The sequence below is a fragment of the Amyelois transitella genome, chromosome 18, assembly GCF_032362555.1.
Source record: "Amyelois transitella isolate CPQ chromosome 18, ilAmyTran1.1, whole genome shotgun sequence".
Classification (NCBI taxonomy): Eukaryota; Metazoa; Arthropoda; class Insecta; order Lepidoptera; family Pyralidae; genus Amyelois; species Amyelois transitella.
In genome coordinates this window covers 8,794,755-9,038,547 of record NC_083521.1, presented here as the reverse complement: position 1 = coordinate 9,038,547, position 243,793 = coordinate 8,794,755, and the positions used below count along the sequence as shown (strand labels likewise).

General features: G+C 37.2%; 16 protein-coding genes across 22 annotated transcripts; 7 read left to right on the top strand and 9 right to left on the bottom strand.

Moving 5' to 3' along the window:
* Window positions 1-235: 235 nt before the first annotated feature.
* Window positions 236-12,073, bottom strand: LOC106137435 (protein preli-like). 2 transcript variants are annotated; one of them, XM_013338262.2, is made up of 7 exons: window positions 11,833-12,073; window positions 11,263-11,460; window positions 10,804-10,911; window positions 8,398-8,503; window positions 6,606-6,755; window positions 1,687-1,867; window positions 236-1,367 (listed from the first exon to the last, which is right to left on the bottom strand). In XM_013338262.2, the coding sequence occupies exons 2-6, from the start codon at window positions 11,352-11,354 to the stop codon at window positions 1,703-1,705; spliced, it is 621 nt and encodes a 206-aa protein (XP_013193716.1). In that variant the 5' UTR covers window positions 11,355-11,460; window positions 11,833-12,073; the 3' UTR covers window positions 236-1,367; window positions 1,687-1,702. The 2 variants fall into 2 exon arrangements, with proteins under 2 accessions (XP_013193716.1, XP_013193715.1); XM_013338261.2 differs by having other exon boundaries at window positions 1,682-1,867; window positions 11,833-12,072.
* A 692-nt stretch (window positions 12,074-12,765) lies between these two features.
* LOC106137405 (uncharacterized) lies at window positions 12,766-17,917 on the top strand. Its single transcript, XM_013338223.2, has 9 exons — window positions 12,766-13,496; window positions 14,190-14,369; window positions 14,870-15,066; window positions 15,203-15,336; window positions 15,542-15,669; window positions 16,049-16,292; window positions 16,591-16,726; window positions 17,112-17,196; window positions 17,768-17,917. The coding sequence occupies exons 1-9, from the start codon at window positions 12,918-12,920 to the stop codon at window positions 17,915-17,917; spliced, it is 1,833 nt and encodes a 610-aa protein (XP_013193677.2). The 5' UTR covers window positions 12,766-12,917.
* A 639-nt stretch (window positions 17,918-18,556) lies between these two features.
* LOC106137420 (protein phosphatase 1B) lies at window positions 18,557-38,831 on the bottom strand. Its single transcript, XM_013338239.2, has 4 exons — window positions 37,678-38,831; window positions 36,418-36,535; window positions 26,130-26,256; window positions 18,557-22,267 (listed from the first exon to the last, which is right to left on the bottom strand). The coding sequence occupies exons 1-4, from the start codon at window positions 38,488-38,490 to the stop codon at window positions 22,159-22,161; spliced, it is 1,167 nt and encodes a 388-aa protein (XP_013193693.1). The 5' UTR covers window positions 38,491-38,831; the 3' UTR covers window positions 18,557-22,158.
* Window positions 22,535-26,081, top strand: LOC132902825 (uncharacterized). Its single transcript, XM_060949296.1, has 2 exons — window positions 22,535-22,801; window positions 23,273-26,081. Exon 2 carries the CDS (start codon window positions 23,279-23,281, stop codon window positions 25,718-25,720), a length of 2,442 nt encoding a protein of 813 aa, XP_060805279.1. The 5' UTR covers window positions 22,535-22,801; window positions 23,273-23,278; the 3' UTR covers window positions 25,721-26,081.
* A 278-nt stretch (window positions 38,832-39,109) lies between the features above and the next one.
* LOC106137410 (translation initiation factor IF-2, mitochondrial) lies at window positions 39,110-54,359 on the top strand. The gene is made up of 15 exons (XM_060949300.1): window positions 39,110-39,388; window positions 39,467-39,599; window positions 39,707-39,827; window positions 40,222-40,385; window positions 40,756-40,936; window positions 41,147-41,323; window positions 41,803-41,852; window positions 42,135-42,349; window positions 42,691-42,769; window positions 43,047-43,172; window positions 43,595-43,820; window positions 45,036-45,157; window positions 45,712-45,895; window positions 46,849-46,989; window positions 54,175-54,359. Exons 1-15 carry the CDS (start codon window positions 39,366-39,368, stop codon window positions 54,345-54,347), a joined length of 2,115 nt encoding a protein of 704 aa, XP_060805283.1. The 5' UTR covers window positions 39,110-39,365; the 3' UTR covers window positions 54,348-54,359.
* A 680-nt stretch (window positions 54,360-55,039) lies between these two features.
* LOC106137443 (WD repeat-containing protein 20) lies at window positions 55,040-63,123 on the bottom strand. Its single transcript, XM_013338272.2, has 4 exons — window positions 62,842-63,123; window positions 61,199-61,381; window positions 60,637-60,848; window positions 55,040-60,071 (listed from the first exon to the last, which is right to left on the bottom strand). The coding sequence occupies exons 1-4, from the start codon at window positions 63,121-63,123 to the stop codon at window positions 58,964-58,966; spliced, it is 1,785 nt and encodes a 594-aa protein (XP_013193726.1). The 3' UTR covers window positions 55,040-58,963.
* A 900-nt stretch (window positions 63,124-64,023) lies between these two features.
* On the bottom strand, window positions 64,024-65,874 carry LOC106137438 (HIV Tat-specific factor 1). The gene has a single exon (XM_013338268.2). It carries the CDS (start codon window positions 65,701-65,703, stop codon window positions 64,045-64,047), a length of 1,659 nt encoding a protein of 552 aa, XP_013193722.1. The 5' UTR covers window positions 65,704-65,874; the 3' UTR covers window positions 64,024-64,044.
* A 167-nt stretch (window positions 65,875-66,041) lies between these two features.
* Window positions 66,042-71,820, top strand: LOC106137437 (uridine diphosphate glucose pyrophosphatase NUDT14). 2 transcript variants are annotated; one of them, XM_013338266.2, is made up of 6 exons: window positions 66,042-66,403; window positions 66,532-66,742; window positions 68,299-68,375; window positions 69,044-69,197; window positions 70,112-70,158; window positions 71,219-71,820. In XM_013338266.2, exons 1-5 carry the CDS (start codon window positions 66,214-66,216, stop codon window positions 70,155-70,157), a joined length of 678 nt encoding a protein of 225 aa, XP_013193720.1. In that variant the 5' UTR covers window positions 66,042-66,213; the 3' UTR covers window position 70,158; window positions 71,219-71,820. The 2 variants fall into 2 exon arrangements, with proteins under 2 accessions (XP_013193720.1, XP_013193719.1); XM_013338265.2 differs by having other exon boundaries at window positions 70,112-71,820.
* Window positions 71,821-72,222: 402 nt separating this feature from the next.
* On the bottom strand, window positions 72,223-106,901 carry LOC106137430 (DNA damage-binding protein 1). Its single transcript, XM_060949107.1, has 23 exons — window positions 106,728-106,901; window positions 105,950-106,098; window positions 105,428-105,693; window positions 104,953-105,052; window positions 104,651-104,756; window positions 104,196-104,278; window positions 103,163-103,316; window positions 97,338-97,559; window positions 96,496-96,658; window positions 94,222-94,330; window positions 93,196-93,392; window positions 92,590-92,744; window positions 90,422-90,593; window positions 88,522-88,665; window positions 87,250-87,373; window positions 85,495-85,693; window positions 84,469-84,602; window positions 83,128-83,253; window positions 82,282-82,431; window positions 81,224-81,354; window positions 79,935-80,101; window positions 72,987-73,213; window positions 72,223-72,355 (listed from the first exon to the last, which is right to left on the bottom strand). Exons 1-23 carry the CDS (start codon window positions 106,786-106,788, stop codon window positions 72,272-72,274), a joined length of 3,423 nt encoding a protein of 1,140 aa, XP_060805090.1. The 5' UTR covers window positions 106,789-106,901; the 3' UTR covers window positions 72,223-72,271.
* Window positions 98,685-99,822, top strand: LOC132902788 (uncharacterized). The gene has a single exon (XM_060949110.1). It carries the CDS (start codon window positions 98,812-98,814, stop codon window positions 99,739-99,741), a length of 930 nt encoding a protein of 309 aa, XP_060805093.1. The 5' UTR covers window positions 98,685-98,811; the 3' UTR covers window positions 99,742-99,822.
* On the top strand, window positions 100,472-102,974 carry LOC132902787 (uncharacterized). The gene has a single exon (XM_060949108.1). The coding sequence runs from the start codon at window positions 100,936-100,938 to the stop codon at window positions 102,886-102,888; it is 1,953 nt and encodes a 650-aa protein (XP_060805091.1). The 5' UTR covers window positions 100,472-100,935; the 3' UTR covers window positions 102,889-102,974.
* Window positions 106,902-108,677: 1,776 nt separating the features above from the next.
* LOC106137431 (b(0,+)-type amino acid transporter 1) lies at window positions 108,678-127,884 on the bottom strand. Of its 3 annotated transcripts, none has more exons than XM_060949141.1 (9): window positions 127,750-127,884; window positions 121,835-122,084; window positions 121,453-121,722; window positions 117,550-117,675; window positions 117,019-117,163; window positions 115,019-115,246; window positions 114,748-114,844; window positions 110,136-110,457; window positions 108,678-108,829 (listed from the first exon to the last, which is right to left on the bottom strand). In XM_060949141.1, exons 2-9 carry the CDS (start codon window positions 122,076-122,078, stop codon window positions 108,765-108,767), a joined length of 1,497 nt encoding a protein of 498 aa, XP_060805124.1. In that variant the 5' UTR covers window positions 122,079-122,084; window positions 127,750-127,884; the 3' UTR covers window positions 108,678-108,764. The 3 variants fall into 3 exon arrangements, with proteins under 3 accessions (XP_060805124.1, XP_060805123.1, XP_060805125.1); XM_060949140.1 differs by lacking the exon at window positions 127,750-127,884 and adding an exon at window positions 125,282-125,468; XM_060949142.1 differs by lacking the exon at window positions 127,750-127,884 and having other exon boundaries at window positions 121,825-121,965.
* LOC106137432 (uncharacterized) lies at window positions 117,682-121,329 on the bottom strand. 2 transcript variants are annotated; one of them, XM_013338257.2, is made up of 4 exons: window positions 120,549-121,329; window positions 120,138-120,481; window positions 118,874-119,057; window positions 117,682-118,566 (listed from the first exon to the last, which is right to left on the bottom strand). In XM_013338257.2, exons 2-4 carry the CDS (start codon window positions 120,464-120,466, stop codon window positions 118,420-118,422), a joined length of 660 nt encoding a protein of 219 aa, XP_013193711.1. In that variant the 5' UTR covers window positions 120,467-120,481; window positions 120,549-121,329; the 3' UTR covers window positions 117,682-118,419. The 2 variants fall into 2 exon arrangements, with proteins under 2 accessions (XP_013193711.1, XP_013193712.1); XM_013338258.2 differs by having other exon boundaries at window positions 120,138-120,467; window positions 120,549-121,328.
* Window positions 127,885-129,375: 1,491 nt separating the features above from the next.
* Window positions 129,376-138,878, top strand: LOC106137439 (protein arginine N-methyltransferase 1). Its single transcript, XM_013338269.2, has 8 exons — window positions 129,376-129,727; window positions 129,835-129,995; window positions 131,083-131,247; window positions 131,908-132,056; window positions 133,213-133,360; window positions 134,221-134,310; window positions 134,590-134,739; window positions 135,207-138,878. Exons 1-8 carry the CDS (start codon window positions 129,664-129,666, stop codon window positions 135,348-135,350), a joined length of 1,071 nt encoding a protein of 356 aa, XP_013193723.1. The 5' UTR covers window positions 129,376-129,663; the 3' UTR covers window positions 135,351-138,878.
* A 124-nt stretch (window positions 138,879-139,002) lies between these two features.
* Window positions 139,003-142,855, bottom strand: LOC106137416 (uncharacterized). 2 transcript variants are annotated; one of them, XM_013338235.2, is made up of 4 exons: window positions 142,721-142,855; window positions 142,256-142,315; window positions 139,983-140,186; window positions 139,003-139,552 (listed from the first exon to the last, which is right to left on the bottom strand). In XM_013338235.2, exons 1-4 carry the CDS (start codon window positions 142,773-142,775, stop codon window positions 139,413-139,415), a joined length of 459 nt encoding a protein of 152 aa, XP_013193689.1. In that variant the 5' UTR covers window positions 142,776-142,855; the 3' UTR covers window positions 139,003-139,412. The 2 variants fall into 2 exon arrangements, with proteins under 2 accessions (XP_013193689.1, XP_060805156.1); XM_060949173.1 differs by lacking the exon at window positions 142,256-142,315.
* A 5,308-nt stretch (window positions 142,856-148,163) lies between these two features.
* LOC106137404 (uncharacterized) lies at window positions 148,164-151,914 on the bottom strand. Its single transcript, XM_060949280.1, has 3 exons — window positions 151,891-151,914; window positions 150,491-150,644; window positions 148,164-148,443 (listed from the first exon to the last, which is right to left on the bottom strand). The coding sequence occupies exons 1-3, from the start codon at window positions 151,891-151,893 to the stop codon at window positions 148,241-148,243; spliced, it is 360 nt and encodes a 119-aa protein (XP_060805263.1). The 5' UTR covers window positions 151,894-151,914; the 3' UTR covers window positions 148,164-148,240.
* Between the last annotated feature and the right edge of the window lie 91,879 nt (window positions 151,915-243,793).

Genomic DNA, 243,793 nt, shown 5'->3' with positions numbered 1-243,793 from the left:
TGACAATGGTGTGTCACTTTCCTGGTTCAATTTGTCACTACTCTGCCAGTAGTGTCACTCCTCTGGTAACACATTTTCCTCTGGTACTTATAAAACACCAAAATATGAGAAATTCTTCTGGCCTCCATCATTAAAACTTTAAAAATAGTGTCAAATAGAGAAATTATAAATATTAAATAGAATGGATTAAATTTCCTTCTGGGACACAAAAATATCAAATAGCGTATATTCACCCATATGTCGTGCAAAATAATATGTCATAATAGCAAAGGTTTTAATACTATTTGAAGTATCTATCTCATTTACCCCACTTACCATATTATATGTACCATATAACATAATAGTTCTGTTTTTACTTATGCGCATAAATTTATATGTCTCATTCCCTCAAGCAAAGGGTTAAAATTGTGGCTTTTTCATAGAAGTGGAGATATCATAAACCAATCAAAATACACTCAGCTATAATGGAGCGCTTTGATTGGTTTATTCTACACAGCTTCTCCTTATAAGGTATATAAATCAAACCAAAAATGGACTGATTATTTACAATCAGGGATAATTTGGTAACAAAACTTATGTTCAGTAAGGACTCATAATTTTTTTTAAATTTCTATAGATATTATGTACAGTTTTTATCTTATTAGACAATAATTAGCAATGCTTACTTTAAGCCGTGAACATAAAAGTTAAAGCCCACAAACCAAGCTAAACGGTGATTTGGTTAACAAATATCCTTCAATATCTTTATTCCATCTTCAAACAGCTAAAAACATCGTTTTATCACACTTATCACTACTACAGGAGCTATCTGGCTTCATAATAATACTTTTGTACTTTAGAACGATTCTGATATGAATTTACAATGATTAGATAACCTTGACAAACCTTCGAAAATGGTCAACATTTTTCATACGAGCAGAATTAAACTCGTTAATAAGTTTACAATGGCAATATTTTGAAACAAATACATAAATAGCTTTATAAATATATATTACAATGACAATCTTTTAAGACGAATTTAAAGGTTAAGGTACACAGTGAAGCAATATACAAAATCATAAAACGTCGAAGCCAGTCCCCCAGGTACAGTATTACCACTTTAATAAGTTACACCGATGTACCTGCGCAGAAAATATCTGCGCCAATCATAGTGCGCCATTTGAACGCGGGATCAAAACCGTTCGCTATTGGCTAATTGCGTACGCGCCATGTCTGGAGTTCGCAGGAGTTGTTTCGGTATTTAAAATCCTATGTAGTATCAATAACTTCGTTATTCCACTCATATTTTCATTCGGCCAGATTCGGCGGTCGGTTCTACTATTCTGCGCCGTCGAACAATGCCGATGTAACTTACAAATGTGGTAGACCTGTAACGTGACGTATCTATTAATATATTTAGTGACGTATCTATTAATAGATATTTGACGGCCTCTGTGGCTCAGCGGTAGTACGCTTGTCTGTGACACCGGAGGTCCCGGGTTCGAATCCCGGTCAAGGCATGATGAGAAAAGAACTTTTTCTGATTGTCCTGGGTCTTGGATGTTTATCTATATAAGTATTTATTATAAAATATAGTATCGTTGAGTTAGTATCTCGTAACACAAGTTTCGAACTTACTTCGAGGCTAACTCAATCAGTGTAATTTGTCCCGTATATATTTATATTTATTAACGTAACTCACTTCACCTCAATCTTTGTCCTGTTATGTCCTGTTGACAGATGACAGGACGTTCGCCTTGGCGCGGTCGGTGGCGGCCGCGGCGGCCTCTCGCATCTCTTTTAGAGTGTGCGTCATGGGCGTCATGGTGTGTTGGGATGGCACTTGCCGTGGAAACATTGAGTGTAGGACGTGATTGAAACCGTTCACCTGGAAAAAAGACGAAAGCGTTACGAAAGTACAATAAAGATATTACAAACAAACAAACAAATGAATTTGTACAGTGTGTACATATTTTATTTTATCTTTATTTTTATTTGTTTGACGAAATATTCGTATTGAAATAATTAGTTCTACATTGATTCATGTATTTTTATGTAGACAATGTGCACTCGTCCACGATTTAGATTTAAGAGATCAATATTTGTAAATTTAAATGTGGATGAAGCAAAGGAAGTATGCAGGGATCGTGGCAAGTGGAAAGAGGTAGTCTCTGCCTACCCCTCCGGGAAAGAGGCGTGAGTTTATGTATGTATGTATGTATTTGTAAATTTACGTCCGATGAAAATGCTGCAGTGTAGTTTGTTCCGCCGCTTCTGCTACACATGCGCTTTGGAAGCGGTAGTAGTTATAATAAGATTAAAGTGATGTGACGTCAATAAGTGATACCTTGTATCCAATTTTGAAAATAAATCTATTCTATTCTGTTGTAATGAAAATAAACTAGCGTTATTGCTTTAATTCATGACGAAAGAAGTTACTGTGGACTAAGAGGTCCTTAAAATCCTCCATTCATTTCTATGACTTAGACGCCCGGGATCACCGATAACCTCAATCTATACTAATATTAAAAAGCTGAAGAGTTTGTTTGTTTAAAGCGCTAATCTCAGCAACTACTGGTTCGAATTGAAAAATTCTTTTTGCATTCAATAGACCATTTATCGAGGAAGGATTTGGGCTATATAACACACTGTAACTATAAGGAGGAAAGAAATAATGGAATATGTGAAAAAAACGGGGATAATTATTCATGCTTGAGGACTTCAATGATGCCCTAAATAACCATTCCACGCGGACGAAGTCGCGGGCACAGCTAGTCCATGATAAGGTTACTCAAACAATTGTAAACAGAACAGTAAGAAAATCGAGCAATTTAACGGAGATATGTCCGCCTGATCTTCGCAAAACTGAACAGGGTACCATCTTACCCGGCTTAGATCATGATTGTTGCACTTTGTAAAAATACAATAGAATTGCGTGGGGTAAGTATAAACCTGTAGATTCGAAGTGCTTCCAAGGATTGGACGCCAATGAAACAATGACGCGACTATCATAATACATCCACTAGAAACAGATTAAGTGCTCCTTCTATAAAGGAACTTCACTAACACACACACTTACTAAGGACCATAATCAGATAATCAGTCCTTATATCAGAAGAAATAAAAAATATGTATACATACATACATACATACATATGGTCACGTCTATATCCCTTGCGGGGTAGACCGAGCCAACAGTCTTGAAAAGACTGAATGGCCACGTTCAGCTATTTGGCTTAATGATAGAATTGAGATTCAAATAGTGACAGGTTGCTAACCCATCGCCTAAAAAAGAATTCCAAGTTTGTAAGCCTATTCCTTAGTCGCCGTTTACGACATCCATGAAAAAGAGATGGAGTGGTCCTATTTTTTTTTTTGTATTGGTGTCGGGAACCACACGGCACACGCGTTTGCAATAGACGAAGAAAAATGTCGTTGAACGAGCTAATATCATGTAATTATACGAGTACATATATCAAAAAACCGGAAATATAACACTCATTACGTTCACCGAACCTTGACCAAATTATGTACGTACAATGACGGCAATAAATATTTTATTTATCATAAATAACTCTCCCGCTGGTAAATGGCCTGTCAATTAAATAGTTTTTTTTTTTCAAAGTATGATTTTACTTTATCTTGCACTAACTTTTCCTGCAACTTTTAGTCTGGTCTGGTCCAAGGGTTGAATCTGATTTTAAAGTAGTCACTATTAAGTCTTTAATCCTACTGCGACTGATCTGAAAATGGGACGTGTGATGATGTCTAAATGATCATTAAACATTTGTTTGTGAAAAAAACAATAATATATATATTAACAAATTAAACAACAATTAAATTCTACCGACACTATTTGAATCTCAAGTCTATCGTTCAGCCTAACAGCTGAACGTGGCCTATCAGTCTTTCAAGGCTGTCGGTTATGTCTACCCCGCAAGGGCTATAGACGTGATCATATGAATGAATGAATCAAGGCTATGAATTGTTGTTATGAATTGTAATTGTCCACTTTAGCACGTTGATAAGTTGTTATCGAGACTACAGATTTTTTCTAGTTCTTTCTGCGTCACTGCGTTCAGTTGAAGAGTACATTTTTATTACAAACTGACGTCAATGGTTCGCGTATCTATATATTAGCTACGCGTCTTTGCTCGCCTGAATTTTTTTAATAAGAAATATGTTTTTCAATGAGTAATCTAGGAGTCAATTAATATGCCAGTAGACAAAACGAATTGGAAGAAACTGACGTACTGTTCCGAGCCGAAGTGTAAATAGTGGCGAAGACTGACTGACTGACTAAAATCACAATTTCTTTTGTCCAATTACAGTACACATTCGCACTACCTTATAGAATTATGACAGCTGTTACCCAGTATTACTATGCATATATATAGTCACGTGTTTATCTCTGGCGGGGTAGACAGAGCCAACAGTAATGAAAAGACGAAGAAAGAGGCCACGTTCAACTGTTTGGCTTAATAATAATAGAATTGAGACCCAAAAAGCGACAGGTTGCTAGCCCATCGTTTTAAAGAATCCCAAGTTTATAAGCGCATATTTAATTACTTTTACGACATCCATGGGAACGAGATGGAGTGGTCCTATTCTTTTTTTATCGGTGCCGGGAACCACACGACATAGAATCAAAACTTATATCAATTAAGTTTATAGAAACTCAAAATATGTAAAAGATTTAAAACATCCTTGTTATGATTTCGACATTTGGAAATTCTAACACAAAATACTCGTGAGATCGATAGGTTAGCCTTCTTAAGCTTTATCTGAGAAAATTCCCGAGTTATTTTTCAATAAGGCGTGTGGCTGAATTTGTGTACAACTCCTAAAAATATTTTAATCTATCCTTGAATAAGCCGGACATCAAACATAGACAAGATAACAAGTTATATATAGAAAAGAAAACAAAACAATGACGTATGCGCAGCATAAAGATATTGAGGCATAATAAAAAGTTATCGAAAAATTGAGAGGCCTGTTTGTATTATTATTTATGACTGCAGTGCAAATAAAGATAAAATAAACATATGTTCATTAATAAGGAAAGCTAAAACTTATGAAAAATGCGCTATAAACAGCAAAAACAACCAAGTGTATCTACTCTTAAAATTCAATACTAATGTACAATTTTAGTGAGTCATGGAATTATTCATTCAGTCAATATTAAAGCCTTACTAATTTGTTTTAATCAAACATGAAGGACTGATGAAACTACAAAAGCATGTTTGTTTGTTTTTAATATCTTTATCGCACAGAAATTAACACAATCACAAGAAAAAGTACATAGTTTAACAAGAAATAAATCACTTGCAATGGCGGATTCATCCCATGAAGGGATCTCTTCAAGTCAATCGGCAAACTTAGACAATTAAGTATATAATGATATACTAACCTAAATACAAATGATAGACATATACCTACCTATCTATATGTAAGAAGAAATTAAACAATTCAGGTAACCCTTTTCTTAATTTCAAAACTAAAAAAGGATGTTAAACATACGAATTTCAATTCAAACACACTATTTTGAAATGACTTTTTAAAATACGTAAAAGCGAGAGCTATTTGCAATGAAAATAACATGGCAAGTCACAAAACGTTCTCAATGCCGGCCAAAGGTCAATGTTGTTTACAAGCGCTGGTTACATAATTTTCAAAATGTTACGCCTTGTCGACTAAGTAATAATTTTTTTTAGTGCCGTGTACTTCCCGGCACCAATACAAAAAGAATAGGACCACTCTATCTCTTTCCCATGGATGTCGTAAAAGGCGACTAAGGGATAGGCTTACGTACTTGGGATTCTTTTTTAGGCGATGGGCTAGCAACCTGTCACTATTCGAATCTCAATTCTATCTTAAAGCCAAATAGCTGAACGTTGCCTTTCAGTCTTTACGGGACTGTTGGCTCTACTGTCTACTGTCTACCCCGCGAGGGATATAGACGTGATTATATATATGTATAGTTTTTTCTAGATGAGGATGCAACCGGGACTAAAGCCAGGAGGAAAGATAAGATGGTCAGGTTCACGCCTTATCTTTCTATCGACAATACACCTAAATGACAAGGACATACAGATGTTTTTCTCTTCAACTTGTGTAAAATCCTTAGTCTCCCTCTGAGATTCAGTAGTGAAACATTTAAGGTACCAGAATAAAAGTGCATGATTTACACAAATTCAACGAATGACTTTTCAAAAGTTTACACCTACATTAGTTTGATTGCTAACCGATGCTCTTAAGGTGCGGAAAAACATAGTGAGGAAACCGACACATTCTGGCAACCCCGATCCTTAATGGGTTCCCCTGCAAAGGTTACGGAAGTCACTGGGCCCGCTTGGTGTCAAACCTGACTTACAAAATCACTGATCGTGGTCTTAGCCGTTCCTCAGGGTCCTTTTCAGACAGGCGAGAATGTAACCCGATACTAATGCTAGGAGGAAGAATACTACAGACATACATACATATAATCATGTCTATATCCCATGCGGGGTAGACAGAGTAAACAATCTTGAAAAGACTGATAGGCCACGTTCAGCTTATAATTGGTTATACATACTTTTTGTGCCGCGAACAGCTTGGCAAAAAAAAAAAAAAAAACTTGCTCTCACCATTTGGGTACAATTCTTCCGGAACCGTTCGACTCCGAACGCTCGTATCGCCCTGGAGAAGCCGAACACCTGCGAGTCGATCCACGCCGACCGCCTCGCCACGGTCTGACCGGGCCCCGCTGATCTGTATTCCACCCGTTCCACCACGCTCTGAAGAAACGACGACGATTTTGATTATAATACATAAATAAATACAGGGTGACATTTAAAACAACTGCATCCTTTTAAACATATACTATACCCATGCTTCTGAGCCGTTTGAGCCTATTTTTGTGTAAATTAAACGACATCATTTTCACATTTAAAAAACCCTCAAAAACTACGTCACACGCTTTATTAAAGACCAATACTACAAAAAGAAATTAAAGCTAAACATGTAAATAAATGTCTGAAAAATAAATTATTTTTCTAGTATCAAGATCAAGTAAAGTACAGAGTTGTCGAGATCGCTCAGCTGAATGCATTGTGTCGTTGAACTCTGAATCTTACGCGTCGCTTTTCCGCCGGCCGGGGTGATATGATGTATTTAGGATCGTGGATTTTGATACTTTTATCTTTTTTCGTACTCTCTGAAATATGAACCGATATTTTTCTTTTAACGTTTTAGATATCCTTTAGATGAGTACACTTAACAGTTAAATTTATGCAGTTGAATTAAAAGTCACCCTGTATATACGGGCAAATCACACAGATTGAGTTAGCCTCGAAGTAAGTTCGAGACTTGTGTTACGAGATACTAACTTAACGATACTATATTTTTATAATAAATACTTATATAGACAAACATCCAAGACCCAGGCCAATCAGAAAAAGTTCTTTTCTCATCATGCCCTGGCCGGCATTCGAACCCAGGACCTCTGGTCTCACAGACAAGCGTACTACCGCTGCGCCACAGAGGCCGTCAATTATTTACAAAATGTCAAACGGGAGGTCAGTTCAAGGGTCAAACCGAAAAGCTTGCATGAAGAGAGTTATGAATGTGGATGAAGCGACAAAGTGTGCAGGGATCTTGGCGAGTGGAAAGATGTAGTCTCTGCCTACCCCATCGGGAAAGTAGCGAGATTTATATACATATATATGTGCAAACAGTCAAACAATAAACTTGGAATTCTTCTTTTAGACGATGGGCTTGCAACCTGTCACTATTTTAATCTCAATTCTATTATTAAGCCATTAGGTATGGCTTAATAATGGAACGCGGATTTTGATTATATACGCAATGTCAAACGGGAGAAGGTCAAATCAAGAGGTCAAGTTACCCGAAACAGACGAGCTTGAATGAAGCAAAAGAAGTATGCAGGGAGAGTGGCGAGTGGAAAGATGTGAGTAATCTCTGCCTACCCCTACGGGAAAGTGGCGTGATTTATATACATATGTATGAACAAAAAGTTAAACAATAAACTTGGAATTCTTCTTTTAGACGATGGGCTTGCAACCTGTCACTATTTTAATCTCAATTCCATTATTAAGCCATACCGCTGACTACGATTTGGCTGATTGCTGACGTGATTATATGAATGTAAATATGACAAAAATTCCAAAATATAAGTAAATGGACTTTAAAATGACGATGTGGAAAACATGAAAAAGCGGAGAAAAAAATTGGACAATAAAAAAGATGAAACATTACAAAACATAATAAAAATACCAATTTTCTTACCGCAACACCCTTAAATTATAATGGTAGATCTTAGTGAGATGAAAAACCAAAAAGAAGTAACAAGTTTATTTGAATTTAATATGAAATCTAAGTTTTCTGACTTGGTTCAAAATATGTAAAAGTGTAACTTACCATAACTTTTGTATATCCTAAGTTCCTAGTGTATGTGATCAGAATTTTCTTCTCAGGATCCACTATGCTCTCTTCAATGATTTTCACTGATTTCGCATTGAAGAACCTGAGCAAATAAAAATATAATAATACTAGAGGCCGCCCGCGACTTCGTCCGCATGGAAACCCTATCAATCCCGCGGAAACTCTGGGATAAAAAGTAGCCTATGTGTTATTCTGGGTCTTCAGCTACCTACATACCAAATTTCATGGTAATCGGTTCAGTAGTTTTTGCGTGAAAGAGTAACAAACATCCATACATCCATACAAACTTTCGCCTTTATAATAGTAGTAGGATTAAATTATTAAAATTAAATGTAAGAAATTCATGAATTAAATGTGTAAGACAACCAGTTCTCATAGCATGGCACGGGCGACGCCGTTTTCGTCGCCCGAAAAACTATCGTTGTCGCGTTTCACGTCATAACAAAAAGCGAAACAGCTATAGTTTTTCGCGCGATAGAAACGGCGTCTGACAGATCAAAATTCTACAAATAATAGGTAATTAATAAATATATACAGGACAAATTACACATATTGAGTTAGCCTCGAAGTAAATTCGAGACTTTTGTTACGAGATACTAACTGAGCAATACTATATTTTATGATAAATACTTATATAGACAAACATCCAAGACCCAGTCCAATCAGAAAAAGTTAGTTTCTCATCATTCCCTGGCGGGGATTCGAACCTGGGACCACCAGTGTCACAGACAAGCGTACTACAACTGCGCCAAAGAGGCCGTTAATAATATTGGTTTTACCACCACTCTTACAAACATCATGCCCCATTCCTGGAGGGGTCGGCAGAGATAACATCATTCCACTTGCCGCAACGCATAGTTCTGTAGTTTCATCCGCATTCATCAATCATTTCAAGTGTCCATGCCATCGCATTTTTATAACAGAAAACTCATTTTTGCTGACGCATCATTGTCACGCTACCGTGCATTCAATGTTAATCTAATAAAATTACTTATACATATAGTCATGTCTTCATCCCGTGCGGGATAGACAGAGCCAACACTCTGAAACTGAAAGGCCACATTGAGCCATGCCATTTTTATACATTTTTGACATTCTGGATTTGACTTGATCCTTCGAGCCGGATTTGAACCATTTTTATCATCGTCAGTTTAAGATACTCTAGATTTTCATGACTTTTCATCACTCCTTAACTTTTAATTCAAATATCCTTTATCTTTTTAATAGCATATACAAGTACATATAGCATGGCATCTCGAACTTCATAAATACAAATAAAAATTGAAATAAAACTTTCTTCCATATCACTGATAACGTTATATAACGAGATAAGATACTGTACATACATACATACACATTGCCATTTTCTTGTCTTATCGTGAGTAATGACCCATGATTTGCTACTATTGTAAGCAATTTGTTTATCATGCTTCAAAGCAAATGTTCTAATAAATATGATTGGGGCTCACAAACAACTTACAAACAACTCACAAACTTAATCTTGCTTTTGAACATACATACATATAATCAAGTCTTTATTCCTTAAGGGGCAGACAGAGCCAAGCCTCCTTAAAAGGCTATGGTTAGCTGTATGAATACTAAATGATGGAATTCAAATAGTGACAGGTTGCTAACTCATATTCAAAAAATGATTCTCAAGTGTATAAGTCTTTGATTGACTTTTGCTTTTGAACTCCTTCCTTATTTAAAATTATTTTACCTATAAAGTATGTAAACACAAAACAAATTTTATTTAAAAAATAGGAATTCGCAGGGTCTTAGTCACGTCATTTTACATTTCAATTAATTAAATTTCAGTTAAAAAGTAAGTAAGTAATTTAAGTCAAAAAGCTACAAACTATCTAAGCACTTAACCCCTTTGAGCTTTCTCAAAAATATCATAAATAATCATAAAGTTTGATTAAACATTTTTGATTCATTGTGACTAAATAAGAATACACAACTTGGGGCTTTAGCCCTGAATATTGTCAAGTCATATGTTTTATATTCCCTCTCTCTCTCTAATGCTGATGGTTCACCAAAACAATAGACAAAGAGAGAAGGTATATATAGTTGTGGACCTACGGGAATCAATTTCTCTAGATATAAATAGTGCCCATGTGCTAAATTTGTCTTTAGTTTAAGTTCTATTCTTACTTTTTCCTTGATGTACATAAATATATAAATAAATAAATAATATAAATACATACATATGATCACGTCTTTATCCCTTACGGGGTAGACAGAGCTAAAAGTCTTTAAAAGACTGATAGGCCATGTTCAGCTATTTGGCTTAATGATATACTAGGCTTTATAAATAATATATTATGCTTTTTTTGAACAATAAAGAGTTTACAAAGAAACAAAACAAAAAATACACACCTCTCTCCCCATTTGGGCACTCTGTTGGTTTTGGTGAGGAGCCTCTTCGTGTAGAGGCAGCCGTCTTTCACTTGCCGACAGCAAGTGTCCTCCGAGAGCACATGGGTACTGTAGAACAACAGCGACATTTAACAATTGTTGAATAACTTATCATTTTACTTTTTCTTCTTCTTTCTAAATATATATCTTTATTTATCTTCTTTCTATAAAGAAGACACCTAATTACTTAGTGTGTGTAATTCCTTTGAAAGTTTTGTAAATATAAGACACTTCTATTTGTGAAATAAAAAGAATAACAAAAATGTATCATTGTTTATTTACAGTACAAAGTTAAGTAAGAGCTTCATTGAAACTTATTTTTACATTTTTTAAGGCTTTTTGATGGGCAAAAGCTCCTCCTTCTTCCTTCTAAATATATAGATAAAGTATAGAAACACATTTAAAAAAAAACAACCTTACCTTTGCGGGTTAGGGTACCTTTTCCAGTACCCACATGCAACTTGGTCCCAACTGAAGTTGAAGGTCGATGTATTTTCAAAATATCTTGCCATTTTTACACTTTTTTCTATTTTTTATTTATTTAAATTGGAATGATTAAAGGCAGTCCACTGTTACGATTCTCACAACACCATAATTGTTACTTGCACGAAAAAAAATCTGGAAAAAACACCAAATATTGTAAACAAGTAATCCATAGATTATTGAGTAGGTAGGTATCAGGTTACATAAACTTTTATGTAGGTCAATAAGCCATCTCTAGTAAAATAAACACGCGGTAGAGACTTTCGGAGTCTTTGTGTTGATAGTCACGTACAAAAACAGGTAAATTAAAGTATTCATTCTCGTAACAGCAAATCAAATACAAGGACATCGGTAGGTACAACAGAAATGTGTAAAGTCAACAGTACACTGCAAAAAATAAAATCTAATATTGTGGGAATAAAAGGCAGTAAGTAAAACCTCATAATGTAGCATTTATTACTGGTAATTCGGCGAGTTTGTTATATTAAATGAATTACAAACACTTACCGATTTGCCGCAGGCACTCAAATGTATTGTAAAGAAAACAGATTGAGACCGTATTGCGATGATACTATTGGTTTTGAACGCCTATTTTAGGCTAATATCAAACGATTCGACCACGCAACACATGTTATCATTCATAACTCAGGTGTTTTTGATAAAAATTTTGATGATTTCCATGAGACAAGTACAATCAATGTCGAAAATTGGAATGGAATGGAAACGAAATGTCAGGCAACCAGCTGTCAGTTAAGTAACACAGATAATAAAAAAAAAATATATGTCTAAGTCAGTCAAGCAACGTAACCTCAAACCCTTTCCAACACTTTCCCAAAATTTTATTTCTTCCCCAAAATTTCAAAATAATTATGATGCGATGTTGTTTAGAATCTGAACAATACTGAACAAAAATGTCCTTTTATTTACAAAGTATGTTTACAAATTGTGAACTAAGAAAATTACATTTTTGATCTTAACCTATTATTGAAAATATATACATACATAAAATCGGCGTGATATTTTTGATTTTTTTTTATCTTTCCCGGAGGGGAGACTACCTCTTTCCACTTGCCACGATCTCTGCATACTTCCTTCGCTTCATCCACATTCATAACTCTCTTTATGCAAGCTCGGCGGTTTCGGGTACTTTTGACCTGACCCTTTACCAGGACGTCCTTAATTTGATCAAGATACGTTCGTCTAGGTTTTCCCACTCCGAGCTTTCCCTCCTCCTTGTATATCTGCTTAGTCAACCTGCTTTCATTGATCATATTGAAAATCCAACTACTTAATATGATTTAAAAATAAAAAGAAGACTAAAAATGTAGTCCATACCATAGGTGCATATTTCCATGCACCTATGGTATGGACTAAACCGGAAAAGTCTTATACAAGGAGTTTGAAACAAATCTCTATATAGTTCATGATTTTGAAAATCAGACAAAAGAAGCATGAATAAATTAAGATAAATTTTGGCACACATACGTATTGGATTTCATCGACCAGTTTTTTCTTGTTTCATTAATAAAAATCTATGAAAGTGGCTGTGTAATCAGAAATCAGAAAACTAAGCTCTGATTTATGACATTATTATGGATAAGACAATGCAAACGGACATATTTAAAGACTTTGCACAACGCTTGAGAAAATTCACGCTACAAGATGTCTATATCATCGTTATTGACGAGGATGTAACAGAACAATTAAAAAAATATATGCGGTTACTTTGTGACATCAAACTTGAAGCAGATTGCTACAATGCTTATTATGGAGCAATGAAGAAAATACTAGCCAGTTTCATAAGTTATTACTCATATGCAATAGATCGGGTAATTGTTGGAACTGATAAATATATGAACGTCGTCAATAGAGACGAATTATTTTCTTTAGTTGAGAAAACGATTGGTATCCATGTTGATCAGCAAATCAGCTTTGGCAAGGATTATCTTCCCGTCCAGTCTGCCACAGAAAGACAAAACTACGATGAAATACAAACGATGTACGATGACTTCATGCAGAAATTTTGCGAGTTAAGGCAAAGAGTAGAAAAATTGGATAAACAGGATAAAGTAGACGATTTTGCTCAAGAACATTTCAAATTCGCACTTGAAAAGACCAGTGAAATTTTTAAATTCGCTCATATTTACATTGCCCTGATGTTAACGGATAGAGTAAGTAGCTTTCAATCTGTTTTTGAACATTTCAATATGAAGTTATTTTGTGAGAAATGTGAATGTTCTTCAATTTGTTTGTTTCTGTAATTAACTTCTTAGTTACTTGCCTATATTATACTTTTTCTCTTTCGTTTGTATTTAAAATGAAGACTTGTCATGATTATATTTTGCTACAGAAAAATTATTTGCCAAATACTTTTAGATGTGTTCTACAACCGTTGTACTATTGGTTTAAATAAATTAATAAATGACCACACGTGGCGACTAATGGAGTATGCTGCGAAACTCTAGATTAATCATAAAATACATATATTAGTGCCGTGTTGTTTCCGGCACTAATTTAAAAAAAGAATAGGACCACTCCATCCCTTTCCCATAGATGTCGTAAAAGGCGGCTAAGGGATAGGTTTATTAACTTTGGATTCTTCTTACAGGCGATGGGCTAACATCACGTTATTGTTTGAATCTCAATTCTATCATTAAGCCTAACTTCTTCTTCAAGACTACTGGCTCTGTTCACCCCGCAAGGGATAAAGACGTGATTATATGAATGATTAAATATATTAGTTCTGGCGATTTCAATAGATTTTTCATTTAGACTCCGAATAGGTATTTAATAATGATATTGCCTTAAAACAGTCCATAGAATATAAATATAAAAAAATTACTCACCTTATATAATGCTTATAGCTGAAAGAAATCCGCATAAGTTTGGAAGAGATTCTTCTTCGCCTTAATAACAATCTCCGTCAAATACAAGAAGAATGTGAACAGACTACGAACACTCTCATGCATAACCTTTATGATCAAAATAAAGAACTTATGGCTGTATCCAGGCAGTACCGGAATGATTCTGTGGAGATCGCTGAAGTAAGAACTAAGACTATTGTTTTCTATCTGTAGGTGTATGATACTCGTAAAATGGTAAAACCGCTGAATCGATATTGAAAATATTCAAATTGTGATCGTGGGTAGTTGATTATACATGATCATATAGCATTTTCGACAGCTTCTGTGGCGCAGCGGTAGTACCTACGCTTGTCTGTGACACCAGAGGTCCCAAGTTCGAATCCCGGCCAGGGCATGATGAGGAAAGAACTTTTTCTGATTGGCCTGGGTCATGGCTGTTTATCTATATAAGTATTTATTATAAAATATAGTATCGTAGAGTTAGTATCTAGTAACACAAATCTTGCACTTACTTCAAGGCTAACTCAATCTGTATAATTTGTCCCGTATATATTTATTTATTTAGTTTAAAGCATGATCCGACGTCTAACATAACACAAGCTACATTTTTCGGACAAAATTCTCTTTAAAGTTTTAATACTTATCTATTTTTTATGTTCACTTTTGTTTCTATAAAAAAGATACACCGAAGTATTGAAAAAACACGAGAACAACTGGATGCATATAAATACGAAGCCTCACAATCTAGGGTAGAAGAAGAAGTAGAGTTTTGGAGAAACAGACTTCACGAGTTCAATGAAGTTGCTGAGCCACTGACCAAACTTAAGACTGAGCATGAGAATTTGGAAAAGCAAAGGGCATTATACGCTTCTAGGACGTAAGACTTATATTTTTTATCAATTCATGCATATTTTATATTGTCTTTATCAATTAAGATTTTACCTATGTATATCATGCTACCAGAAGAATTACGGATCAGAAGTTATTATTAGCTAAATATCCTTCTGATTTAGGTGTACTGAGCTTCCAGGCTCCAAAGCAGATTGTTGGATACAAATGGGCAAAAATTTGGATGAGAGGAGTGAGCTCCTAAGAGAGAAAATTATAGAAGTAGGAAAAGCCCTGATTACATTCTTTGCCGTTAGAGGTAGGTTGCACAGCTTTTTTTTTTAATATAATTAAGTAGAATATTTTTTGTGGAGGAAATTATAATTAAATACATTCCTTTCTCGCGAGAGTTTCGTGAAATCCTTTCTTAAGTGCACTTCTAGACTATATAAGTAACATACATACATTTCAAATAATATATGGAAAGAATGAAGTTAGGTCAGTATGCTGATTTATTATTTTAGGTTCAGATCGAGTGTATTATGAAAGCGACCTTGGCATGTATATCGTGGACGAATTTGACCATCAAGTCTACGTAAAGGACTTTGATTTAGAAAACTACCACGTCAGCTGCAAGGGTGAATTTTCACAGGTAAGTGTCATTTAGACTAGTGGATTAGGCTGGACTTGGATTGGCAAGAAACTTGGAATTCGTTTATATTAACTTGGTATTTCCGAATTTCGAGATTTTCTAATACAGTTATCGGCAGATAAATCTCATCCCCAACCATTTTGCGAACCACCGGTTTGCGATGACCAATGAAAGTGTTGTATCTCAATCATTGATTGTACTTGAATAGTATTTTTTTAAAATCGAACTTTCAGCCAAATACCTATTTCTCTATGTTTCTATAACACATCTTTATGCGGTAACTCTATGGACAATCGCAATACATCATAAGAATTTTATATGTTAAGATAGATATTTACTGATGACTAAATATTACCGCTAATTTATTGATTTCTACTAGGCTAAAGATACGCAAAAATATTTTTTCGATGAGTTCGGTCGCTACATCAAAGACGAGAATGGTGAGAAAACTTACCAAATTGGCGTCTGCACTAGCCAGTACAAATTAGATGAGGATGAAGTCTTTAGGAAGATCACCAAGGATTGTGGCCATTCTGAAGCTGTTAATAGGAAGTGTAAGATGAGGATTAAAGATCCGAACGATGTGGAGGTGTTGCCTGATTTTGAACCAGCTGATATAAAAAGTAAGCTTTGAAAGATATGGGTTGAAACTAGCTTTTGCGCAGGTCTTTGCTTGCTTGCTTCTGTAAGAATTACAACAAAATAGAAGCTAGTGTTAGTTTTTGTGTCTGTGCTGAATAGAATATTAAGTTTGGATAGCAAAGTTAAGCTTATATCGGAGATGGAAAAAGTAAAACATTATTTCTACAAAGAAGGTTGATGAATGAGGGTTTATTAAAATTTGTTAACAGTAGCAAGTCAAACTGTATTGTCATATTTAAAGTAAAGAAGAAAAATTACGACATTTCTATACCATTTCAGATAGTCTTGACCCTGAAGTTGTAAAATACTTGTGGGACAGTTTCGGTCATATTTTACCGAACGCCTTGCGCGATGTGTCTCGCTATCACAGCAAAAACCCCATACATCATCTTGCACATAAATTGCTCCACTATAAGTAAGTATTAAATATTTGTAAATAAATATTTGTATATCTTAATTGTATAAAGTATTGTTATCAGGGAAAATGTAAATAGCAATTCCCAAGATGATGACAATAAATTGCAACCTGAATGGTCAATATTCTACTTTTTATCCTTTCAAACCAAAAAGTCCACTTCCCAAAACGCCTGTTTCACGAAATTGCAATTTGCCTTTTTATAGTGATTAAACATACATATAATAATATCCACATCCCTTGCTTCGTAGACAGAGCAAATTTAGTCTTAAAGAGACTAGGGGGCCACGTACAGCTGATGTTGAGATTCAAATAGTGACAGGTTGCTACCCCATCGCCTTTCAGCGATTGAAATAACTTATTAATATTGCTTTAATTTCACCAGACACGAGAAAACACGCGCAGAGCTCGATAAAAGCAAAAAAGAAGCAAATGATTTCCGCCTCAATATTTATAAGGAGCGCCAAGATGTAAGAACTGCAACTTTATATAATACATTAGTATTAGGATGAATGGTTATCTTCGTTTTGCCAATTTCATTTAGCATACATTTCAAATTTTAAGCGAAGATAGGGATAGAATGTCACCGCCCGTGCAACACCGGAAGTGTATTAATTATTTAGTCTATGGTATATTTTGCCCGCCGTTTTCAACCGCCACATGTTCTTGTTTTTGAGATATTTTAATTTTTATGTACGGCATTCAATCATCTCCCTGTGTATCCTAAATTGTAATCTCTTGTTTTAATTTCACATACTTACATGTATCTTAATTCCGCACAGGATAGACAGAGGCAGTAATAGACTCGAAAAAGTTTTAATTTTAGTTTTTTATACGTGCACTTAAGTCTCTAAGCAAAACGTACGTGCGACGCAAAACTTTATTTAGTAGTATATATAATTTATATTGAATGAAAATGTTATTATATAATAATTATATAATAATAACATTTAATAGTAATAGTGCCTAATATTGTTACATCGTTGAAACCTGTTCCCAATATTGATGTTATCTATAAATGAAGATTCTTTATGTCTCCAGAAAGCAGCAGCTGAATCCAAGGCCTGGAAAGAGAAGCAAGTGAAGCGTCGCAAGCCAGAGGAATCAGACGACATGGTGGAGCGAGCCGTCTACGACGCGAAGATGGCAGAACAAGATTTTATCACGTCGCTCAATTATTTCTATAGTTAATTTTCTTAGAATTTGTTACATCGATGGTTTTAATAAAGTTTTGGTTATTCGTTTACTTGGTAAAGTTAAAGATTCCTTTACCTACTTGTGTATACCTTTTTTCTTCCCTCTTTCTCTAAATCTGCGGTAAACTTCAAAAGTTGACACAGAAAATTTAAGCCTTACATTAGAATTTTGTTTTGAATTTGGGGACCAACCTGTTGATTTTGGTTGAATTGGTTTATATAAAGGAAATTTACTCCATTATTTTTCCATGCTTTTTAAATTTAATTATACCTATAAGGGACGAAAAGTCATATTAATCACGTCTATATCCCTTGCGAGGAAGAAGAGTCAACAGCCTTGAAAAAGACTAAAAGGCCGCGTTCAGCTATAAGTATGGCTCAATGATGGAATTTATTATGACGCATTCATGAGATCCATCTTCTTTCAAACACTTTGTCTTATCTTTCTCTAGCTGTTTAGCCTTGTTCAGTACAAACTAATGCAAGTGACTTAAAATATTGTATCATTGAACAATAAGTATCGTCGATTTAGTATCGTTAGTAACCCAAGTCTCGAATTTACTTCGAGGCCAACTCGATCTATGTAATTTGTCCCGTATACATTTATTTATTTATAATAAAAATAAAATAAACGTTTGTAAAGGTACAGGTATTTATTGTTCAAGCGTCTACTAGATAATAACGAGACACACTCCATAAGACACGCCGCCATTTTGCGAACGATAGAAATTACAGTATTCCACGGATGGACAATAATATGCCAATTCAAACCCACTGCCAAAATATTTGGTTTAATTATATTTTCAGGAAAATCTATCTAAAGTAAAATAACCTATTTATAGCACAAAAACGCGATACGCATTAAGTAACACAGGCATCGTGTCGCTTAGCGTGATATGGTACAGAAATAAAAACGATACATTACATTAAATATATACTGTCCAAGAAACAATGGGTAAAAAATGGGATTTGAAAACATATTGATGGTAACACTGAATCTTACGCTGCCACCAGAAATCGGCTATTTATCAACCATCAATTTTATTAAGTTTAAATAACATACCGTAAAAAGTACTTGGATATATTGTATTAAAATTGTTGGCTTTCAAAAAGAGTTTATAAAATTGTTATTATTGTATATTCGCACGTAGGCCTTGCAAAAATGGGTGTTTATAAATATTTAGGCAAATTTGAAACTCTCAATGGTCGTATGAGAATCTTGGTTCGAATTTACAATAATAATATTCTTTAAAATAATTATTAATATGAGTATATTTAGATAAAGAAATATGTTGGATATGTTTACAATGTATGGGGATTTTTATTATATATACCACAGGTAATTTTGCTACAACGTTAGTCACAGTAATCATGTGCACGTTAAATTTCTAACCATAAACTGTATATCAATGTTTATTATCTATGTAATTTCAAATATGAAGAAACTTTTAATTTTGTCCCTTCAAATACACTAATGATCCGCTCAAACAGGTACAAAAGTATTTGTCTCTTATTTACAAGAGAAATTATACGAAGCATTTTCATAATATTATGTATTTGTAATCAAAAGAGAATAAAAACAATCTAAACGCGCTTAAATATTCAAAATCGGAAGTTACAACAGTTCCATTCTTGAATAATTGAAATCGCGCGCAAATGTCTATGGTTTCGAATTCCCTTCGTACGATCAATTCTTTTTTCTTCGAGAAGGTACTTGTAATGGTCATCTTCGTACACCTATCTCGCAGATTCAATAATACCAAACGACATTCATATTAGTTAATCTAAGTACTAAGCAATTTCAAAGCAATTCCAAAAAAAGGAAATAAAAAATAAATCATACAACCGACGCGTAACGAATTTAGAAAAGCAAAATAAAACTAATAATCTATGTACCTACTTCAAATTCTATTAATGAAGTAATTTTGGAAAAATGTCAATTTCCTTTCAAATTTAAAATAAGTAAAAAAGAAGTTTTATAAGTTTGACATAATAATGACTATTAAGTTGACATCATAGAAAATATGTACAAAAAAAATACTATGCATATAAATTGAGAACTCTGTACTCTTAGCAATTTCAATTTCTTAGGCTTATCCATATGGAACGAACAAAATTAGAACACAATAAAATTGATAAGAATTATTCCATAGACTACTGCAAACTGGCCATTATGAAAAGACTATAAAATTTAGACGACACAAAAAAAAATACGTTGCAATAACTAATATGTAAACAATTTTGTTTTACAATATGTATTTATTATACTCGAATCTCTATATTACACATCTAATATTATGACATTTATGACGATGTAACACAAGAAATAATAAATCTAAACTACGAAAATAAAATGGACCAACTGAAAAAAACCCGTTTAATTCTATACAAATTGTTTTAATAAATGATCACTACAATGTTAGTTTCTACGAGGGCTGAATGAGATGATAGTTTGTGCCACACACATTTACAATTTTGTTCTATGACCGGTGAAAATCTGCTGTGGAGCAAATGTATACGATAAATTTTTACGCTAATTAAAAAAAAACGTTTAATGACTCCGACAAAATGTTGCCATACCACAGCAGTTAATTTTAAGCTACTGTAGTTGAGTTTAAAAATATAGAGGCTGAAAAACTGTCAACACCAGTGAAGATTTTTCATTAACCGTCTAGTAAAAAGGTTGAGGTTTAAACCCACTGACGATACCGACCTCAGAGTATATGTTTTAAAAAAAATCAATCGCATAGTCCCGATCTAAGTTTCGTTTTAGTTTTTATGAGTTGCCAGTTGTACTGTTTAAGCGATATGCTACAGTACAGTGCTAGTGGGCAACTTTCCGATTTGTTTTCTAACTTTTGGCTTATGGGACACTATGCTTGACTTCGCGTAACTACAGAATCCAACTAATAAAGATGATAGATTTTTTCAACCTCTATGAAAAACAGAGTTTTTTGACAACGCAATCAAGTCATTTAATGAAATGTTCGCGCTCTTCTTATGTTGCCACTGTGTTCCATAGACAAACTATATTACAGTGATTCCTGTAGCGTATTTTTATACAAAGCTTGCGACAGTCAAACGACGATCAACATAAAAAGGGTGAAATTTATCAAACAAAATTACACCTACATTACTTTCAGGTTTCGTGACTATTTTTATGTACAAAAAATAGAGATAGTGTTGCCATCTTCAATAATTAAAGTAATGTAAGCGGAATTTCACTCGACTTTAACTACGAAATCGAATCTAAGTTAAGAGTGAATCGTACACTTTTACAAATATAGGAAGATGATTACAACAAATGAAACATTTTTATGGTAAGTAATTTTGGAACCTTTATTTTTAATAATAATGATTATAAGATCTTTTTATTGAACCGAATACAGTTTTGTTACCAAATTCAATATCAATTCACATAAATAGAAAAAAATAGAAAATTAACAATGAAAATGAAAAGTAAAGACATTGGAACCCGTCCAGTTATGGTTAAGTATATTCTAGGAATTTATAAAGTGAAAAACTACCAAAGAATAAGGAAACTTATTATTTTTAGGTTGCCTGCAACACCGTACCATGCATTGCCTAAATAAATCACGATTTTGTATGAATGGAAAATTCTATATTCTAACAAAAAAAAATCATTTAGAAATTATAACACTCTGTGAATAAAATGCGAAGTTTTCAATATCGCACTAGTGGTTTGATAGCCATAGAACGCATCAGAGTAGACGGGGCTCAAATTAAAAATTAAATTATAAACGTTGTTAAGCGATCTGTCAACTGCTGAAATTTGGAAGGTAACCACAGACTATGTTAATTATAAATGAAATGTCAAATCAATGTTGATCGCGGGAAACTATTGATTTTTTTCTGTAATTTTGTTACTCGGATCAAAAATAAGTTATCGTAGGCCGGTGACAATAATTCCAAATACAAAAGCCGGGTACACACAGAGCCAACTAAACTCTCAAAAGTTTCCATTCGCCACTCTATAATAAGGATACCAAAAAAAACTCCGTTGCCTCCGTGTGTACCCGGCTTAAACTTTTAAACGCCGCAAGTAAACCTTTCAACTTATTTGGTGCAAAAGTCTCGGACACATTTCGGATGGATAACAACAAAATTTATCAAAAGGGATATCAATCAGCAAAGAAAATCTACAAGTCTATTTATTCGCAATCATAATTTTTCATCCTGGCAACATTGTAATAGTGTACGATTCATCGCGGCCGTCTAGTTGGCGCCGAATGCGTCGGCCAACTCGGCCTGGCAGTCGAAGGTGTCAGAGCTGTCCGCGTGCTCCGGGTAGTATTCCCTGTATATTTTGTCCAGAAGCGCTTGCCTGGAAATAAAATTAACATGTTTAACAGTTCCCGTGTGGTACCCGGCACCATTAGAAAAAAAGAATAGGACCACTCCATCTCTCTTTCCCATGGATGTCGTAAAAGGCGATTAAGGGATAGGCTTATAAAGTTGGGATTCTTCTTTTAGGCGATGGGCTAGCAACCTGTCACTATTTGAATCTCAATTCTATCTTAAAGCCAAATAGCTGAACGTAGCCTATCAGTCTTTTCGAGACTGTTGGCACTGTCTACTCCGCAAGGGATATAGGGTACGGCCACCAGTAGTCAGCCCCGCACCAGTGGTCAGCCTTTTCCGGCTAATATCCTATAAGAATAGCGTTCTATTGCAAATAATCCAATCAGGTCACTTTTGAAAAAGGCTTTGGCTTCTTATTGGTCAGTTCGGAAGATCAGAATGACGCCACGCGGTTGCAAGAAATAGTATTCGGGTTCCATTTCAACGTTGTCACTTGGCGAGTGAAGAGGCGGCGTGCGCGCTAAAATTTTCTTAGTGGGAGGTGTCCGTGAAGAAGGTGAGTTATTGTGATTTCTTATTAACTTTTATATCATGTCTTATTAAAATATACTCGATGTACATTATTCACGTCAAAATCAAATAAGTAATATAACAGTTTCTTTATAGTTATTTAAATAATGAGGTGGCTGACTACTGGGTATGCGTTTCTTTTACCTTATCCAGTATTCAGCCACCCCCGGCTGAGTACTGGAATTTACGCATATTTTTAAATTAAAGTCTTATTGGTATCATTTTAAAATCTGAAATTCACATTTTTATTTAGTATTAACATGCCATACAACATTTCATCAAAAATCCAGTAGTCGGCCGCCTAACTAGTTTTGTTTAAACCACGGCCGAGTACTGGGAATGGTGAATCCAGTGTTCAGCCATCCGTAACTCACGCTGCTTAATTTATCGGTTTATTTAATAAGCCCTTAAATACTAAGTATTTCATTAATTTGTTGGTATTGTTTATTTTTTACAGTTCCATATGTCTCTTTCGAGACCCATATTACAATACCCCGAAGAGAAACTTACTCAAGCTTTAGAAGCTATTAGAAATGGCATGTCTATTAGAGAAGCTAGTAGAAACTATGGGGTTCCTCGAGGCACAATTCAAGATAGACTTCATCTACGAGTTCCTGAAGGGCCTAGAAAAATGGGTCCAGACTCCGTCCTTAACAAATTAGAAGAAGCAGAAATTGCAACGTGGTTGAAAGAGATTGCAACTTGTGGTTTCGGAATGAAACCTGACAACCTACTTAATACTGTCCAGGATATGATGATAGAAGACGGCAGGCCTAACCCGTTTGTAAATGGAAGACCAGGCAAGAAGTGGATGAATTCTTTTTTCAGACGTAACAATATGTTTTCAATGAGAACACCTGAAGCTATTTCAAAGGGAAGGGCAGTAATAACTGAAGAGAGTATAAGAAAGTGGTTTGAGAAACTCACAGATTATCTAAGGGAAAATCAAGCACTCGACGTGTTAGAGGACTCAAAAAGAATTTTAAACGGTGACGAAACAAGCTTCATGCTATGCCCAAAAACTGGAAAAGTGATAGCGCCCAGAGGATATAAAAATGTATACCAAATAGTAAAGGGCAAAGAAAAGGAAGCAGTCACGGTTTTAGCTTTTTTTTCCGCTATGGGCGATATTTTACCTCCCTGTGTAGTTTTTCCGTACATCAGACCCCCCAAAGATGTTATAAATAGTATGCCTGATGGTTGGTTTCTCGGCAAATCTGACACTGGTTGGATGAAGGCAGACATTTTCTTCGATTATATTTCTAAATGTCTATCCAAGTGGATAGATGAAAACAAAATGAAAAAACCAGTGCTGGTTTTTGTCGACGGTCACAAAACTCACATGACAATGAAGCTGAGTAAATACTGTCATGAAAATAACATCATTTTGTACGCACTACCACCTAATACAACACATATGATGCAACCAGCAGATGTTAGCGTTTTTAAACCACTGAAATCTGAATGGGCAAAAACGGTTCATGAGTGGTGTTCACAGCCACAAAACGCTAACACTGTGTTGACAAAATCTTCATTCTGTCCATTATTGGAAAAAGTATTAAGCAAAGAATCTCTGAATCAAGCCATCAAAAATGGATTCCGTAAGTGTGGCCTTTTTCCATTCGATCCAAATGCAGTCGACTACTCAAAATGCGTGCAAAATATTTTAGAGAAAATTCATGCACCTGCCAGAAAGACAACTTCACCAAGGCAGTTCAAAAAAAGAGATTTCGACATAGCATCAAAAATTATAAAGCATTTGGGAAATGATTTGACTGCAAGAGGAGTTGATGTGAATATTGTACTCGAAATCGTTGAAAATGCGAAACAGGTTGAAGCATTAAATAATTCAGTAAGTAGTAATACTACAGAGAGAACAGTTGGAGATAATGAACAAAGCGTAATATTTGAGGAAAGAACAGAACCTGGATTGACAGTAACGAATGCCAGACCTATTATCAATGAAACTGAAATAAATGGAGCCAAAGAAGAATTACACGTTATAAACACTGAAGAAGAAAATAAAAACAAAAAAAAGACTGAAATAAAAAGTGATATAACTAGGATATATAATAAAGAAGTAGATAAACGTAGAATAAGTACATCACCGTCCGAAGTACTAGATACTAATAGTTTAAATAATATGACACTTGGCGATCTTACTTTTATCAACAATAATTTACTGGACGATGCTATTCATGTAAGCACATTTGAGGTCAATGATAATACAATATTAGTACCCATTGGAGACAACTCTCCGATGTCAAGAAGTGAACCGACGTATTACCAAAAACCTAAGACTGATTCTGTGATACTCATTCGATCACCGAAAGTATCACCTTTTGTTCGAAAGCATCTTATTATTCCATCACCTATAAAGAAAACCGCATCTCCTAGAGTAATGAACAGAATTGGAGCAATATCGTCTGAAGAATGGAGGCAATTTGAAATTATGAAAGAGGATGAGAAACAAAAAAAGAAACATGCCATTGAAGAAAGAAAGTTACAGAGAAAGAAAAATAAAGAAGAAAAGCAAAAGCAGAAAAATGAAACCAAGAAAAATAAAGCTGTGAATTCTATCAAACGTAAAGTAAAAGGACTTAATACAAAAAAGAAAATTGATGACTCTGATCCAGAATTCATAATGAAAAGTATTAAAAAAAGAAAATTAAATGATATGAAAGAAAGAAAAGGAGAAGAAGCAGAGCAGACTAACTGTGATCCAGAGAAAGCTAAACCAAATAAGATTAAAATCCTCAGTGATATAGACATAACACCTGGAACTTCTGTGAAAGAAACTAATAAAGAAAATATAGTTCTGAAAAAAATGGTTAATCGTAGAGAAACCTTTAGAAATGAAGAAGAACTTCAGAATTTTTTAAATAGTGATTTTAATGATGAATAAGTTGATAATGTTTCTTGTGATATTAGAGTACCTACTAAGGTCTTATTATTTAATTAATTTGATTAAGTTCCTACATAATTAAGCTTAAAACAATCGATCTCAGGAGAGGCTGAGTACTGGTAGCTACATGGCCGAGTGCTGGCTTGTGCCGGCTGAGTACTGGGGAAAAGTGCCTTATTTTGATAAATATTTTATTTTCCATACTTATTAAGCAAAATTAAGTTATTTGTTAATTGCTTATCAAAGTTTAATAAATGATTAAGTATATAAGTACAAAAGGTTTTTTATTACTATTTTCAATAATTTTCTATACATATTTAAATTTACACTTTTCGCTAAAAGGCTGACTACTGGTACCCGTACCCTAGACGTGATTATATGTATGTATGTATGAGTATATTATACTAACTTGGCAGCGAGTCCACCCCCCGGAGGCAGCCCCGGTATATTCTCCTGCATCAGCTGCTTGAGGACGCTGGAGAAGTGGCACGAGGAATCCTCCCGTTCTTCAGTGCCGGCACTCTTCTCGATCAGGGCTGGAAATTAACATGACAAGGTTAATAATCAGAAAGCTGTAGTGATCAGAATAGCATCTAACGGAATTGACTGATAGTATACACACACCATCACACGGCACTTTGTGCACCAATAGAAAAAATAATAGGAATCTTTTTTCTATTGCACTCACATTTCTTTCCCATTAGTGTCGTATAAGACGATAAGGGATAGGCTTATAAAATGGAGATTCTTCTTTAAGGCGATGAGCTAGCAACCTGTCACTATTTGAATCTCAATTCTATCATCAAGCCAAACAGCTACCCTGCAAGGTATATAGACGTGATCTTATGTGTGTATGACTGATAGTGGTATGAGCCTGACTCAAAATAACGAACCAGAAAATCTATTTGTTTAACTCCATAATCCCATCATAACACCCTCAGTTTGAAGGCGGTGACACGAAGTGCCATCCGCAAGCCCCATTTTATTAGCGCCAAAGCGACCTTCACGCCCCATCACGCTATCATATAATGCCGCTTTACATACACAGATATCGTAGGCTAAATTTTTAGCCTTTCCCATAATTCTCACAGAATTGGGGAGGCCATGGGATCGAAAAAGTATTGAAAAACCACAAATGATGTTGGGGTGTGTTCTTATGTGCAAGGACACCACTGTATGTATGTAAGGGAGAGTCCACTATGTATGTATGTGAGAAGTAGAAGAGTTTGTTTGTTTGAACGCGCTAATCTATGGAACTACTGGTTCGAACTGAAAATTGACGTTGAATAGACCATTTATCGAGGAAGGCTTTAGGCTATATGAAAAAAACGGGGAAATTATTCTTCCTTGATGCCTTCAATGATGCCCAAAATAACTATTTCGCGCAGACGAAGTCGCGGGCACAGCTAGTGCTATATATGTAACATTGGAGTGACGCGCATGCAATCGCATAGTACCCAGATTTCATAAATAAGTAATGAATGCTGGGTTTGTCCGTACAAATGGACCATTCTAAATTCGGTCTGAATAAAAAAAAATGACCAAATTGTAAATTAATGTGTTATGGTATACTTTAATTTGCTTTTTACGTAAAATTGCATTCCAACCATTCTCGATTGGGTAATGAAATTCAATATGAATCTATAGGTATGTTAAGTAGAGCGTAGCTTTCAACAGTATGTAGTGGAAAGAGATGAAAATATTGACCAATTTACCTATGTTGTTGCTACAAATTGTAACTTGTTATAGTTAAGTTAAAAACCAAACAGTAAGCTCAAGTTTTTATACAATTTGATCTTAATTAGAAAAGTTGATATCAATTTTCTAAATCACATAATATTGTCGTTTTTAGATTAGTTTCTATAAAAAATAACAAAAAAAAAATATTAACTCTTTTTGAACCTTAGTATTTATTTTGTATTTTAAATTTTATCATAGTCAATTTTTGAAGAGAAGTCCCATAATTTTTGTTTGATTGAACTCAGTTCTTTGATTAAATTCATATTTGTCGGGGAAGTACTGTTTTCTTTATTTCGTTCGTTTTCTATTCCGGCCTAGCCATGTCAGATATTACGTCTATGAATTTGCAATTAACCAGTCCGTATCCATCGATTTACTGTTATGACCTTTATTGATAAGTAGATTATTTTCGTAAATTAATTAAAGTGCGGAAGAAAAACTCGAGCTTGTCTATAAAGGCAACATACAAACAAACATTTATGTGACAAATACGACCCAGTGGTAAAGTTCTTGTGTTTGAATCACAAATTTCCTGTTCCGACCCCTGGACAGGTCAAAATGGTAATTATCTTATTCTGGTGGACATGTATCTTAAATTTTAACATTATGTCATAGCATATTTGCGATGCTAATTACAGCTGTTCGCTTCAAACCCAGGGTCTGATATGAAGTAAAACCTGCCAAAACTCCTGCCAAAACCTACCAATACTTGATTAGAGATATTGAGAGATACTTTACTGCAATGTATTTAATTTGGCGAAAGTTTTAACTTGACACTAAATATTGTTGTAAAAATTTATGAAATTGATTAGTGCGTTCGACGTTTATTCGCTTCTCACCACATTAACGGGTGACGACATTTTTTTGCCATTTACATAAACAACCAAAATAAGGTAACAAACGTGAGCTTTTGTTTTTAAGATGTGTAATGTGTTTGTAATAAAATTTACATATATATCCCACCTCTTAAGTGTCACTTCTGTAATATTTATTTTAGTCAACTGTCATTCCACAATTGTAGACAAGATTCGGTTCATGTCTCTATTTTTATATGCGGTTCAATTGTTACATATGTTGTAAGACATCTTTACTTGTATTTGTACTATTGATTTTTTATTTATTTTACTTGATTTCATCAATCACTTTACTCATAAATAACTTTATTATATTCAAAATCATGGCTTTCATAATAATTTTAATTCACTATTTGAACATTTTGATCTTTCAAGTTCAAAAAAATATGGTATCATCATATTTCCATACTGACCTATACATTTTTATTTCAGTTCAATTAGTGTTAAAAAAGAAACAACGTGGAGCTAGACCTAATTTTGTATAAAAATATCTTAAATTTTACAGGACTTTCTACAAAAGTACCTACTCATTAGTCACAAAATAATCATAAAATACATTAATCAATGCAGACATAATATATAGTCGTATAAGCTGTCCACAGCAATAGAATGTCATGCACATTTCATATACAATCAAGTAACAGATAAGAAAACAAGATTAGCAATGCAGTACTGCATTCATACGGCTTCCCTTCTTATAAAGACAGTTAACCGCATTCTAAATTCAAATGCGAACCAACTATGGCATAGATAGCACGTTCATTGCTTTAACCCTTTTAAAAAAGTTTTTTATTATCGAATGGAAAAAGGTTATAAAAGGCCAGGACTAAAGCAATGAAACTAACTGTACTTTTTTAAACAATTTAATCGAAAAAAAAACTTTAACAATCCATATTTTGTAAGGTATAAAAATTACAATACGTGTAAATTTCGAAGACTAATTAATCACTAGGGAATGAATATTTAAATTTTGTTAAAAAGTTAATATCACAATAAAGTTCCAATCATAAAATGTTAGTTATGAAAAGAATAAATATTTTAACAAGTAGGTATATAATAGTAAATATCAATTATTTACATGTAAGTACAAGATAAATATAAGGTTCGTACAAATTAAGCATTTTAGGGGTAAAGGTTTAAAATGCTGCCAAATATTTTCAGTGATTTCTACACACCTTAGGAATAAGAATAGTATAGTTATAGTATAAATAATTTACATGTAAGTACTTATAGTACCACATCCAAACAAACAAGGGTAAGGGATAATCTTTTAAGAAACTATCACTAAAACAATCAACAAAAAGAGGGAATACCAGGCCCATTTTTTCTATACAATACCATCAGAACCTAAAGTAAGAAATATATTTGTTAAAAAAGTTAAAGTTTGTTTTAAGTCATTTTCAGTAAAGATACTATACCAGGTATTTCCTCTTTATTCACTTGAATTCAATGAAACATTTATGTTTCCAACATGCTAATTACATTTTGTACTGAAAATAAATAAAAATAATCTATTAAATAAATTCAACAAAGCTACGTAATAACTACAAATAAACGGTAACATTTTTATTGCTATCTTTGATATACACTGAAACTACGTATCATTTTCTAAACATTAATTTTTTTAAAGATTAGACTAATTCAGTTGTGAAAAAGAAGATGTATACGTGTGTAAATATACCTAAAATAATATAATATACTTCATGATAAGAGAAAATTTGGCAAGCAATGATTTATTTAGGCACTTTTTTATAGGCAGTATTGTTTTTACATAATACAAGGTGTACATCGAAAGAAACCATATCTAATTTTCTTGTGAGATATCGTAGGTAAAATACAAGCAACAATGCATGAAAATGTCCTTAGTTTGTATTTAGGCAACTTCCATAATCATATCAATTTGTATTAATAGATTTAGACCATTTTACTTGTAAACTATAAATATTTCTTTGTACTATATTTTATACCTTTCACCATAATGTTGAAAAGGCTTCGCTGTCCTTTTTCATGTCATAATAAAAAGCAAAACAGCGATAGTATTTCGCGCTATAAATACGGCGTCGCGTGTGCCATGCTTCGGGGACTGAAAGAGGTGCATTAGCGATACCTTTGTACCTCATAAGCCTGTCTTTTTTTAACGATCTGTTTTCTTTTTTCACCAAGATGACCAAGATGCAGTAAATAGTAATTAGTTTATTCTGTACATGTATGATGTACTTAGTTGACCTTGAGATTTAAGGCTAACAGCTCAGAATACAACGGAAATATACAATTATAAGAGAATGTGTTTTTTTATTTATCGCCTTAATGAATTGCCGGATTTTTGCGGTGTCGTTACAGGGCGCGAAATCAAGAAACCTAGGACACCTATGTGATAGGTTACTGGTTTTCACAATGTGGCGTCTCTCATACACTCTAAATAACAATTTGAGAACAGTAACACAAGATTAACATACGTTTCCATTATTAGTTAAATTACTTATGTCATTTGTCCGTAATTTTAAAAGTTAAACATCGAATCTTATCACTTGATTGAAAATGGATTGATATATGTACATAAGTAGGTACTTTTAGTACTGCGTAATTAAGCTCTAACTTTTTGAAGTACGTCTGTGGCGCAGAGGTAACTTCTTACTAATCTATGAACTGCTTAGTCGGGTTGTAAGTTAGGCAGACCAAAGTTTTATTGGCCTGTGTCTTTCTCCTCGCGATTTTTTCCCTCATCGCAAGTTATCTGTTTTTATAAATTAGTTTATTTTCCTCCTAGCTTTGATTCCGATTAAATTCCAAGTAAAATGATGACTAATTTAATGCGAAAGACGCCTTTGATAATACGAGCATTATCAGAGGGGTCTTTCGTAAGAGACCAAATTTTGAGATTTTGTACCGTATACGAGACGTAGGTTTTTTTAAAGTAAACTTTTACCAGCTATTGTCTGCGATTAGATTATTTCTTTTTGTGACTATTGACTCTGTCTACCCCTTAAGAAATATGACGTGACATATTTATTTACATAAAATAAATAAATGATGTACACCTGACCTTAGCAAAGTTGAGACAGACGCTAAAACGTATAGTATATGCTATGCATAATGCATACGCGCATTCGCTACTCTATTTTTGGCAGTCCACGTGCGCTAGCAACAAAATACAATTTCGCAATGTGTTGCATAAAAACAACACCTAACTGATAGAATACGTCAACCTGTTTTTCGCATTACAGTAAAGAAATGTGTACTGCAGTGTAGTTTGTTCCGCCGCTTCTTTTACCCATGCGCTTTGGAAGCGCTTGTAGTTATAATTAGATTTAAGTGATGTGACGTCAATAAGTGATACCTTGTATCCAATTTTGAAAATAAATCTTTTCTATTCTATTTTAAATTTCGAACACTTTATAACTCTTTTTTATAAGAGGTGGACCACTAGTTTGCACCCATTACCTACCGAACTACTCCGGGCCCGAGGTCTGCCCTAAACAACTTTATATCTTCACTTTATCCGGTCTACGGCGTCTTAAGTCTCAATCCATTGGCTCGCATATCGTCTATCGCGTCATCATTTTTCTTTAAATAAATAACTATGTTCATATATATACATGTCACGTCACGTCTTTATCCCTTACGAGGTAGCCAACAATCTCGAAATGACTGAAAGATATTGATTCAATTCAAATAGTGACAGGTTGCTACCCAATCGCATAAGAATACATATAAAGTTTGTAAGATCCTGATTGACTTTTCCAATCTGCTGAGAAGCAGCTGTCATAGACTAATCTTTTTTTTCGTTACCAGGCTAAAGCAGATAGCTAAAGTGAAAAAAACAAAAGATTTAAAAATTTATCACCTAGAGGGTTAAAAAAAGGAACAGATATTGTACGCGTAACTATTTATTGCATACGCATACAAACGCGGAACTATTTTCGTCATTCCCCTGCGTCGTTAGTAACAAAATACATTTCCGCGGTGTTTCGTAATGAGATATACGATAATTGTGTGAATCAGAGGGGCATGCAAATAAATACCGAGCATTGCAGGTGCTTCAAGACAATTACGTGTAGTGATATACATAATAGGAGATGGAGTGGTCCTATTCTTTTTTTTATTAGTGCCGGGGACCACAGGGATAGGCTTATAAACTTGGGATTCTTCTCTTAGGCGATGTTCTAGCAACCTATCAGTATTTGAATCTAGATTATATCATTAAGCCAAACAGCTGAACGTGGCCTATTAGTCATTACAAGACTGTTGGCTCTGTCTATCCCGCAAGGGATATAAACATTTTAAGGATTATATGTATGTATGAATGATCAACAAAATAAGGTATATTTTAAACTAGCTGTTGCTAGGCGACTTGGTCCGGCGCAAAACGGATATCTGACATCGATATAGAAAAGCTAACCCCCTATAAAATTTTTTTTTGTATACCAGTGTTTTTCTACCTTATTTAATTTAGAGTAACAGTTTTTGGGTGATGCGAGTAAAAGCATACAGACAGAACACAGTAATCATAAAATTCATACTTTTTGCTTCTTTTGGTCATAATAAGTATTTAAAATATAAAAGTACCTATTTATAATTTAAAATAATAAATTAATACGTAATATCTCTTTTATAATAAAAAATAAATTAAGAGCATGGCTATCAAATAATGTTTTTTTATAATTTGGTTAAAAATTCGGATCATCGCACAAATTAAGTAGAAAACTTAATATTCTATGAAACTGTTAAAGTTGTATAATTTTCATAAATGTCATTTATGTACATAGAAAAACCAAGCAAAAACGTTATATTATAAATTTCTATTGTATAACTGTTTTTCAGACGTATTTTAAAAAATATATATATGACTGTCTGTATAATATCCTTTTATATTTCCATCCACATGTTTTTTTAATATAATACTTTGAGTGTGTTTGACCTCAAACTTGCCGGGGGCTAAGCAAGATGAGGCCTAAGTTGGTCAAATTCTGCCTTTTTACTCTTGCCTTTAAAATCGATGTCTACACAGTTAAGCAATAAGAATTTTTGAGTTTCGAGTTTGACGGCCTCTGTGGCGCAGCGGTAGTACGCTTGTCTGTAACACCGGAGGTCCCAGGTTCGAATCTTCGCGTGTGACGTACGTGTACGTTTTTGAGGGTTTTTAAATGTGAAAATGATGACGTTTAATTTAAATAAAAATAGGCTCAAACGGCTCAGAAGTATGGATATAGTCTATGTTTAAAAGGATGCAGTTGTTTTAAATTTCACCCTGTATAGGTTTCTGTATTGCCTACCTAACACTAGCACTAGGACATAACTATCGTCTGATAACGTCTCTGATGGCTATCTATGACTCATCTTTACACTTCAGTCTACATGGCTTCTGTAATGAAATTGCTAAATCCACGATATCTTATCATATTATCGAAAGCATTACTCATTTTTTAGTTCACTTATATATATATATATAAACAGAAATCAATCTTCCTCCTGGCTTTAGTCCCGCTTTCATCCACACCTCTCTGGAGAGGAGCCCGTGGTATGCCTTTAACCATGGCTACTGGATTGGGTGTCAGGTTTTAACACGAAGCGACTCCCATCTGACCTCCGCAATCGTTGCAGGTAAACCTAACCCGTATTGGATCCAAAGTTACACATTCAGTTGCCTGAATGTGCAGGTTTCCTCACGCTGTTTTCCCTCACCGTAAGAGCATCGGTTAGTGTACAAACTAATAAATAGATACTATATTGGTATTTAAAACCCAAAATCAATAACTTACTGCATATGACATTCTGGTGTATAGGAGTCTATTGAAAACTTCTTTGCTTGTGGAATCAAAAAAAAAAACAAGTGTGTGCCAGAAGCTTCTCTTCTCTCACAGATTGTAAAAGGCAATCAAGGGAAAATCTAATAAATTTGGCGATGGGCTAGCAACCTGTCACTATTTAAATATCATTTCCATCATAAAGCCATACAGCTGAAGCATTTGAGTCTTTTCAAGACTGTTGGCTCTGTTTACCCCATAAGGTATGAAAACGTGATTCTATGTATGTATAAATAAACATAGAATTAATTCTCGTTGGTTTTGAAGATAAGCAGTGAAATGAAAAGAAAAAAAACGTTATCTTAATCGGTATCATTGTGAGATATTTCCACGAAAACAGGAACAAATTTTGATAACAAATACAACATTGGTGCTTCAATCATCGATTTAGCGAATAATTTATCGTTGTTATCGATTTCAACGATCTTCGTGGATATCTATGGTAACTATGTTTACCACTGAATCATAGCAGATTACAATTTTATTGTTCGTATTTTTTTTTTGTACGCTTATTTACTTACTACGGGGAATCCCCTTAAAGTAAACAAGGAAAGCCACACGTGGATGACCACAGGAACAAATATAGAAATTACAGATTTGACACTACATTATTAAAACTGCGTTTTGTGAATTTAGATGTACCGAGAAGGAGGTACTTTATATCTCGGAAAATGTAAGTCAGCGAAATCTACTTACATTAAAAACAAACATGTCTAAGGATTGACAAGGACGACACTGCAAGGTTTTTATAAAATGTAGAAATTATCCCTAAGTTACACTTCTGCACTCGCATTATTTGACAACCAAACATTAAAACCGGTTATTTGTCACAGGTTTTTACAATCAAGTGTAATAATGTTCTTTATTATTGTTTTGTAAGGATTATAGTTTCCTTCCAAGTGAGAATTACTTGCTTTGGCAACTTGTGAATGCATGATGAAAATACACGAACAAGACACTAATTAATAACTAATTAATTCTTAAACCAGTTAACAGAAAAACCACACCACACCAACATGCAATGACATTAAGTACATCGATATTTTGAATGGAGAGCGCGTGCGCAACAAATGAACTTGGAAAGCACTTTGCGAAAATACTTCTTTTGCCGTTAGGTCATTTTGCACTGAACAACACTGATATTGTTGAGAAGTCAAACCGTCGCAATAAATTGCGTTTATTTTACCTAGTACCTACCTGCAATAAATATATTTTCTTGCTTTGATATTGTCACGATCCCGGTATATTTGTTATGCTTCGGTCACATTTTCCAGGATTTTCGTGCGAACTTGTCGGTTTAGGGTTAAATGTGGTGCCTGCTAGGCTTTCCAAGAAAGAGGCGTGTTTGTGAGGTTATTTGAATAAGATTGTTTATTCTAAGCGATGGGTCTACATGGGTGATGATTATTTATGACTATATAAAGTGTTAATTTAAGTTTTGAATAAGATTGAACGAAGGCGATATGCTATTTTGTACCAAATTAGTCGTAAATTGTTCTTTTTCTACCTACTTCCAAACGTATTCTTCAGTAATAACCCATAGGATTTATTAAAATTAAAAATGGAAGACTTAATGACCGATCATAGGACGCACCCAAAGCTTTAAAAAGTTACATGTGTATACACCCACATAGATATTGTATTTTTTTAATGTCACATCTTAGGTAATTATGGTTTGTAAAAAAACCCATTACCGGCACAAAGACTTATATATTAACATATATAATATATAATATATATATTTATGATAATTTGTATAATTGATAACAATATCACGAATTTTTTCAATGTAGACAAACCTAGGTTTTATTTAAATTTTCTGGCCACTTTTGCACCAGAAACCCTACAGAATTTTGTACTTTTTTGATACAATAAAGTATATTGCCTAACACATCTCCTTTTCAACTTGCAACATACTTGTCTAGGAACTAAGTCAAGATAGTAAAAAATCTTTTTCTGGCTAAGTTGAATGTTTATATGACACAAATTAAATTCCTTGCGTCTCGGATTATTGTATTATATACAATTTTTTTTTTCTATTCTTTGTCAAGTTCTTACTTATTTTTTTTTTTTAATTGGGTTTTTTCACTCTGTGTGGGTATGCCAGTCACATAGGGAAGTTCAAAACAAGAGCTGTCAAACGCAAAAAGTTACACTCTACAATTGACTATTCTGTAAAAATAAACTTAGGCCCTAGCATTGTTTGCCGTGTAACCACTTTCTACATTGGGTCTGTCAATCCGTGTCAGTCTGTCTCTGTGTTTGTGTGAGCAGGCATGCAGTAGAGAATGATAGCAACCTGTGAGCCTCTGCCGGAGTGTCTCGTCCAACTCCCTGTCAGCTCGCTGGGCCTCCGGACTTGGCTTGGGAGCAGCCGGGAACACCACCAGCACGATGCTCATGTTGTCTTTGCTGCCCTGTAAATTATTAATGATTAGGTATTTTAGATTTTTTTATTGCGATTGCCAGAGCACAGGTATGAGTGAAACTTTTTATGTGGCGGTAGTTGGCTCTAGATTCAGTGCTTTCTTAAAACAGATAATTTTTACTTGAATGAACCACGCAGTGAAAAGATTTGGTTAATGTTGAAGAATGAGCATGATAAGCAGTCCTTCATTGAAGCATATCAAACTAAGTGCAAGTACTGTTCTTAGATGATCTAAGAACAGTATTTGCACTTAGTTTAATATGCTGCTTAAATACTTTTTCTGGCAGGTTTGCCTTATAATTATTAAAATTGTGAATAATTGAGCTTAAAATTCAATAAACTAAGTTGTGTTTTTTTGGTTTCAATCATTGATTTTTTTTTCATAAATTGTCTCTACTCACATTAATTAACGGACACTAAATTATATGGTGAGAATGTAAGTGGAACAGATTCAATGCCTGATTATGTTTAGTTGAACCTATCTATACAAATTTAATAAAAAAGTTCATGTTAGTCAGAGCTGTGATTAGCTTATGTTAAGGAAGTACTTTTAAAATTCTTTGAAATAGTCAACAGCAGATTAAATTATCTAAAGAATGCATATTCCTTGACAATGAGTTCCAGAAACAGGAACAATCAATATTATAAATTCTAAAACAAATAGTGCTTATTTACATAAAGAAGATCTGCTTTAGTAATGTTGATGATATAAAAAAAAATTGTCTATGGATATGAAAACAAATCTTTCTTTCTGTAAAGTAATACAGTTATACCTAAACTGTATTAAACATACAGTAAGTTTCGAATGCAATGAACATTGCTCATTAGGAATAATAATGTTACTATCTGACAGATGAAGTGTTATTTTTTACTTTGTTCTATAACACAGGTTATGTAAACACTACTGTTCAATGTTCACAACAAAAATACAAATATATCTCAGATCTATACAATACAATTACTTACATGTTCATTTATAGCCATCATCATATATTTTCGAATAACAACTTACTGGAATTTATATCTCATAAATTCCAGTAAGTTGTCTAAAAGAATTTAATTCGAGAAAGTAAATTTTACATAATGAATGTTACATGGGAATGTTACGAAAACAGAAAGTGTAGCACTTACCTTGTAGAGGCAGGTGTCAATGACCTGGTTAGTTACAGCCACAAGGTCATCGGTAAGTTGCAGAAGGGAGTGCACATATGCACACAACGCCTCATTGCTCATTACATCCCAAACCCCATCGCAGGCCAGCACCAAGAACTCATCCTCCGCCTCACACCGCTCATGTACAGAAACTTCAGGCTCCGGAGACACTAACTGCTCACACGGACCACGATCCTGTACTTTCTTGTACTCATAATCTCCCAAAGCCCGTGACACAGCTAAGCTCCCGTTCACACGCTGGATCATAACAGATCCACCTGCCTGCACGATACGAGACTTCTCCGACGGTAGCTCGGGCTTGTGGTCGCGAGTAGCAAAAATCGGTACGCCATTCCGCGCCAAAACAGCGCGGGAATCGCCACAATTAGCTATGTATATCTGTTTCGGAGACACGAAAGCGCACACTGCCGTCGAACCGGACTTCTCCTCCCCGTTCGACAGTTCAGGCAGCTCTCGCATTTTCTTGTCCAGGTCCAGGAAGCCGGCGCGGATAGCCTCCGCTATCTCCTCGCGCCGAAACTCGTCCGTTTGCAAGATACATTCCAGGAGGTTCTCCGCGCAATGAGCCGATACCCGCGCCCCCGCGTGCCCGTCAAACACGGCAAAATATGACCAGTCCGATAATGTGCCGTTTAAAGTTAGCTGCGCGTGGTGCGCATCCTCCATCTCCACTCGCCAACCCTGCATCGACGCCACGCCATAGCGAAGACCGTTCCCTTCTCCATTCTCGTTGTATTTTTTAGTTTCGGGCTTATTCAAAAACGCCCCCATGCTGAGTCCTCAATATTTAATCCGTTAATCGCACATAGTTTCAACACCATCAGGCACTCGAACCTACTTCGCAACCGATAACGTAAAAGGGAAGCAAAAGCATCATTGGAAGTACGATACGATCTCACGGATGGATCACGTCACTGTTACACTACACTGGTGGCGATGTGCCTTGAACGTAGAAGTTATTGTTTCAGCTGCTTTTGCGTAGGTTATTTAATTATGGTACACGATGATGTTGCGTAGATCTTGATGACAAATCGTGCTTTTGGGAATCGTAAAACGAAAAAGCAACTCAAAAGAATGAATGGCGGACATAAATAGTATTTGTCTATGAATATTTTTTTAATTTTAGTGAAATTTTGTCTATGGTGTTCATAAACAAAATAAAGGGATCTATTTACCACTCATTCCGTACATACCTATCATTCGTCGTATTCGATTTTTGATTTGCACAATTGTTTAAGTTGTTAAGGAGTTAATTTTTTTTATGTTATTTAAAATATTTTACATTCCGTCGTATTTGTATATTTAGTCGCTTTAGTCGATTTTGATATTTTCACTTTTTGACTCCCTGGCATTAAATGTTATAGCTGTCAATTTGGTGTTGACAATTTGACAATGACAAGTTGACAGCAAAACACTAAAACAGAGATTCATATAGGTTATTTTCATCTTTTCGTAATTGTTATTTTCTGAATTGACACAGTATATGTTAAATAAGCAAAATAATAATTCATAGAACGAAATGATACCAGTTATTTAGTATTGACTTATTTCTTAAAAGTTGTACCCCATAAATATTTTCATTATAACCTCAAAGCCTTTCATACTTACACAATAAATGATAAGTTTTGTATTATTACTCAATCAATATGTACAAATTTATTTCTAGGAGGTGAGAATAAAACCATAAATAGAATAAATCGTTTAAAATAACATTTTTTTGTTAAAATATATTATTTTTGGCTTACAGGTTACCACTGAGATATATCAATAATGAATTTCACAAGCAAATTCGTGAAAGAAACTTGATCAATAATCAATCATTAAGACAACTATCGTCATCTATTGTATGCTGTAAAAAACGAAGACCTGAGGAAGAAAAGGTATTGTTACAAATATAAAGTTAGTTAACAAAATTGAATAAAAATAAAAGTAAACAATATTAAACCATACTAAATGAGCAGGTGATTACTTCACAATATTGTTGCAGGCCCTGGAATCAAAAGCAATCAGACCGGCGATCAGATATTCACCAAAAGGCTCCGAAGTTGTAGGAATATGGAGGAATATGACAGTACAAGATATAGCTAATGTGCTCAAGAAAGATGTTGGTATGTAATAATATATATTTTTAATAAACATTTATATTTTTGGGATTTAATTTAATACCCAAAAATTATATTCAAGATCAAAGAATTTAAATTGTTTATCTTCAATTTTTAAATTTATCTACTTAAATCCACACTAGTAATAAAGAGAGAAGCTTGTATTTTTGTATATTGTTACGAATAAACTCAAACACTACTGAACCAATTCCAATAATATTTTTAGCATTGGAAAGCTACATTATCTGCAACTGCTATAGTTAAAAATATAAGTAGAGTAATAGTTGTAGATAAAACTTTGTGTTTCTCAAAAAAATACAGCAAACTAAAATAATAATAGATGTGAATTTTCTGTTCACACAGTCACTTAAAAATTAATATTGAATTATTATTTTTTCAGACCATGTTTTCAAAGCATTAGAATTTGCCGATAAAACATCAGACACGAAATACAATAAAAACACAGTAATACTCAATCCGCAAATAATAAGGGATGTTGTCAAAATATCCGGATTCAGATTCAAGATTGTGCCAAATCCAGATCAGGAGATGGAGAAAGAGGAGGTAGAATACTTTATAATTACATATCTTTATTTATTTATTCAAAAGGTAGCAGATATTGTTATCTTCAGAGATTGTAGACCCTTTTTTGGAGACATCGGAAACCAACGTAATGATAGAGCAGTACCTCTTTTTTTACAAGTCTTTTTTTGAAAATCGGAAGGCAGACCCTGGGCTCCGAAACACTTCTGTGGAGAGTGCAACCAGGAATGCGCAGAGATGAGAGAGAGGTTAATGTCCTTAAATGCCTCCACCACCTATGCCTTAAATACAATATAAAAGTGCTCTATATCATACCTTTTTCAAGTGCTCCATATCACACCTTTTTCGTCTCCACAGAAAGATCTTACAAAAATGTCCACGCAATTTTCAGAACAAAGACGCAGTCCCAGCGCCCCCCGCGCCGCCCGAGGCGCTGCGCCCGCGCCCGCCTGTGGTGTGCGTGATGGGGCACGTGGACCACGGAAAAACTACCCTTCTGGATTCATTGAGGGACACGTCTGTGGTCGAACAAGAGTTTGGCGGGATCACCCAGCATATCGGTGCATTTGAAGGTATAATTATCATGATTTTAATCTTTCAACGTGAAAGATTATACTATACGACAAGTATTAAATGCGCACATATCGCACCTTTGTTGTATCTCGGACAGTACACATACAGCAGTTAACAAAATTTGAAGTAAATCATTTGAAGTCAACCAATGTTGTAAAACTGTTACAAAATAATGAATAAAAAATTTTAATCCTAATATCTGTTTACAGTGAAACTGCCTTCGGGAGAAACGGTGACATTCCTGGACACGCCGGGGCACGCCGCGTTCTCGGCGATGCGGTCGCGCGGCGCGCTGGCCACCGACGCGGTGGTGCTGGTGGTGGCCGCGGACGACGGCGTCATGGAGCAGACGGTGGAGAGCATACGGATGGCGAGGGAGGCTAATGGTCGCTCGTACATACATATACTCAAGTCTGTTTTCGGGATAGGCGGATTCAGTTGAAAAGGCAGAATGGTCTTGTGGCTTAGAAATGGAATTAAGATTTAAGTAGTGACAGGTTGCTAGCCCTAGCTACATTCAAGGGAAAGAAATGAAGTGGTCCTATTCTTGAGTACCGGGAACCACACGGCTAATAGTCAGCCATTGAGTATATAGATTATCCCTTTACCAAGTCATGTTCTACCAATCTTCTCAAGTCAGCGCACACTCTGATGACTTCTCTTTCGTGGCCCTTTAGTTTTGTAGTACCTGGATGACCGAGCTGTGCTCGGTAGACATCAGAAAAACGATAAACATAAGATCTCTTACACAGAGCCAACAATTTCGAAATTACTAGAAGGCCAGGTTCAGCTGTATGCCTTAATGGTGGAATCGTACATTTTAGTACGAACCAATTAGTAATATTTTTGTTCTTAATTGTTTCAGTTCCAATACTGGTGGCGATCAACAAAATTGACAAGCCAGGTGTGAACATTGTAGGTATGCCTTAATTTTGTTTAATTGTGGTTTTAAAAATAAAATTCGGTCGATTTTCAAATACAAAGCATCCTCAGCTAAGTTGTAAAAAACGCTAAGTAAATACTCATAAAAATCACACAAATTGATTGAAAACGAAGTAATTTCGAGGCTTGTAATATGAAACTTAAAACTACTAAGTTAGATAAAATTCCAAGATTCCGCAAAAAATCATTTTCTATCTTGAACTTACTGGGGACAGAACCCGATACCTTGTGTCATTTGACATTTTCATTTCCCAGGAGCGTACAATGCGTTCGTTAGCTCAACACGGCGTTATATGTGAAGATATTGGCGGCGATGTTCAAGCAATTCCCGTTTCCGCTTTGAAAAAGAAGAATCTTGATACATTAGTCGAAGCGTTGACGTTACAAGCACAACTGATGGATTTGAAGGCGGACCCGGGGGGGTATGTGGAGGGGGTAGTAATTGAAGCGCAGTTGGATCCTCAGAAAGGGTAAGTTTAATATTTATTGAAATTAAAACTCAGTAGAATTCCTCGGAATCATACATTAGTTGAAGCTTTGACGTGATGAGCTCAACTGATGGAATTGACCCGCGGGGAGGCGGTCCCGGGGGAGTATGTGAAGGGGATGGTCATTAAAGCTTAATTGGAGTCGTATGTATACTGTGTTACATTACATTATCACAATTTTCGGAACATTTAGTTGTTAGAGCGTTACAATTTGGTGCCGTGACCAAGGCAAAATATCAGTAATCCATATCCTGCAGTAAATAACATGTTTTATGACTACCACTGATTGCAATAACATAGGAAAATATTTTGTTTTTGTCCAGGAAACAAGCAACGGTTCTGGTGCAAAGGGGCACATTACGGCGCGGATGCGTTTTAGTGGCTGGCACCGGGTGGGCTAAGGTAACTTTATATTTACCTAGTTTTTGCAACCTAAAACAAACGGGTTTACGCAAATCCCATGTGTAAATTGACGTCGTCCTAGCAAAAATTCAGGTTAAGAGTACCAGAAATCGCCGAGCTTGCATGAAGAGAGTTCGTGTGGATGAAGCGAAGGAAGTATGCAGAGTACGTGGCAAGTGAAAACATTTTGCCTCTACCTACCCCTCCGGGAAAGTGGCGTGATTTTATGTCTGTATGTATGTAAATTTTTAATAACTTCTTTATTTCTTTATGTCAGGTTCGTGTTTTGCATTCAGCGGACGGTCAGCCGGTGCAGTCAGCGCCGCCGTCGTCGCCCGTGTTAGTGCTGGGCTGGCGGGAGCTGCCCTCCGCCGGAGACCAGGTCTTGGAAGTACAATCAGAGGTAACGTATCGTCTACTCCTTCTCCCGGCTTTAGTCCCGGTTGCAGCCACACCACTCTGGAGAGGAGCCCGGGGTATGACTTTGACTATGGATCCTGGATTGGGCGAGTCAGGTTTTTACACGAAGCGACTCCCGTCTGACCTACGCAGCCTTTGCAGGTAAACCTTATCCGTATTGGATCCATAGTTACACATCCACTTGCGAGGTAATACCGCGGGCGATCTAATGTTATTATATCATAATTAATTTTTAAACATTTTTGGGTTCCAATCCAGAACATAGTGTTAACTTTGTATTAATTTGTACTTTATAGATTGAAACCTACCGTGTTAACCTTAAAAAATAAATAAATAAATAGGTAAGTTAATTAATTGTTGCCGTTGTGTGTTTTCCAATTATTTATTAATTCTCTTTGACTCCAGAAACGAGCAAACGAGGTGATGAAGTGGCGACAAAACCAACGCATGCGCGAAAAACAGGAACAAGACAGAACAGCCATTGAAGCTAAGGAGACCGCCCACCAAGAGCAGTACAAAGCTATGTTAGCTAGAAAAAGGGCTTTAGGAAGGTTCAAGATGAGGGCGGATGGCCCTAGGCAGAAGATGATACAGCACGATACACATCCAACACTCAATGTTATTGTTAAAGGTTTGTGTATACAATACATATAATCACGTCTATATCCTTAGCGGGGTAGACAGAGCCAAAAGTCTTGAAAAGACTGATGGGACATGTTCAACTGTTTGGCTTGAAAGATAAAATTGAGATTCAATAGTGACAGTGACAGATTCATCGCCTATAAGAATCCCGAGTTTGCAGTCCCCCTGTACCCCTCTTTCCCCCGGGAGCCCTGTACAAGCCCCAGGCCTTCGCCTTTGGAATATTTCAGCGCTCACCAAGTTAAGTAGCTCGCTATCCTTTGGTGGCTTCTTGCTGAATCGCGTGTCTAAAGCTCTTATATATTGTTAAAATAGTCCGCTAATTAAGGTTGTAGAATAAGAACTTATTATCAATGATTATACTCTACTCAACGTATCTTGATCAAATGAAGGACGTCCTGGCAAAGGGTCAGGTCAGGAATATCCGAAATCGCCGAGCTTGCATGAAGAGAGTTATAAATGTGGATGAAGCGAAGGAAGTATGCAGAGATCGTGGCAAGTGGAAAGATGTAGTCTCTGCCTACCCCTCCGGGAAAGAGGCGTGATTTTATGTTTATAGCTATAAGGAGCGAAGAAATAATGGAAAATATAAAAAAAAAAACGGGGAAAATTATTCACCCTTGAGGGCTTCAATGATGCCCAAAATAACTATTCCACGCGGGCGGAGTCGCGGTCGCGGGCACAGCTAGTTATCTACACAGGGTGACATTTAAAACAACTGCATCCTTTTAAACATGGACTATACTCATGCTTCTGAGCCGTTTGAGCCTATTTTTATTTAAATTAAACGTCATCATTTTCACATTTAAAAAACCTTCAAAAACCAAAACCTCAAAAGCTTTATTAAAGACCAATACTACAAAAAGAAATAAAAACTGAACATGTAAATAAATGTCTGAAAAATAAATTATTTTTCTAGTATCAAGATCAAGTAAAGTACAGAGTTGTCGAGATCGCTCAGCTGAATGAATTGTGTCGTTGACCTCTGAATCTTATGCGTCGCTTTTCCGCCGGCCGGGGTGATATTACGTATTTAGGATCGTGGATTTTGATACTTTTATATTTTTTTTCGAACTTTCTGAAATATGAACCGATATAAATTTCTTTTAACGTTTTTAAATATCCTTTAGATGAGTAAATTTAACAGTTAAATGTATGCAGGTGAATTTAAATGTCACCCTGTATATAAATTTTGTATGAGCAGGCGACGTGGACGGCTCGGTGGAAGCGATCCTGGACATCCTGGAGACGTACGACGAGCACGAGCGGGTGCGCCTGGAGCTGGTGCACTACGGCGTCGGCCCCGTCACGCCCAGCGACGTGGAGGTCGGTTGTAAAGAATCTATGTGATAATAATTAAACGCATCGTGAATAGGCATGCGTGCCGTGTGGTTCGTGGGAACAGTAGAAAAAAAGAGTAGGATCACTCCATCTCTTTCCCATGGTTGTCGTAGAAGGCGACTAAGGCATAGGCTCAAAAAATTGGGATTCTTCTATTAGGCGATGGACTAGCAATCCTCCATCTCTTTCCCATGGTTGTCGTAGAGGGTGACTAAGGTATAGAGTCAAAAAATTGGGATTTTTCTTTTAGGCGATGGGCTAGCATCTAGTCACTATTCGAATCTCAATTCTATCATTAAAGCCATACAGCTGAATGTGGCCTATCAGTCTTTTCAAGGCTGTTGTCTTTTCCCCGCAAATGATATAGACGTGATTATATATATATATATATATATATTATTTACTATCTTTGTTGTCATGTTGTCATCTTTCGTTGAATCTATCAAGTTTATAGTTTAAATAATTATTTCCCATAGTCGCCCTTAACGACGTCCATGGGAAAGATATCCAAATTAATAAATGATTGATGTCCAACACAGATAGCCGAACCTTTTAACGCGGTGATATACGCTTTCAACGTGGACTGCCCGCCGCCGGTGGCCGTGGACGCGAAGAAGAAGAATATAGCTGTGAAGAAGACTAACATTATTTACAAACTGGTCGACGACGTTAAAGAAGAGATCAGCAGGAGAATACCAAAGAGGCAAGAGGAGGAGATTGTTGGTGAGTATATATTATGTTAACATGTTATCGTCATCTTATCGAGGACGGCCTCTGTGGCACAGCGGTAATACGCTTGTCAGTGACACCGGAGGTCCCGGGTTCGAATCTCGGCCAGGGCATGAAGAGAAAATGACTTTTTCTGATTGGTCTGGGTCTTGAATGGTTATCTATTATATAGTATTTATTATAAAAATATAGTTTCGTTGAGTTAGTATCTCGTAACACAAGTCTCGAACTTACTTTGAGGCTAACTCAATCTGTGTAATTTGTCCCGTATATATTTATTTTTTATTAATTTTATATATATTCACTTTGTTTTTTTTAATATAGTCAATGTAATGTAGGATTATAAACTTTGAATTCTTCTTTTAGGCGATGGGCTAGCAACCTGTCACTATTTGAATCTCAATTCTATCAATAAGCCAAACAGCTGAACATGGCCTATTGGTATTTTCGAGACTGTTGGCTCCGTCTTCCCCGCAACGGATACAGACGTGACTATATGTCTTCCTCCTGATTTTAGTACCCGTTACATCTTCATCTAATGGGAGGAGCTTGATGCGCGCCTTTTGAATTTAAGATTTCGCCTTAAAAGAAGAATCAGAAAGAAGAGTACATACATACGTCATACATATATATGGTCACGTCTATATCCCTTGCGGGGTAGACAGAGCCAACAGTCTTGAAAAGACTGAATGGCCACGTTCGGCTATTTGGCTTAATGATAGAATTGAGATTCAAACAGTGACAGGTTCCTAGCCCATCGCCTAAAAAAGAATCCCAAGTTTGTAAGCCTATCCCTTAGTCGCCTTTTACGACATCCATGGGAAATAGATGGAGTGGTCCTATTCATTTTTTGAATTGGTGCCGTGTGGTTCCCGGCAAAAGAATTTAATATTTCGCCTTAAAAGAAGAATCAGAGAGAAGAGTAATTATTTATTTTGCCCACTCAGGTGAAGCCAATGTACTCCAACAGTTTATGGTGACTGAGGGCAAGAAGAAAGTGCCCGTGGCAGGGTGTCGGTGTACTAAAGGGAACTTATCAAGGAATTCACTGTACAAAGTCATCAGGAATCAAGAAGTGGTTTTTGAAGGTAAATTTCTTTGAATCATGTCCGCGTACAAGTCAACGGCAGAGGAACGTGACTTACTGTTTATAAGTTATTGGCGTGATAGATTAAGTGTGCTGGTTATAATTAATTTATATAATCATGGATATATACCTTGTGGGGTAGACAGAGCCAGCAATCATGAATGACTGATAGGCCACGTTCATCTACTAAAATTATTTTGTCCTGTTGCGCGGGACAGTTCTCCCGTGGGAAAGCCTATTGCAGCACGGAGGATTATATTAATGATGAAGAATAACTGTACCAAGTTTCGTTAAAATGCGTCATGTAGTTTTTGTTTCTATAAAGAACATACAGACATACAGACCAAAATTCTACTTATTGCATTTTTGGCATCAGTATCGATCACTAATCACCCCCTGATAGTTATTTTGAAATATATTCCATGTACAGAATTGACCTCTCTACAGATTTATTATATTACTAGCTTTTACCCGCGGCTTCGCCCGCGTGGCATCCCATGGAAACAGTTTTTTCTCCATATTAGAATGGGATTGGGATAATTTGTTATGAGAGTATAAAATTGGTTGTTCCGTGTGGTTCCCGGCACCAATACAAAAAAGAATATGACCACTCCATCTCTTTCCTATGGATGTCGTAAAAGGCGATTAAGGGATAGGCTTATAAACTTAAGATTCTTATTTAGGCGATGGGCTAGCAACCTGTCACTATTTGAATCTCAATTCTATCATTAAGCTAAATAGCTGAACGTGGCCATTTAATCTTTTCAAGACTGTTGGCTCTGTCTACGCCGCAAGGGATGTAGACGTGACCATATGTATGTATGTTAACTGAGAATTATTTAAGTACGCTGCTATACACAACATTGTTTGTTCTTCCATTTGGTGCCAAAATAAACAAATTTCGTGGACTGGATACACGCGAACAGGCGACATATAGCTGCCCATGGGAGAAACATGGCTTTTCCAGATGCACTCCCGCAACTTGCAATGTTTGCCCTTGGGCTTTGTTAATGGTTATGGCGAAACTTAACTTTATGGGAAACTGTACCCTTTTAAATTGAAAAGGCAAATCAGTGGGGATTATTGGAATTCGAGGTATCATTACACTTTCCCCTTTACCTACACCTGTTAAAATAGTGGCGCCAATTATATTTTGCCCTAATTGAATTACCCTAAGCCTAGTTCCATTGCATAGACGGGGAGCATCTAAATTTCGCATCAGCATGATAGGTACACCTACCTTTAAATTTATCTTATGCGATGGAACACCTGAAAGTTCAAGCGAGTTCAAAAACTCAGCTGGATACGAAGTGCTCTGTTCTGGGTCGACGATTGTGTCAATGGACAAATATAGTTTTGATTCACTTTGAATCTCATTTAAAATATTGACATTGACTATGTTCACAGTGTCGTTTGTTGGCGCAAGAATAGCTCTTGCACATAGCCAGGCATCGTCATGTAAATTCTGTTGCAGATCCGGATAAACTTTGGCAATGAGCTCCTCCACATTTTCTACCAAACTGCAGAAATCCTGAGTGAGCGAAATGTAACCTTCACTGTCTGTATGCATGAGTCCATCGCCAATTTTTATTAGATTATCTGCATATTGTCTCGCATCTGCGTCATTATAGAGGTGTACTCTCATATTCGTTGTAAGACTAAATTTTTTAACTGCTGGCCATAATCTGGACGATTTTAGACAGGCTTTGATTTCGTCTGCCGGTGTACCCCTTTGGATCACTGGCAAAGTCTGCCTAAAGTCACCTGCAAGCAAAACTACCATTCCTCCCATAATATCTGTACTGTCTCTCAAATCCTGAAGAGTCCTGTTTAAGGCCTCTACAGCTTTTTTGTTAGCCATCGTGCTTTCATCCCATACCAAAAGCTTACATTGTTTCAGCATTATACCGCGTGAGCTGTTTTTGCTGAAATTGCAGATAGGGGATTCTTCTTGTGCAAGATTTAAAGGCAATTTTAATACAGAATGTGCAGTGCGCCCGCCATTAAGTAATGTGGCGGCGATGCCAGAAGAAGCAACAGCAACAGCAATTTTTTGGTCTTTTCTAATAGACGCTAATAAAAGATTTAATAAAAAGGTTTTTCCAGTGCCTCCTGGAGCATCGAGAAAAAAGAGTGCACCATTTCCTGACTCGATTTGATTGAACACTCGTTGATAAATTTGACTCTGTTCTGGAAGTAGTTGAGGGACTAACTCGTTGACTTGCTGTTGTAATATATTAATATTATAGTTCAATTCCCGAACTATATCGTCGTCTAAGTCATTTTCATATATTCTTTGTGGGCTTACCATTCCAAAATCTTGTAGTTTCTTTCCCGACATTGCTAAAACCTTGTTTTCAATTTTGATCAGTGCTTCATTATAAATGTGGTCATTAAAACTTATTTCTGTATGTGTCTGCTGTAATCGTCGTAAAATATCATCTGCCATGTGCTCTTTGTATTTATTCCAAAGATTTTGAGGATTGGAAAGGCCACAACATGATATTAGAGTCGCATATAGTTCTCTGATTTTGTCTGGTGATCGGCATTGTACCGCTTCCTCCATAGTTTCATCCCAATGGTTATCATTCTCTAAAAGACTTAGAGCTTCACATGCTTCTCTGTAAGTACTGCATTCCAGACCATTAACAACTTTCAGATCTTTGTAACTTGTTGGGCCTCTAATATGGTGTAATAACATACGCAAACAAAAGCATTCAAAGTTCGTTACATGGACGGTATAGACACGACCGAGAGCTTCTGACGATTTAATCCCAGGCCAGTTTTCTACAGGCGTTCCTTGAATGCGGCGCTTCCATTCCTTACTTGAGGTTTTCCATGTATAATAACGGGGCACTTCGCAATACATTAATGTTTTAGCAAAATTATCTCTTTGACAAAGTTGGAAAAAGGCAGTTAAAGTAGTTTTAGGGGGTGAAGAAATCCTTTCCTGAAAATTGCTTTCATTGAAGAACACACGCTGTCCGTTTTCTAAATGAACAGCTAGATGAGTAACAGTTGGATATCTTTCATGCAACGGAAAACCAAGAAGTCGCCACGCTGCCTCATTACTACTGACATATCGACCCGCTTGATAGGTTTCCACTTCATTAAGTGGCTGCGATACATCTTCGTTTCGTAAATTGAAAATAGCCTGATCACTCCCCTTATTTATGTATTTACAAATGTATTTAATGGCGCGAACAGAGTTACAGGCTTCTACATTTATGTGGGCATTAAATATCTTACACATAATGGGTGAATATGGCACAATCCAACTATTATTGATAATGCGACCTCCAACTGTAGCACTTCTTCCTCCATCTTCGGGTGCTCTACGTCTATACAATGGATAACCCTTTTCATTATGCACTGTTTCCATTAGCAACTCTCGGGGAAAGTTTTTTGTACATCTTCCATTTTTCATGCAAGAGGATGATGGATTGCTTGCTCCACAGGGACCATGAACCATGCTCCTAACTATGGTATCGTACAAATCTTTATCTTGTTCTGGATCTGGAATCTCAGCACTTATTATCTTATCTATTTGATTGGGACGCAATTTTTCTTTCAACCAAATAAGAGCATGTACGTGTGGCAGGCCTCTTTTTTGCCATTCAATGGAATACATATAGCATTGGACGTCTCCAAATATTTTCCCTTTTGTAATAACATTGATCAGCTTTGAGACTTTTAAACGAAACACACGGGCAACTATGTCATGTCGGTCAGCAGGACTTTGTCCGGCCATAATATTATCTTTAATTTCATTCCAAGATGAATTGCAGGTAAAAGTCACGAATAAATCAGGCCTGCCGTAAGTGCGCACATAGACAAAAGCGTCCTGTGTGTATTCATGCAGGTAACGGGGACTATTCACAAAAGTAGATGGAAGGATAACCATTCGGCCTAAATTATTAGGATTGATATTACCATCCGTGCTAATCGCATCTTGAAGATGAATATAGTTTTCAGCTCGTAATTTTTGCTGGTTTAAAGAAATATAACGAAGTCGTTCACTCTCTACTTTGATGTACATGTCAACCAAAAATTGATGAAAAAGCTGTCTTGTTCGTAAAAGGAGATTAAAGTCATTATTTCTCAGCATTATGTAGAAAGCGTAAAAGGCCATGCAAGATACTTTTTTATTAGGAACAGGCTGTTTTGTAGCTGGATTAAAGAGAGGAATATCAAAATTATACGTAGACTGTCCTTTGGTAAAAATTAATGGGTACTGCAAAGCATCATAAAATTGATGAGTGTCGGCTACACGTGTGAGTGTCCTATCGCGGGCTCGTAACACGATGTCTCGTGAGGAATACTGATCGCCTCTTACAACGGCAGCTACTTCATTTATTGTCGGTTCATTAAAGCGTCTCTCATGTTGGCCGCGTGGCGTTCGATCAGCATGGATAACTACTTTATAGTCCTCTTGTGGCCATCTTTCTATTGCGGTTTGAAAAGTATTTATGAGCATGTTATGGCTACGTAATACTCTTTGAATTTTTAAAACTATTTCTCTTTCAACTCCCTGAATATACTGACAACGACGGTTTACTTCATTTTCTTCATTTCCCATGAAATATATTTGCAGAAATACGTGCTGTGCATTATCTGTTGGAAAAAGTGAACCAATTCGATGATATATTTGGCCTTGTACTGTAAATGTAGGTGAAAATCCAGGCATTCTTATCTCCTTATCTACACCAAAAGATGTCATTTGGAAACAGGAATTGTACTTTCTGATTATTTTCAAAAATCGCCGCGATTCATCTGTATTACTTAAATAAAGTGTTTTGAGCGGTTCCTCTGGTTCTCCAAGTAGGTCGAGAGACACTTTGCCATTGGAACAACACATCCCTGGAGTTTCATCCTTCCATTTTAAAGCATTACAAAACCGGCATATTTTTTCCATGGATCCAAGAATAAGTGAAGTATGAGTTTTGTAATCAATTGAAGTATCGTATTCAAATCCAGCATTATTAAATACGGACCAATTATGACGCATAAAAGTACGACGACGTTCGGTTTGAATTTCTGAAATACGTATTCTTCTGGCCTGCGACTGTTCAGGAGTTTCTGTCCCTCTAATGATCACCTGCCGTTGGGCTTGTGCCTCCAAGCGATGTTGCAATTCAAGAGGCGTCTCATTTGCTCTTAAAATAGCTTGACGTTGAGCTTGTTCATCTTGGCGTATCTGCCTTTCATGTGGCGATTCAACAGCTCTCAAAACTCTCTGCCGCTCGGCTTGTTCCTCCAAGCGGAACTGGGTTTGCAGGGAGGATTCTGCTTGTCTCAAAGCTCTCTGACGATCAACTTGGTCCTCCAAACGATGTTGTCTTTCAAGAGGCGTCTCATTAGCTCTTAAATTATGTTGTCGTGCTGCCTGTTCTTGCCTTCTTATTTCGGCGTGAACCGAGGATTCTTGTGATCGAGCAACTTTTGCTGCCCGGGCTTGCGATGTGCTCCTGGCTAAGTTTGACTTACGTCTGCGAGGCATTTTAATGTGAAAAAGAATTTAAAACTTAAGTAAATAATAATTAGTACTAACCTACCTACCTATCTACCGAAAAAATATACAAACTTTAGCAACAGCATATACCACTACCGATACCGAAACAATATCAAGTTTTTTTTATTTAATTTAGCAAGCGAAGCGAAGCTTATCTATTTAAAGGTGTTCCCTTTAAATAGATAGTACCACTGAAATGAACGAAACGATCAAAATTATTAATCATCAGTAAGCAAAACCAAATGATATAGTTAACTTGCGCGAGCGGAATCAGTGTCCCTCTTATGATCTGATGAGAAAATATGCATAGCGCGATTAAAAATACACGCAGTCGCCATCTAGTGATTATGTCCCGAATTTATAAAAAAGTTATAAATTCTTAGCAGACGTCTCCAAGTCATAATCTGACATTCAGCCAAATTGTATCTCCATTGATTCAAAACTCACTTCGCGCATTTAGCGCCATCTAGTGATTATGTTGCAAAGTTATAAATTCTTAGCAGACGTCTCCATCTGACATTCTGCCAAATTGTATCTCCATTGATTCAAAATTCACTCCGCGCATTTAGCGCCATCTACGTAAGAGTGCACAGGTTTTTCGCTAATCCCACGGGAACGATTGTTGTTTTCAGAATAAAAGGTACCCTATGTCCTTCTCCATACTCTGAACTATATATATGCGAAATTTCAAGAAGATTGATTCTAAATTCGCTCCGCGCATTTAGCGCCATCTTCGTAATTAGCGCCATCTACGTAAGAGTGCACAGGTTTTTCACTAATCCCACGGGAACGATAGTTGTTTTCAGAATGAAAGGTACCCTATGTCCTTCTCCATACTCTGAACTATATATATGCGAAATTTCAAGAAGATTGGTTGTGTAGATATTGCGTGAAAAGAAAACAAACAAACAAACAAACAAACTTACTTTCGCATTTATAATATTAGTTAGGATTAGGATAAGTACAGATAAACATGTGTGGTCCGATTTTGACATAACAGCCTTTTGCGTGCATGAGCATTTTTGACATGGTATTGACATAATTTGTACAGTATGTACATATCTTATTTTATCTAAATCTATTTGACGTAATATTCGTATTGCAATGATTAGTTTTATACTTATTCACGTTTTTAATGTAGACAGTGTGTCCATTAGTCCACGATTTAGATTCAATAGACGTCCGGTGAAAATGCTGCAGTGTAGTTTGTTCCGCCGCTTCTTTTACACATGCGTTTTGGAAACGGTAGTACATATAATTAGATTTAAGTGATGTGACGTCAATAAGTGATACCTTGTATCCAATTATTAAAATAAATCTATTCTATTTTAAATAACACTAAAAAACTGACGTGCCGTGTGGTTCCCGGCACCAATACAAAAAAGAATAGGACCACTCCATCTCTTTCCCATGGATGTCGTAAAAGGCGACTAAGGGATAGGCTTACAAACTTGGGATTCTTTTTTAGGCGATGGGCTAGCAACCTGTCACTATTTGAATCTCAATCTTATCTTAAAGCCAAATAGCTGAACGTGGCCTATCAGTCTTTACAAGACTGTAGGCTCTGTCTAAACCGCAAGGGATATAGACGTGACCATATGTATGTATGTATGTAAAAAACTGACAGAGGTGAAGACTGAAGACGCTACCTGATGATTCATCATTCCATTCCAGGTAAACTGGCGTCAATGAAACATTTGAAAGACGAAGTGAACACGATAAAACGCGACATGGAATGCGGACTGCGTTTCGATGATACAAGCTTCGAGGTGAGGCCGGGGGATACCGTCGTGTGTTACAAGATGGTGGACGTCGTCGACCGCACCGCGTGGGACCCTGGGTTCTAGTTATAGTATAATAAATTGATGGAATATGTTATTGTGTTTTTTTACATACATACATAAAATCACGCCTCTTTCGTTTTTTTGTTTTTTGAAAAAATTCATATTGTCACATACGGATATGGTCACGTCTATATCCCTTGTGGGTTAGAGCCAACAGTCTTGAAGACTGAATGGCCTGGTTCAGCTATTTGGCTTAATGATAGAATTGAGATTTCAAATAGTGATAGGTTGCTAGCCCATCGCCTAAAAAAGAATCACAAGTTTATAAGCCTATGCCTTAGTCGCCATTAACAACATCCATGGGAAAGAGATGGAGTGGAACTAAAAATTTTTTTTTGTTTTTTGAAAAATATATATTGTCACGTTTATGTCCCTACCGGCTTTGCAAAGGGGCAAGAGATGTAATTATCTGGTTTTAAATATACAAACATATAGTCACGTCTATATCCCTAGCGGCTGGGCAAAGGGTTGTAACCGACCTCTTGGCACGTCAGGTCTTATTATGCTGTGTGGTTGCCGGCACTTTTGAATAGGTACACTCTAAATCTTTCCAGAGGTGACGTAAAAGTCGACTAAGGAATAGGCTTGTAAGCTATAGGCCAGCAGCCTATTATGTCACTATTTGAATCTCAATTAAATATATTTTAAACTATTGAATTAGATATATTTAACAGGTATTGAATAAAACTGCCAACTATAAAGAGAATGCTCTAGTTTAATAACTTGATAGGCTTGCAGTTCGTGTCTCACTAGTTCACAGACATACCGACAGTCGTATCTCTCATGTTTAATGTACAAGCGTTTACAAACTGAAAATACAAATAAATATGGCTAATTAATAAGTATCAAGAAGCCATTTTTTTAATACAGCTGTGTTGATTTAATATAGAAATAAATTTTTATATCTGTTTAGCATGTTCAAATAGCAATGTTTCACCTTATTTTGCTATACATGTTTTTGAGAGAAGTTATAGATAAATTACAATGAAACAAAGTTATATCTTATTGGATTTTAAAGCCAAGACATCTTGATTATATAACAGAAAATAAATAACAGGCAGTTAGGCATAAAATCTTGAACAAATCCGCTTGTATGTCTGCAATTATGAATCTCATAAACATATAAATTCTAAATATAAGCTTCACTTACAAAATAAAACGTTATACGTGATTCACATAAATAATGATGACTAAAATATTAACAAATATTTAAGAATTATATAATAACTATGTTGTATACACAATTCTTCTATAAACTCTTTATTATGTCGATCTAAGGCGCATATCACACATGAAATTATTTCTGTGTGTGTAATGCGTCCTTTTACTTATATAAAACAAACGCAAGAGACAACTTATTTTCCTTGTTATTGAGGGCTATTGACTATAAAATTTTTCGCGCAACTACATAGGTAGGTAGGTTGAGAAAAACTATCATAGAAAGCGCTCAAAACTGCGTGCTTAAATCGATATATGTATGTTGCAAAAGTAAATATATAATCATAGGGGCAATATAGTAAGAAATAGTATTATGGTTTTTTCTTTGATGCCATGTGGTTCCCGGAATAAAAGAATAAGACCACTATATCTCTTTCGCATGGATGTCGTGAAAGGCGACTGAGGGATAGGCTAATAAACTAACTTGGGATTTTTCTTGTAGGCTATGGGATTTGAATCTCAATTACATTATAAAGTCATACAGCTGAAAGTGGCCTTTCGGTTTTTCGAGACTGTTGCCTGCCTACCCCGTAAGGGATATACTTAGATGTAATATGTATGTAAAGTAATAAAGAAAGATTTTTGTTTTAATAAAGATAATAAATTCAAGATTATTGGCCAACAAGTATGTCTGTCACACATTTAACTTTAACATTATTAAAATAAGTTTTTAGCATGCGGTCGTAAGCTATTGACATAAATATAATTAATACATTATTCTTTTTACAACCGTTTGTGATAGACAAGATATAGTCAGGAAATTAAAAAGCTCACTATGTGAAGGAAAACCAACATAATTACAATAAGCGTTATCATATTTTGGCTTATCTCCTAGTTAGTAACCAGTTTCACAAGTTATACCGATGTACCTCGCAGAAATAAAATTTTTGTGTCGCGAAAATATTTAAGCGGCTGAGCCAATCAGAGCGCGTCGTTTGAACTCGCGGTCTGTACTGTCAGATATTATACTACTATTATGAGAGACAATATTTTCAATGTACAGAATTGACCCTTCTACAGATTTATTATATGTATAGATTATGAGAGATAGTATGAGACATTTAGATTTTTAAGTTTAGTGTCCTTGTAATAAGGTCGTTATTTCATTGGGTTTTCATTCGGTTCTATTCGCCCGTAGGTTGCGCTATTCCGCGCCGTCTAATATTGCCTATATAAAATCTACTTGATAAAAGTACAGAGAATTTAAAGTAACAAAAGAAGTTCTCAAGAAAGTCAATTGACTGATTTTTTTTATATTTACGGTTTTGTATTCCTCAAACTGTCATAAACAATACATATTTAGAATCACATGAAAAATATTATTTTACTCACAAAAAAAAGTGAAAATATGCCAGTTTTTTTGTAGTATTCTTCACTATATCTAGCAAGCTTTTTATTTCACCGACTGTTAAAGGCCCCAGGTTTATTGCAGTGAAATCTAAAAGTAGAACCGAGTACATATATCTTATAATAAAATAATTTCACTAGACTAACTACTTGCAACTAATAAGCTGAAACAATTGACTAAAAAAACGGACGACACTCTTAAGAAAACACGATATTTGAAGCAAGAAATGTGAAAGAGCGCCAAAAAAGTCTTCTGCAAGTCTCACGAACGTCATACGACTTCAACAACATTTAAATTGTAGTATCATTCGTAAGTTCCACTGTCAATACAGCCGAGACAGTCTCAATTCGAATATATTATAGTTCGACCACTCATTACTTCGACTAACTATAACTAACTATATAGACAATAATGATGATATAACAGTTGAAATGAGAAGAACGAGTCAATGCTAATAGGAAACACGTTGATTCGAAGCAATGAGGTAGTAGACCTACTGTTTTTCGAAAATTTGACCGTTTCGAAATAATGTACTGTCGAAATACAGAATGACACCTGAATAGATTAAAAACGAAATGAAATAAATAAAGACACGAAGCACTCGAGTGCGTGACGCAATCTTGGATCGCTATACCTAACCTATATGTACATATGTGAGCCGATACTGAACAGAGGGGTTAAACACGAACGTTGTAACATGCCTTATCTTCTGTCTCTTTCTATCTCAGCATTTATATAGCAACCTGCTAATTGCTATTTAACTTGTCACTTCATGGAACTTTCAGGACGTCGGAAAAGTCAAGTGTAATCTTCGATCGATTATAAACTCGATTCACAGATCAGAACTAAATCAAACAGAAAATATTTTACAGTTGCACGTCATTTTATAAATCAAAAATGGGTCTCTTTAATTTTTTTAACAATGAGTAGTTTTATATTTAAAAATTGTGTGCTTTATTGCAATAAATTAAGATCCATTTTTGAACGGACGAATTTGTTTCTTCCGGACACATTTACCTGTGGATCGAGTTGATTTATAGTTTGTATGTGAGTACAATACAGTTAAACAAAGGGGGAAAGAGAGAGAAGATAAGTCTTATTTAGTCACGTTCGTGAATAACTCCAGGTGATATAATTTACAATATACATTCTATACATGTTTAAATCTCGTATCTATATCTAACTACCATTTTACAATAACAAATGCAATAACACGACTGGAACTTTACTGTAATTGACTTGTATTGAGAGCATTATTGTTGTATGAGGGACTTTATTAATGTGCATTGAGCTCTAATGCCTAATAAAGGTATGTTCTCTTCAGTATGGTGACAATAAATTTATTTACGTTTCTTTATAACCTAGTTTTCTTTGTCGCGAACATAATTCAGATGAAATACTGTATTTAAAATTGTTTTGGGGACTATAACTATTTCTGAAAATCCTTTTTTTAAGCATATACCTTTTTAATAGCTGTAAAACGTGGCAGTCTCTTCCATTTACATTTATAAAGGTCATGGCTCTAACAGGCCCATTAGCACATCCAATTTGAATTAAAACTTTACAGCCACCTCATATTTAAGTCTTTTTATGCTTATAAATGATTGTTAAACATATTTTACTATAAAATAAATTAAGTTTATAGACTACATTGTTAAGAAAATTAGGCAAGGACCAACACCCATAAGCATCTTACTATGTCGTATAGGAATTAGACATATATTTACAACGAGTAGAGTATTCAAACACAGAAAAGCTCCAGGACACAAACACACACACAATGTATCCATATATGGAATTCACGAAGGCCTTAATCAACATCGCCCCGTGATAAAATGTCTATTTTCGCAGACCTCAGAAATATGCTAATAAAATATATGTCTCATTATCTATTATATTTCACTTAACATTATCAAACAGAATATTAACATAGTTTTCAAAGTCTACAAACATTAATGTCTATCCAAGATTTCTTTGAACAAGGTAGTTCCAAAGGGAATTCACTGAATTTTGAAACTACTTCGTTGTTTTCATCTGGAATAGACGTAAATGCCTAGTCCACGAGGTCGATGCGGTCGGGGCGGCGCACGCGCGGCTCGCCGTGCGCGCGCGCCGGCCGCGCCCACGTGTTGACGCAGCCGTCGGCGCACGCCGCCACGAAGCTCTCGGCGCGGAACAGCAGCGCCGTGAGCCGCTCGTGCGCTATCTTCTTGCACACCAGCGGCTCCAGCACCGGGCACTCGTCGAAGCGCGGGCACGCCGGCGTGCCCATCAGCCGCAGCGGGTCGCTGGAGTCGCCGGCCTGCGCGCCGGCCGACTTCCCCCGCAGCGCCACCGTGTTCGAACCGGACGTCTTCTGTTCCGGCTTCGACGTCAGGCTGAAGTTCCGCCGGTGCTCCGACCGACGGTCCCCGAAGGAGAACCCGGCCAGCCTCTGCGTTAAGGAGTTCACCCCGAGCGATCCAGAATTCTCCTCCTTCGCCTTCCCCACGCTGATGTTCAAAGTCGACACGTTATTGACTCTCGCTTTGCTCTTGGCGCCGGACGGCTCGCCCGAACTGTTCGTCTGACCGCTCAGCTCGGCGTGTTTGTGGCCGATTTTATTCGTTTTAGTCCCTTTCGCCGGTAATTTCACACCCGGGACTCCGTTGGGAGAGAACGTTTGACTATTAGGAGACAGATGCGCAGACGCTCTCGCCCTAACGGGCGGTCGCAACACATCCTCCGTAAGATCCCACAAACACAACTGCGTGTCCTGCGATACACTACCTAACCTATAACACTGCACACTCTCACTTTTCTGTCGGTCATCATCAACACCATCCTCGCTTTCTGGGTCAGTGAAACTGACTACATATGGGTCAAAAGCGACGACAGAAACCCACGACCTATGTCCCTGGCCTCTTGCAACCACCCTCCTTTCACTGAACGACCAGACAGTCACTAAGTCATCTTCTCCCCCCACCACGACGTATTTTCCATCAGGTGACCAGCAGACGCATAGGAATCCACCAAAGTAGGACCTCGCTCTGCCGATCAGCTCCATAGTGTCGTAATGGAACACTCTCAGGAAGCCGTCTTGTGAGACTACAGCTAGATTCGTCCCGCATGGAGAGAACGCAAATTCGTTTATACAGCTCCCCTCTGCGCCTATGACCCACCTGTAACAAAGGTTACTTAATAAGAAAATGTAGAAGAAATATAAAGGTTGCCCACTATTTTAATTGCTTAAATTTGGCAAATTTTAGGATCATGGTCAGAAAAAGGCACACCTCCTCTCTCTCCAAAAAGATGAGTATGTAACTGGGACAAATTTCAGTTTCTTCAATGGAACTTTTAGTGTCTGCATTTATAAGCGAGGAGATTTGTTTAATAATATTTGAAAGTATTAAACCAGTAGCCTGCCGTGTGGTCTCCGGCACTTTAGAATAGAACCACTCCATATCTTTCCCATGGATGTCGTAAAAGTCGACTAACGGATAGTATTTTAAACATGAGATTCCTTTTGTAGGCCATGGGCGAGCGACCTGTCACTATTTAAATCTCAATTCCATCATAAATCCATACAGCTGAACATGACCCTTTCAGTCTTTTCAAGACGTTGGCTCTGTATACCCCGCATGGGATATAGACGTGTCTATATGTATTTTCAAGACTCAATAGCACAGAGCCAACAATAGACATAGATGTCACTATATATATATGTATGTAAACCAGTGAAGTGACCTGTAGAGGGGGTTCCTGGTAGACTTGGTCCTGCAAGTGTGTATGGAGTAGCCGTCCCCCTGCTTGAACAACTGGTAGTGGGGCGCCGCAGTCCCGCAGGTCAGCTCCTCGTTGTAAACGTACAGTTGTCCGGACGCGTGCGCAGCTATGAACAGGTTGCTGGAACCGGGCACCCACTTGATGCAAGTCACTTTCGTCTTGTCGATCAGTCTCTGTGAATTTGATGGCGGTATTTATTTATTGAAAACCAATTAAGGGATAGGGTTGTCATGTTGAGTTTCTACTTTTAGGCCATGGCCTAGCATCTTGTCACTATTTGAATCTCAATTCTATCATTAAGCCAAACAGCTGAACTTGGCCTATCAGTCTTTTCAAGACTGTTGGCTCTGTCTACCCCGCAAGGGATATAGACGTGATTATATGTATGTATGTAAAAACCAATTGTGCTACAACAGGTGAGTTTAGCTAGATTTTTAAAAATGATTTTCTTATTTTTAATTTTGATTATTTTTAACATGGGCAACACCTTGAAAAAAGCAAAATTAAATTAATGTAATCTTACCTCTTCATTGTACAATTTACTTAATTCCTTCTTAATTGGGTCTATGAGTTGAATTTGGCCAGTAGAAAATCCTATAACTAACGAGACACTCTCCGCAGTCATCGTGACCGTGTTGAAGTCATGACACGTCGGGTTGGTGCCTTTATACATCTTCTTGTCAACCGGCTTCGTGAGATCTGCCGCCTGCAATAAAAGAAAATGTTTGTATAATTTTGTGGTCCATTATGATAAACACAGGATCTGGTAAATGGCGATCCCTGGGCTGTCATGCGTCCCATCGGATGATGCAAGCAAATAGTGACAAATTAACAAGCTTACTAATGGCTCTATAGCCATTACAGCTGAATGTGACCATTCAGTCTATACGAGACTGTTGGCTCTGTCCACCCTGCAAGTAAAAAAAACTAACTCAATAATGGCTGAGACTATCTTGTGTAAACCACCCAAATACATACATAAAACCTAAATTTACCCAACTAAATACATATTTTTTACCATGTGCAAATGAAATATGGAATGTAAGAAACTTTTATTTGTAGTCAATGAAATGCTATGTTAGTCCAAATTATGTCTTGTTCCCTGAGATGAGCTCAGAGTCTGCCTGTGACTGTAATTGAGGTGTGGGTTAGTCAATTATTTATACAAAATAACTCCCATGCATACTCTTTTATCATTAAAATCATATATTTTGAAACTTTCTGAAAGTGTTTTAGTAATTTTTCTTTTACTTTATTTATTAATCATTCCTTTTTTGTTTCATTAATAATCATATAGTTGTCAAGATTCCAATCAATACTAAATAGAGTTTTAAAAAGGATTTGTAGCATTGAATCCAACAGAAACAGTAGTAAAAGTGTGTATGTTACTTGAATAAATTAAAATGGAGGGTGATTAAGTGATTCATTCATTCATAAAATAATGCCTTTATCCTTTGCGAGGTAGATATAGTCAGCAGTTTTGAAAGACTGACAAGCAACCTGCCGCAAGTGGAAAGATGTTGTCTCTGCCTATCCCCCCAAGAAAGAGGTGTCATTTTATGTATGTATAAAACCTGGGCAACATATAGATATTAATTTTGGTAACAAGAACTACTTTGTTGGCTAAATATTGTACCATGATACTCTTCCAGGTGTGAGAGGGCAATAGGTAGTAAAAAAATATTAATTCTGATAGAAATAAAAGCAACAAATATCTGATTGTATAATCTCTCCCAAAATTTATTTGAAAAACTGTGACATCAGCTAATACAGCTGCATTATCTACAGATTTCTCTTGTTTATCACTAAGATTACACTGATAACTTGATCATGTTATAGATAGTGAAAGTTATAGTAGCATCAAAAGAAATATATTCATTTCCACAGGCTATTTCCATGAGACAGATTTTTGAACAATGATGTTGGTGAGATATTTGCATAATTAATTTATATGATGCACAATAATAAAGTTCTATTATTTTAATGATGTGCTTTTTTATTCCAATTGAAAATCTTCTCAATAGGAAATAATTCAACTTTTCTAAATATAAGTTTATAGGGAAAAATTGCTAATTATCATTGCCCAAATCAGGTAGATTTGGCCATATAGTTATTTTTACTTAACTTTATGGGCTTTACTTATAAGAAAGTCAATTTGTCACATACCTTTTTAACTCCTCTGTATACATAAACATATAGCTCTTTCCCATGATTAAAACATATCCTGTCATCAGAGCCTTGGCCGTCGGAGCCCGGCGCTCCGCCCCCCGGTCCCGGCGGAAGCGACACGAGCGACACACGCACATGAGAGGACCCTGAACCACTTGTATAACCAACCCGATTAGGCCTCGAGTATTCCGATAAAGTCATTAAACGGTACGTCCCTTCTCTCGTCACAAACTGGGTCTTCACGTCATCTTTGCCTCCAGAGTCAGTTTGTACAGCCATGTTATCATATTATCCAGTTATGATGCATGGGATTCAGCCGCTAAAGAAGCCCCTAATGTATTGACAGCTCAGCTGAAGTGCGGACGTAAGGCCTTCCGTGTCTTCACCGCGTACATGTTTAACGAGCAGATTAGTGTAGAATTCGTCTAAGTATGGATATGTTGGGCCTAATATAGGTTTTTAGATTATAAATAAATGGAAAAAGTATAATTTGTGTACTGAAACTTAAAGTCAGGTGTCAGACATGAGACATGACATGACAGCTAACAAGACAGCTAGTCTATTTTTGTTTATGGTAATAGTTTTTTACAACAACTATCACCACGTCAACATTTGTTTATAGAGCCAAATATATTTATGAATATCGAATTTTAACCGACCGACCACTTTATACTATTAGTGTCGTGTGGTTCTACAAGAGTTCCGCGTACTTCATATTCAGACCATACATACAATCCAAAGAAAATGTAATCACAACGTTATCATACACTGTCATTAAAGGCGACTAAAATTATAAACGCATTGCACTCATTGCAAACTTTCTAAGCTTTTTTTTTTCCTTTAAAAGAGACTGTTAGCTCTGTCTAGCCAGCCATTAACATAGACGTGACTTTGAGTATGTATGCAAACTTTTATGTGTTTTGGTAGCTAAGAAAAACAATTTGTGTAAGAAAAAACGAGACTTATTATAATCTGCTGGTACTTTTAGACATGAGGGATAAGGTATAAATAAGTGTTATTTTTATGTATAACAATTATATATCTATCTATACAAAAGAATATATTATGGACGAAGATATGCTGAGAAGAATGTCAGCATATTCTCAAGAAAATTATATTACAAAAACAACTTGAATAGATTGAAATTAATTTAATTTAAGTTAAATAATACAACTTTTACTTAAAAATAAGTCATCAAGATCATGAAACTCCACTGGGTTTACTTCCTGCAGTTTCTGTTTCCTGAATGACTTCCATCTCTTCTGTGACATTTGTTTTCGACTTATACTCTTTTTTACTACTTGCTTCTTCAGGATTTACACCAGCAGTCTTTTGGTCATCTGCCTTTTCTACAGGTTTCTCAGTTTCTTTTTTACCATCATCTTTTCCCTCCAGGAATTTGTCCCATCCGTCTATCCTCTTACTTATCTCGGAATCAGTTTCAGCAATCCTGAATTTAGTTCTGCCATCCCATATTTCAGCTGTGATTTGCCTCTTTCCAAACCACCTCCCGTTAATAAGTTCCACAACCGCATCAGCCATTTCTGGTTCTTTCATTGTTATTTGGGCTACACCTTCCGGATGGCGGTCATAGATCACCACTTTGCGCACCTCACCGCTCTTTGAACATTCTTCCCTGAGATCCTGTTGATAATCAAGTATAAGCTGCACATCTTTATCAAAGTCCGTAGGATGAAATAAGTTTTTCACAATAACAACTCGCTCGTGCTTTGAGCGTTCTCCAACAAACTTTTCCGGTCTCCAATCAAATAACTTCTGCTGCATCTTCTTCAACTTCTCCAGTTCTTTTTTCTTCTTTTTCTTAGGTTTTAATGCTGGATTGTACTCCCCTTTCAGTTGGAAATGGGCCCTTTCTACTTTTACTTTGCTTCCTTTTAGATCACTACCATCTAGCAACTTCAGAGCCAAATCAACAGACTCTATTTTGATATATGTGCACAATGCATCTCCTTTGAAGCAGTTCTGTTCTTTGTCCATGTAAAGCTTGATTTTCATTTTCTGTGAGCTCGGATCACGTTCCACAAGGCCACACTTCTGCATGAAATTAACAAATTCTTCTTCAGTTAAATCCAGAGGTAGGTTAGAAACATATACTTTAGTGTTGGTTTCTTCTGAAGGTTCAAACCACTGTGGCTCATTTTTTCTTTTAACTCCAGCAGATTCTAGTTTCTTGTCTTCTTTTTTCTTCCCATCATCTGGCTTTTCTTCCTTATTTGTTTGTGTATTATCAACAAAACCGTACGACATTTGATAGAATGCTAAAAAGTCATCATCAACTTTTGGTATCCATGCTTTTTTGTCAACATCCCAAAAGAACTTGGAGCCATCAGCTTCTGTGTAGATATGGGTATCATCTTCATAGCTATACACTCTGCCAGGGACCTCTTGGCCAGATTTTGGAGTCCAAGAATTACTTTCTTTGCTCCAAGTATATTTTAGTTGAGTTGATGGGTCAGTGTAAATGGCTTCTGAACCTTCGTAGGTAATGTATGGAGCATAATCACCCCAGGCATTGTCTTTGTTTGAATCGGATTTTTGTGGACTACTCTGGTCCTTGGTTTTATCTGATATTTCTTCACTCTCTTTCTTAGGATCTGGTTTCCTTTTAGATTCATCTATTGCCTTATTATCTGATTGTTTAGCAACCGAGCCTTCAGTTATAACCTCCAAATGTTGTTCTGAATTTTCCACCTTTTCCGGAATTTTGTTGTCATCATTATTTTCATTTTCACGTTCTTCATCTTTTTTAATTTTAGCCTGCTCTTTCTCCTCTTCTAGTTTTTGAACAGTTTCACAGGATAGTTTGATAACAAATCCTGACCTTGAATTTTTGGCCATATTTATTAACCTTGCTAAAAATAGTTAAATAGTATTTTAGATTAGTAGTCTTGTCAATTTAATTTCATTCACATGTGAATATTTATCGAAAAAGAACAATTTTCACTCAACAAAACACCAACTCAAAAAATGCGAAGTCAAATTAAACACAGACCGACATCTAAAGTAATAATCCAGCTGTCACTATCAGTGTCAAGCAGACATTTATAATTTTTTAAGTTATACATGGCCAATACCTACAAGAAGGATAAGACTAAAGAAAAAAATTCTTGTGCTGATTTTGAGAAATGTATATTGTCACTCAAATGCATTTATGTCAAAACGGGTAATTTTTTATCAGATTTGATTTGATGTTGACATTTGAATGCCGACAGACTACTAATTTCAATAAATTTATTAATTCCTTTTCTCAAGTTTTATAACAAATCAAATCTTCGACACTTCAAGTACATTTACTTGTTATCGTTATAAAAAATATCTGGGCGTGTCCGCATAGGTTGTTTCAGTACTATGGAAGACCTTACTGATGTGTTCCTTACGCCGCTCCCAGAATCTCCTTATGTAAAGCCTTTGAGATTTAATTATACTCAGAATGGGAAAAGAAAGACATGGGACCTCCTTCACGTTCACGACAGTGTGGCTATCATTGTATTCAATGTTTCTAGAAAAGTGTTGGTTTTTGTGAAGCAGTTCCGTCCAGGTCAGTCAAGAAATTTTTAAATACAGTTTTTTTATCTTAAAATAACTACAAAAATTACATACTTATTGTTGCATTCACATTTTCCACTATAATTATATTTTGATCTAACTAAAGGTTTTCTGGTCTAGCTGTTTATTACAACTGCATATCTGACGAAGACCGGGAAAACTCTGTAATAGATACAGAAAAGTACCCAGCTTCTCTCGGCATCTGCTTAGAGATGTGTGCCGGCATCATAGACAAAAAACTGTCCATAGAGGATATAGCTAGAGAGGAGGTTTTAGAGGAATGTGGCTACAATGTGGATGTCAGTCAGCTGCAGAGAGTTATGTCTTACAGGTATTCCTATAAAGATTTATTAAAAATATTTCAAACTGTTGACCTTTCAAGACTTGGCTCTGTCTACCCCGCAAGGGATATAGACATGATGATATGTATGTATTTAAAACTGAATTTTACCATTTCCCATATCTAAATCTACTTATTCAAGCTTTTAGGTAACTACCTACAAATTTGCAGATATATTAAACAGGAGGGGGAAGACCATGTTGGCTCCTCAGTATTTTTTTTTTTTTTAATCTTTATTTAAATTAAGGACTTTTGTCTTAAAGACACGTCAGTCCCATTGTAACAAATCTTAAATTTAACACAAGGTGCTAATAGAATCGTAAATTACATTACATACCTACAGGTTTGATACTTGTGTGGATTATTATCAAAAGTCCAATAACCCACACAAGCACAAGGAAGCATCAGAAGCAGGTTTGCTCAGAATACATTGTATGCTACCTACATCAAGCCTATTAATCTTAAATTTATCTATAAAAATCTTCCTTGCAGTTTGGTTCTGTTCACATTCCATCAAGAGATGAAATATGTCCTCCACAATACCACAATTTTCACAATTAGGCGAGTTGGTTTTTTTAATTAAGTAAGTAAATTTTCTTGATGGGATATGACCAGATCTTACTCTAATTATTAATTTGACTATCCTTCTAGGTAAATTACTTTTTATGAACCATGGTATACGGGGAGGCTCACTCTGTATAGTTTTGTACCATATGCCTTTTGTTTTTGACCGTTCATTAAAGTGTTCTTTCCACCGATCCTGACACACTAATTTAAATTCTCCTAGATATTCCGAATAGCATGGATGGATATTATATTCTATTCCGTCTGAAAAAGCAGCATTTGCAAGTTTGTCTGCCTCCTCGTTACCACGTATTCCTATATGGGCAGGAACCCATTGCAATTTGACTTTTATATTCCGCGACCTAAATTGTAGAATCTGTGCAAGTACACGAAAGGCTGTCGAGACACCTCTGTTGCCAGAGGCGCATCGGGCTCCTCAGTATGTGATATGATAACAGACTATTCCAGCATTTGCACCAGAGTATCAGTAATTCAAAGCGTTAGTTTTACAATAGTTTAGTTATGTTGTCTCGTGTTTTTGTCTGCTGTAAAATGAAAAAAAAATACCCCTGTATTACCACCTAATAGGAGTGGGTGGGGAGAAATTTTTGAGAAAACTTATCTGAGAATACCAGATTCTAATCAGAGCAATAGTTTTTGTGTGATGGCGGTAACAACATATACCAGTTTTTCTGATTATTAACTATTGCATTGTATTACACTATATTTATAAAGATAACAGGTATTAAATAAATAAGTTACTAGTTTTTTTTAATAGTACTTTTTTATTTACTCACTTTGTACGTTATCCACAGCATGACATGGCCAAGTTTTTATATTGTTTGCATAGATAATCTATCTATTGTACCTCTACCATCAGGAAAAACTCCGGCGCAAGGGAGCTGCTCTTCTATTGCGAAGTGACAGATGAATTGAAAGTTGAAGTGGGTAAATGTCATTAAACTATGTAATTCTACCGTCAGGTCAGGTGTCGGAGTACAGGGTGCTTTGCAGACTCTGTTTTACTGTGAGGTCACAGATGACATGAAAGTTGAGGAAGGTAAGTATCAACCTGCATAATAGGGTGGTTTTTGTATGTTGGCTTTTCTTTGGCATTTTTTTTTGTTGGTAGACAGACAGGTCCGTTTTAAAAAAAATATTAGATGAAGGATGCTACATACAGTTCTTTACCCCATGCATTAATTTCTTGTACTTCATACATATGATTATGTATGACAAAGTGACAAATGTGTGTCAATATGGCTTACAAGATGTAGACCAAAAGTTTCAAAATGGACACCAATTTTATAAAAACCTAGAATAGTTTGTTAAATTCTGCAAAATTTTAATACTTCTGGATTTAATTTCTTTACTAAAACAATCCAACATGCATGTCTGCTTTAGACTAAAGCTAAAATAATCTTCTTTTACTTTTCACTTGAAATTGTAAAATACATACATACATTTAATCACGTCTTTATCCTTTACGGGGTAGACAGGGTCAACAGTCTCACAGGCAGAAAGACCATGTACGTGACAGGAGCTAGCACATCGCCTAAAATAAGAATCCTAAGTTTATAAGCCTATCCCTTAGTCGCTTTTGACGACATCCATTGGCAAGAAATGGGAGTGGTCCTATGCTTTAATGCTGGAAACCACACGGTAAAATAATAAATACTTAATAAAGATATATTTCCGATATGATAACAAGATGAAAACACTTTTTAGGTGGCGGTGTAGACGAGGAATTAATTGAAATAGTTGAAATGAACATAAATGAGGTTGAAGAATACGTGAGCTCCCCCGGCCCACTGACCAGCCCCCCGAGTTGTCTGTTTGCAGTCATGTGGTTTCTGCATCATAAGGCCAACAAATTCAGAAAGTAGGTCTTCTTCTGACCCACAATTGTTAGTTGTTGCTATTCAGGAAACCGTTGATTTACCAAATAATAGGTTTATGATCAATTAATGTTTATATTTTATGACAATCAAAAAATCAACTTAAATAATGTATTTGCATATTTTTTTTGTTTATGTATGTATATTGTGTAAATTTTCAAAGTAAAGATGAGAAAGCAATGAATTGTAGGTGTACGTATGAATTTGTGACTTCTTTACAAGTCACCGAAATAAAATCGCACCACGCTATCACTCTAAAACAGCGAAAAATCAAAATCGCGCTAGCAAAGATTTCACGGATTGGAGCATATATACAACCTCCGACTCAACATCGTCGGAACTCAACATCCTCGCGGTTCCCCAGGCATAACACCTAGCCTGGCGGAAGATCTTCCCTTTGGTGGCGGTCGAGCGTACCTAATCATCGCTCCCTCAATAAAATGTCTACTTAAAGTAATATTTCTATTTCACGTTTTTACACAGACTTTTTCTTGATATCACTAGACACAGGGAATAGCTTTATTCCCTGTGTCTAGTGATATCAAGAAAACTCTACCTATGTTTAAGTTTGCGAATTATAGGTACAGTGGGCCACATAAAAAAGTATACTTTATTCAGTACCTTCGTGTCGTAAACGTATTGTTGGAGGTATACTTTCATCTGTCGTCCACCATACCTGAATAAATAGTCATCCTATATGGGTTAGAAATTTTGTTTGTAAATATGAAAATGTGCCTATAAACAATGAGATGGATATCAGAATAATTAATATTTTAAAATCCAATTTAACTTTGAAAAATTCTCATGTATGCTATTGCTTATCAAATGAAATGATCCGGATAAGACTATGCATTGTTTGTTTTTAAGTATCTAGATAAAGGAATTCTTTCTGCAACAGGTCCTACAAACTTACTTGTGGCGAATGCAAGATGGTAAAAATTTAATGTATGTACCTTTCAAATATTCCATATAGTTATATAATTGTAGAATTGTTTATCATTGTATTCGTTTGCTCCTTGGAGAGTAACCTGAGGTTGTACTTTGACCACGACCCAGCTTATTGACGAAAAGTTGATAAGGCCGTTGTCTTATATTCCCTCTTTTTCAATCTTTGAGGTTTACCGATATGAAAGAATGAGAGAGATAAATCTAGCATTGTCAACGTTCCAAAGGACGCAGGAGTGGTAAATTCAGAATAAAGAACGGCCGCCTGACCTCCGTGACGCTATGAACATGAAATCCTAATATTTATTGGTTCATGGTTACACGTCGCTTGAGTGTGTACGTTTCGCCTTGTATTTGTTATGTAATTATTTGATAAAGTAGTCGTAGTTTATCAGTTGTTTAATGCAATGTATGTTATTGATATGAATTTAAAGCCGAAACGAGGAAAAGTGAACTTTATGTCTGCTGAATAAAGTACAGTCTTTAAACTGCCTGAAAATGTGACTTTATTAGCGGTTGATTTTATCAGAATTTTTACAGACGAACCAGCACGTCATTAGGTAATAAATCTTTGATTGCAATGTTACATTTCCATTTTAAATAAAAATTGTATTTTAAGATTTTTTTTTAAACAAACAAAACTACTCTTAGAAACTAATTATGGCAAGACCTTCAAAATTTTAAACAATGTTGGCGTGTTAAAGCTGTTTCAGAATTTTGAGAACAACAGTTCAAAATTGCAATTGAGAATATGATAAGTTACGTTGTTCAAGTACCTACTAACATAGAAAGTTATGTAGACGAGACCAATTGATTTAATATAATGTATATTTTTAAAATGACGTCCGGTGAAAATGTTGTAGAGTAGTTTGTTCCGCCGCTTCTTCTACACATGCGCTTTCGAAGCGGTAATAGTTATAATAAGATTTAAATGATGTGCCGTCAATAAGTGATACCTTGTATCCAATTTTAAAAATAAATCTATTCTAATAAGTAGCTGTATTTAGTTACAATGTAGATGTTTAGTTAGTATTTGACTTAGTTTTTTTTTTGTTTTAAGATTAGGCATTCTCGGCAGAGTGTTAGCGCCCCGCGGCAGTGAGCCCAGAAGGCTGCCAACAAAACACTTTGGATGACAAAGTGGTTTGTCATGTGAAAAAATCCTTATTCCAGCGAGGTACCTAGCTCTTCTGTGTGTTAAAATGATGTGTTTAAAAATTATAATAACGCTATATTGATAATTAAGAAGTCATAATGAGTTATTGTTTTTTTTCCTTAAAGTAATAATTAAAACGCTATACAGATCATTAAGAAGTCATAATGAGTTTATTTTTTATAGGACAAGTTTTATTTTATCTTCTTAAAGTCAAAGTCTTCAATTGTAAAATCAGAGTACCTATAAAGCAAAGTCGCTCTCCTTCTAAACTCAACGGATTTTGATGCAGTTTTAACTGTTATGTAGACATACTTTGAAGGACACCGCACGGGCCGCGTCGCTAGTTCTAATTTCAAATAATTATTAAGAAATTTGAATTATTATTGTATTTAAATACTAAGCTTTTGCAATATTTTTATAATTCCATATGACCAGTTCCAGCTTTTTAAAAATTGTAACTGTGATTTTATGCCTTCTGTGATTATAAATATGAATTATGAACTATTCTGTTTTTTTTTTGACTCTTTATATACTTTTTACTTTTGTATATATAAAGAAGAGCAATGATGTCTAAACTTAAAAATCCCAACTAATATGAAAAACAGATAGAGCCAGCAGTCTTGAAAAACTGACACACCAGGTTCAACTGTTAGACTTAATGATGGAATTGAGATTCGAATAGTGACAGGTTGCGGGCCTATCGCTTATAAGAAGAATACCAAGTTTATAAGTGTATCCCTTAGCCGCCTTTTACGACCTCCATGGGAAAGAGATAGAGTGGTCCTATTCTCTATAATATTGGTGCCGGGAACCACACATAGGTTCCTTATGTGTTTTAGGGGTGCTAAAAAACTCCCTCTAGAAATTAACAGGAATTTACTCTTCCCGACAAGCATGTAATAAAACGCTTTGTAATTACATACATAATAATATTTAATTAATTAACTTCAATATAAACTAATGTATCCTGGTGAGGTCTTCCACGATTTTGATGATGTCGTCGATAGTCGCGTCGCGCATCATTCCGCCGCCATCGTCGATCTGAAAATGAAACATACATACATATACACATACATATAATCACGTCTATATCCCTTGCGGAGTAGATCGAGTCTCAGTCTCTCTCTCTCTCTCTCTCTGCGTGTTCCCGTTTGCACTCTCCACAGAATTATTTCGGGGCCCGGGATCAGCCTTCCTCTCCACTTTGTCATATGTTCAGCTGTAGTATATTCGACGTCAACCAATTATAAAGTGATGTTCGAAATGTCCTATAATAATTGATAAAAATTTCTATTTTGATTGACTGTTCAGTGGGGCACTAGAATTTGGCGTGTTTCGCCATAACAATTTCAAGATAACAGTTAGTCAATTTACTCTTTATATGATACTAGCTGTGCCCGCGACTTCGTCCGAGTGGAATAGTTATTTTGGGCATCATCGGGCTTCAATGATCAAGGATGAATAATTTCCCCCGTTCTTTTCACACTTTCCATTACTTCTTTGCTCCTTATAGTCGCAGCGCGAAAGCCTTCCTCGATAAATATTCTTTTCAACACTAAAAATAATTTTTCAATTCGAACCACTAGTTCTTGAGATAAGCGCGTTCAAACATAGAAACAAACAAACAAACTCTTCAGCTTTATAATATTAGTACATATAGATGATGTGTTACCTGTAAACCCTTCACGGTCTCCTGCTGCATATCCCTGTTCAAATCCAGGAAGCTCTCGATCAGATCTCCATCAATGAACCCCTCAGCCGGCTCCGTCTTTATGTCCGTGTTGAATGATCTCCAGAACGAGTGGGAGATCTTGCCGACCGACTTGATCGTGTGGGTCAGACGCTCCTCCAGTTTGTGGAGGAAGTCGAACAGCTCTTGCGATAGTTGGACTACTAGACCTGTCGGGTAAAAGGGGTTGATAAGTATTTTAATTTTACTAATGATAAAGAGAAAAAAATTTGTTCTTTTTAACAAATAAACTGAAGAACTATAACACGTATATATTTATTTATTTATCGACGAGCACGGGGTGCAGCACTAGCGGCGGAGGCTGCGTGTGCGCCGCCAGCTGTGGGGAGGTGTGGCACTCACAGACGGCGCCGTGCACGGTGGCCACGAGCACGGGGTGCAGCACTAGCGGCGGAGGCTGCGTGTGCGCCGCCAGCTGTGGGGAGGTGTGGCACTCACAGACGGCGCCGTGCACGGTGGCCACGAGCACGGGGTGCAGCACTAGCGGCGGAGGCTGCGTGTGCGCCGCCAGCTGTGGGGAGGTGTGGCACTCACAGACGGCGCCGTGCACGGTGGCCACGAGCACGGGGTGCAGCACTAGCGGCGGAGGCTGCGTGTGCGCCGCCAGCTGTGGGGAGGTGTGGCACTCACAGACGGCGCCGTGCACGGTGGCCACGAGCACGGGGTGCAGCACTAGCGGCGGAGGCTGCGTGTGCGCCGCCAGCTGTGGGGAGGTGTGGCACTCACAGACGGCGCCGTGCACGGTGGCCACGAGCACGGGGTGCAGCACTAGCGGCGGAGGCTGCGTGTGCGCCGCCAGCTGTGGGGAGGTGTGGCACTCACAGACGGCGCCGTGCACGGTGGCCACGAGCACGGGGTGCAGCACTAGCGGCGGAGGCTGCGTGTGCGCCGCCAGCTGTGGGGAGGTGTGGCACTCACAGACGGCGCCGTGCACGGTGGCCACGAGCACGGGGTGCAGCACTAGCGGCGGAGGCTGCGTGTGCGCCGCCAGCTGTGGGGAGGTGTGGCACTCACAGACGGCGCCGTGCACGGTGGCCACGAGCACGGGGTGCAGCACTAGCGGCGGAGGCTGCGTGTGCGCCGCCAGCTGTGGGGAGGTGTGGCACTCACAGACGGCGCCGTGCACGGTGGCCACGAGCACGGGGTGCAGCACTAGCGGCGGAGGCTGCGTGTGCGCCGCCAGCTGTGGGGAGGTGTGGCACTCACAGACGGCGCCGTGCACGGTGGCCACGAGCACGGGGTGCAGCACTAGCGGCGGAGGCTGCGTGTGCGCCGCCAGCTGTGGGGAGGTGTGGCACTCACAGACGGCGCCGTGCACGGTGGCCACGAGCACGGGGTGCAGCACTAGCGGCGGAGGCTGCGTGTGCGCCGCCAGCTGTGGGGAGGTGTGGCACTCACAGACGGCGCCGTGCACGGTGGCCACGAGCACGGGGTGCAGCACTAGCGGCGGAGGCTGCGTGTGCGCCGCCAGCTGTGGGGAGGTGTGGCACTCACAGACGGCGCCGTGCACGGTGGCCACGAGCACGGGGTGCAGCACTAGCGGCGGAGGCTGCGTGTGCGCCGCCAGCTGTGGGGAGGTGTGGCACTCACAGACGGCGCCGTGCACGGTGGCCACGAGCACGGGGTGCAGCACTAGCGGCGGAGGCTGCGTGTGCGCCGCCAGCTGTGGGGAGGTGTGGCACTCACAGACGGCGCCGTGCACGGTGGCCACGAGCACGGGGTGCAGCACTAGCGGCGGAGGCTGCGTGTGCGCCGCCAGCTGTGGGGAGGTGTGGCACTCACAGACGGCGCCGTGCACGGTGGCCACGAGCACGGGGTGCAGCACTAGCGGCGGAGGCTGCGTGTGCGCCGCCAGCTGTGGGGAGGTGTGGCACTCACAGACGGCGCCGTGCACGGTGGCCACGAGCACGGGGTGCAGCACTAGCGGCGGAGGCTGCGTGTGCGCCGCCAGCTGTGGGGAGGTGTGGCACTCACAGACGGCGCCGTGCACGGTGGCCACGAGCACGGGGTGCAGCACTAGCGGCGGAGGCTGCGTGTGCGCCGCCAGCTGTGGGGAGGTGTGGCACTCACAGACGGCGCCGTGCACGGTGGCCACGAGCACGGGGTGCAGCACTAGCGGCGGAGGCTGCGTGTGCGCCGCCAGCTGTGGGGAGGTGTGGCACTCACAGACGGCGCCGTGCACGGTGGCCACGAGCACGGGGTGCAGCACTAGCGGCGGAGGCTGCGTGTGCGCCGCCAGCTGTGGGGAGGTGTGGCACTCACAGACGGCGCCGTGCACGGTGGCCACGAGCACGGGGTGCAGCACTAGCGGCGGAGGCTGCGTGTGCGCCGCCAGCTGTGGGGAGGTGTGGCACTCACAGACGGCGCCGTGCACGGTGGCCACGAGCACGGGGTGCAGCACTAGCGGCGGAGGCTGCGTGTGCGCCGCCAGCTGTGGGGAGGTGTGGCACTCACAGACGGCGCCGTGCACGGTGGCCACGAGCACGGGGTGCAGCACTAGCGGCGGAGGCTGCGTGTGCGCCGCCAGCTGTGGGGAGGTGTGGCACTCACAGACGGCGCCGTGCACGGTGGCCACGAGCACGGGGTGCAGCACTAGCGGCGGAGGCTGCGTGTGCGCCGCCAGCTGTGGGGAGGTGTGGCACTCACAGACGGCGCCGTGCACGGTGGCCACGAGCACGGGGTGCAGCACTAGCGGCGGAGGCTGCGTGTGCGCCGCCAGCTGTGGGGAGGTGTGGCACTCACAGACGGCGCCGTGCACGGTGGCCACGAGCACGGGGTGCAGCACTAGCGGCGGAGGCTGCGTGTGCGCCGCCAGCTGTGGGGAGGTGTGGCACTCACAGACGGCGCCGTGCACGGTGGCCACGAGCACGGGGTGCAGCACTAGCGGCGGAGGCTGCGTGTGCGCCGCCAGCTGTGGGGAGGTGTGGCACTCACAGACGGCGCCGTGCACGGTGGCCACGAGCACGGGGTGCAGCACTAGCGGCGGAGGCTGCGTGTGCGCCGCCAGCTGTGGGGAGGTGTGGCACTCACAGACGGCGCCGTGCACGGTGGCCACGAGCACGGGGTGCAGCACTAGCGGCGGAGGCTGCGTGTGCGCCGCCAGCTGTGGGGAGGTGTGGCACTCACAGACGGCGCCGTGCACGGTGGCCACGAGCACGGGGTGCAGCACTAGCGGCGGAGGCTGCGTGTGCGCCGCCAGCTGTGGGGAGGTGTGGCACTCACAGACGGCGCCGTGCACGGTGGCCACGAGCACGGGGTGCAGCACTAGCGGCGGAGGCTGCGTGTGCGCCGCCAGCTGTGGGGAGGTGTGGCACTCACAGACGGCGCCGTGCACGGTGGCCACGAGCACGGGGTGCAGCACTAGCGGCGGAGGCTGCGTGTGCGCCGCCAGCTGTGGGGAGGTGTGGCACTCACAGACGGCGCCGTGCACGGTGGCCACGAGCACGGGGTGCAGCACTAGCGGCGGAGGCTGCGTGTGCGCCGCCAGCTGTGGGGAGGTGTGGCACTCACAGACGGCGCCGTGCACGGTGGCCACGAGCACGGGGTGCAGCACTAGCGGCGGAGGCTGCGTGTGCGCCGCCAGCTGTGGGGAGGTGTGGCACTCACAGACGGCGCCGTGCACGGTGGCCACGAGCACGGGGTGCAGCACTAGCGGCGGAGGCTGCGTGTGCGCCGCCAGCTGTGGGGAGGTGTGGCACTCACAGACGGCGCCGTGCACGGTGGCCACGAGCACGGGGTGCAGCACTAGCGGCGGAGGCTGCGTGTGCGCCGCCAGCTGTGGGGAGGTGTGGCACTCACAGACGGCGCCGTGCACGGTGGCCACGAGCACGGGGTGCAGCACTAGCGGCGGAGGCTGCGTGTGCGCCGCCAGCTGTGGGGAGGTGTGGCACTCACAGACGGCGCCGTGCACGGTGGCCACGAGCACGGGGTGCAGCACTAGCGGCGGAGGCTGCGTGTGCGCCGCCAGCTGTGGGGAGGTGTGGCACTCACAGACGGCGCCGTGCACGGTGGCCACGAGCACGGGGTGCAGCACTAGCGGCGGAGGCTGCGTGTGCGCCGCCAGCTGTGGGGAGGTGTGGCACTCACAGACGGCGCCGTGCACGGTGGCCACGAGCACGGGGTGCAGCACTAGCGGCGGAGGCTGCGTGTGCGCCGCCAGCTGTGGGGAGGTGTGGCACTCACAGACGGCGCCGTGCACGGTGGCCACGAGCACGGGGTGCAGCACTAGCGGCGGAGGCTGCGTGTGCGCCGCCAGCTGTGGGGAGGTGTGGCACTCACAGACGGCGCCGTGCACGGTGGCCACGAGCACGGGGTGCAGCACTAGCGGCGGAGGCTGCGTGTGCGCCGCCAGCTGTGGGGAGGTGTGGCACTCACAGACGGCGCCGTGCACGGTGGCCACGAGCACGGGGTGCAGCACTAGCGGCGGAGGCTGCGTGTGCGCCGCCAGCTGTGGGGAGGTGTGGCACTCACAGACGGCGCCGTGCACGGTGGCCACGAGCACGGGGTGCAGCACTAGCGGCGGAGGCTGCGTGTGCGCCGCCAGCTGTGGGGAGGTGTGGCACTCACAGACGGCGCCGTGCACGGTGGCCACGAGCACGGGGTGCAGCACTAGCGGCGGAGGCTGCGTGTGCGCCGCCAGCTGTGGGGAGGTGTGGCACTCACAGACGGCGCCGTGCACGGTGGCCACGAGCACGGGGTGCAGCACTAGCGGCGGAGGCTGCGTGTGCGCCGCCAGCTGTGGGGAGGTGTGGCACTCACAGACGGCGCCGTGCACGGTGGCCACGAGCACGGGGTGCAGCACTAGCGGCGGAGGCTGCGTGTGCGCCGCCAGCTGTGGGGAGGTGTGGCACTCACAGACGGCGCCGTGCACGGTGGCCACGAGCACGGGGTGCAGCACTAGCGGCGGAGGCTGCGTGTGCGCCGCCAGCTGTGGGGAGGTGTGGCACTCACAGACGGCGCCGTGCACGGTGGCCACGAGCACGGGGTGCAGCACTAGCGGCGGAGGCTGCGTGTGCGCCGCCAGCTGTGGGGAGGTGTGGCACTCACAGACGGCGCCGTGCACGGTGGCCACGAGCACGGGGTGCAGCACTAGCGGCGGAGGCTGCGTGTGCGCCGCCAGCTGTGGGGAGGTGTGGCACTCACAGACGGCGCCGTGCACGGTGGCCACGAGCACGGGGTGCAGCACTAGCGGCGGAGGCTGCGTGTGCGCCGCCAGCTGTGGGGAGGTGTGGCACTCACAGACGGCGCCGTGCACGGTGGCCACGAGCACGGGGTGCAGCACTAGCGGCGGAGGCTGCGTGTGCGCCGCCAGCTGTGGGGAGGTGTGGCACTCACAGACGGCGCCGTGCACGGTGGCCACGAGCACGGGGTGCAGCACTAGCGGCGGAGGCTGCGTGTGCGCCGCCAGCTGTGGGGAGGTGTGGCACTCACAGACGGCGCCGTGCACGGTGGCCACGAGCACGGGGTGCAGCACTAGCGGCGGAGGCTGCGTGTGCGCCGCCAGCTGTGGGGAGGTGTGGCACTCACAGACGGCGCCGTGCACGGTGGCCACGAGCACGGGGTGCAGCACTAGCGGCGGAGGCTGCGTGTGCGCCGCCAGCTGTGGGGAGGTGTGGCACTCACAGACGGCGCCGTGCACGGTGGCCACGAGCACGGGGTGCAGCACTAGCGGCGGAGGCTGCGTGTGCGCCGCCAGCTGTGGGGAGGTGTGGCACTCACAGACGGCGCCGTGCACGGTGGCCACGAGCACGGGGTGCAGCACTAGCGGCGGAGGCTGCGTGTGCGCCGCCAGCTGTGGGGAGGTGTGGCACTCACAGACGGCGCCGTGCACGGTGGCCACGAGCACGGGGTGCAGCACTAGCGGCGGAGGCTGCGTGTGCGCCGCCAGCTGTGGGGAGGTGTGGCACTCACAGACGGCGCCGTGCACGGTGGCCACGAGCACGGGGTGCAGCACTAGCGGCGGAGGCTGCGTGTGCGCCGCCAGCTGTGGGGAGGTGTGGCACTCACAGACGGCGCCGTGCACGGTGGCCACGAGCACGGGGTGCAGCACTAGCGGCGGAGGCTGCGTGTGCGCCGCCAGCTGTGGGGAGGTGTGGCACTCACAGACGGCGCCGTGCACGGTGGCCACGAGCACGGGGTGCAGCACTAGCGGCGGAGGCTGCGTGTGCGCCGCCAGCTGTGGGGAGGTGTGGCACTCACAGACGGCGCCGTGCACGGTGGCCACGAGCACGGGGTGCAGCACTAGCGGCGGAGGCTGCGTGTGCGCCGCCAGCTGTGGGGAGGTGTGGCACTCACAGACGGCGCCGTGCACGGTGGCCACGAGCACGGGGTGCAGCACTAGCGGCGGAGGCTGCGTGTGCGCCGCCAGCTGTGGGGAGGTGTGGCACTCACAGACGGCGCCGTGCACGGTGGCCACGAGCACGGGGTGCAGCACTAGCGGCGGAGGCTGCGTGTGCGCCGCCAGCTGTGGGGAGGTGTGGCACTCACAGACGGCGCCGTGCACGGTGGCCACGAGCACGGGGTGCAGCACTAGCGGCGGAGGCTGCGTGTGCGCCGCCAGCTGTGGGGAGGTGTGGCACTCACAGACGGCGCCGTGCACGGTGGCCACGAGCACGGGGTGCAGCACTAGCGGCGGAGGCTGCGTGTGCGCCGCCAGCTGTGGGGAGGTGTGGCACTCACAGACGGCGCCGTGCACGGTGGCCACGAGCACGGGGTGCAGCACTAGCGGCGGAGGCTGCGTGTGCGCCGCCAGCTGTGGGGAGGTGTGGCACTCACAGACGGCGCCGTGCACGGTGGCCACGAGCACGGGGTGCAGCACTAGCGGCGGAGGCTGCGTGTGCGCCGCCAGCTGTGGGGAGGTGTGGCACTCACAGACGGCGCCGTGCACGGTGGCCACGAGCACGGGGTGCAGCACGGGCGCGGCGGAGTCGGCGTGCTGCGCCACGAGCGAGCCGGGCCGCATCACGTTGGCCATGTCCCCGAGGTGGAACTGCCCCATGTAGCTCATCAGCTGCCGGTCCTCGTCCGTCGTCGCGGCGCTGCTCGTGGAACGAAAGAAAGGTGGGTTAGAACGAGATAAGTGGTGCGCAGGAGTTGTTACAAGTGAAACAATATTGTTTTCTTCCGCCTGGTTTTAGTCTCAGTTGCATCCTCTCTACCCTGGAGTGCCCGAGGTGTGCCTTTGACCATAGTTGAATATTTATTGCACGAAAAACTATCGCTGTTTCGCTTTTTATTATGACGTGGAAAGGGATACCAATAGTTTTTTTTGCGCAATAAAAAACCTGACCCCTGCAGAGGTTCCGGATTAAGAATATTGAATTGAGCTGAATAAGAATATTGAAATTGAGTGGGCTTCCTTACGATGTTTTTCCCCACCATAACATCATCGGTTAGTATTCAAACTAATGTACATAACTTCGAAAATAGTCATTTGTTCATGGCCGAAGTGGGATTTGGACCTGTGCCTTTCTGCTCATCACGCATGGTCGTCACCAGCAACGCTCGAGTGGAAAAATATAGTCTACCTCGAAAAAGAGATATATTTTACTAGAGGTCGCCCGCGACTTAGTCCGCGTGGAAACCATATCATAACCTAACACGAATCCCGCGGGAATTTCGGGATAAAAGATAGCCTATATGTTATTCTGGGTCTTCAGCTACCTACATATCAAATTTCATCATAATCGGTTCAGTAGTTTTTGCGTGAAAGAGTAACAAACTTCCATACTGACATACAAACTTTCGCATTTATAATATTAGTAGGATTCTGTTTCCACCAAACATTGGTAGCATTATCACCGCTCTAAAGAAGAACCCAGGGTGCGCCATTTATCTTCCTTACCCTCCTTCTCTATCCTATAGATCATTTAGTGCAACTTTACCTTTAAATTCAATATGAGTTTGATTGGAAAATCTGACGTTCTAAGATAATAATAATAAAAAATTGACGATATTGACGAAAATGCTGCAGTGCAGTTTTTTACCGCTTCTTGTGCACAGACGCTTTGTAAGCGACAGATGTTGTGATTCCAATAAATAATGACAATTATTAAGTGAAGTTTTCTATAATATAGAAAAAAATGTAGAATTTGAATTTGAAAAACGAAAATCCTTGAAAGAAATATATTATTATGTGAAATTAAGAAAAATACACATACCTATCTTTCTGACAAACGAAGAGATTGAAACAGTTCTCGGCGCCCAAGAATGTGTCGTCGTCCAATATTTCCACGGCCGTCATCCAATTTGGACTGTAATCGCGGGCGATCTCTTCAAAACTACCCTCCATCTGTAAAATTATTTATATACATACAAACATACATACATATGGTCACGTCTATATCCCCTGCGGGCTAGACAGAGCCAACAGTCTTAAAAAGACTGAATGGCCACGTTCAGCTGTCTGGCTTTAAGATGCAATTGAGATTCAAATAGTGACAGGTAGGCGATGGGATAGCAATCCCATCGCCTAAAATAAGAATCCAAAGTTTATAAGCCTACCCCTTAGTCGCCTTTTACGACATCTATGGAAAAGAGATGGAGTGGTCCTATTCTTTTTTCTATTGGTGCCGTAAAATTATTTATAGTACAATACAATCACGAACTATAACTAATTATTAACGAGGCCAATTAGAAAGAGACAAACCAGTTACAAACATCTGTCTCTTACTAAACTTGGGATTCTTCTTGTAGTGATCTATCACTATTTGAATCTCAATCTCAATCCCATCATAAAGCCATACAGCTGAATGTGGCCTTTCAGTGTTTTCAAGACTGTTTCCTCTGTCTGGCCCGCAAGGGATATAGACGTAATTTTATTTGTGTGTATTTCATTTATTTATGTAAAACTTTATTGCACAAAAAAAAATGTACAAAGGGCGTATTTAATGCCGTTTGGCATTCTCTACCGGTCTAGCAGCTGACCAAACTGAAAACATACAAACAAAAAAAAACATAAACACATACAAGATACATGAAATACATTAAAAATACATAGTTATATATACCGTACATAAAAAATGAAATTAGCATGTATTTATATAATTATTATTTTTTTAAATAAATATACATATATACGGGACAAATTACACAGAGTTGGCCTCGAAGTAAGTTCGAGACTTGTGTTACGAGATATTAACTCAACTATACTATATTTTATAATAAATACTTACATAGAAAAACATCCAAGACGCAGGTCAATCAGAGAAAATTTTACCTGTTTATACTGTAGTAACGACATAGACCTCATAATGTCCCCGACCAGTATGAAGTCGCCTTTAGCTTTGAGGTACAACGCTACGATGTTGTTGAAGTGGCTGCATTCCAGGCGGAGCTCCTTGTCCGATGTCCATTCGAATAGTCGCACCTGAAACAAAATACACATAATGGGTTATACCAGATAAACAAAATTTCCGTGCGGCCAACTCGCCAGTTACGTCCACGGTTTGCACGCCTACGAGACTATAGTGGCAAAACTCTGCTACGCGCTACGAACTACGCAGTACGAGCTATGGCTGTAGTATTTCCCCTTAACTTGAGTGTAAAATAAGGGCTTATCGATTTAGGGCTGGGCATGTGGGGTTAGAAATTTGGCTCTTCACGAGATCTGATTACTTTTTGACAGTGCGAACTATATGGTCTCGTATTGGCAACATTTAACATGAAATGTTTTTGTGGGATAAATATATACATAAAATCAAGCCTTCTTCCCGGAAGGTTAGGCAGAGACTACATCTTTCCACTTGCCACGATCGCTGCACACTTCCTTCGCTTCATCCACATTCATAACTCTCTTCATGCAAGCTCTGCGGTTTCGGGTACTCTTGACCCGACCCTTTGCCAGGACGTCCTTAATTTGAGCAAGATACGTTCGTCTAGGCCTTCCCACTCTGACCTATTTTAATGCTATTAGCATTAAGTCCGCCTATTGTACTTAACAAATTGTTATCGTTACAATAAATAAATAATAAATAAGTATGCAGAGATCGTGACAAGTGGAAAGAGGTAGTCTCTGCCTACGCCTCCGTTAAAGTAAAGTAATATATTAAAATTATAAACTCACCGTGCTGTTAATGGCTGCCAGCAGTTTCCCATTAAATTCGACTAGAACATAACACGCGCCTTTTATTTCTTTCTCAGTCACCTGCACCAGTTTGCCTTCGAACCAGTGGAATAATAATATTCTACCCTGAAAATGAATAGAATAGAATGTATTTACTTTCAAAATCGGATACAAGGTATCATTTATTGACGTCACATAACTTAAATCTAATTATTATATATATGTATGTATGTAATACATACATATATATAATTTAAGTAAGTAAGTAAGTAAGTAAATGCTTTATTGTTCACTAAAGGAGTACATTACAAATAAAAACAGTACAGTACAAAGGCGGGCTTATCCCTAAGTGGGATCTCTTCCAGCCAACCTGACAGTAAGAGGATCATAAACAAAATTGAGGCAAGGGTGAACAACAGTTCTTTTACTAGAATTATCCTTAAGACACAACAATTATATACGTAAAATACAAATAAATAAATAAAGAAAATATATAAACATTTAATATTCTAAATTAACTTCAAAACCAATTCAAGACTCGAGAAAGAATTTATTAAGTTTATTTTTGAAGGAATTAGAAGAAGGGGACAATTTTATAAGAAGGGGCAGTTTATTCCAAAGGCGAGCAGCCAACACGGAAAAGGACTTACCGTAGGTTTGAGAATGGTAGTCAGGAATCTGTAAAAGGAGGGTATTACAGGAACGAAGGCGTGGATCATGGATGCGAAAAGTGAATTTTTCTGACAGATATTTAGGGAAAAGGGGATTAAAAAGAACACTGTACAAAAAGGAGACAATATGTAAGTTACGACGTGATCTCATAGATAACCAGTTCAAACGTGAGCGGAACTCCGATATGTGGTCAAATTTCCGAAGACCAAAAACAAAACGAATGCACATATTCTGTATCCGCTCAAGCTTATTTAACAGTTCCTCAGTCAGGTCGATATACGCAACATCAGCGTAATCGAGAATATAATTTATTGACGTCACATAACTTAAATCTATATACTAATATATATATGTATATATATAATAAATTATACCTTGTATCCGATGTGACATATTAAAGGGTCTCTGAAATTAATAACCAATTAATGATACTGTCTCCATTGGACAGTCTAACTCATCCTAATTCGAGACGAGCAATGTTGGGCAGCCATTCTAAGGAAATCCGCCATTATGGTTCAACTTATACGCCGTGATATGTACAGATATGTATGATACTTTTTCCATTGGAAAGTCTAACTCATCCAAATTCGAGACAAGCAATGTTGGGCGGCCATTCTAAGGAAATCCGCCATTATGGTTCAACTTATACGCCGTGCAATGTATATTTACCTGTTTGGGTTCACTCTCTTCGGGTTGCAACAATGCGGTGCCGACAGCGTAATAATGTTGCTGGTCGTCACCGAGGCGGCAGGAAATCAGCGATAGTGCATATTCGTTCGCTTGCAATTGATGGGCGTGTAACACTGCAATGGAAATATTTATTTATTTAAACTTACATACACATAATGTGCCGTGTGGTTCCCGGCACCAATACAAAAAAGAATAGGACCACTCCATCTTTTTCCCATGGATGTCGAAAAAGGCAACTAAGGGTTAGGCTTACAAACTTCGGATTATTTTTTAGGTGATGGGCTAGCAACCTGTCACACTGTTGGCACTGTCTACCCCGCAAGGGTTATAGACGTGATTATGTGTATATACATACATATAGTCACGTCTATATCCCTTGCGGGGTAGACAGAGCGAACAGTGTTAAAAAGACTGAAAGGCCACGTTCATCTGTTTGGCTTTATGATAGGTTTAAAAGGCATTTATTCTCATAAAGAATTAGCAAAATTCACTTACATGAGAACATTCATTAATTTATAAACATAAGTAGTGATACTAAATAAATGATAGAATTGAGATTCAAATAAAGACAGGTTGATAGCCCGTCGCCTTAAAAAGAATCCCAAATATATAAGCCTATCTCTCAGTCGCCTTTTATGACATCCATGGGAGAGATAAGAGTGGCCCTATTCTTTTTTCTAATGGTGCCGGGAACCACACGGTACTAATATTATTTAAACTCCACTACACAAAATACAAATGTATAAGTATAATTACTAGATATTTATCTACCAGTCAACCATTGGGTCTGACTGATAACTTTATGTGGAAAATAATATCATTTTGGAATTCCGTACGCTAAAAGGTGAAACACTTTAAAACGCCTCCGCTGTCTGTCAATCAGTCTGTCTGTCACTAGGCTGTATCTCATTAATTGTGATAGCTAGAAAGTTGAAATTTTCATAAATTATTATTTCCGTTGTGTGTGTGTTTCGCTGTGGTGCGGCGGGGCGGACAGAGACTCACCCTCGAACGTGTGCTGGTCCACGATGAGCAGGTTGTGTACCTCCACGTCGCTGTGGTGCGGCGCGTGTTTCCCGGTAGGCAGCGGCGCGCCGCTGGTGTTGCTGGCGGCGGTGGACGCCGACGGCCGCACGGGGGCGGCAGAGCCTGTTCCCGCACACCATTCCATTTTGTCCACACGCATCGTAATTATGCCGAATGTCTGCAAATATTGTATATATATATATATACCTTCGAGAGTGAGTCTGTGCCTACCCCTATGGGAAAAAGGCGTGATTTTATGTTTGTATGTATTATATGTGTTCATCCATACATACATACATATGATCACGTCTTTTTCCATTGCGGGGTAGGTAGAGCCATCAGAGTCGCAAAGACTAAAGGCCATGCTTAGCAGAACGGCTCAATGATGGAATTGAGATTCAAATAGTGACAGGTTGCTAGCCCATTACCTAAAAGAATAATAACATATATTCTGAACGTGGAAATGTAGAACCAACATTTTGGGAACAGAGTGAAAAAGGATATTGTCATTGGTAATGACTGTGCCGGTTTCAAACATTGAGTGTCTTTGAATTAAAAAAAAAAACACAATTGGATATTTTTAATTCACAAATGAAGCTTCTAGATCTTAATCTAAAACAATGAACCGACTAGTAACAGCGCTGGGATCTTTTACAACGCCATTAAAAGAGATTCCACCATCTTGGTTCTAAACCGCCATCTTGTTTTATCGCCAACTGTCAGTTTTATGTTTGCCACGTATGCGGATTGCCTTTTATTGACTTTTCATAGCTGATTTTAACTGCATTTTCGTTCTTCAATGTCGTTATCTTTATTTCATTGAGAAAACTTGAACGGTGTATTGGGAAAGTTAACTTTGGAAATAGTTTGTTCGAAGTAAGAGACATAATATCTCAGTTTGTGTAGGGTAAGCGCAGGTAAAGTAAGAATAATATATTTTTTTTTGACGTCAACCAATTTTGTGAAACCAAAAGATATGACAATTATTAAATGATATGAAGTATCAAATAAAGATAGAAAGAGATGGAAAATAGAGTGAGGGAAACAACAAGATAACGATACCTGTGAAGCCTCTTGATGGGCGATCCTGTGTGGCGTCTCACCTAGCGGCACTGTTCGTATGTGAAGCTTCTGTATTTTATCTATACTACCTACCTAAAGACTAAGGATGTAAGAGATAGAAAGAGATGGAAAATAGAGTGAGGGAAACAACAAGATAACGATACCTGTGAAGCCTCTTGATGGGCGATCCTGTGTGGCGTCTCACCTAGCGGCACTGTTCGTATGTGAAGCTTCTGTATTTTATCTATACTACCTACCTAAAGACTAAGGATGTAAGAGATAGAAAGAGATGGAAAATAGAGTGAGGGAGATAGCAAGATAATGATACCTGTAATAGAAAGTGAAGAATATACAGTGTGGAAGTGTGAAAGTGAGGAAAATATAGTGAGGGAGATAACAAAATAATGGTACCTGTAATATAAAGAAAAGGAAAAACAGTGAGGAAGTGTGGAGTGAGGGAGATAGCGCAATAACGATACCTGTGAAGCCTCTTGATGGGCGATCCTGCGTGGCGTTTCTCCCAGCGGCACTGTTCGTATGTGAAGCTTCTGTATTTTATCTATACTACCTACCTAAAGACTAATGATGTAAGAGATAGAAAGAGAGGAAAATAGAGCGAGGAAGTGTTAAAGTGAGGAAAAGAGAGTGAGGGAGATAACAAGATAACGATACCTGTGAAGCCTCTTGATGGGCGATCCTGCGTGGCGTCTCTCCTAGCGGCACTGTTCGTATGTGAAGCTTCTGTATTTCGTCTATGGTGCCTATGGTCACTGTGCTGTCTGTGGCTAGAGCTAAACTGAAAATAAAATATATTTATCTAATTTTTATTCATTCATTAAAGAGTACACAAAGTATTCACTTTGAGAACAAATAAGCGTGCATACAAACATACATATAATCACGTCTATATCCCTTGCGGGGTAGACAGAGCCTACAGTCTTGTAAAAACTGATAGGCCACGTTTAGCTTTTTGGCTTTAAGATAGGACTGAGATTCAAATAGTGACAGGTTGCTAGCCCATCGCCTAAAAGAAGAATCCCAAGTTGATAAGCCTACCCCTTAGTCGCCTTTTACGACATCTATGAGAAAGAGATGGAGTGGTCCTATTCTTTTTTGTATTGGTGCCGGGAACCACACGGCACAAACTTTAATTATTTATAGATGTACGATATTGTACTCTTGATTTTCAAAATCAATTTTATTCACATCGATGTATTCTCTTGCTCACATTTCTATTCTAAGCTTGGATAATTGCGAAGTCGTCGTTATTGAAGAAAATGCTGCAGTGCACTTTGTTACCGCTTCCTCTACACTGACGCTTTGGAAGCGTCATCAAAGTTAAGTTTTTATAAAAAAAAAGGTTTTTATAAATAGGCAAAGACCACATCTTTTCACTGACCGTACTTTGTTTGTTTGTTCGTTATATCTTTATTGCATAGAAATTTACATAGTAACAAGAAAATAGTAAGTACATAGTTATAAAAGAGACAAATCACTTGCAATGGCGGACTTATCCCATGAAGGGATCTCTTCCAGTCAACCGGCAAACAATAAAGGAAATAGATAATTCAGTAAAAAGCGGCAAGTCACTGTGTTATTAGCAACAATATACTAACAGAAATACAGATAATAGACATATTATATATACCTATCCACTAAATATATATTATACTAGCTGTCCCGGCAAACGTTGTTTTGCCATATAAATATTTTTTTTAAGCAATTTCTATCTTTAGGGTGGACAACTTAACACTTAGGGGTATGAAAAATAGATGTTAGCCGATTCTCAGACCTACTGAATATGCATGCAAAATTTGGTTAAAATCGGTAAAGCCGTTTCGGAGGAGTACGGAGACAAACATTGTGACACGAGAATTTTATATATAAGATGTATAAACTTATTAATAAATAAACATACATTTGTTTCTTTTACATGATATATACCTGTCAGGATAGGCGGCCGCGTTCAGCGAGCACATGTGAGTGACTTCCTTCAGATTCACATTGGAGAACACCAGCTTGTGATTGGACGAGAAGATGACTGTTGGACGATCCGAGCACGCGAATATGTTCGTTGTTGAGAGTGACCTGTGAACGAGACAAATTAAGTTACATACATACATATAATACATACATACATACATATGGTCACGTCTCCATCCCTTGCGGGGCAGACAGAGTCAACAGTCCCGAAAAGACTGAGCTATTTGGCCTAATGATAGAATTGAGATTCAAATAGTGACAGGTTGCTAGCCCATCGCTTAAAAAAGAATCCCAAGTTCTTAAGCCTATTCCTTAGTCGCCTTTTACGACATCCATGGGAAAGAGATGGAGTGGTCCTACTCTTTCTTGCATTGCTCTTCTCATTCTTACATACATATAATCACGCAACATATATCCCTTGCGGGGTAAACTGACTGAAGTTGATAAGAGGAAGCCGTGTGTAGGTTTATTCATGGACATGTCACTGGCGTTCGATCGTGTTGACCATAATATTTTAATGGATAAACTATACCACTACGGTATCAGAGGCAATGCTTACCAACTTATCAAGTCTTACCTTACTGATAGACAACAAATAACGCAAATTGACAGAATCTGTACTAAATCAAAAACAGAATCGAGATATTACTCTGAGTGCAGAAAGGTTCTTTGTGGTGTCCCACAGGGTAGTGTTTTGGGTCCATTATTGTTTCTGATTTATATAAATGATCTCCCCCTGGTAACAAATCATCATGTTACACTCTTTGCGGATGACAGCACCGTTTTATTTGTAGGTAATGATTTGGAAATCAAAAAATCAGAAATTATACATAACTTGACATTAATAATGGATTGGCTTAAGAATAATAAATTAAAATTAAATATTGACAAGACTAAATTAATGAATTTTAAGCAGAGACATAATGATAATACAAAAATGGACATAATATTTCTTAATTAAAATATATCTGACACTGAAGTTACGAAATTCTTAGGACTGTATATTGATAATAAATTAAATTGGAAAACACATATCGACTTTCTATGCAAACGTTTAAGACAATTCTCCTATGCTTTATTTAGACTTCAAAGAATTGTCAATCAAAAAACAGTTCTAACGGCCTATCATGCATACGTTAATTCAACATTACGCTATGGAGTTATGTTTTGGGGTAATTCCACAGACAAAGAACTTATTTTTAAGGCTCAAAAACGTTGTATACGATCTGTTTTCCAACTCCAGCAAACAGATTCGTGTGTACCATATTTTAAAAAATTTCAATTACTGACATTGCCATGCATGTTTATATTTGAGTGTGCTATTTTTGTGCACACACACAAAAATAAATTCACATTTCGTATACGGGCCCGAAATTCATCTAAAATAGCGTTATCTGTCTGTAAAACAGCTTTGATGCAAAAAAGTGTATTTGGAAGAGCTCCTGTGATATACAATAACCTACCTATCTCTTTTAAATCGGCCAGTTTAGATACATTTAAAAAAAGCCTTCATAAACTACTCGTTGAGAAATGCTATTATAAGCTTGATGACTTCCTAAAAGACAAACTGTAATCAATGTTATTTATTTTATTTTTTATTTATGACTTTATATTTGTACGCCACTTTGGCAAAATACAGAGCACCTTAATTGTATTGACATCTTTGTATTTACCTGTATTTACAAATAAATTATTTTGATTTGATTTGATTTGAAAGAGATGGAGTTGTACAATTCTTTTTCCGACCGTGGCCTATCAGTCTTTTCGAGACTGTTGGCTCTGTCTCAACCCCGCAAGGGATATAGCCTAACAATAATGTATGTATGTAAAGAGGTTGCGGGTTAGAACATGTCCGGCCGACCTGAAGCTCCTGAGCACGGTGGGCTGCGTGCCCAGCGTGACCTTCTTCTTGTTGGCGAGCGCGCCCGAGCGCGGGTCCACCGTGAAGTAGAACATGGAGCCGTCGCCCAGCGCCACCAGCAGGTAGCACACGCCCTCCAGCACGCAGATCAGCAGCGACCGCGGGATTATCTCTGGTGGGATGGGGAGAACGAGGTTAGTCTATGGTGCTACCGTACAAAACGCATATTCAGTATTTTTTTCGTAACGATTATAGATAATAGATTTATTTTTGAAAATTGGATAAAAGATGACTTATTGACGTCAATATAATTTAAGTCTAATTATATATACATATATATAGCGGGTGTGCAGCGGCGCGAGCTCGGGCAGCCGCAGCAGCACGGAGCTGTCGCTGCATCATACCCACCTCCGGCCAGCCGCTCGGTGTGCAGCGGCGCGAGCTCGGGCAGCCGCAGCAGCACGGAGCTGTCGCTGCATCATACCCACCTCCGGCCAGCCGCTCGGTGTGCAGCGGCGCGAGCTCGGGCAGCCGCAGCAGCACGGAGCTGTCGCTGCATCATACCCACCTCCGGCCAGCCGCTCGGTGTGCAGCGGCGCGAGCTCGGGCAGCCGCAGCAGCACGGAGCTGTCGCTGCATCATACCCACCTCCGGCCAGCCGCTCGGTGTGCAGCGGCGCGAGCTCGGGCAGCCGCAGCAGCACGGAGCTGTCGCTGCATCATACCCACCTCCGGCCAGCCGCTCGGTGTGCAGCGGCGCGAGCTCGGGCAGCCGCAGCAGCACGGAGCTGTCGCTGCATCATACCCACCTCCGGCCAGCCGCTCGGTGTGCAGCGGCGCGAGCTCGGGCAGCCGCAGCAGCACGGAGCTGTCGCTGCATCATACCCACCTCCGGCCAGCCGCTCGGTGTGCAGCGGCGCGAGCTCGGGCAGCCGCAGCAGCACGGAGCTGTCGCTGCATCATACCCACCTCCGGCCAGCCGCTCGGTGTGCAGCGGCGCGAGCTCGGGCAGCCGCAGCAGCACGGAGCTGTCGCTGCATCATACCCACCTCCGGCCAGCCGCTCGGTGTGCAGCGGCGCGAGCTCGGGCAGCCGCAGCAGCACGGAGCTGTCGCTGCATCATACCCACCTCCGGCCAGCCGCTCGGTGTGCAGCGGCGCGAGCTCGGGCAGCCGCAGCAGCACGGAGCTGTCGCTGCATCATACCCACCTCCGGCCAGCCGCTCGGTGTGCAGCGGCGCGAGCTCGGGCAGCCGCAGCAGCACGGAGCTGTCGCTGCATCATACCCACCTCCGGCCAGCCGCTCGGTGTGCAGCGGCGCGAGCTCGGGCAGCCGCAGCAGCACGGAGCTGTCGCTGCATCATACCCACCTCCGGCCAGCCGCTCGGTGTGCAGCGGCGCGAGCTCGGGCAGCCGCAGCAGCACGGAGCTGTCGCTGCATCATACCCACCTCCGGCCAGCCGCTCGGTGTGCAGCGGCGCGAGCTCGGGCAGCCGCAGCAGCACGGAGCTGTCGCTGCATCATACCCACCTCCGGCCAGCCGCTCGGTGTGCAGCGGCGCGAGCTCGGGCAGCCGCAGCAGCACGGAGCTGTCGCTGCATCATACCCACCTCCGGCCAGCCGCTCGGTGTGCAGCGGCGCGAGCTCGGGCAGCCGCAGCAGCACGGAGCTGTCGCTGCATCATACCCACCTCCGGCCAGCCGCTCGGTGTGCAGCGGCGCGAGCTCGGGCAGCCGCAGCAGCACGGAGCTGTCGCTGCATCATACCCACCTCCGGCCAGCCGCTCGGTGTGCAGCGGCGCGAGCTCGGGCAGCCGCAGCAGCACGGAGCTGTCGCTGCATCATACCCACCTCCGGCCAGCCGCTCGGTGTGCAGCGGCGCGAGCTCGGGCAGCCGCAGCAGCACGGAGCTGTCGCTGCATCATACCCACCTCCGGCCAGCCGCTCGGTGTGCAGCGGCGCGAGCTCGGGCAGCCGCAGCAGCACGGAGCTGTCGCTGCATCATACCCACCTCCGGCCAGCCGCTCGGTGTGCAGCGGCGCGAGCTCGGGCAGCCGCAGCAGCACGGAGCTGTCGCTGCATCATACCCACCTCCGGCCAGCCGCTCGGTGTGCAGCGGCGCGAGCTCGGGCAGCCGCAGCAGCACGGAGCTGTCGCTGCATCATACCCACCTCCGGCCAGCCGCTCGGTGTGCAGCGGCGCGAGCTCGGGCAGCCGCAGCACGCGCACGGAGATGTCGGTCCACAGCCCGACGCCGAGCAGCGCCGGCTGGAGCTCGTCGGGCGACACGTCCAGGCACGCCACCTCCTCCTCCATGCACACGGAACTGTTATAAAAAGAAACTTTGAGGTCTCGATCTATTCTATACAACTTAGACACTATAGCAAGAAATGGAATAAATAAATGTTACATTATATTGAGTTGCCCTCGATGTAAGTTCAAGACTTATGTTACGAGGTACTAACTCAACGATACTATATTTTATATATATACATCTAGGTCAATCAAAGACAGATCATTTCTCGTCATGCCCTAACATGTATTGAAATCCTGGACCTCCGGTGACACAAACAAGCGCACTACCGCTGCGCCACAAAGGCCGTCGCATGTTTGAGCCTCCTTAGAACCACTTAGTATTAAGATATTGGAGAATTAGGACAAAAAAAAAAGACGAAATCATAGCCTATTTAATGATTGTCATATTGTCCATGGCAGGTTCCCTCGCTAATGTCTACAATAAAAGTGATACAATCTTTATATACAGTCAGTGTACTCACTGCAACAGCCGCAGAGAACCTTCCAGAACCTCCACGAGGTATATCTTGTTGCCCGCGGCGCACACCACGCGGTTGCCGCTACACGACACCACAGACACTCCCCGCACTCCGGCACTGTCACCTTCAGTTTGCCACGTGGCCGCCAATGTCCAACCGTCTGGGCCGTAAGATATGAGGCGGATTCCTTCGTCCGTTACCTGATAAAAACGTTGGCAATTTCTAGAGAACACATACATATTATCACGTCTATATCCAGTACAGGCAACAGTAGTAAAAAGACCGAAAGGCCACGTTCAGCTGTATGGTTTTATAATCCGAAGAATTGAGATTATATATGATATGATTGTTGTAAAAGGTTGCTAACCCGTTGCCTTTAAGAATAATCCCAAGTTTATTAGCTTACCCCTTAGCCGCCTTTAACGATATCCATGAAAGAGATGAAGTGGTCCTATTCTTTACAATAATTTTATTTTTCGACTTGTAACGAGCATTCGATTTTGTTTCACAAGTAAATACTTTATTTTAATTGCTTAAATATGGTATAATAGTCTGGATATGACTAGCTGTTTTCTTTAAATAATGTTGAATGTTTGAGAAAAACCAATACAAAAATATTTCGCTGAAAACCAAATTAAATAAACTTGGAGTACCCCAAGGTAGTGTACTCGATACCACTTAATATGTGTTTTGTTTTTTTCACTTTTCGAAAGATACACAACTAACAACCAAAACCACTGGTACAATATAAAGTCGAAAAAAATACCTGATTTTAACTGGAAAACTCATCAAAGGGTAAGAACTTAAGAAGGCAACAAAAAGTAATATTTAACTTTCAGAGGTATAAAATTACAATTTGAAATATGTATGTGAATTGATGATTGTAAATTTAATGAATTACTTTGGCTTTATTTTGCAATCTTAATTTTAATTTTATAAGGTTCATGACACCTGAAATAAATTTATCTGATTTTTCAAAAAAGTTGTGACATTATATTTTATATTGCATAATAAAGCAATTATACTTACTTGAACTAGTTGATTATGGCAAACATTCCCCGTGAAAAATGTCTGACGATCCGACACGAATCCTCTTATCTCTGTTTCTTCTACTTCTTCTCCATTTAATGTAAGAACTCTGCGAATGAATTCTCATATAAAATTTCGGATGAACAGGGCTTATAACATGTCTCACAAATGTTAGGCCTTTACGTATTTCTATTTTTGTTTCTTTTTTTATAATAAGAAATAATGATAATAAGCCATTTTATATGAATCACTTATACAATGGCCAATAGGTTGTTTTTACAGTATGTCTCTCAATCCAAAGGGCCTTATAGCCTAAGCCTAAGAAGGCCTATCCTTCTCCAAACTTTTCCACTGGATTCTGTCTTGTGCCAATCTTCTCCAAAGATCCCTGCTGCAAGCTTCAAGTCGATTTCCTATCTACTTTGTTGGCATCCTCTATAGACTGATAGGCCACGAGGAGCTGTTTGGCTTAATGTTAGAATAGGCTATTTGACAAGTTTTTAAAAACCAGTTTATATTATTTAGTAGGAATTAAAAAACTTAATAAATGTTGTATTTTTTTAATTTTGGTACTTATTCGTTGGAAAAAAATCAAATATAAAAATCGATATTTCAATAGCGCGCCAAAACGCTACTTTGACAATGTCACCTGCCTGTATTATGATCTGTGGCACATATCACTCTTTAACATTTGTTGCAAACAAGAAATGAAAGTGCCATTGGATTAACATTTTTACTGTGTTTTATATTACAATATGAGTAACAAATGGTGTGCAGTTCCAAAATGTTAAAAACTCCGGTTGAACTATTTGTTAGTGTTCCCAAGAATGTCAAAGAGCGTCATAAGTGGTTGCAAATGTGTTTAGGATTCCATATTTTCTTCTGTGAAGATCATTTCGATGTAAATCGTTTCAAACTATAAGAAACTAGAAACAATAAAAGTAACTATCTAACTATAAACTATAAAAGTCAATACAGTAAAAGCTCCCTATTCGCGCTTCCGTCATTCGCGGTTAAAAAAAATGCAACCCAATTTCTTTATCCGCGGCTAAAAATTTCTTTATTCGCGGATCTAAAATTTCATACAAAATTCCAATAGGTGTTTAAGGCAATATCTTTTGCAAGTGCCGTCAAATGGTACCGCCGAGCACTTTGACCTAAGCCGCCTTTGTCACATTTGCCGCAAACACCGCGGTTGGCGTTTTTGAAAATGTAACAAACAGAAGAAAGCAACCTTATTTCTGAAACAATAAAGTATATTTTTAAATGTTGCTGTTCCGTTCTTTGGTAAAAGCCGCTTTGCCTATTTTATTGTTTTATCTTTCACATTCGTTACTTAAAATTGTGATCGAGTAACACATCTCTACTGCTCTCTTCGTTCTTCGTAATTAATAATGTCAACTAAAAAAATTGAAAATCCGCGTTTTCTACACGAAAAAAATCTGTGTAACTGCTTAAAGTGAAAATAGAAATTCTGGATCGTTTACGCCTTGGAGAGTATCTAGGAACGTATCCCCATAAACCTATATAAATTACCATTCTGTATTCACGGTTTCTGTATTCGCGGCATATTTACGGAACCTATACCCCGCGAATAAAGAGATTTTACTGTACTATAAAAGTTCTTGCTTGCTGTTGAAGATCACCATCATTTAATATTTTAGTAATACATTTACGATACAATTTTAGTAACCATACGATAAAATTTATTATACATATGTACTTTTCACATTTTTTTAGCTCCCAAGCAAAAAAAATCTAAAATATTCTTGAAAAATAATCCAACCATGATTTAGTCGACTTTGGGCAGGTTTCTACTTTTACAAAATCATTGTCCATGGCAAATATGTTACACAAAATTGGTAAAATATTATAATTAAATCACACAAAAACAATGTCAAACAGTTTCGAAGGCAAATGTCAAGTTTACGAGCAAGTGACGTCATCATCAATCCGACCAGTTAGGAGCGTTTTGTGTCACGTGACAAACGTTTAAAAATGTGCATTTTTATTTATGAATTTAATTATTATTTTCAGCTTGTGTTAATAAATTACCATTTTCAAACTCATAATAAATATCGGTGACAGTAATTAACACTATATTTTCCACATTGTCAAATAGCCTATTGAGAATAGTGACAAGTTGCTAGCCCGTCGCCCAAAAAGAAGAATCCCAAGTTTATAAGCCTAACCCACAGTCGCCTTTTACGAAATCCGCGACATGGTGGCGGCCCTATTCTTTTTTGTATTACATCGTCAATAATAATTACCTACCTGGTTTGTCCGACAAAGGCTACGACTAATGTGTCATGATGAGTCTCTCCGGGTTGCAAACAGAGTGCCCACATTCCCTTAATCCCGGGCAGGTCTATGGAGGCCTGCTCCTGGATACCGATTCCGTTGCGGATTATACGGAGGGAGCCCATTTTGAAAGCACCTGAGAACAAAAAAAAAGAATGAATTATGATCACGCTGCAACTACAAGGAGCAAAGAAATAATGGAATATGTGAAAAAAAACGGGGAAAATTAGTCATCTTTGAGGGCTTCAATACATACATACATATGGTCACGTCTATATCCCTTGCGGGGTAGGCAGAGCCAACTGTCTTGAAAAGACTGAATGGCCGCGCTCAGCTATTTGACTTAATGATAGAATTTAGATTAAAATAGTGACAGGTTGCTAGCCCATCGCCTAAACAAGAATCCCAAGTTTGTAAGCCTATCCCATAGTCGCCTTTTACAACATCCATGGGAAAGAGATGGAGTGGTCCTATTCTTTTTGTATTGGTTCAGGGAACCACACCACACCGAAACAAAAAAGAAGGGCTTCAATGATGCCCAAAATAACTATTCCATGCGGACGAAGTCGCGGGCATAGCTAATATTCTATTGCTATTTGCTAGGTTATTAAAATAATACAGCTGAATGAAGTCTTTTTAGGCTTTTCAAGACTGTTAACTCTGCCTACCCCGCTAGGATATAAACGTGACTATATAAGGTTGACTGGAAGAGATTGCTTTTTACTCATCACATGTGTTTTTTTTTCAAATTTTCATTTTCATTTGATGCAATAAAGAGTTTATCTATCTATATATATATCTATGTATATACCAACCAGAGCATGTAATCAGCTGATTCTGTCCCTGCCTCTCCAAATCCACGACGCACATGTCCACTATAGGCGCCAGGCTTGTGAAACTCTCCATCGGCTGAACGTACTGACTCGTCTCGTCCCTAGTGCAAGACAATCGTACCAAAGCCGAGTCGCCGAGCCGGGAGCCGATGAAAACTACACCGTTGTCCAAGTACGTCATACATTCTGGTATTGGGATGTCACCTGCGGAAGAGTAAATATTTTTATTAGTTGCACATATGACATGCTGGCTTTCGAGGAAGTTTTGGATATGCTGCAACCTGTTGTTGGAACAACATACCTATCATCCTATAAGACAATCAAGTTACAGCTAAATCTTTTCATTAATAATTCAATTATTTAATTTTTTCGGACGTCCTTAATTAGATCAAGATACGTATCACTGTAAACAGTCGATTATTTTGTATATATTATTATGTATCTTAAGCGGTGTGAATAGAATAGAATAGATTTATTTTCAAAATGTATCCACAAGATATCACTTATTGACGTCACACAACATAAATCTAATTATAACTACTACCGCTTCCAAAGCGCATGTGTAGAAGAAGCGGCGGCACAAACTACACTGCAGCATTTTCATCAGACATCAATTTGCAAATATAGATCTCTTAAATCTAAATCGTGGACGAATGCACATTGTCTACATTAAAAAAAACATGTGCCCTGTGGTTCCCAGCACCAATACAAAAAAAGAATAGGACCACTCCATCTCTTTCTCATGGATGTCGCAAAAGGCGACTTAGGGATAGGCTTACAAACTTGGGATTCTTTTTTAGGCGATGGGCTAGCAACCTGTCACTATTTGAATCTCAATTCTATCATTAAGCCAAATAGCTGAACGTGGCCATCCGGTCTATTCAAGACTGTTGGCTCTGTCTACCCCGCAAGGGATATAGACGTGACGATATGTATGTATGTATGTAAAAAATCATGAATGTGTCACCCAAGAGTTCCACTTTGAGGTCCTTGACGGCGGGCGCATCGTGGACATTGTCTACATTAAAAAAACATGAATGTGTTACCCGAGACATGGACGAATCCACATTGTCTAGATTAAAAAACATGAATTGTTACCCGAGACATGGACGAATCCACATTGTCTAGATTAAAAAACATGAATTGTTACCCGAGACATGGACGAATCCACATTGTCTACGTTAAAAACATGAATTGTTACCCGAGACATGGACGAATCCACATTGTCTACGTTAAAAAACATGAACGTGTAACCCGAGACATGGACGAATCCACATTGTCTACGTTAAATAACATGAACGTGTTACCCGAGACATGGACGAATCCAGTCTCGCACGGAGTGTCGACCCGCGCACACGCGTCAAGGTCAAATACGATCTACAAGTAGTGCGCGCGTGCGACGTAAACAAAAGTGATTAAAGTCAAATAATATTTAAGTGACTACGTAATATTTAAAATGGAGTGCCAAAAATGTAAAAAGGTGTTGCCAAAAAAAGGATTGCATTTCATATGCCAAGGACCATGCCAGGGCACTTTTCATAGGAATTGCGTGAAGGGTTTGGTAGCAGACTTAAAGTTGGGGAAAACCAGAAATTACTGTAATAACTGTGAGGATGAGGGATCGGAGGAAGACGAGCAGGAGGAGAGGGTACAAGACTACGGAAATATTCTTAAGGACATACAGAAGAAAGTTGGCGAAATACCGGGAGTTAAAAAACATCTCGATGCAATCACTCAGAGCCTCAGCATGCTGTCTGATAAATATGATACCTTGATCGCAGAGCACGAAAAATCAAGAGAAAAAATCAATAAGCTGGAGAAAAAAGTAGATAATATCAATAATAAGTGTGTCTACCTAGAAAAATGCAATATTGCGCTAGAACAGAAAATGCGTGATTTCGAGCAAACTTCTCTAAAGAACAACCTAGAAATAGTAGGGATAGAACAAGTACCTGGAGAAAACCTGAAGGAGATAGTATCGAATATTGCCCAAACTTTGAAGGTTAATACATCGGACATCGAGAGCGTAAGGCGAGCTTCGAGTACCCGCGTGCAAAAAAGTGACGCAAAGCCGTCCCCGATAATCGTGGCGTTCAAATCAACTGGAGTGGAATCTCGCGATAAATGGCTAGCACAACGCCGGAATATGATGGGTGTAACTAGTAATGACATCACAACGGGATCAGCAACAAATAAAATATATATAAATGAAGCCCTCACTAAATTCACCCGAGCTCTGCTATGGAATACAAAGAAGGATCTTCGGGGCGCGTATAAATACATATGGGTGTCAAACGGAAAGATTCTTGTTAAAAAATTAGATGGTGAAAAGTCCATATGTATTCGTGATGAAAGTGATATATCCGATTTGCTTAGCAAGATATAATTTCTCCTTATTCTTAACTTATAAAATTATTATGTTTAAAAGTTATCAATATAATTCGCAGACACACTACAATTGGACTTTATATCTAACGATGAATCGATTAATTATGTGTGTGCTGATAACGTAGACAACTGGATACGTCAAACAATCTATAGGAAGGACTTATGTATAATACACATAAATATATGTTCTATTAAGAAACATTTTTCAGAGCTTTTAGTTGCTATAAATAATTCTTTAAATCATATAGATATTCTAGTACTAACTGAGCCAAACATTAACTTTTCATTATTGTCATTTTATAACATTCCTGGATTCGATCTTAATGTACATACGCGTAATGAGAGAAGAGGTGGCGGGGTGTTGGTATATTCGCGCACGAGGCTGTCCGCGCGCGCGAGCGAGACGCCTATATTCGCGGATCACGAGCGGGCGGCGGAGTTTGTTTCCATTGTGTGCGATTGGCAAGGTGAGCAAATCCACGTTATTTCTATTTATAGACCACCAAGGTATAATAATCAAAATAAAATAAAAGAATTTCTTACCTACTTTTATAAACTTTTACAGTCTTTACCTACTAATGCAAAAGTAATTATATGTGGAGATTTAAACATAAACTTGTTAAAAAATAATGATACTTATGTGAAGTTTTATGAAGATATATTGGCTGAAAATGGATACTTAAAATGCATTAATGATGTAAAGAGAAGGGAAATTTTAAATGGTAAATTAGTAGAATCATGTTTGGACCACATTTTTATTAAGTCACCAACAGCACTTATTGATTCAGCAGTAATAAAACATAAAATTTCAGACCACTATTTAGTTGCGGCCGCGATACAATGGAAACAAACTCGGCGAGCTAACAGTGTAAGTACCACAGTTAGCGCCTGCGCCGCGACTGCTAGAGGAGTGGGGTCGCGGCCGCGCGCGCACGTCACTGCGCAGGCGGCCGCGGCACCGCATCCTATACGTGCGAACCAACAACGCGTACTTGATAATCGATTAGTAAGAGAAAAACTATTAGAAACCGATTTCGAACATCTGTTATGTTATGATTGCCCACTTAAACTGTACGAAGAACTCGCCAAATTGTTTAGTAATATTTACAACCAATGTTATAAATTAAAAAATACATCAGGAAATAGGGATACAAGAAATGAAAAACCTTGGATTAATGATAAAATAAAATATATGGTTAAAGAAAAAGATAGATTATTTAAGATATGGTGCAGCGATACAAAGAATATGATAAAGCGTCTAAATTATACTAGATATAGAAATAAATGTCAGAAAGTAATTTTTAGAAGTAACGTTGAGTATGATAAAAAGACTATAATAGACTGTAATAATAATATTAAAAAAATATGGGATAAAATTAATGCTTTATTAGGTAACAAAAAGCAATCATTGGACGAGTTGATCCTTAATAATATGAAAAATAACGGAAGTATAGATGTCATATGTAACGAATTTGCGAACACATTTTCCAATGAAATCAAACAGATAAAGCATTCATGTGATCAAAAATGGTTAGATAGAAATAGTTATATTAATCCATCGAGCGTGTTTATGAGGTGGCAACCGGTTGACAGTAATGATGTTAAAAAAATTATAGATAAAATGGATAAAAATAAATCGCCAGGAAGCGACCTTGTACGCATGTCCGATTTGAAACTAATTGTTGATAAGATTAGCCCTGTTTTAGCAAAATTAATAAACTTGTCTGTGAAAAATAAAAAATTTCCTACTAAATTAAAAGAAGCCATAATACGTCCAATCCATAAAAGAGGGAATAAAAAGGTATATTCCAATTACAGACCAATAGCAATATTATCAGCTATCGACAAAATAATAGAAAAAAGTATAGTTAATCAAATTGGTACCTATTTACAAAAAAACAATATTCTTAATGAATGTCAACACGGTTTTCAGAAACAGAAAAGTACAAATACGCTATTATCTGGATTTACGGACGATATTAATACACATTTAGAAAACAAAAAAATTGTTGTAGCTGTTTTTTATGACTTTAAGAAGGCATTTGAAACCCTAGATATGGATACCCTCTTGAAGGGCATGGAGGAATGCGGATTGGGACAGCCGCTGAACCAATGGTTCAGCGACTACCTTACTGGACGCTCTTATAGAGTGAAGGTCGGAGACACGCTAAGTGACGAAAAATTAGTCGATTGCGGCGTCCCGCAGGGGTCGGGGTGTGGTCCTGTCTGTTACCTGATGCACGTTAACGGCCTCTGCGGAGCGCTGCAGCACTGCTCCGCGTACATGTTCGCCGACGACCTGTGCACGCTGAGCGCAGGAACAGACCTTGCCGAGACGTGCCGTTTAGTCCAGCGGGACGTAGACGCGGTGGTGAAATGGTCACATGATAATGGCATCATTTTAAATACAGAAAAAACGAAATTGCTTATAATTCACTCACCTCATCTCCGCCCCGTGGAATCTCCGCCTCCGTTATTTGCTCATAGTTTCGAATGCTTCCATGATAATAATTTAGATTGCAAATGTACACCTATTGAAAATGTCAGTTCTGTAACTTACCTGGGTGTCAAAATAGACACAAAATTTTCCTGGGAATCCCATATAGATTATATATGTAATAAATTAAGAATACTACTAGGAAAATTTTATCACCTATGTTTTAAAGTACCTACATCAGTATTGAAATGTTTATACTTCGCCTTAGTCGATTCTATATTGGGATACGCTCTTGATTGCTATGGACTAACTTTCAAAACTTACATCGATAGATTAGAAGCACTACAAATCAGATTCTTAAAACTATTAGTCAACAGAAAAACAAAAATTCATTGTAAAGGAGATTATACTAAATTATTTAAAATATGCAAAATCTTACCAGTAAGCTTAAAACATAAATACCTTTTGGCAGTTAATAACCATGGCAAACGGGATCTCAGCTTAGCGTTGATTAGACATGGGCGTGGCACTAGGTCAGTAACCACAGGCAAATATAAGGTCCCCAGAGTAAACAATTACTTTGGAGATAGAACTTTAAAAAAACGTTTACCGTATCTTCTTAATAGTTTACCTGAAAATATCAGACTGGAACCACGCTTATGCCGATTCAAGAATATGTTAAAAAAATATTTACTCGAATCACTGTAATTCTTTTGATCTTATAAGATAGTTTATGATTTAAGTACCTACATATAAGTATAAATGAGACTATTACCTGCAGTCAAACCGCGTAAGCAGTTTTGCAGGACAAATGTATAAAAAAAAAAAAAAAAAAAAAAAAAAAAAAAAAAAAAAAAAAAAAAAAACATTGTCTACATTAGAAAAATCATGAATGTGTTACCCAAGAGCTCCACTTTGAGGTCCTTGATGGCGGGCGCATCGTGGACATTGTCTACATTAGAAAAAATGATGAACGTGTTACCCAAGAGCTCGACTTTGAGGTCCTTGACGGCGGGCGCGCCGGCGGGCCGCTCGTGCAGCTCCAGCAGCAGCATGAGCAGGCGGCCGGCCGCGTCGCCCAGCAGGTAGCGCAGCCCGCGCGCGTCCACGCGGCAGTAGCACACCACCGGCGTCGACTGCGGCCGGGGCGGGGGTACGAATGTGAAATAAATAAATCGATTATGGAAAAAATCGATTAAATAAATATAAAAATAAATTAAAATCATTTTTTCAGGTTTGAAAACCTTATAAAAATCGATTTTTTTAAGTAAAAATCGATTTTTATAATCATGAAATAAATGCACTCCGACATTACTTTTTTGTCTAGATGATTCATTTAATCAAACATTCTCTAGATGGAGTTAGTCGATGAACAATATTTTACCGACATTCGGTTGTTATGTTATTCATTATTCGTTGCTGAAACTTCATTTTTCAAACTTGATTGTTAAAATCTTTAATTTGTGTTGATTATATAAGAACTTACTGTTTCTGTTGTTTATTTTTAATGAAAAAATCTTTTGATATAATGTATATAGCGTTTATTTTGACATTAATTGAAAAGTTAGGAAAAAATCTATCAATAAAATAAAATTGATTATTTTCTTAAGAAAAATCGATTATTTATTAATCGATTTTTCATACTTAAAAAATAAATCGATTAGATAAAAATCGATTTTTTATCAGCAATGTCACATCCCTAGGCAGAGGCTCAAACACTGCTCTATAACCTTATTCTTACGTTTAGGAGCTAAGTATTGTCGGTGGAGTAAGTGGAGAGTCCACCAATCATCTCATTTCTCTCGTTTTTTTTTGTTGGTATGATGTTTTGTTTTCAAAACTATAGTTGAAGGAAAAATTTATGGGAAGAGACGAAGAGGAAGACCAAGAATAAAATATTTTTAACAAATAAAGCAAAAAGTAAATGTTTACAAAATGACACACTGTGCTAGATCACGCTAATAAACTTTCCTATTCAACATTTAGTTCCAATTTGATGACAAATTTAAAATTACCTTAATTTGTGGTGGCGCTACGGCCACATAACTTTGACCATCATGATACACTATGGATTCTTGACCTATAACGATAGCTCCACCTGAAAAAATGTTAAGAAATACAAAATTTCCATTCAAAGTTTGGATAGTTGTGTAGTTGACGTAGTTGAAGAAAATGCTGCAGTTTGTTACCGCTTCTTCTGCACTGACGCTTCGGAAGCGGCAGAAAACTTAGTTTTAAGTAATTTATTTTACGTCCAATGTTTTGAAAGCAAAAGATATATGTAATGAATAAAAAATTTCAAATCATCTTTTTCTATTTATTTTATCAATTTTATTATTATAAATAAATATAAAGATGGCATATGTTTAATTAATGTAACCTGTTGAGATTTCTTGTGTAATCAGATGAATACCTTTAGCCATTCAAACTAACGGAACCACCTCCAGGTTCCATAAGAGAGTGGACTTACCAATAGGACTTGGTACAGGTATAAGTATAGACGCTTCTGTCTCAACATTGTCTTGTTTCCAAGGGATTTTCATGAATTCCTTTTCTCTTAAATTTATTTCGTGTGTCTGAAATATTGTAAATATAAAATGTAAACATTGTTTATAATTTCACTGGCCTTTGTATTGACTCCAAATCAATTAGAGGCATTACTGAAATTCTATAATCTACAATTATATTTGCATGGATACATTACTAGTGGAGTGATCCTATACTATACTAGTAAAAACCAAGTAGAAAATAGTGATAAAAAATGTATCTTACCTTAATGTGTCTTCCATTTAAATCTTGGTGAATTAAAATTAACGTAGGGTTGCAACACCCATGTAAAAATTCTACATCATACACGTCAAGTTCGTCTAACCTGTAATGAATGAAATTTGGCTAAGTTGGGAAGGTTACCCAGATAAATTGCATATAATAAAATTGTCATATACTAAATAAAATCTTGTATGAAGGAATAAACAACTGTTATGATTATGATTCTAAAGCAATTAAACAACAGGTTCAGTTTAAAAAAAATACATACATAGATAAAATCATGCCCATTTCCCTGTAAGGGAAGGCAGAGAATGCATCTTTTCACTTGCCACAATCCCTCTATACTTCTTCATCTTCATCCACATTCATGACCTGACCTTTCGCAAGGCCATCCTTTATTTGATCAAGGTTAAGGCCTTCTTATTCACACTCCCTTTATATATTTGTTAAATATTTTAATTAAATAAATATTATTTACCTCAGACTAGCTGCTTTCAATTCTGTAGAATCTTTATCTAAAGGTATAATTTTGAGAAGCCCATCATACAACCGAAGGCCTATGACTCTAGCTTGTGGGTCTATGACCATTAGGATCCCGTTTTCTGACGGTTTACCAATGCGGTCTGACACATTCCCGTGGGCCCGCGTGACCACTTCCAAGTCCCCATTTGGACCCATCCTCCATTCCAATATCATGGCATTGTAGCGAGCAGTCAGGATGAATACTAAATCTTTCTTTTCATACTAAAATATAAAATATTTGTTATAAAATTATCATGAATATTTATGAAATAGATAAATAAATATTCATGGGGCAAATTCTACTTGTGTTATGAGATAATAACTTAACAATACAATAAACACCACAAAGGCTGTCAAAATTAGCAACAATTTTTGAATTTTAGCCACGTTTTGCTGTTATCAGAATTGTTTTTTTTTTTAATCTCGTCATCAAAGCCTAGCAAAAGTTTATTACTTAAAAACTTCATAAAATACTTACTGGAGGTCTAAACAACTTCATTTTGGCAACCCTGCCATACAGGCCTACTTCCTTCATGGGTCGTAACCCTTCAGGAGTGACGAGGTACATCTCCAGACGCGACTGCTTAGCGACCAGCAGGTTAAGATCGGTTGGAGAAGTAAGGTTACCTGTGAAACAGTTTGATTAAAACCTGATAATTCCTTAGTAGAAATGAAAGAGTTACATTATTGATTGTTTTGCATATAGGTAATCAAATTGTCAGATAGACTGTCATTACTTATTATAAAGTCTTCTTATTTTCTCTGTCTCTATATTTGTGGTAACCTAGGAAAAATGTGAACGGATTTTTTGTTTCTGTTTGAAATGTGGGCAACAGTTTTTTGAGGAAGTTTTATATCTATAAATGCTGCGAGGGCGCAGCCGGTGCGGGTCGCTAGTATCAAATAAATATAGTGCAACTTGCACAATATTTGGACTAAAACAATTACCAATTATATATCAATTGTTAAGCTCAAAAAGTCCAAGAGGTTGTTGATTAGGCTTGAGCACATTTTTTAATTTTATTTGCAAACTGCGTCAGTATGAGGCATCAAAATAATAGTCAGGTCGGGTGCCGCCATATAGCGCAAGCTCAAGATATACGCTCTAGTATTGTTCAGCGCACATTTAAGTATAACATGTGCGCTGAACAATACTAGAGCTATTATGAGAGCATACACATACTGTAAATAGAAATCATAACACGGTTTTCTAAAATGCACCATAACCTCTGAAGTATTCTGAATAAACAATTTACCTGTAATACAAGCTGTTACCGCAGTCGGCTTTTGAGCCGTAACCACGTAATTATAAGCCATGATGGAAATCCCCTAAATAAACCTGGAATCCTTCGTCAACACCCTTATTTTCACATTAAAATTATTTTTGATACAGGCATACAATCCATTACAACAAAATTAGTTTAACTCGGTGTTACCATAATAATCTATTGAATAATTACTATTTGATATTAAATTTCAATAGAAGTAAAACTGTTAGTTTGTTAGTTTTATGTAAAGAGTAAAACTATAAAACGAAAAGAATTTTTTATTTAAAAATAGGCCTTCGCAGGCACTTTTTCAAACCATTTTCATTTCAATAAATTAAATTTAAGTTATATCTTATACTCCTCAAATGTTGTTGGTAAGAGAAGGTGCACTAGGTGAAGAAACTCTTCAAGTATTGGTCGCCTACTCACCACTTTTTTCGTTCTTTGATACCTATGAGTATTATACAATACCTCTTAGGTACATGATTTCAGTTACGATCGATTGAGGAATTATAAAAGAAATAATAAATATTTTATTTCAATATAAATAGATGCAACTTATTGTAATTTAGTTTCATAATTATTGTTAATCATAAAAATATATCTAATGAGTTCATGTTCCTTTAAGTTTAAACTACAGTTGTGGTAGCTAAAATAACAAGGGCAACACTGTTCAATCAATTTTTTTTCAGTATTTCAAGGCCGTCGCACACAGCCATGAGTACCTGTATTTTTGCATCATTGTGATACATTAACTTGGTACGTAAGAATCGATTAGCTTTACAAGTATTCTTTGAAGACATATTAAATGAAATAATAAACAATATCATAGTCAGAAAAGACTATCAAATATTAATAATAAAACTAAAATTACACCATGGTAATTTTGATTAACATTGACATTAAGAGTGAGGAGACTTTTTTTTACGGGACTTAGCCTCGAAGTAAGTTCGAGACTTGTGTTACCAAATACTAACTCAACGATACTATATTTTATAATAAATACGTATTGATCAGAGAAAGTTCGGTTCTCATCACGCCCTGACCGGGATTAAAACCCGGGACCTTCGGTGTCCTAGACAAACGTATTACCGCTGCGCCACAGAGACCGTCAAATTCAGATTGGGTTACTGGATCTTTTGGATTTTATGCATGCCTCAGAATTGATACCATAGGCCTCATAATATGTCTGTTAAAATAATTTGCATTTGCAGTAGTTAGTAGGCGAGTTATTGCGCTTACATAAAATCACGTCTATATGCAACAGTCATTAATGAATGAAAGGCTACTTATCCCTTAGTCGCCCTTTACGACATCCATGAGAAAGAAACGGTGTGGTCATATTTTTTTTCTATTGGTGCCGGGAACTACGCGGCCCATATTATCGCTATTCTCCCTTATACAATGTCATAAGGTTGAAGAGGTACATTCACAGATTAACCTACATAGGTACTTACATAAATTCACCTCCTTTCCGGAAGGGTAGGAAGACTTTCCAGTATATATTATTTACTATATGGTAGAGACTAGATACCTACTTACTTACATACATACATAAAATCACGCTTCTTTCCCGGAGGGGTAGGCAGAGACTACCACTTTCCACTTGCACGATCACTGCTCTTCATACAAGCTAGGCGGTTTCGGGTACTTTTGACCTGACCCTTTACCAGGACGTCCTTTATTTGATCAAGATATTGACTTACATCTTATATCACGCATCCCTGTTTATCACTCTCCTCGTGAAACCTCGTGGATATAAGGTACCTATACTTGACCTGACCTTTTTTTAGGACGTCCATGATACCTACATTTATATCATTTGTGGGGTAGACAGAGCCAACAGTCTTGAAAAGTGTGATGGTCAGCTGTTTGGCAAAAATGATGGATTGGATTCAAGGATGGGTTTTTTTTCACTAATGAAACAAAAAATTTAACTAAGTAATTTCATGTCAACTTAATTTTATTTTGTGTATTAAATGTACTTTCATTATATTTACAGATAAAATCGAGTAGAAAAAGCATTCAGTCTTGACCCTTGCTAGGCGGTACACTCTCGAACAGTAGTTGAGTTATTAATGTGAATTTTCCTGTAAAGACGAAACATTCTTAATTACAACCACGGGTAAAAAACACTGTTATTAAAAGTAACAATTAAGAATACATTATTATTAATCACTTATATGAGGCACTCTGAAGTGAAAATATTTGGATTTTTTGTTTGTAACGAATAAAAAACTGAAAATAAATCCGAAATCGAATGAATCGATTTTGTCGAAATTTGGCATCTTCAGTCCCCGTACGATAGAACGCGCGTCGCCGTTTAAAAAAAAATCAAAAAGTATTCACCGCGCGACAAATTATATCGCTGTTTCGCTTTTAATTATGACGCGAAACGGGACAGCGCTAGTGTTAATGTTATCGCGGCTACCATGCTGCGTGTGCAGAAATAACATAACCTAGATTGAACATTTCTCAATTAATGTCTGGAATATACCACGGGAACGGTAATATCGGGAATTTTAATAGAACGCGGGTCAAGTTTATTTGGCTAGTACTTACTTCATTTTTAATTGTAATTATGAAGGTGATAATGCAAAGTTAATAAAGGAGCTACAAGATAAAACACTTTTGTAGCAGAATGTTATCATTCAATATTAGTCTACCGTATTTAGTTTATCAATGTAATCTATCTACTTATCAAGTCGTTGGCATTAAAACAGGGGAATGTACGATATTGCACTCATTTTTTTTTATAATTTAGTACAAAAAAAATATTATAGCAGAGTAAAATACGCGTGTAAGCTCTGAGCAAAATTTTTCACGCTAAAATGTATTTCTTGTATTCGACAACAAAATAAGTTGAAATAATTTCACGCCCCTTTTATAGGTACCTAGTAAGTTAATTATAAGCTCTCCAAACTCATAATTTGATAGATAACATAATTATTATTTTCCTTATTATAATCTAGCTTTTTTTCTACATACACATCTAATCACGTCTATATCCCCTGCGGGATAGACAGAGCCAACAGTCTTGATAAGACTTAGGCCACCTTCAGCTGTTTGGCTTAATAATAAAAATAAGATTCAGATAGTGACAGGTTGCTAGCCCATCGCCTGTAAGAAAAATCCCTTCTTTCGGATTTCCCTAAGTCGCCTTTTACGACAGCCATGGGTAAGAGATGGAGTGGTCCTTTTATATTATAGCAGTCAAAATTTGACATAAGAAGTGGTATTGATTTTACAAAAGACAAAAAGCACACGTTTGAAGACACTTTTTGATGGTGCAAGGAATCCACACCACAATGTCCGATTCACTTCAATTGTACCATCTTGTTCCTAATTAAAACTCCTTAATTCAGAATACTGAAATAATTAAAAATTAATACTCACTTAAAATTACAGTAGGCGTCTTCTTATAATATACAAATAATGTATAAACAATAACTCCTAAAACTATAAAGCCGATGGCCATCAAATATTTAATTGACGGGTCGTGGACTATTGGCAACACTGACAGGAATATTGCCACTAGCAACACAAAACATGGCACAGGAGTCGGTACTCTGTACGGCCTTGGTTTGTTCGCTTGTGTCTTTCTCAGCACTAGCAATGCGACCATGGCGAGACCGTAGAAAAACCATAGGAACCAACTAGCGAATTCTATTAGGGTTTTGATGTTGCCAACTGATATAAATATTGTAGTAAGGAATGCCTGAAAAAAAAGGGGAGAATTTTTAATTAAATCATACTAATTATACTTTCTCCTAATATATGTATTTACTGTATTATATCATTATATTGTGTAATAAAGAGTTTAAAAACAAACATAACATATAGGCTGAAAGTTGGAATCACTCGGATCTTCGTTCTAGGTGTTTATGCACCTTGGGATGTGGGTTCGAGGGGTACAACATCAGCAAAAAGCGAAAACGAGGAGTTCTGGAATAGTGTAAGAGAAGTATTGAAAGTTACCAAGCCAAATGAGAAGATTATTATGTTAGGTGATTTTAATGGATGGGTGGGTGTAAAGCGTGATGGATATGAAAAGGTGCTTGGTGCGTTTGGTGACGAAAAGGTGAATGATAATGGAAGAAGTGTATTAGAAATTTGTCTAGAGTGGGATCTTTTTGTGTCGAACTCAATGTTTCAACATAAAGAGATCCACACCTACACAAGAGTGGAAGGTATTTTAAAAAGTATGATAGACTTTGTGATTGTAGATGAAAGATTGAAGAACAAAGTGCTGGATACCCGTGCATATCGCGGTGCTGGCATTGACTCGGACCATTTACTGGTGATATCCCGGATAAGGGGTATCTTCAATCGCTGGCGGCACAGGGTAAGGGAGCAAACCAGCGCTTTGGAAAGAGTAAAAGTAGAAAATTTGCAAGATATGGATGTAGGTAAGAAGTATATTAATAGACTGAAGGATGAATTTGAAGATTTAGATGAAATGAGCGATATTGAAGATGGATGGAAGGAATTTAAAGAAAGAATTGTGAAAGTAGCTGTTGAAGTGTGTGGTGTAAGTAGAAGAAGGAAAGGAAAAAATCACAAAAATGCGTGGATGAGTAAAGATGTGCAAGAACTTGTGCGATTAAAGAAGAAAGCATGGCTGGATTTGTTAGCAGCAAAAGCTAACTTAAGAATGCAAGAGGTTATAGATGAAGATGTGAATGAAGCACGTAAGGAATATAAGAAAATGAAAGATTTGGTTAAGAAAGCTGTGATTAGAAAGAAAGAAGAGTATAAAGAGGATTTTGATAAAAGGCTATCAGAAGACTTTCAGTCAAATCTGAAAGTATTCTGGAAATCCGTAAGGTCAGCCCGAGGAAATGCTATAACCAGAGAGCTGACTAGGATCAGATGCCAGGATGGTAGCGTTGTGAAAGGAGAAGAATGTGTACTAAAGATATGGAAGGACTATTTTGAAAGTTTATTTGAAAAAAAGGAAGGAAATAAGAAAGATTTCTGCTATAGCGAAGAAAAAGAGAATGAGATGGAAGGCGAAATTGAAATGTTCGAAATTGTGGAAGCACTTAAGAGTATGAAAGCGGGAAAGGCTGCTGGGTGTGATAGAGTGTCGGTCGAGATGCTTAAAGCAGGAAAAGGCGTAGTAGCTAGTCAGTTGTACTGCCTTTTCAATTTGTGTTGGAGAAGCGGCCGAGTACCAAAAGATTGGTGTAAGGCTGTTATCGTGCCACTTTACAAAGGAAAAGGGTCACAGCTGGACTGCAAAAATTATCGTGGTATAAGCCTGCTTAGCGTCGTCGGCAAATTGTATGCTAAGGTATTGATTAATAGAGTCAGGAATGAAACTGATGACAAAATATGGGATGCTCAAGCGGGATTTCGAAAGGGAATGGGATGTACTGATCAGGTCTTTTCCTTGCGGTGCATAGCCGAAAAGTTTTTGGCCAAGAGTCAAAAAGTCTATTGCACATTCGTAGATCTGGAAAAGGCCTATGACAGAGTTGAGAGGAATGAATTGTGGTCAGCACTTTCTATGCATGGGGTGAGCAGTCTCTTAATACGAGCACTGAAATCCTTATATGAGGATTCGAGTGCTTGTGTCAGGATAAACGGAGCGCACACTGAGTGGTTTAAGATTGAGAAAGGCGTTAGGCAAGGATGTGTTGCGTCACCGTGGCTGTTCAACCTATTTATGGATAGCTGTTTGACAGATTTGAAAGAGTCTAAAAGTGGATTAAGGATGAATGAGTTACTCGTCAAATGTCTGCTCTATGCCGACGATCAGGTTATACTGGCGTCATCAGCGGAGGAGTTACAGGAGATGGTAAACTGTATGCATGAAGCTTTAAAAGAGAAAGGAATGAAAGTGAACGTAAGTAAAACTAAAACACTGGTTTTTGAAATGGAGAAAGAAATGACAGCATGTAATATTTTGATTGGAGGAGAAAAAGTGGAGCAAGTGAAAGAGTTTGTATATCAAAGGATCAAAGTTTACATCAGATGGCAAGTATGATAGTGATATTGAAAGGAGAGTGAACGCGGGGAACATGGTGAATGGAGCTTTGCATGCCTTTATGAGCAGTCAGAAACTATCCAAAAAGGCTCGACTGGCTGTGCACAGGGGCGTGTTGGTCCCGACATTAATGTATGGGAGTGAAAGTTGGGTATGGCAAAAGAAGCATGAAAGCAGAATAAATGCAGTGGAAATGAGAGCGTTAAGGAGTATGATGGGTGTGAAATTGAGTGACAGGATAAGGAACAGCGTGATAAGGGAATGTTGTGATGTGAAAGAAGATGTAGTTACAGGAATAGAAAAGGGTATGTTAAGATGGTTCGGTCATGTGGAGAGGATGAATGAAAGCAGGTTGACTAAGCAGATATACAAGGAGAGTGTGGAGGGAAAGGTCGGAGTGGGAAGACCTAGACGAACGTATCTTGATCAAATTAAGGACGTCCTGGTAAAGGGTCAGGTCAAAAGTACCCGAAACCGCCGAGCTTGTATGAAGAGAGTTATGAATGTGGACGAAGCGAAAGAAGTATGCAGAGATCGTGGCAAGTGGAAAGAGGTAGTCTCTGCCTACCCCTCCGGGAAAGAGGCGTGATTTTATGTATGTATGTATGCATAACATATAATCACGTCTATATCCCCTGCGGCGAAGGCAGAGCCAACAGTCTTGTAAAGACTGATAGGCCACGTTCAGCTGTTAAGACTTAATGATAGAATTGAGATTCAAATAGTAATAGATTGCTAGCCAATCGCCTAAAAGAGGAATCCCAATTGTATAAACCTATCCCTTAGTGGCCTTAAACAACATCCATGGGAAAGAGATTGAGTGGTCCTGTTCTTTTTTCTATTGGTGCCGGGAACGAAACAAACAAACAAACAATACAGCGAAAGTTTGTAAGGATGAGTGGATATACAAATATGATTCATGAAACTTTGCAGTATCTAATGCAGTTTTAACTTTAAGACGAACGAAGTCGCGGGCAGCCTTTGGATTTCCGCTATGACGTGAGAGAGAGAGAGAAATGATGACAAATGATAATAAAACAAAATTTCCTTATTACTATGTCGAGCACTTATCATTTTACATAATAAGTTGTTAATGAATCTAATCTTTTGCCATTTTATACAATAAACAAATTTAAGGAATTAAACGATTTTATCTTGCATAGTAATTTATTACGTTACAAATACTTATCATAATCATAAAATTTAAAATTATGAAAAATGTAATCAGTACTATTAATGATAAAATTTTCTTTATTTTATTGATAATTAATTTTAAAGTTTGTGACACTAGTAACAAGCGACATGTTGGTACCCATATACATACATATTATTTTTTTTTAATAAAAACGATGTGTTGATCATTGTTTCATCAGATTATTTTTTTTTACATACATACATACATAAAATCACGCCTCTTTCCCGGAGGGGTAGGCAGAGACTACCTCTTTCCACTTGCCACGATCTCTGCATACTTCCTTCTCTTCATCCACATTCATAACTCTCTTCCTTCATGCAAGCTCGGCGGTTTCGGGTACTTTTGACTTTTTTTTATTATTGAAAAAAATTTTTTTGATTCAACTCGAAATTTACGCGGTCGAAGTCGCGGACAACAACTAGTACATACATATATATCTTTATCCTGCAAAAGGTAGACACATGCAACAACACTCTCATAAAGTTTGGAAGGACTAATAGGCCACGTTCAGCTGTATGGCTTAATGGTGGAATTGATTGATGAATACTCACTTGTGCCGTGTGGTTCCCGGCACCAATACAAAAAAGAATAGGACCACTCCATCTCTTTCCCATGGATGTCGTAAAAGCCGACTAAGGGGTAGGCTTACAAACTCGGGATTCTTCTTTTAGGCGATGGGCTAGCAACCTGTCACTATTTGAATCTCAATCCTATCTTAATGCAAAACAAACGTGGCCTATCAGTCTTTACAAGACTGTAGGCTCTGTCTACTCCGCTAGGGATATAGACGTGATTATTTGTATGTTTGTATGTATACTCACTTGGAAGGCGACCGCGGGAGCCGGCGTCAATCTCTTGACGTTGACATAAGAGAATACTTCCAGCATGTGTCCACCCCGGGCTGCTGTATAGCAAACTCTGGAACCATTTCAATTTAATTATTAAAACATATCCTCAAACTATAAGGATACGTATCCATGACATGGACCCTAACCTTATACATATGTAGTAGTGACTTTATGTATGTACATATAGTGACTATATGTACACGATGCGAATTAAAATTACACTTAAGAAAAAAAAATATCTCACCTGGTAACCCCGAATTGGACGCTCATAGCGCACCCGAAGGTCGCCATGGCAACACCGAGAGGTATCAAGAAGCTGGCCGGCCCCAGCACCCTGGCCCCGAACGCCACTGCCACAGCCGGCACTGACGTCATTTCCGCATAACTCAGCACTGTCATGTACGCTACGTTCATGAAGACGTATAGAGCAGTTATTAGAGGCACCGCGATTGATATGCTGAGCGGAACGTTGCTGGAAGATAGATAGATAAAACTCTTTATTGCACCATAAGAGTAAAACATACAAAACAACACAAAGCAGAAGGAGAAGAAGCGGAAGGTAGGAGATGTCGTGATTATTTGTTGGTTAATGGCTTCTAATGCTTGAAATAAATAAATCTTTGTTTACGCCTCTTATTGCACAACGAATAACTTTTCTAAAAAGAGAACCGCCTCCAATCAATAGCCTCTTTTTTGAAGTCGGTTAAATTTCTAAAAACTTCTCCTAAGTGTAACAAACACTCTCCCGAAAACCGTATCAAAATCGGTTCAGCGAAACGTGAGATAATCGCGGACCAACACACATATGTATATATAATACAAAGATATATACAAACCTACATACGGGTCAAACTGAGAACTATTTTTTCTTTGAAGGTGGTAAAAAAGGCTAAACAGCGCTTTCAAAACAGGCTTAATCATTCTTCCTCAGGAGTGACTTCCTGTTTTTTCTTGCACCTGCTTTTAATGCCGTGTGGTTCCCAGCACCAATAATAAAAGAAATAGGACCACCACACCGTCCCATTCCCATGGATGTCGTCAAAATTAAAATGCGACTAAGGGATATACTTAAACTTGAGATTCTTCTTTTAGGCGATGGGCTAGCAACCTGTCACTATTTGAATCTCAATTCTATCATTAAGCCAAACGTCTGAACGTGGCCTATCAACCTTTATTGTTGGCTCTGCCTACCCCGCAAGGGATTTAGACGTGATTATATGTATGTATGTACCTGCTATTAATATCATTGATAAAAAATCCTCGCATCTCTGAAGAGGAGCTCGAGGTGCGGCTCCTTGCGACCGAGATCCGGGGTATTAGATCCTATGGTGTATTAGTGCCGTGTGGTTCCCGGCACCAATACAAAAAAGAATAGGACCACTCTATCTCTTTCCTATGGATGTCGTAAAAGGCGACGTAGAGATAGGCTTACAAACTTGGGATTCTTTTTTAGGCGATGGGCTAGCAACCTGTCACTATTTGAATCTCAATTCCATCGTTAAGCCAAATAGCTGAACGTGGCCATTCAGTCTTTTCAAGACTGTTGGCGCTGTCTACCCCGCAAGGGAGATAGACGTGACCATATATATGTATGTATGTATGTTTGTAGATCCTATGGTATTGGGTAATTCGAGTTTTTACACCAGTTGCGCACCTACAAACTTGATTTACTCCCATATTGTGGTCAATAATATAAGGACGTCCTGGTAAACGGTCAGGTCAAGAGTACCCGAAACCACCGAGCTTGCATGAAGTCAGTTATGAATGTGGATGAAGCGTAGGAAGTGTGCAGAGATCGTGGCATGTGGAAAGAGATAGTCTCTGTCTACCCCACCGGGAAAGAGGCGTGATTTTATGTATGTATGTATGTATTGTGGTCACAGGTCACTTCTCCAGAGAGGACGCAACCGGGAATAACAATACGAGGATCAACTTACCTAAGAAAATGCTGCAGTGCAGTTTGTTACCGCTTCTTCTGCACTGACGCCTTGGAAGCGGCAGTAAACTTAGTTTTTAAGTAATTTATTTGACGCCAACCAATGTTGTTAAACCATACGTTTTGACAATTATTAAGCGATATATAGTATCCTTTAGTAATGAATAAAAAATTTTGAATTTGAATTTGACTTAACATTTCCACGCAAAATTAGCTTTTAAATTTTTGGTATGAAGGTGCATTCTAGGACGACTGATATAAAATAAGAATTTTGTAGATACTATAAGAAATGTTTAGAACATACTTACACACTGGGGTTGATGATCTCCTCTGTGACCACAGTGACACTGTTCCAGCCATCGTACGCCCACAGGCCTGAATACAGGGCGAGGGCAATGCTCCCTGGATTCGTTGTACTCCCCTCGAAGCCTTTATTTAAGTGGGCTGTGTTGCCTGAATCAAACATTTATTTATTGGTAAATAACTGAAGAAAAAGCGGTTTCCAGCACTAATACAAAAAATAATAGGTGGGTACACTCCATCAGTTTCCCGTGGATGTCGTAAAAGGCGACTAAAGGAAGGGCTTGTAAACTTGTTTTTTTTTGGCGATCGGCTAGCGACCTGTCGCTATTTGAATCTCGATTCCATCATTGAGCCTTACAGCTGAGCGTGGCCTTTCAGTATTTTCAAGACTGGTGGCTTTGACTTGCCCGCAGGGGATAAAGACGTGATTATATGTAGGTATTTAATGTTTTTAAATCTGCTATATTTTTTTATTTGCTACCAGACGAGAATTTGTATGTTTATAAATTTAGTGAACGAATTTAATTTTCTTTTACCTCTAGCTATTTCATAGATTCCACCGCCTATGACGACCAGACAAGCAAACACTTTGCAGATTCCAAAAACGTTCTGAACTTTCACAAACAATTTTACGCTCGTTATGTTGATGAATGTCATGATAACTGAAATATAAAAATTATTATAGTGTTACTTCTTACAGGGTTGTTCAATGACTACAATTTATTTATTTAAAACTTTGTTGCAAAAAAAAGGTACATAAGGCGGACTTAATGCCGTTTGGCATTCTCTACCAGTCAACCAGCTGACTAAACAGAAAAACTTTAAGTTGGTGGTGTATAAGACTGCAAAGATTTTATATTTTATCAGGCACTTATGAAAAATAAAAAAATATGGATTCAATAAAATATTTATTTGAAAAAAATTAAAATATTTGGTCCATTTTATGACTACACTTACAAATATACTTCACAATGATTTTCTGAATGTATTCTCCACTTTAATAAAACATAATCTATAATCTGTAGAAACTTTAAGAAGAACATTTAACACAGCTGTGATGTTGCAAAAAGCATATATCTTTGTGGGATAACAGATTTTTCCTGGGAAGTTCCCTATGAGGCTGAAATAGCAAAGCAATTAAAGCCTCGTTAAAAAAATGTTAGAAAAATATATACAAGACAAGTGTATTTATTTGTCTCCTTTTCACACATCACCTATACTTGATCAATCATAATAAAAAATATTTGTGAGTACTGAATGGAACATAGTTTGTATCCGAGAAAAATCTATTTGCATGTGATTTGTGTTAAACATAAATTAAATGGACAAATCTGCGAGCAAATGCTAGTCTTAAAATAAGTATAAATAAAAGGCTAAGACCTATACTAGATGAGATTGGATTAATTCTAATAAGCCATCTTGATCTCCATATTGTTGTAAGGGTTGGCGGTTACAATATTTAGGTCTTTTAGCAACTCCATAATTTTATAATTCTCTGTGGTGACCGGAACATATCCATTCGAGTTTTCGTTTAGCCTCTCTGCCATAAGAATCTGAAATGAATGGATGGATGTTATACTTATGTACATAGACAGAGCCAACAATCTTGGAGATACTAATAGACCACATTCAGCTGTTTGACTTTATGATAGAACTGAGATTGAAGTAGTAACAGGTTGCAGCCCATTGCGTTCAAGAGGAATCCCAAGTTAATAAGCCTACCCCTTAGTCGTATTTCACAACATCCATGGAAAAGATATGGGAGTGGTTCTATTTTAAAGCGTCGGAAACCACATGGCACATGTATTTAAAATTTACGTATTAATGATAACTTCTCCAGCTTATTTACAATCAACTCACCCCAAGTACACCTTGAATTTCTTCTGAACTGTTTGGAAACAAGGAGGCGAGCAGTCCATGGAGTTCCGTCTTCATTGTTTTGAACCTCTCCTTAGCTTTCTGCAGGTGCTCCGGCTTAACTTCCTGCGTTCTTGTTGCCGGCCGGGATTTAACTTCTTGTGCCGTTTGTATCAGCGTGTTTAACCTGAATTGATTAGATGAATGTAATTAATAAATGAGTCTCTCATCTTTTAATTAATATAAATTCACTTGCTGTTTCATTAGTTTTAAAATCTCAAATTCGGTTCCAATTGAACTTTTTAAGAAGCAGTGACTAATTTTAACTGATGGATTATCATTAAGTCAAACAGCTGAATGTGGCCTATCAATATTTGAAAACTGTTGGTTGTGTCTACCCCGCATGGGACATAGAAGTGATTATACATATATGAATATGAAATACAATATATAAAATAAACTGAATATATTTTTGTCAGTGAAGAATGGGAAGAGTATCAAACTTTAGACCTATGATAATAATCATGCTGCATACTAATGTAACAAATGGGAAATTATGTGAAAATATATTTTACATACATGTATATATATATATGTGTGTGTGTGTGTGTATATGTACAAACACACTTGAAACTTTTGTAGTTAAATAAGTTGAACAAATAATATACAGTTATTTTACTAGTCTCAATGTGAGGGATTCAACCTTTAATGCAAATTTAAAACTAACCCGGCCTACGCTATGTTTAAGCTGACCTTGTAAACTAACAAATTGGGTTATGAATAAATGATTTATTTGTTATTATATTGTTAGGTACTCCTTCATGCAAAAACAACTTTATGAATTTATATTATATTTTACAGATCATGTATAGAACTCAGTTATTTTTAGAATGCAGCTGTTTGCATACTTTGAGTCAATGACTGCTTAACCTTCGTCATTTTAAAATATGTGCATAACATATTATGATGCACCATAGTGCATCACATGATACCAACTGTATGGCGTTCATGATGTTTGCAGCAAAAACACAGGATTCAGGCCTGGTGAATGACTTTAAGAGTTCACAATAGGTACTATAAATAATTCTTAATCACACAATCATAACACATTGTAAACAAACAGAATTAAAAGGTATTATTAAAAATAGAATTAACAAAAGAAAACAAAACTACCTTGTGCAATCAAAATTTAACAATAAAGAGTAATGTTTCTCCACCACTGATTGTGCATAGTAAACATGATGCTGGTAAACTTTAATTTACTTACCTATTTATTTCATTTTCTACATCATGAATAGCCCCTTTCGTGTAAGCGGCTAATTCCTCAACCTGTTTAGTTTTTTCCTTGATTTCATTCAAAAACTGGCTGGTAAGCAAATTATCATCGGTGGTAATTGGCGTATTCGAATTTTCAATCTCTGATTTCAAACCTTCTATGTAACAAAGCGCCTTTTCGTTAGCGTTTTCTGGCGTTATATATGGTATATCGGAAGGCGAATTATCTATTACATTGTATGTATCGACGCACCGGGCTTGTAAGGCTTTTATTTCTCGTTTTATGGTGTCCTGCGTTTGAGTATTGCGTTCGTAAGGCATCCTGAAAAGTAATAACTAAACAATTATTAGTAGTCTACAGAATTGATGCGGAAAATAACGTATTTACTCTAATAATACTTACCTGGTATAAGCTGCTTGTTGAAATATGTACAATTATGAATATTTTTTGAAGTAGAACTATTTAAATAAGTAGTTTAATAGAAAGCACAAAACAAAAACTTCAGAAAAATACGTTTCAAATTCCTATTTAAAAGATGCACAGACTGACAATGTCAAACAGAACAAAACAAAACTGACAGCGACAGCGGACGTGACAGACAATATTTTTTTTATTGCTTATGCCACTAACACGGTAGTGAAGTGCGGATTCTTGATTTAACTTGATTTGAATAACGCCAGAATAATAATTAGTATGTAACAATTTCAGAGCGTAGATGATCAACTCGTTTAGGTTTAGGCGCAGGCCCGGTTAAAATGCAGGTAATGCAAAAAGGCATAGGTTCAAATCCCGCCTCGACCACGTACCAATGACTATTTCCGAAGTTATGTGCATTAATTTGAATACTAATTAATGCTGTTACACTGAGGTAAACATCGTGAGGGAACTGCCCGTTCAGGCAATTGGATGTACAATGTAACCATGATCGATCCAATACGGGTTAGATTCCCCTGCAAAAACCCCTTATTCCATTTTATTTTTTTGATAGGATAAGCTGTTGGAAAGGCCACGTTCGTAGGTAATGGTGCCCAAATGAAAAAGTTACAGATTTAAATCTTATCCAAAGACGTAGTTGGTATGGTATAATCAAAGATGCAATATGTATGCTTATGAATTGAAAAAAATATATTTTACAGTAGTGTTTTTTTTTCATTATATGTAATAATTTCATTTCAAAATGTACCTACAAATGGAATGTTTGGCACCCAATGCCAAATATTCCATTTGTATTTAACTAACTCAATTAAGGATGATATGGTTTTTTTGTGATGTTCTAAAAAATATGATATTAAATCACAATACTTACACAAAGCCGATAACGATGCTAATTTAATAGCCATTATTTTGTAATCCGCCTGTAGTTCCGTAGTAAATGGTTGTATCGCGTATTCGGCAAAAGTCATAACAATGATAGCAACCTCTGCCGGTCGGAGTATCATAACGTATATCCATGCGCAGATAAAAGAGGGTAATGGCCCCCAATATCTGTGAATTCCACCAAATGCCTCTTGGAAATATGAATATTCAGCACCAGATTTGTTTACCACCGTACCCAACTCAGCGAAAGACAAGGCTCCTAAAAAATATTTATATTTTGAAATGGTCATCCGGAACAAAGATTAAAGATCAACATTGAAAGTGCTGATAATTAATTAAAGACGTTAGGTATCTTACCTACCTACACCCACCTAATAAGGATATTATTCCAGAAACTGTCCATATAATTAAACATAATGCCACGGAGCCCGAATATTCTAAAGCTGAAGCCGGGGAGACGAATATTCCTGAGCCAATCATTACACCAAGAATCAGATTAACTGCAGAAAATAAGCCAAGTTCTCTTTTTAATTTAACTGTACTTCCTGCGATACTGTCTACTCCGCCATTTGATATTTGCATTTTTTCAGATTCTGCCGCATCATTTGCGGCCATGGTTTTCTGCAACAATAAAAAATTTATCAATTATATAACTAAGTCTAAAAGAAACTCGATTTTACGTAGATTTAGTGACTTTTATCTTTAATATATATTATCTTACGGTTATGTGCTTTGACATTTTAATAGAAACTGTGGTACTTTAATTAAATCTACTTAGACAACTCTATAACAGTCCTAATACCATTATGTTCAAACGAGGTCGCGTCATAAAATTGCTACACGTCATGTAATAAACGAAAGAAAGTAAATTACAAAATGACACCCTAGTAACTAATTGAATTAGATAATGCCACACTATGACCCTAAGGTCAACATCGTTAGTCTGTAATAATTTATCAACGAAAAATTTTATCTTTATTATTTAAACATTTCTAATTATTCATGTTTGATTAAATAAATATAGTCTAGTTTGTTGAAAAACTTACGTTTAATTAGTATTAATTTTTATTGTACAATTGTATTATCTTTTATATAATTAAAGAATTATTCAATATTTTGTTTAATTTTTATGATTTGCGTCATAATTCTAAAAATACGTATTTTTACATCTCCGCCAATCGAATACAAGATCATTTTACACATTACTGTGTCCGGTCACACATGACACCGACAATAGTGAGGAATGCAGGCACGGTGAACGAACTATAAGTGCCCAGGATCACTGGGGACAGGACTGGTCAGCAAGACCGCCGAGCAAGGTCAAGAGGTCATTTCACGTGCTTCAGTCAGATATGTATGAAAAATCTATGAATCCAATAAGATCAATTTTTTTTTTTTTTATCGTAGATTTAAAGTATGAAACCAAAATTATTTGAGATAGGAAAGTCAATCAAGGGAAAGACTTATTTTTTATAAACTTTTTATTCTTCTTTTATTTGAAAATTTATATTTGCAAGGACTGCAGTCCATAACTTGAAAAATATGGATAACGGGTACTTAGGTATAATCAAAACACGTGTGAACATATGTCGTGGGAACAATATATACATGAATAAAGTCACCTTGATTGAACCCCAGATATAAAGAGAGAATGAATTACGACCACACATACAGGCACTATAAGATTAAATAGTTAAAGACCCACTTACGGCCGGACGGAAGAGACGAATCGCTTAATATTAGTTAATTGTTAGTACTATGGTACTAACTTTTGAGATAGAATGACCCACTTAATTTAAAGTAAGTATGTACTTAGATCTTGATGATGCTCAATGTTATTCTCATTTACCTTTTGCCTAAAGTGAGTAGAAGTCTCTGTTTGACGAGATTTAAGACCATGAAGTGTTAGCAATATAATTTATTTTTAAATGTACGAGTATATTGTCAAATTCCAGCAGTAAAATTTTAAATTAACCCTGTCTAGGAAAGTTAATATATCATCTGATATTCGACATCATATTAGAACTCTTCACTTTTATAGAAAAATGTACAAGTAGTTACTTTTGTTATCATGTAAAAACGAAAATATGTATCTAGTGTCCTAGTGTATTGTACTCATCAAAATAGATTAACAGAAAAATTTTTTTTAGATATTCTTTTATTTTATTTTCAGATCTTCCACTTAAGCAACTTCCTGAAGATCTCCAATTACCATAAATCTTTATTTTCATAATTATCAACTTTAATCATCTCGTAATTATTAATAAGTATACTAAGAATTTAGGTTCGTTGCCATTTCATTCATTAATTATCATAATGCGAATTCAAGGTACGGGGCCGCAATATTAGCATAAGGATAACTCTGTTCTCACGATATTGCGATTGTTAAATTGTGATATGCCAATTTGGCGATCGATTTACGTGAAAATTTCTACGTTCTACGCCTTCTTTATCTGAACAAACACATATTATCTGAAGCTACTTGAAGCTTATAAGTTTTGCTTAAATTTGAATTTGACATAAAAATCTAAAATAGTGATTACTATTATTTATTTCAATTCTTAGCAAAGGGCTCTCTCATTTCTCGTTATTATCTAATTTCCTAATTTTTATTTCAGTAACAAAAATTTTTACATTTAATTTACATCTTCAGTATACATCTTTTTTTAAAATCTTCTAAAATCCTTTCTCATAAAAAAGTAATAATTATATTCCTTGGAAACACGTTTTGCATTTAAGATAAGAAGCCATTAGCAGTTCACATAAAATATGATGTGCTAATGTGGACTTACTGACCATAACCATTTCTTCATTACAAAGCTAATAATCAATACTGGTGTTCTGTGGTAATGGTAATTTACTGACATTGTTATTAAAACGATGACATAAGGCATTTTGTTATTATTTTAACTTTTCGGCATCTTTGTTATGTATTAATAAAAATGTTATTATTTATTTATCAAGATATTATAACAAACCTTAACTGCTTCTGAATTAAACGGTGACCTTTCTGATTTTCTTTCACGACAATTAATCTTTATGTTATCATCATTTGTGGTTAGTCTGAATACAAGTGAATGAGCATCTATTTAGTTAGTGTGTATGAGTAACAATAGTCACTATCGTTTACCAAGAGGAGACCATTTAGTAACTCATTTTTATTTTCAATTTTTTTTTTGTTAATTTCAAATTTTATTATTATGTTTTAATAACATCTACCATACTTCATAGGATTTTTAAATGACAAATTTCCAATCGAATATAATCGTGATTTTCTAAATCAAGAGAGCCACGGATTATACATAGACAGGCGTAGTAAAAACGTCTCAATAATAACAAATATATAGAAAAATCTTGGCTATTTAATTCATGGTCAAACGGTCAGCTTAACGCTTAGTAAACACCAGTTGTCCTCGGTATATTTATTTGGACTAATGCTGTGTAAACAGTAGTTTTAATGGTATAAATACTATTTGTGTGTAGCTTATGTTTGAACGCAATTTTCTCCAATGATCTATTTGTATATAGTTAAAGAAAATTGAGTTCAATCGTGGAAGAGAAATCATATTTTTGTTTTTTTTTTATTATTTGATTTCTTTTTATTAAACTTTAGTCAATTCGTTACTTGATTATATTGTTTGTTACAGAGCGTAAGTTGCAAAGTGGATAGATGCTCTTAGGATTAAATTAGGAATAATAATGAAGGCGATAAAATTTTTTTTATTATACTTATTAATATATTTTGCTCAGGATCCTCTGTAAACAGGGTTCGGGGACACTCACCAAATATATTTACCTGTTTAATACATAGAAATTACCTGTTTGTTTGTAATACTAGTAGTCGACATACTTAGTCTGAACCGGAATACTACGGACTATACCGAAACGTACTATAGTCAAATGAGACCGGTTACTGTTTATCTAAATGTAATTATAGTTCTTTTAGTTTATACCTAAATATAAGTAGGAATAGGAGTATTACATCGCACGCGCTTGAAAATATACTGATAAAATAAAAGTTTAATAATACCGTGGTCATGTTACAATCTTATCATTACGAGCAGCAATCTCTGCAAGTAATCTATGTTTAATCACACTTAGATACTTGATTTCGGCAACAATATGAAAACAAATTTCAACACTTACTAAATACGTGACGGACGCCGGACGAGACGCATAAAAAAACGTTAACAAATAGTGTACTCTATTATTAATCAAGTTTTTGCAAATTTAAAAATACAAAAAGCAGGAAAGGGGAACATGTGGCATCAAAACAGCATCCTGCTGCATAGTCACAACAATGCGTAAATGGTTCTTTGTTGTTCTTATTTCTGTAACCACAAATAATTACACATGTCGTTTTTTTATTGTTAAACTAGTTTTTGCCTGCGGCTTCTATCGTGCACATTGTTGTTAACGAGAAGACACCTTGTTTTGGATGAAAGGAGAAGTGTCTTTATTAGTGCTCCAGCCGCGATTTATATGAATTTTTGCCCATGTCTTTATAATCAAAGTGACTAGTTTTCCGTTCTAATAAACAATATAAACAATTCGCCCTCCTCTGTACGCTATGTATGAAGCAGGGGGCAAATGCTAGTTCATAATATGATTCTTATCCAAGCCAAGTCTATTTAATATCCTACCCTATTGAGGCTTGCCTTAACTTTAGTTTTATTTCTATGTGTTAAATATATAATACCTATACATCCATGTAAATATCCATATCTGAATTTAATATCCATGTCATGCCAGTGCCACCCAGATTTATTTCTTGGTATCCATCATTGATCAATGTGAATTCTTTCGTTTGTAATATTATAAAAGACTGGCATTTGCTACACAGCGGGATATTTTCAAAGATACTTTTTCGATGTTTCTGTGAAGGGTTCACGATTTATTTAAATTTATTTGATTATCTTGTAGCATCTTACAATATACCTTACGAATTTTAATAGTTACGAGTAATATTTTTATAAAGTGGCGATCTGTTCCCTTCACTTAAATTATTACCTTCGCTTGCATCAACATTTATACGTACTTACCTATCTGTATAAAATCGTTATAGATAGATTTACAAGCGGGTATGCAAATCAATAAGATCATGAGTCCGAGAGTAAATTGAGTGCCATACTACTTTTAGTTATAATTTTCAATAAAAACTTATACTTATAACATTATGTTCAGTGGCAATATCCGGTAGTTATTTGTAAAATTCTTAACTTCATTAATATTGATTGACCTTCATGGGATGAATAAGTTTGATATCTAAGTTAGTAGCTTATTATTATTAGGTATACTATTCAATATTACAGATTGATTAAAATCCTATAAATTCCAAAATTCCACACAAGCGAGCTCCAGTTGACATTTTAGATTAAGTAGGTATATGGGAAACAAAAACAAGAATTAGTTTTAATTAATATAAATAAATTAAAGTTGTCTCCATAAAAATATACAAACAATTACAGTCATATTTTTTTTACTGAATTATTACCCAAATCGAATTTTTCTTTAAAAGTCGGCATAAAGTAACACATGTTTTTCAAAATAGAAATATGTAATTATTTCCTCATTTATATACATAAATGGAATTCTATCGGCAGCAGTCAGAACTGATAAAGATCATGTGTCTGAAATAATGATGAGACGCAATTTATATTATTCGAACACTTTCTGCCACGTTCGGCTTAAATGGCTTCATTATCTAGGTAAGTAACATTATTTGCATGAAGTTTAAATAGGTGACATAGATTATTTATTTATCTTCATTGTCAAATATACCATGTAGGTAAGTACCTACTTATGTGTATAACACAAAACTCTTTTAAAATTTACACATACAATTACACTTTTTATGAATACTTTTAAATTATCGAGGTCAAATCAAGTAAAAGCTTTTTTGATAATTATTATGCGGTGATTATGACAAAGCTTTTTAAAAAATAAAAAAAATAAGCAAATAGGCTCATTACTTTTTCAAACTCAGACTCGATCTCAAGATGTTTGTATAAATATCACTGATATTTGAAGATCTCATAAAAAAAACCTAGGTATATATATATTGTGCCTATTATATTATATATGTATATTATGGTTTAAAATTTGTTGCGTGAAAATGCATGCGAGACAGTAAAATAAACTAGATTTACTATAGACAGAAAATTTGAAAATTAGTAGTTACCTACACCGCAAAAAAAAAAATGCGGTACTAATTTAAAAAAAATAAAAATTATATATATGGTTTGTTTGATCGAGTTCTTATTTATGACATAATAACTCAACTCACCTTATTTCTGGGAAGCAAGAGTATCAAAAAATAAATTAATCCACAACACTGCACTCGCTAACTTTATTACACACACGTGTATTACTACGAAATGCAAGCGCGAGCTGGCGTGCAACCTCGCCCACTTTCTTGTACCAACTGCCTTGCTATCAGCATTTGAAACCTCGATAACAAAAGTTGTTCGATAAGATTGCATCTGGACATCGTGGTCAGACCTAGTGTAAATAAAACTAGCTAACTTTATATACTTGAATTATAATAAATTATTATTTTGAAATAAAGTTTGAGTCTCAAACTACGAGTTATTACGTGTGCCTATAGTATCTACTATTGTATCTTCATAATTTAAGGGCGTAACTAAAATTATTAAATTTTCGCTTGCTGTTTATTAAATATCGGTAAAAAATAACATTAATAAGAAAAAATATGATATATAAAATATGAACAATCACAACAGTGAAATTTAATGATATGCGGGAGTTAGAATTTTTGCTTTGTTATAAAGAAAATATAGGTCTAATATTAAAAAATATATGCTTGAGAACCACCTCCTTTTTTGAAGTCGCTTAAACAACAAAGAAATGCCGATCTCAAAACATGCCGAGTATTGCCGAGTCACTGCAGGACAAGTAAGATCGTCTAAATATAATATGAAGTGTTTTTGGATCCAAATTTTACCGGTAGGTATATACCTAAATTCGTCAATAGACGTCACAAAGAAATCAGCATTTACCAGAGATTAAAAGCTCTTTCTCATGAAGAATAGTTCAGTGCTTCTACGACAGTAGCATCATGCTATTCCATTATAATAAAATTATTTATTTTATTTTGGTCTGTGGAACATACTACTACGAGTATGGGCTATGCGTACCTAACATAGAAATAACTTAAAGAAGATAAGTTTATTCAACCAATTATATAAAAAATACAATAACACACAAATATAAAAGATGAGCTTGTATGATAATGATGTGTGGCGTTATAATGTATTTGAACAGGGTTTTTGGGCTGATAAAGACATAAATTCAAATTAGAATTTCAGAGGACACTCGAATAATTTGCTTTTATATAATTTGCTTGCCTGGCTTTGCGTCTACACAATTGACAGGGTAGACAGAAAAAAATTCTCTAGAAATAACTCGAAGGCAACGTTTAGCTCAATGGATACCTAAATTATAAAATTAGCACAGAGTTTTGATAATGCGTACCTACTCACTTACCAATTTTTCGCACATTATCAAAAAGAATATAAATATACACGGACCAAGTGCGTTGATAGATTAGTCAGTCAAAAGTACCTCATAATACTTATTCGAGCCGATTTATATCTTTTGGTATAAATCCGTGAGTATTAAGTCGATCGATTTCTAAAATCGATCGACTTAATACTGCCGGCTACGCATCACTATCAATGATGTTGCCATAAACAAGTCATTGTGAATGAAAAAAGATTTTAAAACAGAAAATAAATAAGACGAGGTTTATATATATATTATAAATTGAGTAAAGGTTTTAAATTATTTCTTCCTTTTAGATAAATAACGATTTTATGTTTATAAAACAGTTTCAAAATTTATGACAACTATTTATTCAGTTCCTTTTAATATTTATTGCAAAATTGTATATAGCAACATTGTGGCGGTCTTTAAATTTTTTGCGAGAAGAAAATCTCGTTGTCTTGTGCGATTTTATAGCGATTTTCCTTTAAAAACCACTGATATTGTGATATTTTAGTGTTAAATCTCGTAGGTTTATGATTAACTAGCAAAACTAATAGTAAATAAGCAAATAACAATCCCATAATTCCATTCAGCGTCTATAGTTTGTGACAGATCGATTCGGCATTAGGAAGTTGCAGGTTATACGGAATTAAATATATATTTTTGGGCTATTTTTATTACCTATTGATTTGAAATGGAAAGTATGGATGTTGCACAAGAAAGTACCTCTGCTGCATCGACGCCAGCTACGGAAAATGGTGAGTATTGGTTAAAGTGTAATGTTGCCGCCGGGTGTTTGAGTCGTGAAAACGTGCTCAGTTTTATGTTGGTTTTTGCTGTAATTTTCTTTTTGAAATGGTGGTAGGGCCCGACAAAAACGTCACTGCAGAGGAGATGACGTCGCGGGACTATTACTTCGACTCTTACGCGCACTTTGGAATCCATGAGGAGATGTTGAAGGATGAAGTACGTACCCTGACGTACAGGAATGCCATGTACCATAACAAGCATTTGTTTAAGGGCAAGGTTAGTATAATTTTTAATAAGTCTATTTTCTCTAATTTTATAAAGAAGCTAAGGTTTTTAAGGGCTCCGTACATACACATGTGCATATCTACTACATGTAGAAGTATCTGTGTGAATATGTTGCTCTATAGGTTATTAAGAATATAACTACTAGCCAATATTCACTGATAAATTATAATCTAGCTATTGGCTGAAGAAGCCTTCCTGTAGTACTTTTCATAAATCCTTTGCAAGTCTTGTCAAAATTTCAACTAAATCCATTCAGTTTTGTAGACTTGATCTGCTTTATGATATTTTATAATAAGTACCTACTATCACGTCTCACAAAGGCCTTGCACAATGTACTTGTAAAAAAATACAATTTTAATTTATTCCGTTAAATATATATGTGAAAGAGTGTTAGTCTTCATGTCCTTCTTTCACATATGAACCATTGATGAAGGCGTAGGCAACAGCTAGTATGGCAATATATACCAAGAGTTTTCTACATGTGATAAAACAGACTTAAAACCAAGCCATGCAAATCAATACAACTAAAACTTGAGAAAATAAAACTTCAATAAGGAAGCTATAAAACTAATAAGGTTCATGTGATATCTTTTGTAAAAAGAGAACTGCCTCCAATCAATTTCCTCCTTTTTTGTAGTCACTTAAATTTCTAAAACCTACTAAGTATAAAGAGCACTTTCTGGAAAACCGCATCAAAATCGATTCAGCAAAACGTGAGATAATCATGGCCAAACATACATACAAATGAACATACATATGAATATTAATTTTTTGGCAGTTAAACAATTAGGTATGAAGAATAAAAACAGTTTTTACACCTGACCAAAGGGAATCATAAGTCCTTCTTTTATTTATCTACAGTGAAGAGTCCTTTCAATATTTTAACAATTCTTTACTGTGCTATGGGCATTTTTAATGGCAACTTGCATTTCAAATATTCATAACTTAAGGAATTTTTAGTCTAGCGCCAAGTAAATAAAGTTATAAAGAAAACAGTTTTAGATGTTATAATGATATCAGATGATGTGTGTAAAATCTTGACAAACAAACCTAAAATTAAGTAACAAAATTTTTTCAGACGGTACTAGACATCGGTTGCGGAACCGGCATCCTATCGATGTTCGCGGCCAAGGCTGGTGCCGCTAAGGTGATAGCCGTGGAGTGTTCCAACATCGTGGACTACGCACGCAAGATCATCGAGGCCAACCGTCTCAGTGAAGTCATAGAAATTGTCAAAGGAAAGGTATGTGACCTGTATTATCCAATTAGTGTTCATTGCACTCTGTTAGGGGTTATAGGTTTTATATTTGCATAGGGATTTTGTTTCGACATACATACATATAATCACGTCTATATCCCTTGTGGGGTAGACAGAGCCAACAGTCTTGAGTCTTGAAAAGACTGATAGGCCAGTTTCAGCTGAATTTTTGTTTGGCTGAAATTAAATAATTTAAAAGTAAGTTTGACTTGTCCAGAGCAGATAAGTTCAGAACATTCTTAAACATTTGTGTTGTCTTGTTTTATTTCTTTTTCATATAATGATAATGTCATGTCTGTACATCTAGCGTCCAATAGATTGTTGAGCAAAAGTCACGTCTATTATTCCAAAAATTCAAACAGAAGCAAATATATACAACTTTTAACAATTTACAAGGAGAGTGTGGAGGGAAAGGTCGGAGTGGGAAGACCTAGACGAACGTATCTTGATCAAATTAAGGATGTCCTGGTCAGGTCAAGAGTACCCAAAACCGCCGAGCTTGCATGAAGAGAGTTATCAATGTGGATGAAGTGAAGGAAGTATGCAGAGACCGTGGCAAGTGGAAAGAGGTAGTCTCTGCCTACCCCTCCGGGAAAGAGGCGTGATTTAATGTATGTATGTTTAACAATTTTTACAATTCTACAGGTAGAAGAAGTGGAGCTGCCGGTGGAGAAAGTGGACATCATAATATCGGAGTGGATGGGCTACTGCCTGTTCTACGAGAGCATGCTTGACACGGTGCTTTACGCTCGGGACAAGTGGCTGAAGCCCGACGGCATGCTGTTCCCAGACAGGTTGGTTTGTCTTGAAGACGGATCACGTGTGCTATGTGTAAAACTCTAATTCAGTTTGTCTCGAAGACGGATGAGTGCAATGTGTAAAACTCTAATGTTTTGCGTGGTCATGTGTAGTATGTAGTAGTGTATGCCCTGTCCAGTTTGTCAGTGAAATAAAATTGAAAATTAAAAAAAAACACGTTAATTGTGTATTAAAAAAATAAGAAATAATGTGCTATTTTTGTAAAAGTGCCGTGTGGCTCCCTCACGGCACTAATATAAAGAAAGATAGAACCAATCCATATCTTTCCCATATATGTCGTAAAAGGCGACTATGGGATAGGCTTATAAACTAGGGACCCTACTTTAAGGCGATGGGCTAGCAAGGTGTCAATATTTGAATGTCAATTCTAACATTAAGCCTAATAGCTGAATATGGCCTGTCAGTCTTTCAACACTGCTGGCTCTGTCTACCGCACGAGGGATATAGACATGATTATATGAAATTTTTTATTTTTAGTAAAGAGGCAACGAAAATTTGTGTACATTTTAGCTTTGTAGCTATCACGGTTTATGAGATACAGCCCGGTAAAAATCCGACGGAACGGCAGACAGGCAGACGAGGCTTACAAACACGGTCCCGTTTTTACCATAACATATATGTACGGGAATGTAAATAAAAAGAAACAGCCTAAAAAACACTAAGCCAAACAGCTGAGCGTAGCCTATCAGTCTTTTCAAGACTGGTTGCTCTGTCTACACTGCTAGGGATATAGACATGATACATACATACATATGGTCACGTCTATATCCCTTGTGGGCTAGACAGAGCCAACAAGTCTTGAATAGACATGATCATATGTATGTACATATACATATGGTCACGGCTATATCCCTTGCGGGGTAGACAAAGCCAACAGTCTTAAAAAGACTGAATGGCTACATTCAGCTATTTGGCTTAATGATAGAATTGAGATTCAAATAGTGACAGGTTGCTAGCCCATCGCCTAAAGAACAATCTCAAGTTTGTAAGCCTATCCCTTAGTTTTACGACATCCATGGGAAAGAGATGAAGTGGTCCTACTCTTTTTTGTATTGGTGCCGGGAATCACACGGCATCATCATATGTATGTATGATAATAAAAACCAATATACATACTTATCGTTTCCCCAGATGCACACTCTTCATCTGCGGCATCGAGGACAGGCAGTACAAGGACGAGAAGATCAATTGGTGGGACGATGTGTACGGTTTCGACATGTCCTCCATCAGAAAGGTGGCCATCTCCGAGCCGCTCGTGGACGTTGTTGATGCCAAACAGGTATTGTACACGAGTCATGATACATACGTACATACATATATTTACGTCTACGTATATATATACGTATAGATACGTCTGTATCCTTTGCGGGGTAGACAGTGCCAACTGTCTTGAAAAGACTGAATTTCAGCTATTTGGCTTGATGATAGAATTGAGATTTGAACAGTGACAGGTTGCTAGCCCATCGCCTAAAAAAGAATGCCAAGTTTGTAAGCCTATCCCATAGTCGCCTTTTACGATAATAGAGTATAAATAAAGAGATGGAGTGCTCCTATTCTTTTTTGTATTGGTGCCGGGAACCACACGGCTGTCATAATAATGAACTCCTCAGTTTCCATGTCCTTCTTGTAGTGTAGAAACTATGAGCTGGGAAAAATCGCGAATTGGACATTTTGTTTTGTATATTAGACCAATCGCGCCATATTTGTAAGCGGTCTTGCGTTTGACCATGGATCCTGGATTGGGTGTATCAGGTTTTTGGCAAGGGCAAGAGATCACAGTGGAAGATATTCTCTTGCACTGGTAGAGAATTGGCAACTCTTTTCTGAATTGCTAGTATTATAAAGCTGAAGAGTTTGTTTGTTTGTTTGAACGCGCTAATCTCAGGAACTACTGGTTCGAATTGAAAAATTTGTTTTTGCGTTGAATAGACCATTTATCAAGGAAGGCTTTTAGGCTATATAACATCACGCTGCAACTTTTAGGAGCGAAGCTTAAATAGAAAATGTGAAAAAAAACGGGTAAAATTATTCATTCTTGAGGGCTTCAATGAGCCCAAAATAACTATTCCACGCGGATGAAGTTGCGGGCACAGCTAGTATATATAGATAAATAATAATCATAATTAATATTTGTTTCAGGTGGTGACCAACTCATGTTTATTGAAGGAAATAGACTTGTACACCGTTAAGAAAGAAGATCTGAACTTTGAATCAAAGTTCCATCTCCAGGTAATTAATAAACTTTTATTTTGTTTGTGTGACAGAATTACTTTTATTTTGTTTGTGTGACAGCTGTTTTGTATTTCTTTTTTAATATCCTTTATTATTATACTATGTAATCCCAAAAGATCCTTCTTTATTTTGTATCGAGGGCGAAGCGAGGTATTGAACTTGCCTGTGACATAAGGTTCAAATTTAAGTTAGTAAAAAATTAATTTTATAAATCCTCATTTTCGGTTCCTTCAATAAGTTTTAAAATCTTAGGTATTAAATATGAATTTATTTCAGGTCCGCCGCAACGATTTCATCCAAGCGCTGGTGACGTTCTTCAACGTTGAATTCACGAAGTCACACAAGCGTCTCGGCTTCAGCACAGCGCCTGAGGCTCCATACACTCATTGGAAGCAGACGGTCTTCTATTTTGATGAGTACATGACTGTGAGTATTTTAAATTATAACCATAATACTTGAATAATTTTTTGAGTAACACATTTGCCCAATGTTCAAATGGGTAATAGTAATTTTTTTATATAAAAAGTTGAGGGATGAAGGATGGAATTAAGGGGTTGGGGTTAAATAATGGCGAGGATTAAAGTCAATTAGATAAGTTAATTTGATTAAAATAAGTTTAATCCTCATTTTGAACAGATTGTTTCCCTGGTATATATTTTTCTTTAACCAGCACTGCATTCATAAGTAATTTAGTTCTCCTATCTCATAGCGGGCTGCTCCCCTGACTGGGCCAATTAAATTAAATAAGCCTATTTTCTTTCCCACTCGTAACTTTCAAAAGGTATTCACATTATATTCGTATATATATTGTTCTGCGACATGTAGATTCAACTTATCTTAACAGAATTTCCCTTGCGTAGTCTGCTTAAAAAAAAAACAATATTTGTCAACAGGTGAAGAAGGGTGAAGAGATTACCGGCATATTCTCAATGCGCCAGAACGCTCGCAACAATCGCGACCTCGACTTCGAAATCGAGTTGGACTTCAAAGGGGAACTTTGCCAGGTGCAAGAGAAAAACCACTACAGGATGCGCTGAAGAAGACCGCCACCGCACAACCACCGCGTTCTGCATCTACAGGGTGTTCTAAACCTGCAGGACGATCTACAAGATGTAAGTTTACAGGATGAGTTTCGTTACGCCGTTGCCGAGTATTGCCTTCTAACGTCTATTTATGGGGAATGCTTCCTGGTGGGAGATCAGTCTATATATGAAATGCTCTGCTATGATTGTCGTTGATTTTCGTTGTTCAGATATATGCCAAAAGCCCTAACTTATATAAAGCTAACTAAAAGCAAACAGCATTGTAGTGAGGGTAGTTTGAAAATGTTTTGCATTATTATCGTTTCTGATGTCTAATAATGGTAAGGGTTTTTGGTAGTTGATAATAAAAAAAATTAATAATATCAATCTGTGGAACAGTGCATTTCAAAGGCCATCTTTTTGAAGCATTTTTTATAATAAACGTTACATTTCAATGTATCAAACACCATATGTTTTCAACGTGAACTGCCAGTTTAAAATAGAAATAAACAAATAGGGAGTAAATCTGTGATAAAATATACATTAAATTTGTTTCCCTTATGTTAAACTCTAATCGTAAATGACTTCAAAAATTCAGTCTTGATCGTTTTTGTCACAATATAAAATGGCGGATGGAAATTGAAGTAACAAAATGGCGTATGCTCACCCATATATATATATATTTGTACTTACATTAAAGCTCCCACTTATGTTTACTAAACGTCTTATAGTTTTCATTTTGGTGGCAGCAGTGGGATAACTCATAATTTTAACAGATAGAATGTGCCCAGTTAAGTTACAAACGAAATAAAAACCTTTTCTCTTTATAATGTTATTGTGTCATTGATGAAATGTGTGCGGGCTATGAATGTAAATAGTATTAGCTTAGGTATGGTTGTAAAAAGGGATTCCTATTATGGGTGACAATAATAACATCATGCTTCAACACGTCATTTTACACTTTCAAGACCTAATTCGCTCTGACTCAAACCGAGAAGAACGCCAGATTTATTTTTTGTTTTGGCTTCTGAAATAAATTAAAATTAAAGATCATCTAAAAGGTAGCTAATTTTCGCATAACTTAATATGGCAACATCGAACTTATCCTGTACTCGAGAGAAACTATAACATAAGGCTGGTTTCCTAGAAACGAATTTGTTAACGATGTATGAACGTGGTCGTTGTGTTATTTTTTTAAAATTAGGTATTAAGCTTATTTTGTACGAGAATTGGTATTGAAATAGTGATTTTCTAATTAAAAAGTTACATTACTATGATGTAATACAGTTTTAGTATATTATTAGAAGCACAAATGTGCTAAGAATAATATCCAATAAATATAGGTAGGTAGGAAACTCTGTCCGGTCCGCGCATTTCATGCTAATGGTACCTCGCCAGAGGACATTGTTACTTTTAGAAATAAGTTGAGAATCGAACCCAGAACGCCAATGAGTTAATAGATAATAAATGATAGGATTAAATAAAAATTTTTTCTGCTTGCTCGGCGGCACGTTGTGACGCAGAGACTTTACTTGAATTCGCTAAATGTTTTATTATTATAAATATTTTGGTGATTTTTTTTTAACTATGGTACATATACGCAATTCTTAGGATTGGACAGGGATATCTTTACTTATTGAATTTATTGGTTGTGTGTCCGATAGTGCATTCAAAGCGGGGAGCTTCAAATCAGCATGTTAACGTTCCTTGTTCCTTTATTTGCCTAAAAAAGGGACAAAAAAGAAAACGAATAGCCAATAGATTTGTATAATAGTTTTAATCTGTATTAATTTAAAATGGCTAGGGTTGGACTTGATTATTAACTTTTAATAACCAGGGGTTTACTCAATACTTGTACAAAATAAGCAAAAATTGTATGACAATTTGTATACTTTAAGATTCTCATGTTTGTATTAAACCGCCTAAGGATCTTATTATGAGGCGGCGCCAGTTTAGAACTAGTTCATACTGTATTCAAATGTGATTTTTGTGCTATTGTAATTAGGTTTAAGTTGCCGATACATTACGGGATTTTGTTAAGCATTGATTATTTCAGGGTACATACATACATTAAATTACGTGTGTATCCATAGCGGGGTAGACAGAGCCAACAGTCTTGAAAAGACTGAATGGCCACGTTCAGCTATTTGGCTTAATGATAGAATTGAGATTCAAATAGTGACAGGTTGCTAACCCATCGCCTAAAAAAGAATCCCAAGTTTGTAAGCCTATCCCTTAGTCGCCTTTTACGACATCCATGGGAAAGAGATGGAGTGGTCCTATTCTTTTTTTTTATTGGCGTCGGGAACCACACTGCACCAATACAAAAATTATAATTTCATTATTATACATTTTATGTCATGTTACTAAAATGCACACAGCTGGACATGGCAAATCTGTAAGGGAACCTTGTTGTATTTGGAATACTTAATAAAATTTATACGTCTTTCGTAACACCGTAATGTTATTGGCTGCTTAAACAATTTTGATACAATGTTCAAATGCTGTTATTATTAGATTAGTTCCCGTTGACACTGTATCTTTTCTTATTACATTATTATTATATAGCTTAATTATAAACTATTTTTCTGGAACTGATTCGAGGCGGGCGTGAGAACTGTGTTTTTAGATTTGAAGTCGCGACTACTGATTGCCAAAGATACCTGCACTAATAATACATGGTAAATTGACCAGTTTTTCAACATTTTTAGGCTCGCGTCTTTCTTTAGAAAACGAATTGAACTTTGAAGTATAATTTTTAATGGTCCTTAATCAGTATTGTGTAGGTATGAATATATTTATTTATTTTGACCCCACATTAAGTTCTCTGTCAGACCCAATGGTTGACTGGTAGATAATGCTACTAGCCGCCAATTGTGCTATACATTTGTATTTTGTGCAATAAAGTTTAAATAAATAAATAAATTCCAATTTTCGTAATTAAATCTGCTAAAAAGCGATATCATCGCTGTCTTTTGTTAATCGTATAAGAGAGACAAGAACGGAGTTGATAAAATGGCCGTCTTACAAAATTTCCCGGAAATGTTGGTAATTTGTGTAAAATAATAATGTAATAGCGAGATGATAACAATCCCGAAGGTGTCAAAATGTAGGATATTTTCAAGCGTATACGTCGATTTAAACTCAATTTGGAAGATATTAAAAAGCAATGATATTAAAATGTCACGTTTCGGGAAATGATTGGTTGGAGTAGATTGAAATAGATGCATTCTAATTCAAACTGGCGAGACATTTGAATTATTCAGTTAAAATAGAGTTATTTAATTATATGTACAAAGCTTATTAAGTGTGTTACATAGTCCATTTTTATGTATTTCCAATTCAAAAATATCTTTCGAATTGAGTTTTTGGACAACTTTCTCCAATTTGAATTTGCAAGAAATTAATTCTTATGACTTAAGTAATAGAAGTGATTGTGCATCCAAAGCCGGGAGTGGTGACTCCGCCGTATTTTCTACTGAGCGAGAAGCGTGTATGTTGTGTAAATCCGAGCAACTCGTGGTGCATAAACGAGTAAAGCTATTTTTTTGTTTTATTTTTTTTTCCTGTAAGTTCTATTCATGTGAGATTACTTTTATGGGGTATTTTAGAAACAAAACATTCAAATGGTCTTTTATTATCACAATTTATTTTAGTGATCATTTTACATAAAGTATCAACACGTTTACTACGATTACTTTCCTTCTACCAGAAGATACATACATACATAGTGATGTCTATATCCCTTGCGGGATAGACAGAGCCAGCAGTCTTGTAAGGACTGAGGCTACGTTCAGCTGTACGGATGGAATTGAGATTCAAATAGTGACAGGTTGCTAGCCCATCGCCTACAAGAGGAATCTCAAATTTATTAACCCTTTTCGTTTCCAACTCTGACAATGAAAAAATATTTAGCACCGTGTCATTTGACATTAATAAATACAAAAAGAACTATAAATATATTATCATAACAGTGTGTTTATTATGCTACGCGCGTTTTCAGAAGTAAACGTGTTAATTTACATTGTGACATAATATTTTAAAATTTAACATACAAAGGAACTATAAAGGTGTAATCTAAGCTATCACGGGCTGAGGGCCGGCCTCTCCCCCCTTGTAGAGGTCGACGCAGCAACAGTTGGTGATGAGCTGGTGCTCCTGACAGGAGTTCGCGTATAGGAAGTTACAGTTCACTTTTTGGCAGCCGTAGCCGAACACTGGAAAACAATGCTTAGTTTTATCTTTGGTTATTTTTAAAAAGTCAATGTTATTTCTGAAAGTCTGTGGTAAATTTCGGCAAAATCACTGAGAATGTTTGATTAGATCATTTTGTTTGATCTAAGTGTGTCCCAAACATAAATTGCTTACTTTGAAAAAACCTCTACACAGCCACGAATATATTAAATATATTTAAAACATTAGCAAAAATATTTAGGTAACAAAAAAAAATAGTAATTAATCTAATTAGAGTCATTAAATATCCCTTGACAAAACAACAGGAAAGTAAAAATATGTTTTGAGAGAGGGTGTCTACAGATTGAGTCCTGATTATTTACCATAAGAATATATAACGTTTCGTGTACAAAACTTAGTCCTCGACAATTAACGCTACTTATTCGCGTGGAACGCCGAAAATGATAAACTTACATCCTGAATTACAGCAGCATGCATCATGGGCCTGCTTCTTCGAACAGTAGCTGTACACCGATGAGTCGCATAACGGACACCCAGGGTGAGCTCCCGGCGGCCCCACGGCTCCTGGGTGCTGAGGGTATCCCCCAGGGAAGCCCGGGTTCCCGCCGTACCCCGGCCCAATGGGGTACTGCCCCGGGTAGTAATTCCCGTAGCCTCCTAACAAATAGTACAGTAGATCTCTTAGTCCGAAACCTGTTAAATGATATGTTAGATTGAATGATGGTGGTGAAGTTGAAATGTTTCGTGAGCGTGGATTCCCGTTTGATGTGGAAAATTTGTTAAGTGAATGAATGTGATATGGAATTGCTTGATAATGGTAACGATTGCAAGTATTAGGTATGGTATTTACATCCGTTGCTCATTGCAGCGGTTAGGTTTTTAGACTCGTATGGATTTTGGACAATACGAGTATTATAATAAATGGGAACTTTATTTTTAAAAAAGTTTTACACAAAGTTTCTAGGTACCTACATCTATCTGATAAATTTTCTAAATGGAGTTATTTTTTTAGAAATGATTGTGTCCAAGAACCTATATATATAAGCAATATACGGTATAACTAGCAATATGATTTAACTAACGCCAGTTTTAACATATTATATTTAATCATTCTTCCAAAAAGTTTCTCATTAACAACATATTCTCATTTTAAGGAATCGAAACTTATATCTTCTACATGTAAATCACAATTAATTACACATATTAATATTTAACTAATGTTTATTCATACAATGACCCATTGTTAAAGCAGATTACGATCATAGCGCATTCCGGGTTAAAAAAACCTTTTTTGTGTCACTATTAGTCAAGATGGCGCCGTAATATTCGGTAATTAATGAGAATTTTAGTACCTTTATGTGTTTTAGAGATACGTATTGACCTCGTCAGTTCCTCGTTACTAGACAATTAGTTAAAATGTGACACATGTTAATTGTTTAAAAACAGAGGTTCGAGGACACGAAAATATAATTTGCTATAGATGTTGTATATAATGATGAATGCCTCAAATACTTTTGTGAGAAGTTTATTACAAAAGTATTGAAAATAATGCAAATCAAGTTAACCACGTAGGTAGGTACTATCAAGAGGTAGGCATATCTAGGTATATTTGTTTTAATTGTGTTTGGGTTGTTATTTAGCACGTCTCTTGCCTAGCATAGTAATATGTAGATACCTACTTTTTCATAAATGTAAAAGAGGCGTGCTGGTAAATCTAATTTTAGATTTTTTATTTTGTTTAAATAAAACTTTTTGGCTCATGTGCGCGACACCTATTCTGTTCTTATTTTTGTTGTTATTTATTATTTCTCTCTACACGATTACTTGAGCAATTATTTTTTTGTAAGGCATAATTTCTTATCTTTTAAACCATCGTTTTATACACAGATGAATATAAGGATGGGAAACCCTTAGTATATTTATTATATATTAGATAAGTACATAAAACTAGAAGAATCTTGTAATGTGAAAGAAGATGTAGTAACAGAAATACAAAAGGGTATGTTAAGATGGTTTCGTCATGTAGAGAGGATGAATGAAAGCAGGTTGACTAAGCAAAGATACAAGGAGTGTGTGGAGGGAAAGGACAGAGTGGGAAGGCCTAGCCTAGTATATTGATCAAATTAAGGACGTCCTGGCAAAACGTCAGGTCAAGAGTACCCGAAACCGCCGAACTTGAATGAAGAGAGTTATGAATGTGGATGAAGCGAAGAAAGTATATGCAGAGATCGTGGCAAGTGAAAAGATGAAGTCTCTGCCTACCCCTCCAGTTGGCATGTATAGGCAGTTTCCTTATGTGATCTAGATGTGCACTGCGAGAGGGTTTTCCGAAATTCCCGCGTGAACAGAAATGAAAGAATTTTTCGGTATTAGGCGGAACAGTGGGCGTAGGCTAGTAGGTATAAATTAATAATAATATATACCTATACGGGACAGATTAAACATTTTGAGTTAGCCTCGAACTAAGTTCGAAACTTGTGTTACGAGATACTAACTCAACGATACTATATTTTCTAATATTAATATAGATAAACACCCGAGACCCAGGTCAACAAAAATTCTATTCTCATCATGATCTGGCCGGGATTTGAACCCGAGACCTCTTGAGTCACAGACAAGCGCACTACTGCTGCGCCACAGAGGCTGTATATCTATGTACAACTTTAATGTAGATGAGCTGAATGAAAGCGGTTGATTGATGAGAGCTATAAATTTTGGTCAAATACCGGTGCCGGGCCCGCCTGCGATCTGGTTTCTGCTTATTTGATAGTTCGAGAGGTCTTCACCTATTTGCAAAATCAACATGTCAATAAACTGTCAGTAACAAGGTATTACTTTGATTTCTGTGAAACTTTTATGTTAGGTACATACATTAGTTTTTATACATCCGGCGTACAGGTATTGGAATTTTTCGTTGCATCATTTCTTTTTCAAAATCCAAAGATTAAAAAAAGGAATTATTTTTAGTGTGAATAAATACATAATGTATTTATCTACTTAGATATTATATTTTTCAGTTTAATGAAGGTCTTACAAGTAAAGGTCTTTGTTTTTTTTATTACTTAAATTAAGTAATTTTACTAACTTAGGAAATTAATATAATTAAATGTATCAACATAATTCATGGAATTATTACTTATTTAATAATATAAATATTAGAAAAAAAACATTTTTAATTAATCAAAACTCACCGTAAGCGCCCGCCAAACTCGCTACGAAAAATACCAACAATATTTTGACCGCCATTTTTCCACAGATAACAATTTTTTTATTTCTTTTTTCTAATTTATGTACAATGCGTGTTATGGTCGTAACTCCTTAGCTGACCCTTGCGAACTGTCGCGAGCTGAGTATTGATACTGGGTTATTCAAGGCTTAGCATCTGGATTTACCAGTGATGACGCGCGCTAAAGTGCTAAGTAAAAAATGGTTCCCAGAGCAAGGAAATAAATTTATTAAAAAAATATAATTTAATGAATTGATTTTGTTTGAAGGACGCCGTGAAGGTTGGTCGCTCTGTGAGTTAAGGTTTATGAGAGAAACTAGGTAATTGACCGTCTTCTCATAGATTTCCTCGGGAATTTTGTAGAATACTTTCCAAATTCTAGTTTCCTACGTTTAGTTTAGTTTATTAGCGGAACAGTTTGATAATATTGATGCATTATCTTAGCGTCAGATGCTTCTATGCCGCCTGATAGCGAAGGAAAAATATACCTAGGATTTTTAAACCAGCTGCTTCATTATAAAAGACATCCAATGGATTTTTTTTTGACTTTCGACCTAAAAGTAATGTGAGTCAATTCTATCATTACTACATACCCAACCAGCTGGACGGAATATACATAACCTATCAGACTTTCGGGATTGTTGGCTCTGTCTTTTCCGTATGGGATAAAGCTGTGATATAACATTTCCCTCTTTGGAAAGAGGAATATTGGCAGACAATTAACCCGCTGGTCTGACAACATAAAATACTATACCGGGATAACATGGGTCAGAAAAACATTTGATAGAGCTAGGTGGAAAGATGTTGGAGAGACCATATGCCCAGCTGTGGGCTGTGGGCTGGAGGAATATCTGCTGGAGAAGAAAAAGAAGAAGATTATATTTTAACCGTGCCGTGTGGTTTCCGGCACCATTCGAAAAACAAAGAATAGGACCGCTCCATCTCTATCCCTTGGATGTCGTAAAAGGCGACTAAGGGATAGGCGTACAAACTTGGGATTCTTTTTTAGGCGATGGATTAGCAATCTGTCACTATTTGAATCTCAATTCTATCATAAAGCCAAATAGCTGAACGTGGCCATTCAGTATTTGCAAGACTGTTGGGTTTGTCTACCCCGCAAGGGATATAGACGTGACCATATGTGTATATGTATATTTTAACAGTTTTTCTAATACCTGTACTTCAAGTGCATATTATCGCGGCCGCAAAGGTTTGTCGTCCTTAAACTGCGTCATTAAAGGTACATGCCACTCTCCGCAGATCTAAATAACTTAGATTATGTAACTTATGACTTAACTGAAGTAAGTACTTTGATTTTATGGATTGTAGGACTAGCTAATTATAGCCGTTCACTAGTTTGATCAAAGTTAATACAATAATTACTGATATTATGAAGAGACTATTTTGTATTTAAAGAATAAACTCAAAAATGAATTGGACAAATTTTGATGATGTTTGTCACAAAACGAATATTCTTTTCTTTATTCTGGAAATTACCACGGTAGCGAAGTCTAGCAAAAACAAGTTATTATAGAGCCAACGGGTACCTACACAGAATAATTGATAAGTAACGTTCAGACAGATAAAATTGATATTCACATAGTGACAGGATATTAAAAGTGATACAATTAACGCTATATTATTCTTACATGCCTGCAGCGCTGGCTGGCTTTTAAACAAGTTTTTAATTCATTTGTTCTTTTAAATATTAATTTATTTTCATATTGATAAAAAAAGAGATACCTTTTGCCTCATTTCTTTTGTTTTATAGGTACCTGTATCGGAATAATATATTTTATTTTACGGAGCTGTCTTTGTCTGAAAGGCACCCCGCTAAGGCTTTGATATGTATTTTTTTATTTACATATGTACATCAAGGAAAATAAGAAAAAAACTTAAAATAAAGAGAAATTCAGTAGGTACAAGGGCACTACTTACTTTTAGTGAAATTTCTTCCAGCAGGAACAAATTACACTGCAGCATTTTCACCGGACGACCGACGTCAATTTACAAATATAGAGTTCTTAACCGATTCGTTGCGGATGACACGGCAGTCGTGTCATATATTTTTTTAACGTGTGGCGTATGACTCGGTAGACGTGCCATTTTAAAATTGATTGTATCTCTCTCAACTTTCGTTTTAGAAGATTCTACCCTGAACAAATAATCCTAGTTTTTTACGTAAATCAAGCCTGTAGGGTTCGTTTCTGAATATTCTATGAAATAGAATAAATCAGGGATTTTCAACCTTTTTTATATTGTATTAATATTAATAACCAAAACAAAGCGGCACTTATTATTATTTTACTAATTTATTATTACGGCAATAACGGCCTAGTGCATTCGTGAGTAGTCTCTTCTTTACTGTAGGTCAAATAATCATCATAAGGCTGAGAGTCGGGGAGTTCTTCTTGCTTTAGTATAGTTTAGGTTTCATAATTTAGTTTTCTTTGGCAAAAGTTCTTTCGTGAACAAAGTCTGAGATTCGAAACTAAAATTTTCAGTTTCGCAGATGAAGGCATTAAGTACCACGTTTTGTAACTTTGTTTTGATCTGAAAAATGAATGAAAAAAAAATGAAACTACAACGAGTGTAAAACATTACTAATATTATGTATTACCTAAAAACATTATTTTGATCTAAAAATTAATGAAAAAAAAAACTGAAACTACAACGAGTGTTTAACATTACTAATATTATGTATTACCTAAAAACATTATTTGAATTTAACATCGAATGTAGTTTACATCGGACACACACATCTATTTAATTAACCTCACTCACTCATTTTTTAACTTCGAAACCTACAAAATGTTTGCTACCTCTGAACAGAAAAGTAACTTGCCAGCCATTTTCAGGAAAACACTTAATAAACTCACTCAAAAAATACTTAAAACGACGTTACCTTCCGCTTACATGCGTGGTTTGCTTTCAATTAAGTGAATCAAGTCATTACACGTGTAAAAACCAAGAAAAAGAATATAAATTTTCAGACATGGCGGGTGACACGGCTACCGTGTCACCAAACGCTATGGCGTTTGACACGGCGGACGTGTCACAAAATATTTGTATGCCGCAACTGCTAAGTGTTTAAAAATGTGCGCCGCAACGAATCGGTTAAATCTAAATCGTAGACGAATGCACATTGTCAGATTGGTGTGGTGAGGCGTTCAAGATTAACGCTATAAATAAAAGAACATACATAAGTAAATACTAAATCGTTATTTAGGTGTAAATCCATGTTATTTCAGTTAAGTTGAACAGTATTTTGAATAAAACTATGAACCTTACCTACCTAATTATACATACAAACATTAATCACGCCTCTTTCCACTTGTCACGATTCTTGCATACATTATTCGATTCATCTACATTCATAACTGTCTTCATTCAAGCTCCTAATTATACTTACTTTTTTCTTATATTTTTTTTACAAAGATTTCAATAGTTTTTTTGTCTTTTCCCAATTTGGTAACTAAATTTACCAAATCAGTTACAAAAGACAATTTTTCTTTCGCCGTTTGGTATTGCCAGTCGGGGCGGTTTTAAAACTACCAGTTTTTCATCGCCAATATTTTTCACGGGTAAAATTTCTACCACTAACACGGGAACCCTAAAAAGGACCAACTTTTTCATTGCATCGTCGTAAATGGCGACAGATTAATTGAAATCTATTTGTGTGAATAAGACGACGACCCCGGGTACAGTTAGCAAAACCTGTCGGATGACTCTTCGTAAGCGAGTTATAATAACGATTATTCGCTTGTTGACTAGTAGTTCTACCTTTATTTGCTTTTCAATTTATATCCCAAGTTAATTATACTATTTACATACTTACATACATATAATGACGTCTATCTCCCTTGCGGGGTAGATAGAGCCAACAGTCTTAAAAAAGCGTTCGGCTGTTTGGCATAATATAAAATTGAGATTCAAATAGTGACAGGTGGCTAACCCACCGCCTAAAAGAAGAAACCTAAGTTTATCCATAGCCGCATCCCTTCCCTTAGTCGCCTTTTAGGACATCCGTGGGAAAGGGATGGAGTGTGGTTCTATTCATTTTTCTTTTGACGCCGGGAATAGTTTTCCTTATCATAATATTGATAATAACAGTTCGTTGATACGGAATGGTGATCGAATTTGCGATTATACATACGTGCGTTGGCTCGGTGGTCGAAATGGCTAAGTTAACATTGTTCTAAACATGATAAAAGATTCAAAAGAAAATAAAATGGGTAACCTTTTCTATAATATATCCTTTTTTAATGCAATCTTCGTTTATTTCTGGAAAATATGTATACAGTTTTTTTTTCAGAAAAAAAGAACAAACGTATCATATTAGTCTCTCTTTTTAGTCGTGTACCCCATGTGAATAAGCACTATTCTCAATTCTCATTACTCTTTCTAACTCAACTCTTCCTCAAGTCAGTCTGATATGTATTATTTTTTGGACCATACCTATTTTAGGGTCCCGTAATCTTTATTTAAGATGGTTGAATTACAACATAAGAATGTAATAAAATAACAATGCACAAATTTTTGCTTAATCATATATTTTATTATAACATAATAGTTAACTAATGTTTAAATACCTATCTTCTACCTACACACATAATTAACAAGAGGAAGCAAAGCGGAATAATTAGATAAAAAAAGAAAGAAACTCTTTTCAAACTTAACTGACAAACTAACCTACTTTATAACATGATCGCATCATTAATAATTTACTAAACATTAGTCAATATTTGTCAAGCCCATTTTGTAAATAGTAATTTATTCAGAGAATTGTGGATTAAATAAAGATCCAGAATAAATCAGATCATATATGTTCAAATGATGTTTACAATAAGTATGATATAACTTCTTGAGCCTTGCCTCTGCACTCTGAACGTGAAACGGGTTCGATACCCGGTCAGGTAAAACTGGAAAGTAAAAATAACCTAGGCCAATTGGAAATAGTTCTTATTTATAATATTTGATCTAGGTTTTTTTTTGTTATATTTTAACTTATTTTTAGTAATCTAAAAATATAATGCCGTTGGTCGACAATATCAATCTAGTGAAACTATTTGTAATACTTTTACATGTCACCTTGTATCAGATATGTCAGTTATATAACCGTACTGTAGGCCCATAATTATTTTTAGATGCACGAGTTAATTTTAGTTGTCTTCTAGCAACGTTCGTAATATTGTTTAATTTATTTTAAAACAATATAAATTATTTTTTTAACAAACAAACTTTTACATGAGCACGGCTAAAATAAGCCGTGCTCATAAATCAGTTTTAATTATCGAGAAAGACTGCCTTTAATGATTTCTAATTGTAAAAAAGTATGCATATTTTAAAAAAATCACTGAAATAAAATGTATATTAGCCAGTATTTCGGAAATATTTTAATGGCGCCGTTGAAATGTGGATTCTTTTTTTTTTAATTTTAGTCAGCAGCCATAGATTATTATTTTTTTATTTTTAACACGCACGACTAATCAATCTTGATATAAGGCTCTAGCTTCATGGCCCTCATAATGTCCCCGGTTACAGAGCACCTTCCAGCTTGCATTATGGTCCTGGGATCCTCTCGACCCTGGACCAATTGCTTGAAGACTTGCTCGCTGAGTGTAAAGGTGCAGTCTGGGTCGTCTTCCGGTTCTCCTTCGAAGACTCTCACATTGTTTAGGTCTAGAGCTAAAAATGTAAAAAAAGTTTTAAGAAAATTTTAAAGTAGATTAGGTTCCTATGTGTGTACAGTATGACCATTCATTCATTCATATTATCACATCTATATCCCTTGCGGGGTAGACAGAGCCAGCAGCCCCATAAGACTGACCGGCCACGTTCAGTTTTATGGTCTCGTATATAACCAATTAATTATTTTGGTGGTGATAAGTGATAATCATACTATGTTAGAGGGTGATTGTCAAAAGAAATGATTGTTTTAACTTTTTTATCTGGACCTAGGAGTAAAAATAATCGGGAACGCTTTGTACTTATTATGAGCAAGATGGAAAATAAAGGCATGTTTTTTAAGACATGAATAACTTTATTTAACAAAATTAAAAAAAGATAAGCCTTCCTTTCTCGTCCGTCATTTTATATACCTTTATTTACATCGTTTAGACATTTTTTTAAAGGCGGCATTTAAGATTAGGTATCTTAAAATTGCTCCCATGGTTAAAAAACACTCAATTTTACGGTCTGTTTTGCTCTTTATGTTTTTGTATTGATACACTTTGTATATTCACCATAAATTAAAGAAGTGAAGTAGAACAGCCAAGAGCGAAAAAAAGCGAGATGGAATGAATGGTCAGAGCCAAGGGTCATTGCTCTAATAACTTTCCCAACCATGAGTAGTAGCTTTGTGATTGTGACATTTAAGTATTTGGTTGTTATATAAATACCAATAACGTAAAAGTATGCGAATAAAAAGTTTTTGGTATCAAAGAGTTTTTAAAGAATTATTGTTACAGTGATCTTTTCCGTGTGGTCCCGGCACCAATACAAAAAAGAATAGGACCACTCCATCTCTCTCCCATGGATGTCGTAAAAGGCGACTAAGGGATAGGCTTACAAACTTGGGATTATTTTTTAAGGCGATGGGTTAGCAACCTGTCACTATTTGAATCTCAATTCTATCATTAAGCCAAATAGCTGAACGTGGCCATTCAGTCTTTTCAAGACTGTTGGCTCTGTCTACCCCGCAAGGGATATAGACGTGACCATATGTACGTATGTATGTGATCATTTCCAATGATCCAATAAGAGTAACGTGCAAAAATTGCGGAGGTCTGACGGAGCTCGCTTCGTGTAAAAACCTAATGTACCCTGAACGGGCCGAGGGTCTGGTGGGTCAGTCACAATACTCATAAAACACCAGATATTTCAAGGCGTCATTTATTTTTTATTTTATTTATTTCAGAAGCTTAAATCTATCTCTACAGTTTGCACCAATGCGATAGAGAAGCAATACATTTTAATTATTATGTTTCTCCTCTTGGATTTCACGGGTCTATACACCCCGGATTTTAGAGAGGCTTGCGTGGGGATATAAATCCAACACGTAGAGGCCCTTTGGAGAAGTTGATGTTATGTTGTTTTTTAATAATAATTATTATTATTGTAGCATACAATAGGTATATAACGCTGTTGTTATGAATTCGCTCAGAGAACATGCAAACAGGTCAATATTTTCGGAAATCCGATTGACATTACGAATCGCGCGCGCAGCAATCTGGTGCGAGCCCATTTTTCATGTTTCGGTCGTCGTCTAAGTCAAAATCGATTGTTCTTTTTTTATTAATACCTTTGGAGTCAGTTTTGTTTATCTGAATGTCAAGTCAAAGTGTCTGTCTGTCCATGGAGGCTGAACGGCCACAACAGTACCCATTCCAGGATCAAAAGGCGCCTTCTGAGATTCCCTCCAAAGATGTAGGGCTATACTTAATCGGATTTAAAGTCAGGAAGAAAAATAAATAAATATATACGGGACAGATTACACAGATCGAGTTAGCCTCGAAGTAAGTTCGAGACTTGTGTTACGAGATACTAACTCAACGGTATTATATTTTATGATAAATACTATAGTTAAACATCCAAGACCTAGGCCAATCAGAAAAAGGTTGTTTCTCATTAATGCCCCGGCCGGGATACGAACCCGGGACCCACTGCGCCACAGAGGCCTCCAAGAATAGATTTTCCTCTTTTCTTCATTACTTCTACAACATATTCTACTCACTCCAGCTGTAAACAGAAGTTCCTTTGATGATGTTGAAGAGGTGGACGCCGCCCAGCTCCCTGGCCTTCTTGGGGTCCGCTGCAGCCACCTTGGCCTTGATCTTCGTGACCAGGTCAGGCTTGCCGTTGCTTGCCATCTCGCTCTGTTGCGCTCCCTGGAAGGATAAAAATGTGGTTTCTTTTTAGTATTTAAACAAACATGTGTACATACACACGTATAAACACGTCTATATCCCTTGCGGGGTAGACAGAGCCGACAGTTTTGAAAACATTGATAGCAAAGTTTGGCTGTTGTTTGGTTTAATGATAGAATTGATATTCAAATAGTGACAGGTTGCTAACTCATAAAACCAGAATAAAGATCTTGTAACATAGAACATTGTTTTTTTTTAAAAATTCAATATTGGATTAGGCATTTGTCTTCCATCGCACCTGATGATAAGTGACGGTAAAAATGAAGATTTTTCATGCCTATCCAAGAGATACCCATTTATTCTAGTTTTGAATGTCCGCGGACATTAGATACTTGTCTGGGAATAAAGACGCAGGCAGTTAATTTTACACGTTAGCCGCTTGAACTAAGAGGGATCTCTCTTGAAACGTTTAGTTCGACTATTTGGTATTTCTACTACAAAAAGGTGAAATTAAATAGTAATTTAGTGAAATAACTTAGTAGAGTTCATCCATATTTTGGGGCTAACTTTGTCTGATAAAGGATCGTAGTTTAAAAATTACCTACAGATAGATAGATAAAACTCTTTATTGCACCATAAGAGTAAAACATACAAAACAGACAGAGATGGTACAAAGGCGGACTTATCGCTAATGCAATCTCTTCCAGTCAACCTTTGGGTGGAAGGAAACCAAACAGGAGATCGGCGTTGGCGCAGAGCAAGATAAATAAATGTTTAAACTTAATAAAATGCATACAGAATATACATATATACAGATTGTGATTCTTAACAATTATAAAATTAAATATATATTTTTTCAAAATTAAATAAATCATTTTTATATATAAAAATCGCAAAATAACAACGCATGAAATAATAATGTCAATATTAAGAATTGGCTCTGCAATGATAGTATTATTACCTACCCATAATTAGCTATTAGCATAATATTAGCATAAACAATTATGTGACTATGACCGATACACATTATAAGTACACATATGTAATTGAAAATTACATCATTCAAATAAAATAACAATTTCAAAAAATAACTAACTAAAATTTTCTTTTAATTTTCTCTTATTTCTATTATTATTCTATTATTTCTCCTCCAATTTGAAATGACCACAAAATTTTGTCAAATGGTACACCAAAAATAAACCTCATTCTACATTCTACAATTTAAATAATAATGTGTTCGAATTTCAAATGTTTGGTATAAACTTACCATTATTACGTGTGACAGGCACCGTTCTTGAGTACACAATAATGTTAAAGCTGCGTCATACATCCGACGGACTTTCACTCTCGTCGATTGCAAAACGACTTTTTAGTAACCAAAAGTTTGGTTAATTGTGGGACAATAATCTGATTGGCTAAATGTTAGCAATGTAAGTGAGAGAAATATCTATACTAATATTAGAAAGCTGAAGAGTTTGTATGTTTGTTTGTTTGAACCCGCTAATCACAGGAACTACTGGTTCGAATTGAAAAATTCTTTTTGTGTTGAATAGACCATTGCAAACTTTAGGAGCGAAGAAATAATGGAAATTGTGAAAAAAAAAAATCCTTGAGGGCTTCAATGATGCCTTAAATAACTATTCCACGCGGACGAAGTCGCGGGCGCAGCTAGTGCTATATAAGGCTGTGTAATACGATAATAACAGTCATATGTGAACAATTTAAGTGTGAGGAATAGGTTTGTATGACACTAATATAAATAAGTACTTAAATAAAAATATTTTGATTATTTTTAATTAAGACTAATTTGGTTATTTGATGGTCACCCTACAAATATATTCATCTCAGCAGAGTCCGTCTATCTGGCCGCAGCCAGAAAATAATTTCACTTTTTTTTACTTTTGAATTTGGAATTCTTACCTCTCTTTCTAGCTCATTTCATCATATCACACCTCTAAGTAGTGTATCAGATATTTTTTTTTTACTTTTGTATTTGCCATTCTTACCTTTGACGGCCTCTGTGGCGCAGCTGTAATACGCTTGTCTGTGACACCGGAGGTCACGGGTTCGAATCCCGGTCAGGCATAATGAGAAACGAACTTTCTCTAATTGGTCTGGGTCTTGGATGTTTATCTATATAATAATTTATTATAAAATATAGTATCGTTGAGTTAGTATCTCGTAACACAAGTCTCGAACTTACTTCGATTCTAACTCAACCTGTGTAATTTGTCCCGTATCTATTTTTTTATTTATTTATGTAGGTTCTGCCTACTCCTCTGGAAGAGAGGCGTGATTTTATGTATGTATGTATTGTACATATAATAGGAACATATTGAATTTTGTACTCTCTTCTACGCTTATAACGGGAAGTCGCGGGCAACAATGAGAACTTCTAAAAACAGTGTAGTACGACCAAAATAATGTATTAATAGAATAGAATAAATTTATTTCAAAATTGGATACAATGTATCACTTATTGACGTCACATCACTTAAATCTTATAACATATAACTACTACCGCTTCCAAAGCGCATATTGTGTAGAAGAAGCGGCGGAACAAACTACACTGAAGCATTTTCACCAGACGTCAATTTACAATTGTTAATTCACTAGCTGTGCCCGCGACTTTGTCCTTGATTGAAGCCCTCAAGGATGGCTTTCATTATTTATTTGCTCCTTATAGTTGCAGCGTGGTGTTTTATAGCCTAAAGCCTTACTCGATAAATGGTCTATTCAGCGCAAAAATAATTTTTCAAATAGAACTAGAAGTTCCTGAGATTAGCGCGTTCAAACAAACAAACAAACTCATCAGCTTTATAATATTAGTATAGATATGGAACATTATCTGACCGGCCGCAGAATAAAATGTAATGACAGTCGGAAAATGCGTGGTTGCATAAGATCAAAGTAATGGTCATAGAGCGAACATTACGAATAGTTTAATTCACTTGTAGTTAATGCGTTTGCTTATTGTGTTTCGTGAAACTATCGGTACTCTTTAAAGGTATGTATGGGAGTGCCGTGTGGTTCCCGGTACCAATATAAAAAAGAAAGAAATGGAATGCCATCTCTCCCATGGATGACGTAAAAGTCCATTAAGTGAGAGGCTTATAGTATAAACTTGGGATTCTTCTTTTAGGCGATGCTAGCAATAGCAACCTATCACTATTTGAATCTCAATTACTTTCATAAAGCCAAACAGCTGAACGTGGCCTATCAGTCTTTCCAAGACTGTTGGCTCTGTCTACCCCGTTAAGGATATAGACGTGATGATATGTATGTATGTAAACAATGTAAACAACGGACATAACTTATTGAAAACAGCAATAAAAAGTGCGGCTGAACGGTAGGGTAGATATTTACTGTCGGGCGATAAATTGTGAACCGGTCGCCGAGTGCCGCGGTCGCCATATTTTTCGGATTATGCCGCGTGCGCACTAACCATTGTATGGCGTAATGTATAAGCAACTAGCTTTTGCGTATACATACACACATACATACATAAAATCACGCCTCTTTTTACGGAGAGGGAGGCAGAGAATACATCTTTCCATCATCCATCAACATCTCTTAGTCGCCTTTTACGACATTCATGGGAAAGAGATGGAGTGGTCCTATTCTTTTTTGTATTGGTGCCGGGAATCACACGGCACTATATAAATGCTTAGTTTATTAATCTTTTCTTGATTGACGTTTACAGTCTGCACGAGAAATGAACTTTGACTATCATTGTAAGTAAAAATTTTTACATACATACATACATAAATATGGTCACGTCTATATCCCTTGTTGGGGTAGACAGAGCCAACAGTCTTGAAAAGACTGAATGGCCACGTTCAGCTATTTGGCTTAATGATACAATTGAGATTCAAATAATGACAGGTTGCTAGCCCATCGCCTAAAAGAAGAATCCCAAGTTTGTAAGCATATCCCTTAGTCGCCTTTTACGACATCCATGGGAAAGAGATGGAGTGGTCCTATTCTTTTTTGTATTGGTGCCGGGAACCACACGGCACTCATTAAAAAAAAAAATATTGGTATAATCGCTTATAACTTGCACATTTGCCAGTAACTCAAGCGTGCACTGTGAATTTTAATTGTTTACCGATATTCAGATGCATATAACGCAATATTAATAATACGATTAATAAAATAGGTTTTGTACGTGATTATAGCATCATGAATGTTTGAGCTATGCTTATTTTCACTGAAAATGCTTAATAATGCTTAATGCTTTTAAAAGGGTCAGGTCAAAAGTACCCGAAACCGCCGAGCTTGCATGAAGAGAGTTATGAATGTGGATGAAGCGAAGGAAGTATGCAGAGATCGTGGCAAGTGGAAAGAGGTAGTCTCTGCCTACCCCTCCAGGAGAGAGGCGTAATTTTATGTATGTAAAATGCTTTGGTTTACATAATTAGATACCTAGCTAAGCGATATCTTCTTTTCAACAAGCCTTAAATTTATGGCAAGGTTTTTGTATAACAGACGACGAAAAAAACCTATATATATTAACCTATATAACCTATATATATTTTATAATTGTCTCTTTGGTCTCTTCCTACGACATCCACCACACTAAGAGTTCGGGTGTGGTCGTATCAACGTGCTGAAAATTTTGTGGGTAGGTACGTATTCAATATTAAAATATTTAATACATACATACATATAAGTAATCTCGTTGCGGGGTAGACAGAACCTACAGTCTCGAAAAGATTGATAGGTTACATTCAGCTGTTGGGCTTAATGATAGAATTGAGATTCAAAAAGTGAACGGTTGCTAGCCCATCGCCTAAAAAAGGAATCTCAAGTTTTTAAGCCGAGAGCTGGAGATGTGGTCCTATTTTTTTTAATGGTGCCGGGAACCTTTTTTCAATAATTGAAATTAATTGCCTAAGTAATCCCTAATTATTAGGCATCATCAAATTTTGAGTATGACCACGAATACTGAAACACCAAAAACCACGTCGTGCCTGTAAATGTATTAATTACTAGCTGTGCCTGCGACTTCGTCCGCGTGGAAAAGTTATTTTGGGCATCATTGAAGCCCTCGAGGATGAAAAATTTACCCCGCTTTTTTCACATTTTTCATTATATCTTTGCTCCTAATAAATGCAGCGTGATGTTATTAGCTTAAAGCCATCCTTGATAAATGGTTTAGTCAATACAAACAGAATTTTCAATTCGAACCAGTAGTTCTTGAGATTAGCGCGTTCAAACAAACAAACGAACTCTTCAGCTTTATTATATTAGTATAGACTAGCTGTGCCCGCGACTTTGTCAGCGTGGAATTGTTATTTTGGGCATCATTGAAGCCCTCAAGGATGAATAATTTTCCACGTTTTTTTCACATATTCCATTATTTCTTCGCTCCTTATAGTTGCAGCCTGATGTTATATAGTCTTAAGCCTTCCTCGATAAATGGTCTATTCAACGCAAAAATATTTTTTCAATTCAAACCATTTTGAGATCTGACTCTTCAGCTAAATAATATTAGTATAGATTATTCCTTCAAAAATATAATAGTTTAACGTCATCTTGTTAATACACGCACTAACTAAGCTGATCTTTCAACCATAAGTTGAGATCAAGTTACCTTTAGTTACTCACACTTTCTAGTTCTAGCGAAATACTATAGATGGCGCTTATCATGAAAACAGAACAGTCGGATGTAACAAATCTTGATCCTCCTTTGATTAGATAATTTTATGAGTTCACTAGCTGTGCCCACGACTTAGTCGGCGTAGAATAGTTATTTTGGGCATCATTGAAGCCCTCAAGGATAAATAATTTTCCCCGTTTTTTTCACATTTTTTATTATTTCTTCGCTCCTAATAGTCGTGATGTTACATCGTATACACGACGACGCAAAAAAAATTTTCCAATTACCAGCAGTTCTTGAGATTAGTGCGTTCAAATAAACAAACAAACAAAATCTTCAGCTTTATAATATTAGTATAGACTAAAATTCGACTGGAATTTTATTGGAAAGGAAATGTTTCTAAAGATTCTTGAGATTACTGATACTAAGAAACGAAATATATATAGATGGGGCTAGAGATTAAAATATTTATGGCTTGAATTTTTTTTAATTTGGTTCACAAAACGGATATTACACAAAAGAAATAACACAAATACTTATATGGATATGAAATACATACGTTTGTCTGTTCATATGTGGTCTGGGAGGTGCATTAGGTTTTTCCGAAATAACTTCGGGACAGAGGTATGATTTTATGTTTGTATCATATCTAAATGAATAAAGAAAAAGATCAGTTATGAATGTGGATGAAGCGAAGGAAGTGTGTAGAGATCGTGGTAAGTGGAAAGAGGTAGTCTCTGCCTACCCTTCCGAGAAAGAGGCGTGATTTTATGTATGTATGTATGTTACAATCTGACGACTATAACTACAAATTAGGACACAATTCCATTATGGTTTGAGTGTTAGACTGAGCTTAATTCATTCTGAGTTCTGAGGTCAAACACACTCACACATCTCAGGACCACACTGAAAACTACCGTGAAAAGGAAAACAAGAATTCCATTAAGTATTCCAAACAAGTTTTTTTATTAGCAACATGTTAAATACGTCTGTAGGAAGTGCCTTCTATTTGTTTAGGATAGACCAAATAACCTATACGATTCACAAACTTATTATCTACTGTTAAATATATATATATTTGTTCCTAAACTTAAAAGGAGTAAGGTCGGAAATTGTTAAACAACTTGTTTGACAAATGTATGTGTGTTGGTATCTTTGGGCAAATTGTGAGAACTTAATGGAATTAAAATATAAGGGCCCCGTCTCGTGTTACGCACGTATTTGCTTTTTTTCCCCTTTTATTGAATACCATTATTTCTTTTCATGGATGTTTCTGATTTGCCAGAAAAACAGGAGGGAGGGAGATAGATAGATACATATGTAGCGACATCTCTACGGCACAAGTCACAACTATCCATCACGAGACGCTATCAGTGAAAAAACAGCGAAAAATCTAAATCGCGCAAGTAAAGCTCTTACGGACTGGAGCATAATATATACAACCTCCGACACAACATCGTCTGTCGCGCGGTTCCCCAGGCATAACACCTAGCCTGGCGGAAGATCTTCCCTTTGGTGGCGGTCGAGCCGAATCATTGTTCCTGCTACAGAATAGAATAGTAAAGATTTATTTTTTAAAATTGGATACAAGGTATCACTTATTGACGTCACATCACTTAAATTATATTTTAAAATCATACTACCGCTTCCAAAGCGCATGAGTAGAAGAAGCGGCGGAACAAACCACTACAGCATTTTCATCGGACGTCAATATACAAATATAGATTTATTAAATCTGAATCTTGGACGAATGCACATTGTCTACATTAAAACATGAATGAATGTAGAACTAGTACAGTCAAGGTACCCCTATAATTGCACATAAAATCATAGCAATAAATTTATCTTTATGTTATGGTTATCTATTATATATATATATAACCGCGTGGTTACCGGCACCAATAGAAAAAAGAATAGGATCACTCCATCTCTCTCCCATGGATGTCGTAAAAGGCGACTAAGGGATAGGCTTATAAACTTGGGATTCTTCTTTTAGGCGATGGGCTAGCAACCTGTCACTATTTGAATCTCAATTCTACCTTAGTAAAGCCAAATAGCTGAACGTGGCCTATCAGTCTTTACAAGACTGTTGGCTCTGTCTACCCCGCAGGGGATATAGACGTGACCATGTGTATGTATGTATGTAGGTAATCTAAATCATGTTTATTTTTGCAAACATCCTCCTCGGCTTTATCAATTATAGCTGCTAATTGTTATGCGGCGGTCAGGCGGTCACGCGTATTAGAAAGAACGCTGGTTCGCCGTATTAAATGTTTCGCTGCAAATTGCTTATAACGACTATATCTCAAAACCTATTCGTCTGATTTATATACTGTAAATGGCAATTTTAGTCTACATGAAAAGCCGAAAGTAATAAACATATTTATTTGGATAAGGATTAATACTGAATTAAAGAAAATTGGTTTCAAAATAAATTATGTTTATAATGAAAAAATAATCTTAAAAAATGAACATAAAAGTGGTTATTGTAAGTAAACCTTAAGAGATAGATATATGCTCTCGCGGACTTTTTTGTGGCAAAAAATGAGTACTTCACATCTTTAGTACATTGTTTTACTATATCTTTGTTGGTTTGCGCAGCGTTCGCGTGGAAGGAAAGCTCGCAGATGGCCGACTCAGTCAACTTTCACCTGCATTGTTGACGTTTCCCGTAGGAAATCCGGGATAAAATGTAGCCTATAGCCTTCCTCGATAAATAGACTATCATAGGTGAAAGAATTATCCTCAACAGTGAAAGAATTATTCAAATCGGTTCAGTAGTTTCTGAGATTAGCGCGTTTAAACAAACAAACAAACAAACAAACAAAACAAACTCTTCAGCTTTATAATATTAGTATAGATCATACTACCGCTTCCAAAGCGCATGAGTAGAAGAAGCGGCGGAACAAACCACTACAGCATTTTCATCGGACGTCAATATACAAATATAGATTTATTAAATCTGAATCTTGGACGAATGCACATTGTCTACATTAAAACATGAATGAATGTAGAACTAGTACAGTCAAGGTACCCCTATAATTGCACATAAAATCATAGCAATAAATTTATCTTTATGTTATGGTTATCTATTATATATATAACCGTGTGGTTACCGGCACCAATAGAAAAAAGAATAGGACCACTCTATATCTCTCCCATGGATGTCGTAAAAGGCGACTAAGGGATAGGCTTACAAACTTGGGATTCTTCTTTTAGGCGATGGGCTAGCAACCTGTCACTATTTGAATCTCAATTCTATCTTAAAGCCAAATAGCTGAACGTGGCCTATCAGTCTTTACAAGTCTGTTGGCTCTGTCTACCCCGCAGGGGATATAGACGTGATTATATGTATGTATGCATGTATTTTATCTATATAATACAGTGTAGGTAATGAAATTCATAAATTCATGAGTAGAACGACATCAAGTATTCAGCTCTCATCGGAAGCAGAATATTAAAAAATGTGTGCTGTTCATACGACACGCCAATTTCACGCACGTAAAGTAATGACTGACAAACAGACATGTTTCTGATGGTTCAATCATTCATACTCATTATAATGCTTGTACGATCTTTGTGATCAAGGTATACCTACCTATGACGTCTTTATCACCATAGGACCACTCCATCTCTTTCCCCCATGGATATCGTAAAAGGCGACTAAGGGATAGGATTTTATAAACGTGGGATTCATCTTTTAGTAACCTTTCACTATATGAAACTCAATTGTATCATTAAGCCAAACGGCTGAGCATGGCCTATCAGGCTTTTCAAAAATGTTAGCTCTGTCTACCCCGCAAGGGATAAGGATATACATACATATATTAATCTATACTAATATTATAAAGCTGAAGAGTTTGTTTGAACGCGCTAATCTCAGGAACTATTGGTTCGAAGTGAAAAAATATTTTTGTGTTGAATAGATCATTTATCGAGGAAGGCTTTAGGCTATAACATCACGCTGCAACTTTTAAGAGCGAAGAAATAATGGAAAATGTGAAAAAAAAAAACAGGGAAAATTATTCATCATTGAGGGCTTTTATATACAATAATATAATATAAATATCTTTTTATCGTATAGAAAATTAAAGGAATTTCAAATTCACGCGTGCGAAACCGCCGGCAAAACCAGTATATAATTGGGACCCCGCAAAGTAGCGATGTGAAACGACAAGGTTTCAGACTTGACCATAACTCCATTGCGCTGTAAGTCAGTTATGAGTTCGCTAGCGGCGCTCGTTAGCGGCAACGGGACAACTTGTGCAGGAGCCATTTCCCTTACTTGGCTTTTAAAAGTCCGGCTGAATTAGGACCAATATTGTAGATGTAGGTTTCGGAGTTCATTTATAAAGTAATGACAATAGGTGCAGTATTTTATTCGTTGGGTAGAGCTACAAACGTAACAAACAACTACAATAAATGAAATTTCATTTAAATCCGATCAGCAATTCCAAATATTGTGTGTGTACTAAACATATTTTTTACATGCGTTTTTATCGAAAAATTTGCCAAAAAAGGTCTAGTAAATTTAAGAATATTCATTAACAAAATTCAATACAAAATAATAATAAAAAAATAATTTATAAAAAAGCCTTTTTTTTTTAAATAACGGTCCGTTGCTTTGCACTGACGATACTCTGATGACAACAAGCCTTAGAAAAAGTATTAAATACTTTTTCAGAGAACCACGCAAAGATGAGAGCGAAAGAGACAAAAATATACCAGACTTGAGGACTGTACTCGTAATCAAAAAACTCATTCAACAAAACAGGCTCATAATGGTATGAGTAGAACTGAAGAGGTTCAGCTGAATAATAAAATCCTACGCTTAACCTGGGTTTGAGAATAGAATGCGTTGGGTATGGCGCGTTTGTGTTTGACAAGTAACTTGCGTTAGTAACTTGATAGCAACAAAAAAGAAATATACAGTTCTCCTGTACCGATCACTCACAAAAGTTTTAATGTCTCTCTTTTGTACACAAATTAGTAAAGAGGGGGATACATCGATTGTGATGGCGACTTTTGCATGTTTTAGTGTAGAAGGCCACATTGATAAGCATATTAGCTTCGTATCGTAGACGATTCGGAGGTAAAATAACTTTCTTCTTTTAGGCGATGGGCTAGCATACATACATACAAAAAATCACGCCTCTTTCCCAGACGGGTAGTCAGAGACTACCTCATTTCACTTGCCACGATCTCTGCATACTTCCTTCGCTTCATCCACATTAATAACTCTCTTCATGCAAGCTCGGCAGTGAGAACCTAACCTGGGCTAGCAACCTGTCACTATTTGAATCTCAATTCTATCATCTAGCCTAACGGCTGGACGTGTCCTTTCACTCTTTCAAGACTGCTGGCTCTGTCTACCTCGTAATTGATAAAGACGTAGTTATATGAACGAAACAAGGTACGAAACAAATTAAATTCCAAATCAATTTGAGTCCAAATTTAAGTAATCAATCTCTCAATCAACATTGTTCAGATTTTTACCCTAAAATAGACCAAAGCACGCCAGCCAAAAATTTCCACCTGTCAATTGCTGTCTCAACTAATTCTAACATCACTGGCACAAGTAAACAAACGAGGCATAAAAGACGTGGCCACATGGGAAATTACCCGGGTCTACGCGGCCGGATAATATGTCCTTGTCTGGCGGACGCGGTCGCGACGTCATCGGACCAATGCTTAGATATATGTGTGTTGGTATTTGATAGTGTTGTTTGCAGAAAATTGTTTTTTTTTTTTTTTATTTCGTTTTTTTTAATAAATACATGCGCGTAAAGGAAAATGTTAACAAAGATTTTGCGGTGTTCATGATAGTGTTAGTTGCACAAAATTGGTTAGTATATCAATTTCCTTTTCTTTTTAAAGTATAGGTACCAATTTGTTCCTCAGCAGTTTGTCGGCTAAATTAGAAGTACCTATAGAATAGAATGGATTTATTTTCAAAATTGGATACAAGGTATCACTTTTTGATGTCACACCACTCAAATCTAATTATAACTACTACCGCTTCCAAAGCGCATGTGTAGAAAAAGCTGCGGAACAAATTACACTGCAGCATTTTCATCGGACGTCAATTTACAACTTTATACACAAAAATTGACGAAACTAATCTTATAAAGAGGAATGATTTTCAATTTATTGGACCAACCTTAATTAACAGTCTGAAATAGACCTAAAGATCTCTCATTTTCAACCTATTTCTTTTAAAAAAAAAATTAGAACATAAATAAAACACCTCCAAGGCTGAATATACAGCAGCGAAAACAAGTGAAAATTGAATTCAACTTTATCGAAATTATTTCACAAAGTTTTATTAGTTTCACATTTGTTTGATTAAAGTTGTAAGTATGAAGTTTTCAAAAATAAAGTCCAACAAAAATAACTAACTACACAAGGCTAAGTAAAAATTGACCAAATTTCGAAGAGAATTCTTTTATTTTTAATTACATGCTTTATATGTAAGAACTTTTTTTTTAAGAAATTAAGTGATGTCATAGCAACATGCAGCCTTCACGGATATGGGGGACGGGCTTGGGATCCGGTATTTGTAATTAATTTTAATGCTCATATTAGGAAATTAAATTAGAACATACCTACATAAAAGCACGGCTCTTTCCCAGAGGGGTAGGCAGAGACTACATCTTTCCACTGGTCACGATCCCTGTATCTTACACTATCAATATATTTTTGAATCTTTTGAGCACCTTACTTATATGTACCTATGTATACTTATGTAATGTACAGGTATTGATGGCTGTTTGGACTATATTGGTTTTTGAGCCGTGTGGTTTCCGACACTTTAGAATAGAACTATCCCATATCTTTTCCATAGAAGTCATTTATTTTTTATTTATTTTATTTATTTATTTTGACACAAACAGTCATAAGAAACAAAAAGTACAATAATACAGTTTTAAAAAGATAGACCAAACAGTGTCGAGCAATAATACAATAAAAATTGCGTGCTTATAACAAACAGCAAGAGATGAGTCATAAAGACGACTAAGGGATAGATAGGATTATTCACATGGGATTCTTCTTTTAGGCGATGGGTTAGCAACCTGTAACTATTTGAATCTCAACTCCGAAACAGCCAAATGTGGTCTAGCAGCTTGCGTGACTATTGGCTCTGTCTACCCATTAAGAAAATTCGTCTATATCCCTGCTATTCTTTTTCCTATTGGTGCCGGGAACCACACGGCATAAAATATAAAGACGTTACATATATTTTTTATTCATCAAACCAAAATACTTCAAATTATTCATTTAATAATTCATTCAGTTTTTTTTCTTATTGCATAAAATTAATCATGATTGGCATGTTGTATGTCTGTGGCAGGGCGACCCCGAGCATCGAACCTGGCACGTGCACGGGCTGTCTGCCTGCGCCACTGGGGTCACAGTCAGCTCTTCAGGTGTTTGCCGGTAAACTGAAACGTGAATTAATACGCTTTTGAATCATTTTAAAAACATTATTTTACTCTCAAAATATTGGGATTGCTTCTCTTTTGTATTGTTGCCGTGTGGTTCCCGGCGCCAATACAAAAGGCGACTAAGGGATAGGCTTACAAATATGAGATTCTTTTTTTAGGCGATGATCTAGCAACCTGTCACTGTTTGAATCACAATTCTATCATTAAGCCAAATGCTGAACGTGGCCTATCAGTCTTTTCAAGGCTGGTGTCTCTGTCTACCCCGCAAGGGATATGATGATAAGACGTGATCATATGTATGTATGTATGTAAATATCGGATACAAGGTATCGCTAAGTGACGTCAACGTTACTTAAGTATAATTATATTTTCTTATACTTCCAAAGCGCAATATGTCTGCAGCGCTATAAGCGCAGTACTATCACGTCTTTTATCTTTACGCGGCAGACTGAGCAAAAAAAACTCTAAAAGATAATGATACAGTTGGAAACGTCGGCAAATTCCTCACAAATCAATGTTGAAATTTTGTCTGGAAATAAAAATACAAGCGCCTGCAATCCATATCCTTCTTTGTTTGAAGGAAACACTCCCCATAAAAATACCGCATCAAAATGGGTTCAGCGAAACGAGAGCTAATCACGAACAAACATACATACTACATACATACAGGCCAAACTGAGAACCACCTCTTTTTTCTTAGAATAAATAAATAAAGAATAAATATATACAGGACAAATTACACAAATTGGGGTAGCCTCGAAGTAAGTTCGAGACTTGTGTTACGAGATACTAACTCAACTATACTATATTTTATAATAAATACCTATATAGATAAACATCCAAGACCCAGGCCAATCAGAGAAAGTTTGTTTCTCATCATGCCCTGGCCGGGATTCGAACCCGGGACCTCCGGTGACATAGACAAGCGTACTACCGCTGCGCCACAGTGGCCGTCATATAGGTACCATAGATAACAAAATAAAAATTATAAAATGTTGTTAGTAGCGCCATCTATGTAAACACATGAGTAACTTCCTTTCTACAAATAAAGCAACGTGTTTTAATATTTTTAAGGTGGGTAAAAACAAAGCAATTCTTACTGATCCTGTGAACCACCCTCTCCAGACGTTTCTCGAAGATGGTCCCGACCAGCAGGAACATGAACACGGCTACCAGCAGTGGGGCGTAGTTCCACCATACCACCATGCCATATGTTTCTCACCAACTGTCTGTGAACATATACATACATACATATAGTCACGTCTATATCCCTTGCGGGATGGACGGAGTCAAACAGTCTTGAAAAGACTTATGGGCCACGTTCAGCTTTTTGGCTTGATGATAGAATTGAGATTCAAATAGTGACAGGCTGTTAACCCATCGACAAAAAAAGAATGCCAAGTTTGTAAACCTATCCCTTAGTCGCGTTTTACGACACCCTTAGGAAAGAGATGGAGTGGTCCTATTCTTTTTTGTATTGGTGCCGGGAACCACACGACATTCATGAGATGGCATAATTGCGAGAAAAAAGCATTGCTAGTGCCGTATGGTTCCCGGCCATTTTGTAGGACTACTTACATCTCTTTCTCATTTCGTTCGAATTGAAAAATTCTTTTTGTGTTGAATAGACCATTTATCGAGGAAGGCTTTACGCTATATAACATCACGCTGCAACTATAAAGAGCAAAGAAATAATGGAAAATGTGAAAAAAAAAACGGGGAAAATTATTCACCCTTGAGGGCTTCAATGATGCCCAAACAATTAGAACAAACAAACTATAAGTAAATATTTCCTTCATGCTGTTGTCGTCAAAGAAGCGTAAGGCCTACCTGATGGTTCCCAGCAGCGCCTATATTGTCCCTCCAAATCTCAAAAACTCGACGGCATGGTAATAAATCTATTTGTGCAATAATATATCAGCGTTAATTGAAGCCAGTGGAGTTGTCAGATTTCTCGTTCATATTGAATGGAAAAACTTTAACATTCACCGGGTTTTTATTTCGCCAGTAGATGTTTTAGACCCGTTCTGTAATTAATCACGAGGTTCCGCCTCCCCCCCTTTGACATTCGTCGCTCTGACAAATGCTTTTTTTTATTTCCGACAGACGTAAAAGAGGTTGAGCCACTTAAGGTCTTTTGAAAAAAGTTCCGCTTTTGATTTGTTGAAACAATGATTCGAATTGGTTGGTTTTTCATAGTGCCTATGTAATTTTTTAAGGGTTTTCTGGTTTTCTTTGTTTACATCTCATCAACATCCTCTTAGGCAGCTACCCCTCTGGGAGAAATGCGTGAATTTATGTCTGTATGTATGTATTTATCAAATGGGACATTATAAAATTTTTTCATCCTCCTTGGGTAGTTTTCTTTTGAACATGTTCAAGGCGTGGTTGAGTCAGTAAATTAAATGCACGAAAATACTACGAGACGCGGCTATTTCAGACTGTTTCTTATAGAACTCTATTGGAAAAGGTAGGTCTGGGTCCTCAGAGAGCCTGTGAGAAACTTCATTTTACCCGAGGCTCCTCTCGCGTGAGAAGAACCATATGTCCTTCTCCATATTACATGCATTAAAATATTCTGAAGATCTGTTTTGACGTGAAATACAGACAAACTTTCACCTTAATAATATTGGCATGAATCTGAACTTCCACGCGTAATAAAATAACACAATTCACAGATTTAAAGAGTCCAATCTTAGCGGTAGGAAAAACTTCATTCATCTGAGTGAATCGTCTAGAAACGAATTATATATCTCTACTTACTTTTACATCACGCTAATAGAGTAAAATGCACTAACATGTCTATTTACCCGGACACATTGCGCGGCAAAACCAACAAATTCCGTCGTAACAAGATCTGGTTAGCACAAAGGGAACAAAAACGTAATAACCCGCCCGCAACTGAGACGTAGCGACTGAAAAACTACTTGGATAAAAATAATCTTGCCCGCAAAGTAATCTCTTAAAAGATCATCTGCCATTTCACGCCTTTCTAAGAGCTGTCTGCTCCCGGGACACACGGTTGGGGAGTTTGTTTGTTTGTAATGGTGGTGCCGTGTGGTTCCCGGCACCAATACAAAAAAGAATAGGACCACTACATCTCTTTCCCATGGATGTCGTAAAAGGCGACTAAGGGATAGGCTTATAAACTTGGGATTCTTCTTTTTGGCGATGTGCTAGCAACCTGTCACTATTTGAATATCAATTCTATCATTAAGCCAAATAGCTGAACGTGGCCATTTAGTCTTCAAGACTATTGGCTCTGTCTACTCCGCATGGGATATAGACGTGACCATATGTATGTATGTACATATGTTTGTTTGTAATATCTTTATTGCATAGAAATTTACACAGTAACAAGAAAAAAGTAAGTACATAGTTATAAAAGAGACAAATCGCTTGCAATGGCAGACTTATCCCATGAAGGGATATCTTCCAGTCAACCGGCAAATAATAAAGGAAATAGATAATTCAGTAAAAAGCGCCAAGTCACAGTGTTATGTGTGTGTGTCTTTGTGTGTTGGAGTTTGAGATGAGTCTATTTGGTATCGAAGTGTTAAGGTAAATTCTCTTGTCAATAAATTCTATATGCACCAATACATGAAAAAGAATAGGTCCACTCCATCTCTTTCCCATGGATGTCGTAAAAGGCGACTAAGGGATAGGCTCACAAACTTGGGATTCTTTTTTAGGCGATGGGTTAGCAACCTGTCACTATTTGAATCTCAATTATATCATTAAGCCAAATAGCTGAACGTGGCCATTCAGTCTTTTCAAGACTGTTGGCTCTGTCTACCCCGCAAGGGATATAGACGTGACCATATGTATGTATGTATAAATTCTATTATCACCCAGCTTCAAAGGATCCTTCCTCCTGGCTTTTATCCAGGTTGCATTCCTCACCGCTCTGGAGAGGAGCTCAGGGTATGCCTTTGACCATGGATCCTGAATTGGGTGAGTCAGGTTTTTACACGGAGCAACTCCAATCTGACTCCGCAATCTTTGCAGGGGAACTTAACCCGTTTTGGTTCGATCATGGTTACACATTCAATTGCCTGAATGTGCAGACCTTCTTACAAATTTTTTACTGAATCTCCAAGTTGTCTGTGTGTCCCGGCCGTAGCTACCGGCATAAAAACCTACCCGTTTTGGATCGATCATGGTTACACATTCAGTTGCCTGAATGTGCAGACCTTTTTACAAATTTTCAACTGAATCTCCAAGTTGTCTGTGTGTCCCGGCCGTAGCTACCGGCATAAAAACCGGTTCGCAACCGTAACCATAAAGATTTAGCGGACAGCGCCGGTTATGACGAAACCGGCGGCCGATGCGATCGTGATGACGGGTTGCTGGGCCGGATATTATTTTATGATAATGGTTTGCTCATAAAGATATATTTATATGTTTTTAAATATGTCATTAAATCATTTTCTTATTAAGTCAGTCAAGGGAATGCCTAATAGAAGTGATTTTCTTTAAGACTAACAACATATTGAATCTGTTTACCCCGTAAGGAATAAACATTTATGACTATAATTTTATTTGTATGTAAAATAAGTTAAATTTCATAATTCACAAAATGTATTACCTATCTCAAAGTAGTTTAGGGTTTCGCTCTCTTAACAGCATATAAACAGCAGCATAAGTTTTTTAAAATAATTGACTATCTAGTTATATTGATTAAAAAAAAAATAAGTTAACTAAAAAAAAAACGAATTTCCTTTTTTAAAAAACGTAAAAAAGATTTTTATTTCCTTGCTTATTTATGTCCATATCCGACGTAACGTGAATCGTACGCGCTTTTTGTTTTCTTAAAAGTAATCCTACTACTATTATAAAGGCGAAAGTTTGTATGGATGTATGGATGTTTGTTACTCTTTCACGCAAAAACTACTGAACCGATTACCATGAAATTTGGTATGTAGGTAGCTGAAGACCCAGAATAACACATAGGCTACTTTTTATCCCAGAGTTCCCGCGGGATTGATAGGGTTTCCATGCGGACGAAGTCGCGGGCGACCTCTAGTAGCATATAATGTTAATAAAATCACTCAGACAAAGTTTCTTTCACTTGGAGGTCAAAGTGCGGAACTCAAAAACTAACGCAACCGACTAAGTTCGTTTCTATTAGGTCTACATAGACTTAAAATATATAGACATGACTTTATCTAAAATTGGAAAGTAATAGTTTCTTAAAGTATCTTATGTACTTTGATAAGCGACTTGACTTCATAGGAGCCATCTTATCCAACTGCTGCTGCTGCAGTGTAGTTTGTTCCGCCGCTTCTTCTACACATGCTCTATGGAAGCGGTTGTAGTTATAATTAGATTTAAGTGATGTGACGTCAATAAGTGATACCTTGTAGATAAAAAGAGAGAGACATAATGATGTCCCTCTCTTTTTATCATGTCCACTGTACTAACTTGAAATATAAATTATTCAAAATTTAAAATTTTTATTCATTATTATAGGACACTTCAACATCACTTAATAATTTTCATATCATTCGGTTTCACAACATTGGTTGACGTCAAATAAATTACTTGAAACTAAGTTTACTGCCGCTTTATATCTCAATTATATCATCAAGCCAAATAGCTGAACGTGGCCGATCAGCGTTTTCAAGACTGTTGGCTCTGTCTACCTCGCAAGTGATATAGACGTGACTATTTGTATATTGTTTGTACTATTTGGCAGGGTATTTTGTTAAACTTCCAAATTTTTCTCGAATTTCCTCACCCTTACCCTTCCATTTCTTTAGCTCCCATCTTGTTCGGGATTCCCCGCGCGTGCGGACCACAAAAACAATCGACACGCAACAAATCCGCACTGAACCGGTTGTAGCCGGATTATACTAACGGCTACTAATTGCTACGTGGGCCGAATCGAAACTTGGCAATAAACGATGGCCATTCAGTACTGAACAGTTGCTTGGCATTCTCAAATCTGTTTCGTACAAAATTTTCAGATTAGAACTTTGCGTAAGGATTATAAATATAGATATTTTATTAGGGACTTTAAAGGGATTTTGTAGGCATTGTTCGAGAAGTTATAAGGTTATTAGTTATATTGTTATCAGGGAGTGGGAAGACCTAGACGAACGTATCTTGATCAAATTAAGGATGTCCTGGTCAGGTCAAGAGTACCCGAAACCGCCGAGCTTGCATGAAAAGAGTCATGAATATGGATGAAGCGAAAGAAGTATGCAGAGATCGTGGCAAGTTGAAAGAGGTAGTCTCTGCCTACCCCTCCGGGAAAGAGGCGTGATTTTATGTATGTATGTATGTATTGATCGAGCTTGCTTGTTTCCTTTGTTGACCTTTTCAAGCGTACTTAAATTTTAAATGAAAAACAAAAAAAAAATATCTTCTCTCTAGCCAACCACACGTATTGCATTGCATAAGTCGTAGATTTTTAACATTTCTTACTTTAGCTCTTTCACAGTCCATTAGACTTTCACGACCTTTTACCGTTCTTTTCATAAAAAAAAACTATGCCGAGTCAGTAACCTCTATAAAGGCGTTTTAATCTAACCTAATTAATCCCGACTATACAATGCTTATACGGAACCTAACATAATAGCGGTACTTAGGGTACACCCAACAATAGTAACCCATGGAAGCATTTTAATAGCATGTATTTCGGCGGATTGCGCTGGAATGAAATTCATTCAGGCCAAAATGAGTTCCATTGTTCTATGCCTTGATAAAACACGGCAGGAAAATTACGAAGGCGATCTGATGATGTCAGCCTGTGGAGCGGTGGAGGCGTACACAATATTGCCGGGTTTTTGGGATTCCGCAGTCGAATGGTTGATATGAAATCGTTTGTTTGTCGCGTCCGGGCGTATGTCACAGATTTATTCTTAACATACATACATACATATGGTCACGTCTATATTCCTTGCGGGGTAGACAGAGCCAACAGTCTTGTAAAGACTGAATGGCCACGTTCAACTATTTGGCTTAGTGATAGAATTGAGATTCAAATAGTGACAGGTTGCTAGCCCATCGCCTAAAAAGAATCCCAAGTTTGTAAGCCTATCCCTTAGTCGCCTTTTACGACATCGATGGGAAAGAGATGGAGTGGTCCTATTCTTTTTTGTATTGGTGCCGGGAACCACACGGCACTATTTATTCTTAACGTGTGAATATAATTAAGGCCTGAGCACACTAAACGCAGGTCTGCAGCGGCGCAGTTTGTAAACGGGAGTCGTAACACAAGAAACTGTTTTAAGTCGTCACACTGCGGCGCGGCAGCAGCAGTTCGAACGTGTTCGAAGAGTCTTTTGTATTACAATGTGATGCATTTCGTGTCAACAAATTTGGAAGATAAATCGCTACAAAAGTGTGCATAAATGTTTTAAAAAAATATAAAATAAAGTGTAATCTTCGTGGTTTATACATTAAATTGAAAGATGATATGATGATTTTTTTAAAGGGAACTATGCCTTTGGTATCGTTTGATAGATTTGAAAATGTTATACTTAGAGGCCTCTAAAACAGTTTTTTTATTTATCCTATATTTTGTGAAATATTCACTTCACCGTCAAAGTAGGTATCAATCACGCCGTGAAAAATTGTGTATAAAGAATTTGATAAAAACTTCATACGAAAATTTGTTTGAACATAATCTATTATGTAGTAGTTTTTCGTCTACCACGTGTTAGTTCTGGTTACATATTCACTTCTCTGGAGAGGAGCCCGGGGCGCTCCTGTGACCATGATGCTGGATAGCGTAATTAAGTCATTAATTCAATTTGTGTGGAAATTCGACGTAAATATAAGTGTACGGCACCCAACTTACTTACTAACCCAACCCAACGACTCACATTTGGCCGGTTATACTTTTGGTTCGGATGGCACGGAACTGACGCGGTTTATTGCAGTTGAAATTTTTGTGGAAAAACAGGCCAAGTGCGTGTCGGGCCATGCATTGCGTTGGCTTTCGTTACGATTCACAGCAAATTTTAATATATGAATCTCAATTCTATCTGTGAGTTTCAACGTTCTGCCTTTCAGTCTTTACGAGATTTTTGGCTCTGGCTGACCCTGTAAGGGATAAAAACTTGAATACGTGTATGTATGTACATATATTTTGAAGAACTTCCAAGTCGGAAAAAAAGAACTTAAAATAAACAAGTTATCAAGACACGAATCATGAAGTGAATTAAAATTGCAAATAAATTATTGTTTGACAATAATATTGATGGGGCGGGAGGGCACGTAGCTGAACTAACAAGATTCACGGTTTCCGAGAATTGCCAATGAATACAGCCACTGATTTTATTATGCTTCAGATACAATGTAGATGATTTAAGATATAGAACACACAAATCAAATAATATTTATGTCATTTGATTTGTGTATAATATTTTTCTCAAACATAAAAAAAACTATGTTTTTTATGTTTGAGATAAAATTAAGATAACTAGTAAGTGTATAAAAAAAATATTACGACGAATATTACAAAATATGAAAAAAAAAATTTACATTTTCTGGGCATCATAATCGAACGATTATTGCCAGAAATTGCATGTCGATTTATTCGTCCTGGACAGGGACCCGGGGTCCATCTTTGATCAAATTTCAGGAGTGGGTAAGTTAGGTACCTAATCATACACCACTCTTTGTTGAGGTCCATGATCATAGAAATGGTCACGGTAACCAATTGAAAAAAAAAATTTATAAATTAAACGAGTACAATATAAAAATTGTTTCAAAATTAATTTTGTAATATTGATTTGGTGAATAAAGTTGACAAAATGTAACTATTACATTTCTAAACTAAACTAATAATAAAAATACCTAATTAAAATAAAGTATAATTCCTTAAGTACACACTAAAAAAAAATATTATTTAAGTAAGGACCCTACTTGGTACTGGTATTTAAGTTTGGATACTACTTGGACCATACTGCAGGCAAATTGATTTGTTTACAATTAAATAATTCATCTAATCAAAATCAATTTCAAAATCTATATTGACACAGCAAATATTTAATTGAAACTATCATTTACGTATCTAATAAATTATGTGCTCTATGGAATATACTTAAAATGAAAATGTTTATCAAAACGTAAGCTCTGTACTAAAGTTGAGACTTAGTAAATGAAATATAGACTTTTTATAATGGCCAAAACCTCACATTTTTGCAATATCAATTTACAATTTAACATCTATATCAATATAAACTATATTAATAGAAAAATATGACTTCACTTCATGAAATGGTTTGTTTCCTTAGTCGTCTCTAACAACGTCCACTGGAAACGAATAGAATAGTATTATCTTAATAGTTACAGTTTTTGAAAGTCCGTGAACCTCACGGCACTTTCAGTACACTCGTAAGTGCTTTTACGAATAGTATATAGGTTCAAATTTCTTCTCGTTCCCATGGATGTCGTACAAGGCGACTAAGGGATAGACTGATAAACTTGGGATTCTTTTTTTAGGCGATGTGCTAGCAACCTGTCACTATTTGAATCTCAATTGTATCATTAAGCCAAACAGCTGAACGTGGCCTATGAGTCTTTTCAAGACTGCGGGCTCTGTCTACCCCGCAAGGGATTTTGAAGTGATTATATGTATGTAGTATGTATGTATGTATGTATGTAGTATATATGTATGTAGTATATACATATGTGTGTAGTATGTATGTATGTAGTATGTATGTATATATGTATGTAGATTAGGTACTAGTATCTCGTGAAGCAAAAGACCTGGTATATGTACCTGCGGCACCAAGTACCGAACAATACGGGCACATAGTTTCGAAGTCGCGTGTCTCATCGGTCTAATGAATATTGTAATGTGTTAGGATTTAATGATATCACGCGCCACTGTGGACGGATTAGCCTGCAATGTTAATAGGTAGTGATGGGACTGATAATCTATACTAATATTATAAAGCTGAAGAGTTTGTTTGTTTGTTTGTTTCAACGCGCTAATCTCAGGAACTACTGTTTCGAATTGAAAAATTCTTTTTGTGTTGAATAGACCATTTATCGAGGAAGGCTATAAGCTATATAATATCACGCTGCAACTATAAGGAGCGAAGAAATAATGGAGAATGTGAATAAAAATAGAAGACAAGAGAAGCAGGTAGCAAACACTATGTGTTTTCTTCGATGCCAAACCAGCATTGGCCCAGTTTTTTTATGGTTCTGACCTGTTTCTGCTTTGATTTGTGCTAATAATTTTGAGTCACATCTGAGTGCTTCCTGTGATTTTGTCAGGGTGTGATATAGACAGTGGCAAGGAAAGAACTTATAAAGAAAATCAGTAAATTGAAATTTCACAGAAAGATTTTAAATTTCAATTTCGTGCGTCGGTACATGCACACATATAATCACGTCTAAATCTATTGCGGGTTAAACAGAACCAACAAGAGTCTGGAAAAGACTGAAAGGCCCCGTTTAGCTGTTTGGCTTGATGATAGAATTGAGAATCAATAAAGACAGGTTGCTAGCCCATCGCCTAAAAGCAGAATCCCTAGTTTATAATTTTACATTCAGTCAGAAAAGTATCGGGAATGGATTATTTATTTATGGTTCCAAATTCAAATTTTTGTTTTTTTTGTTGTTGTTAGATTGGCACAACTGTTTTCCATTTTGGCGCGGAGTTTGAGTTGCATCTGTTGTTTACATTAAATACAGTGCTATTTTTAGTTATATCATATCTAGTGTGTATTGCTAATTTCATAATGGATAAAAACATCGAACAAAGAGTTTGTCTTAAATTTTGCATTGCCAATGGAATATCGTGTTCGGAGTCACTGAAAATGTTACAGAAGGCTTACGGTGAATCGACTTTATCAAAAACTCGTGCTTATGAGTGGTACAAAGCGTTCAAAAGCGGTCGAGATGTGATGGAAGATTTTCCTCGCTCTGGTAGGCCATCAACGTCTGCAACTGAAGTTAACATCGCAAAAGTGAAGGAAATAGTGACTGAAAATCCTCATTCAACTTTGAGAGAGATAGCCACCGAACTTTCTGTATCTCACGAGTCGATCCGTACCATTTTAACTAATAATTTGGGTATGAAACATGTTGCCGCTCGGCTAGTCCCAAAAGACCTGAATTTTTTTCAAAAACTCAATCGCATGAGAGTCGCTGAGGACATGCTAGAACGAGTCAATTCCGACCCAACATTCATGAAACGCATTGTTACTGGTGACGAGACGTGGGTTTACGAGTTTGACATGCAAACTAGTCAACAAGCTTCGGAGTGGCGCCTTCCAACTGAACCGAAACCGAAAAAACCACGCCAAAGTCGTTCAAAACTCAAAGTCATGTTGACTGTTTTCTTTGACTATCGCGGTGTTGTGCACTCGGAATTCTTGCCGGAAGGTCAAACGGTAAATAAGGAATATTATTTGAGTGTTATGCGGCGTTTAAGAGAGCAAATCCGACGAAAAAGGCCAGATTTGTGGAAAGAAAATTCTTGGATTTTGCACCATGATAATGCACCTTCGCACAAGGCCATCATTGTGAACGAATTTTTAACCAAACACTCAACAAATACCATCGAGCAACCACCATATTCACCAGATATGGCTCCAGCCGACTTTTTTCTTTTTCCTAAACTCAAATTACCACTTCGTGGCACCCGTTTTCAATCGGTAGAAGACATAAAAGAGAATTCGCGGCGAGAACTGACCTCAATTCCGGAAACAGCGTTTAAAAAATGTTTTGATGATTGGATTATTCGTTGGCGTAAGTGTATCGTTTCTAAAGGAGCATATTTTGAAGGTGATAAAATAAATTTGGATGAATAACAAACAGTTTGTGTATTATTGATCTTTTCCCGCTACTTTCTTGACAGAGTAGTATAAGTGCGTCGATAATTTCGATATTTTGTTATTAGTGACATTTTGCGAGTCTGACATTAAAAACAGTTTCGGATAAGTCGAGGTCCCATCACTAGCCCTATGTAATAGGTTCATTGAAATTCAACGCTCGATATGAATGCAGCGAATATAGTCTGTATAGCTTTTAGTTTAATTTCAATGGGATAAAATAAATACGCGATGCAATATGACATGTCTATAGAATTGATTTCTGTGCCTGAAAACTCTGATTCTAGGAAATGTTTCGTATTCTGATCGATTTTCAAAAGCCAATGTAGCTTGTTTATTGTTTTCTCATAAAAAAACGTAATTAAACAAGTCTCTTATAATAACGTCTATATCCCTTGCGGGGTAGACATAGCCAACAGTCTTGAAAAGACTGAAAGACCACGTTCAGCTGTTTGGCTTAGTGTTAGAATTGAGATTCAAATAGTGACAGATTGTTAGCAAATTGGCTTAAAGAAGAAAGCCAAGTTTATAGGCATATCCCTTAGTCACCCATTACGACATCCATGGGAAAGGGATGGAGTGGTCCCATTCTTTTTCTATTGGTACCGGGAACCACACGGCACCAAATAAATATATAAACAGGATAAATCACACAGATTGAGTCAGTCCCAAAGTGAGTTCGAGACTTGTGTTATGGAATTTATAACACAAAGGAATTGGAAAAGAAGCCAAGGACATTAATGTCACGGTCGAAAAATATCAAGGCTTTTATATTAAACTCACACCGAAGTTCATCATTGCAAACAAGTATTGGAAACCGATGTTTTACATAGATATAGGTCCAGGTAGACCCACTTTAGGAATGTTCTTCGTATTGCAACAAAATATTTTCTTTTCATATAAAGAAAATTTCATTAAAAAATCAGACGAAGACCACTAGGTACCTCTCTTTCCCATGGATGTGGTAAAAGACGACTGAAGTACGGATATATTCCTTTTAGGCGATGGCCTAGCAACCTAGCACTATTTGGATCTCAATTACGTCAATAGGTAAAATCATTTGCTCTGACTGCCCCGTGAGGGATAAAGACGTGATTATTTGTGTGTATTGTGAAACGTGCTACCTGCACGTTTCATAATACAAACACAGGGCAATTTAAAAGTTAAAAAAAAAAAAAACAATCTTTATTGGACTAGTTTGACGCTACATACATTTCTGAAAATTACCACAAATCGAAGCCGCAGATGTACCTGTGTGTAAGTAATGTTTTTTAGTTCACACATTATTTTAAGTGAACTAGCGGTATCTAGCTTTATCTATGTCTAAGAAAGCTCGCCAGAGTAACTTTGTCCTAATTTCGAAGGAGCAAGCTAAGCTGTGCAGGAGTAATGAGAAATCAATGTACTAAAAGCCTCCGTATATACACCGTGTATTGCCGGGACTTCTACGGGGCTGTTATAATTTAAGGACTTAGGTATTGTTTGTTTATTTAAAACTAAACTTTGTACTATGAAATACAAACATATTATAGGGTATTAATTCCTTGGGAGGTAGAGACTCTCTCGAGCCATCAGTCGCAAAGAGACTGAAAGGCCACGTTCTGCTATATGAACTATATATCTATACTAATATTATAAAACTGAAGAGTTTGTTTGTTTGTTTGTTTGAATGCGCTAATCTCAGGAACTACTGGTTCGAATTGTAAAATTATTTTCGTGTTGAATATACCATTTATCGAGGAAGGCTTTAGGCTATTACATCACGCTGCAACTATAAGGAGCAAAGAAATAATGGAAAATGTGAAAAAAATAACGGGGAAAATTATTCACCCTTGAGGGCTTCAATGATGCCTTAAATAAGGACGCGGGCACAGCTAGTAAATTGTATATAGCTTTATAAGCAGGAAATATATAAGCATAAAATATGCAGGGATCGTGGCAAGTGGAAAGATATGGTCTCTGCCTACCCCTCCGGGAAAGAGGCGTGATTTATATTATGTATGCGCATGTATAAGTACCATATCTTATAAAACATGTATTAGATAATATTTTGTTAGGCGATGGGCTAGCAACCTGTCACTGTTTGAATCTCAATTCTATCATTAAACCTAACAGCTGAATGTGGCCTGTCAGTATTTCAAGACTGCTGGGTCTGTCTATACCGTAAGGGATATATAGTACATACATATGGTCACGTGTCTATCCCTTGCGGGGCAGACAGAGCCAACAGTCTTAAAGTTTGTAAGCCTATCCCTTATCCCTATATATAGGATTGTATGAATGAATGAATTGTACCAAACTTAGCTGTCGATAGACTATAGATAGGCAACACTAATCGTAATCATCCTGCGTTACTATTCACTGGGTTCATTTTTTACTTTCTAGAAACGATTTCGGATTCCGGCTGTGACAGATCCTTCAGTCAGTAATATTGCACTTACCCCATAAAATCGAATAAAATCCAAAGTGGGTCCAATGCAATGTGGGTTAGATTCCCATAAAAAAGGTTGCCTGATGGGAGCCGCTTTGTGTAGAAACATGACTTCAACAATCCAGGATCACACTCAAAGGCTCATCCCGGCCCTCCAGAGAGGTGGGATTGTAACCGGGACCTAACGTCAGGTGGTAGAAGACTTACCACTTCTACAGACTCATGTTATTTCGAACTCTGTAATCTTGATGTTCCGATCACGCCCTGAGAAAACTAAAGAAAGTGTGTTCACATTTAATTTAAAAAACTCGCGGTTTGCGATGTTTTATCGATCGCAAAATAAACATCTTCAGGAAACCGTTTTATAAATTTGTGGAATAAAAAAAACAAAGGTTATTCCCTCGTAATGTATATGGAGGGCGAGGAAAACTATAATTTATGATAGTGATTTAGGCTCTAACAATGGATCGACGTCATTACTACTCATTAAGTGCACTGCCTGTTCATAGACATGTCTACAATAGATACGTCATAGAAAAACTTATGATTATTGTTTTTTTAGGATGTTTTTGGAACTCTGCGCGGTTTTTATCGCGTTATAAACTATCGCTGTCTCGTTTCTTGTTATTATAAATAGCGAAACAGTTATTTGTTTAACGCGCGATAAAAACGGCGTTGCGCGTGCTGCGTGCAAGTTTTTTTGGAAACTCTGCGTGTTTTACTTATAATGACAAAGATGTCGTCTAACATACTTTTTTTTTAAATCTGAACTTTGCCTTTATTTTTTATGTGTATTCTCAAAATTGCAGTGCATTTCAAGCACATTCTGTTCTCAAACAGTTCTGTCTTCAACAACATTGCTAAAGAATTTCTGTTACTCTGTCTTACTTGACGAAACATTTGGTTTATAACTGGCTGTTTTGTATCCTTCGAATTTATACATAAACAACTTTTACTTGCCAATATCTACTCGTTCGTGTCATGTTGCGTGATAGCCTGTTTTCATTGCAGGATCTACACATTTTAAATCATTGTGCTACACAATCATTAATTCTAATTCGTCCCTCTAATACATTTACGCAGGATGTTAATTATATCGCTTCAGATGATCCGACGACAGCCGTAAAGGTCAACTGCAGGATAATAACTTCTTATTAGATGGAAGTAGATGTTATTATTATAACAGCGATAGATTATATTGATTTCTGGGTCATGTCAGTGAGAAATTAATATTCCAATAGTGTGTTACAAAAAGTGGGACAGGGCCGGCCTCGTCGAACTTTCAAGGACCAAATTTTGAGTGTCTTGAAAAGAGAGTTGTTAGGAGTACCCATAACCGTCGAATATGCATGAAAAGAGTAATGAGTGTAGAGGAAGCGGGAGAGGTCTGTATGGATCGTAGCAAGTGGAAACCCATAGTCTCTGCCTACCCCAATGGGAAACAAGTATGTGTATGTATGTATGTGTCAATAAAGTGTCGGAGGTCGAATCGGCAAGGTTGATATGCGTGTATGTATGTATACTATACACTGATGTGAGTTTTCGCCTAAAACAAGTTATGTGAATGCCAGAAATCAATGCTTGAAACAAGTTTCAAACAGTTATACCGCAAACTGAATGTTAGCAAAGTCACAGATCGCTTTGTGGCAAAGCCGATGCCGGGATAAGTTTATTTGAGGACTTCGAATGTGGGACTCTTTGTGTGGAACGGCATACCGGCAAATGTTATACTTACTGCTATCGAAACGTGATTCAACATTTTGTTGGTATAAACTTGGTCTTTCAATAACAATGTTATGGAAATTCAAATCTTTTTTAGACCTGTGGGGTGTCAGACTTTCTAATAAAAATGATTACTGGACGTGGGTGTTAGAACCTAGCAAAACAAGTTAACACTTAGACAAATTGCGTGTGAGCATTCGCAAGCGAGCCATAAAACGTATAACAGTTTCCTGTTCTTTTTCTGAAGGGAAAGTCTAATACTCTATTTCGGGAGTATTAGACTTTCCCTTCAGAAAAGTGGCGTGATTAACTGTTGCTAAAAGTATTTATTAACTGAATTTCTATGAATCAATTTTAAACAGTACCTATATACCAAAAAAGAGTAAGTAATCAGTATTCTAAAAGATTTGTACCTTAATCGACGCACTTATTCTCGATACCGGTAATTGATGGACAGTTACCGGCAAATTGTGCTGACCACGCGGACCCGAGCCATGCGTGACTTGAATTTAGACAAGCTGACGCTAAAATAAAGACTGAGCGCTTTTAAAAATAAATTTAGCGTTTATCTCTATGAAGACTGATGATGATTTATTTTTTAACCTAAACCTAAGACGAGCTCAAAAATAACAAACGAACACTTAGGACCATTTTTTATACCTATACATACATATGGTCACGTCTATATGCCTTGCGGGGTAGACAGAGCCAACAGTCTTGAAAAGACTGAATGGCCACGCTCAGCTATTTAGCTTAATGATAGAATTGAGATTCAAATAGAGACAGGTTGCTAGCTCATCGTCTAAAAAAGAATCCCAAGTTTGTAAGCCTATCCATTAGTCGCCCTTTACGACATCCATGGGAAAGAGATGGAGTGGTCCTATTCTTTTTTGTATTGATGCCGGGAACCACACGTTTTTGTTATTAATTAATTGATATGAGTTGTATTTTTAATAATTATACGAGTATGTATGTTCCAGTTAAAAGATGATTTGATTTCGATCAACTTGACATCGTACCTAAGAACCATTAATTTAATTTCGTAAGACATCAAAATTGATTTAGTAGTATATGATATTAATTAATATCTTATATGACTTAGTACAAAAATAAACTACTTAGTCTTGAGCTTCATGTTTTCAGCGAACGACTAGTTATGGACTGAGCATTTGACTACATATACATACATACATATATAAAATCACACCTCTTTCCCGGAAGGAATATAACCAAAAACTCATAGTATAAAATTAAAAAAATTAAGAAACGCAATTGCGAAGTAGTGCCGTGGCAGTGCCGTGTGGTTCCCGGCACCAATAGAAAAAAGGATAGGACTACTCCATCTCTCTCCCATGGATGTCGTAAAAGGCAACTAGTTAAGCGAGATAGCTGAACGTGGCCTATCAGTGTTGGCTCTGTCTACCCCGCAAGGGATATAGACGTGATTATATGTATGTATAGTGAAGTACATCCTAGCGTTTTATTTATTAAGTTATTAAAAGCTAGTTGCACGGCGTCTTTGCTTTTTCCATGTCTGAGATACAAGCTTGAGAGTGTTTAAAGTACTGCACGTTTATTGTGTTAAAAGTGATGAGAACACACATATTTGTATCCATAATTCTTACTGAGAAAGTATTTTATGGATGAAACAGAAATGGCCACGTTCAGCAATTTGGCTTAACGATAGAATTGAGATTCAACTAGTGACAGGTTGCTAGCCCATCGCCTAAAAAAGAATCCCAAGTTTGTAAGCCTATCCCTTAGTCGCTTTTTACGACATCCATGGGAAAGAGATGGAGTGGTCCTATTCTTTTTTGTATTGGTGCCGGGAGCCACACGGCAAAATAGCTGAACGTGGCCATTCAGTCTTTCAAGACTGTTGGCTCTGTCTACCCCGCAAGGGATATAGACGTGATTATATGTATGTATATTGAAATGAGCAGCACAATAAATGCTTCATATATTAACACAATATTATCAATTCTAGTGTTTTCCGCTCGTACGCCCGCTCCGCTCCACGCCCCGCCCCTCCATCACTTGATAGCAATATTCCGTAATCGTGCGCCAGTTTATTAAGAAACTTCTCCCACTTAACGATAGTTTAAAATCTCTCGTCGGAGTAAACTGCAGTCTTGACTAGCAAAGGTCGACGCTTACAGAACTTTTAAAGAAATAGTTTTTTTTTGTGTCGTGTGGTTCCCGGCATCAATGGAAAAAAGAATAGGACCACTCTTCCACCAATGAAAAAAATAATAGGACATCTCTTTCCCAAGGACGTCGTAACAGGCGACTAAGGGATATGCTTATAAACTTGGGATTCGTCTTTTAGGCGACTATCAGTAAGCCAAATAGCTGAACGTGGCCTATTAGTATTATGAAGACTGTTAGCTCTGTCTACCCCGCAAGGGATATAGACGTGATTATATGTATGTATGTAATTTTTTAGACGAGATGAAGGATATGATCGCAACCTGTCATTATTTGAATCTCAATGCCATGAAGCTGAACATGGCCTTTCAGCCTTTTTGAGATTGCAGGCTCTTTCGAACCTTGCAGTCTACCCCGTAAGGGATTAAAGACGTGATTGTATGTATGTATGCAAGAGAAGGACATGAAGTGATGTTAGTATCTATGGCGCAGTGATAAAAGTACTTCTTCCTAGCAATACGGGTTCAATGTCTGTATGGAATTTAAAATTATTGTTTTTAGATTGATTTGAGTTTTGGGCCTCCCTCCATTTTTTTGTTGTTGAACGCGCGCGCCGCTTTATTTTACTGTTCCTATCTCTTTCCATTCCGCACAATACGATAGTGACAGCATATTTGGTTTATCGGAGCTCGAAAACACTCGATGGCTTACGCACGCATGGAGCCATAGACCACTTCAAATTAGAATAGAATAGATTTATTTTCAAAATTGGATACAAGGTATCACTTATTGACGTCACATCACTTAAATCTAATTATAACTACAGCCGCTTCCAAAGCGCATGTGTAGAAGAAGCGGCGGAAAAACTACACTGCAGCATTTTAATCGGACGTCAATTTAAACCAATATAAAAATATAAATATATACGGGACTCGAAGTAAGTTCGAACTTGTGTTACGAGATACTAACTCAACGATACTATATTTTATAATGAATACTTATATTGATAAACATCCAAGACCCAGGCCAATAAGAGAAAGTTCGTTTCTCATCATGCCTTAGCCGGGATTCAAACCCGGGACCTCCGGTGACACAGACAAGCGCACTACCGCTGCGCCACAGAGGCCGTCAACCAGTGGTTGAAAGAAAAAAATATGTACGCATATTGACCTCTCCGCTCACAATTAACAAAAATAGTAAAAGTTTACGTTTTGTTTTACGGCTACCAAAGTAGTAGTTGCAAGTAAAAAAAGTAATACCAGTGTGCGATGTGCCTTACCCGGTCGCGTGCGTAACTCCCTGAAGATTATGGGGGGACAGCGCCGACTGAAGAACTTCTTCCATTGGTAATAGTTTTCGAACAGTTGTCAATAAGCTGTTACTTTCACAATTAATTCCCTGTTCCTTGGTTGGGACTAGTGTTTGCTTTTTTTTGCTTTCTTTAGTGTTGTTAGTTAACTACGAGGTACTTTTAATCAATTAGTTTGTTTCGTTGATATGTTTAATCCCCGATTGGAAAAGAGGGGTGTTATACGTTTTAAGGTAGGTAAGGTATACGATTGAGTTTCTGTTATTATTTCTTACTTAGTTAACGGGAAATTGGCGTCGGGGTTTTTTTTATTTAATTTGTATTTTGCACTTTTTAATGGCCTATATATTATGTTGTATATTCCTGTCGATAATTTTATAGTCAGCTTTTGGATACTCTTAATTACGTGATCAATCCATCAATTTTTTTCATTCAGTGAAGTCACACACACACACACACAAACACACAGTCGTCATCATTGTCATCAAAGAAACCCCTCTTGAACCACTTTCAACTCCTATAACTTTTAAAATACTCAACGGATTTGCAACACACATGTCTAAGAACAATAGCACGTAAATGACCTTTAATAATTATAAACTACCTAAATTGCTTTATTCGACAGACAAACGGACAGACAGATAGACGCGGGAAGCGACTTCGGAAAGGAAGTGATAACTAAATATTATTTCTACAAAAATCTTGATTCAGCTTTAACAGAATGGAAAACCAATGTACCCATCCAACCCTCCAATATTCCTGATAATGCACTGCAATTCTTCCTGATCAATTAAATTTCTTGTCATTAAATTCTTCATACCACCTCCTTCTGGGGTGCTAATAAGGATTACATCATCGCTGATCTTCAGAAACTGGATTTTACCAACAAAACTACAATAATGAAGTGACGTATCAAATTCTTCTCCTTTTGCTATCAACACTTTCTGTTCAGCTATTTTAGCAATTATTTTCACTTCATCAAAATTGAAATCTGTTTGAGCAACATTTTGACAAATTACCTTTTGTTCTTCAATAGCTTCATGTGTGGCTTTGATAATTTCTATTTTTGGACAGTCCATTTTTCTGTTTTCAATATTAAACCAATAATATATGCCATGCCATTCTCCACTAAGTTCTTTTAAGTCAGCTATAGGTGTTGGTATGATTGTATTTTCTTCACAATTTGTAGGTTTTACCGAATCTTTGACGGTAAACGCCGAAGCGCGGCCTAAAGTCAGTAAAACAGCGATTGGTATAAACATTTTTACAAATGGAACTACTTCATCAAAGTTTGTTTTTATATATAGAGCTCAGTTTATGAAGTGGTTAGAAATATAAACAAAGTTATTAAATTCAAGGGCTAGATAAAATTTCTCTTTTAGAGTGGTACTTCAAAATTGTTATCGATTAAATACACTGATCTGAAATTATATTTATCATCAAACAATAGGTTTGTAGAATTTATTCAGGCGTCAAGTGATTGTCCGATATGAAGTATAATACCGTTCTTTTGTTTAATTTTGAAGCAGAAAAGCGTGATTTATGTAGAATGTTAAATTCTACATTGAGATTTTTTTACGATAGATATTCAAAATAGTGTAACTATGGATCTAATACGGGTTAGATTTACCTGCAAGGGTTGCAGAGGTCAGATGGGAGTCGCTTCGTGTAAAAACCTGACTCACCCAATCCAGGGTCCGTGGTCAAAGGCATACCCCGGGCTGCTGTCCAGAGAGGTGAGGGTGCAACCGGGACTAAAGCCAGGAGGGAGAAGATTCAATATAAAGGCGTTTTTTTGTTTATTGTGATTCATATTTGTGGCCTTTCAGTCTTCTAAAGACTGTTAAGTCTGTCTTCCGATCAAAGGAAGAAGAATTGATAATATGTATGTATGTGATAGGTACACCTAGTTTTCAGTCCATAATTTAATTTAATTTTAATATTACAGTTCCATAATTTTTCTTAATTCTATGGTAAATATCGTATCAGATCAACCCACTGTAAAGATAAAATAACAAAATGAGATACTAAAAAATATATCGGCAAATCTTTATGTAAACAAATGTCCATACAGTCTCACGATACCAACAGTTTAAGAAGACAATTTCCTGGAATGTTATTTAAACATTTATACATAGAAATCTCGTACAATTTATAGGCAGCTGTGACAGACGCGGCGATAAGGCGGCAATACAAATGTCGGATAGCGATAAATCTAGCAACCCCCCGATGGTGTATTTCGTTTTTTGTAATAACGTTTGCCGTGTGGCACCAATAAAGAAAAATAATTGGACCACTCCGTCCCATTCCCATGGATGTCGTAAAAGGCGACTAAGGGATGGGCTTATAAACTTGAGATTCTTCTTTTAGGCGATGGGCTAGCAACCTGTTACTATTTAAATTTAAATTCTATCATTAAATCAAACTGCTGAACGTGGCCTACAGTCTTTTACAAGGCTGTTGGCTCTGTCTCCGCAAGGGATATAAACGTGATTATATGTATGTATGTGTGTATGTCATAACGTTTCGGGGTCCGCGGTAGCCACCTTCCACCATTATCAGGTCACCAAGGGTTAACTTCATCTTCACTTTTTCATCCAGGCTTTAGTCACGGTGTCACCTTGACCACTCTGGAAAGGAGTCTCAGGTACGCCTTTGACCATGGATCCTAGATCGGATAACTCAAAATTTTTACACGAAACGACTCCTGTCTGACCTTTTAAAACCTTTGCAAGGGAAACCTTACTTTTCATATTTTGATCAAGGCAACATGGTCTGAATGTGCAACATTGAATGTGTTGCACATTCCGATTCAGCATTAAGTCTGTAAGCGATTGAAGTCCCGAAGGCGCATCCCGATCTTTAGACAGCTGTGGAATTATGTTATAGTCAACCTTTACGTTAAGTAAAGAACTGTTTTATTTACAAAGAGTTTTATATACAAAATTGATGGACTCACGTTCATTTATATGTATATATCTACAAATATTGTGTATACTATGTTTTGTGTGCGAAAAAAATGTGAAATGAACAAATAGAAAACATAACGCCGTCTCTGCGGAGTCGAGTCAAAAGCCAATGTTGTTTTTGCGATACAGATTAATCAAAGCTGTCCGAGTTTTTCCACGAAACCCAATTTAGCATCAAAGAATGTGGTTATATTTCATTCAGATTAGGTTACGCGATTTTTTTTTGCTGATGATAAAAATATTATATGTATGTTACGTACAATGAAGACTTTGTGAACAAACAAAAAAACAAGTGCAATTTGTTCGCATCGTATCAGATAATAAAATTGAGAAAATTACACAATAAATCACTTTTGGACGAGATTTAAAATCTGTATTAACTGTGCCCGCAACTTCGTACGCGTGGAATAGTTATTATGGGCATTATTGAAGACCTCAAGGATGAATAATTTTCCCCGGTTTGTTTCATATTTTCCATTATATCTTCGCTCCTTATAGTTGCAGCGTGATGTTATATAGCCTAAAGCTTTCCTCGATAAATGGTCTATTCGACGCAAAAAGCATTTTTCGAATCAAACCAATAATTCCTGAGATTAACGCGTTCAAACAAACAAACTCTTCAGCTTTATAATATTAGTATAAATAAATAAATTTGCTAAATTATGCCGATGCTCTTACGGTGAGGGAAAACATCGTGAGGAAACCTGCACATTCAGGCAACTGGATGTGTAACGATGATCGGTCCAATACGGGTGAGGTTTACCTGCAAAGGTTGCGGAGGTCAGACGGGAGTCGCTTCGTGTAAAAACCTGACTCACCCAAATTAAGATCCATGGTCAACACCGTTCTCCTCTCAAGAGAGGTGAGGATGCAACCGGGACTAAAGCCAGGAGGAAGAAGACATTTGCTAAATTATAATTGTGATATTTAATAAATTTAATGTTGAAAATTTTTTTGGAAAATGCCAACCGCCTACAATCAACCTGAAAACCTTCTTGAAAGTGTAACAAACCCTTTCTTGGACACCGCATCAAAATCGGTTCAGCGAAACGGAAGATAATCGCGGACAAGCAGGTTAAACTGAAACCACCTTCTTTTTTGAAGGCGGTAAAAAATGTGGAAATACCGAAAGAAGTGTTCATAAATCGTGGATACACCGACCTACCTGTACGGAAATGTTTGTATCTACTAGTCGCGCCCCGGGACTCCACTCCCGTGGAAATTTCGGTATAAAAAGTAAGCTATGTGTTACCAGGTTTTATTCGTTCAGTAGATTTTTCTACCCGTGTACTTTTATTTCATGCGTCCATTAGATTTCGCGTTTAAGAGTACCATACATACATACATCCTCACAAATTTTTGCATTTATATTTAAAGCAGGAATTATGATAGTAAGGACGATAGGATACTCGTACTATTCTTTCAGAATATCTTTACGGCCCTGTCTACCCGTCTGAGTTATCAACACGAAAAATGTTTATCTATGTCAGGAAAGTTTCACAATTCTCTTCGTCTTACCAGGAAATTGGTAACTCCTTAGTCTCCTAGTTTTCCACGATGACAAACTAGGAAGTTCATATTAGTTCCATGCAAGTTGGTAAAGATATAGTCACGCCTTTGTAATTTAGAATTTGAACACGTTGCAGTTTTATAGTTACTTACAGAAATTTTAGATTCAGACATATTGAGCTGAGCAGATTTCAACACATGTATATTGCAAATCCTAACAGAATAGTTATTTTTTCAGACTGATAAGCACCTATCATTATGTCATTCTCAATATGCCCAACTATCCACTCCATTTCTTTCCTTTGGATGTCGTAAAAGGCTACTAACTACTAGTCACTATATCAATTCTCTCAATCTCAATTCTATGAGTATTATAAAGCCAAACAGTTGAACGTGGCCTATCAGTCAATTCAAGTCTGTTGGCTCTATCTACCCCAAAAGGGATATAGACGTGATTATATGTATGTATAGGTATATGTTTGTTTGTAACGCGATAACTGAAAGAGATGGATTGGTATTTTTTTTTCTTTTGGTGCTGGCAACTACACGGCACAATCATACAAACAAAAAAAATATTTTTAAAAATGTATCTCAAATCGATATGAAGATCTCACTCGATTCGCTCGCTCGGTCAATAACAAAAATACCAAAGCCAGAAATAAAAGCCTTTTGGTATAATTAAAGACTCCATTTAAGGGAACGTTGCAAAACTTAACAATAAGTCGCGCCTTTTATCTTTTTGAGGTTAAAACATAAAATGTAATTTATCAGGTGTTGCTCGCAAGAAAAATGCCCAAAACGCTCTTCAATTAATGAAATGGCAGCACTTCAGTAGCAAAAAGATTCTTTTGTGCGATTCAATTGGTGTAAGTGTCTTTTACTTTCGTGTGAAAGCAGAGATATTTAGGTGTGTTTGGTCGGAGGAAAGTCTTGAACGCTTAAAATGCTGCTTCGAATTACGAACGCGGTTGAAGATTTCTGAAAAAAAATAAATAAGTATAAATTTTAAAACACAACACTCAAGAAATAGGTAACAAAATGGAGTTAGTTTTTATCATCTACTTATGTAGTTCTTAATTAATTTCAATATTAAGGCAATTTTTTAATTTTATTTACATATGAGACATTCTTCAAATGACACCGTTTGAAGACAGGTTGGGTACGTTGTAGTTAACTATAAGTTTTTGCTAAACCTCACAAACACATAAATTAACGCAAACTTTCGCGTTCACATGACGTCAGCCATTTAGCATTCAAACTTATGACAATGTAGTAATAAGTAAGTACGAGTATGATATTGTTTAAGAACAAGTATTATATTCGCGTTCGAAATGTGCAAGGGCGTAGCCAGGATTGCAATAAAGAGGGGGCGACGTAGACAAGATTCTATACCGAGAAGAGGTTACATTGACATGTTTCACATACATACATATGGTCACGTCTATATCCCTTGCGGGGTAGACAGAAACAACAGTTTTGAAAATACTGATATGCCACGTTTAGCTGTTTGGCTTTATGATGGAATTGAGATTAAAATAGTTACAGGTTGCTAGCCCATCGCCTGAAAGAAGAATCCCAAGTTTATAAGCCTATCCCTTAGTCGCCTTTTACGACATCCATGGGAAATAGATGGAGTGGTCCTATTTTTGTATTGGTGCCGGAAACCACACGGCATAACGTTTTTATGAATTTTTTCTCTGTCATCTTTGTGTGTTCCCCCATAAAAACCCTTCGTCACTATGCTTCGGGTCCGCTTTCCGATTTTTTTTTTTTTTTTTTTTTTTTAAATTACACAGATTGATTTAGCCTCGAAGTAAGTTCGAGACTTGTGTTACGAGATACTATCTCAACGATACTTAATTTTATAATAAATACTTATATAGATTATTAATTGTCTTTCTACTTTGTTCCGTCCCTCCCGTATTCAGTTTTAAGACTATTGGTTGGGTATGTCACCTTATATGACGTCAAGCCAGGATTTTTTCCGCCAACCCTTTCTACGAGTACTTTCTACGTTCCACAAATAGTCTGCAGGCTTCCTCAAATTATAATTTCAGTGATTAATTCAAACATCTATAGGAATATTATAAAGCTGAAAGAGTTGTTTGTTTAAACGCGCTAATCTCAGGAACTACTGGTTGGAATTGAAAAATTCTTTTACCGTTGAATAGACCATTAATCGAGGAAGGCTTTAGGCTATATTACATCACGCTGCAACTATAAGGAGCAAAGAAATAATGAAAAATGTGGAAAAAAAGGGGAAAATTATTCATCCTTGAGGGCTTCAATGATGCCCAAAATAAGTATACCACGCGGACGAAGTCGCGAGCACAGCTAGTTGATTATATTTATGATAACACACGCTAAAATGCTAGTTAAAGCTCCTGAGTCAAGTCTTCTAGGAGGGGCACAACCCCCCCTTGCTTTTATTTCGCTACGCCCATGAAAACGTGCTAATACTGATACTCGACTTTGGCAAACGCATTACCTTTTACGATAGACATTTTAGCGGCCATTCAGTCCATAACGCCAGTTCGAAAATGGCCTGGATTAATGGCACTTGTTTAGTTGGAAAATGTTTGTCATTGGCCAGGTGCCTGCTCTTTGATTTACAGTTGAATACCGTGAAAAATCGCCGTGAAATATTAACTTCTTTCTGGGAAGGATTTAGAGCTGAAATTTCTTATTGCTTCGAAAATTGTATGGGTGACGTAAAGTCGGAAATACATATGGGTATATACATATAATCACTTGCGGGGTAAACAGAGTCAATCCATGGGAAAGTGATGGAGTGGTCCTATTCTTTTTTCTATTGGTGCCGGGAACCACACGGCATAAAAAAATATTTGGTAAAATTACGGTCAACTGTGTCAGATAGATATATATCCAATATATACCATAATTATAGGATTTTTATTGCACTTATTAGTGTTTTAGTCGTCTTCTACGGCGTTCAGAGTTTATCAAATTTAAGAATAGACATTCCGTTAAACAATACATACATATAATCACGTCTATATCCCTTGCGGAGTAGACAGAGCCAACAGTCTTGTAAAGACTGATAGGCCACGTTCAGCTATTTGGCTTTAAGATAGAATTGAGATTCAAATAGTGACGGGTTGCTAGGCCATCGCTTAAAAGAAGAATCCCAAGTTTATAAGCCTACCCCTTAGTCGCCTTTTACGACATCCATGGGATAGTGATGGAGTGGTCCTATTCTTTTTTGTATTGGTGCCGGGAACCACACGGCACAACTTTAAACAATACTTTGAGCCACTTAAAAAACCTTTACCTTTTCACCCCGAGAAATGGTTTGCGATAACATGCACGGCTAACCAGGGCATGTGTACTGTACAGTGAGCCGCACAAATTGATGGTTTTTACGTAAAAGACGAACATACAAACACACTTCCTAATTAATAATATTAGTATGGATATGTTCATATATCAAACTCTTTCCTTGAATTCATTCAAATGATGATAACTTTTTTAATTTACCGATTTTGATGAAACGAACTTTATTTGTTTTGCTAGGACATCCAGGCAAAAGGTCAGGTCAAGAGTACCCGAGACCGCCGAGCTTGCATGAAGAGAGTTATGAATGTGGATGAAGCGACAGAAGTATGCAGAGATAGTGGCATGTGGAAAGATGTAGTGTGATGTAGATTTTTTGCCTACCTACATACATACATATAATCACGTCTATATCCCTTGCGGGGTAGACAGAGCCAACCGTCTTAAAAAGACTGACAGGCCACGTTTAGTTTGGCTTAATGATAGAATTGAGATGCAAATAGTGACAGGTTGCTATCCAATCGCCTAAAAGAAGAATAAAGTTTATAAGCCACCCCTTAGTCGCCTTTTACGACATCTATGGGAAAGAAATGAAGTGGTCCTATTCTTTCTAATGGTTCCGGTAACCACACGGCACTTTTGCTACCTCTTTGCCTACATCTCCGGGAAAAAGGGATGATTTTATGTATGTATGTTTGTATGTATGTATGTATGTATGTACCTGCCCCCGCTGCTATCATTATGTGTGGCTCACTGTACCTACACGGCAGCTCTCGACGATCTCCGGGTACTATTAATCTTGGCAGCGTTTTTCGCGACACACATAATAGTTTATTGTGTTTATATTCCGAACACATTTTGTAGTGTAGGGGTGTCAAAATACATACATACATAAAATCACGCCTCTTTCCCGGAGGGGTAGGCAGAGACTACCTCTTTCCACTTGCCACGATCTCTGCATACTTCCTTCGCTTATATGTGTTAAAATATTATGATCTTAGTTGCATGGCCGTCCGCATACAAAGACAAATCTCGTTTAAATATCGTGGAATATTCCATACGTGCCAAATATAAGCTTTTTGTTCCCAGTTTTTTGTTAGTATGATATCTTCCAGTCAGTTAATATATTTGTTATTTCTCTTCCTTTATTGAGTGACTGACTGACCGACGGACTATGCACCGCTCAAACCGAAGAATCTGGAAATGAAAATTTTTGGTAAAGAACCCTACTAATATTATAAATGCGAAAGTTTGTGATTATATCAGGATGTCAGTATGGATGTTTGTTACTCTTTCACGCAAAAACTACTGAACCGATTACGATGAAATTTGGCATGGTAGCTGAAGACCCGGAATAACATATAGGCTATTTTTTATCCCTATCTCTGGTATTTTATATTTATGGAGCCGTGAGCACGAGTTTTAGATAAAACTCGTGAAACAAAGATTTCAGCTGTCTATCTATTTTCGAGACTATTGACTCTGTCAGAGCCTAAAGGAAAATAAACGTCATATGGACAAAAACGTAAAATACAAAATAGTAACACAGCACTCAGCTAAAATGTTAGCAAATACTTGTTAAAAAATCCTTTATATTCTATCCAGAATTTAGTCACATCTGATGAAATGGTTACACGTGCCATCTCACATTACGATTTCTGAACGTGATCTGGAATTGTCTAAGCACGTTCCAAGTTTAAAATTATGTGGAAAATTACATTTTGACAGTTCTAAAAGAGATTACATAATTCTACGAAGTGCCTAATAACGATTGTCGTCCATTATTGTATTGAGATAACGGATTTGAATTTAAATAAGGAATGAAGGAATTTTTTGGAATTTATTTTTGAAATTGGTTGGTGCTAATTAATTATATTTCAGAATTTTAAATTTGGAATATTTATATGTGTTAATTAGTCTTACTGTTGTTCTATTTTTGTATTTAGTTTTTTTTGTTTACCTGTACTTATATCTATTTATAAAGTTTAAATTAAAATTTGAATTGTACCTATCATCGTTTTTGGGACACAAAGGTATTTTTAAAAGTAAAAGTCTCAATTCACTGAATCTTGTACAACTTGAATATGCGCAGAGTAACTTTCGAAGACTTTTTATAACCAAATTATACTTAAATCTATTATAGAAATGGCAAAAAATTATAGGAGTAAACCTGTTGCCGTGTGTTTTCACCAATAAAATAAGAATACTCGTAAGACCACTTCATCTCTTTCCCATGGAGTCGTTAAAGGCGACTTAGGGATATGCTTATATGTATACCTACTTGACATTCTACTTTTAGGCGATGAGCTAGCAACTGTCACTATTTGAATCTCAATTCTGTCATTAAACCAAACAGCTGAATGTGGCCTTTCAGTCGTTCGAAAACTGTTGGCTCTGTCTACCCCGCAAGGGATATAAACGTGATTATATGTATGTATGTAAACCTGTTAACCTACAAGTTGTATACAATTTCTATTTCTCAGGCAGCCCTTAACGTGTAGGGGGTAGGGCCCCTCTCCTGCCCTCGATCAAACCCTTCGGAGATGCGTCGTAATAAATACACTTTATCATATGCGTTCCGGATGGATTGCGTGAAAAATGTTTAAACCGATACCGTGTTTTGTGACATGCGCGACGAAGACATTTCTGTAGTCCATTTCTTTATAATAATAAAATAATAATTTTCTCAGTATATTTTTTTTAAATGATAGCAATCTTTTTTTTGTTGAGCATTTATTTCTGATATAAAGTATGGTTATTAGCGAATTTATTTTAGAATTGAATCAACCACAACTTATCCATGGATGTCGTGAAAGGCCACTAAAGAAAAGACTAATAAACTTGGGATTTCAACGAATTCAAGGATTTCAATCGAATCGAACGATTTCAAGTATTTGAACGGCCTCTGTGGCGCAGCGGTAGCACGCTTGTCTGTGACACCGGAGGTCCCGGGTTCGAATCCCGGCCAGGGCATGATGAGAAAAGAACTTTTTATGATTGGCCTGGGTCTTGGATGTTTATCTATATAAGTATTTATTATAAAATATAGTATCGTTGAGTTAGTATCTCGTAACACATGTTTCGAACTTACTTCGAAGCTTACTCAATCTGTGTAATTTGTCCCGTAAATATTTATTATTTATTTATTTATTTCACTTGTGGGCGCTGGGCTAGTAACCCGTCACTATATATATCTAAATTCCATCATTAAGCCATACATTTGAATGTGGCCTTTCAGTTTATTAAAAACTGTCGGCTCTGTCTACCCTGCAAATGATATAGACGTGATTATATGCATGTATATCTATTTGTTACCAGAAACATATTAAGTCTGCAATAAATATTCTCGGTAATAATAAGCACGTTTGAGGTGTGAAGGTTTTCATGAAGAGCGCAGCTTTATTACAAATGGCGGATGTCGTCTCGCGTTAACGAATATTTAATATTGCCGGTTTTTCGATTTATGTGCGGCCATTGTATTGCGTCTATTTTTCGGGTTTCGTGGACATTGACTGTTTATCAATAGACTAGCTCTTAGACACAGAACCAGACCACTTATTCACGAATGTTGACAAAGTATTTCCTACTTATTATATTATAAATGCGAAATTTTGTGAGTATGTCAGTATGGATGTTTGTTACTCTTTCACGCAAAAACTACTGAACCGATTACGATGTAATTTGGTATGTAGGTAGCTGAAGACCCAGAATAACATAAAAGCTACTTTTTATGCCGGAGATCCTGCGGTATTGATGGGGTTTCCATGCGGACGAAGTCGCGGGCGGCCTCTAGTATGTTATGAGTCCTAACTTCCCTCTCTATCTTAGAGGTTAACTGCAAGTTGGAGAAAGAGGGCAGAAGACATGACAAATCAATGTTTGTGAATCCCCCAGAATTTTTCAATTAGAACCAGTAGTTCCTGGGATTAGCGCGTTCAAACAAACAAACAAACTCTTCAGCTTTATTTAGTATTAGTATATATATAGATAAATATAATAATTAAATATTTATAGCTTTTTATATCGATTCAAAAATGACGAAGTTCCATACAAACTTGCACCCCCTATTTCATCCCCTTGGGATAGAATTTCAGGATAAAAAGTAGCCTATATTCAAATCCAGGTTACTAACTATATCTGTGCCGAATTTCGTTCAGATCCGTTCGGTAGATTTTGCGTGATGCGCGTACAAACATACAGACGGACAGACAGACAAAAATTCTATAAAAAATTGTTTTGACTTCTATTGACCCTAAAAAGACCCCTAATAATTTTTTTTCTTAAATATCTTCAATGTACAGACAAAGTTCAGTTACAGTTTTATTATATGTATGGAGTATGGAGTATATGGATTATAAAGCTGAAGAGTTTGTTTGTTTGAACGCGCTAATCTCAGAAACTACTGGTTCGAATTGAAAAATTATTTTTGCGTTGAATAGACCATGTACCTACCGAGGAAGGCTTTAGGCTATATAACATAAAGCTGTAACTATAAGAAGCAAAGATATAATGGAAAATGTGAAAAAAAAACGAGGGCTTCAATGATGCCCAAAATAACTATTCCACGCGGACGAAGTCGCGGACTCAGCTAGTATCATTATAAAATTTTAAAGGTTGCCACATTGCAAAAACTTATACTTCGTTCAGTAATGTTTTTTCATTTTAAAAACAGACACGTCTTGGTAACGGCACCTTGTTATTCACTGAGCAATGAAATGACAGTAAAAAGTGTGAAACAAAACCATGAGTACAATAATAAAGAAAACAATTCAACATTTTGTATAATATTCCTCTCTTTTTTGGTGGTCTATTCTCATCTGTTGTCATCGTTTTGGTTTATGAGAGAGCGGAATGTCGCAAGCGTATTTTTATATTCCACACTTTTTGAAGTATTGAGAATCCAGCCAGTGTTGCCAGCGTAGAGAAAAACTGTAGCTTTGAATGAAATCGGTACAAAACTGCAAAATTTCTTTTGAATATAAATACAGTTTTTAAGAAGCGTTGAGGTAAGTTTTTTTAAAGACTTTCTTGACGGATTGAGCATTTTTTGGTCGATATTCCGTCCAATTCTTTGTTGTATGTTATTTTAGAGAGTAGTGCTTCTAAGATTTGGTTGTCAAAATGAACAAAACTTGACAACATGAGATTTTGAGCTCCCATGCTGATTTGGTAGCGACAAGTCAATTAAAGGAAATGCTAATAAACTTTGGATTCTTCTTAAGGCGATGGGCTAGCAACCCGTTTCTATTTGCATCTCAATTCTATCAAACAGCAGAACGTGGCCTGTCAGTCTTTTCAAGGGTCTGTCTACCTCACAAGATATATAGACGTGATATAATCACGTGTGACATAATCAATGTATGAATATATGTATATATACATACATACATACACAGTATATATGTATGTATTGAGATTTTGCGTCGAAAAATGTAGATCTACCGTTAAATCAAAGGCTATATTAACTGACTAGCTGTGCCCGCAACACGTACGCGTTCGTACGCGTGGAATAGTTATTATGCCCATCATTGAAGCTCTCAAGGATGAATAATTTCACCCATTTTTTTCACATTTTCCATTATTTCTTCGCTCCTTATAGTTGCAGCGTGATTTAATATAGCCTAATGGACAGTGGGTCTTCCCATACTCCCTAAGGGGAGTCGGAGTAATTGGTCAGGGCTTTTGGCCCTCTTCAATAGCCTCTTCGCTGCCTGCAGCTGTAGGCAGGTCACTGGGGCGGCCGTGGCGGCCCGGGTCTTCTTCTTCTTGTCTTCTCTGGGAGTTCCCATCGGCGGCGGCGTCGTCACTGAGCGACGACGTCTGCCGCAAGGCAGCGAGGTGAGGGCTTCACGCGACGGTCCGGAGGGCGGGCGTGGAGCGGCGCGATGCCGCGCAGGTGGCTGTGAGTTTCTGCGTCCGCCGTCTGCGTCTCGAACATCTTCGTGGCCAGCCGGGCCACGAAGTCGTCTAGGCTCTCCCACTTCAGGTCCCTGAGGATCGTCGAGTTCCTCATGTAACACGGGGCCCCGATGACTGCTCTGAGACTGAGGTTTTCTTGCGCATATAGCCTAAAACCTTCCTCGATTCCTTATATAGCCACCGGGCTCCTCTTCAAAGATGTGGGGATGCAATCGGAACTAAAGCCAGGAAGACAGACTTTGCTAAATTATATTTGCGATATTTGAGAAATTTAAGTTTGAATATTTTTTGTAAAAAGCAAATTGTCTCGAAATCTTCTGCTACGTGTAGCAAACCCTTTCCTGGACACCGCATCAAAATCGGTCCAGCGAAACGGAAGACAATCGCGGTCAAACAGGTTAAACTGAAACCACCTTTTTGTGAAGGCGGTTAAAAATGTGGGAATTTCAAAAGAAGTGTTCATGAATCGTGGATAGACCAACCTACCTACCTGTACGGAAATGTTTGTATCTACTAGTCGCGCCCCGGGACTTCATTCCCGTGGAAATTTCTATGTAAGCTATGTGTTACCAGGTTTCATTCGTTCAGTAGATTTTTCTACCCGTGTACTTTTATGTCATGCGTCCATTAGATTTCGCGTTTAAGACTACCAAACATACATACATCCTAACAAATTTTTAAGCAGGAATTACGATAGTAAGGGCGATAGGGTACTCGTACTATTCTTTCAAACTATATTTTCGGCTCTGTCTACCCGTATGAGTTATCAACACGAAAAATGTTTATCTATGTCAGGAAAGTTTCACAATTCTCTTCGTCTTACCAGGAAATTGGTAACTCCTTAGTCTCCTAGTTTTCCACGATGACAAACTAGGAAGTTCATATTAGTTCCATGCAAGTTGGTAAAGATATAGTCACGCCTTCGTAATTTAGAATTTGGACATATTGCAGTTCCAGAGTTACTTACAGAAATTTTAGATTCAGACATATTGAGCTGAGCAGATTTCAACATATATTGCAAATCCTAACAGAATAGTTATTTTTTCAGACTGATAAGCACCTATCATTATGTCATTCTCAATATGCCCAACTATCCACTCCATTTCTTTCCTTTGAATGTCGTAAAAGGCTACTAACTACTAGTCACTATATCAATTCTCTCAATCTCAATTCTACGAGTATTATAAAGCCAAACAGTTGAACGTGGCCTATAAGTCAGTTCAAGTCTGTTGGCTCTATCTACCCCAAAAGGGATATAGACGTGATTATATGTATGCATAAATGTTTGTTTGTAACGCGATAACTGAAAGAGATGAATTGGTATTCTTTTTTCTTTTGGTGCTAGCAATCACCCGGCAGAAACATATAAACAAAAAAAAATATTTTTAAAAATTTATCTCAAATCGATTTGAAGATCTCACTCGATTCGCTCGCTCGGTCAATAACAAAAATACCACAGCAGGAAATAAAAGCCTTTTGGTAAAATTAAAGACTCCATTTCAGGGACCGTTGCAAAACTTAACAATAAGTCGCGCCTTTTATCTTTTTGAGGTTAAAACATAAAATGTAATTTATCAGGTGTTGCTCGCAAGAAAAATGCCCAAAACGCTCTTCAATTAATGAAATGGCAGCACTTTAGTAGCAAAAAGATTCTTTTGTACGATCCAATTGGTGTAAGTGTCTTTTACTTTCGTGTGAAAGCAGAGATATTTAGGTATGTTTGGTCGGAGGAAAGTCTTGAACGCTTAAAATGCTGCTTGGAATTACGAACGCGGTTGAAGATTTTTGAAAAAAAAAAAGGTATCAATTTTAAAACACAACACTCACGAAATAGGTAACAAAATGGAGTTAGTTTTTATCACCTACTTATGTAGTTCTTACTTAATTTCAATATTAAGGCATTTTTTTAAATTTTTAACACATAAGACATTCTTGGAAAGACACCGATTGAAGACGGGTTGGGTACGTTGTAGTTAACTATAAGTTTTTGCTAAACCTCACAAACACATAAATTAACGCAAACTTTCGCGTTCACATGACGTCAGCCATTAAGCATTAAAACTTATGACAATGTAGTAATAAGTAACTACGAGTATGATATTGTTTAAGAACAAGTATTATATTCGCGTTCGAAATGTGCAAGGGCGTAGCCAGGATTGCAATAAAGAGGGGGCGGCGTAGACAAGATTCTTTACCGAGAAGGGGTTACATTGACATGTTTCACATACATACATATGGTCACGTCTATATCCCTTGCGGGGTAGACAGAGACAACAGTCTTGAAAAGACGTTACACGTTTAGACACGTTTAGCTGTTTGGCTTTATGATGGAATTGAGATTGAAATAGTTACAGGTTGCTAGCCCATCGCCTAAAAGAAGAATACCAAGTTTATAAGCCTATCCCTTAGTCGCCTTTTACGACATCCATGGGAACGAGATGGATTGGTCATTTTTTATTGGTGCCGGAAACCACACGGCATAACGTTTTTATGATTTTTTTCTCTCTCATCTTTGTGTGTTCCCATAAAAACCTTTCGTCACTATGCTTCGGGTCCGCTTTCCGAATTTTTTTATTTTATTATTTTTTTTAATTACACAGATTGAGTTAGCCTCGAATGTAAGTTCGAGACTTGTGTTACGAGATACTTTACGAGATACTAACTCAACGATACTTTATTTTATAATAAATACTTATATAGATTATTAATTGCCTTTCTACTTTGTTCCGTCCCTCCCGTATTCAGTTTTAAGACTATTGGTTGGGTATGTCACCTTATATGACGTCAAGCCAGGATTTTTTCGGCCAACCCTTTCTACGAGTACTTTCTACGTTCCACAAATAGTCTGCAGGCTTCCTCAAATTATAATTTCAGTGATTAATTCAAACATCTATAGGAATATTATAAAGCTGAAAGAGTTGTTTGTTTGTTTGAACGCGCTAATCTCAGGAACTACTAAAAATTCTTTTTCCGTTGAATAGACCATTCATCGAGGAAGGCTTTAGGCTATATAACATCACGCTGCAACTATAAGGAGCAAAGAAATAATGAAAAATGTGGAAAAAAAGGGGAAAATTATTCATCCTTGAGGGCTTCAATGATGCCCAAAATAAGTATACCACGCGGACGAAGTCGCGAGCACAGCTAGTTGATTATATTTATGATAACACACGCTAAAATGCTAGTTAAAGCTCCTAAGTCTTCTAGGAGGCAACCCCCCCTTGCTTTTATCTCGATACGCCCATGAAAACGTGCTAATACTGATACTCGACTTTGGCAAACGCATTACCTTTTACGATAGACATTTTAGCGGCCATTCAGTCCATAACGCCAGTTCGAAAATGGCCTGGATTAATGGCACTTGTTTAGTTGGAAAATGTTTGTCATTGGCCAGGTGCCTGCTCTTTGATTTACAGTTGAATACCGTGAAAAATCGCCGTGAAATATTAACTTCTTTCTGGTGAGGATTTAGAGCTGAAATTTCTTTTTGCTTCGAAAATTGTATGGGTGACGTAAAGTCGGAAATACATATGGGTATATACATATAATCACTTGCGGGGTAAACAGAGTCAATCCATGGGAAAGTGATGGATTGGTTATATTCTTTTTTCTATTGGTGCCGGGAACCACACGGCATAAAAAAATATTTGGTAAAATTACGGTCAACTGTGTCAGATAGATATATATCACATACATATATACCATAATTATAGGATTTTTATTGCACTTATTAGTGTTTTAGTCGTCTTCTACGGCGTTCAGTGTTTATCAAATTTAAGAATAGACATTCCGTTAAACAAAAGTTTGAGCCACTTAAAAACCTTTACCTTTTCACCCCGAGAAATGGTTTGCGACAACATGCACGGCTAACCAGGGCATGTGTACTGTACAGTGAGCCGCATAAATTGATTGTTTTTACGTAAAAGACGAACACACAAACACACTTTCTTATTAATAAATTAGTATGTGTAGGCAACCTTCTTGGTATACACCGTAGCAACGGTTGCCATGATGTTGTTTGTTAGAGATATGTCAAAAATATTTTTTATTGTTAGATGTTCTTAATTTTATGTTGAATAATATAGTGATTTTTAACTGATTATTTCTCTCCTCTTTTTTCATTCTATCTTCTGTAGGAATAAATAATTTTTATAACTATACTTCCTACAGTATGGATATGTTCATATATCAAACTCTTGCCTTGAGTTCATTCAATGATGATAACTTTTTTTAATTTACCGATTTTGATGAAACGAACTTTATTTGTTTTGCCAGGACATCCAGGCAAAAGGTCAGGCCAAGAGTAGGTACCCGAGACTGCCGAGCTTGCATTAAGAGAGTTATGAATGTGGATGAAGCGAAGGAAGTATGCAGAGATAGTGGCAAGTGGATAGATGTAGTGTGATGTAGATTTTTTGCCTATATACATACACTAGCTGTGCCCGCGACTTCGTCCGCGTGGAATAGTTATTTTGGGCATCATATATATTTTTGCAAACATCCTCCTCGGCTTTATCAATTATAGCTATAGCTGCTAATTGTTATGCGACTTGGCGACGACTTGGCCCACATCATTACCCGCGACGGAACGGAGACCGTATAGTGAGATGAGAGGCCTTTGCCCAGTAGTGGGATCTTACAGGCTGATACTTTACTTTACTTTAAAATAGTAATATCTTCTAAGATGTTCATTGAAATTAAGTGATATCAAAAACAGTTGTGTTTACAATTAAATACTCATAATCAACAACAATCTTAAAAGATAGACATAATCAGTTTAAAAGTAGGTAAGAGGTAAAAACAGGCGGTCAGGCGGTCACGCGTATTGGAAAGAACGCTGGTTCGCCGTATTAAATGTTTCGCTGCAAATTGCTTATAACGACTATATCTCAAAACCTATTCGTCTGATTTATATACTGTAAATGGCAATTTTAGTCTACATGAAAAGCCGAAAGTAATAAACATATTTATTTGGATAAGGATTAATACTGAATTAAAGAAAATTGGTTTCAAAATAACTTATGTTTATAATGAAAAATTAATCTTAAAAAATGAACATAAAAGTGGTTATTGTAAGTAAACCTTAAGAGATAGATAAATGCTCTCGCGGACTTTTTTGTGGCAAAAAATGAGTACTTCATATCTTTAGTACATTGTTTTACTATATCTTTGTTGGTTTGCGCAGCGTTCGCGTGGAAAGCTCGCAGATGGCCGACTCATTCAACTTTCACCTGCATTGTTGACGTTTCCCGAAGGAAATCCGGGATAAAATGTAGCCTATAGCCTTCCTCGATAAATAGACTATCTAACAGTGAAAGAATTATTCAAATCGGTTCAGTAGTTTCTGAAATTAGCGCGTTTAAACAAACAAACAAACAAAACAAACTCTTCAGCTTTATAATATTAGTATAGATATAATCACGTCTATATCCCTTGCGGAGTAGACAGAGCCAACAGTCTTAAAAAGACTGATAGGCCGCGTTCAGCTGTTTGGCTTAATAATAGAATTAAGATTCAAATAGTGACAGGTTGCTATCCAATCGCCTAAAAGAAGAATAAAGTTTATAAGCCACCCCTTAGTCGCCTTTTACGACATCCATGAGAAAGAGATGGACTAGTCCTATTCTTTCTAATGGTTCCGGTAACCACACGGCACTTTTGCTACCTCTTTTCCTACCTCTCCGGGAAAAAGGGGTGATTTTATGTACTCGTTATGTACCTGCCCCTGCTGCTATCATTATGTGTGGCTCACTGTACCTACACGGCAGCTCTCGACGATCTCCGGGTACTATTAATCTTGGCAGCGTTTTTCGCGACACACATAATAGTTTATTGTGTTTATATTCCGAGCACATTTTGTAGTGTAGGGATGTCAAAATACATACATACATACATAAAATCACGCCTCTTTCCCGGAGGGGTAGGCAGAGACTACCTCTTTCCACTTGCCACGATCTCTGCATACTTCCTTCGCTTATATGTGTCAAAATATTATGATCTTAGTTGCATAGCTGTCCGCATACAAAGAAAAATCTCGTTTAAATATCGTGGAATATTCCATACGTGCCAAATATAAGCTTTTTGTTCCCAGTTTTTTGTTAGTATGATATCTTCCAGTCAGTAAATATATTTTTTATTTCTCTTCCTTAATTGAGCGACCGACGGACTATGCACCGCTCAAACCGCAGAATCTGGAAATGAAAATTTTTGGTAAAGAATCCTACTAATATTATAAATGCGAAAGTTTGTAATTATATCAGGATGTCAGTATGGATGTTTGTTACTCTTTCACACAAAAACTACTGAACCGATTACGATGAAATTTGGTATGGTAGCTGAAGACCCAGAATAACATATAGGCTATTTTTTATCCCTATCTCTGGTATTTTATATTTATGGAGCCGTGAGCACGAGTTTAAGATAAAACTCGTTTAACAAAGATTTTAGCTATCTATCTGTTTTCGAGACTATTGACTCTGTCAGAGCCTAAATGAAAATAAACGCCATATAGACAAAAACGTAAAATACAAAATAGTAATACAGCACTCAGCTAAAATGTAAGCAAATAATTGTTAAAAAATCCTTTATATTCTATCCAGAATTTAGTCACATCTGATAATATAATAATATAATATATACGGGACAAATTACACAGATTGAGTTAGCCTCGAAGTAAGTTCGAGACTTGTGTTACGAGATACTAACTCAACGATACTATATTTTATAATAAATACTTATATAGATAAACATCCAAATGAAATATGAAATGGTTACACGTGCCATCTCACATTACGACTTCTGAACGTGATCTGGAATTGTCTAAGCACGTTCCAAGTTTAAAATTATGTGGAAAATTACATTTTGACAGTTCTAAGAGAGATTACATAATTCTACGAAGTGCCTAATAACGATTATCGTCCATTATTTTATTGAGATAACGGATTTGAATTTAAATAAGGAATGAAGGAATTTTTCGGAATTTATTTTTGAAATTGGTTGGTGGTAATTAATTATATCTCAGAATTTTAAATTTGGAATATTATGTGTTAATTAGTCTTACTGTTGTTCTATTTTTGTATTTGGTTTTTTTTTGGTTTACCTGTACTTATGTCTATTTATAAAGTTTAAATTAAAATTTGAACTGTACCGTACTGTATCATCGTTTTTGGGACACAAAGGTATTTTTAAAAGTAAAAGTCTCAATTCACAGAATCTTGTACAACTTGAAAATGCGCAGAGTAACTTTCGAAGACTTTTTATAATCAAATTATACTTAAATCTTATATTATAGAAATGGCAAAATATTATAGAAGTATAAACCTGTTGCCGTGTGTTTTCACCAATAAAATAAGAATACTCGTAAGACCACTCCATCTCTTTCCCATGGATGTCGTTAAAGGCGACTTAGGGATAGGACTTATATACTTGACATTCTACTTTTAGGCGATGAGCTAGCAACTGTCACTATTTGAATCTTAGTTCTGTCATTAAGCCAAACAGCTGAACGTGGCCTTTCAGTCGTTCGAAAACTGTTGGCTCTGTCTACCCCGCAAGGGATATAAACGTGATTATATGTATGTATGTAAACCTGTTAACCTACAAGTTGTATACAATTTCTATTTCTCAGGCAGCCCTTAACGTGTAGGAGAAAGGGCCCCTCTCCTGCCCTCGATCAAACCCTTCGGAGATGCGTCGTAATAAATACACTTTATCATATGCGTTCCGGATGGATTGCGTGAAAAATGTTTAAACCGATACCGTGTTTTGTGACATGCGCGACGAAGACATTTCTTTAGTCCATTTTTTTATAATAAGAAAATAATAATTTTCTCAGTATATTTTTTTTTAAAGAATAACAATCTTATTTTTTTGTCGAAAATTTATTTTTGATATAAAGTATGGTTATTGGCTAATTTATTTTAGAATTGAATTACCCCACAACTTATCCATGGATGTCGTGAAAGGCGACTAAAGAAAAGGCTAATAAACTTGGGATTTCAACGAATTCAAGGATTTCAATCGAATCGAACGATTTCAAGTATTTGAACGGCCTCTGTGGCGCAGCGGTAGCACGCTTGTCTGTGACACCGGAGGTCCCGGGTTCGAATCCCGGCCAGGGCATGATGAGAAAAGAACTTTTTATGATTGGCCTGGGTCTTGGATGTTTATCTATATAAGTATTTATTATAAAATATAGTATCGTTGAGTTAGTATCTCGTAACACAAGTTTCGAACTTACTTCGAAGCTTACTCAATCTGTGTAATTTGTCCCGTAAATATTTATTATTTATTTATTTATTTCACTTGTGGGCGCTGGGCTAGTAACCCGTCACTATATATATCTAAATTCCATCATTAAGCCATACATTTGAATGTGGCCTTTCAGTTTATTAAAAACTGTCGGCTCTGTCTACCCTGCAAATGATATAGACGTGATTATATGCATGTATATCTATTTGTTACCAGAAACATATTAAGTCTGCAATAAATATTCTCGGTAATAATAAGCACGTTTGAGGTGTGAAGGTTTTCATGAAGAGCGCAGCTTTATTACAAATGGCGGATGTCGTCTCGCGCTAACGAATATTTAATATTGCCGGTTTTTCGATTTATGTGCGGCCATTGTATTGCGTCTATTTTTCGGGTTTCGTGGACATTGACTGTTTATCAATAGACTAGCTCTTAGACACAGAACCAGACCACTTATTCACGAATGTTGACAAAGTATTTCCTACTTATTATATTATAAATGCGAAAGTTTGTGAGTATGTCAGTATGGATGTTTGTTACTCTTTCACGCAAAAACTACTGAACCGATTACGATGTAATTTTGTATGTAGGTAGCTGAAGACCCAGAATAACATTTAGGCTTTTTATCCCGGAGTTCCTGCGGTATTGATGGGGTTTCCATGCGGACGAAGTCGCGGGCGGCCTCTAGTATGTCATGAGTCCTAACTTTCCTATCTATCTTAGAGGTTAACTGCAAGTTAGAGAAAGAGGGCAGACATGCCAAATCAATGTTTGTGAATTTGAATTTATTTTTGTCCTTTAAATTGGAGGTCCATAATTACAGACATTAAATCTATACTAATATTTTAAACCTGAAGAGTTTGTTTGTTTGTTTGAACGCGCTAATCTCAGGAACTACTGGTTTGAATTGAAAAATTCTTTTTGCGTTGAATAGACCATGTACCTACCGAGGAAGGCTTTAGGCTATATAACATAAAGCTGTAACTATAAGAAGCAAAGATATAATGGAAAATGTGAAAAAAAAAACGAGGGCTTCAATGATGCCCAAAATAACTATTCCACGCGGACGAAGTCGCGGACTCAGTTAGTATCATTATAAAATTTTAAAGGTTGCCACATTGCAAAAACTTATACTTCGTTCAGTAATGTATTTTCATTTTAAAAACAGACACGCCTTGGTAACTGCACCTTGTTATTCACTGAGCAATGAAATGACAGTAAAAAGTGTGAAACAAAACCATGAGTACAATAATAAAGAAAACAATTCAACATTTTGTATAATATTCCTCTCTTTTTTTGGTGGTCTATTCTCATCTGTTGTCATCGTTTTGGTTTATGAGAGAGCGGAATGTCGCAAGCGTATTTTTATATTCCACACTTTTTGAAGTATTGAGAATCCAGCCAGTGTTGCCAGCGTAGAGAAAAACTGTAGCTTTGAATGAAATCGGTACAAAACTGCAAAATTTCTTTTGAATATAAATACAGTTTTTAAGAAGCGTTGAGGTAAGATTTTTTAAAGACTTTCTTGACGGATAAATTGAGCACTTTTTGGTCGATATTCGGTTAAATTCTACGTCGTATGTTATTTTAGAGAGTAGTGTTTTAAAAAAAAATAATATTTGATTGTCCAAATGAACAAAACTTGACACCATGAGATTTTGAGCTCCCATGCTGATTTGGTAGCGACAAGTCAATTAAAGGAAATGCTAATAAACTTTGGATTCTTCTATAGGCGATGGGCTAGCAACCCCTATTTGAATCTCAATTCTATCAAACAGCAGAACGTGGCCTTTCAGTCTTTTCAAGGGTCTGTCTACCTCGCAAGGGATATAGACGTGATATAATCACGTGTGACATATTCAATGTATGAATATGTACATACGAGTACATTCATACACAGTATAAATGTATTTATTGAGACTTTGCATCGAAAAACTGTAGATCTACCGTTAAAACAAAGGCGTTGGCTACACTGTATCCACCGCCATTTTCATCTTATCTCGTTTCTTTTTTTGCCGGTACCGGGGACGTTTTCTAGGTTATTTTGAAAATACATCGCTCTGTCTGGAATCTCTGGAAATTGATAAGCTACGCCTGTTCGCCTGCGAGTAATTAGATTTCTGTTTCGACGTGAAATTCGTAAAATGTTTACAATTTTGTTTGTGAGATGTGGCAATCTTTGTTACGATTAGTTACCGTGGGGAATAAAGTTACTTAGAAGTTTCATTCAAGTCTTTTGTAAGTCGTAAAAGGCGACTAAGGGATGGGATTATACACTTGGGATTCTTCTTTTAGGCGGTGGGCTAGCAATCTGTCACTATTCGAATCTAAATTCAAACAGCTGAACGTGGACTTATTGGTATTTTCGAGACTGTTGGCTCTGTCTACCCCGCAAGGGATAACGATTATATGTATGTATCACTACCTACATGCACAGAGGTTTCAACTTTGTACTATCAACGGAAAAATGAGTTTACATTCGTCCACGTAACTCCTATCTTAACCCCGTCAAGTGCCTCTGGACGTCCTAATTCTATTCTCAATTTACATAATAGAGTCCACTCAATATCGGGTTGGAGGTGTCGTGTTGAACCTCGATGTTATCTCGATGAAAAATTGAAACAAGCGAGATATAAAATATAGAAGGTACAGAATTGAAACCAAGATTCAAGAACGTATTTTGTGTGGTTTCCGGTACTTTAGAATAGAACCACTCCATATCTTTCCTGTGGATGTCGTAAGGCGACTAAGGGATAGGCTTATAAACTTGGGTATCCTCTCGTAAGCGATGGGCTAGCAACCTGTCACTATTTGAATCACAGTTCCATCATGAAGCGATACAGCTAAACGTGGCCTTTCAGTCTTTTCGAGACTTTTGGCTCTGTCTATCCAGCAAGGGATATGGACGTGACTTTATGTATGTATGTAAGAACGCCCGCTGCTTCGCCCGCGTAAAATATCGTTTATTACGGAAAATCCTCACTTAGTGCGCCTCAAGATTATATTTTTTGCTTGGGCTGTGCGTTGATTTGTCAGACAGTTCCTCTTCTATTGATTATTTATACATACTCACGTCTATATCCACCGCGGGGTAGACAGAGCCAATCCAAACGATGGCCAGGTTGCTAGCCCATCGCCTTAACAAGAATCTCAAGTTTAAAAGCCTATCCTTCAGTCGTCTCTTGCGACATTCATGGGAAATGATATGGAGTGGTCCTATTCTTTTTTATATAAGTGCCGGGAACCTTTACAAAAAAACCTAACTCATACCCATTGTTGGTATCCTTTTGTGTTCTCAATAATTTATGCCACCGGCCATACAAAGGCAAGACAAATGGGCGTATGGTCACGGCACGGGAATCGAACACGCGACCCTTTTGTGCAGTTGCAGGTACTTGATGACCGGCTTCCGATTATTTCTCGGGAATACAAATGCTTTATACCTATAGTACATTTCTTTAGCACAAACTATCTTGACTACGTCTTTTCTGCATAACTAGCTGTGCCCGTGACTTCTTTCGCGTGGAATAGTTATTCTGGGCATCATTGAAGCCCTCAAGGATGAACAATTTTCCCCTTTTTTTCACATTTTCTGTTATTTCTTCGCTCCTAATAGTTGCAGCGTGATGTTATATAGCCTTAAGCCTTCCTCGATAAATGATCTATTCAACACAAAAATATTTTAACCAGTAGTTCCTAAGATTAGCGCGTTCAAACAAACCAATTCTTCAGCTTTATAATATTAGTATAGATAAGAAACATAAAATCATGACATTTTTCTAGAGAGATAGGCAGAGACTCCATCTTTCCATTTGCCATAATCTATACGACATACTTTTTCGCTTAATAAACAATACCTAATAAGTATCTTTATACAAGTTTTGCGGTTTCTGGTATTCTTGGCTTTACGAGTACGTACGTCGTAGTACGTCCTTTATTCGGCTATTATTAAATCTTTTTTTGGTAGTTAATTTATTACATACATATGTAATAAATTAAACATCGACTTTTCTTTTCACGGCTGTAAATTGATATAAAGAATTACAAAAAAAAGATTTAATGATTTACATACTTATTAATTCTTATGTCATTTTCGTAAAAAATTGATTAAGCTAGGTCCCATGTCTGGGAAAATTCGTTTTTTCTGTGTTTTCACTCTTTTTTTACCCAAAATAACCCATACAAGATGGTTGCTAGGCAACGATGATTGTTTTTGTTTTACTGCTGTCATTTTAAACCATTGACAAATTTGTCACTGATCTGAATAATTACTGAGTATGTAGTTTATGTAACTTTGAAATAGTTGAAAAAATTAGAGTGATGAGTGACGTCGGAGGTGGGTAAGGCTCGATATTTATTTTTTCAGTGGTATATAGTATATTTATTGAAATAATATGGGATATCACTTTTTAAATACAGTCATCCATAGTTCTTTAACTACAAAATGTATAATTTATACATTATTAAACAACAATGCTCTTATACTCTACCTACTGCTGCCTTAGTTATGAATTATTTCCATTCAAATTATATTTATTTAATTATGTTTTATTTTTTGTTTATACAATTTTAAACAAACGTCCACCTAGCACTACTCGGTCAACCAGGTACTAACAATGTTTATATAACAAAACAATGAATCAAACTCAAACTACAACAAATTATTCTCAAAGATCGCTTCTCTGTTCTTAGTGCAGTCGACAATGAGACCGCAACGTCTCAGCGGCTAAATTGTCACCACGGCAAAGGTACCAAGGTTCAGATGTCAAACGTCTGATTGCAAAGACATGACTGTGAATACCTTCACTAGCTTTTACCAGCGAAATTTGTACAAATATACGAATTTAGAGATTAACGCCAGTAACATACATACATATAATCACGTCTATATCCCTTGCGGGGTAGACGGAGCCAACAGTCTTGAAAAGACTGATGGGCCACGTTCAACTGTTTGGCTTATTGATAGAATTGAGATTCAAATAGTGACAGGTTGCTAGCCGATCGCCTTAATGAAGAATCCCAAGTTTTTAAGCCTACCCCTTAGTCGGCTTTGGCGACATCCATGGGAAAGAGATGGAGTGGTCCTATCCTTTTTTTAATATATAAGGTTCTTAGTGTGGAATTCACCATATTTTTATCACGACTAGCTTTTGCAGGAGACTTTGCTCCCGTGGAAAATCCCTGAAAAATCCCTTCGTCACTCCTAGGTCTATTCTATGTATATATTTCGTGAAAATCAGTTAAAAGTAGTATGTGAATTTATACACTTAAGAACCACTCACACTCTCCATATCTTTCCTATGTATGTCGTAAAAGTTGACTAAGGGATAGGCATATGAACTTGGGATTTCTCTTGTAGGCGATCGTCTAACAAGCTGTCAGTTTTTGAATCTCAATTCGATCATGAAGCTATAGGTACATCTAAACGTGGCCGAGTCTTTTTAAGACTGTAGGCTTTGTTAACCCCTCAAGGGATGTAGACGTGGCTATATGTATGTAAGTATGTTTGTACCGCACCGTTTAAGCGACTACAAAGATAAAGCCACTGCAATGTTAGTATCTTGGTTCAAATGTCAAAGGCTGTTCACAAAGACAACGCTGTCTTAGGAAATACAATTTGTTTGTTAATTTATGACAAGAATGGAAAAGAGAATGCTTAGGTATCTAGATGATTTAGTAATTTTGAAGGGCGTCGGTGGTTGAATACGTAAGGTGCCCGATTGAAATGCGTGTAGCGTAAAAAGTCACAGGTTCAAATCCCACCCCGGCTAATTTCGAAGTTATGTAGGTACATTAGTTTGAATATTAACTGTTCTAACGGTGAGGGAAAACAGCGTGAGGGAACCTGCACATTCAGATAACTGGATGTGTAACCATGATCGATCCAATACGGGTTAGGTTCCTTGTAAAGTTGCGGAGGTCAGATGGGAGTCGCTTCGTGTAAAAACCTGACTCACCCAAACCCCCCTTCACAGTAATTTTTAAAGGATCTCCTGAAGATCCACTCAATCTCTGTAACAAATTTCGTCAAAATCGGTACATTAATTTTTGAGTCTATTCGTTATAAACAGAAATACTTTTTTTTTCTTTATAATAGATAATTGGATAGCTATCTCACGTTTTAATCACTGAAAGAATAGACAGAGTCTTGGTTATTGATTGAGATTCAAAAATTGAAATAAGAATATCTGAACTAATTTATACGGAAAGTTATTTTAATATAATATTGAAATAACTTTTCTATAACATCTTACCATATAAATATGAAGAAGAAAAATAATTAACATGCGTCTTTTGCTTCCTAATTAACAACGCACCTAATCAAATTATCATGTATTATTTATAGGCAGAGAGCTGGGTAACTAATTAATTTACCTTTCAATTTAACTTGAGAAAAGACGTGTGGATGTGGAATATTAAGTTAAAATTGGTATTTGTATGCTGAAATACTATATTTAAGTACAGTCCAACAAATTATCACTACATAGTATAAAACAAAGTCGCTATTTTAGTCTGTTTGTCTGTATGCTTAAATCTTTAAAATTACGCAACGGATTTTGATCCAGTTTTTTTGTAACAGGAAGAGTTATTCAAGAGGAAGGTTTTTATGTATAATAACATTTATAATTTTGCACCCGTGCGAAGCCGGGGCGGGTCGCTAGTTATCTTATAAAGTTTAAGTTTGTTTGTAAAAAAGTTATGTGTAAAAGTGTTTCCTGATTTCTGAAACTAATGAAATGAGTTTGTTAGTTCTTTAGTCTTATTTCATTCTGTATTATATGATGTGTATAAGTAACTAGCTGTGCCCGCGAGATCGTCCGCGTGGAGTAGTTATTGTGGGCGTCATCGAAACCTTCAAGTATGAATAATTTAACCCGTTTTTTCACATTTTCCATCATTTCTTTGCTCCTTATAGTTGCAGTGTGATGTTATATAGCCTAAAACCTTCCTCGATAAATGGTCTATTCAACGCAAAAAAAAAAATCAATTTGAACCAGCAGTTTCTGAGATTAGCGCGTTCAAACAAACAAACAAACTCTTCAGCTTTATAATATTAGTATAGATATACATAAGATTCGCATCAGAAAGCAACCAATTTACAGCTGATTTATGTGCAATGAGGACCTTTTAATTTGGCTGGGTTATGTTGAGGCCATATGTTAGAGACGGGTTATTAAACTGTCTACTAATGATATTTATTATTTTGAATTCAATTTAACGTGATTTATTTTTGAAGTACATACAGTTTTGAAAACATCTATACTTACTGAAAAAATTTTAATTTCTTTGATCTTACGACTTTATACATCAAATTATCATTTCTCCTGTTCCTTATGCCGATGACTTCCGATTTCTTTTTATTTGGAATTCGAGCGCATTTGACCTCAGTTTGCTTGAAGTTCAGCAAGATGGGTCCACGGTGGTGTAAGCTAACATAATAACTATTTATTTTGCCTTGAAAATCCCTAGGCTGTAGGGTAGTTAGTGGAGCTCGTGTAAATATACTTAAATCCTACTAATATTATAAATACGAATGTTTGTATGTCAGGGTGTCAGTATGGATGTTTGTTACTTTTTCACGCAAAAACTACTGAACTGATTACGATGAAATTTGGTATGTAGGTAGCTGAAGACCCAAAATAACATATGGGTTTTTTTTTTATTCCGGAGTCCCCGCGGGAATGATTCCAGGCGGACGAAGTCGCGGGCGGCCTCTACTAAATTATAGTTTTAAGATACGCCCCAATGTGTTTAAAATGCCTTCAGAAATTTGACCGCTTTTATTTAAAGGGAATATGAAACTGTAATGTATTGACTTTATTAAAAATCATTAAAATAGTTTAATGTTACAAAAGTTTATTGCAAACGTGCCACTAACATATTTTTTTAACTCTGTGGGCTATATATATTTTCATTAATTTTTATCACAGACACTGCTGGTTGTCACAGATTGGATATACAAATAGTAAGGACACTTTGTCGGTGAGATGATTAAAAATCATCAAAAACGTAATACACTAATAAAAAAGACTGTATTCTGATGCATCTAATAATTGAGACTCATTTTTATGTAAGTTTATCATTATTAATTTTTTTAAACTTTACTGTATAAAAATATAACTTTCATAAATAATTATATATATATATATATAAATTTATGTATGTTATATTTATATATATTATTTACGTATGTTTATCATTATTTATTTATTTAAAACTTTAATGCTTTTGATTATGGATATTCCTTTATATTTTACACGACTGGAAGAAATCCCAATTAGGGTAAGACCGCCATTGTGCATTTTCTTCTAATTCCAATAACGGTTTTGTAACTTGTTATATCTTTTTATCTGCAATAAAGAGTTTACAAACAAACAAACATAGGTTTTCCTACAATATATCTCGAAGTTTGCTTTATTCATTAAGCACTTTTTGTTTATTCGGGTATGTAACATACATACATACATAAAGCTAACAATCTTCAAAAGACTGAAAGGCTACGTTCAGGTGTATGGCTTTATGATGGCATTAAGATTCAAATAGTGACAGGTTGATAGCCCATCGCCAAAAAGAATAATTCCAAGTTTATAAGCATATCCCTTAGTCGTCTTTTACGACATCCACGTGTGAAGAATGGGAAGAGATGGAGTGGTCCTATTCTTTATTATATTGGCGCCGGGAACCACACGACACAGACAAAAGACGCTCGTCTTTGATATCATTTATGAATGTTGCATAGTATCTGTTGTCTTTAGTGCACTCTACGTGCGGACGCTATATTTACTCTATTGAAAATCGATGTTAATTGTGATTCGCTGTGTGTTCCACCGTAATTCTGTTCTTTGTTTAGTTTCAATACAGTTAATGGGTTTCGAAACGAAGTATTTTTATGGTTTAATATTTTAAGTAACAATTTTTAACATGACGGTTTAATTGTGAGAATACTGTGTGTAATACTTGTCTGAATACTAACAGAAATACAGATAATAGACATATACCTATCCACTAAATATATATTTATAAACTTATTAATAAACTAGAGGCCGCCCGCGACTTCGTCCGCATGGAAACCCTATCAATCCCGCGGGAACTCTGGGATAAAAAGTAGCCTATGTGTTATTCTGGGTCTTCAGCTACCTACATACCAAATTTCATGGTAATCGGTTCAGTAGTTTTTGCGTGAAAGAGTAACAAACATCCATACATCCATACAAACTTTCGCCTTTATAATAGTAGTAGGATAGTAGGATAAACATACATAAACAAAGATAAATTGCTTGACGTTCGATCGAGGTGCTCAACTGGACAGGAACTAAAATACATTAATGATGTCTATTAGAAAACATTCATTGTAAAATGACAATATAACTATTGTATTAATTGTTATACCAAACAGTCAAGATTGTCAAACGCCTTAGAAGCAACACGTCTGGATCTTACATACATACATATGGTCACGTCATTATGCCTTGCGGGGTAGACAGAGCCAACATTCCTGAAAAGACTGAATGGCCACGTTCAGCTATTTGGCTTAATGATAGAATTGAGATTCGAATGGCGACAGGTTGCTCCCGCATTGCCTAAAAAATATTCCCAAGTTTGTAAGCCTATCCCTTAGTCGCCTTTTTCGCGGAAAGAGATGGAGTGGTCCTATTATTTTTTTATAGGTGCCGGGAACCACACGGCACCTAAAAATCTTGTAATTTAAAATACTTTATTAGTAAATTATCTTGGTGATATTCTAACTCCTGGGAAGACGTCCAGAGTGAGACTTCGAGTAATCCAGGGTAAGTCAAGTTTTTACACCAAGCGACTCTCGCCTGAACTCCATAACTTTGGTGAATTTAGCCCGTATTGAATCATGAAGCTGCAGTAGGTGAATGTGCCTATTCCCTTCGTCGACTTTTACGACATTCATGAGACACAGATGGAGTGGTCCTATTCAAAAGTGGACCCGGCGATGAGTGGCCCATCCGCGTACAAAATTAAAATATACATTATGCACATCTACATCCCATGTTAGGTAGACAGAGGCAACAATCCTGAAAAAAATATTCCAAAACTTTTTAATACACCTTATCATATAAAAAAAAAATACAAATACATATATAGTGGTGCCTACATCCCTTGCGGGGTAGACAGAGCCAACAATCTTGAAAAGACTATTAGGCCTTATTACGTTCAGGTTTATCTCTAAAAAATGTTGGAATAAGATTAATATTGACAGGTTGCTTGTCCATCGCCTGCATGAAGAATTCCTAGTTTGTTGGCATATTCCTCAGTCGCCTTTTGCGACATCCATTCAAAAAATAAAATAATGGTCCCATTCTAAAGTGACGGTAACCACACGGCACTATTGAAACATAAAAATGAATTGTTGAACTACAAAATATTATATTCGTATAAATATCGTCGTCATTTCCCAGAATTTTCCAGTCACTTGTCTGTCACAAATGGCTGTCGAATTGTTCGATGTTTTAAAGTTTACAATTGCGCCTTTTCGAGTCTACCTCGTTTCGCTCAACGTACGGTCTTTCAGTCATTACAATACTGTTGGCTCTGTCTACCCCGCAAGGGATATAGACGTGACTTTAAATGAATGTATGTAAAGTAATAATAGATACAAAAAAATTTGTCTATCTTAAATTAAGTATCATAAATTTGTATACTTACCAATATTTATACATACATACATAAAATCACGCCTCTTTCCCGGAGGGGTAGGCAGAGACTACCTCTTTCCACTTGCCACGACCTCTGCATACTTCCTTCGCTTCATCCACATTCTTAACTCTCTTCATGCAAGCTCGGCGGTTTCGGGTACTTTTGACCTGACCCTTTACTTATATTTATTAATCATATTATTAATATGGTTTATATAGTAAGTAAGTTTATAAATATAAGATTTGATAATTATAGTAAGTGAGTAAGTATAAAGTAAGTCACTGTTAATATTTTTCCTATTTAGTCGTCTGAAAATAAGTTTAAAAAGGCCTACGGCGGCGTGAACATTTTTGTCTTGTTACGACGTCATTCAATTAGTACGATGTTCTACAAACTATCTAAAACATAGATGTGACACAACATAGTAGAATTATAACTGCATTACACTAATTAATAATTTACTATTACCTTACATTGCTAATGAAATGCCGTGTGGTTCCTGGCACTAATCCAAAAAGAATAGGACCACTCCATCTCTTACCAATGTCGTAAAAGGCGTCTAAGGGATAGGCTTTCAAACTTGGGATTCTTTTTTAAGGCGATGGGCTAGCAACCTGTCATATCGCTCCCGCTACAGTGGAAAGTTAATTAATAAAATAATTAACGTATTTATTTTTCGAAAAGACCTATCACTCAATGTTGTTTCTGTTATTTTGCGTGTTCGAAAAAAAACACCATACAAAATCTATAATTACTCGAAGCGTCACATCTGTATGTTATGATATTTTGTATCAGCGCTATGCAAATTAGCGTTAGCTCTCGTCGTGCCCGTAGATACAATAACACCTTATCGGCACGTCTGTCCGGAAGCTGAAACCCGGACAATGTACAGTGTTGCCAACTGTCCCCGATGAGGAGGTGCGCTAAATTGCCTTTAAAAAAAAGCGCCAGTTGGGCAAAAACAAGTGCGACGAGAAGTCTCTAAATCAGTCGGAAATAAGCGCTAAATTCGCATAAAGAATCGCGATGAAAAGGCGCTAAATCGGTCACAAAAGGCATTAGATTGACAAAATAAGGTAAAGATCTTTAGGACAATATTGACAATAAAAAATAATATGTCAAGTTACATACATAAATTTTTAGCAAATTGAGTAAAACCATCTTCATGAACGACCTTAATTTTTCTTAATTAGTTTTTTACCTCAAATCCTTGAAAACCTCCCTGAAATCTTTAAATATCAATAGTAAAAAAATAGGTACGACCGATTACTGAAAATGAGCGTTAGGCGCCAAACTCAGAACTTGATGCGCTAACATGGTCAATAAAACGCTAGGTTTAGCGCCAAAAGCGCTAAGTAGGTAACACTGACAACGTAGGTGATGCGCTATATAATGTAGTCGCATATACAATTTAGACCCGTCTTCATTAGGTAGGGTTGTTTATGTTTAGAGTAGGTAGGCAATTGTTTTGTTTAGGAAGCCCTGTTGCTTAACTATGCCTGAAGGAGGGTTATGTTGTTCCTGTTCGTCTAAATAGCCTGATTGACAGAAGGGCGTTGGGGCAGATAGACACTTTATTATATAAATAAATATAAAGATATACAGGACAAATAACACAGATTGAGTTAGCCTCTCAGTAAGTTCGAGACTTGTGTTACGAGATACTAACTTAACGATACTATATTTTACAATAAATACTTATATAGATAAACATCCAAGAACCAGGCCAATCAGAGAAAGTTCATTTATCACCATGAAAAAGCAAAGAAGGAAACTATGTACTCCGAGGAAACTTGGTACTTGATTCACGGTCGCGTCTATTTTCAGCCTTTCCCCAGAATAGTAGAAAAGGGAGTGAGTAGTGCAAAAAAATGTGACGTGAACCAATGTTGTGATACCAAAAGATTTGACAATTATTAAGCGATATGATAGTATCCTATAATAATAGATAAAAAAAACTAAATTTGAATTTTGGAACCAAAAACATGCGTGTGCGCTGTGCTGTAAAAGAGCAAACGCAAGATCAGAGCACTCCAAACATGATTCGGCAACGATGACCTGAAGGTTGTTAGAGCCATGCGTGGTGGTGAGATAGTGAAGGTGTGGTCTTAATCAAAAACATACATACATATAATCACATCTATATCCCTTGCGGGGTAGACAGAGCTAACAGTCTTGAAGAGACTAAACGGCCACGTTCAGCTATTTGGCTTAATGATAGAATTGAGATTTAAATAGTGACAGCTTGCTAGCATATCGCCTAAAAAGAACCCCAAGTTTGTTAGCCTATCCCTTAGTCGCCTTTTACGACATCCTTGGGAAAGAGATGGAGTGGTCCTATTCTATTTTTTTGTATTGGTGCCGGGAACCACACGGCACTGCTGGGAACCACACGGCACCACCATCGAAAACATATTATTGGAAATCTTATACCGTCATCAAGTCTTACCCTTACGGAGTAAAAAGCACGATAGGCTGAACTACATGCGCATAGTCTCCCGTAGTTGGCTTTAACTACATCCACATATAATCACGTTTATATATCTCTTGCGGGGTAGACAGAGCCAACAGTCTTCAAAAGACTGAAAGGCCATGTTCAGCTGTTTGGCTCAATGATAGAACTGAGATTTAAATAGTCACAGGTTCCTAGCCCATAGTCTAAAACAAGAAACCCAAGTTTATCCCTTATTCGCCTATTACGTCATTCATGGTAAAGAGATGGAGTGCCGGTAACCACACGGCACATGGAGTGTTCCTATTCTAAAAATCACTCGATATGAGACGTCGATGTGAAAATGTAACTACATAAAATTTTATTAAATTTATATATATATTTATATTTCCATAAACTAAATATTCGTTACATAAATTAACCAAGTTAATTACTCTGAAATTAAATAAAAAGTTACAACGCCGAGCGACGGGAGATATTTCAAGGATTCCGAAAGTCTGTGATGAATTGGTTTCATCTGCATTATTATATTTCATGAAAAAATTCCACGCTCACAAGCCAGATATTAAAAAATTTAAAACATTCACGGTTGGTTTTTTTTGTTGTTGTGAAAACACACAATTTAACTTCGTCTAGTCTTCTACCTCTGGGCTTTGTCCAGGTTGCATTCTCACTTCTCTGGTGAGGAGCCCGGGGTATGCCTTTGACCATGGATCCTAGTTTAAGTCAGGTTTTTACACGTAGCGACTCCCATCTGACCTCCGCAACCTTTGCAGGTAACCTAACCCGTATTGGATCTATGGTTACACATCCAGTTGCCTGAATGTGAGGTTTCCTCACGATATTTTCCCTCAACATACATTAGTTTGAATACTTACCAACGCTCTTAGCGTTGGTTAGTATTATTATAACTTTCTAATCGTCTAGTGACGTAACTTAACTATTATCTCTATTTCATGTTCAGTCAGTGTAGTTTGTTCCGCCGCTTCTTTTACACATGCGCTTCGGAAGCGGTTGTAGTTATAATTAGATTTAAGTGATGTGACGTCAATAAGTGATACATTGTATCCAATTTTGAAAATATTTTTTTTTTTTTTTTAATTTAAACAAGTCTATTTAAACCAATGTTGTGAAACTGATATGAATTGTCCCATAAACTATTCTATATTATAAAGCTGAAGAGTTTGTTTGAACGCGCTTAGCGTCTTAGGAACTACTGGTTCAAAACGAAAAATTCTTTTTGTGTTTAATAGACCATATAGGCTATTTATCATCACACTGCAACTATTAGGAGCGAAGATATAATGGAAAATGTGAAAAAAACGGGGAAAATTATTCCTCCTTGACGGCTTCAATGATGCCCAAAATAAATATTCCACGCGGACGAAGTCACGGGCACAGCTATAAAGTATAATATTTTTGAATTTGAAATTGAGAGGATAAATCACCTTAATATAATCAACTTCCCAAATTGCAAATGCAGCAATCATAACCCGGTCACGTTTAAAACTCGTCAGTACAATAATGGCGAACGGGAAACAACAGGAATTTCAACTATTTAATCAAAGATACAACCTTCAGTGTAAAGCGAATAAAGATGTACATATATTGTGGGGTGCCAGTACGAGCGAACGCTCTAAATGTCTGTGTCTATACCTTTTTTTATTTATTTTGGAAACAAACGTGGGTGCCGTGTGGTTCCCGGCACCATTATAAAAAGGAATAGGAGGACAGGTAAAAAGGAATAGGTAAAGAGATGGAGGGGCCATCTCTTTACCATGGATGTCGTAAAATGCAACTAAGGGATAGGCTTATAAACTCGGTATTCTTCTTATAGGCGATGGGCTAGCAACCTTTCAGTAATTGAATCTCAATTTTATCATCAGGCCAAACAGCTGAACGTGGCATATCCGTCTTTTTAAGACTGTTGGCTCTGTCTCCCGCAAGAGATTAGACGTGACTATATGTATGTATAAATACACTCAGTGGTACAAATACACTTGCACACTAGACAACCAACTGACAAAGAGAAAATAGCGTGCCTGAGGAGCCGCGGTTCCCAAAGCATAACACCTAGCCTGGCGGAAGATCTTCCCTTTGGTAGCGTTTGAGCCGATTTATCGCTCCCGCTACACTCTACTACTTCTCACCCAGGGTCTGACCCACGTAGATGGAATAAGGGAAAAAATGTATACAATATGCTTCTCCATCTGCAATACATGTATGTACCCATTTATATGTATGTAATGTAACATGTTTTACAAATAAATAATCTTAAAGGAGAGTCTTTGTGTTTCAGGATTTTGGCCCTCTGACACTAGCACCCCACCTTACGAGACGTCAAAGGGACCAGTCTCAAAGTGACCGAGCGCAGGCAAAACTCATAATCGTGGAACAAACGGACTGGAGACGGCGGGGCACAATGCAGCGCAGCGCGGGATATCTTTTTGTAATAACATACATACATATAATAACGTCTATATCCCTTGCGGGGTAGGCAGAGCTAACAATCTTGAAAAGACTGATAGGCCACGTTCACATACATCCTACTTATATTATAAATGCGCTCAAGGATGAATAATTTTCCCCGGTTATTTTTACATTTTTCATAATTTCTTAGCTCCTTATATTATAGTTGCAGCGTGATGTTATATAGCCTAAAGCCTTCCTCGATAAATGGTCTATTCAACGCAAAAATAATTTTTCAATTCGTACCAGTAGTTCCTGGGATTAGCGCGTTAAAACAAACAAACTCTTCAGCTTTATAATATTAGTATAGATTCTCGTGTCACAACGTTCGTTCCCGTACTTCTCCGCAACGGCTTGACCGATTCCCATGAAATTTTGCGAGCATATTGAGTAGGTCTGAGAAACGGCCAACATCTATTTTTCACACCCCTAAGTGATAAGTGTTGTCCACCCTTAACATTTATATGGCAAAACAACGTTTGCCGGGACAGCTAGTATATATACCTATACGTACATATATATATATAGATATATAAGCTACCCTAATTCCTACAGAAACTGCCTGATCTACAGCTGTATGTTTAGGCTGGCAACACTGATGCGGGATAACACTGAGATTAACATTGTGTACCTGAAGCCTTCCTAATCCTTACTATAATATAACACATATGAAAATGAGTTTGTATATTAACACCTATTTGCTCGTGAACTTGTTAGCATTAACAAAATATTACATTTAATTAAAAAAAATTATTTAATTAACGTACATATACATACATATAATCACGTCTATATCCCTTGCGGGGTAGACAGAGCCAACAGTCTTGAAAAGACTGATAGGCCACGTTCAGCTGTTAGGCTAAGTAATAGAATTGAGATTCAAAGGTTTCTAGCCCATCGCCTATAAGAAGAATATCAAGTTTATAAGGATATCCCTTAGTCGGTTTTTACAACATCAATGGGAAAGAGATAAAGTGGTCCTAATCTTTTACAATTGGTGCCGGGAACCACACGGCCGGGCAAAAGCTAGTAATTTTACGTTATATTTGTTGCTTTTTGTAGATGGCGCCAAATCACGCAAGTGAAGCTGCGGATAGATGCTAGTAATTTTATTTATAAATTAAACATCAGATTAATTACAGTACGAAAGATTTATTCCTAATAGAATACACCAGGTATATAAAAAATCGCGTTTACAGTATATATAATAATAAATATATACGGGACAAATTACACAGATCGAGTTAGCCTCGATGTAAGTTCGAGACATGTGTTACGAGATACTAACTCAACTATACTATATTTTATATTAAATACTTATATAGACAAACATCCAAGACTCAGGCCAATCAGAAAAAGTTATTTTCATGACCTGGCCTGGATGAACCCGGGACCTCCGGTGTCACAGACAAGCGTACTACCGCTGCGCCACATAGGCCGTTATATAGAAGCACGAGTTTCAGCCGCCAATTCGCCAAATATAAATAACCGGCATAACAGGAACAAAAGCAACAAATTATCGGCGTTATAATACATTACCGTACAATATCAGCAGTCATGATGGAACGGTCCGATTTACAAAAAGATATAAAAAACGGTCCAATACCGACCGCTGTTGAAATTATAAATCATACGGGCCCTAAACCTAAACATGTCTAGTTGACAAAAAGGGTGATTTCTCTGAATTTATGTGGAACCCAGCGCGTAGGCTGTGTGTACATTGAAGCTTAGCTGGCCTGTTCACATAGACTATTAATATTGAACAGACTAAATAAAACTTGTTATCGTCAAGACTTCGCGAACACTTAAAATTTTTACAAGTGTTATTTTACCAATTAAAATGTTATTTAAAGATACTATTATACCTTTAACTTTTATTAAAATTAATGGATTAAGTTATCACGTTACAAATATACAACAATAATATTTTCCCCCAAGTTAAATTAAAAGACAATATCATTAATAAATACATACACATTATCACGTAATGAAAGGCTACATTCCTTGTCCGGTAGACAGAGCCATCGGTCTTGAAAAGAATTGTCTGCGCGGTTAGGGTGGCATGCGCGTCGACGTTTTTTTCGCACGATAATCTATGTCTGTCCCGTTTCACGTCATTAAAAAAAGTCGAAACAGCGATAGTTTGTCGCGCGACAAAAATGCTAGCGCCGCTGAAACTAACCGGATCACTATTTGTAATAAATACATACATACATATGATCACTTCTATATCGCTTGCGGGGTAGACAGAGCCAAAAGTCTACAAAAGACTGAAAGGCCACGTTCAGCTGTTTAGCTAAATGATATAATTGAGATTCAAATAGGTTGCTAGCCCATCGCCTAAAAGAAGAATTCCAAGTTTACAAGCCTATCCCTTAGTCGGCTTTTACGACATCCGTGGGAAAGAGATAAAGTGGTCCTATTCTTTTTCCTCTTGGTGCCGGGAACCACACGGTAGTAATAAATATATATAACGCATCTAAACTGTACAATAGACGTCGTTGGTTGGTCAGCGGACTTTAAGACGCTCTTGGGCTAATACATTTACTTAGTACATGTAAACCTAGGCTTAAATAAACGCAAGGACAGAACTTCATATTTTAGGGAATAAATTAGTATTATATTTTCAAGTTTTATTATTCTTTGCTATTTATAAGTTTTATCCAAGTCTTAAATAAGTATTTTATTCCTCATAATATATTCGAATTGTAATATTTTGACAATACAAATATTTGATGCTTTTGTGAGGGGGCTTTTTGGCGGGAAATTCCAGAAAAAAGAAAGGTTCGATTGGCAGAGAATGCCTTGCGGCATTTAGTCCACCTGTTGTACATTTTACGTGCATAAGGTTTTAATAAATAAATAAAAAAAAAATAGTCTTTGTCACTCACGAAGGATTATTATATAAGTATCTGTGACAAATATCGTGAAAATTACTGAAATAGTTTTTGAGTTCATTCGTTACAAACATACAAATATTATGAATCTTTTCGTGGGGTTGTCTTTTTAGAACTAGGGATTCAAGACGGTTCATGCAATTTAGGCGTACAAAAAATAAGGTTACATGGAATTACCACGGAATTTCTTGGGAAATTTACCGTAGGCCGTGAAAATATACAAAAAAAAAATCAGCACTTCATCAAATTGTCCATTGAACATATACTTATCTGATTGAAATGGTGATGATGAAGTATGGGTAACATAAGAACATTCATGCATACATATAATCACGTCTCCATCCCTTGCGGGGTAGACAGAGCCAAGCAGTCTTGAAAAGACTGATAGGCCACGTGCAGCTATTTGGTTTAATGATAGAATTGAGATTCAAATAGTGACAGGTCGCTAACCCATCGTTTGAAAGATGAATTCCAAGTTCATAAGCCTATCCCTTAGTCTCTCTTTACGATATCCATTGAAAAGAGATGGTCCTTTTATTTCTATTGGCGCCGGGAACCACACATCATATTAGAAGTATTCCCGAAATACCTACAGGATCTTATTCCCGGTCAACAGCGCGCAGCAATAATTCAGCACATCATCTTGTGCGTCATTGAATCTGTGCTAATTTGATTGAGATGACGCTATGACGTAATTGACTGAGGACGGCCTACCAACTAGATTGAGATACACTGACCAATTATTGCTGATAATCTTTAATCGATACATACATACATAGATATATCACTTACGGGGCAGACAGAGCTCGGCTCGGAGTCTCGAAAAGCTGATATGATTCTTCTTAATCGTGATAGAATAGCAACCTGTCACTATCTTTATCTTAATTTTATCGTTAAGCGATCCAGTTGAACGTGGCCTATTTGTCTTTCCGTTACTCTGTATACTCCGTAAGGGATAAAGACGATAAGATATTTACATTAAGGCACTTAAAAATTAACATAAGTGCCTTAAAGTAAATATCTTAATATGTTATTGTCTTTATCCCATTAAGACACTTATAAATTTATATATATATATATGTTATTTTATAAGGGCCTAAAAGTTAATATTAAATAACAATATTTTTATTCTATATTCATACATACATATAATCACCTCTATCCCTTGCGGGGTAGACAGAGTGAACAGTCTCTTATATCAAACAACAAAACATTTACTTATTCACTTATCTATTTTTTATAGACCTATCCCTCAGTCGCCGTTTACTACAACCATGGGAAAGTGATTCTATCCTAAAGTACCGGTAATCACACGTCTTATTGAATCTAAAAAAATATATATTTTAAAAATTTTGTCGTAATTTTTTTTACAATCTAGACTAAAAGATGAATAGGCTTCCTAACGATCCTGACAGCACAATGTCGAACCCACACTATTTAGGTCAATGCGGATACCTTTACAAAAAGCCTATCTGCAAATAACGCCGCTTGTCAATCAGGATAAAAGCCATTTTAAACTATAACCACAGTTATGATACACATTTGTCATTGGCTCTTCATTTTGTGCCGTGTGGTTTACGGTTCTTTAGAATTGACTATTTCCCATGTACATTTTAAAACTAGGGAACATGCGCACATTAAATTACTCCAGTTTTTAACATGTGCCTACTTACTACTCACTTTACTTACGACTTAGGAGAACCTTAGTCGCCTCTAAGAGAAAGAGTGGTTCTAAGTACATACATATAATCACGGCTATATCCCTTGCGGGATAAACAGAGCCAACAGTCTTGTAAAGACTAATAGGTCACGTTCAGCTATTTGGCTTTAAGATAGAATTGAGATTCAAATAGTAACAGGTTGCTAGCCCATCGCCTAAAAGAAGAATCCCAAGTTTATAAGCCTACCCCTTAGTCGCCTTTTACGACATCCGTGGGGAACAGATGGAGTAGTACTGATGGGAACCACACGGCACATAAATAATCATAAAAATATTTTTTACTTACTTTTGTGTGTTAATCACACTCCTCCGGCAATAGTCCATTTTAAATCCATCCAAACGTCAACTTCATAACCCATCATTCTTTCCCTTATTTTGTAATAGCTCCACCTCCTGCCGAGACCTGTTCATGGTCATATCATCTATTGATACGCCTGGGAGTAAGGAAATTATTTGACAATAAAAATAATATCTCACATTATTTCCTGGCTAAACAAAACTTATGGCATACCTAAAGAAGGTTGCCTACAATAAGTAATTTCCTGAAAACTTATTTTACCTTTCATCATTAGGAGCCATTTTGTTTACTTAAAAAACAAACATTTACGGTGACCTTATATATCGGCGTAACCGACTGCGGAGATTAAAAAAAAAAAAGGTGAAATTTTTTCCCGGAAAGATTTATTGTCAAAAGGATTTGTATTTGCCTCGTGCCGGTGTCCAACCACAAAAAATATAGAGCGTACAGATAGGTAACATAAGTCAAAACTGTTTAAATATATATGTACATATAAAATAATTAGGAATATTTCTGTAGGAAGTCTTTTGAGCAGTGATAATAGCTAAATTTACTCCTGAAGGTCTCTTTGTGTGTCAATACATAGATAAATTTTCAAAATTGGATATAAGGAATCACTTATTGACGTCACATAACTTAAATCTTATTATGTCTACTACCGCTTCCAAGGCGCGTGTGTAGAAAAAGCGGCGGAACCAACTATACTGCAGCATTTTCCGGAGTAAGTATACAGGGATCTTGGTAAGTTGGAGTCTTTGTATAAATTAACAGGATAGAGGTGTGATTTTATGTTTTTGCGTATGTTATATTTCAATGCCATACCGTTCCAAAATTCATTTCTCCTCTCATGGGTCTACTGAAAGAGATTTCTATTGAAATAAGTAGCATCTTTGTACTAAAATTACCGTATTAAATGCTCCTGTATATAATTTTTTCTCCATAAATCAATAAATAAATAAAAAAAAAATATTTCCGTTCTCACTATATTTTATATAACAGTGCTCAATTATATTGTTTCGATCGTTGGGCGCGAATTGTGAGGTATTTTAAGGGGCGCGTCTGCAATGACCCCTGACAAGTCAATATTTATTGTATCGCTGAATATTAGGGAAAAATTTACCTGAATTTTACGATATATTAGCTAAATAATTACAATGGAAAACTTATAAGGGTTGCAGAATACGGTTGATAAGGTGTTTGGGAAATATATTTAAGTAAATGACTATAAATAAAAATAGTGTTCCGAGTTAGAAAAAGACAAAAACTGAATATGACAGACAATATTAGGACTAGCTTTATCACGCAGCTTCGTCCGCGCGAATTTAGCGACACCTACAAAATAATATAGATTTTTTGCAAGTTTCATGCTAGCAAGCTATATACATTTTACCAGGATAAAAAGTACCCTATGTCCTTCTTCAGACTCACAATTATACGCAAAATTGTGAGACGATTTCTTTAGTACATAACGCGTGAAGAGAAAACAAATGAACACAATTACTTTCGCATTTTTAATATTAGTTGGGATTTATCAAAATTTATTTATAAAAAAAAATTATATCAAGTTTCATTTCATTTCACTAAATATTGCATAAATGCGTATTTTATTTTGTTTGTTCCTGCAATTTATTTGCCATCACATATTGGATCAAATCTTTTTTTTTTTTATTTTTATCAATGAACGATGCATCAAACACGCCTACCGTTATTCCGTGAAAACGGGCAACATTTTTACTTAAAAACATTTAGAATATTTTCATTCGTTCAATTTGTATGCATTCAATAAATTGTGTTTGAAAGCACTATTGTTAATAAAAACTGTATAAATCAGTTGCTATTTTACTGCCTTACGTGGTTTGAAAAGATGTTATGATGCCGGGCAAATAATTCGAACTACTGTTTTAATATTAAATTGCCCAAACATTTTTATTAAATATAACGTACATACATACATATGGTCACGTCTATATCCCGTGCGAGGTAGACAGAGCTAATAGTCTTGAAAAGACTGAATGGCCACTTTTAGCTATTTGGCTTAATGATAGAATTTAGATTTAAATAGTGACCGGTTGCTAGCCCATCGCCTAAAAAAGAATCCTAAGTTTGTAAGCCTATCCCTTAGACGCCTTTTATATCCATGGGACAGAGATGGAGTGGTTCTATTCTTTTTTGTATTGGTGCCGAGAATCACACGGCACAACTTGTGTAAAGTTCTTTACAATTTTCCATTTCATTTGAGTCTGCACACAAATAAATTCACACTTAGCTTTAAGGACAGTCACCTTTGGGAGTCAACCCGGGAATTTTGACCTCATTTGCTGGATTTTTGCAAATACTTTTTAAAATTCACTTCTGCTCCTTGAAACTATGCATGTGAATAAATTTAAATGAGTCCTTTATTTCACACTGCATTTGTCTACGGTTGGGAATATGTTGTTTGTGTGTCTGTAACGCGTTACAACCACAAGTTGCATTCGTTAATTTACATAAGTAAAGAGGTATTGCGATTGTCTGTGAACTGAAGGTCCTGGGTTTGAATCCCGGCCAGGGCATGATGAGAAACTAACTTTCTCTGATTGGCCTGGGTCTTGGATGTTCGTCTATATAAGTATTTATTATTAAAGATGGTATCGTCGAGTTAGTATCTCGTTACACAAGTCCTGAACTTACTACGAGACTAACTTAATCTGTCTCGTATATATTTATTTATTAATATGATATTTATTTTGCCGCCATTATGATATATTCTTCAAGATTCTGTCCAACGTAAATATTGAGAAATGGTAACGATTAATAAGAATAACTTTTATATCCTCCTTTTTTAAGTCGGTTTAATTTCCAAAACCTTCTCCTTAGTGTAACAAACACTTTCCTGCACAAACCGCATCAAAATCGTTTCAGGGAAACGCGAGATGATCGCGGTCAAACATACATGCATACATAACATACAGGTCAAATTGAGAACCACCTTTATCAGAGGCGGTTAAAAAGACGACGAAAAATTTGATGCCTAAATTATTCTTTTATCAAAATATAATACACAATTTTGCAAAACAAAAGTACGAATCCCCATACAGTAGAATGACGAACATGCCTACTGTCGTGTTGCCCGGCGGGTATCGGCCTTTGTCGTGTGTTAGTCTGTTATTTTGTTTCTCCCGAATCAAATGTATGCATTGTTTTGCCTTCTTTTTCAATTTTCCGCACCGCAGTTCCAAGAGCCAATGGGATTTCAATGGAGCGGTGTGAAAAATGATAGCGGATTATGTTTTAGTTTTGTTGGAAAGATTAAGCTTGTATTATATTTAGATTAATAAGATAACTTTGTTCACGAGCAAATTTCCGCCAAATTCTGCCAGGTGGAGTGCGACGGAATAACTTTTGCATAAATAAATATCCTTTTTATTTTTGAAGTCTGTTAAAAAACACTTTGCTGAAAATCGCATCGAAATCGGTTCAGCGAAACGCGTGATAATGGCGGACATACATACACACACCCATGCTTACAGGTGATACTGAGAACCACGTTTTTCCTTGAAGGCGGTTAAAAATGGCTTCTAGTATAGCTAATGGTGACTAGTCTAGACGAATCTTTTTTTAAAACTTGTTCCTATAATTTGGTAGCTCATTAGGGACCCGTGGAATTCCCTTATATGAGTAACTCATAGGAATGCCGTGGAAAAGAGATATAACTTACTATTTCAAAACATCACCTAACGCATGGTGCTTGTATAACCATAAATCATATTGAACAAAAACCATAGACAATCGTTAAAGATATCTCTTAGATCGTTGCCTGCGCCACTGATCGTAAACATTTTATACGAAGCGCTACTAAGGTTGCTCAAAAATGTTTTTAACCTCTGATAAAATGACTTCAGTAGGTTTTCACTTTCCGTTATCTAAGAAACATTGTTTATTTTTTAACTTTTTTTTTTTGTTTTGTAAACCTTCAGCCCCTGTAATATTGAAGTGGGATGCCGTTGAAAAGCTATTGCTGTTGCGCTTTTAATTGTGACGTGAACGGGACAGCGATAGTTTTCGCGCGATAAAAACGGCATCGCGCGCGTCGTATTATGGGAGCTAAGGTAACGTGTACCAAGTACTTATTATTACAAAAGCTCTTTAAAAATTTACATACATACATAAAATCACGCCTCTTTCCCGGAGGGGTAGGCAGAGACTACATCTTTCCACTTGCCACGATCTCTGCATACTTCCTTCGCTTCATCCACATTCATAACTCTCTTCATGCAAGCTCGGCGGTTTCGGGTACTCTTGACCTGACCCTTTACCAAGACGTCCTTAATTTGATCAAGATACATACGTTAGTTTAGGCCTTCCCACTCCGACCTTTCCTTCCACACTTATCTTGTATATCTGCTTAGTCAACCTGCTTTCATTCATCTTTTCCACATGACCAAACCATCTTAACATACCTTTTTCTATTCCTGTAACTACATCTTCTTTCACATCACGAAATTCCCTTATCAAGCTTTAAAAATTTCTACGCTCGAAAAATTAGTTCTTCTTCCAAATTAGATATTTCTTGCCGTGCCATGCGGTGACGTCTGGTTCCTAGCACTTTAGGATAAGACCACTCCGCCTCTTTCCCATGGATGTAGTAAAAGGCGACTTAGGGAAAGGCTAATAAACTTGGGATTCTTCTCTTAGGCGATGGGCTAGCAATATGCCACTATTTGAATCTCAATTCTATCAGTAAGTCAAATGACTGAACGTGTCCTTTCATTCTCTTTGAGACTTGTCTCTGTCTACCCCGTAAGGGATAAAGACCTGATTATATGAATGTATGTAGATATTTCATAATTGCATTACAGTCAATATAAGATTTATAAGATTTATTGCAAAATCAAGTAAATGATATTAATTTATAAAATTTCGTAAAACCTGAATCCATTTGGTAGTCGATATCGTGGTAAGGCTTTCTGTCACATAATTTGTAAGATAGAATAATAAGCGGCCACGTACACACTGCGGTTGCTAAATTATCGTGCGATCGTGCGAACCGGCCTTAGCCTTCATTAAAATTTGTTTTAAAACTTCAAATTCTGTATTTAACTCGGAGGTAGGTATTTTTATACGTCTCTCAATCTGAACTGTGCGGGTTCTCAGTTAACATTCATCATTCATATAATCACGTCTATAACCCTTGCGGGGTAGACAGAGCCAGCAGTCTTGAAAGACTGACAGCATGTCAATTCTGCTATTTTATTTTAATCCGAAACGGATCTGAAACGCATTGATGACAACTTTTGGTATTCTACTAACAATTTGTCAAAATGAACCCGTAACGCATTGGTTACGCAGCCGAAACGGTTCGTTTATCGTTTTCTGCTAAAGGACACATAACCTTCCGTTTGCCGTTCGGCTATTATTTCGTATTCTGATAAGTTTTTGACAGTTGGTCCGGCCGAAACGCAACGGTTCTGCATTGGTTGAATTGTCCAAAGTTACGGTTTTGCATCGGCAGCAAATAACCAACCGCTTCCGTTTCATTTGCGTTTCAGCTATCAACGTAAAGTTACTGGAATACCGTTTGACAATATAAACGCAACTGTAACCAAGCTGAAACGCATCCGAACTGTTTCGGTTAACAAATAGCAGAATTGGCCTGCAGGCCACGTTCAGCTGTAAGGCTTGATGATGAAATTGAGATTCAAATAGTGATAGGTTGCTAGCCCATCGCCTATAAGAAGAATCCCAAGTTTATAAGCATATCCCTTAGGCGCCTTTTACGACATCCATGGGAGAAAGATGGAGTGATCCTATTCTTTTTTATATTGGTGCCGGGAACCACACGGCCTCAGTTAACATTATGCTTCGTAGTCTGAGGATCGCTTCCTGACCTTTCCAGATTTACAGAGTGTTTAGTTTTAAGGTTATTGGCACAGATAATATATTTCCTCGTCTTCTAACGTCATGTTAGGAAGCATTTCTAGGTTTAATCTATCGGTTTTGCCAGAGAACAATTATAAAAATATGTCACTATATAATATACTAGCGGCCCGCCCCGGCTTCGCACGGGTGGACATGTTTTTGTGTTTTATGTTTTGAAATAAATTTATTTCAAAAAAAATTGATTGCCTTAAATTTTATCAAAATCGGACCAGTAGTTTTTGAGTTTATTCCACACAAACATACAAAAATACAAATCTTTCCTCTTTATTATTAGTGTGGACTAGAGGCCGCCCGCGACATCGTCCGCGTGGAATCAATATCGCGCAACTCCGGGATAGCCTATATGTTATTCTGGGTCTTTAGCTACCTACATATCTTTCATCGTAATCGGTTCAGTAGTTTTTTACGTGAAAGAGTAACAAACATCCATACTGACATACAAACTTTCGCATTTATAATATTATAGTAGGATTTGTAAAATTCAATTTTAGATGCTTACTACAAGATATCACTAACACATACTCTACTGTATTGAAGATTTCCCGGCATAGGCCGCCATTAAGATTATGTTGTCACTTTCTTTAAAATTTGCAAAAAATTGGGGAAGTTAATTTCTTTATTTCTTTGGTTCGTTTTTTAATATTTACCTTTGTTTTGAAAATTTATCTTCAGATTCGGGTTTTTACATCAATTTGTGTAGTTTGTTTACGTACATTTATTTATTATAAAAGATACACCTTTAGGATTTAAACAGGATTTTACAGACAAACTCTGATAATACAATTCAAAATACGTATTACCAAAAGGCAGACGACAAAGTGACTTTGTTTTATAACATGTAAAGAAGCTATACTGTTTAGTACCATAGAGATAAAATTCGAAAACATTCTATTTAAACCCAAGACACTTTGGACGGAGACAATAACTTTCGCTCGGATGACTCGTTTCCCGGATAACCGGGTGTGAGCACCGCGAGCCGGGTGTAAAATTGATTTTTAAAATATTGTCCGCTATCCGGATATATCTTTTTTAGAAAGAGTTTCTTTTTTTTTTAGAAAATATCTTCGATGTCTTTATTTCTAGACGGGTTGTGGCAAACAGTCAATCGTTAATAGTGTTTTTATAGCATGTTAGTGTTTTATATTTTAGTCTTTTATAAATGATTAAATAAATGATCTGCTTTTCTTCATTTAGTTTATACACATCCTACCAATATTATAATTTGGAAAGTTTGTAAGAATGTGTGCTTGTATGTTTGTTAGTCTTTCACGCAAAATCTACTAAACGGATTTTGATGAAATTAATTACACGGGAAGAATATTACTTGGAATAACATTATAAGTACGTTTTATCCCGAAATTCTCACGGATGCAAAGCCTCGGGGCACAGCTAGTCCATCAATATATTATTAAAAAATATATTAATAAATAATAAGTAGGTCAATAGTACACTTCACTTGGCCGTTCACCGTTCCCTTTGATCAAGGTACTTTCGTCTAGTCTAGATCTATTAATAAACTAGGTACAAAATAAGATTTTTTCCTAAAAACTACCATTTTAATATGGCAACCCTCAAATTCTCGCACGTATACGTGCGTCAGCTATATTTAAGCAATTAGGCGCTGGGTCTTGGCGGGAATTTTCGCGTACGATCACATACCGGCGTGGCAGTGTTGCCCCTCTAGAAAATAAATAACATTTTAGCGAAATTTTTTTGGTGCTTGTTTTTTTATGCAGCGAGGATAATGAGAGGATTACAAAGGGTTCTTAAAATTTTAGCCATTTTTATATTTTTGAAATATAATAAATATATTATTTTGAAATGTGCTCGTATTTTCCATTATTCGCTGTACAAAATTTACATATAACCTCTTTCCTGCAAGGGTAGGAAGAGACAAAATCTTTCGAATATAAGTTTAAGTCTATGCAATTTTTTTTTATTACTTTGTCTTACGATTTAGATTAGTATTATACACTAAGAGCGAATTCATCATTTAAAAAGGGGCCCTGGCGTTAACGTATATATATTTTTGGTTATATTTGGAGTTCGCACTTCAAAAATGATACGTATCGCAAGCTTGGCTTCTGTAAGCATCCGATGAAGATCTTCTTAATGAATAATTAAAAAAATCTTCTATTTAGCGGGACTTCCCCTTAACCATGTTTTTTCGAAGTATTCCTTCCTAACAAAGGAATGATTGTTAACCCGGCGATCTTTGTCAATCGTGGAGATCGCCGTATCAGCGGGATTTCTAATTAGTGGGTTGTATGAGGTGGCGTTGTTAAACACACTTTTGGATTTCATGATTGAAGTTTATATAATGACTAGCTGTCCCGCCAAACGTTGTTTAGCCATGTAAGTAAATAATTTTAAGAAATTTCTATTTTTAAAAAATGATGGTGGACAACCTTTATCGTTAAGGGGTATGAAAAATACATGTTGGCCGATTCTCAGGAACTACTCAATATGCTCACAAAATTTCATGAGAATCGGTCAAGCCGTTTCGAAGAAGAACGAACATTGTGACACGAGAATTTTATATATAAGACTAGCTGTTCCCCGTGACTTTGAATATCCTATATTATGTTATTATTTCAATATCTAAGTTATGTCATTGCAAAGTTTCATAAATATTCGTGAAAGCGTAGGTACTGTTCTGTTCTATTCTTCTTGGTGAAAGTATGACTAGTCCAGTATTTCTTTAGTCCCCTTGACGAATAGGGTATGCATGCTCTCGCTTACAAATATTCACACATAATGTTATTATATATTTGGCGCCTCTCAATTGTCATGCCTGTAGGTTGCTAAGTTATAAGCTCCACTAAGTTAGTTCGTAAATAAATGACTACGATTATGAATGTTTCAATAATTTTAATAATGAGACTCGAATGCCATATTGAGCTACATGGTACATGAAATATTTTTTTGTTTTATAAAATTTGTTTCTTTATAAATGTAAATTTTGAAAAAATCAAAATACAGTACACTCTGTACATAAATCTTCATCATCCGCTTCTTCTGCACTGACGCCTTGGAAGCGGCAGTAAATTTAGTTTTAAGTACCTAATTTTTTTGACGTCAACCAATGTTGTGAAACCAAACGTTTTGACAATTATTATGTAGCGATATGAAGTATCCTATAACAATTAATAAAAAATTTGAATATTTTTGAATATTGAATTTTTTTGAAAGAAATGTACCAAAAATCGTCATTCCCCAGTTACATATGGAGAATTATAGTACACTATACCTCACAGCGCATGCATGGGCCGATCCAATCTAATATCCCACCAGCCAGTGTTCCATTAATTGCACATTACTGAGGCTACACGGCCTCCCACTTCTTGCTACTGTATAAAAATCTATTCTCCGCGTGTTGGCGTACACTGCAGTGTAACTGAATTTTTCCATCGCCATGGTTGCATGAAGTATGTATGAGTAATAAGTATGATAGATAGATAGATAGACTCTTTATTGCACCATAAAGAAAAGAAAAACAAAAATAAAACACAGGTAATGAGGTACAAAGGCGGATTTATCGCTAAAGCAATCTCTTCCAGTCAACCTTAGGGGGGAGGAAATTAAAATAAAAAGGCGATTGGATTGGATAAGTATGTATATATATGTATATACTTATCTTATATATGTATATCACGTCTTTATCTCCTTATTTAGCAGACAGAGACAACAGTCCCAAACAGACCTCATTTAGCTGATTTTATTAATGACTAGCTGTGCCCGCAACTTCGTCCGCGTGGAATAGTTATTTTGGGCATCATTGAAGCCCTCAAGGATGAATAATTTTTCCCTTTTTTTTATTATTTCTTTGCTCCTTATAGTTGCAGCGTGATGTTATATAGCCTAAAGCCTTCTTCGATAAATGGTCTATTCAACTAAAAATAAAAATTCTATTCGAACCAGTAGTTGCTGAGCTTAGCGCGTTCAAACAAACAAACAAACTCTTCAGCTTTATAATATTAGTATAGCTGAAAGTATAATATTAGATAGAAAACGTTGATAGCACATCGCCTTAAATAAGAATCCCGAGTTTATCAAATTGAAATTTCTAAAGTTTAAAAACTTTCTTAAAGTTAACTTGGAAGTTTCTAAAGAGATTCTAAAGTCAATCAAGGGAATAGCTAAGAATAGATTAATCTTTCCCTTTCTAGAATATGCAGGAGAAGGGAAGCAAATGGCAGACGCTATATTATTTCTTCTTATGGGGTGTTCATGTACTTCGATATAATATGTTACGGGGAAAAATGTACTTAAAAACAAATACAACTAAAACTCTACTCTTCTTGAACTAATTTAAAACTGTATATTTTCGTTAAAACAATTATATTACATACATTAAATACAATCAGGATTTACGCAAGAGATGTAGACGTGATTATATGAATGAATTTATTATTGCTTAAAATTGCAGAAGTAATTAGCAGTGTACTTAACCTCAAGAAGGCTCTAACAGGACCACCCCAACGCGCAAACATAAGATTCGCGTTTGCCCTTCCCCCCCTTCTCAATAGGAACCCCTCCCCCCGCTAATCGACGCCTCACAATAATGTTTATGGAGGCCCTAAGTGAAATCAGAGGTAAGATCAAAGGATACGATTATTAACTTACTTTACTGTATTGACCAAACACATTACATTTGTGGTACAACGGATGAGATATCCGAATTAAAAAAGTGCCGTTTGGTTCACAGCGCTTTAGAGTAAGATAATGTCGTAAAATACGACTAAAGGATAGGGTGATAAACTTGTGATTGTTTTAGCCTAGCAATCTGTCAATATTTGAATCTCAATTCCATCATCGAGCCGTACAACTGAACGTTGTCTTTCAGTGTTTGCGAGACTATTAGCTATGACTACCCCGTTAGGGGTGGAGACGTGCTTATACGTAGGTATGTATAAAAAGCGTCTGTATGAATATTTAAATCTTTGTTTACATGCTTAAGTTATGCCAACTATTATTAAAAACTAGCGGCCCGCCCCGGCTTCGCACGGGTGGACATATTTTTGTGTTTTATTTTTTGAAATAAATTTATTTCAAAACAAATTTATGCCTATGTCACTTTTGAAGGTCTATTCTATATCTGTGCCAAATTTTATCAAAATCGGACCAGTACTTTTTGAGTTTATTCCACACAAACATTCAAAAATACAAATCTTTCCTCTTTATTATTAGTGTGGATGTGAGTTTATTTATTTGTTTGGAGTTAGGGTATAGGGTATCCTATTCATCCCGGTAAAACCTATAGTTCCTATGGGATTTGCCGAAAACCTGCATTTTTTTGCAGGTGGCGCTAAAAACGCTTGGCGCTTCACTTCGTACGGGCGAAGCTGTCGGCAAAAGCTAATACCTATATAACGCGCACGTCGAGTACTTCAAACATACATATATTCACGTCTATACCCCTTGCGGGGTAGACAGAGCCAACAGTCTTGTAAAGACTGAAATTCCTCGTTTAGTTGTTTGGCTTGATGATAGAATTGAGATTCAAATAGTGACAGTTTTTTTTATAGTAAGCCTATCCCTTATTCGCCTTTTACGACATCCATGGGAAAGAGATGGAGTGGTCCTATTCTTTTTTTTATTAGTTCCGGGTACCTCAAACCCTTAGGAAAACTAAAAAGGACTGTGTTGAACTATTGACATTATTTTATCCCAGAACAATACTTTTTTCGTTTTTTTCGGGGTTTTCAATTAAAAACTATGCGCGCGAACGAAGCAGAGGGCAAAAATTAGTTGTTATTTAAAGTTAAAATCTAGACATATAAAATGTAAGTTCAAATTATCGTCCGTAAATTGAATAGTGTTCAAATTCTGTGAAACCTAATTGTGAGAACAAATATAATTAAGCTTTGAACATCTAGGTTTTAAACTAGACGCAATTTTGAGTCAAAGTTTACATTAGGTAATGGAGAATTTATTAAAGATTTATTATAAACAGACTTTGAGTTAATTCGATTCCGAAACTAAAGTCTGTCTGCCGTGTGGTTCCCGGCACCAATACAAAGAAGAAAAAGACCACTCCATCTCTTTTCCATGGATGTCGTAAAAGGCGACAAAGGGACATTTATGTAGATAAAACCGCGTTATTAACATAGGATACCTTTTATCAAGTAAAATACTAAAATTGATCAGGTTGCTAGCCCATCGCTTTCAAGTCGAAACCCAAGTTTACAAGCCTATCCCTTAGTCGCCTTTCACAACATCCATGTGAAAGATACGGAGTGGTTTTATTCTAAAGTGTCGGACACCATAAGGTAATGTCTTCATAGTTTATTATTTACCATTTTAATATTGCAATTATGTATCTCATCACGTCTCAAAGATACAAGCCTTTATAATGTAATATTAAAGCGATTTCTCATAAATATTCATAGTATTTTATCTAGGTATTTTATCTAGGCTATCGGGAAGATAGCGTCTTTTAATAGGCGATTGTAATAACCTGAGATTCTATATCTACACGACTGGGTCAAAAAGAGTGTTATGTTGTTGTGACTGTAAGTGAAAAGATAAAGCCTCTGTCTAACCCTCTGGGAATGACAATTCTTACGAATTATGATTTGTAATTTTTTTGCACCTTGTGCAAGTGCTTGGCATATGTATGCAGCCATACGTCCACACTTTAATTCCATTTTCTACCATAAATGTGACCTAGGCATAGTTTAATTACGTGCTTCATGTGTAACTCTTTTAGGGCATTTGGTTTTCCCAAAATTTAAGGAAACTTTGGAAAAAGATTGACACTTTAAAACTTAGGATGTTATCAAACATCCTTGGTATTTTAGAGTATAAAAAAGCAACAATATGATCACTATCTAAAGATAGAAGGGGCTCTTAAACTAATCGTTGAGAGAAGGGCTCTCAGAGCGAGGCTAAAGGGCAGCCCTTGAGAGCAAGTCCGACTTTGCCTTACAAAATATTTGGGGAATATTGAATATTTGAAAAAATTTACTGGTAACACTAGTTGTTATCTGTAAGTGTAGTTTATCGTGTTTGTTTACATTAGTATTAAATCGCTTTAGAATTAATGAACATGACCTCTCATGACCCTACAGCTGAACGTGGCCTTTAGTATTTCGAGACTGTTGGCTCTGTCTACCCCGTAAGGGAAAAGTAATTATGTGAATGTTAGTATATTAATAAACGTCGCATCAGGAAATAAATATATGCATTAATGCAAGCAAGCACATCGTGACAATTTTAATTCAGATATTCCGAATCCCAAGTTCATAAGCCTTTATCTTAGTCGCCTTCAGAAGAAATGCCTAGCAATTTCTTTATTTTAAGGTAGAAAATAAAAGGACTGCGTTGTAGTTCCACTGATTTGCACTAGATGGCGTTGTTACAGTTTACCGATAAGCATTTTTTACACTCTATACATTTCCGATATGAAAAATCTTCTAAAATAAACATGGAGACAATGCACCCACGCTCATTTTATTTTCCATCTTAAACCGAAATAACCCGAGTAATTGCTAGACATTTATTCACCTATAAATGAATTGATTTTAAATAAATAAATATAAACGGGACAAATTACACAGATTGAGTTAGCCACGAAGTAAGTTCGTGACTTATGTTGCGAGATACTAACTCAACGATATTTTATAATAAATACTTATATAGATAAACATCCAAGACCCAGGCCAATCAGAAAAAGTTCTAAATAAAGTTCTCATCATGCGCTGGCCGGGATTCGAGCCCGGGACCTCCGGTGTCACAGTCAATTTTACAAAAACAAATTGCAATTAGTGTTGTGAAAATAACATACCAAACAGACAGATAATTATTAGAATTCTCAGCAGCTTGCAGTAGCTGGCTAGCTTTTCCCTGTAAAATAATTTCAAATCTTTATTACTACATAACATAGCTTAGGATTTTGCTACAGAATATCTTTAACAAGATTTCAACTGTTACTGAAATGGAAATTGCAAATAGTAGAGCGATGGAAAATTGAAATAAAGATTTTATTCTTCTTTCACCTAGCTTGAGTCCCGGAATGCCTTTGACCTAATGCACTGTACCTACTGCAGTGTAGTTTGTTCCGCCGCTTCTTCTACACATGCGCTTTGGAAGCTGTAGTAGTTATAATTAGATTTAAGTGGTGTGACGTCAATGAGTGATACCTTGTATCCAATTTTGAAAATAAATCTGTTCTATTCTATTCTATTAAAAAGTTATTGTGAAAAGGAAATATTTGTTTTGGTTTTTGTTTGTGATGAATAAGCCTTTTTCTCAGTCGAATTTAACTCATCTGCCACGTCACAGAGACTGTTGTTATCCACAGATTAAAATAATCCGCCTGGCATGATGTCTCCATAATTGATACAACTGTCACAGGATTTAAATACGGCGAGACGCAATTTCGTTAATTTTAGGACGCCAGCTGTATTTTGATAGTCAGCGGCAAAGAATATTAGATTTTGTCTCATAGACAACATTAAAAAATAAAAAATAAAATAAAAATGTTTCCTTTTTTTCTTTTTTATTAACGGCCAGTTGGATTTAAAAACAAATTGAAATCAAGTCATTTATACTTTTTTTTGAGGTTTTGCTCGGTTTTTAAACGAATTTGATATTCTAAATTCAAATAACTTTACTCTTTTAGAATTTTACACTGCTTAGCTGGAATATCTAACCAATGTCATATTATTTATTTAGTAGGAAAATAAATGAAAATGGATCGTGGCAATATATGTATATCTCCGGTAAAGAATAAATAAATATATGGGGATGGGGACAAATGATATAGAATGAGTTACTTTGATTTGAAAGTATTATAGTAGTAATTATAAATATCCAAGATTTAGGTAAAAAAAACGGCCCCTTTTTATCAAGCGCTGCAGTCGTCGTGATTCGAACCCGCGGCCTTATTTGTTTGTTCGTAAACTCTTTACTGCATCTTAAAAAGAAATAACACAAATTATGAAACGGCGGGCTTATTCCAATCGAGATTTCTTTCAGTCAACTGAAATAAAAATCCAATCAAATCAAATCAATCAATCCAAATCAAAGAGGCAGCGCACTTAAAAACCCTTGCAGATACATTATAATAATCAATTTATTTCAAATTAATTAATGATAAACATACATAAATACATATGGTCACGTCTATATCTCTTGTGGGGTAGTCAGTGCCAACAGTATTGAAAAGACTGATAGGCCAAGCTCAGCTATTTGGCTTAATGATAGAATTGAGATTCAAATAGTGACAGGTTGCTAGCCCATCGCCTAAAAAAGAATCCCAAGTTGGTCAGCCTATGCCTTAGTCACCTTTTACGACATCCATGGGAAAGAGATGGAGTGGTTCTATTCTTTTTTGTACTGGTGCGGGGAACCACACGGCACATTCATAAATATATAAACTTAAATAAATGAAAGTACACTCAATGGATAGATACATAGATATTATATTTGTCATAGACACGCTCACTAGCGGCACACTAATTTTCAATTTCGCCCGATCGCACTGACCATGACATAAGTACCTATTTGTAATAACGCCTAATCTTTGACAAACGGTTTAAGCTTAGCCCTTAAGGCTGAGTCAGTGCAAAGTGACATTACTCTTTAAGTAAGCCGGTAAGGGTAAGTGCTCGACATTCACTATTCAGCAAATAAAGAACCATTTTCTTGCTTCTGACCTCGGTAATGGAAAAAACAGAGGACCGGCCGCACCACTTAATGTCTGAACTTGAAACGTTAAAGTGAAACTTTTAGTAGGAATAGTTAGTTTAAAGTATGTTTATAGTCTCTGCCTACCCCTCCGGGAAAGAGGCGTGATTTTATGTATGTATGTATGTATGTATGTTTATCTATATAAGTGTTTATTATAATATAGTATCGTTGAGTTAGTATCGCGTAACACAAGTCTTGAACTTACTTCGAGGCTAACTCAAATGTGTGTTATTTGTTTCGAATATAAAAATAAAATACCTTTCTCCTAGAGGGGTAGGCAGAGATGACTTCCTTGGGTCTTAGGACAGGAATTCATTTCTCGCGTCGCTCAATTTATACCGTAGTATAAGAAAGTAAGTATGACGCCGTTTTGATCGCGCGGAAAACTATTGTTGTACCGTTTTACGTCATAATCAAAAGCGAAACTGAGATAGTTTTCCGGGCGATAAAAACGGCGTCGCGCGTGCCACTCTACGGAGGCTGACCTTCAGTCAAGGTAAGTTCCTCTAGGCATTACCCCCACATATATATTATATCCCATAATTTGTTTTTGTTATATCTTTATTGCATAGAAATTACATTACACAATTATACGGTAACAAGAAAATAGTAAGTACATAGTTATAAAAGGAACAAATCACTTGCCATGGTGGACGTATCCCATGAAGTGATCTCTTCTAGTCAATATTTAATATGGTTAAACCGATTGTTCAAAAAAGGGGAATGTGTGAATTATAAAAGTATTGTATTAACCGACTCAAAAAAAGATGAGGTTTCCCAATCGACAGTTTTAAGCATTTTCTGTGCGTATGAACCGATTTTAAGGTCAAATGAAAAAAAGCATTCAAAGAAGACACGAAAGCTTGCTTGCATGTGGAAAGACATAGTCTCTGCCTACCCTCCGGGAAAGAGGCCTTCCAGGATTGGTCCTTTTAAAAGAAAACTAGGACCTCAAAAGCTTCAGTTATAACCAGAGATCGGAATAGGTAGATTGATTTTATGTACTTGCATCATGAATTACCATAGAAAGCATAACATGGATAAGCCTCTTTTCCGGGATTCCATTTCAGAACTTACACTTACAGTAAACTACATTGTCCGCGGGTAACATAGGACTACAATTTACGTGAACGAAGTCGGGGGAAAACAGCTACCACTAATATATTCTTCATCCCACTTGTAAAAATACCGGAAGAAAATCTTAATAATTTACAAATCCCGCAATCCCGGAGGCATGTCCATATTAATATATACGATTCAGTTTATTGACCCCAATTCAATCTACCTATTCCGATCTCTGGTTATAACCTACGAAAACTAAATATAGATAAAAAAATATCAAAAATCACGTTAACTTCGCAATTTCAGTAGTCTCACTGTCACGTTCGGCGACTGTTCGCTTGAGATAAATGTGGTTAGTCGTTTAATTTGTATTATTTATTCAAGAATTAACAATTATTCGGCGAAGCTCCTTCGCTGTATCAGGGGACTTGGCTACAGATTATTTGGACCGAAGTTCAATTATTTAAGAACACTCCCGTGTGGTTCCCGGCGCCAATATAAAAAATAATAGGACCACTCCATCTCATTTCCCGTGGATGTTGTAAGGGATAGGCTTTTAATCCCATCCCAATCTCAAAAGCCTATTCCTTAGTCGCCTTTAATGACATCCATTGAAAAAAGATGGGATAGTACCGGGTATCACACGGCACATTTATTCGTTACAAACATACAAATCTGTTCTCTTTATTATCAGTGTGGATGAAAGCTTCTAGAACGCAGCGAGTTCTGTACGTAGCTTTTAGGTACTGCTGAAGCTCCGAATATTGTGAACAGAACCGTTTGTTGGTCCATTCCGTCGAGTTTTCATTTCCTGGCGTCGGGCGTGCGCCCGCCCCTATTTTAGGTTACGTTTTGTCTTATGCAATTAATTTCGCCTCAGCTGTACGTATAGAATCGTAATGAGATTCTAATTATTTCGCATGGTAATAATTATTTGGTCCATTATGTCCTTTGTGTTTTTTTTTGGAAGACTAATTTGAAATTTGAGTTTGCATTTGTTTTTTTTTACATTTTGTATGTCTTTTCTTTGTTTTTTTTTTTTTGGAATACTAATTTGATATTTGAATTTGCTTTTTTGTGTGGTTCCCGGCACCAATAAAAAAAGAATAGGACCACTCCATCTCTTTCCCATGGATGTCTTAAAAGGCGACTAAGGGATAGGCTTACAAAGATGGGATTCTTTTTTAGGCGATGGGCTAGCAATCTGTCACTAGTTGAACCTCAATTCTATCATTAAGCCAAATAACTGAACGTGGCCATTCAGTCTTTTCAAGACTGTTGGCTCTGTCTGCCCCGCAAGGGATATAGACGTGACCATATGTATGTATGTATTTGCTTTTTTTAAGTATTTTATGTTTTCTTTATCTCTCATGATGCGGTTACCACGGGCAATACGGGCATAAATCGATGATGACATCTTTTTTTTCGAATGAATTTTATATAACAAAAAAGGTACCACCCAATCCAAGATCCATGGTCAAAGGCATTCTTCTCCACACCTAGGTTCCCTATATCCAGTTCACAATCAGAACAATTACGCCAAAATGTTGCTTTACAAAAATAAAATCAATCAAATTAAAATTCAAACGTTTT

Bases quoted from the DNA above. Each gene is read 5' to 3' on its own strand.
- LOC106137435 (XM_013338262.2), bottom strand. From the start codon at position 11,354: ATGGCAAGATATTTTGAAAATACATCGACCTTCAACTTCAGTTGGGAC. The intron at 6,756-8,397 runs GTAAGTTACACT...TCGTTTCTTCAG, and splicing joins TAGGATATACAAAAGTTATG to AGCGTGGTGGAACGGGTGGA. The intron at 1,868-6,605 runs GTGAGAGCAAGT...TCTTTTTTCCAG, and splicing joins GGAAGAATTGTACCCAAATG to GTGAACGGTTTCAATCACGT.
- LOC106137405 (XM_013338223.2), top strand. From the start codon at position 12,918: ATGGATAAGACAATGCAAACGGACATATTTAAAGACTTTGCACAACGC. The intron at 14,370-14,869 runs GTAAGAACTAAG...TCTATAAAAAAG, and splicing joins ATTCTGTGGAGATCGCTGAA to ATACACCGAAGTATTGAAAA. The intron at 17,197-17,767 runs GTAAGAACTGCA...TTATGTCTCCAG, and splicing joins TTTATAAGGAGCGCCAAGAT to AAAGCAGCAGCTGAATCCAA.
- LOC132902825 (XM_060949296.1), top strand. From the start codon at position 23,279: ATGTCTCTTTCGAGACCCATATTACAATACCCCGAAGAGAAACTTACT.
- LOC106137420 (XM_013338239.2), bottom strand. From the start codon at position 38,490: ATGGGGGCGTTTTTGAATAAGCCCGAAACTAAAAAATACAACGAGAAT. The intron at 36,536-37,677 runs GTAAGTGCTACA...AATAATTTACAG, and splicing joins TTGACACCTGCCTCTACAAG to GGCAGCAAAGACAACATGAG. The intron at 22,268-26,129 runs GTTAGTATAATA...TTTTATTTCCAG, and splicing joins GGGGGTGGACTCGCTGCCAA to GCAAGCGCTTCTGGACAAAA.
- LOC106137410 (XM_060949300.1), top strand. From the start codon at position 39,366: ATGTACAAATTTATTTCTAGGAG. The intron at 41,324-41,802 runs GTCGCTCGTACA...TAATTGTTTCAG, and splicing joins GATGGCGAGGGAGGCTAATG to TTCCAATACTGGTGGCGATC. The intron at 42,350-42,690 runs GTAAGTTTAATA...GTTTTTGTCCAG, and splicing joins CAGTTGGATCCTCAGAAAGG to GAAACAAGCAACGGTTCTGG.
- LOC106137443 (XM_013338272.2), bottom strand. From the start codon at position 63,123: ATGGCTGTACAAACTGACTCTGGAGGCAAAGATGACGTGAAGACCCAG. The intron at 60,849-61,198 runs GTAAGATTACAT...TCAAATTCACAG, and splicing joins GTAAATTGTACAATGAAGAG to AGACTGATCGACAAGACGAA. The intron at 60,072-60,636 runs GTCACTTCACTG...CCTTTGTTACAG, and splicing joins ACCAGGAACCCCCTCTACAG to GTGGGTCATAGGCGCAGAGG.
- LOC106137438 (XM_013338268.2), bottom strand. From the start codon at position 65,703: ATGGCCAAAAATTCAAGGTCAGGATTTGTTATCAAACTATCCTGTGAA.
- LOC106137437 (XM_013338266.2), top strand. From the start codon at position 66,214: ATGGAAGACCTTACTGATGTGTTCCTTACGCCGCTCCCAGAATCTCCT. The intron at 66,743-68,298 runs GTATTCCTATAA...TTCTACCGTCAG, and splicing joins CAGAGAGTTATGTCTTACAG to GTCAGGTGTCGGAGTACAGG. The intron at 69,198-70,111 runs GTAGGTCTTCTT...TTTCTGCAACAG, and splicing joins AAGGCCAACAAATTCAGAAA to GTCCTACAAACTTACTTGTG.
- LOC132902788 (XM_060949110.1), top strand. From the start codon at position 98,812: ATGGAGTGCCAAAAATGTAAAAAGGTGTTGCCAAAAAAAGGATTGCAT.
- LOC132902787 (XM_060949108.1), top strand. From the start codon at position 100,936: ATGGTTAAAGAAAAAGATAGATTATTTAAGATATGGTGCAGCGATACA.
- LOC106137430 (XM_060949107.1), bottom strand. From the start codon at position 106,788: ATGGCTTATAATTACGTGGTTACGGCTCAAAAGCCGACTGCGGTAACA. The intron at 94,331-96,495 runs GTAGGTAATTAT...ATTCATTCGCAG, and splicing joins GCCTTTGTCGGACAAACCAG to AGTTCTTACATTAAATGGAG. The intron at 87,374-88,521 runs GTATATATCATG...TTTTATTTTCAG, and splicing joins GCGGCCGCCTATCCTGACAG to TTTAGCTCTAGCCACAGACA.
- LOC106137432 (XM_013338257.2), bottom strand. From the start codon at position 120,466: ATGCCTTACGAACGCAATACTCAAACGCAGGACACCATAAAACGAGAA. The intron at 119,058-120,137 runs GTAAGTAAATTA...TAATCAATTCAG, and splicing joins GTAGAAAATGAAATAAATAG to GTTAAACACGCTGATACAAA. The intron at 118,567-118,873 runs GTGAGTTGATTG...CATTCATTTCAG, and splicing joins AAATTCAAGGTGTACTTGGG to ATTCTTATGGCAGAGAGGCT.
- LOC106137431 (XM_060949140.1), bottom strand. From the start codon at position 125,311: ATGTCGACTACTAGTATTACAAACAAACAG. The intron at 115,247-117,018 runs GTAAGTATGTTC...TCTATCTTCCAG, and splicing joins GAGATCATCAACCCCAGTGT to CAACGTTCCGCTCAGCATAT. The intron at 110,458-114,747 runs GTGAGTATACAT...CTTTTTTTTCAG, and splicing joins CTCCCGCGGTCGCCTTCCAA to GCATTCCTTACTACAATATT.
- LOC106137439 (XM_013338269.2), top strand. From the start codon at position 129,664: ATGGAAAGTATGGATGTTGCACAAGAAAGTACCTCTGCTGCATCGACG. The intron at 133,361-134,220 runs GTATTGTACACG...TATTTGTTTCAG, and splicing joins ACGTTGTTGATGCCAAACAG to GTGGTGACCAACTCATGTTT. The intron at 134,311-134,589 runs GTAATTAATAAA...AATTTATTTCAG, and splicing joins AATCAAAGTTCCATCTCCAG to GTCCGCCGCAACGATTTCAT.
- LOC106137416 (XM_013338235.2), bottom strand. From the start codon at position 142,775: ATGGCGGTCAAAATATTGTTGGTATTTTTCGTAGCGAGTTTGGCGGGC. The intron at 142,316-142,720 runs GTGAGTTTTGAT...TTTTGCAAATAG, and splicing joins GAGTTTGGCGGGCGCTTACG to GTGAAGACCTCTCGAACTAT. The intron at 139,553-139,982 runs GTAAGTTTATCA...ATTGTTTTCCAG, and splicing joins ATGCTGCTGTAATTCAGGAT to TGTTCGGCTACGGCTGCCAA.
- LOC106137404 (XM_060949280.1), bottom strand. The intron at 148,444-150,490 runs GTGAGTAGAATA...TTACATTTTTAG, and splicing joins AACTTCTGTTTACAGCTGGA to CTCTAGACCTAAACAATGTG.